The sequence below is a fragment of the Myodes glareolus genome, chromosome 26 (genome assembly GCF_982192425.1).
Source record: "Myodes glareolus chromosome 26, mMyoGla1.1, whole genome shotgun sequence".
NCBI lineage: Eukaryota > Metazoa > Chordata > Mammalia > Rodentia > Cricetidae > Myodes > Myodes glareolus.
In genome coordinates this window covers 27,557,713-27,846,070 of record NC_142051.1, presented here as the reverse complement: position 1 = coordinate 27,846,070, position 288,358 = coordinate 27,557,713, and the positions used below count along the sequence as shown (strand labels likewise).

General features: G+C 36.1%; 2 protein-coding genes across 2 annotated transcripts; both read right to left on the bottom strand.

The window, feature by feature from the left end:
* Nucleotides 1-31,880: 31,880 nt before the first annotated feature.
* On the bottom strand, nt 31,881-52,657 carry Alx1 (ALX homeobox 1). The gene is made up of 4 exons (XM_048418710.3): nt 52,392-52,657; nt 49,158-49,462; nt 46,283-46,411; nt 31,881-32,514 (listed from the first exon to the last, which is right to left on the bottom strand). The coding sequence occupies exons 1-4, from the start codon at nt 52,615-52,617 to the stop codon at nt 32,194-32,196; spliced, it is 981 nt and encodes a 326-aa protein (XP_048274667.1). The 5' UTR covers nt 52,618-52,657; the 3' UTR covers nt 31,881-32,193.
* A 34,211-nt stretch (nt 52,658-86,868) lies between these two features.
* On the bottom strand, nt 86,869-245,545 carry Lrriq1 (leucine rich repeats and IQ motif containing 1). Its single transcript, XM_087901977.1, is given in 27 exon segments — nt 86,869-88,128; nt 93,746-93,806; nt 95,582-95,714; nt 149,244-149,345; nt 158,328-158,410; nt 158,659-158,754; nt 159,264-159,385; nt 160,050-160,139; nt 177,060-177,179; nt 179,739-179,940; nt 182,227-182,664; nt 183,838-184,017; nt 187,990-188,083; nt 189,399-189,472; nt 195,555-195,682; nt 198,022-198,215; nt 214,130-214,280; nt 215,950-216,102; nt 220,504-221,637; nt 221,639-222,316; nt 224,698-224,772; nt 226,990-227,213; nt 229,017-229,134; nt 230,116-230,210; nt 238,517-238,655; nt 244,852-244,996; nt 245,411-245,545. Coding segments are annotated over 27 exon segments (5,193 nt in total). The 5' UTR covers nt 245,422-245,545; the 3' UTR covers nt 86,869-87,975.
* Nucleotides 245,546-288,358: the final 42,813 nt, after the last annotated feature.

Sequence of the window (288,358 nt, the reverse complement as noted above, 5' to 3'; positions counted from 1 at the left end):
CGTATGTGTGTTCATTGGTGTGCCAGTGTATGTGCTGTGTGTAAAGGTCAGAGGATAACCTTGAATCAAGTCACTTGAATGTCATTCAACAGATGCTGTCTACCTAGTATATTTGAGGATGATATCCTATTAGCCTGGAACTTACAAAACCGACTATGTTGCCAGGCAATCTGCTGTCTGCCTCTGCCTACCCAGCACTGATGCTCAGTATGATTCTAAGCCTACTACCACATGCAGCGTTTTAAATTGTCCTCATGTTTGTGACCCAAGATGACACTTTACTGACTGTGCTTTCTCCGGCCTTTAGAAGAATTGGTTTGGGTGTTTTAAATATATTCTTCATTTATTGTATGACAACAATAAAATATATTCAATGCCTTTTAATATTTGTAAAGATAAAATGGCTCGTACCATCCTCAAAAGCAAGTAACTGCCTTTCCTGTCCAGGGGATGTTGTTTAAACTGCTTTCCTACATCCAAAAACATGTCACAATGGAGCATAAAGTTTTTATTGTCAGATTCAGTTTTTGCTTATTCTCTATGACACAACCAGTAACAAGTTTATTGTGTCTCATACATTTACGTACCATCATTTCAGACATGACAGGGGCTTTCATGGTACATAATAACACACAGCATCTGTGAATGCACGCACAAGACCTGCAGAAGATCAAGCCAGCAGAAACAGCAGCAATGATGAGGGAGCAGCTCATGAAATCCCATGCCTAATTTAGGAGATATTGACAAAAGATGGCTGCTGAGGAAAGAGGAGCCCATTTATTTCAAAAATGAGTCCAGTAAGAGGATACAGATGTTCCAGTAGTTATTCCTATATCGTTGCATATACAATCAGCCCCAAGTAGAATCAGTGAAAATCAGAATACATAGATTTAAGAGGGAAAAGTAGTATGGGGGGAGTGGGGAGTGAATGGAAGGGGGTATAGAGTTCTGAATCTGGTCCAAAACATAATATGCATGCATGAAAGTCTTAACCAGTAAACAACTGCAATATTTATAACAGTATTCTGTTTTCAATTAAAAAATGGTACATAGCATGTATGAACAAAACATAGATTTATGCAGCAAACACTGATTTAAAATGATCAAAAAAGTGCATCATAACTTTTGTACTAATAACCATGTGTCATTTCCCATCATCAATGTTATCTCTCCCTCAAACCAATGAATTTACTCTAGGCATAGCTATCTGAGCTACAGCCACACTCATCGAATCACCAATGGAATATGTGGCAAGTGCACCGGAAATCTGTGACTATTATTCCAGTTGTGGACTATGAGCTCTTAAATTAGGAAAGGTATCTTACTGTTCAGAAGCTAGAGCTCACCATAATACTCATTCTTGACTTGCTGACATCCAAAATTATTTTAGAATATAGAAAAACAACATCATATATCTGATACATAATGCATAGGGCACAGATGCTTTTCTGAGACTGAATCCTGTAATTACCATAATAGTATTTCTACAGTGACTCGTAATGTGGTAATCATTTACCAAATATTTCCAATTCTGTCTCCCATCAAGCACACAGAAGGATTATACTGCATGTGGTTTGGAAGGAGGCATGGGAGAAGTTCTCTTGGCTAATGGAATTAATATCACTTCAAATATTATTTTTAATATTGTGTCTGTGTGTGTGTGAATACAAGTATGTCCAGATGCAAGAAATTTTCTGATTTTCTGGACCTGAGTATCAGGAAATTGTGAACTGCCCAAGATGGGCCCTGGGAAACAGACTTAGGTCCTCTGCATGATCAGGAAGTGTGCATAGCCACAATTCCATTCTCCTAATTATTCATTTTGAATCAAAATTCTTCAGAAGGCTCTCTACCCTTCATGTTGATGAAAGCCATCAACATTTGAAGTGGATGATGTAATACAGATTTACTTAATAAGAAAACATGAGTATGAATATAGTGATATTAATTTCTTGCTTAGTTTTTACTCTCATCACCACTATAAGAGGCAGAAAACACCATACTTATGGATAATGCAGAAGTTACATTTCCCTAGGGGAAATTTCTTACAGCCCTGTTTTGTGTGCATATCATCAAGAAGAGATACGGGCTTTGCTCTTCTCTTGATATGATGTATTAGCTGGGCTTCTCAACTATGTCATATGTGTACGCACTATTCTCAACGTTCCGCCTGTATGAGCATAAACCAGTGACTGTGCTTTATCTGGTGTTACAGTAAGGTTCATTCTATAACACAAGGAAAGGGAAGGAAGTAGATGCAACGAAACGTCCATGACATTCCAGGGTCAGTACAAATCAACTCTAGAATGTATACTCTTAATTGCTAGGACGGATGTCCTGACATGACAAATCTAACATGACCTAGACCTGGGGAAACAAAACACATGGTAACGTTACTGCATTTCGCTAAACTCTGATTTTTCTCTCTTTTCATTTCTATCACTTTCTGTTTTTCCATGAAAATTCTCAACAGTCTCCTTGATAATGAGCCACTAGTTCAAAAACTTTAAGAGCATCCACACCCTTTTACGGTCATTGCCTTTTAAAATACAAATGCTGCGTTTCTGGTCCTTATTTTGTCTGTCAACTAATAAACGTATGCACTTCCAGAAACACGTAATAAGTGCTCAACTTTAATTTTTTTCTGTTTTAGTTCAATCTCAACCATGCATTTATGATAATGAAGAATATAGAGCCAGCTATCATCTATCAAAGACGTAATATTGTAGGTCTAGCCATTACATACTCATGTCGCATAACCTGTACAGCCATCATTCAACCATGCATTCATAATTTTAATTCACAGATGAGAAAACTGACATTCAGCAACTTGGTTAGACGTAAAACTGGTTTTTTCCAAATGATGTCATCCTTGCTTTGGTTTCTATCATTTGTGTTACATGGCACAGCGGGCACTGGGATGGCCCTGTCGCTTGTAAGTAAACTTGAAGCAGTTTAGAAGCTGGGACCTCTTTCAACTATTATTATTTCTCAAGAAAAATAGTGTGATAAGCGACAGGAAGCCATTGCATTTTAAAATCCACTGGTAAAATTCCAGTGCGTAGTGTAACAATGAATGAGCATGTGAGTGAGTTAATGAATCTTCTGCCCTAGCAACGGCTCCAACCTGTCAAGTCAGTTTACATAAGACGGCGGTAAATTTTCACATTAACCCGGAAATTGTGGTTTGGTTTCTTTAGACATTTATTTTATGCGATTTAAGTTGACAGTGAGGCATCTCAAAGAGGTATAGTCGTTTCTTCAGCTACTTTCATTTTTGTGAATATAGCCCACAGTGGTATTCTTTGTAGGAAGAGAAACATGATCTCTTTAGTTCTGGAGGGAGAATACAACTTAATATGTGTTTTCTGCAGTTGATCAGCATCAATGGGCCCCCATGCATATGGCATTTTAAAGAACTTTGAGGATCTTAACTTTAAAAGATGCCCAGTATTTGTTGAATTGTACATAATTCAAATGCAAGAATATGTTGGAAGGAAATATGATCACACTTATACCAAGAAATCTGGTAAATCTAATTTCAATAAATTGTGGTGGTTATTTACTACCAGATACAGCCCAGTTTTCCTTAGAAATAACTCCTCCTTAGCAACCGACTTCAGAGGAACTTATGAGGTAGGATACCAGAAGCAGCATAAATTCCCTAGAAGAGCAATAAAATACCTTTGCAAAGAAACCAAACCCAGATTCCATACCATAATTCAGGCAGCACCGCCCATCATAAACAAAAATTCATTATGCCCGCTGTGTGGAAAAATGTTAAGCAAGAAGAAATAAACAGAGAATGTTTTAACAAATCATATTAGCCAAATGAAAAAAATAGGATAAAGCCACAGTTCTGAATGAGACTGCCAATAAAGCTTAAAACACAGCCAAAATTTGGAAGAAATCTAAACATAGCCAGACCAAGTCTAAATCGCCCTAAAATATTTTATTCTGGGTTTTTCCTTTCAGCTATTTCCTTTAAGTTGGGGGGGGGGGTCCTTGACTAGATCGAGAGATGTGATATTAAGTGCATGCTCACTGTATCCGAACCTAAATTGAGGATACAACTGACTAACATTTAAGGACATAAACCAGATCATGATTGCCATGCAAGAATTACATAGTGCATCAGAAGAGAGAATAAAAATGTTTGCAGATTTAGAATGACCCTCCCAGACACACACATATACACACACACACACACACAAAAAAAACTCCAAGAATAATCTTTTATGGTCCGCTTCTCCATGAATGCACAGTGCTTTGAGTATGTTCCTTGAATGCTTAATAGCATGCGCACAGTAAAATAGCCTTCTGCAGGGCCAGATTCAATCTATGTGCTCTCTTGTTAGATATAACACATACAAAGACACGCAGCTGCGGAGAAAATACAAGGAGAAAGAAAATTTCTTACCATGCATTAGAAATCTGTCATTTATACAATGAGGTCTTCTTAGTCTCTTTCCACCATTTAATAGATTTATAGAAAGATTCCCTCTTCCCCATGAAACTGGCGTATGTTAAGGGGCATTATATGTTTTTAATAGTGAAACGATCATTCACGTGCAGGTCTATGGCCACAATTGTGATCATAAAAGACAGAGGAGGGCTCAACATGAAGTGAGAAAGAGAAAGGGAGAAAGCAATCTTGAAATATAATATTTCTATCTTGGCCTATGTCTGTTAACACATTCTTCAGGAGACGTACCTGAGTGATAGAGTTAAGATAAATGAGATTTGAAAATTATCTCGAAATCTTGCCACCATTTTCAACATTGTTCCTTTTGGGAAAAAAAAAAAAGAATGATCTACTGGTTCCAAACAAGCAAAATATGAAGATGTTTTGAAGTACAAAATACCTTTTATTTACATACAGTGAGAAATCATTTTTGTGTGTTTATTTATCGAAACAGGGGTTCTCTGTGGTTTTTTGATCCTGTCCTGGAACTTGCTCTGTTGACCAAACGGCCTTTAAACTGCCTTTAAATCTGCCTGTCTCTGTCTCCCAAGTGCTGGGATGAAAAGCATGCACCACCACCACACTGCATAGTGGGAATTCTTTAACTAAATACTGTTGATGTACAACCAGCAACAGCAACTATGCTGAATCTCATGTGTTCACTATTGAGACATAGAAAAGCTAATCATCATAATTTATTAGATAATTAGATGATAAGATATTGCAATGCCTTAGCTTTCATATTTTTCTTTTATATTTTGGGGTGTTTTTTTTTTTAGTAGGTTTTTGTTTTTTCGAGACAGAGTGTCTCTGTAGCTTCGGAGGCTGTCCTGAAACTAGCTCTAGTAGACCAGGCTGGCCTCAAACTCACAGAGATCCGCCTGCCTCTGCCTCCCGAGTGCTGGGACTAAAGGTGTGCGCCACTGCCACCTTGCAGCTTTCACATTTTTCAAAAAACTTCAAAATACTGAATTCTCTACTCATGCTTAGTCCTTGCTTTTCCATTTCTCTGTTTATTTTTTCTCATTCAATCTTCATGAAAGGAAGCAATGGCAAAAGAAATGAAACAAAAATATACAGTATCTTCAGTCCTACATCATCATCCATGTAGTTAATTTCTTGGGGAAAAAATGGAGATCATCTTTTTGCTGTCATCCTTTACTTTTCAATTTTCTTTCTGTGTTTTACCACCTTCATTCCTGTATCTGACTTATCTTTGAAAGAAAAAGGAAGAGAAGAAATGGAAAAGAAAGAAGAGGAGGAAAGCAGAGGGGAGAGGACAAGAGGTTAGGGGAGGGGAGGAGAAGGGAGGACAGGAGAGGGGTCTAGAGAAGTGAGAAAGGCAGTGGATGGAAGAGAAAGAAATGGCTTTCATAAGACTGAGAGATTCTGAGCATTAGAACCATACACATGTACAATCCATGCAGACAAAAATTCTAAATATCTATATGTGGTCACTGGGAACTTCATTCTAGTCAAGGGGTAAAACGTAATTAGTTGATAGTTTAAGATTTTTAAAATAGTTTTAAAATTCCCAATCCTTATTTTAATTAAGGAATGTTTATTTTTCAGTGTTTTTGCTAGCCAGAAATGTTTTTTTTTAAAAAAGGAAGAAAGGAGGAAAGAGGGAAGGAAGGAAGGAAGGAAGGAAGGAAGGAAGGAAGGAAGGAAGGAAGGAAGGAAGGTAGGTAGACAGATTTCAGTTCCTTTGGGCCTCTAACTGTAATAAAATGAGTGCAGTTATATATTTAAGTAATGCAGAAGAACCAATCACATTGCTATCAACATGAAAACTATGAAATTAGAAAAGCTGGTAAACACTTAGCTTATAAATTTATCTAACTATATCTTGATCTAAAATCTAGAAGAATATTAACAAATCATAAAAGTAAACTCATCAGAAACTCTATTACTTAAAGACTTTTATTGCCCAAATCTTTTGAAAATATGTTTATTTTTTGTTTGTTTGGAAAATGCTCAAAGAAAAATACTCACCAATATGAAGCTAAGTCAATTCTTGCTTCACCCAAGACTTAAAATAAAACTCTCATGAAACAAACTTGGCATTGTTTGTTTTCTAGAACATACACTATTTCACATCCATTAAATGTTCTCAGAATAAAATCAATAGCAATGAATCTGCTCTAGTCCGATGGCAAGCTAGTCCAGTTTGAATAGACATCTTTTTTCCTCTTTGCAACAAAGGTTGTCCTTGTGCTCCTCTCGAGGCTGACAGCTTCTATTTAATTTACAGAAGCTGAAATATTCATATTTATATTATCAATAAATCACTTATGCTAGAATAGGTACAGAAGCAAATAGGTTTCTGTCTTCTTGCGAGCTTGCAAGAATCACAAGTTCTTAACACAGCCAGAGGTGCGTGGAGATTTAAGTGATGGTCTCCATGAGCAAATTCAAGCTGGAGCTTCTGACAGGAGGAATTTCAAAAATTAGAAAGATGAGGCCCAATCCTTGAATAAACTATTTTCCTAAGTAATTTATTATGTTGTTCTTTCACCTGTCTTGTTGGTGTTGACTGAGTTTCACTGTTATGCATTCCGAATGATATTCAAGGTTATTATTTGCACATAGAGCATAGGGTCAGATCACAGAAAAGTAATTACCATTAATAAAAGCAAGAACACTTTCAAATTTTTAAGCTGTTAATTAGGTTCAGGTGACACAGGTTACTGAGCTATCTGCTCTAAGAAGACAACTCAGATGACAAAATTAAATGGGTAATTACTCCAATGGTACACCAAACCTCTATATTATAAATACCAAGCGCATGGTGACATTTTTATATACATTAGCAATTGGAAGAGCTCCTAATATTAACATCTTGGTTAATGTATCTGTACTTCTGTGAGTAAAACTCAAAACTGTATATGTCATGTACTTTCAGCATGATTGTTAACAATCTGGTTTTAATAATTTTGATTTTGGGTAGCATGAATGTGCTTATTTATAATCAAAAGAGCTGTGAACTAAATGCATTGTTTTACAAATGTAATTTAACCGTCATAGGAAGAGATGAAGGAGAGCGTGAGGTGTAAAGGTGCACAGGTGTGTGCATCCATTTCGTCTGATGCAGATTCACTGCAGGAGATACACGCACAGATACGTGACTTCACCAATACAAGCACACTTCTCTCATTTCTTCTTGCTCCCTTATTTCTTCTCTCTGTCAGTGCACCCAGATAAACATATGCATAGATATATTTTTATAGAAGCTTTATTTTTGTTTTTTTTTGTGCAGCATAGTAATTGCATGGACTCTGTAAACTTTAGATGCTCTAAAGTAAAATAATACAAACAGATAAAAAAAGGTAGCTTGATCAATTTCTATAGCTTTATTCAGAAGTCTACTTTGTACAAGTCCTCTGCATGGACATCCACAGAACATATGCTACCAATTAAAAGTTACATAAGCTTAAGTCTGAGTAAAATCTTCAAAGCATGTTGGCTTCTGAACAACATACATTAGTTTAAATTCAATGAAAAAAAATACACTTTCTATAAATAAGACTCAGAATTCTTCTGTATTTTTTTCCTGCAAATCTATGAATCCGTGAATAGAAGTAAGCAAAGATGACCTATTTCCAACTTTTAGTATAATCTAATTAAAGAACTAACAGCACAAAGGATGTTTTTGTTTGAAATCAGGTATCATATTTCTTGCTGCCATTTCTTAGTCATAGTCTCTTTTGCATAGTGATAATTCAACATTTTATTTTATTTGTGCAAATACGAGGCAGGCATTTGCCACGTACAGACTATTTTCATTAAAACTTACTAAATAAAAAGAACCCAATGCCGTGCTAACGGTACACAAAAATTACTTTATTGAAAAATCCACATTTTAAGGGAAAGAACACTTGCATATTCCTTTGACTGTGTTGCATTGAAGTAATGGGGGTCTGATCAAAGCGCAGTTGAAACATTCTAGAGAGACTGGCAAGTTCCAACTCGTGTGGGGGAGCAGGGTGAAACCTCGAGACTTCCCAGATAGCCTCCTTAAAGAGAAGCAACAGATTTCAAAGAAAATGTAACTTGAAATTCATCAAATAACAGGAAACCCATTATCTGTCTTAACAGACAAGGTTGAAGAATTATGCCATTGCGTCACTTACCAGTTTGACACCTTGACTGACTTAGGCAGGCCAGAAAAAATATTGAGGGCATTTTCTGTAATTGAAGTGACTGGGAAACACACACAGAAAATCACATCTATTTGTACACACAAAAACTATTGTGCAGGTGTATGTGCACGTCATACAAGGAGAAGGCAAAACACTCAGAAGAGATCGGCGTGAGTATAGTCATGACTCGGTGGTCACGTTCTCTTCTCTACTCCACAAGAATTTCTGAGAAAGCAGGAAAAACGTAACTTGCTAGAGTAATTAAAACCAAAAGAATCCAGGAGAGTCAGCGGGGCATGGAGAGTGGAGAGTTGGAGGGTTCAAAACAAATAGAGCCACATTTGACAAAATGTTAGCAGGGACAAGTATTGGGCAGAAGGGAGTGAGCAAGGAACAGAAGAAGAATTCAGAGACAGGAACATGAAATGGGTGTAAGTCACTGGGGGAAAAAAACTACTAAGGGAAGAAGCGAGCGAAACAATCGCAACTCCTGCTGTATGGAAGGAGAAGCTGGCAAATTAGGTGCCAGAAACCACGACGTAGACACTGAAATCACGAAAATGCTTTCTTTGATTTTCTGTATCCTTGAATGTTGTTACGTTTTCCCAAATGTTAGAAGGGGTTCTCTGTATTCAATATTTTTTAAATGTGCCTGCATTCAACCACTGGGAAGCACATGCATACCTTGAACAAAAGCGAACCAAACAAAGTAGTAACCGTATGAATGGGAAGAAAGCTCTTTCAAACTAAGTTCCTGTTCTTCTTTCTTTATAGAGTGTTTAGAAGAGTAAAGCAACTAATTTATGCATTCAAGAATGTAGTAGTATTTACTGAGTCTGTGTCAGCCCTTTAGACCTTCTTATCATTTCCATTTGTACACCACAGTACCTTAAGCAGACCCCCTCTGCCCATTACTGAGATTCAGAAACTTACTTGATTTTGTTAACACTTTGTATAAAATCTTATTTTCTCAAATGATCGCTATATTATGATACAAAATGCTCCCCAATGACTGTTTTTTAATTTATGAACTGATCTATTTTATGGCCAAGTACAAATAGGAATTTTCATGTCGTTGACCCCATCTCAAGGACAGTATCTATCACTTGAGGTAGTATTCAAAAAACACATAGTAATTAACAGCATGGTTCTAGTTTCAGACCTGATAGGTGTCCTATTAACCCCTGTAATTTTCAGGTGGGTGGTTCTAGAGGTGAGTATTATTAGCAGCTTTTTTTCATTTTAATTGTCTTTAATTGTGCAAAGCTCTTTCCTGTTAAATGGAATTCCTGTGAAAAGATATGGATAGTTGAAAACTTCTCACTGAAATAATACTTGTAAAGTCAGAGTTTCTTCCATTTGGCAAAAATAGCTAAAAATTAATACATGTCAATGAAATCTAAATAACTCTTGGGGGCAGTCAGTCCATTTGTGGAGCAGCCTTTCCGATGATAAGGAATTAGGCAGAGATATGGTCTGTCCAGTTACATATTTCTGCTATAAAATCCTTCTTTTTAAGATATAAATATCTCAAATAATCTCTTTGTCTCATTGCTTGGCATCCTTTGATACTGAAGGATACTAACCAGAGCTTGCTGTACAAATATTGAACAATACGCTCTTATGTGGACTGTACTAACTGACCTATATTGTTTGTTAATATTCTCATTAATTGGCTAATAGTCAACACTCCAGAGTTATTCTAAAGAAGATAAGCATATAGGAATACTTATATTCTTAGACTAAAAACCAGAGTTTGTGGTACACTTGCTTGCCATCATGAATGAATGAAACAAGGAAAGACAAAATATTCCTTTTTTTCTGTGTGACAGATCCTTTGACCAAATTAAACCCCTTCCCTATGTTCTTTGATTACCTAAGTATGTTGATGAGACGTTCTTATAGTCACAGGAACAATAGTAATGTTATCTTTACTACCAGAGACATAAAACATACTTGGCAGATACTAGGCACAATAACAGAAATCAATGTGAACACAGAGTCATAAAACATGTGAAATTCACATTTGGCTTGATAAATAGGAAGATCATTAAAGAGAGTGAGAAAATATTATTTTTGTCATCAAAGATAATAGATAAAAAATGTTCAAAACCAAAAGAGGATTTGAAGGTTATGGTACATTAAAGAAAAGAACAATTGACCTCCCAGGCTAGAACATCAGGTGACAGGCGTAAAAATGGTAGCATGTATCAGATCATGTGAGACATTGTTAGTATGCCACAAAAAGATAACTAATACGAAGCACATTAAAACATGAAAAAATTTTGAGCAAAGATGTGACTTATGCTTCAGTCATAGACCTCAAGCAGAGATGAGATTGCAAGCAGGATTGATTAAGTTTGCAGTTAGAAAGATGTTCTAGTGATATTCTGAATGTATTTTTCATAACTGATGACTAGTATATTTTTAGGTCATTAAAATGTGTTAAATATCTATTCCAAGGTGGAGAAATTTCCCCTGTCATGGTTTCAATAAAATATGCAGGACCATTGTTTACCTTCAAAATAATGCTCTCTTTCCCTAATGTGAGTTTAGTATATTGTTTCTCATGAGATGAAAGATTTCATCTTGGAAGGAAGCTCTTTAAAGCACAGCAAATTCTGTATCGAGTTAAAATATTCCATTCTAAGGTGAGCCTCCTCAAGGTTCAAGAAGCAAATAACCTAACAGCTCTTGGAAGCCCCTCAAACTAGCCAGATCCACTAGGTTCCACCTTCTCCAATCATATATAAACAGCTCAGACTGCTGAGAGACAGTCTTACACAAGACAAATTGTGTAGAAAAGACTCAGACCAACATAACTGCCTTGATAGAACACCTATCCAGGACATTGATGCACCTTAAAATTATGCTGCGTGTTTCTGTTTCTGGCTGCCATGGGATGTCATTCATGTTTTCATGGACTTTTGGTGATGCAACTGTCTTTCAGTTATTTCTGCTGGTAAAAGCAACCCTCACCTATACTCCTGCAATTAATATCAATAAAACTCATTGGTTCATCAAGTTAGACTCAGTGGTATTCTTACTTTGGTCCTTCATTGGCTCCCTATTTGTGATGAGTAGACATTATTTAATCTCCCCCCGGGAACAGTGGCACATAACACATGTGCATATGAAATCACAGACATACACACATGCACACAAGTACACATGCATGTAACTTTGAGATCTACTTTTAAGAAACTGCTAGTAGAGTTTAACAGTTATTCTGCAACAACTCACGTGCATTTATTACACTTTAGTTTCTTCATAGCTATGTCAAGTTTCTAAAAGTTGAAGATTATATCCCTAATTAAAGAAAAAGAATAGCATGCATTATTAAAGCATGACCCTTCCCCAGGAACACAGGTTAATTAGCATTACATCAGACTGGCTTTGAAACTTGTTACGCGATAATAGTTAAACTACAAATTTCCTTAATATAGGAGCTCTGTCCTAAAAAGTACGTAAGATGATGTCCTGCATCATCCATGATTTTAAAAATCTTTCCCTACATAGAGCAGATGATCTGATTTTATAAATGACTACTGTCCATTCATTTCTTTCACTTAAATTAATGCAGTTCAGGTGGGGAAACTAGTTCTGTGGACAAAGAGCTTGATGTGCAAGCATGATGACTTCAGTTTGGATCCCCAGAACCCACATCAAAGCCTGTTATAGGAACCTCCTATAATATCAGCATGTTAGAGGCAATGATGGGAGATCACCAGGGCAAGATAGATAAACTACCCATAATTAGCAAACTCTACATTCAGCAAAATTCTAAATAGATAATAAGAAGTGAGAGAGGAAGTCAGCGTCACTTCCCATCTTCATATGTACACATACACGTTCGTGAACAGATGTACGAGCAAGTGTAGTCATATGCACGTAAATGTATAAGCATATCTATGTATCATCAATGTATTCATGTAAATTTATCATTGTAATATTTCCTTATTTCAGGGACTATTTCATATCTGCCATTTAGTGGGAAATGCCCATTTGAAGTGCATAGAAAAATGATTACTTGTTTTCTGTAACATTGAAAGGCCATGCCTAGCACCACATTTAATCATTTAATCAACAGGATTAGATTGATTGTTTCATTAGAATTCATATGCCAGTTCCCAGGAGGTGCTTTGGGGTGGCACTGGAACTGGAAGCAGATACCATTAATATCACAGATGGAAGCCATTCCTTTTCTCTTCCAGGTTCTCCCATGCTTACTCCCACATTCAGAGGGTCCTTCTGCACAAGGCTCTCCATGGTCCTTTCCTGGAAAGCTCTCTCATGAGGTGTCTGATCAGGTGCTATTCCCCAAAGGTCTTCCGCATTCCTACATCTCTCCTTTCCCTTCCTTCTTGATAATGAAACCTGAAAACCTGAACCCGATGTTGTGGAAGAGCATTTCTGGATGGCTGCCAGCCTTTTCCCTGGGCGTTAGCAGAAGCTGAATTTCATTCCACTCATGTCACCTTATTTCGTTAAAATGTAGTGACCTTCTCAGAGGTGAAACATTGTTCGAAAATTCAATAGCGGGAAGAAGCGAAGCTATTTACCACATGCTAAAGGAGAAGTTGAGAGAAATCAGTGAATAGCAATGTCTTCTTTGCTGTGGAGGCCTGTAGCAGGAACATTTGTGATTAATTGCACATTGGCATTTTTAGATTGGTCCTCAGTAAAGACACTACTGGGGAAAAGAATATTTGTCACTTTTTTTTCTTGCTTACTTGCTTGATTCGTCGCTTGCTTGCTTTCTGTCTATGTGCATGTTTTTCCTTATATTTATTTATTTGCTATATGAGTCTCCCATAACATTAATTACACATTTATTCTTTCATCTCTCATTCCTTGTGATCTTGACAAATATTGGCATGCAATAGCTTAATCCATACTGAAGTAAAGTGTCACCAAATCCAGTGGTCTTTCCGGGTTTGGGCCACAGGACCAGCTCTGTAGATGTGGTACTTTTCCACAAACAATCTCTTCTTTATCTCCAAGTGTTCACAAATCTTGTACAGCGTTTATTCAGCCAAGTAATAAGACCTCACAGTTGTCCACTACAGTGAGGGACTGCAAAGCCCACCTTGTTGACAACTCCTATGTCCATTCTCATTTGCTGTCCTCTGTGAACCAGGAGCGAATTCTTAGTGTTTATATTCAAAGTTCTAAATACTGATTAAAGACTTTGAGGCAGCCCGTTTCTTGGAAACTTGTACCCAAACAGCCATGGAAATCAACATGGCCAGCACTTCAAAACATATGTGAAAAGTGAAAGGTTAGTTGAGGGTCAAGAGGGGGATGACAACTTACCTCATGTCCTTTCAAAAAAGTTCACAGGCAAAAAAAAAAAAATGTACCTTGTTCTCGAGGTTACCTAATTTTCTCCCTCTATCAACAGAATCAAAAGTAATAATCCCGAGGAGGTCTCTTCCTCCTTGAGGCAGGAAGCTTCCACACTATGCCACTCATGTATCCCTTGCAACTGATTAAGATCGCCTTAGATGTGGGGAGCTGTATCTGATCCCCTTATCTCAGGGTAAAGTAAAACATGCTTGACTGGTTAATAAAAATGGAAGATGGAGTTACAGAGAGGAAAAGTTCACTTGAAAACAAAGACTGAAGTCTTTTGGTCACACCCAAAACAGTCAGATTGGAGATAGTCTAGCAATAAGAAGTTAGAGAGTCCTTGGCAAACGTTTTCTAATTTAGTATTTGTTATGAATAGAGCTAAGAAAGCAAGCATTCCTTACCAACTGTCTGAACTTAAATACCTAACACAAAAGCAAATAACAAGCAACAAACAAAAGCTTGTTTTCCAAGCTTTTTACTTCTATGGCCTAGTATTTGATTGCCAAAGACTGAATCTGCAAAAGCCATTTTTTCCTTTTTCCAGGGATCACTAAATAAACCTAGTGTGTTGCAGACGCTATTAATATGTATGATTTTCCCCTCCCCTTTCATAAATCACCGTTCACTTCTCTAGTTTTTTTCCAGCTATAATCCATTTTGGATACTGCACAAGTAGTCGTATCTGTAAAACTTTGCTATAACAATTAAAGGAATTCATAAAACATTATACTTCTTAGGGACTTCGGAGGCTGACTAGAACGGTCCTTTCTTTGACAGAGTGGGCATTCAAGACGTTTAGAAAAAACGATCTTACTGGAGTCAGAACCGGGTTCCAGCTCTGCCTTTTCCAGCAGATGGTTCCTATCACAAGAGTTTCAGACATGGGCTGTAGGGTATGGTGACTGAGCTCGGTACCCACCACTGAAGCCAGAGGACTTTGCGAAGGGACTGCAGTTTCAAAGCACATTTCCTCACTTATATACTAGGATGGTAGAGGGGGGTATTGTCCAGAGCACTTTTTAAAATTAATTTTCAAAGTGTTTATTAAGGGAAAAAATGCCTATGTTACCTTTTGCTATGCATCAACTGTAATGAAGGATTTGGCTTCCGCTTTTGCTATGAATGATGAAATTAACATTTCATCCTGTGAAGGTTTGGTTGAAAGGAATGTTTGAAGTCTAACAACCACCATGAAAAAAATTCCTAGTTACTGTACTCCGAATCATCTTAAGGGCAGTGACTGATCTCACAGAATGTCAAGTTTTATTGGTATTAACTGACATTAAATAGTCACTCAGCAGTCTGATGCGGAAAAACTGTGAGATATTCAAAGTTATTATCCTTGTATGAAAAAAATAATAGAGGAAACAAAATGACTGAGTATAGAAGACGAAGAAGATAAAATATGAAATATATAATTGCTAGCGAATTCATTTTTGCAAACTCATTTCTGATGGAAAACTATTTTGTTTTCAGTAGATAGAATATTTTTATGGTGTCTTATATTTGAGTAAAGAGACCCACAAATCTCTACTAGCATTTGGTATAATACTTTGAATTTATTTCTTTTTTGCTTGTTTGTTTTGTTTTTCAAGGCAGGGTTTCTCTGTGTATCTCTGGCTGTCCTGGAACTCTGTAGGCCAGGTTGGCCTTGACCTCACAAAGATCCACCTGCCTCTACCCTCTGAGTTCTGGGATTAAAGGCATGTGCCACCCTTACTTGGCTGAATATACCCCTTTACAGCACAGTCTCCCTGGTTGCAAAGTTTGCAAGACACCCCTCTTCCTTGGTCAAGCTTCAAGCCAGGACAGGGCTAAACACTTAGGATGAGTCTGTAATGTGCTTCATTTTAAAATTGGGCAATATTTCTTGATGATGCCCTAACCTCAGATAGCCTATTTCTTTATGTATTTAACAGTGGAGAGAACTCATTTTCTACTAAAATCTGTCTTATTTACAGATAGCTTATAAATGAGAAAACACCCTTTAAGGTGGCCAGGATTTTTCTTCAAAATCTTAGAATCTCAATCAGGATTATAGGTTAAAGTTACAGAGATAGCCCAGAGCTTCAAGGGCTTGCCATGAATGAAAGAGGACCAGAGTTTAGGTCCTAGAAACCACATAAAATGCCAGGCCAGGTGTGTTTTTGCAGATCAGTTGTTTTTCCAGCTGTACTTATAAATTTCAAAAAAACAAATTGACCCATCAGCTATGTTTAATCACGGGACTGTCTCAATGAATACGATAGAAATACTTTCCCAGAAGATTGTCGGACATCAACCTAGGGCTTTCATTAGGAAGAATACAAATGTGAACACACTTGGCAACATGCACACAAAACATATGTGAATGTCACACACATATAAAAATATAAATGAATACAATAATTACTTTGCTGGAATACTTGTTCATTGGAATTCATTATTGTCTCTGCCTTTCTATCCTCTTCACAATGCTAAATTGTTCATAAAGTTAAATACGTTCATGTTGCCCCAAAACTCACACTTGATGTTTCTTCTGATTTTGTTAGTTTCATAGAATTGATGGTTGTATTTCTACCACTAAGCTTATGTGTCTGTTCCTATCAAACAATTAGTAAATTAAGCAGACTTTCTTAGTCTTGCTCATTTTCTTCAACAAAAGTTATCAAGGACACTGCTCATACTGTCATTCTTAATTCCATCTTGTCTAGATTTCCATAATCCAGACTTCCATCAAATAGAGATCATGTCAATGCAATTCAGTTGCTTCCTACATTTCTTGAGGTCTAAGGCTTTCATATTCTAGTCTGTCATATAGATGTAAGGAGGAGATAAACTTTAAAATGTTTTTACTATAATCAAATGAAAGAATATAACCAAAAACATCATTTGACATAGCTCAAAGACGTTAGATGATGCTCAGTTATGAAGAACAATTACGACTTTACAATCAAGATATGAATTATCGGGTTGAAGTAGTGGACAGTTACTGTCGCACAGCATGACTTCGAGGAAGTATGAAATGGGACTGTCACCCTTTACAGTAGACAGTGTGTGTGCCAGTACTTCAGCAATCCCCTGTCATTCAAAGGATGAAGAAAGTACACTTTGGAAAGCAGATAGGTGGTTCAGGGCTCTCAAACTGAGGCTCACAGGTGGCCATGTTCTCTGATCACACATCAGTCTGGCCCTGACTGCTGCCTACAGGGGCTTCGGCCATGCCACATGTGCTATTCATTAGTGAGAGTTGTATTTTACCTTTGAAGTTCTTGTTTTAAAACCCCGTAATACTAAATGTTCAGCAATCCGAATTATAGTTAACTATTCAAGAATTTTTACATACCTCCTCACTGACTTAACCATTTTCTGTGTCAAATACAAACTTTATTTTACATATGCTAAATCCCAAGGACATTTATTTTGGAAACTTTGGGGTACTGTAGTTCAAAACAGATGAATATGACTGAAGAAAGCTAGGTCTATTAGATAAATTATGTAATCACATTTCTGAGCCAGACATTCCAAAGGGCCTGTATTTAACAACAAAAACCTGGTTGACACATACATTTACCCTGAGGAGAGCATCAAAATCTATATCAATATCCCGCAAATTAGCTATTTCCTAATGAAAAGATTTTTATGGTTAATTAAATTAGAAATATCATCTTTTTTCTATATTGCCTCAGAAGTTTATATACACATTAATGTATTAATGATTTTAGAAATGTCGACAAAACAGAAACATTTTAAATTGTTTTTCCTAGTTTATAAACCATCTTACAGTTTGCTTTCTTTAATGAATGCCCATTTATCTGCCTGGGGAAATAGTATTCTTTAAAATATATTGCATAACAAAATTAATTTTTTTAGATTTAGTTATTTTCTGTTTATGTATATATATATATATATATATATATATATATATATATATGTTTTCCCTCATGTATATATGTGTACCGGAAGCATGACTGGTACCAGCAGAGAAGAAAAGGGGGCACCAGATCCACAAATAGATGTGGATACCAGAACCCAAATCCTCTAAGTGAGTAACAAGCGCTCCCAACCACTGAGCCTTCTCTCCTGATCTCTGTTTGAATACTTTAGAATTAGGCTGATTCTAGTTTGGAAGAAGAAAATAGTTACATTGCAGAAGAAATCAGATAACAGTTGACCATCACTTTGGATTTCTGTGGAGGAAAATCCTGATCTAGCTGTCCCATATAGAAAACAATTATTATCTCTGTTATTTGGAGTGAATAATATTTCCTATTTCAGCTGTCACAGCCCCTGGATATGAAAAAGAACTCAATGTTTTATTATGGTCTAGACAATTTGCATATGTATGAAGCTGCAAGTCAATTGAATAAACTTTTATGTTTGTTCTTAGGGAAGTTAAGGATCAGTTCATATGCTGATGCCTAGTATTCAATGAGATGCCAGTTGGTAGTGAGGCCTCTGGGGATGGCCAGGATGTGAGTAATGAGACTGGTGTCCTTAAAAGGCAGTGAAGAAGCTGGAGTTTTTCTACTCCCAAATGGTGACAATGGGCCACCCATGAACTGAAAAGACTGCTTCTAGCCCACACTGAGTGTGCCCTGGCCAAAGCTTTCATCTTGGACTTTCTAGATTCTTGTGTATTCTAAGAACATTTCTGCTATTTAAAGGTAGTTTCTGTTATATTGTTATAAACATCAAAAGGGACTAAGACAGAATGGTGGTTAAGAACTATCTTATGGATTATATGGTTTTTTAACTTTATAAACAATCCACATAAAAGTTAATGCAAAAAGGAGAAATGCTAAAACACCGAGGTGAAATGGAAAATATAGCTAAGTAATATAGCGTGGAGAAACTCCTAGTGACCAAAGCTTGGACTCAAAAATGCTTCCTTTACCCAGGTACTTCACAAAAGGCAATCAATACTTATTGATACCAAGCAGTGGTTGTCGAAATTCCAGAAGCGTCCTGATAGAAAAGATGTCTCTTTGCCTTTCAAAATAATTGTAGTGACTGATGTATAGGAGAGCAGAAGTACAAGAAGAGTTTTGAAAATATGAATATTATGAATAATTAGAGGGGTACTTAGCAAAATAGAGGAGCATTTGTCCTCTTTGGGGCCAAGGCTCCTTCAGGGAACGCTCCCATAGGACAATTTCACACCAACCATGAATAATCACAATAAAGTATTTGTAACTCCATTTTCATTTTATAAATGTATCACAAACCTAGTGGGACATACTTTTTTAAAGATAAAGTTTAGTGTAAATAAAAATGAAAAGCCAAATAAAGACGAGGGAGACCAAGGAAGGTAAAAGAAACATGCACAACACAGACTTAAGGACAGTCACTTCCCATAGAACACGGAAAGCAGGCCACCATGGCAGGAGCAAGAATTTAGACAGAAAGCGGTGTCATAAACGTATTTTGGAGTCTACTTTCATCTAAGGAATAGGTCCCTGAGATGATTTGATGTTCAGAGATTTCAGATTTGGGTATTAAAAGGAAGTCAGCTAAACCTGAGTGAATACAAAAAGTACCTTGACTGTCAGTAAACTTCCTGAGGGATGAGTATGGTTTGGATTAATATGTTGTTAGTGAGAACAGAAAGCTATTAATGACTTCATTATCTACTGCTGTAGCGCTTGCAGTAACTGTCATACTTAGACGTTCAGATTCAGCATCCAATTGCTCGGACAGATAAACTTGCGATGCTAGGTATCATAACATTTAAGACCAAATCTGTTTTGATCTAGTTCTACAACTAAAATCCCTCCACGGGCTCGGGAAGAAATAGGATTTTCTCCATATTAAAATAAAAAGCATATCATAAGTACAGAACATGTAAGACTGGCGGCTCACGGACTGTGAGAATGACTCAATGAGTACAGAAACTGGAACTATGTATCTACTCCAGGGCATCGGATAGTTTAAAAATAAGAGGCCAGAGTTTTCCAGGAGGATAGAAGCATAAAAAAAATAATCAACACATGGGAAAAGGGTTGGAGAGGTGACTCAGCAGTTACGAGCCATTGCTGATCTTCTAGAACACCTGAGTTTGCTTCCCCGCAGCCATGACAGACAGCTCCTGCAACATGGTGTCAACTTCACCTGACCTTGTCTGTGCATACTCATGGGTAGACACACACACAACTACACAGAACAAAAAAAAAGTAATCAAAAATAAAAATAAATAAATAAAATAGAAGTAACAAAATTTTTTACAAAATCTCTTGTAGCCCAGGTTAGACTAACACACAGTGTATCTGAGAATGGTTTTGAACACCTAACCTTCCTGCTTGCACTTCCTGGGTATCAGGACTGTAGACATATGCTACTATGTCCCCGGCACACAGTTGTGAAGGAGGAGAAAATGGGACATAAGGATGACGAGACCACTTTCTTTCTGAACAATAGGACATCCATACAGAAAAAAAAAAGAGTCCAGGAATAAACTTTATGTAATCCATGAATATCAACTAAAATTGTGTCAAAGACTTAAGTGTAAACCTTGAAACTGTAAAAATACTCTAGAAACACCACATAAAAGAAAATCTAAGCCCTGGTGGTCAGTAACATGACATTGTCAACTTGATCTTTGGAACAAAATCTGGATTGCAGTCACTAAGATTAAAAATCTGGGTTCTGAAAGACATTGTCTAGAGAATAAAAAAGACAAGTTCCAGAAAATGGAGAGTGACTAGGCATCTACCTGACAAATACCTTGTATTGAATACCTTAAACACTATTGAAACCTGGAAATTAAGCCCCCCAATTATTCCCAAATAGCTGGCTACTAATTAGTAATTATGCAAGGTCATAGAACATCAGGAGTAAGCATTCCTTGTTGCGCTTCTAGGTGACTGGATGCGTACATCTGCTGTTGAGAAGGATGGCCTAGGGTTGGACATGGAAACAGGTATTGCAGCAAAGACACCTGCCATAGGTATTGGGGGTGGGGCGGGGGAGAACCTACTGAAAGACCCGAGAATCACCAATGCTTGACCAAAGAGGATAGGACACTGGGAAAGACGGAGGCGATCAAGGATGACAGAAAATCATGTGGCACATGGTCCCTTGAGGGAGGGTGCTGTATCAGTGAGTCAACTGAGCTTTAGAATTCTTCTGCATTCCTTTCCATGTCTGCAGTGATGGTCAATGTGCCACCGACTGATTGAGAACAACAAAAATCTACGGTCCCATCAAAGCTAGAAGTTTGAGGTACTCCTTCATAAAAACAGTGGCTCTGGAGCTTCTGAGGGGAAATCTGCTCCACAACCGTCTGCTGCTTTTTCTGTGCTTGCCAGAAGTTCTTCAAGTGCCTTGGCTTGGAGACTCAGTTCCCCGATCTCTGTACCTTTATCACGTGACAGTCTTCCCTTATCCACATTCCAATTTGTCTGTTCTTGTGAGGAAATCAATAATTGGATTAGGGTCAATCTTAATCTAATATAACTTTATCCTAACTTGATTATCTGCAAAGACCATATTTCTAAATAAGAACACATTCACAGGTACTGGAGGTTGACGTGAGCACGTCTTTGGTGAAAGCACAATTCAACTCAGTAAAACATTGATGAAATAAAAAAAACTAGAATATGACAATTATATTTAAATTGATGTTTTTAAAATAAATGCTAAATGTAGTGACTGTGATTAGCAGTTCTCAAAACCCAGTGGTAGAAGTACATGAAGAAAAATTAGAGACAGGAGCTTACGAAAGAATGAGAAGAGATGCAACACAGGACTCAGGTGAAAATTAGAAAAAGAACGGAACTTTTTCCCAAATATACATGAAAAGAAAGCCATGGATATATGGATATAAATAAATTGGATACGGTGTCTTTCATTGCTATAGTGGCAGGTCTCGGAAGCGGTGTTACAGAAGATCTCATTTTTGTGTGTATTTGCAAGAAAATGGACAAGCACTGAAGTGAGAGACATAAGGAGTGACCAAGCTGCAGTGTTTATGATTGAAAGCAGGAAAGAAAGATCACCGAGTGAGTTCAAGCACACAGAGGCTCCCTTTGGGGCTGATGACCCATGTTTTTAGAGAAGTCAAAATACATTCTCTATGTAAAACTCCACGGCATACTTTTCTGATTTCTGGGTAGTGCTATTCATTAGCCCAGGTGGGAAGGGGTGTGATCAAAGAAAAGCAGCAGGAATGTGAAGACGTTGGCCGGAGGATAAAGAATGGACTGCGATGTCAAAGCTGAAAAGGAGAGGAAGTGAAGTTAGAAAGCAGTGTCAGAGAAAACATGCAGAGGTCAAGGAACTGGAAATCTTGGTGGGACTGCATAGTGGCCAAGTTGAAGAAACCAAGTCAAAACTCTTGGGTAGAATAGGGTTGCAGTCAATGATGGGCAATTCTGATATGATGATTGTAGATACCTGAAGTATGGGAGAGGCAACAGTTACATGATATAGTGTCCTAGGTACAGAACATGCCACAATCTGTATATTAAAGCTTTTTGCAAGTTTTCCCTAAACTGGGAAGACTATAAACATACCTGAAAATTTTTAAGAGTGTGTGTATGTGTTTGAAGCAAAATATAGCTTTACACTAAGGAAAATCCTGAGCCTGTCGGTGTGTTTGCATGACGATTTCTCTCTTCCTGGTTTTGCTAACTACTGCTGGCTTGCTTTTTCCTCCTCCTACCCTCATCTCTTCCCCTCGAGGATACTGTTTCACTCATCATAATTCCCTCCTAGAACTTCTTTGATTCCCTAATGGCAATGTTTCAGACCCTCTTAAAATGTTGATTAGATAAATAAAATTCACATTAGTCAACTAAGAGGGAATATCCTAACCCAAATCTTACCTCTTGCTCTTTGTATGATGTTAGGGAAAGCAGCCTTTCTGTTTCAGTTTTCTCACTTGGGTAGAGGAATAACAGTGCTATCCATCCGCCCCTGAGAAGCACTTTGCTGCATAAATCAAATGAGTGCTCATGAAGATATGTTCTGCCACACAGAACTGTTGGGACTCCGAGGTGCAATTTAATTAGAAAGTCTAGCTTTAATGGAGGGAATGTTCCACATGCCAGCACAACTGATATGTCTCTTGTTCTCCAAGTCACGTGGGTATAAATAAATCCCATACCTACGCAGTGCCATCTACTGGTAAAAAAGTAATAAAATAAATAATAAGTAGATTTGATATTCCTCTTAATAATATGTTCTTCAGCTGCTATATTTTCAATGCATTAGATTTCCAATTTTTCACTAGTTTCTTCTTTATCATTTTTCTATTTGCTATTGAAAAATATCGACTTTGAGAAGTAAAAACAAAACAAATTTAAAACACATACAGATGTTTTAACAAAAGGTGTGCTTTTCCATGAATGCCTTGAACTGACTAGATTGTTTTAGTTTTTTAAAAAAAATCCTTATTCTGACTCTAAATGTTCACACTGTTGAATTATTTACAAACTCAGTCAAAAAGACAACTGAAATAGTGATACTCAAATAGTACAGGTTATTGGTAGATAAACAGCCTCTTCTTGGCTTATCAGCTGGGTTCATTCAAGACCACATCACTCTAACAGCATGAGCTAGATGGATATGCCAGGAAAAGTTAAAAAAAAAAAGAAAAGAAAAGAAAAGAAGAGAAAATGCTCACTTGGTGTTACTGTGCCCAACCAGCCAGGGACTTCATGAATGTCACCAAGACTTAGACTTGAATAAAATTCAGCTTAATACAGTCTCCAAGACAGGAGAATAGATTTTAAAACAACAAAACAGGTCCTAATCGGGGAGTAAATGACACTATGGAGAGTAAATCCTTAAGTAGAAGATAAATGTACTAAAGATTCACACAATGAATCACAATTTGTCTTGGTTTAGAAAAAACAATCCCTTTACAACAGGTTTTAATGCTGATCTCTAGTTCTGTTCATGAAACTAACTTCACAGATCACTTTTAATAATTTGTGAACTAATTTAGGCTGTCAATATGATAGCTTGGCATCAATCCATATTTTCTAATGTTTTCAAATAACCTTCCATATAAAGATTTAAACTGAAGATATGTTTTTAGTGCAATATTTGGGTTCCTTTCAGGCGGTTAGATTCAATGCTTTATAACACAGGGACCTGCATGTAAAATCAAACAAAACCCAGAACAGCTTCTGTGCGGGTATCAGGATAAAGGCAATTGCCTGAGATGGGTTTGTTTGTTAATCACTTTGGTCCCCTTTACAAGGTCAAATCCATTCTCCTACTGAAGAATCTCATCTGTTCTGGCAGGGAAAGAAATGTTTTCTTTCGCTCCTATGTGTGGCAAGAGCTCATTCATCTCCGAAAGTTCTGAAGAGAAACCTTACTACATCAGAGAGACGAGTATCCAAAGGGCATCTGATGGCCAGGAAGATAGATGGATTTCACTTTCCTGAGACAGACATTCAAATGGTAACAAGTGATAGAAAACAGCTCTATATTTCAAGGCGGTGTGTGCTTGCTCCTGACGATTAAGCCCCCTGTGAACCATCTGCATTGAACGGGTTAGAACTACTTTGTAGAGCTGCAGTATTTTCCTTCCGCGCCGTTCTTATTTATTTGTGAGGAGACCGAACTCCACTTTTTAAAAGTTAAGCATGTAAGAAACCCTGCCAAGAGCATCAGAAAGAAAAGACAAATTTATAGCCTCGTGTTGTTTTAAGCATTTAGCAGTATAAATATGAAGTGTAGATAAATGTGTACAAGTAGAAGCGTAAGTGACCCTGTGTTTATCTGAGTTACATTATTTGCCTAAATTTCAGAGCTGAATTAACCCAGTTAGTTTAGGTAATGGCTAATGATGCTTCTCAGCTGATGCTAGGCTGTGGGGTGCTGTTGTTTTTTTACCTGTAAGTCAGGTCTTGCGGACTACAATTTGTATCTGATGATTTCTGCGGTTAAAAGACAAAATCTAATGTGGAAATCATTGCACCTCAAAGCAATATACATTGTTGGTGCTATAAAGGAAATTAAACCAAATTTCTGGTTGTAAACGGCAATGATACTACTGGTAGTGCTCTTTGGGCACATACGGTTTACTGGAATTGTGTCATTTTTTACTAACATCTCATAATTTTTCTCTGTCTTAGAAAAGTCAGTAGCTATGAATACTCAATAAATATTTGCTGTCTTGAGATGAACCCTGTGGACCAAGGGGTGAGATGGGATCAGAAACTTGACTGTGTTTTCAAATTGTAAGTGATCTCGGCCTCTGTCCAAAGACACACAATATGAAGGATTTCAGATCACCGCACAACCACACTCGCTAAGCTGAAGGAAACAATGCCCAGCTACCAGATTTTCTTGTGATTTGTTTTCATTTTTCCCCTTTTCATATTTAGCTCTATATTAGACCTTTAAATTCTGCCTTAGGTATTTCTCTCTGCTAATCTATTTTTTCCTTTCTTCCTACCTTTCTTCCATTCTCTCTCTTTCCTTCCTTCCTTCCTTCCTTCCTTCCTTCCTTCCTTCCTTCCTTCATCTCTCTCTCTCTTTCTCTCTTCTTTGTTTTCCTTCCTTCCCTTGAACCAGAAAATATATCTCTTAGAAGAAACCTTCGGAATTTCAAAGCCATCAATCAGGTTCTCAGCTGGAAAGAGAAGGGCGGAGATAAGACAGAGATTCATCCATTAAACTTCTATTTACAAATTTCAGGCCACAGTGCTTGATAAAGTGAGACAAATGCTGGCTGAACAGAGGCAAACAATGAGTTAAAGACCCAGAGCCAGGAATTCCTAGCTGCTTCTTTTTTCTCTCTCTTGCCTGGAGTTGGGAGTGTTTTCCCACATTAACCTCAGAATCTTCTAGCAGTCTTTTTCTTGGTCAGAGATCAAGGGGTACACCAGGGTAAATGCTTCTTATTGAACTTTTCCATCGGCGTTCTTCAGATGTCTGCTTTGCAGATGCATTTTATTTTTTATTGTCTTCTTTTATATTTAGAGCAGAGTAAAAATATTTTATCTTTTATAACATAAAAGTTTCCATATTTCAACTATACAAGTAGAACAGCTACATCTCGAAAACAGTCTAGGACTTGGATTCAGTATAATTTCTATTGGTATGGTCAAGAGTTTTAATTCATGAACCCAGCACATAGTCACTGCATTAATTTGATAATAGGAAATTTGCAAAACCTTGAAGAAAACAATTATTTTTTTCTTTTAAATTTGTTAGTTTTCACCTAGTTGATAAACATGTATGTATGGCTGAAAAATTAAAAATTGTATTGGCACAATGTAGATGAAGAATCCAAAGTATTCTAGTTAACATAACATTTTAAAATTTGCTTGGTCTCTCTTTCAAAGAAGAATATGAAATGGCCATTTCTGCACATCTCACAAGACCTTGATCTGTCTTTTCTCTATGGACATCTATGAACTATAAAGTGTTTATTAGTTGCACTGTTACCTGTTACAAGGTTTAATTTTTCCTTTTACTTGTTCATCTCTTCTGTCCAGTAGATTAGTAGCTGTGAACTCTTAGCAAAAGAGTAAGAGTAAGAATCTTTCAAAAAATTTCAATAAGTAAAGTAAAACTGAATTTAAAGATTGGCAAATAGAAGGGGTGGTAAGGAAAGCAGCTAACCTTGATAAACAGCAGAAAAACTGAAGCTGCTAATATTTCTTTATACATCTCACAGACTTCAACCAATTAGCTTTCAAACAAGTATTTAGGTTACGTTCCCTTGTGGCTTTAAAGACAGCGCATAGGATAAAACAGCAGATAACACTTTGATGTATAAACTCTCTATCTTGACTGAGCATCCATTTCTTTATTTATTAAATGCTCTGCCACAAAATCAAGAAGGTGAGACAACAAAAGAAGTATGTGAAGAGCTGGATTCAGATGAAACTTTATGCCTTGTGATACTTTACAGTTATTGGAGAGAAAATTCCCTAGGGAAATGAATGACTCACCCAAGGTTTTATTGTGGGAGAAGAGGGATCCCTTAGGTCTCACTCCTGTTAAGGTATTCCATAAACCATTGTTCTCATCCAATGTCTACTCTCACCTACCACACCTTGACCGCTCTTTCATTCAATACGTATGTGTCCATTCACCTATCAAAATGTTCTATTATCTTTAATGCATTCATTCTGCTAGGCTGAGATGGTCTGACAGATCATCATTTTACACCCTTCATATGAGCCTCCTTTGTGGCGAAAATTTTATTTAATCTGAGTCCATTGCCATGACGTGGATCTTAATACTATGTATCTAGAGGAGTCTGGTAAAGCCTTTGGGTTTTTCCTTATATGATTTTAAAAACAAAAATGATGCCTAGCTCTCATTTTAAAATGAAACAGTTTTGGGAGGCAGAAAAGATGAGCCAGTGATTAAGAGATCATGGTAGGCAAATGTGATTGTCTATTTTCTAAGCTCTGATTTCTATGTAGAAATATGCCCCCACTCTCCTCTCATGTTTAAATTATGACCTGTCCTCATGCAGAGCTTTTGAGTGTGTGTGAAAAGTGTTCCAAAACTTACAGTGTCTCAGCAGCCTGTAGAGGGCTTCCTTTGGCCTTCTACTGGAAGGAAACCTCTTAGGTTTTACCAGTGAGGGAAATTGTTCTTGGTTGTTCTAGTAAACTTTTAAAGTAAGTATCAAAATAAACAAGAAAGAGAAACTCTAAGAATATGCTATGGAAAGATGTACATATATTATTTCTGCTCCTCTAGACATAGGAGCATTCTGTAAACAGTGTTGTGAGGTGAGATTCGAGTGACATCATTTGGTTTTAATTTGTAGTTAGACCGTTCAGGCGATACAGTTAACTTAGAAAATCAAAGATATGAATGATGATGAAAATATGGTAACTGTTCTTTCTTTTTTACTTATTTCATTCAGGCTATTGTTTAGAGACTGAGATGGTTAGGAAAGCCTTGTTCAACCCTCTATTATTTACTCAGTATCACAGAGGAGTTAATAAAATCTTGTTTTCCAGTTGTGCTGGATATTTTTTTACAACAGGTTTCCAGGATAAATGATGGTGATGTGTTTAATATCAAAGGAGACTTAGTAATCGTCTTTTGTTTTTGAATTTTTAAAAATCCCATGGAACCAATGAGATTGTCATATGAATCTGGTGACCTCAATTAAGTTGAAGGAGAAAAAAAAAACAAATAAAAAAATCCAAAAAGTTGTCTCCTGATCTCCACTCATGTTCACCTATCACATACATACACAATTATAAAACTTCAAAACTATAAAAAGAGATCTATTTTGTATTCACTATACTCTGGAAAATGCCACATTTAATCAAGGTTTCTTTTGCCATTTTTGTCATATAAAAGGGGCTCCACTGTACAGCATGCCACTGTCTTTATTTTCATTATCAGCATCAGTGAGGCGACCTCTTGACTTTCATGAAATATGGATAAAGAACTTAGGGGCTAAGCATAAAAAGATTATTTAATACTCCAATTTATCAAACAGATTCTGTTGCAAATTGGTTAGATTATTCCATATAAAACTTGAGTAGCTGTAATAAAATGAAACATGTGTTTTTAATGTCTGATTTCTCAAACAAAAAATGGATTAAAGAAAAATTACATTTTAAGTAATGAATGTATATTTTCTATTTCAATCACAAAAAAATGAGAATTTAGGCTAGCGAGTAACTATTAAATTAAGATCATTTCTGTCTTTCTATTAAATTATTAAGGAATATAAGATATAGTTATTTTTAATAAAGCTGTACACAATGAAATTATTTATCATATAAAATGCTATTTAAAAGTTGAAGGGATGTCAGGATCCCTGATAGATTTAGAAAATTGAAACTTTATACAGTTTATATGATCAATATAATTTAGTTTTTCACTCGTTTTCTCTGTGGCATTATTTAGGTGCCAGTACACTAAATCTGCAGCATCCACAGACAAACTCATGAATCAGCAGTGCATGGACACTAGGTTCGGCTGTTATCTGTGTTATAGGGTTTTAAACAAGGACTTGGTATTTCCAGATTAGACAATGTGAAGATGGAAAAGGAAACCATCTTCATTAGAAGGGCACTAAAATTGGTTGGTGGTGGTGCACACCTTTAATCCCAGCATTCTGGAGGCAGAGGCAGGTGGATCTCTGTGAGTTCGAGGCCAGTTTGTCTAGAGAGCTACTTCCAGGACAGGCTCCATGCTACACAGAGAAACCCTGTCTCAAAAAACCAACGTGGTAACAAACAAACAGTACTAAGAGCAATGCTCTCCCACACTGAGGCAAAAGAATCAACAACAGATGAAGCAATAGAAATAATTCAATGAAGTAACTTATATACCCAATTTCAAGTTTCCTTAACGTTACATAGGTTAGGTAACTCTCTTAGTCTCTCGAGATATCCTGCCGAAACTAAGGGCAAAGATTGCAGGACCTTTATTTTTCCACTTTCTTCAGTCATTATATAAAAAAATATACTAGTTCACTTTAATGATAAATGAGATATTTTCAAAATCCACAAACATTTTTTTCTGAATTTCATTTAGTTTCATACTTAAGACATGACCCTTATAGAAGTTCTCTAGAAATGCATTTCTTATCCTGATGTTGAATCCCTTCTTCATTGTTAAGAAAAAAATTATTTTAAGAAACGTCTTTTAAATCACTCACGCAGAAAAAAAAAACATATAGAAGTAAAGAATTAAGTTGCAGGAACCAACATCTAAGAGATAATACTTGAACTGAAATACTCAATCGCCCATACTGTCAATAACGAATGCAAATCTTCCTCTTTCACCTGTTAAGGACATAAGCTCAACATTTGCATATACAGTATCAAGACAGTAAATGAAGCTTTAATTTCAGCTCAGAAAAAAAAGGAAGGAAGGAAGGAAGGAAATCCAAAGAAGGTGTTTTGCTTCTTAAATTCTTAGTCTTTAGCTTTTTCCTCGCCTATTATTTCCACAACTAATTTCTGTCTGTAATGGCAATTAAAATATATAATAGAATCTGACAAAAGGAAGGTGTGTTAGCTTTTTAGCCCTAGCTAATGCATGTGTCTTAGTCCTCTCATACAATATGCATCTTGGTTGATGTCATATGCATTAGGCAATTGTCCAGGAAGACGATGAATTCATGAAGGACAGAGACCATCATTCTACCATATACTTCATTAATCCAAAGAGTACTTCAAATCTTGTATATGTGAGTCTTGGCTATTATATTTATACAGTATAGCAGAGATAAAACATCAATTATAAAGGTATTTTGAATTGAAAAAAAAGAGCTCCCAAAATTTCAAACTTATTACTGAATATAACATTAAGAAAAAAAATTAAGAAGTAAAACTAATAACTGATGTGAAATTCATACTGCATGACTTTTGCATCTCAAATATATTCATGCATATGTATATATAGTATATGTAATGTGTGTATGATATATAGTCAAATATATGATATATATATATATGAAAAGCAAAATACCATATATACATGTATATGTGATGTCAGGCAAAAAGCTGCAAGATCTAAATCATGAAAGAAGAAAATGAAATGATCATTGCCAACTTGTGAAATATTCAGCAACAAAAATTTTAGATTCTACTTTTAAATTTCCAGCTCCCAAATTCAAATGAACTGCATGAATATTAAAGTCAGTCATTTTCTTCTGAAGCATGAAAGATGGTTCACAGCTGTTTCTAGCCATCCTTTCACAGGGCTCCTGCATCGGAGCATAATTCTCAAGGCCAAAGTTGAACAAGTTATTCTTGGGAGCAAAAACTAAAAAGGGAAAGCACAAAAGCAATAAAGAATGGAGCCACAAGGACGTCAAGGAATGTTTGTTTAGGACATCACTCATCTCCATCATCTGCCCGATTTAAACTTTTATGACAAAAGCTGCCTAATTACTGCAATATTTTCCCACTAACAAAAGACACTTCGGGGGATAAAAGTAACTTTTCATCAAATTTAATTTAAAAAAAAATCATGTCTTCCTATTCTCTACCCAAATTAAGGCTTTGCAGAAGATTGTTAAAGTCCATAGGAACCACATAAAGATCCTAAGAGACTACAAAGAGTAGATGATGCTCTGATCTGAGCCATGAAAGTCATCTTCGCTTCAATTAATTGACTTTGCCTTTATGAACTTAAGAATCTTTCAAGGGGGCTGACATTTCACTCATATGAAAAAGCTTGGAATGTGACAGAGAGAAGGAAGGAGAAGTAAATCAAAGAAGTGAGCAATTTTCCAGATGCAATGTATTTTTCTTCTTCTTCCTTCTCTTTAAAAAAAAAAACCTAGAAATGTTGGAGAGCCTCCTGACATCTTAATTTTCTCTGCGAAACACAGTAGCAGAAGTGCTTAACCCACAGAGCATCAAGAACCAGACAGGCATGCATTTGAGCATGCACATACCCACAAAGCAAACTTTAGTTCCCAGCTGATGTTCCTTTGATTGAAAAATTACCAAGAATTTGCTAGACATCTGTGTATGTGATTCAATCAACCTGATTTTAGCACAAAAGCAACATCACATTTGCAATCATTTCTTGATTTTAATCACTAAGTCACCATCTTCATGCTTGCCTCTTCACCTAAACGTTGCATTTATAAAACCTGTCCAGTTGGCTCGACTTTAAATCCCACCAGAATATTTCAGTTGTCACCTTTAGCCATATGCTTGCAAGAAACTGTGCTCAACTATTTCATGCAAATACCAGTTCATTCAGAAAGATTTCCCCCCACCCTGCTGAGTAGAAATTCACTAAAACATTGAAAGGTTGAAAAAAAAATCTTGAGTCTTGAAGATAAATTCTGAGCAACAGAGTATACGAGCATTGTGTCTTGGAGCCATGGAAGGGGAAATGGCGTTAGCTCTCGAAGTCCCCTGGTTCAATATTGCCTTTTCCCCCAGGGTTTTTCCTCGTTTATCAGGAATCATTTTACAAGGAATTTCTTGTTATCCACAACTAGCATAAATCAATCTATCACAGAAGGATTTGTTTAATACATTTATTCCTTTAAGAAGTTGCATGACCATATTTCATTGACTTGTACAATAGGGAAAAAAAATCTTACTACTAAAACAGAGTTTGTGGAGGCTAGTGCATGGTAAACCTATTTAGTCTTTTCAGGGGTCCACTCCTAGATTTTCTTGTTAAATAATCACAACTATTCATGTGAGCTGGTCTCACTGTATATCTTGCCCTTTAGCCCATCCACACACAGCAGCTTATTGTGGTATCCTTTAAATATGAGAAATAAGAATGTTTTACTCTGCTATTAGAAGAAAAATAAAAGAGTACTGTATGTTACATGGCCCATGAAATATTGGCGGTGTGCTCCTTCGCCTTCATTCTCAGAACGGCGATACTGGAAGACCTCCTTTCAAACTCTGGCTTGGTTTCAAATGCATGTCCGTTGGTAGCCCCAGTGAGAAGAGAGTCAGTGAAAAAATTGTTGAGGGGCATGTGACCGAACTGGTTCTGGTGGTTTGAAAACCCCGTGTAACTGGAATCTGTCCGAGGCGAGTGCGAATAAGGAGTCATGCACGAGGACGCGTCACGTGGTAACATGCATGACGTAACCACAGAACCACCGCTTGCATTTCCTGCCCACAAATTGTTCTGAATCTGGAACACATGAAACAACAAATATTACATTCACACATTCTGACTTTGGCGCTCTTACTTTCCTTAGCTGTTCACTATTTGACCCTATTATAGGAGCTCTGTCATTTCATTCGAGTATATAAAACAATGACTGGAAAAAGAAAACATTATTGAAAAAGTCTTACAGTTTATTTACTATAATAAGCCAACAAAGCTTCATACGTAAGCACAGAAAATACTCCCAGAAAACAAAGATTTCGTGGAATTCTTTGTTATAGTCATGATTTAAAATACACATGAGATATTTAGTCATGAATCATGGCTTCTTTTCATGTGTTTAGGGAAGGAGCTTAAAGCATGATCTTAAATTTAAAGATAATGTTAATCCTTCTAAACACAGTGATACAACTGTGTTTTTCCTGGTTCTGAAGCTGGACTCTTAGTACAATGTTTTTGTTGGAAACCACTGATGGCTTTTACACAGTTTTGTCTGAAATGATATTTTTCATGGTATTCATTCAGAAAGTCCTTTTCTGTTTCGTTGCTCCTGTGTCCTATATCGACCCTTCAATAAACTGCTCTGAGATTCTGAAATATATGTACTTGAAGCTTGTGTCCTACTTTTTATATACGATATGGAAAATTCAGAACTGACATGTGAAATGTAAAACACACTTATAATTCTAAAACATCAACCATGATCAAATAATAGAAGTACAGGTAAAAAAAAAATTGCGAATGTTAGGTTGTCCTGTGAGAATAATTAAGGTACTGTACACATAACAGATGCCCAAAGAGAGGTACGATTTGTGATCAACAAACTCAACATTCATATGATTAAACCTCTATAGAAAATAACTAAAGAAAACCATCAAGCACAAAGTTTTCAAAGTTAGTAGCATGTAAAAGAGACCCTGCAAAGAATTTTTAAAATGAAAATGTTTAAGTAAAAAGTATCTCATTCATAATAGGCAGCAGCAACGGCGACAAAAACCAAAAGGAGACCAAAGAAATTACTGGGATAGGCTTAGAAAGTCATGACGGGTGGGAGAGGGGCAAAGAAGGAGTAGGGACATTTATGTGGTAGAGCAAGGCAGAGAGATGCAGCCTCGGGAGATGAAATAAACCAAAAGTAGGTGCGTTTGAAGGGTGCTGTGCTCTTTTGTTTTGCTTTATGAAACAGAGACTGGCTCTGTAGTGTAGATGTGCCTAGAACTTGCCAAGTAATTCAGGCTCAATTCCCAGTCCTCCTGTGTCATCCACCTGAATCCTGGGATTACAGGAAGACACATGACTCCATTCATGTTGTTTCCAACAGTCTGATTATAATGCATTTAAACCAAACATGTCATCAGTGTGTATTGTCACAATATCCGGCTTTCTTCTATTTTTTGGGGGGAGGGGGGTTTAGGATAGAAAATGGAATCATCAATGATTTTGACACATAGGGAAGTCTTGAAATTGACATATCCCAGGCTTCTACATATAGCCTCTGATATAGTCTTACAAAACCCAAGTTGAATAGCACTCTATGACAACCTATATTTTTATCAATAATAGAGAAACGTGTCATCAATCTAGCTCACACTGATAGAGCAGTTACTCTGTGACTCAAGACAGGGTGGTGAATTTGTTTCCAAAGCATGAAAGAAAATGTACAGAAATGATTTTAACACTTTTGTAGGGTACCTCACAAAAACACTCACTGAACAACAAAATACTTATTCCTGTGCTGTTCTAAAATGGACATATAATTATAAAATGGACATATAAAATAAATTTAAATTTTCCTTTTAAACACGTATGTCACTTATGTATAAATATAAATTCAAAGAGTTAACCGGTGAATCTATGTAGAGATGTATATAATTATTTGCATATTGATTAATCCTTAAATCGCCATGTGTTTTACTGTGTGCTTACTCCTCTATCCAATTTCACATCAGCCAAAATGATTGCTGGGCTATGTATCTCAAACCAACAAGAGGACTGTTAATGTCATCACTCCATCAAATTAGCTATTCGCAACATTCAGTCGAACATTGTAAAACATAGCACAAACCACGGTCACATGACTGAAAAAAGCTTTCAGAAAGGAAGGTAAACTTGTTTGTTTATTTAAAAATAAATAGTGATAGGGAACATTTACTTGCCTGTCCTTATTATAGTGTTTCTTAATTCATAATGTCACTAAAATGTATTATATTCCACATGCATAGAAATGTTTCCAACCAGTTACACAGTGAGAGGAAGGAGATAAACACAACTAAGCAATCCATAAAGTTGAATAAAGAAAATATTTATTCTGAAAAGCAGTAACATTAATCAACTTGTAAATATAAAAAAAAATGTTTGTAATCTATTCTCTTGAAAAACTAGGGTAAATGATTTTACTTTAGCACAAACTTATCTGGATCTGATCAAGCAAATCAGTGTGTTATTTGTGATAGAGAAAATTTCTAACATGTAGGTATATTTTCTGAGCAGACCAAAATGACACAGCCAATTACTCACAGAAATAGTTTAGTTTGGATATGCAAATATTCTGAAGAATTTGCAGCTTTATCTCCTGCTCAGAGAACACTCAGGAACATTTTCTAATAGTCTTTCTTCATGCTGTCTCTCTATTCCTTCTTACACCCATCCCCAAAGAGCCTTTATTTTAAAAATATAATTTCAGGAATCTATTATATTTCTATAGCAAAACATAAGGTGTAAATTATAAGGTAATACACCATAAGAAAACGTGATTTTTTTTCCCTTAAAATATTACCTCCGGATATTCCCATATCTGACAAGGAAGGCTAGGATCTAGTGATTGACAGCTAATGAATGTTAGTTAATTGCCATGTTTGTCATAAACTACAAAGACTTTTATTTTGGCACAAATACATGGGTGTTTTATAATCTGTCCTTTGTAGAAGGTAAGTCTAAAAAACAAACAAACAAACAAAAAAACAGATACCTGAGACTTTTAGCTAGACTGAATAATCAATAAGGTCAAATCTGACCCAAAGAAATCTAAAGATACTAAAATAATGTGAGTATCTTTGAAAGTTATAATTGCTTATTTATTTGTGCAAATGTCCAACTTTGTAATTCAAAGGCTCTCCTCTATGATAGCAAATTGAATGATTACTGCTCATTATTTTTCTATTTATCCTGGCCTTTAAAAACAAATCCTTCATAAAATGTACTGTATGATTTAAATGTTCCTAAGAAAGTGAAATTTAAACAGACCAAATACTGAAAGTATGATAAAATTCAGGAATTACTTGTATTAATATAGTTAATGTATGTTTATAGTTGGAAGTCTAAATCATCACAAAGTAGAATCACAACAAAGATTATATTCAGATTCTTCTATCTTGCTATCTATTTTTACCAAGTGTATTTTTTGTCAACAAAACTTATTTCCCATCCCAGATGCATTTAAAAAGTACTTACTCATTATGTATTATGGAATCAAATTAACATCAGTGATAAAAAAAAATCAATTGATATTAAGAGACATTACTGGAGTCCACCCTCGAAATACAATTAGACTCTCAAGAGCTCTAACTTTTTCACTTTCTGTAGCTACAAGCTCTATAACTTTGTAAGAATTCCATTCTTCCATCTGTGCTCCATAAGAAGACACTGACTCAGCATTATTTCTCTTATATGAAAAGCTTCTTCTGTCATTAGGCAATTATGGCAAAATTCCCATGTCTCCCCGTCCCCAAGATTTCATCTCTAATTCTTTCAACCACTTCTTAAATGACATAATTCTAGACTGTTCCTTTGATTGTGTTCCTGGAGAGATACTTGAGTTGCCAGTCACCTTCCCTCTAACTATCATGGGGCCTCCTCAATGGGTTTATTATGTAACAGGTGTGATCCTAGATGATGTGTGCAACTGTCACCATTGTTTGAAATCACAGAGTTTTAATAGTTTAATGCTCGCAGGCAATATATGAAAAGCGGCTAAATTTCCTGCAGTCCTGACCACCTACGCATATGCCAATTTTATTAAAGTCATACTAGAATCTACAAATTGAGTAACCGAAGATTGAGCGTTGCTTCTTTTTGAATGGCAAGCCTGAGAAAAATCACATCCTATAACTGGAATAAATAATACTGTAACAATTTTACTTTTGAATGGGCAAGTTTCTCCTTGGACCATTTCACAGAGACATCGGTAATCTGTCATTTGAATTGCTTGGGGATCTCTAAGGTACCTCATATTCACAGGCTGAAAAGCCAGAAAATTCCTATGTATGTGTTTTCTACACAATTTGAGTAAAGGATGTGTGCACATTTTATTTTTGTTTTTTGTCTTTGAAAGGAATGTAGATCCTAAAATCATTCCATGTTTTAATGTGATTCATGATATTTTTTAGAGTCTCTAGGAATGTATTCAGAGCATTGTCCAGGAATTTAGCCATGTCTCTCATCAGCAAGACTGGAAGTTTTGCTTCAAGATAGTACACTCGGCTTAATGTTTTCCTAAACAAATAGGAAACCTAACACTTACTTATCTCATGTATTTGGAATTATGGAGAAAATAGTTTTGTTTGACTCTTTGTAAGCACACACAAACTATATTACATTCATTTTTCTTCAAGACAATGAAGACGTCAGAAGAGAGAGATAGAAGGGTGTGTGTGTGTGTGGTGTGTGTGTGTGTGTGTGTGTGTGTGTGTGTGTGTGTGTGTGTGTGTATACCCATGCCTGCTTATATAATCTGACTCTGGATGCAAACAAATAGATAGTGATTTGAAGTCACTCCTTGCAACCAAGCTGAAAAGCACGTTTAGTATCCTAAACATGGTGCATATTTACAATGTAGGTTTCCATGCAACATTTAATAGTTTTTTATAGCTTTTAAAGAGAAACACCATATTTGCCTTTATCTTAGCAAAGAAGTTTGATATATAATAGTTTTGTGATAACATTTTAGCTTCTCTGTGCTAACATAACCATTTAGAAGTGCTAGGTAAGCTTCTGTGTTAACATAATGAATATGTGTAACACATTTTTCATTTTGAAGTAGTTTTAAAATAATTAATTAATGATATTTTTCTGTGAAATTGAGTTTATTCTGCCTCATATCATCAAGAGGCCATTTTCTTACATCCTACACCAACTTTTGTAATATTCATACACACACCTTATATACATTCATATTACCCTTTTATCACATGTATGCACATTCCTTGTACAAAATAAATTAAACGCTGTTTGAAAAGAAATAGGGTGGGAACTCATAAGAAGTACTTACAGTGATATTAGAGCAATGTTTTCTTTGTACTAAAATCCAAAAATTGATTTGGGTCTTTCCCCTTGGGCAACTATTTACATGTATTGACTATTGACGGTTCTGCATATTCTCTGCTCTTAGTATGCACATTTATCATCACATTATCTCTATGGAATATGACAGACTTTCATATGATATCTTCAAAATAAAAATATCAATTTCTACAAATGCAGTTTAATTGCCCAGAAGCGATTGCATACTTCACTAGCCTGTCTCCAAATTTAAAGTTTAGCTGACAAGATGCTAATAATCATATTCTCAGTAACTAATGACTGGCTTTATTATTCAATGAGTCACTGGCAGAAAAAAAATGGTATATCTAAAGAATGTGTTTGCTTCTAGTGGCTGAAATGATCAAACCTGAGTTCACTGAGCAATGAAAAGACCAATTCAGATAAAAATGAGGACATGGCTTCACTTCCTACTCACTAGCTCTAATTTTAATTTTAAAATACTGAAAATGTTATATCAAATGCTAGATTTTTTTAAAGTCAATTTCCATTTTTAATTTCTAAAAATATATGTATTAGGTATACAATGTAACAAACTTGTAGTTAAATAAGCTATGTATTCGCCAGAGAATCCTCTACTAAAATAGTTTCTCATTTTTCTTATTAAATAAAATTCCCCCCCCCATGGAAATAAACACAGAGATTTGGAAGTAACTGTGCTATCTCCAACTTGAAATCACCATTATATGCATCAGGATGATACTGACAACATTAGGAAAAGCTACACAACTCTCATTGTCACTGAAAACATAAAAGCACTGTTTCCTAAGAAACTAATGCCTAGAAACCTTCAAGGTAGCATCATATAAATGTGCTTAAATTATTACTTTAATAAATTCTCTGACTCAAATATGTAACAGTTGATTCTTGGTCTCTGATTTTGAGTACATTCTTATCTTTTATAGGATTTGCAATACCTGAAAATGATTATTTATGGGAAATCTTTCAATATCAAAATTATTTCTGTTATGAAGGAGTAAATAATAGAATTTACTTCAATCATTTTAGTTTTATGAGGCAACTGTATTCATATAGTACATTTTCCAGACATCTCTTATACTGTTTCTTCATCGATTTCGGTGTGTACATGAGTTACTCTGATTCAACTGTACTTAGTTTATTCTTGATAGCAATTATTTTATGAAACTCACAATTATGGGGAAAAGCTAAAATGACCATTTGTCCTTAAAGTTGACTTTATGCATATAAAAATCTATAATATGAAACAAGTATGCACATGCCTTGATTTTTTCATGTTTTCCTTCTTAGCTACTCCACTTTGGAGTCATGTATTATCTTTGATTGAATTCATTCCCAACTGAGCAAGTTTGTTAGTTTTAATTTTTTGCTAATGTTTTATTTGTTTCATTTTGTTTTCCTTTGTTTTTTTTTTTTTTTTTAAGACAGGATCCCACGATGTGGCATGGACTGTCCTGTCGCTTCCTATGTAGACCTAAGGTGCCCTCCAATTCAGAGATCCATCTTCCTCTGTATCATGAGTGCTTTTATTAAAGGAATGAGCCACTTGATGATTTTACTTATTTTTGAGTTGCTTTTTATCCTATTTTTTAAATATTTTTGCGATTAAAAGAAAATACATCACTTCCTTTTTTTCCTTTTTCATCCTCCAACACTTTCTATGTCCCAGCCCTTGATTCCTCCAAAATTCGTTGCTTCTTTTCTTTAATGGTTGCTATGTTTCCTCCACCCACCACCCCACACATTCACACACTGTACGAAAGACAAATCAGAATGTTAAGTTTGTAATTTTTTAATTAACTTGAATTTTTATACAATTATCTTTAATAGCTATGATTTTCATTTTTAAAAATCTATAAAGACGTGAGGAATTAAAAATAGCAATTGACCCACCAGGGCAGCGTGATGAGACACCATGTCAAAATGATATGCACTAATTAAATTAAGTCTGAGATAGGGCAAGTTATAAATCACAAGTGAAACAATGCTCTCATAACAGTGAGAGTGAAGTGCAGGCTTTAACACACATATCTGTTCTAGTCAACTGACCAGACTTACTTCCTATCGTACTGTTCCCTGTTCATTTGTATGCTATTTCTACCCATATGTTCCTCATGTATTCTTGGAAACTACTTAATTAATTGTATTTTTTCTTAAGCTATACAAGTGTTGAAAAATTATTTAAATCTAATGTAATAACTTATTCTAAGCAATAAAGAAAAGTCATAAAAATCACATTAAAATATGGTTTGACATTTGAAAAAATAAATGTAAATTTTCATAATTTAAATAGTATGAATTACTTCTTTGGGTGTTATTCTTCATAAATTCAAGTTTTTAATATTTTAACATAATTAAAATAAAAAATATTTCAGTTAAAGATTACATCCTTCAACTTCATGAAAAATTTTTAAATACTAACATTTTGAGGCAGACAATATTGATAAAATAATCTAATGAAATTCATAACTTGTTTTTAGCATATATAAATGTATATAAAATATTCTTCATGTATAGTTTTGAAAGCTTATGTATTTATACATTAAACTAAAACAGTAGCTTCACCCATTATAAAACTATACTTATTTGGATAACATAGAATACCCTTCATTTTTCTGACTCTAAATATTACAGTTAGTGAAAGTTCTGTACTACCAATATGATATGCTGTCGTAATGATAATATGGTTCCTCTATATTTGGTTTCTGTATTCTTCTATAACCGACTATCCCATAGGTATTTCACAGACTAAAAACACTCATTATCCAATATACCAAACACAACTTTATAATTAATGAGAGTAAAACAAACATGATTTTTTCCCCTAAGTCCTTAAGGAGTGATTTTACTCTGTTTGAATGAAGTTAAATACTACCGTTTTAAGAGAATAGGTTGGTACTTAGAAAATAAGTATTGACAACTAGTGGGTATAAGAAGCACCACCATTTAATGTGAGTTCATTGTGTGCAAGGGACTGTCCTAAGGACTTTGCGTAAGCCATTTTGTTCAACGCTCACATATGTCTTGTGAACTTTTATCCTCTCACTCTCAGTGAGGAGAAATGTTCCTAGAAGTTAATCCATTTGCCAAAAATCTGAAAGTGATTAAGCGGCAAAGTCAGGGTTTGAATGCAAACCATTAGGTTAACCCTGAGATCTCCTCACCTCCCAGGATTCAGCGCCAAAGAAAGCAAGTAAGCAAGGGTTTTTATTGTTGTTATTATTCAGAAATCAATTTAAGCCTCAAGATAAAGGAAATACCATCATCAGTCGTGGTCCCAACACTGCCTGCACTAGTCCCCGAAAAACTTCTAAGTTTACAAATAAGGACTCCAAAGGAAACCAAGGAATTACCCCAAAGCACCTAGCTACATAATAGATACTTTATAAAGTAAATGTTTCTGCGATCCAAATGAAGCCCAGCAGCATGGAAATAGCAACCCTTGTAAGATTAAAGGTTGGCAGAAATTATTTAAACCTCAACAGAAAATACCTCCTTCTTCAAAATTATTATTATTATGTTAATTATAAATAAATGAGTATCTAATGATGATAGGTTCTTTCTTGTTCTAAGGCTAAAATCATTTAAGTCTCTAGTTAATGGGGGTCTAGTTGCTATGCACAAATGGGTGTGTCACTTAATTTAAATAATACCTAGATTAGGATTTACCTATAGATCAGAGAATTTTGACCTAATGATTTACATACCTTCCATGCCTAAACCAGCAACTAACATGGATTTTTTGATAAAATGTAAAGAATATGGGGGAGGGGTCATTATGATGAAAAGGGGTCTGGAAATCTTTCTAGTCTGTTAAAGAAAGGAAGCAGGGAGGGGTTAATTGCCTAAACCCAGAGGTGCTGCTTCTCAGAGACTGCAGAGACAATCTGCTTTGCTTATCACTATTTTTAGTCTAATAATAAAAACTATTGAAGTAAATCAGTACTTGCATTTACATCTACCGAATAAGAATTTGTTTACTATCACAGTGATACAGAGGTGATTGGAAATTGAACTGTATTTTTAAAAGACTAAATTACAGGAAACAAGAAGACCTTTCATACCACAGACTTCACTGTCTCTAAGAAGGTTCTAATAGAGAGAGGACTCAAGAGGGTCAAGGAGAAAATATTTCTTGGGTGGGGAGGGAGGGAATGCTTGTAGAAAATAAGAATCCACACAAGCAGTAAGACTGTTCTTAGTACAGTCATGTTCTGAGCATCAAATAGTTTAACTTGATAACAATATTACCAAATGGCAACTGATATTGTAGGCAAAATCAAGATACTGTGTGTGTGTGTATCTTTGCAAACGTATATATATATATATATGTGTGTGTGTGTGTGTGTGTGTGTGTGTGTGTGTGTGTTTTCTTTTAAACTATGTTTGTTTGTCCCTGTGTGAAGGCATGTACATGAGAGGACAGGTGCCCACATCACTGGCACCTGTGAGTCCTCAGTCTTGGATGCTTGGGAATCAATCTCAGACTCTTACCAAGCCAGTTCTCCAGCCTTGATCTCACAGAGATCCTATGAGCTTTGCCTCCTGAATGTTGGATTAGAGGTGTGTGCACTATGCCTGGTTTTAATGTATGTGTCATGGTTGGTTGATCAATTGGTTGATTGGTTGCAACAGGGTTTCTTGAAGTCCAGGTTGACCTCAAACCCACAGCTAAAGATGACCTTGAACTTGTGTTCATTTGGCTTCCACAGGCTGCTCAGTGCTGAGATTATAGGTCTGAGCCACTATGCTTAGTTTAAACTGTCTTCAACACTTAAAAAAAATATGTTACCCTAATGTATGTGACTCTAGGCATTATCCAGCTCATCTTGTTCATTTGCAACAAAAGACAAGCAGATTGTTAAAAAGAAAAAAGAAAAAAGAAAAAAAAAAGACCTCATCACAATCCAAAGGGATTCAACACTTTTAAAAATATTTTACAAAATTCTTCTACAAACTTGAAGATGAAATCATATTTTGCTTTCCAAGAAATAGTCACATTTTAGGGACAAAAATGACCGCTTCATTATGTGAAGGCACAGTCCTTGGTGCCTGGCCTCAGATAATGTGGGCTCTCGTGAGACTATGACAACAAGAAAGAAGCAAAATGCCTGGGTTAAAGAAAATCTGGGTTGTTCATTTTTACTGGTATTTCTAGAGTGATTTTGCTTCTAAAAAGTAACGAAACCAATTGAAATAAAAGTTTTTAAAGCACGATACAAGTGTTAGTTACTATTTATGTCCTATGTAGATATCCTTCTGTTAAATACAGTGATTTTTGCATACTTTAAAAGACTACATTTTAAACCGTTTTTGTTTTTCCTGTATTTCTGTGTATGGTTTTGCTTGCCTGCCAAATTCTTAATTCTTTATTTCTGCCCTGCCCTCCAACATTTTCCAGTTTTCAGCTTTCTTTTTTGCAGTTTGTACATCTCCCCCCGCCACCCCCGTAATTAGTAACAGTACCAAACTCAATGCTTTATTGCACTAAGTTGTTGGGTTCTATTTCAGTGCCTATTTCCCCTGCTTTATGTTTCTATTTTCAAGCTGTATGATAGAAAACATTTCCTTTAGGCTAAAGCTTGGGAGACCTAATTTTCACAAAATTTTTTTTCGAAGAAACTAAAATAAGTCTACTCCTTTCTTTATGTTGAAGGAGAATTCTACCCCGGCTTTTCCCAGTTTTATTGTGACATAGGCTTCATTCCAGAATTTCTAACCATAAAAAAATAATAAATGATTTGTCAGTAGGATAGAATATTATGAGAGGTTGTTAAAGTGCTCGTTTTATAAGTGTTTATTAATTTCTCTCTCGAAAGAAATTCGGTACATCTCTTCTATATTCCCATTCTGTATGGCCAATTTATTTAAATGATATGGAAGTTTCAAGGGGAATAAGAATAAAATTGCCATAATTTGTGGAAATGGAAAAAAACACTCTTCAATGTATACCTGGACACTCATTCTTCTTCCTGCTTTAGCTATGAGGCTACCGTATTTATTAACTGATGTTCGAAGCTGTGAGGTACAGTAAGTGAATGACAGAATAATGCTAGAAAGGACGGCTAGTCAGTTTGTTAGACCCGCCCAAAGATTTTAATTGGTGCCAGGCCCAATTCCAAATGCTTTATGAAACAGCAAATAAGAAAGATGAAGCAAAAACACAGGAACCAACAGCCAGGAACAGGAAACAGGAGGTAGAACTAGGCTTCGAAGGCAAAGGAGTGAAGAAAAGCAACGGCTTTCAAAATGACGGATTTCAGTCAAGAACTGTGTAGAATACAATTGTTAAGTTTTACTTGAAAACAGTTCGACAGCTGTTACTCTTGCCTTCTAAAATCTCAAAGTTAGTAGCTTCAAAATGCTGTAAATTACATACTGGCACGCTTATTTATGATTTTACTGGCATGGGGGTACATTCCCTGCCTCCCTAAAGTAAATTGCAGATTCTACCAATGGAACTCCTGGCTCTTTTAGAATTATGTTGCTGGTAAGTCAAAGACTTAAATATGTTCGCTTGGAAAGACAGTGTGCTGTATGAGTTAAGATGAACTTAAACCACCATACACACAAGTAAAATTAATGATCTCATCAGGCTCTGTGTGTGCGTGCGTGTGTGCGTGCACGCATGTGTGTGTGTGTGTGTGTGTGTGAATGAACGCAACAAGAAGAACTAATTAAGATTTTGAGAGTGAATGAGGAACTTGGGAGGAATTGGAGGGCAAGGTAGGAATGATGTAATATGAATATAGCATTCTAATAAATTCTTTAAGTAATGTGTTTTCAGAAAGATCTTGTGCGAGTGAGCTGAACATGATTCTGGTTAAATTTGGGTTTTATCACAAGTGAAAGTAAATGTATACCTCCTATTTCACTGCCTCACATTTTCTTTGAGAGAAATGAAGAACATTAATATGCATTATAGATGGCTGTTACTTTGACTAAATAAGTCCTTATTTAACCCATTTAGGACATGGCCTGGACCGTTCATAAGGGTCAGGAAGTGATAAAAACTATAAGGTATGGCAGAGCTTACAATCCAGAGTAGAAACGTCTTTATAAGATTTTGTTAAAAGAAAAATCAACTGTCACGTGAAAACTGTGAGGTTAATGAAATTTCCCAAGCTCTCTGGCAATCAGAGAGCAAATGATAGCCAGGGTTTAAACCAGGTAGGAGTAAAGGAACTGATTCCAGATAAGTTTGAAAGGACATAAGATATACTAATGGAGGACTGTGGCAATAATTCAAAACATTTCCATAATACTGGCCTCTTGAATCCTGCTGGGGAAAGCCTGAGCCCTAGCAGTTGCTCAGTGTCTGCCCTATAGGAAACCATCGATGGGCTCATGGGCCAACTCCCTGGCATAACTAGGCTTGCTTCTCCTAAAATGAGGGAGCTAAACTTGGTACTCTCTGACCCTCTTTTTCAGTGTGCAAAGGGACACAATAAATTTAAAGAATTAAATGCAAATGGGAAGTTCGCCAAATTCTTTTCAAAGATATTTTAAAGACAAAAGAATATTATCACTAGAGGACTGAACTCACATGGGGGGTGGGGGTGCGAATTTACAGTTGAACAGAATGGCTATTCTCACAGTCCTAGCTGAGATAATCTTGTTCCTGGAATATCAAAATGTTTATCCAGGATACATTTCATATTGTTTCCATAGCGGTATCTCAGAAAGCATGGATCAATAAGTAACAAGGCATAAAACAACACACAGCTTGCACCAGACAATCTCCATTACCCCTCTCAAGCATCAACAAAGCAGCACAGAATATCATTATTTCACATTAAAAAATATATACTATGATAGATTTGAAGATGAGAAAACACAGGCATGCATATTCCAGTTGTGAAAAAGAAGAAACATTATTGATTAAAAAGAAAAAGTGAGATGTGATTAGAGAGTTCCCATTATAAAAAAAATCTTATGGATGATGACTTTTATAAATATGTCTACAGATTGCAAAGTACTGAATGTGCTCTTGAAACAATGAATGACATCAAATCTGAAAAAAACAGATTGGTAAAAAAAAAATAAGGTTTTTTAAAAAGTTGAGAAGTAAAAGGTCACGTTTGACAGCAGCACTTTGTATATTGCACAAAATTATGGCCAGGGAGATTTTATGACAGGCAACACATTTTTTTAATCTAATGAACTATGTAGCCTGGATAATTAAAATGCTCAATAATATTAAGACATATCATTAAATACTATTTCTTTTTTTTTCAATTTATAACAAGCCCCTCCCAAAAGAAACCCCAAAGGCACAGACCATGGAACATTTTTCTGTGAATGACTCTGAAAGAAAGAAATAGAAAAATAATTTAGTAAATAAAAATGTGTTAAGCATGGCATGAGTTTTCTGGAGGTCAAAGTTTCACGCTTCACTATTGTCCTCTATCTAGCCAGCCCTAAGGTCACCCTCCGAGTCCAGTCACACCACACCCACTCTCCTTGAGGAGACAGCCTTCTGTGTCATTGACCATACCTGCGGGTAGCTGTCCGTTCTCGGTAAAACTGATATGTCGTAGGTAGCCGCAAAATGGCTTTTAGCTTGCTGGATTTGACCGTAACGTTCTCTTTTTCTCCACTTGGCCCTTCGATTTTGAAACCAAACCTAGTGTGTTTTTTCAAAAGAGTATAATTTTAGCTGAAGAACATTCGGTAAAGCAAATTTGACATTACAATTTTCACGCCAGAAAGGAAGACCAAGTCAGTACAAAATAACGGTGAAGGACTCTCCTTTCATCAGAACAGGATTCGCATGTTTCCCGTTGTCTTGGATTCCGATAGGAGGCATGGTATGTCCGTGAGGTAACGTAACTTAGTAGAAAGAGTGGGGTTCTAGACAAGTTACTTTACGTATCTGTACCTGCGTTTTTATATGTGGAAAAATAAAAAGGGAATTTGTTCATAGGAACATTCTTGCTGTTATAGGTCATCATCCTCCAAGTGGATTTAGTGAGCCGGAGAGAGACAATATCCCATTCCTTTTTTCCCTCCAGCCAATTCATAACCCGGTTATCACCTTTGTCTATGGGCAAATTTTCTTGAAAATGTGTCATAAACAGAAGCCCCTTCTGAGATGAAGCTATACTCAAATGACCTCACAAAAGTTAAAGAATGATACTTTGTCTAAAGTGACTGGCAACAGTAATACCTTGATTACTTAGAAACAGGAAAATAAGGTGTCATATTCTGTGGAGCCTCGTAGGGCTGCTCCTTGAAGTGAATCAGCTGATGCTAAACTGTGGTTTTAAAACACATACCTGCACTCCTTAGACCCAATTTAAAACACTTATAGATTGTAAAATCAGGGAGGCAGACAGAACCATGTGTCACGTATGCCTGTGAGTTCGTCTGCTTCTCCCAGGTTATTAAATGCCTTTCATGGTTTCCCAAATTATGTGTTAGAAATCCTCATCCACACAACGGTATCCCTGAGAGGAATCCTTATTTCTCATGCCTTGCTCTTGAATTTTTTAAATTCTAATATTGCAGTATTCTAAAAGGAGAAACAGAAAATTATATTTTAAACCAAGACTTTGATATTTTTGAGTTAGCACCATCTTGGCAGCATCCAGGAATCACTCAATCTTCTTTATATAACTACATGCAGACTCTAAATGGTTCAGAAAGATATTGGAAATCAAGTATTAATAAATATGAATTACAAAATTTTTTCACTAAATTTTACTTTAAATTTGCATACAGTTTTCAAATATTAAGTTCTAATTTTGTATATTTTATACCATCAGAGCCTTCGCTGTCTATTAATATTCGGTTCAAGACCTACACATATATTGCGGGTTATGGTTTGAATAGTGTTCTGAAATCACAGCAAGTTTTTCAATAGCTACCTGTTAAGTATCATTCTCAAGTTACATTGCTAATACCAAAGAGTGCCCATCACTACTGGGCTCTGAGAAAATACGGGGAGAACACATATTTTTCTGTGAAGCACAAAGACTCCACTGAAAATCATAAATGGTTTCTGTCTTCTCCCCTGCTCTGTGACAGTCTTTAAAATGGGCATAGATTTCCACACTCCTGTAAAATGCATAACCTGCACTAATGCGGGTCAGGTTGGCTCTCTCTGCATGTCCTCAAACAGATAGGGATCTGTTCTGAAGGGGAAATATGCAGGCAACAGCTAATCAGTCTGCATGTAAACATATTTTTCTATGGTAACAAGTATAACTAATTTAAATAACAGTCACAGGACAAAATCACATGCAGGACTGGTGTTAATACCAGACAGTTCTAATGTTCTTCATTAGTGCAAACTTTCTATGTTTTTTTTTGTTCTGAACTAAGATAGAATCACCCATTGCTTCAAGAATGTTAAGCATAACCTTCTGTCTGTTATCCCTGAGTCACCCCATGTGGTCAGAAATGACAAATGGACCATACAAAGTAAAACTAACTTCATTAACAAAGGAAAAAAATCACAATTTATTCATCTTTCTCTTTCAATAATTGAAGAGAAAAGAAATTCAATAATGTGGTAAAAGAATATATAAAGAAGAAAATGCGTTTTGAATTATTGTTGCCTTTCAAATTTGTACTTATTATTTAACAACTAATAAAGTGTAATTTAAAAATATCAGTTATAGCCACAATAAAATACTGCTGAGAAGGCAGGTAACATTTTAGCCAGTATAATTTTTTCTTTTAATTCTCTTTTACAAGAATTTACATTTATCGCAACTTCTGGTTTAATCATTTGACTAAATAGTTAAGAAAAATAATCAAGTACATAAAAATATTTGAAGTACTTTGTTAGTAATTAGTAATTACTGAAAAAAATCTGTACACTTACCTAGACCTTAAAAAGCAAATAAAATGGTATGTATTTAAAATGGTTGGGGCAAAAAAATTCTAAATGAATCATTTTACATTTCTTAAATTTTATTACTATACATAATTATTTAGAGTTAGTATTGTTATTTCATTTTTTTCCATCAGAATAATTCCAACCTAAAGAAAGATTTTGATTCATGGGCTAGTAGATGAATAGTTTGCCAACAATTCATATATAATTAAAAAAACAAAATCATAATATTTGAAAAGATATAAATTAGATATATTTACTTATTGACTAAAGGCAACTATAAAATTTGGGTTTTGCCTTTTAAGTTTATCTTTTAATAATCAGCGATATGGTACTATTTTCTGTTCTTTTCAATGACTTCATTTTTAAGTTTCTGGATAGTTCTGGTCCCTCAGCTTAGTGAGGGTCAAAATTAGTACAAGCAAAATGAAATTTTAATGGGCCAGTTTGCTCCCACATCACTTTGGTCCAAATAAGAATTCTTATTCTTATATTTGCCCTCCCTGAAAGGCCACCTTCTGGAACCTACCTGGACCCTGGCCTCAGTGAGCTCTGTTCTCAGTGCGAGCTGTTCTCTGACATATACATCCGGGTAATGGGTTTTTTGGAAGACCTTTTCGAGTTCCTCCAGCTGCAAGCTGGTGAAGGTAGTTCTGTGTCTCCTCTTCTTGCTGCTGGAGACGTTACTGTCGCATTTGTCCCCAAGTTCGTCCAGTTCGCCCTTCTCTGGCATCTCTTTCACCGGAGACATCCTGAGGCTGTTGCAGCTGTCCATTGCTCGATTCAGCTCGGTGTGAAGGGGCTGTCCTTCTACTTTGGTGATCCCATAGTTCACTGTACTCGGAAGGGAGAACAGGAATTCTCAGGAGAGTAAAAGATACTTTGATGAAATAACTAACGCGAACTAGTTTCAAGCACCAGGAAACAGGCTTGCTAATATTTTACTAGTATTCTATCATCACACGGTATGCAGGACATAATTATTAATTCACTGTTAATCAGGCTTAAAAACAGTTATAAATATGTACATGGACTTATGATTTGCCAGAGTCCATAAAACTGTTTCATATGGCAAATGTACTGTTTATGCATAGAATTTATAATCAGATTAAAATAGTCAAGTGAAAATTTGCTCCAGACTTAAAAAAATATCTAAACAACCTTGACTCTTGAAATATGCATATACTTTTATTTTGTACATAAGACAAAATTAAACTACGGATTTTCAAAAAAGTGACATTTCAAGTTTAAATAATACCTATCTACTAACATCAAATCTATCTCCCACCCCACACAAAATGATGCTGAGTAGAGATTTCCATTGGAAATGATTTCTATTACAACTCACACATTTGAACTCGTGTATGAATTTAAATTTCATTCAGAAAGCGATCTACTAATTTTTTTTAAAAAAATTCTTAGCTGAAATTCTGAAAGTGTTTTTAAATAGAAATGTATTAAGATTTAAGTGAACTCATCTTTACGTTAAAAACGTCTTGCATCCCTTAAATATTTCATACTTCCCTTTCCTTTAACTCGTGTCTGCTTAGGTCAGAAGATCTTTTTCTTTTTTGTTTTCTCTAGGAACGCTCAGAAATGAAAATTACAAAGACAAAGTACAATTTAAAATGGCGTTTTGCATTCTGTCAAGAGTTATTTTAATTTCAATGATGTTGTTGAGATCGTAGAGTTCAGGTTTGCAATATAGCGAACTAATTCTAATGTTAAAATTAATAAACAAATACCATGAATATAGGAAGCAGGAGCGATTTGGGGTTTGTGTTGTTGTTGTTGTTGTCTTGTAAGAAAAACAAAGACAATCCAATCAGAACACTAACTCCCAACCACTGATTGTACTTTTTTCATTTGCTTCTTTAAAAGGGGGTGGGGGCTGGGTGGGAGGGGTGGTACGCCCCATAACTGTTTGAAGAACCTTTTCGTGAGTTCTACAAATGTATTGAATCTTACTGTCTATATAATTTAAATTGCACATTGATCTTAAGCAAAGAAAGATGCGATGTAAAATTAAATATGAAGAGGGTTAAGACTGATGAACAATAAGGTTTTGTCTTAGCAGACAAGAGTTAAGTCGGGAACTGCGGCAATTAGAGTTGGGGGAGGGGAAGCCGCAAGACGCTGGGGGCAGGTCTGGACTAAGACTGGCTTCTTTTTTTTCTCAGATGTAGCCGGTAACCATCCGTGTTCATTTTGTTCATTATTTCTCCGTTAAAATTCTTCCAAACAGTGAGACGGTCGCTTAAAAAAAAAAAAAGTTAATGAAGCACTCCAAATCAATCACCGTTTCTCTCTCCCCTTTCCCCGACAATTTAAAACACAGTGGAATTTATCTAACAGTCAGCGCAGGCCACTATAAAACCATTTGGAAAAATCCTGTCAGTTCAAATGGCTTCATGCACGCATCTGAAAACGCCGAAAACACAGACGCGTCCGCCGAAATGCAGCCAAGAAGTCAAAACTTTCTTGTATGTAAAAATTAGTTGTTCCCGTCTTTCCAAATAAAAGGCTGAATCCACTTCAGTAATACTGTTCTCTATCGTGTGCAGTTTTTTTTGTTATAACAGAACAGGTAAAAAGTCGCCCTCCGCACTGAATAAAATTAGTGGGTTGAGAGATTCGTTTAAAATCTGCGTACAAAGTATCGAACGATGAAGCTGCCGAAAGAGTAAATGCCTTGCCAGATATTGAACTTCCATGAAAATAGAAGGCGGAGGCTTGTTGTAAATATTTCACACTTAATTCGTTTGTTATTTTAACGCAGCCCGCTCCTCACAGCTTAGGGGTGGAGTATACACTTTGATAAGAAAAAGTCCTCTTGGAATCATAAACCTGCTTTAGCTGTTGGGATGTGAAATGATCGGTCTGTACGGAGCTACAAGATAGAAAGAGATAGATGGTTTGTTTTGATAACATTTTGACTTGGAGATACTCTGGCATTCAAAGTTGAAGATTCTGTCCAGAAGCATTCCGAAAGGCTCTTTAGGTGGCATTTTTATGTGGAGTAAGATAAAAGTAGACAACGCAGAACCCGAATGCGAATGCTGTTGTCGGGAATGCTTTGCTTAAAGCCAATGTGACTTGATGTTTAAGAAGAATTTGTGTTTGCAGGTTACAAACGCAATAAATAAGTAAATAAAATCCGCACAAATCAGGAGCGCACACAAAGCTAATGCAGAGCAACGGAAATAAATACAGCATCTTGACATTGAAAATATCATCACGTCTTAGACAATAAAGCCAACTTTGGTTTTATTTTTCCCCTACCTAAAAGAGTTCAAAGATTTTTGATTTCCAGACCACTGTGACATCCAGTGATAGATTTTACTTCCTTGCACCCTGGCATCCCGGAGGGACGCGGATCCCAAGGAGGTGGGCTATCTTGACTCAAATACTATCTTTTTATCTATACTGGGGTTCTGGCTCCGTCCAGTTTTAGAGTCTCTTGGAGAGCGGAACGGGGGTGGGGGGGGGCAGGGGAGTCGCTCAAGATTTAGCCCTGGACCCGGGTGTGGTGCTGGAGTACCAAAGCGTGAGAAAGTGCGGGGCTCCAGGCTGCCTCCTTTGGTCCCCCCCCCCCCCAGTCTGGATCCATGCTCCCTCATTTCTTCGCTACGATCCGGCAGAGCACAGCACTTTGGGGGGAAGGACAACTGATGCTGGTTCTAAGGCTGGGGCCCCGGCCCGGCCACCCGGAACTAAGGATAAAGGATGGGGTTGGGGCTGGAGCTCGGCCCTGGTGACTTACCGCTGCTGTCCTGACAGGGCGAGGTCCGGTCCAGGCGCACGTGATGCTCAGCTCTCGGCAGTGGCCCGAAGGCCTGCACGCATTTGCCTGCCGTTGCTTTGCCGTAAAAGGACTCATTGTCCAGGGTCTCCATAACGTGCTCCAACGCGCCTCCTGTGCCCATGTAAAAGTCACTGTTTTTACTTGGCGGACTTTTCAGGGCAAACTTCTCACTCAGAAACTCCATAATCCGGGAAGGCTGTCCGCGGGTTCTCGGGGCGCGCAGGCTGGAGGGCGCTGAGGGAGGAGGGAGCAGTGGGCGGGAGGAGGGAGGGTCAGAGAGGAGGGAAAGGGAAGCGAGCCCCGCGACGCCAGGAGCTGCCCAGCTCCCAGCCTCTTAATACGTCCCGGCTGCAGAAGGGACACCCGAAGTTGCTTTTATATCTTGAAACTCAGCTGGGCTCCTCCGGCAACCTCCCAGCCCTAATGAATATGAAAATAGGCAGGGACTAACTCCACCCCAGGGCCCCCCCTTCTCCCCCACCCCACCCCCATCTTCCCTACTTACCCACCCAGGGCAGGGCGCGCCCCGGCCTGGTTCAGACAGACAGCTCCATTTCAGACAAATGCCAGGAGAGACAAGGCCCCGACACCCAGAAAACGTAATCGCCTCAACAGTGGACTGGCATTGCGGAGGAGCCTGGTGAGAATGCACAGTGGTTAACCCTCCACTCCCAGCGCCCTGCCGGGTCATCCCACCCTCCACCCCCCAACACCCGCTGTCTTCCCCGCCCCCACGCCAGCCACTCACTCCCAGAAGATTTAGAGGCATCTTAAGAACTTGAAAGGAAGTATTGCTCTAAAGAGCTTTTATTTCATCCGTAAATCGTTTACGTGGAAGATTCACATGAATCTGAGCCCAAGAAGCCGGATACAGCGGCAGCTGTGAACTGGGTTGCTGGTGGTAGAGGGGCCGGGGTTGCCTCTAACCTAGAAGGCTGGCGCCGTGGCAGGAGCGCTAGCCAAGGCCCTGGTCTCCAAGTTTGCTGTGGGATGTAGGGGCTTGTGGATGCGGTGGCATTCGGGTAGGAATGGGAGGTTGTAAGAGTCCTTAAAAAGACCTAATTTTGCCAATGCCAGTCAGTTTCCCCACCTTTCGCTTAGTTCACGCGGTAATCATTAAGAACCAAATTATTTCTTCAGAAAATTCATAAAGACAAGTGTCTCCGAAAAGCCCGAGCCCGTTCTTACTGGAGGTCAGAGAAAGGCTCATCACACAAAGTATTGTTAGTGTGGTGTGTGTGTGTGTGTGTGTGTGTGTGTGTGTGTGTGTGTGTGTGAAGGCCTTCAGAGTGTTTTAACAAAACCCTTACTACTTGAAGTTTTCAAGAGTTGGGGCAGCGCCTTGGTAAAGGGGTGGGGAAGTTAGTGGCTCCCAGGATTGCTGTTGGGGCGAAGTTGCAGGCCCAGAACCTTTGGTCCAGCTGAAGAAGATGCTAGGGCATGTGAAAACAGCGTTTTAGAGCTGCAAACCATTCTGCTTGGCCTTGTGCCCGAATCTTCTGAGGAACCCGGGGCGAATGAGGTAAAAGTGTTCATTGCCTTGGCACATACAAGCAGCCATTTGCAATAGATCACTGAAGCTTACAAATTTGGTGAAGCCCCCCTACAAACTGTGGACGAGGGAGGTCTCTGCTCACCGGTCCTGACATGGCCTTTCTCATCACAGGCCTTCCCAGCGGGTGTCATTTTCTCCAGGTTACTTTCGCAAGAGTCCCGGACACTTCGGGGGCACCCCTGCCGCAGCCGGTGGCCTAGCCCAGTTCAGAAGGATGCCCATTAGCAAGGGTTCGGATTTCCACGTTCTTCGGAGTTTTTCTGACCCATGCCTCACAGGTGAGACTCTCTTGGATGCCCATCCTAGCCAAACTTGGGAAGATTCCCGGCACTGTGTGCGCCAGAACTGCTGTTATGCACTGTCCCAAAGGCGTGGCTGGCACTGAAAATGCAAATTTCATCGGACGGAACCGGAGCGGAAGAGTCAGGAGCAGCATTCATATTCGCAGTGCCTGTTATCCACTACAGGCAGTTCTCCCAAGGAGGGGCTCCTGTGGAGATTTGCTCAGCTCCCACGAGTAGACACTGTTCTGCCTTTTGACACCTTCTATTAGTTCTTAATTGTTGTCCCCGGAGCTTTAGCACCAAAGGCAAAGTGAGGAATCTCAAGAGTAGTCAAAGAAAAACACCCTGGGTACAGCACTTTAGTGGAAAAGGTAGTCAGGACTCCAAGCTGGGCATTCTCTACTATGTGAGGCCAGTTGCTTCACCTTAGCCGGAGGGAGTGGAAGAGGGGAGGAAAGACCCAGGAAATGTGTGCGGGAAGTCTTGCTTACAAAAAGAGATGCTGTGTTCTTCTGATTGTTCCATGTGGGGGAGGTAGATTGAGTTTGTTGGCTTGATAATTTTGCAGGATCTCACCTCTCTCTTTTTACTATATCTTACCTCTAGATATTTTCAAATCATGCTTTACCCTAATAAACACGGGAAAGACGAAAAAATAGACGTTTCTTGGGTCTTTCAGATATTCACAGCAGCAAGCGCTCCCATTACTGATGAAGAACTATGCCGAGAATTCCTAGTTATAAACTTAGTTCTGCCGTGCAGCTATGTCGGTCTGTTTATAAATATGCGTTTTAGGGGCTCCAAATTCCCTGAAAAACATTCGGTGTCTTTTAAATCAAAGACATATGATACGTGCTCTCCAGGACTTGTATACCAATAGAAGTCCCAATTCCAGGAAACTGCAGTGTAGCCCAGGTCCACTGGTGCCTAGAAGCCTTTTCCACCCCATTACCCAAGCTCACTTCTGATTGAAGTGGTTGAAAGGGTGGGGTAAAGGTGTCACCCTCCCGCTTCAGACTCCCGAAACCTCCTGGAAATTCAAATCTATTACACGCAACCCCTTGTGTTTTGTGACACGCAACCACATGTGCCCATAACAGAGGAAGCAGCTAATGGCAAACTCCCATAACGAATGCATAATCTGCAGTTGTTGGCAAGAAGGTGGGTTTTTGGTTGCCAAGAGCTGCATTAAATAGATTTTGAGAAGTTAAGATGGAGTTTACAGAAATGACACTGCCCGGGCCATTAGGGCATTAACATCTATTCAAAATATTAATTAAGGCAATGATAACTGAGTGGTTTCTGGAAGTCACAAGAAGGGGAGAGAAAAATAGGACATCATTTCACCTGTGTTTCTTCTGCCTGAAGCTTTGGGAGAAAATGTTGGAAATCGACTGAAAGACTTTGATAAATGCTTGCAACTACTCCAGACAGATCTAACGTGAATGCTACCTCTCTTCTAAAACTGACTACTTCTACTCTTTGCCTCATCCCAGCTCTTCCTGATTTGAACCACCTAATGTCAGTGATAACTGGGAAGGAGGAACCAGTTCATCGGGTCAGCATTTAGGTGGCTATATTTTTCCTCTCCAGGTTCACATTTCACGTTTCCACTTCTGCACTTTTCTTTGCACATTCCAAACTTGTGACCAGAACTCAGGACACACCTTGCTTCTTTTCACATCACCCCACAAGTCGATCTGAAGTAGGTTGCTGTGCATCTATCTCTCACCTCCTTTTTCTCACGTTTGAATTTCGAGGGTAGGCTACCAATGGCTATGGAGGATCATTGTTTTTCTTTTCAAAGCTGGAACCATTCTGGACATCTCAGGATTCTGGTACTTTTAGATCCCTGGAAGTTTCATAGCCTTTGATGGAGACTCAGCACCTGTGGTGGACTTCAGGGTGGAATGCATAAATTAAAGAAAGCGAAGAGATGAAGGGAGTTAGGAAGACTGCATTCCTCTGGCACCATGTGTGGGCAAACACATCTATGAAGGTGACTGCTATTCCCTTCTGAAGTCACACCTAGAATCCATTACTCCTGTAGAGCTTACTTTTGCAAGCTGGCAGTTTCCCCTATAGAAATATAATTTGGGTATTTCTGAAATTGTCTTTATTTGGCTTTCCTTCGAGGAATAAAAGTCAGAATAAATAGACGAGCTAAAATATTTGAAAATACCATTGATAGGATTATTTTACACTCCCCTTAGGGAGCATCTAATTAGAACATTGAGGCGGGTGATTGACTTTATAGGGCAACTTCACTCACTCATTTTATACTTAGAGAAAGTGAGAGAGAGAGAGAGAGAGAGAGAGAGAGAGAGAGAGAGAGAGAAGGAAATCTCACAGGTAAAAGATGCTCAGAGTCATGCTCTTCCATATGCAAATGCATTTTGGGAAAGTTAGATATTTCTATTTACATAAAAGCTGTAGAAAAGGCAACTTGTGGAACACTCTAGTTTCTTTCTCAACTCATTAAATGAAATGCCATGTTTGTATCCCAATGGTGGGCAAGGCAAGATAAGACTCCAGAAATTTTAGTTTTAGCACTTTCTTATTGCAGAGAGTATTTGGAACTTGTAAGCAAAGGTTGGGTTCTTGGGACATGCATGTATGCTGAATCAGGCAATGTATGTCAAATGCCTAAATGCAATGGTCTGTAGAGTAGGGGAGGAGCTGGCGAGAGAGCAACTCTCATGAAAAAGGACTAAAATAATTGAATGTCATGTATCATGGCAGGAAGCCAAGTGGCCTTCTGTTTGTGTATGCTCCGCTGCTGAGTTCCTTCGCTGGCTCCTGCTTCAGCCTTCCCACAGTTCTGCAGAAATACTTGATACAGAAATACATATATTGCATTGAAGCAACGTGGTAGTTTTCACACACACACATACACACACACACACGGGGGGGGGGGAGAGAGGGAAGAGAAAGAGAGAGAGAGAGAGAGAGAGAGAGAGAGAGAGAGAGAGAGAGAAACATACATACAGAGAGAGATTTAAAATGTGACTCTCGAGTTATAACAGCCCCTGGAAAATTGGCCTAGAGACATACAGAAAAGTGTGGATATCATGCTATTCATGAACTGAGTCATGTACAACAATAATTTCAGCAAAAAAAGAAATGAATCTTGAAGACTTTCAACTGTGCCGTTACAAAGCCCTCTGACACTAGTGACTCTGCCCATCTTGACTTCCGTGCTAATATCTGGTTCATGAGGTTTCAGAGAGCTGTATTTGTTTCTGAGTTTCAGCTGGTTTCAGTAATAGCTTTGCACATAGTTGACTTTTCTTCAAAAGAGAAGAGATGGATTGGATTCAGTTCTCTGGTTCTACAGGATCCAAGTTAATTGTAAAAAATCTCAGGTGATGATTTATCCTTAATGCAAATAATTTGACTTTTTAGCTGCTGGTTATATTAGATGCATTGTTCATACTCACTAAAAAGTGTGATTTATTATAAATGTATAAATAGTAGTTGAATCATGATACGCTATTTTTATTATATAAAATACAATATCTTTGATACGGATTATAGAAATAACTTTATTTCTCTCTAAAATTGTGTTCATTTTCCTAGAGGACTGACTGCTGGAGTTTTTACATAACATCTATATCTTTAAAGGGTGAATAAATTCAACTGAACTCAATTCACAGATCCTAATTGCACTAGTAAATTATTAACCATTTAAACCATACTTCCAAATATCTTCTTATTTGATAAATATGGTGCTTAAACTTCTATTCAGTATATTTTGAATTTATTTTTCTTACTGATTTCTGGGGTGTGTCTTAAAGACAGACATGCTTGTTTTCATTAAGCTGTGTGCACATATCCCATAAGCATTTTATCCTTTCATGTGAAGACTTTGGGTTTTTAAAAGAAATCACAGCATAGATCTTAAGCTCAAGTGACAGATGTTTCTCCTTTGCACTAGAATTAAACTCTGTTAAGTGTAAAGTCCATGGTCATTAAAACAAGTCCAGAAGGGTAAGCCAGATAGGTAAAACCAAGGCAGGTTCAAAGAGTGAGAAACAGCATCCTGTGCAAATACCTCACCTACATCCCCAGTACCGTTTGACTCCTCAGCAGAAGAGGACAGGGTTTGGAAGCTGATATGGTGAGTGTAGTACTGTTTGCTGGGTGTGGCATTTGCACGAAATCTAATGTCTTCTTAACCATGGTACTCCCTGCTTCGTAAAACCCAGCAAGAAGGAGAAAAGCACGATTGTCATACCAGGATTATTTCTAGAGGAGGAGAAAAAAAAGGTGAGTGCAGGAACTCCTTTAGAAAACCAATAAAGAACTTGAGAAGTAGCCACCCAGGCATTCTCAGTCAAAACTGCCCTGCCCCTCACTGCAGCGATCCTGGTGTGAATTTGAATAAGTGAGCTTTAACTTGCAAAAAGGGTCCGATGTAGAGTTTTCTGGCAAAGAAAGGTCTCCACGTCTGTGGGAGCCTGTTCAAGGACATTCCAGAAAAAAAAAAATGCATCCAAGAGGAAAACCTCAGTATCTTAAGTAGAATAAAAGTAGCACTTCTTGGGGCTACACACAAGGTCTCTCCGGGTGGCAAGAACTCGCTTGCTCATCCAAGCCCTAACCTCAGCCCGACAGCCTGCTCGGTTGTAACTGCTGGTTACAGTTCCTAGAACTGGTCGCCTCAGAAAGGAGAAGAGAAACCCGGGGCTCACCTGAATGAGACTCAAATGTACAGAATAGAATGCCCTCCCCGGGAAGCAGTGAGTGAAGGAGCATCTGGGGTGGAGACGAGGTTTCCAAAAGGAGTCCGCTGTGCTGTAGACAAGGTGACCTACAACCAGACAAGACTCTTTGTGTAAGCATGCGTGCTGGGGTGTCTCTTCTGAGGGAGAGGAGCGAAGTTTCGTTTCCAAATGGAGACTTGAAAGAGCCTCTTGAACAAGAAAGAAGTTCGTGGTTAACGGAGTCGCTGGTAATATTTCATCAGCGGTGCTTTCCCCCCTTTAAAGTCTAACTCTTGGAAAAACAACATATTTTAAGCTTTCCATACAAATATTGATCTTGGCGAACAGATAATCTAACCGTCCCTTGGTAGGGACAGTGGCCGTTCTGTTTGGCAGATTGGGAATCAGAATTAATCCGTATCACGAACTGTTGTAGATTCAGAGGTGGTCAAGGGGAGGAGGTAGGTACATTTGACAGAAGCTGCTGAGCAGCCTGTGGTGTGTTTGTGTGCTTATGGGCACAGTGAGTGGTACCACGGATTCCTCGCTTTCACATCCCTTCTTCATCAGAGAGTGATCCAGTCTCTGGCCTTGCCGAAAGCCAGGTTTTCTGTCATTTCTCATTCAACAAAGCTGACACTTTACCTTTACCGGGTGCCATTGGAGGTGTCCAGTCATCGGGGGGGGGGGGTCAAGAACTTAGGGAAACATGTCATCTTTCAAATTCAAACATCAGATACTCACGAATACAGCCTTTCTATCAAGTCAAAGAAAAATTAACGGATTCCTGCCTTCATAGATGCTCTCCAAAATCACATGACTTGAAGGCAAAATGGATGTTTATAGTAAGCAATTCCAATATTTATTGTTATTATAGTAACTACTTATATAAGATTTTTTTTTAAAATTGGAAAGAAAGAAAAAGTCTTCTAGACACTTTTTTTTTTCCAGTTTGGTTGTAGAGTTTCACACACAATTCAAACTCACTATAATTTTAATTTTAAAAGGTACTGTTTGGAGAAAATCTCTTTAATGCAATTAGTTATAGGGAACCTAACTCCCATAGTGTGTATTTCTGATTGAAGTTTTTGGAATTCTTTCTTTCACACTGTATTTGGTTCATATGGGCTACTTTTGGGGGAGAAGAGTATCCTGGCATTTTTTTCCCCCTCTATGTTAGAATTGGCTCAATAATTGAATTGAATTTAGCAAATCTAAGTAACTCATTACTTGACTTTGAGCAAGAATGCCCTTTAATCTTACATCCTTTCTAATGTGAATAAAACTGTGAATATTGTCTCAGCATTCTTAAAGAAACGTACATCTTGGCAAGATGAATTAAGGAAAGGAACTTGAAAGTAATTTTCATTTTTTAAACATTGAAAGAAAGTGGACTGTGTTTCCTTTAGGTTTCTTTGAGTAAAGAACCATTTGGATCAAAGTTGAAGCAAAGCATGTCGAGATGCAAGGACATCCTAGGATTTTTTCACTCTAGTAGTGATAGTGGGTCCTATAAATCACGTAGTGTGCTACAGGTGTTTGGTGATGATGAGCATTAACTTAAAACTTCCACTGAAAATCAAATAATACTCTTTTCTTTTATTGCTAGTTAAAATTTTGAGGGAAAAAAAGGTCTTTGGAAGAGTGAGAGAATTGACTCAGCCCAGAGAAACACAAAGTTGTACATCACAGTTAAAACAGAAGGAAACAAAGCTCATAAGGATTTGAACAAGGAAGATCCTGGGATATTCTGAATCTCCTGTTTGACTTAGTTCCTGAGCTCAATTTTCACTTACCCTACTGACAGAAGTGAAACTGGTCAACCAGAAAGCTCAGATCCACACTGTAAATCATGATACTTTTGAGACTATTTTTGTAGATGAGAGTAAGGTTTAAAATTTTTCTTTCTCATGGTGACTGTGACTGAGCCAAAAAGAATGTAAAAGTCACAGGAATGGTTGAAAGAATCAGTGATCTTTTTACCTAAGGGAAGATATGAGTAGGTGATTAAATGCAATCAGTTTAGACCCAGAAACAGAAATGCTGACAGCATTGGATCAAAAAAGAGATTTTTTTATGTGTATGTTAAAAAAGTTTTTAAACAATTATTGCTCCGATGGCTATAGTGGACTTACACACTACTGGAAAAGAGATGTTGTGGTGGTACATATGGGTCGTGCAAATGTATTTAAGATCAAAACTTTCAAATGACATTCTTAACTCCTGAAGGAGCTTCCATCTCTGAAATGACCTTGGCAAGAAAATCAGAGTGCTTTTGTTTTCTAAATTAGAAAAATAAAGAGAAAAAGGTTGTTATTCTGCCATTATGTTTATTTTGTTTTGTTTTATTTTATTTGGCTTTTTGAGATAAGGTTTCTTTGTGTAGCCTTGGCTATTCTACACTCACTCTGTGTAGGCCAAACTTGCGTCAAGTCAGAGATCCACCCGCCACTGCCTCCCAAATATTGGGACTAAAGATGGGTGTCACCACTTCTGGTTAAGTTATTCTGCCATTAATGATTTCTAAGTATATAATGTTTGGATTTCCTAATGGCAGATATGCAAATCTGTAATGGTACATATTTTGATCATAATGTATATTCATATCTATTACCCATAGTGCTAAAATAATAACGTGTAGATTCAGACTCATAGTATATATGTTCAGGTTTTAGCTCCTGTTTGCTGAGGGTGATGGAAAAGGGATGTAACAACTCTGATTCTGTAAGTAAAATATAGGCAATTTCCACCACATGGTAGGAAGTAAATATAGAGACAGCTAATATACTTAGTCGTGTAGACAGTGCTTGATCATAATTTTAAATGTCATTTTAAAAATTCAGGGTGGAAAAAAATCACTCAGTGACTATAGATCATTGGGAAATACACTAATGGTGCTATGAAATAAAAAGGGGACACTAAAAAAGCAAAATAATTCAACTTTTAAAAAAATAAAATACATAATTTTGATTAGTTATGAAATTATCACTATTTCATAATTATTAATTATCATAATAATTAACTATCATAATTATTAGTTATGAAAAGGATCACGAACATTATGTAGAAAACAATTTTCATAATACTTCTATGTCCTGAGGTATGTGTACCCATCATGCTGCTCAGTTCCAAGGTATGTGAACCACTAAGGTAAGTGAATGTGGCCCCACTTATTATTCAATTAGCACACTAACATGGGAATTCTCTGTTACCATTCATTTTCCAAGGTCTTTGCCACTCTAGAAATTAGAGTTATAGTCTGAATTTTGTTGTTAAGTATCTGGAGAACCTAAAACAAATGGAGTTACCATTCAGGGACTCAGTTTCTGCCATAAATTGTAAAATTGTTGAGAAGTATTTTATTAAAATTTATGGAAAAAATGTATGACTTTAAGAAGTTTCTCAGTAGGGATGTCTCCTCTCTCCTAAGATATATGTTTTGGAGGAAGTTCATCAATAGGTAGCTTTTCGAAGTGGAGTTTTGGAGGAAAGCAAAGTGAGATTAGGTCAAGAAGTGGGGTCTCTTGATGAGATTACTGGTTTTAATGGGGATGAGTGATTGGAAAAATCTTTCCCAAACATATGGGAATATATGTAACACACAACCAGAGAATGGCTTTTTTTAAAAGATTTTATTTATTTATTATGTATACAACATTCTGCCTTCATGTACGCCTGCATGCCAGAAGAGGGCGCCAGATCTCATTCCAGAAGGTTGTGAGCCACCATGTGGTTGCTGGGGATTGAACTCAGGACCTCTGAGAAGCAGCCAGTGCTCTTAAAGTGGTTAAGTCATCTTTCCAGCCCCTGAGAATGGCTTTCTTTAAATCATAATCAAGAGTCCAGCAGAACTAGCACCACAATTCTCAGAACTCTAACTTTCAGAACTATGAGAAGACAAATTTTGTTGTTTCAGTCATTCAGTCTGTAGTACTTGGTGTTTGAGGTAAATACTTCTCATTGCTTGCAAGCACTGTTAGAAACTCTAGGTTTCCCCAGACATCCTTGGTTTAGAGAAAGCACAGAATACTGGAGTTAGGGGAGTTGTTCATGGGGCAGAGTTCCTAGGACCAAAATCATCCACCTCTGTGACAACCACCCTGAGAACTATACAATGGTTCTTTCAAAGTGTGTGCTTTAAGTAATATTATTCATATACAAACATCAGCATACATCATGGTTAACTCCCATCAGATTCTCAGAAGCTAATAATGTTCTGAATAGACCACTGAGGTTTTGTCTTCTAAGGACAGTTGATCATTCCACTCTTCAAGTAGGGACTTTGGTGTATGCAACCCTAGAGCTTTGATATTAATTACATTAATAGTATTTCTTAATATGTGCTTATCTCAAAAATAACCCAATAATTATCACTAATAATACTGCCTGAGAATGCTATTGTGGTTTCAGAACCAATCCTCAGACACATAAGGGCCACACTATATTGGGATAGAAAGCTGTATGGTTTTCAATGTACTCTATCATCAATCTTGCTAGTCACATCTCTCCAACAGCTCCCTGATGTTTCTCACCAGGCTCCTTTACATATATTCCATAATCAGTTCCCTTGTTTGCTGCACTTCCCATTCTTTGCATGCATCTAATTTGTTGGTCTTCAGGTATTTATCTTGGTCATATCCTTAAGCCTAAAATGATTTCACTGCATCAACTCATGCTTCGAGATTAAATAGAAAGTGAAAATGTCTTTTTCTTGACAAGCCTCACTTGAAACTAATCTTGTCTCCAATTTTAAATCCCCATTTACAATTCCTTAGAGTATTTATTAAGTGTAGAGTGATACTAAAATGTTAATATCTGAAAAGAAAGGCTTCTGTCAACATAAAACATAATGGAAAACTTAAAAACCAAGTAAAGATTAAAAATCAAACCAAAGAGTGGATGACCTTTGCTTTATGTGCCTAGAGATGAACCAATACTATTTTTACCTAAAAAGGAAGGAATAAAAAGAATAAGAGAATTCCAGAAAATTATGTGGCACAGCCTTTGGGATGCTGGTCGTGGAAACATTTCATTGGTTTATTTTGTAGTATAAAATACTGCCTATAGAAGGCTGATAATCCTTTTCTTATAAATACAATTTTATGAACAATATCCAGATGAGATGTGCAGAATTTATCCACTTTTCAATAAGTCTACTTGGTGAAAAACTTGCTTTAATATTGGAAGATTAGCCTGGAATGGTTTACCGTGCTGTGTTAGTATTTATTGCTGACATCACACAAGCAAGATCCTAAGCCTTTCATATACTTTGTTATTTGACCTTAGAGAATCCTATAGCTCCATATTATATTGCTAATATAGTGGTATGAAGAGCACCTCTGAGGGTTTGTCACTGTTCAAGATGACTCATTAAAGTGATGGGTATCACATGAGCCAGTCAGATTATATAAAACATGTTCTTTTCACTTTCTTCCATATGCTTCATACCAAAATATGTACTTAGCATGGTAGAACTGCCGGGCTGATTTCTTACTTTGTTCTACGTATCATATTGAGTTATTCTAAACATTGGTTTCATTTTGAAGTTCATAGAAAATCCATGGTTAGACCAAATCTGAGTGATGTAGAGAGATGAGAAACAGATCCAGACTTACAATGTCTCCTTGTAATTTTCTGTTGCTACATAAAATTTGGAAGAGAAGGCTAGCATCCAATAACTTTCAATAGAAACCTCAAATCCACATCAAAGTTTAAAGGAATAATTCAGTCTTTATATATTTGATTTGGGATATATTTGGTGACTTATTTATAAATAGTTATGCATTTATAAATGTGTAAATTTAAAATTTCTTTTAATCCATACTTTTTATTATCTTGTAATATCAAGGGATAACATGCTTAAAGATTTCCACTGTAAGACAAGTAAATTCCCCTCTGCCAACCTTACCCACACATGCTGATCCTGCACATAGAGAGCCGATAGAAGTGACTAGAACATGTTCATGGTTATGCAATACCAGGACTTAAAACCAATACCTTGTGAACACTGAGGAAAGACCTATATATTACATATAAAAGGCTAAAGAAAATAAGAAGTTAAATCTTTCTATTTTTCCATGTTTATTGCAGCTGTCAGAAACTTTAAAGTTACACATGCATCTCATAAGGCCCAGTGACAGACAAGGGTAATGCTATTAAGATCCTAAAAATAATCCTGAAAGTCTCGATAACAGACATTATAGCCAACCTGCCCTTTCATTGATTCCAGTGGTCTGCTCATTATGGATAAAATGCTCCATTTGCTTGCTCAGTGACATTTAGCATGTGCCATGCTTCTGTAAATTACTGATGGATTTGCAGTGTGCTTAAAATCTGGCTCTTATATCTAAAGTGCTGTGAAGATACCTATAGTCTTGCAAAGTTGATGCAGATGGTGGTCTCTCGACAATTGTAAACATAACCCAGGAAGAATAGAAGTTTGTTTTTTTTTTTCTAACTTATTAGCTAAAATGGTCCAGCTGGGTGAGGTGACATAAATACCTGATAGTCCCATGGAGGTTGAAGCTAGTTAATATCCATGAGTACGAAATTGGGCTACTTGAACCTAGACCTTAAAGGGCTATATAGCAGGATACTGGCTAGCTAAAATATGAAGCTTCATAGAAAGGGTTGGCTGATAGCATTTTAGTTAGTACTTAGTCTGGAGGAAAGAATTGGTGACATAGTAGACTTGGCCAAGTGTTCCACTATTCAAGTTGCTTCATGACAACTTCCTCATTGAGCACTAATGAGACCTCATGATTTCATCGCACAGATCTGTTCGACATCTCGTAGAAAATTCTTGAAACTCATCTGTCCTTTGCCGTAAACTGCTTTCAAGGACATAAGTGCTAAGGAAATCAAATAAAAAGTTTTCCTTTAGATTTTGCTTTAAGAAAAATCCCATCAATAGTGGATCAAATGAGTTATGTGGGAGGGAGGGTAGAAGGTTTGTGGGAGGTATCATACAAATGTGCTGACCATATACTCTTCAGAATTTATAGGCACAACTCATTCATGAAGTCAGTGAGGAAATGAGGTGCAAAGCTCGTCATAAAGTGGAATGTTCTGCAACAGACTGAAGAAGACCCCTAGTTGTTTACCATGTTCATGAAGGTGGTGGTATTAACCCAAACTCTGAGAAGGGACCCTTGATATAAGCCAGTGTATTGACTCTCATATGAAAATATTCTGGACTTTCAAAACGATCTTTCCTGAAGAGTGATTCAGGTTGCCAGTCTTACCAAAACAAAACAAGATCAGAAGACAAAATTTGTTGAGTCTTCTGCACTAGAACTGGGAGACAGAAAGGAAGGGGAGAACCAAATTTAAAGGTATTAAAGATGAACTATGTTTATTTATGCAGCAGTTAGTCCTTCCAATGTACTTAACTTAGATTGAAACTTCATTTATGGGCTGAAGAGATGATTCAGTGACTAAGATCTCTGGCTGCTCTTCTACAAGACCACAATTCCACTCCCAGCATCCACATGGCAGATCATGGAAGTCACAGGGACTCTCATGTCATTGTCTACTCTCATGGGCACCAGACATGCTCAGAGTTCATAGACAAACATACAGACAAAATAGCCATAAAACCAAATTTTTAAAAAATAAAAGTTCATTTATAATACCACAGAATGGCTTTCATTATGAGAATTTATTCATATAACACTTCATTTTATTTGGAAATTCAACTGTTCTCTTTACATATATGAATACATGCATGTGAAGATATAAGGATTGATATATCATGGTTAGGAATGTGGGCGCTAAGCCAGTAAGACAAAGGGCTTCAACTTGACTTTGTAAGATGATCTCTGATAGAAAATCAAATCAAGTTAAAAAAATACAAAAATGAAGAGACCGAATCAGTCATATCAAAGTTAAATGTGAGTATACAACCTGAAGGTCTAGACCCACAACAGAGTTCCCTTTTTACCTCACCATATTCACTATGTTTAGCAGAATCAAAGTTCTCTCTCTTAGTATGTAGGACATGTGTGGAGTTTTTAGTAGTCTCTGTCTATCCCATATCTATCCTTATCAGACCAATGGGTTTCTGAATTATCTCAAGAGCAGTCTCAACATCAGAATCACCAAAGATAAATGGAATGTTAGCCATGCCTGTAACTTTATGAGTACAACTCATATTTAAAAGGAAATGTCATATTTGTTACACTAAATCTTTGAAATACAATAGACAATTTAGACACACATCTAAACAGAAATTGTTTTGTGGACTCAATAATATATAGGTCTAGTCTATTTTCTTGAAAAATTCCTACATCTGAACATCAAAGTCAAGGCAGTTGACAAACAAAAAGATATTGGCAGCTAGTATCATCAAATATTTAAGTGAAAAGTAGAATTACAAAAAAAAAAGAAAAGTAGAATTGCATTTCATGTCAGTGATTAGTTTAGAAATTAAATTTCATAATAATTTTAGAATACATTACAATTTTTCTTAAAATTAATATATTCATTAAATTTTCTCTTTGTTATAGTCATGAAAAGAATAATGTATGATAAATTTTCTCATCTTTAAAAATATCCAAAATTCCATTTGGCACGATAATAAAGAAATATCATGTATTAAGGAATCCTTATTCACTAATTCCTATTATGTCAATGACATTTTTTGCTTTTAAAACTAGTAAAGATGTTTCTCTTTGCCAGACATTTTATTACAGTTACTTTGATTAGAATATAGTCAGTTAAACATTTTCAAAATATAATTTAAAATATTTTAGTCTAAATTTTAGAGCACTTCAGGGAAAATATGAATTAAATATAAACTCAGAAAAAAATCAAGGAAATGACCAATCTAATAAGTATACAGTATAGTTGCTTAAATATGAAAAGAATATTTTATGGTGTTGATATTAAGATTTGAAATAATTACCCTATAAAAGATTTATATTTATTTTTGCAAATATCAGAAACACTTTAATACTTGCATGTTGCCTCTAGCATATTCTTCTTAAGATAAATTCTCTCCTGCTTTCAGTCGAAAGGAAAAATCTCCACCTTCCAGGAGTCTTGGTATAGTATTATTTTAGTGCCTAATGTAAAATTATAATACCTACAACCATATTCTGATTTTTGTTGCATACTTATTTTTATTTCCTTCAAATGAGACTAGCATACTTTTATTTCCTTCAAATGAGATTGACATACCTTCAACTCATTCATGAAGACAGTGAGGAATTGGGGATCTATTGTTGATTACTATGTTCCAAAAGGTGGTGATGGTAGCCCAGACTCTAATTAGCGACCCTTGCTTTAAGACAGTGTATTGATTCTCATATCAAAAAATTCTGGACTCTCTAAATAATCCACCTAACCCTTCTAACAGCATTTTTGTGTATAATGTTTCAGTTTGCCATTGTTACCAAAAAATAAAACAATCCCCCCCCCAAAAAAAAACCGATGAGTTTTCTGAGCTGGAAATGGGAGACAGTAAGACATAGTACATAGTTGTAATAATGTGCTTGAATAACACCAATGACCAAGTCTATTACTGTCATTAGATAAGTCATGATAAGTTAGCCTTACATACTTTTCTTCTTGAACCATTACGGCAAATATTTATCAAATATATTTGCCTAACAAGGTGACAAGGAAAGTAGAGGCACTTATACTGTTTTGACAAGTTGAGTTCCATCTTGGACCCCACAAGGTGGCAGGAGAGAACTAACACCTGAGAGCAGTTCTCTGACTTCCTCAGGTGTGTCCTGGCATAGAATCTCTTCACTCCCCTGGTCTCTATCTCTCTACACACCAAACCACTACACACACACACACACACACACATACACACACACACCAAATAAACAAATGAATAAACTTTTAGGGGTGTCTTCTAAAAGAAGAAGAAGAAGAAGAAAACAATTTTTTGTTCAAATACTTGTGCATTTTATTAAATTTTAAAAATAGCAGATGCACAAATATAAATGTACTACTAGTAATACAAAGTTACAGGTTTGAAACTACAAGGTTCTTTAGACAATCAGTTTCAGGACAGGCAAAAATAAATCACACTATAAAGAACTTCTGATTTAAATACCATAATTCAGGAACAGCTTTATTCACATTTAGCAATCATCACCTACAAATTTAAGAACATCACTAGCAATTATCTTTACAGTTAATATTATGAAAAAAAACTGCAAACGCTATAAAGGAAAAAAGTATGAAGTTTCTTTTACATACTAAACCAGTTTAATAATAAACATCTCGTTTCTCATACTAGCCTTTCCGCTTTATTGGGTAGGTATATGAACCATAAAACCCTATCAGTGGCAGCTTTAATGTGGTTTTCTCCTTCAGAGTTGAAAATAAGCTGAGATAAAATATTTTCCATCATTAAATTATGCTGATTTGTGGATGTTGTTAGCAAAGGGATGACCTAACAGTGCTCACAAAACAAGTCCATGTGGACCTGGGTTTCTAGGTCGAAGCAGAGAAATCCATATTTTCTTTATAGGTTGTCAGCTCGAGGCTCATTAGCATTTCCGTCTCAATCAGGCTAAAAGAGATTTACAGGTTTGAAATGCAACAGGACTCCAAAAGTACATGGGGGATAAAACCTAAACAGATGCATCTTGAAATCTGGCTAGTCATCACTGAGTGAAGAATTTCACTAGAGAGCAGGAAAAACAAAGGGAAAGATGAAGTTCACTGGATCCTGTTACAAAGAGTGCACTAAGGAGAGAGAGTCACTGGAGAAGCCTGGCTTTAGCTTCGTAAAAGACATTCCAGATGCAGATTAATAGATCTCCGAGCCCTGAACCGAATGCAACGTTTTGCGTACTGTATTTGCTAAGATAATAGGAGAAAATTATCCTCATACTAGGAAGACCTTAGTGAGACTTGGCTGTGATTTAAGCAAATATACTAATATTTTAAAATGATAGTTTTCAGCTCGGAAAATAATTTTTAAAATGGCAATTTAAGATCATTTAAAAGTGTTTCAAGTGACTATGTTTGAATGGATTGAATCATTTTAAAGAATCACAGTTCACATCGATCTGTCATAGACAAGGATAAACTACACTTGAATGAAACATTACAAATAAACTTCCAAATTAATAGGATGATAATTACTTAAATTTGTTTTTTCATTTTAACTTAAACAGTATATGTATTTTTTTTTACCATAATCCTCTAAGAACCTTTAAAATAAAATAATGGTGATTTTCACTATCTATTTTGAATTGCCATATGTAGTTTATCTTTGAAATACCTTTCAAATATAATTTAATACACTCAAACTTGTCAATGTAGTAATTATTCACTAATATTTTTCTAAGCAACACTGCTACATTTATACTTTTCTGCATATTATATTAAATTTGTAAAAAGAATAATCTTGAGTATATGTGTCATAAAAGATAAACCAAACGAGAAAGTGTATGTACAAATTGCCTTGCAGTATCTCAAGAAATTTTGGGGGTGGGGCTATTCCACAAGAACACAGGAGGAACTGAAAACTCTAGCAATGAATGAGAAGTAGGCAACTGCACAGAAAACAAAATTATGAAATATCATAACAAACCATGAAATACATCACACGGAAACATCGTTTCCAACTCATAACAAGACCAGATATCCACAGACTTAAATAAATCATGGGCCTTGCATTTGGAATGATGAAGCTGCAAGTATTAGGTGTGGTATTTTGCCTTCTTTTTTCCACTTCCCCATCCACCACTGAGTTGAACAGGATGGTCACGGAATGATATGCGCTCTTTAATGGAAGGTCTTGTATTTGTTATCATTGGTGTAAGTATTCTCTTGCTTGAACAACCTAGACAGTAATATTAAATATACTTTCACTTAGCATATTCCAATCAAATAATTTATAATAAAAAGCATTCCTTTACCAATGGCATGCACCTGAATATTTTATAATCTCCAAGCTTATAAAAAGCTTATATATTTGCTAAATTATTGTTTACAAAGTGACATGATAAAAATTTGACATAAATTGCATTTAGGTTAAATAACAGAAGAGGTCTAAAATATGTATTAGATGTCACTGTTTCTTGCTATGCAGGCTTCTTTATTTTTTCAAGTTGTAGGTTCAATGTTACTATGCAAACATTAAACATTTTAATGAATCACATTTCTATGTTCAGAAGCTTAGCAGTTCATGGTTTCTGTCTTATAAGATAAAGCATATGCTAAATTATCTCTGAAAGTTGAATTATTTAATTACTTCCTCATAATGAAGAAATTTTGGATACAATACAAAGTACATTTAACCTAGAAATAAAGAACTTCCATAGGAGCCAATCTAGTAAAACACACACAGAGACACACATACACAACCCACAGCTGTTGCTGAGAACCTTGGTTGTATGAATGGAGGAGATTACACATTCATTCTGGGCTGGTGTGAGGCGTGTCTTTTCAGTTGGATTTCAACGACAGCAAATTGTGGGGATATTTTGTGCCCAGGTGTTATAAAAATGGGGGCGGGGGTGCTGGATGAAGATTTGTTTATCTGGATCAAGTTATAGATTACCTACAGAAAGCAACAGCAACTGCTAGAGGGTAAAACAAATGGCGGTCAAAGCATTGGGTGAGTGGACAAAGCATGCTTTGTTCAGGGAGACCCAAAGGGGCCATATCAAGAATACTATTAAAAACGGGTGCTCATCTGCTTCAAATCTCCTGGGGATTAAGCAACAGGGCTGGATTTGTGGGGAAACCACTGTAAAAGCAGCAGAAAGACACATTCCAAGGCTTCCTCAAAACTGGCTTGAGGCAAAGGTTCAAACCACATGACTCTCCATTGTGATGCTTCTGTGTCTAAATAAGTTTAAGCAAAACAAAACAAATTCCAAACCCCCTTTTTATTTATGCTAATATAGTCTAATGAAAACTTCAATATATTTTAAAGCATTTTAGAAGAATTAGCACAAGGGTAGATCATTTATGGTCAGTGCTTTTGATTTAAATATGTCATGACAGCAAGCATGAGCTTCAAAAGCTTATTTCATATTTAAAAATATTCTCATAATTAGAGTGTTACACTTTAGTTTCTAGTGTTAATACTGTGATTAAGCAAATTCAAAGAAATTACTGAATGTATGCAAAGGGGCAAATTTTACTGAGAGTCTACAAAGAGTATTTCTGAAAAGCGTGTGTGCAGAGACTAGAACCTATTGTTTCAGAAAAGAGTGTTTGTGATATAAAGCGATTACCACCTAAGGGTCAAAGACTGCAGGAGACAGAGTACTGTTCAGAAGTTGAGACTTCTCCGCTGGCACTCCCTGAATGCAATCTCAGCAGAGGAAAAAAGGGAAAGAAATGACAGCTGAAGTTGGCTTCCACATGTGGCCAGATTTCCCCTGCCTTAATCTATCCCTGTTAGGGAGCGTGCAGAAGAGGAGAATACATTCAGGCAATAGGGATGATCTGACCCAGGCGGGAGCAGAGATTTCCCAAGATGATAAACCAGTGGCCTAAAGGGTACCAATGGAGCTTGCTGACAGCCAGCCTCTTTCTCACTATTATATCCTGCAAAGCTCTAATTTAATTTTTCCCCAATAGCTGAATGAAATAATGTCTACTTCAGACTTCTTAAAAAACAGTAAGAGCAAACCCTTATTACACTCCAACAGTTAAAACTCTATGAACAAACTATTCAGGCATTTATGAAAATGTGTGTATATATGTGTGTGTGTGTGTGTGTGTGTGTGTGTGTTTGTGTGTGTGTGTGTGCATTTGTATATACACATATACATTTCCATATATAAATATAACTGTGGGAGTGTAAGGCACCTGAGAAAAATATATATTTTTTTTGAAAGTAATTTTATTAAATTATAAAAAGTTTCCATTTACGCCCCTCCTCCCAACGTCCTCCCACTCCCCCCTCCCTCTCCTCCTCCCTCTTTGTCCCCAAGGGCAGTCAGGGTCTCCTGCCCTGTGGGAAGTCCAAGTTCCTCCCCCCTCCCTCCAGGTCCAGGAAGGTGAGCATCCAAACAGACTGGATCCCAAAAATCCAGTATATGCAGAAGAAACCAGTCCCAGTGTCATTGTCAATGGCTTCTCAGAAAGACTGCAGGCCAGCCACATTCAGAAAATCCGGCCACATTCAGAGAATCTGGTTGGATCACATGCTCGTTCAGTCACGGTCCATCTGGCCTTGGTAAACTCTCATTAGATCCGACCCCTTGTATCAGTGGGTGATAGTATCCCTCGCAGTCCTTCGTCATTTTCTTCCTCCTTCTGCTCCTCATTTGGATCTTGGGGGGCTCAGTTCGGTGCTTTATATTACAATATGTGGCTAACAAAAAGTGAGTAGTTTTCACAAGTGTCCAGCCAAACGTGCTGCGCAGATAGAGAGAGCTAAATCAAGTTGTCACAAGCATTATTTAAAGTAGTAGGTAGAAAGAAGCAGGCGCTTTGAAACTGAAGTCAGCAACAGCTCACTATTGGTTAGCCATATCCTTCATGCAGCCGTCTATTACGTGTGTTGTTCATACACTTTGTCCTTAATAAACGTTTTTAACCAAAATGTTAAGGAGTACATAATTGAAGAAGCATTTTATGTCCACGTTGCTGAAATAGTTATAGATAATTTTACATACTTTCAGAAGAATTATTTTAAAATGAGATAAAAATGAATTAAAATAACTCCAATCACAACAGTGTTTCTGCAATCTGGAGGATTCTTCCGCTAAGAACTGATCATCTGGCCTATTTGTTTTCCTATTACTGCTCTGTCGCCTTTGTTGTTCTGGATCTGCTGATGACTCTTCACATCTTACTGTATTTATCCTTACTCTGGTCCTATATTTATAAAGGCCATTTATAAATTTTCCCTTATTTAGTGCTCCGTTCATTCGGGAAATAATAACTACAATTTAAAAAACATTATGGGACGACTTCACAGCAATTGTGAAGTATGCTGTTCAGTAAATTGACAAGCAGGGAATGAGGCTTTAAAATAAGCAATACTGTAGTGAACGCAGAGTTTTCTGTAAACCGTAGTTTAGGTGTGACCATGTGCCTGAGTTTATCACCTGGCTGTGTGTAAATGAACAATTTAAGCAGGACTCCATACGGCTTATTTTCTCATTGCATTAGTACGAGGCTTTGTTATCACATAATCTCTCACATCACTAGCCACATTCAAAACGAATCGGGGAGTAAAAACGCATCTGTGAAGGAATCACATATTGCCACTCATAACAGAGTCATTACTTCATTCCGTGATTACGCGAAGAATGAAACACAGAAATAAAAAGCAATTTAATCCGGTCAATGTATAATCGTTCTAAAATTACTTACCCACATGGAAATAAAACAGCCAAAGGTTCTCGCTTCAAAAAAATTGATATTGGAGTTAGGCACACCTTACTGAAGAGAGCTCCAGGAACAGAAAAAAAATATGACCAAAGGGATCTGAGTAGTACTCTTCTGCAGTGCTAATGCTATGGATTTTATTTTTTAATAATAATAATGTTGCATATTTGCAGGTGATTATCAAAATCAGGCAATTGGCCTCTCACATTTATGCTTAAAAAGTGTCCTCGTGAGTGTGGTATATTTCCCATGAAGCCACTTCTTTGCTACATGATCTATGTTTTGCTCAAGATTTGTTCTGGTCTTAAAAAAAAATTTCTTTTAAAGATTTAATCCTTGGTTCCTTAACAAATGTCAAGGTCTATATATACAGTGTTTTGATAAGTAATTTAATATGTAAAATGCTTTGAATGACTCTCCTGGTATGTATAAAAATCCTGTTAAATAGGTCGTCAAAATAGAAATCTCATGATGTATAGTAATACGTCATTGGATTTTCATCAATATACCCAACACTAGGTGCCTGGATATGAAAACCTTTGCAAAGGCCTTCCCATATTGTATTACTTAACAGCAGATACAGCCTAAGTAAAGCATGGAGAAAAAAAATTTAATGAAAGTGACCAGAACAAATTTTTAGCAGCAAAGCATTTACATCAATTTAAGTGTGATGAATTAGTTACATTGGTCAAGTTTGAAGCAGGGCAGGTAGGGCAGACTTCAAATAACAACCCTCTTTAACAACCTCTGCTGTGTTTCATTCTGAATAAAATTCAGGTAGATTAACTTAAAAACAAGCACCAAGAATATAAATAAATGATACACAAGTTATTTATGCCACGTGCAGACATTATTTTTCACTGTTCTTGAGATTTTAAATTTTGGTTACAGAACAAAAGGTTTTCTATAGATTATAAATTATTAACAGAATTTCCCTAATTCTCAAAATTGCAATTGAAAAGTGGAAATTATATTTCTTCCTATTATTTTCCTTTTGAGAGTCTATTCTGTAACTTTGACTTGACTCGGGAACTTACCATGTAGACAAGGGAAGCCTGGAACTAATAGAGATCAACCTGCCCCTGCCTCATGATTGTTGGCCTTAAAAACACGTACTACAATATCCGGCTAATATTTATTTTTCTTACTATTTAAGATACACATAAATAAAAAATGATTGATTGAGTTCCCTTGATAATCACTAAAATATCCATAGTTTTTGCTATCAGCATTAAGGTAAATATATCTATACTTGCTTCTTACTTTTTATTTTTGGTGGTGAGTTTTTAAAATGTCAACTTATATAATACAAATATTTAGCATTGACAAAGTTTATTTATTTTGAAAATAATACACATAAAAGTTAAAATTCATCACAGAGATGAATAAATATATGAATGATACTCATTGTATCATATATCTTATATTTCACCCCTTTAGAACTTCTAGAATAACTCCACGTATACCTGACTTCATATCTTCTAGACCACCTTAGAGTATACACCGTTTTCCAGGTATTCCAATTTTTAGCATGTTGCTGTTGAATTCTCTTCTGCTATTCTTTGCAGTTGTCTTCTGGACACACAAGGATGGGTAGAACATGCAGCAAACATGGAGTGCTAAAACCTTGTCTTGTTCCTGTGTATCCAGTGGTTGTTACTGGGCACCATTGATTTTTTTCCTCCTGGAGGTATTTGGTGATTTGATTTGAGCAATAAAATCTGAATGCTGTGTGATTTGTTTCTGGAAATAGACTTTCACTCTCATGTGGCTCTAAGTTACCCCAAATTCTTCTTTCCATTAGCAATTATTTTGCATAACCCTGATTATTGTGTTTTTATAATTTCTAGATTTAATATTAGATATTTATTGGATTTCTAAACTTATATATTAACCAGGTGATCAAAAGTATGTCTCATTATTCAAAGAATGAAATTTAGTAACCATCACAACTTACATCACTCACAATCTCCTAGATATTGTTTGTCTTAAATGGAATTTTAGAAGTCAGACCATGCCTTATGCTGATTTTGGATAGGCCTCTTTTTAAAACTTCCCAATCACTTTTAGAAAACATCCTTTTCAGAATTGTATTCTGTCTCATATAATAATATCTAAGTGTCCATAAGTATCTGTAACCAAGAAACAGTGTCCTAGGTAGGGTAAACATCTAAAAGTTTATTTTTATCTTAGCTTGACTTGTGTATTCATTTGATGCTATCTAGTTCAGATGTAACACTGCATTTAAAAATTTAATTATCTCCTATCTTCTTTGCCTCATGTAATTTTGCCAAAGTAAATTTGTAGCAAAATTATGCATTTTAAGTAATCTCTCAAATGCTTGTTGCATCCTTTACAATGTGAAATTTTCAAACCCCAGGTGGATTTTCAAGTTCACTTGCTGTCGTTGCAGACTTTAATTTAAACCATTGCTCTGGTTCCCACACTCATTCATCACGTGTGTGGGTTCATACCTCGTGAAGCAGACACTGTCCTATCACTGCTGTTCAAGGATCCATTCTTGTCAGTTTCCTCCTGCGAACCCATCAGGAACTGTTATACCGTAGTGGTTTCCCACGTGACTCCCGTCTCCAAATGTCATCTTTACTGTCCTCATATGGAACTTGTATAAAACAAATACTTCATTTCCACCCTCTCAGATAGTGAGGACTTGGGGAGAGGTTTCCCAAAAACGTTTCATGGAAACTTTCATTATCCCTTTTCATGCTTATTAGTTCTTAGCAGAGAGACATTTGGCAACAATAAACATGGCTAGCCCGAGGATTTATTATATTATTGCACTTCAGTTTCATTCATTTGACAAATGCATTTCACATTTGACCATACCCATTTATTTTTGTACCACATTAACTGGTGTAAGAAATTGGTTTGAGAGCAACAATGGCAATAATACAAAAGAAAAAATAGAGTAAAATAATTTATTTAAGAAAGAAAATTCTCATGAAAGAGAAGAGTAAGAACTAAAATATTATAATTGGAAATATTATACTTTAGCTATTATCACTATAGCATGCAAGGATCTTGTCCTCAAATATGATATTTTTTTAATCTATAAGGAATAAATTAGCTGACATGGTCAGCTATTTCTCTCATGCAAGGAGAGATGAAATTTATCTTTCTTTGGATTGCCTCTATCTAAGCATGAAGTAGCTACAGTTTCAGATATAAAAATGTTATTCTGTGCTTCCTAATAACTGTCATATTTAACTCTACTTATAATCACTTCACACTGCTTTCTTTAGCTGTCTCAGACCTTGGACAGTATCAACTGATTCAAAGATATTAAGGCAATAGAAAATTATCCTGTGTCTCCTTTCCTAATGAAAGAACTTCAAATATTTTTTATATTAAAGCAGTCTACTAATCGTGTAGCATGGTCTCGGTGGTGCATTAAAAATTAATTTAATTGTACAGCTTTTGTTCCTGGACTATTCTAGGAGCCAAAAGGTAAATGTTACTATGTTTGTTCAATTATTTGTCAAGTACTTCAGAGATAAAATATCAATATGTAATAAGTTTATAAATTTTAATGTTCCTTCCCAATAATTTTAGACAAAAATAAAGATAAAACAAATAGTAACAACAAAAAGAGACGTCCCTGCCTTTGAAGCAAGAATAGGAGCCTCGGACTAGTAACATGGATCAGTTGGTTAAAGTAGGTAAAAGAATTTGCTTTCAAGTCTACTGACCTGAGTTCCTCCAGACGCACATGGTGGAATGAAAGAATCAACTCTCACAAGTTATCTCTTGATCTCTAAAAGAATACCCTGTACTGCATGTGTTAATGCAGATGTGCATGCACGCGCGCGCGCGCGCACACACACACACACGCACACACACACACACAAATATATAACAAAACTAAGTCTTAAAAAGATTTACATTTGCAGAGACCAAATATAACAGTAACAGTCTTTGTGGTGTCAGTGTAGCATTTTTCTATTCTTACAATTCTATAAAATAAAAACAGGAATAAAAATCTCCTGATTTTATTGTCCAGAATAGAAGTTTGACTTAGTGAGAAACATTTTTCAAATTATGCTTACACTTATTTATTTCATGTGGGGAGTGGGAGCATGAGTCACAGCACTCGTGTGGAGGTCTGAAGACAACTTGAAGACATTGGCGCTCTCCCTCTACCTTGTGGTCCTGAGTCCGGGACTCAGGTACTCAGCCTCGGTGGTAAGTGTCTTTACATATTGAACCATCTCAACAGTGATTACAAATACTGATAAAATTTAAGCTTAAGTTTAATCTGGGAAAAGTAGTTTTTCTAGGATGGATTATCATTCAAATGCTTTCCATGGGCAATATGAAAGTCAGCTGAGCACCTCTATTATGAAGTTTTAGAGTTTTCACAAATTATGAATGTCAAATAGTTGTTTTAGTAGATTTTGTAGGCAGAATATAGTCAGTTGTACTTCTGCCATTTATTGAAATCATATATATATATACAATTACATTTGATATTCATAGAACTTTTACTACTAAAATAAAAATTTATTATTCAATACAGTAAAAATATTTCAATTTTTTCTGTATGCTTTCCTCTCTATTTGCTCTTCAATCTGTCAAATCCAATTCTCTCACGCCATCACTGTAAACATCATACTAAAGGAATAGCATGTAATAGGAATCTATTGTCTCAAGCTATTACTTGAGGCTCCTACTATTACAGCTCTGTAAAATATAGATCACCACCCTCAGGTGCAAATTGGAAAGCATATGCAAATATAGTATTGATTGCCGAAAGCACAATGATGGTGATTGGGTAAAAATTTAGCTTTGTATGACTAGAGATTCTTCCTTTTCTTTATTTACTTCTTTCCTTCCTTCTTTCTTTCTCTCTCTCTCCCTCTCTTTCTTTTTTCCTTCCTTCCTTCCTTCCTCCCTCCCTCCCTCCCTCCCTCCCTTCCTACCTCTTTCCCTTCTTTCCTTTTTTCCTTCCTCCCTTCCTTTCATGTCTTATTTCTTTTGTTCTTTTCATGGTTTTTTGCAGCACCGGGTTTCTGTAGATAAGGCTGATGTCAAACTCTGAGATTCACTTGCCTCTCCTATCTGAGTGCTGGGATTAAAGACACATACCACTGCTACCTAGCTGGTTAGAGTTTATCTTAAAGAAGACATCATGCTTTATAGTCAGTAATAAAGCTTGACTTTAATATAATAACAATATAGACAAAATAATCATAAAAGTATAATTGTGAGGTTCATATCTGCTTGTAAAACATGGAGGGAAGGATAGAACTTTTGCCTAAGAACCAGGCATATAAATCTAAAAATGAAGAAAAGTTATGTATGCATGAACACAGCAAAACAAATATGTAATGAAGTACCTATGTATCATCTATCTATCATCTACCTATCTAAAACATTCAACGTACATTTTAAGCTTCAGAATCAGAATTTCATTAGAAGATGTTTATAGGCTTCTATATTTTTAAATTTATTGCACTGACTTCCTCTTTACTACTCAAAGTCTTGAAAGATGTATGTTATCAATACTTTTAATGATATTCAATGATTGTTAAGATATAATTGTGGTTATGGCCATACTAGTATAAACACACTTTAAAAACCATTAAAAATAGTGCCTCCTAGAAACCTTGTAAAAATAGAGGCAGAATAAGAAATTTCTTTATGTCATATTCTTTAAGGTAATGCCTGAAGAAAGTAGTCTAGAAATATGTAATTACACAGGTTTTCTTTTTTAATTATTAACTGAATTAATATATTTATATTTTTAAAATTTCAGAAAAGTAAAATCCTATTCATGTAGGGACAACTATAAGCAAATCAATTTATTCTTTTTTTTTTTTTTTTTTTGATGGTGGCTGTCTTTTTTTTTTTTTTTTTTTAGTAAATTTTATTAAATTATAAAAGTTTCCATTTCCACCCCCCCTCCCAACACCCTCCCACTCCCCCTACTCCCCCTCCTCCTCCCTCTTCGTCCCCCAGGGCGGTCAGGGTTTCCTGCCCTGTGGGAAGTTCCAGTTCCTTCCCCCTCCCTCCAGGTCCAGGAAGGTGAGTGTCCAAACAGACTGGATCCCCAAAATCCATTATATGTAGAGGAAACAGGTCCCAGTGTCATAGTCAATGGCTTTTCAGAAAGACTTCGGGTCAGCCAATTTATTCTTTTAAAATATAGTTTTGGTTGATATGAAAATATGAAAGCTGGAGTTGATTAAATATAATTAAAATATATTTGGACATTGAAAAGTAAGAAATAATCAAGCTAAGTATAAAAAGTTTATAATATTTAGTGAAGAAATAACTATTTATAAATGTAAGCTATGAAATTTGAGGGAACTATAGAAAGTTGAATAACTCTATATAGTCAAATTCTAGTTGAAGATCTTAAAACTTTGATAGTAGCATATTTCTAAAGGGTATATGTATATATATATTTATATATAACACACATATAAAACATATAACACACACATATATGTTAGGAACATGCAAAAGAAGCTTTTAAAATAAGATGACAAAATGAACAGGTAAGCCCACCAAAGAAACAATACCTTTGAATAATTTTCAAAAGTAAATATGACAAGTTCATAAATCAATTAAAAGTTATAAATTAGTCATGTAAGAAGAATTATGAGGTGAAATTCCCTTGCACATATATTTGTGAGTGATATTATCCGTCTTATCCCTTGTGTGTACGTATGCATGATGTAAGGATGTATCATCTATTATCTATCCATCTATCTTTTGATCTATCTATCTATCTATCTATCTATCTATCTATCTATCTATCTAATCTATCTATCTGTCTGTCATTGCTCTATTGACATTTTTAAAATATAAAATTGTACAATTAGCTAACTAATTAATCAATAACATGAAATATCTCACGATTGTGCTTTTCTTATCTTTAATAGCAAGATGCTCGGAAGAGGGTGTTGTTAGTGTTATTTGAACTAGTGGGATACAGCCTAGTATGACCTGCTGTGAATTCTCTGTGCTCAAAATGGTTCATTCGGTGATTTTAAACAGAAGCTGTTCCATAAAGACAGCCATATTCAGGTGTCAAGGCTTCCCTCTAGGTCTGAAGGCACCAGGTGACTCTTGTACTAGTAGTGACTCAGAATACTTCTAGTGATAATTACTGCATCTACCCAGATGACAACATACGAAAAGAAGACATTGGCAAGCACTGCCAAGAGGGATGGATTGCTGTTATTGGTGGAGTCTTTTGAGAAACACTCAATTTCACTTTTTTAAGCATCCTCACTGTTGAAAGAGCTGTAAGCTACACGTGTCAGTTTTTGAACCATAAAAAAATAACACTTGGGGACATTAGAATATCTTTGTATTAGATGAGGTTTATTTTTGAAGCTTTCAGGGAGAAAACAAAAGGTATTTCACACACAAAAAAAATACGATTTTTAAAATTCCTTTGAGACTCTCTTAGTTTTAAAAGCAAATTGAAGGTCTATTTTCTATTTCAAAATCATGATATTTACTGTGGTCCTTATAATCATGAGGTACAGAGACAGAGACCGTCTAGTGTTTTTAAAATATCAGAATTTAGATATATAATTTAATGTGAAATTATATTTATAATTCACAATAGTCAGTGATTTATACTTGATTTTCAATAAATGTTTGTTTAGTGATAAAACTTTTCATCAATATTATGCCTAAAGTACTATGATAAAATATTAACACTTAATATAGTCCAAGCTGTGGTCTTTTATAAAGAGAAAACTGTGTCCAATTTATTTTTTATTCAAATGTTCTTTCCATATACTGTTATAATCAATATATATATATATATATGTGTGTGTGTGTGTGTGTGTGCTATTCTATCCAGAAAGCCATAATTTAACACATGAAATTATGTTCATTGTCAAGTTATTACAAGTTATCAATGAATGCACCCTAACAACATGATTTGTGACAAGAATATTTCTTTAGGGATTTCTCTTTTAAAATGAATCCATACTCAATTTATTCATTTACGGTTTTAAGAGAGGCATTGCAAGAGGATGAGGCTTTGGAATTTTTGCCAAAGCGATAGTAGAGTGTGCCCTCTGATAATCTTTGACCCTGAGTTACAGGTCAAATTAGGAGCACAAATTCACAGCAAATATTTATATAGATCAAAAATTCCATGACGAATGGCAGGGTGGTCTTGCCTGTAGTCTTCCTCTGTGATATACTAATGTACTGAAGTGCAATTCAATTCATATTCCCTTTTGAATAAACAAATGAAGGATTGAATTCGTATAAATTGGAACTACAGAAATTTGTGTCTTGTGATAGGGTTCACCTGGAATGTAATACTCCGTATGCTGAGAGATTGGATGCTTATATATGTGAGGATTTGAGGATGGCAGGAATTCTTAGACACTAGAGTATCCACTGCTGAATTTCTACCAAAGCTTTTACCTTCCTTAGTCAGCATACCCTGCCTCCAGTGAAGGAAGAAGAAAATGGCATATACTCTCCTTCCTACTCATAATGCATTCTAGGGAATTCTCATCTATCTGTCCATCCGTCCATCCGTCCTTCCATCCACCCATCCATTCATCCATTCACACAGCCAATATATGTGAAAAGCCTACCATACACCAGGGGGCTTTTTTGGAAACTAAGAAAATTTCATTAAATTCCCTGATGTGGAGCATTATGGTTATGGAGGATAACTATAAATTTTCAAAATTAGTATGGCATGACTGTTGTCAGTAGAATCTTTTAGCGATTCCAAGAGAAAATTGTCACAGCTATAGAGGCTAAACCCTTAAAAAGCTCATATTAATGTTTAGTGAAATTTATCACTGAATGCTGTCCTAATATATAAAACCTTTATATTATCACTCTAAATCGCACATTAGGCTAGAGAGTTGTATATAGACATTTTCATTTAGCAACAGAAAATATTGACTATAAAATAAAGCGATAGGAATATATGATATTATTATACTAGTAAATCTATATTCTAAATGTGTCTTCTTTGTGTAAGGCATAGGAAAGTCAACATCTTATTCATTAATGGCTTGTAGAAGTACCCTGCACACTGTAGATATCCGAGATACTATCTTGATTTTTTGTTTATATAACAACTCATATATATATGTATATATATTTAATTTATATATTTATATATATTTAATTGAATTGAAGGCTTAAGTATTATGAGATATTATATATATATAATATATATTCTTAAGCCTTAAATTCACTCACCATAGGATTATAAAAATAGGTTAGCCTAAGAGAGAAAAATAGATATGCAAACATGTGTACTTGTTCAAATAAACATGCATCAATATGCAACATACCAAGAATTCTTGATTTAAAAAAGTTGAAATTACATTATGAAAATGTGCTCATCCCATGCTATCAGGTATGATATTAACAACTGCATTTCATGCTCTTAAGGTAAACACTCTAAAATTCTGGTCAATATGTTTGAGTCAGACCATAAACAGAATGCTTTTCCTGCTAACCTTAAGTCTTGAAAGCCCCTAAGTTATTTTCTGAAGTCTTCATTAGCTATTCATTACCAGGAGAAAAGTTAAACTTTCTACCTGAAGACTTATCCCAAAACTAGGTTTCCTTTCTACTTTTTCTTATTTTACATTGCTTTGGTAATTGAAGGCATTTGTTTTCTGTTGTATTCTTCAGTTTCTGGAGCCTCTGACCGGAAAGACTATACAATGGCCTCCAAGCATACATTGGATTTTACTATTGGCTTCTGTTTAAAGGCTTTCTTTCCACTGTTCATTTATCTCCCAGGTGTCATTCTCAGTACAAGCGAAGCACGCTGCATACCAGAGGCGTTCTGTTCTCAACACAGCTACATTTACTGAGTCACATCTGAACAATACGTACTTCCATATTCAGGAAGATGAAGCCCTCATCAAAAGGGTTATCAAGTCATGAGAAGTTTCTATGCATCCAAATGAGGACATGACTTGAGGTTTATTACTCACTATTACAGAATCATTGTGGCTATCCAGTTCTTAACTAATTATATAAAAAAGGTTATCCAGAAAGCTCAGTTATGGCTTGAAATTTTTACATTCTTCTCTTTATCATCTAAGTTGTGATTTGGAGGATTCAGGTAGCTGCTTTCTCTTTTTTGTGGGATGAATTTGTTATATTTCTCAATCTTATTTATATTAGCTGTCAAAAAATAGTTATGCAGTATAAACATAATAAAAGTAATTTTATTTTTTATTTATTTTTGAAAGACATTCTCTGTATAACCTTGACTGTCCTGGCACTCATTCTGTAGACTAAGATGGCCTCAAACTAACAGAGATTCACCTGCCTCGCCTTCTGAGTGCTGGGATTAAAGGCATGTTACAATACACGCCCCAATAAAAGTAAGTTTCAAAGCTTTAAATCGCATTTATAGTAAAATTATTATTGTAATGCATATTAGATAATATATATTAAATGAGAAAAATAGACAAAGCAAAAATAATTAATAAAATAAGATATCTTTGTATAAACATTACTTAAATAAGAAACTCACTTGACACACAAGTTTCAGATAACAAAGACACCTTCATTCTTTCTTTGCAAACTTTATGATGGTTCAGAACTTTAGAGAGTGACTGTGATCTGGACTTCTTTTAATGAGAATTAAAAATGAAAATAAATGGAAAACAAATTAAGAAATTTTCTATACGAAGATACAAATGCTTATAACAGCTGTCATAGTAAAAGAAAGGCATCTGCTTTTAGGGAAAATAAAAGACATTTTCTTTTCAGAAAAGATATCCATTGCTGTGGATTCATTCTAAAATTATGCAAGAGGACCCAAAAGAAACAACAAAAGAAGAAAACAGGAGATCCTGTTGTTTGAGCCTTTACAATATTCTAAGCGATATATCATCTGATTTACACATTTTGCTCATTTATTCACAGTACCTTGTGAGAGAAACATGCATGCCCCCATTTTACAGATAGTAAGCTTATGCTTAGAAGATAATTTGTCATCCGTCTTACGACTTGTCTCTGATAGTAGACCTGGGATGTTAAGCCAGAATCTATCTAATCACAAAAAACGCATGTAATGCTATTAGAGAAACAGTGCAGGATACGATCTAGAAGAACCCAAAGGCTCACAGAGCGTTTCACAGCTGTGGCTCATAAACTACTCTTTAGATTTGGCTTACAAAGAAAAAAAAAAATGTTTTAGCTTTAACAGGGTGACAAGTTTTGAGAGAGAGAGAGAAAGCTCAAGGAAAAAGCTTTCAAAGCTATAAGTGGTTGGCCCTGAGCCATGAAAGCACAGTGTGTAAAATCTTTGAAGGTTAAAGGATCTCTTTGGACTAAAAGGCTAAACCAACTATTTTTTTTTGTCAAGTTGCTAAGAGTAAAGTTCGTATACATAAAGAACCAATTAGCCCATTTATCTCTGCACTTGAGATCTCAGTATAATAATTCAACTGCCATGCCTAGGTTGTGATTATAATAACACTTACTCATCACTGACTTTGACCTGAATTATTCTAGATGATTTGAATTTGACTCTTGCAGCAATTTCAGGAGAAGTACTCCCATCATCTCTTTTGGAGGGACTAGGTCATGTCTGGGGTCAGAGCTCATGTCTTTACAATTATTTTGTGCAGATACCAGAGCAGATCAATCATTACAACTATGTATTTTACCCAATCGTTTTGATATTTGATATAATCCTTTTCTAAAATGGCCTACCTTAAAATTTCACTTGCTAAACATATTTAAAGATTGTTAGTGTTTTCAATACAGTCAGCCACCTACCATCAACTAGCTAAAATTCCATTCACTGGGAAGAGTATGATTTTCGTGCCTTACAGATCGTATTACGTTGAGAAAGAAGTCTTCAGGCATTGGGGAGGATAAGAGAAGGTAAGGGGCACTCAGGTATGTTTACAACACATTTATACTGCATTGTTAAAACTTAAAAAAATACAATGTAAGCATAAAATAATCCAAATAAAATAAAAAACACATGGATTTTATTTAATGATCTTTATATACTCTATAAACTCAAGTTCAATGTCATACAAATGAAACACAAAGCTCTGTGGTACAGTATAGTTACTGATTTTTTGAGCCATTTAAGATTTAACTTCCTGATGTCATATAGTGATCAAAGTTTCTTGATAGTGTTGTTTATTTCTTCCCTTTATTTTTTTTCAGTATGGGGATCGAATTCAGGCTGTGCTTTCTAAGCAAGTTCTCTACCAATTTACTAAACACAAGGCCTGAAGAAAAGTTTTGATACTGTGTACTGTGAGAAAACATTACTGCACAATATAAAATACAAAACGAATACAAAAACAAATATGTATTCGTTCTAGAGTTTTCATTTTTACCTACAGTGATTGAAATTGATATTAAATGCATAATATGGATAGCATTGTTCATATATGTGTGTTTGTGTGTGCCACAAGCTGAGGCCAATGTAGCTATAATATTCTTGCAAGAACCCAGACATTTATGGTAGATAAGTAATTTTACTTATGTCAGTAAACATAAAATATTCTAAAATCATACAGAGAAGATAACCAGACTCTGTAATCAAGTAATAAAATGTACGAATTGTAATATCTTCTAAATCTTAGAATATGGACAAGTTAGAGCTATTGAAATAATTATCGTAAAAGTAAACTAACATTTATCACAGTTAAGTTGCATATGTAAAGGGATTTAAATTCCTATAATCTATTGATGTTCAAGTACTTGGATGAAAAGTAAGGGCTCCAGAATCATTTTCAGGTTTGATTTTATCTGGAAAGCAGTAACAAGATTATCAAATTTTTCACATGCAACAGAATATTAATTTTGTATGAATATAAGATCAAGGAGTACTGAAGCTTTCAGAACGAATCATGAGAAGGCTGCATAAACTTATGTGAAGACTTGAATTTCACTGTGTTTTGGAAAATTAGCACATATAATATGAAATGAAACACTTTTTATATTAGTGTATCTTGACATATTACAGGGCATTTCAAATTGTATAGGATAAAAATTAAATGAAAACTTAGAAAAACAGGTTTTGTTACTATAAAATGCCACAAGATGCAGATATTTTTCCATGTTTACTTTTTCAGAGTTAATAACTTTATTTTTGCAGATATAATTTTATATCTGTATAGCAGGCTGTTCCACCCCCAAATTAAAAATGACAGAAAATAGACATAGGAGTTAGGCATGACTATAAAGTCACCTGTCACAAACATAATCAGAATGTTAGCTTTCAAATTAGAGTACTTTTTAAAAGCATGTCCATTTTATACTTTATCAAGTAAAATTCTGCTTCATTTGGAATTTTTCTTTAAAAGGTAAATTTCTTTAAAACATTTATTAACAGCAAAGATCTAAATGCTCTGGTTTAATACACAAATTCAACGTTTAAAAGTTATCCTAAATATCTTTAGGAAAAAAAAAGATCAAAGATTTCAACATGATCAAGGACGTGGATGAGGGAAGAGCCTGGACTGACATAATATAATTAAAGAAATACTGATGCTGTTAATTTTAGAAATAATTTAATTTGGGCCATATCAAAGAAGCCATGTAATGGAAGAAAAGAGGCCAAAGGCACGTCTCTGGGCAGCACTGATGGTTGGTACCCTAACCCCTATGTGTAAAATAATGCTCGCTGGCATTAGCTTCCGTCAATTCATCTGTGATTTCTAGATTAATTCTGAAGGAAACCATAGCTTACTTGAGGATCCCGATGAGTATCTGTGTGCCTGGCTTTTTTTGTCTCTGTTCACAGACAAAGAACTCCCACTGGTCATGGAAAAAAGGTCTAAATCCGTGTCTTCTCTGCTTACAAGTCTTGCCTGGGAGCAACGAGAGAGAATGTATACAATCATGAAACAAAATATGGCATTTTCTGAATGCAGCTCACATTACCCCAAATAAACAAACAGGCTCTGTCAAACAACCTTCTTCAAAATGATACCACAATCCTTTATTGCTGCCCAGCCAGAACAAATGCACTATGTCAAAGGATGTTTTGCAAATAAGAGCCGATTTTAAAATTAAGGTTTGCTATTTGAGTCCTTACAACAAAAGAAAGCATTTTAGTACAGTAATTTTGATGAAAATCAATCTTAAAGGCAGTGGGTGAAACTATAAACAGCTTAACCTCACTTACTGACCAAGTATATTATTTAATAGTTAATTAAATGTTAAAGGCGTCATAGTATATTATTTTATAGTATTTTTATTAAACCGGCTATAGCATTATTTTCCATCAACAATTCTTAAAATGAATTTTGCATATTTGTGAACCACTTCATCACAGATTGTACATATCCTTTCATTATAGCCAATATCAGTGTGAAATATTACACATCAAATGATCTCATTTTGAGGTAATGTTAAATATATAGTAATTTCAAAGCATATTTATGCACCCAGTGGATTATTCAGTCATCTGCAATTACTATTGTACTGTTATTACTATGGTATATTGATACTTAACATCAAAAGAATTTCTTGTTACCTATAGGATATTGCTTTACAGAATGTCTTGCATCATTAGGAATTTATCAAGACTGAGCTGTGAAGTGGGGAATTTGCTGTGATGAAAACCAAAGCAGTCCCTAAGTGGATGGGATCTACCCCAAACCACTCTATAATTGGATTCCTGTGAGAAAGTATTGCCCTAAATGTTTGCTGGGAGGAAAACTTAAGCAGAGTGAAATAAAGGGAAAAAACCACCACTGTGGTTTAGAAAACTATCTCTGTGTAAGGAGTTATATAGACTCAACGAATCAGAGTCTAAATATGCTCTTTCACATTTAGATATCACCTCCTTCTCTCTGCCCTCTTCCCTCTCCTCTACTTTCCTCCCCCTCGCCAATCTTCCTTCATGTCACCATCTTCCTCTCCCTCCCCTCCTCCTCTTTTATTCCTCTTTCTCCTCATCCCTCCCTATCCCTGTCCTCTCTTCATTGGCTCTCTGCTCTCTTCCTGGCTGCCCTGGAGCTCTCCAGTGATAAGAATATAAACATACACCATATACGGTTTGTCATTTTTTTCTTTCTTTTCCCACCTTCTCATTCTCACTCACAAATGAATAAAAATATTTGTTTTTCTGAAATAAATATAATTTTTAATCTACAAAATTTGTGCACATTGATGTTGTATAAGACATTTTAAATTTGTATACATAATGGAATAGCCCCCCAAAGCTATTGACATAGAATTAATGAGCAAACTTTTCTAGACTTCCATAAACAAACCTTTGGGCCATATCTCAAATTTAAGGCATAAAGCATAAAATAAAAATTTAAAGTGCAGTTTACCAGGAACATTTGACTTCACAGAAGTGCCATCTAACAGCTTAAATTTAAATGTGCAAACATTTTAGCTTTACTTCACAGAAGACAAAGCAGCTGGACTCTGGCAGCCTTCCTCAGAAACCTAGAATTTCACATATAGGCTCAATCCATGGCTGTCAGTGAATCTAGCATAGCTCATTTAAACATTATTAATGTTTAAATTATATATCTAAAATATTGGCTTTAGCACTATTTTATCAGTTAACAGAAAAAGTATAAAGGAAAAATATATCTTTTCATCCTTATGCTTGTTATCATTGGGATATGGTGCACTTCCCCAAAAGGCTTATAGTTGGAAGGCTTTGTCTGAGCTAGTTGACTCTCCTGGAACTCAAGTTACGGATGGGGTGAGACTCAATGTGACTTTTGGGAAATGAACCCAGGTCTTCCGAAAGAGCAACCAATGATCTTTACACCAAACCATGTCTCTAATTACCTATTACCATACTTAAAAAAAAAAAAAACAGACCCTGGGGGCTGGAGAGATGGCTCAGAGGTTAAGAACACTGGCTTCCAGAGGTCCTGAGTTCAGTTCCCAGCAACCACATGATGGCTCATAACCATCTGTAATGAGGAATGGTGGCCTCTTCTGGCATAGAGGTGTACATACAGGAGGAATATTGAATACATAATAAATAAATTCTTAAATTGGAAACACTGTTATGATGCAGGGAGTTAGTTCTCTATATGATTACACAATGGATGGTTTAAAATTGTACCAATAAAATGAAGGGATGATCAATTAAAAAAACACACCCTGTTATATCTTGAGAAGGGTTTAAATGTAATTTCTGTTTTGGGTGTTGTTTCATTACTCTTCATTATATGTCCACATTGTTATAACTCCCATTGCAATCAAGTCAAAAAAACTGTTTCGTTATTCCAAAGTAAGCCGTTTCTGCTCCTTCACCCTAAAGCTAAGCACCAACTACTGACACACTCTCTGTGGAGTCAGCACTGTGATTATCAGAATATGAAATGATTGAAACTTACAATATTTTACAGTAATCTGAGGTAAACTATTTAAGATCATGTTCTGTGTGCATGTTAATATTTTCTTGCTGATTGCCATGCAATGATTTCATTTTACATCCATTTCGCCTGTCTTCCACGGTTACATTTTCACACACTAAGTGGACTTTGGTTGTGTTGAGCTTTGCAGTTAATATGAACAAAACTATTCTAAAAATATTGTATAATATTTCAAATGAATATGTGCTAAAATACTTTGAGAATTTTAAATATTGAGAATCTATTTTAACTATATTCAGCCTCCTTTGTACTGTTTTCTTAATGAATGTTCATTACTTTCGGGAAAAATGTTCATTAGCCCATCATCTGTTGCATGTATGTTTCTCAATTTTCTTCATTAAAGTTCTTTAATTAAAAAATAATAATTAAAATATAGTTACACTTCTCCCTCTACACTTTTCTCTTTAGAACCACTCTATACCACTCCCACTAATCGCTCTTCAAATTAATAGCCTCTTTTTTGTTATTATTGTTACTTATATGACATTGTAATATTGTTAGATACATTTGCATGTAAATATATAACTACAGTTTGCTGAGTTTGCTCAATCTTGTTTGCGGGTATTTTATTTCAGGGCTGATCAGCTGTTATTGGATAATCAATTAGGGGGATCATCCCTGGGAGAGACTGAACCTCCCTCTATCAGTGGTCATTAGTTGTCTGCATTTGCTTAGGAGTGCATACTGTGAAATTTTCTCCTTCTACATCAGTGTGAACCATAGAATGACCAGCAGACCAAGATATCACTACAGGTTATAGGGTGGCTTTCAGAGCGTGGCGGTAAGCAAGAACTGGCTAATTAGACTGAAGGTAATTTCAGTAGGAAGGAATCACATCTGGAACTAGAAACCTAATGAATGTCCCGGGACACGTAAGATCACAGAGTTGAGACTTCTACCACTACGTTACTAGATCAGCTACTTGTTATTTGTATTCTGAAACTTATCCTTATACCCACAGATAAATGTAGTTCTCACCCTATTCAAGACAGACAAAACAGAACCTTCGCTTTGCAGCAAATGGTCCATTACAGAAATACACAGCTGATCATAATTCAGCAGTCAAGTCACCATGGTGAGCTCAGCAGGGATGGATACATCCACAATAAAACTCCTACACCTGAGCCTCTGAAAACATCATGGAAGAGGGTAGAGAAGTATAACAACAGCAGAGGAACAGGATGTCTTCAGTACAATTATGTACCCTAGAAACAACAGAGGACTTACACATAATACCTCAATAATAATATGATTACCTAGCAATTCTTAAATGATGACAATACCAACAAATATGCTAACATGGAAGGGGTAATTTGATAGACAACATATTCCCAAGTTTTAAAATCTGAATAATTTATAACCTGAAACATGGCTATTCTCTGGAAAACCCCAGAATTTGCTTCATTTATCAATTTAATCCAATTATCAACAAACATTTATATATTGTTAACATATTTTCTAATATATTTCACACTATAAATATTTTACAATATTATAAAATGCTATTTTCTATTTTTTTCAGTTCCTTTGACCTTGCTTCTTTACATGCAGAAATTAAATTTGATTATAGTCTTGTGCTATAATACTGAAGTTTAATAAGATGTATACAAATGGTTTTATCTCCATTATTAATAATGTGTTTTCTTTTAATGTTTTTCCTTCCTTCTTAACTGCCACATTGCAGCCTTTGCCAGGCAATGATAGCATAAGCCTTTAATCCCAGCACTCAGAAGGCAGAGGCAGATGGATCTCAGTGAGTTTGAGGCCAGCCTTATTTACAAAGCAAGTTCCAGGGAAAGGAAGGAAGGAAGGAAGGAAGGAAGGAAGGAAGGAAGGAAGGAAGGAAGGACGGAAAGAAGGAAGGAAGGAAAGAAAGAAAGAAAGAAGGAAGGAAAAAGAGTGGCCATTAAAAAACTTGTACAAAATATAGTCAATTATATATGTGTATGCATATATATATATATATATATTACTAACAGCTTGATGTTCTACAATTCCTAGGGTAATATGCATGACACCCTCACAGAGAAATTTTACTAGAATATAGGAAAATATTTAATGAGTGTTAATTTTGAACAGGGACATAAAATTTTCTTGTTCTTTTACTCTCTATCTAAATAAATGCACATATTTATTCATACAAACATATATTACACACACACACACATATAAATTATTGCTCACATTCAGGAAAGTCATTGAAAAATTGTTCAAGAAAATGGCATGGAAGTGGTCTTACAGCCATAATATTATTTTCATCATAAAGAAAAGTAACTTTGGCTGTGAAATTCTCACTGGAAAACAAAATAATAATCCATTTCTTGGTCAATGTAGAATCTGAGCTAAGGAGGTTTGTTAGTCTTTATGAAGGGAGGTGTTCTCCTCTTTCATCAGCTACAGCCAACTATACACTCACCTGTCATGGTACCCTCCTCCCAACTTCTGAGGCAACGCTGAAAAGTTTCCTTTTCATGAGATCTACTTTTCTAGATCCCATGTTGGCCACAGTTCTCTATTTACAAAGTCTTTCTTCAAGTAGCTTACAGAGGAGTGAATTTAACAAGCATATGCCTTCCATTTTCTAGACGGCACTCTTATTGAGAGGATTAGAATGTGGGCTTAAAGCTTCAATAATGCTTCCCAGAGTACCACTGCACTTCGTAAAACTTGGAAGGGTTAGGCTGCTAATCACTTGTTACTTTGATTTTCCAAGCTGGAAACTCATATTGCTGTTTCTTTCTATTGTAATCTTTATATTTGGCTCTTAAAATTTTCAAGAAAATAATCTCATTAAGCAATTTCCCATCCAGGGTAATTTTGTTTTAAAATGGTAACAGGTTAATATTTTTACATCTGTCAAATAAAATTATTATTTTAAACAATGTCATATTGTAACACTATATTTTAAGTCAAGAAAATATGTTATTATTTTAGCACACGGCATTTGAGGTTTCCCCAAAATAGATACAGTTGTGATATTCCATAGTTTAAACATATTATGAGCATATTTTAAAGTGTTATTTATTGAGTATGTGTGTCAGTAACATTTTTCTGTAACTTTAAACATATTTCTTACCACAAGTTGAACTCTTCCACCATTGAGTACATCTGGATCTAACTCAGGCAAGAAGTGATTGCTTTACGGTGGCAAGAAAGGAAAAGAAGTTACACTATAAATATAGAGTAAGAATATTAAAATATGCCCAAATGTCTTTATTCATAAAATAAAGACAACAGCGTTAATTTATGTTATATATAATAAACGCACATATCACATACATATAAAATTCCACTATTATTTACAAATTTAGTTTCATAAAATTAACATATAAATAATACCTCAAAATTACCTCTCTTTTTAAAATATAAAACTTAATGGGCAAACATCTGAAAGAGCTAATAGTGATATTTAATAAATTATAGAAAATCTAAGTGTAGTTTCATGGCATTTACTTATTTTATCCCCATTTTTCTTTGGCTTTTTGAGACAGTGTCTCATGCATTCCAGGCTTGACTCAAACTCACCATGTAGTCAAAGGCAAGCCTAAACTTGCCGCTTTGTCTCCCCCTCCAAGTACTGGGCTTACAAGCCTCATCACTTGTAGTTTTAACAGTCTTAAGCTTTTATGTGAAGCAAGTGAAGTTTTCTACTTTAGTGTTCTACTATGTTTGATGCACCCTACAAATATTTACAGTGCAGTTTAATTTTACTGTGGTAAAATATTCTGATATCGATTTTTTTTATAAAAAAATTGTCTTTGGAAGCTATAGAGATGGTTCAATAATGGGAATTTAAGGCATGGTGCTCTGTTCTTAGAATCAAAGAACTGTGGGCTTGGGTGAGGGAGGAGAAAAACAGATCCACAGAGGTTGCTGGGCAGCCAACATAGCCTAAATCAGTGATTCCCAGATATGGCCTCTGATCTCAACATAACATACACACATGTGCATTTACACACAAATACATGCACTTCCCCAAAATACAGGTGTGTGTGTGTTTGTGTGGGTACACACACGTGCAAACACAGGTTTTCTATATATAAAGTGATTTTTTGGAATACATTTAAAAAAATCTTTTATATATAGTTAGTAGAAAATCTGAGGGATTGTATCTTTCATGTACTAGATACAGATTTTACTGACTAGTAAATGATAATACTACAAGTTTAAGCATTTAAAATTTATCTTAAATATTGTTTATATTTTCCACTGTATCGCATCTATATTAACACTTTAATTTTGAAACAAGCTCTCTCATATCTAGTTAACAGAGATAACTAATAGATTTTGTTGCATTTGTTAGCATTCTAAGAATGATATTCCAATGAATTCAGTTCACCTGATTAACATGAACATGAAATAAATTTGTTTGCATTAATTGTAATACTTCATATGAAAATGTGGATTATTGCTGTCTTTATTTCGTTCTTTGATCACAATATATACGTCAAATAGCAAAATATTTCCATTTTTAGTTTTGTTTTATATGATGTCCACGTTTGGCAAGAAGTTAAATGGGCTGAGGTCCTCCTGTATGAAAGTTCACATCACATATATCATCGTAAAACTTTAATTCAGAAATGTAGCTATCAATTTTATAAGTGACTAATTTTTATAACAAATCTATATATTGACATGACGACAGTTACAAGATATCACATGTTTTCTTAATGAAGAGGAGACTGCATGGTTCGTGTGCTGGTTTGAAGCATAACAGAGTAGAGCTCTTCCTAAATACTTTTGGTGAGAACTGTAAAGAACAATTAAATCCACAATTTATGAAAGCCTCTGGCGATGTGATGTATTGGCTTTTGGCTAGGAAGTGGTATTTGTTTTAGCACAATTAACCTAGGTTTCACTTTTCAAGATTTGTTTACGATACAAAAATCTAATTTGAAGGAAATGACCTCACCATTTCAGGGTTCTGGAACTAGTTGTTTCTGGAAAGCCCACTTGGGTATGAAGCCACTGGTAGGTGTACTCATTACTCTTTGCTAACTTTTCATCCACAGTGGTCGGCTTGGAGAGGGTGGCTTCCTCTTCACCTTGGGAAGAAATGTGTAACATTCAAAGAATTAAAATCATGGCAGGTAGCTGACATGATGCTACGAATTTCATTATAATAAAAGAGTATTGACAAAGCATGGTGACTAATTAGCATCAGTTATTAAAACTTAAGCATCTCCCATTTCAGTTTCATTGCATCTACTTTGAAGAATAAAAGAAAAAAAGTAATGCAGTTACCATTATGTAAAAATAGCATCCATTATAAAACTCGTTTTTTTTTGAGAGACCATAGACCTTTCTTATATTAACAGCCTTGTTTTTAGACTTATTTTAAGATCCAACGTCCTTATACCATCCTCATATACAATAGAATTTACAGATTATAACAAAGTTATTTAAAACAGACTTTTGATTTTACAGAATTGAGCTTTGTGTAAGCTATTATTTTCAATTATCAATAGTTCATACTAATTATTCAAAACAATGAATTTCATTGTGATATTTTGCTTACATGGTAGAGGAGGGAACTGATTCTCAAAATTTATTCACTGACCCTCACATACCACACGCTGTGGCACAGGAGGACTCACATTCAACACATACCCCAAAGAAAGTGTGAAAGTACACAACATGCTGAAGCAATATTGTGTGAAATTACACAAATCTCTGTCTCTGTTTCTCTCTCTCGGTGTGTGTGTGTGTGTGTGTGTGTGTGTGTGTGTTGTGTGTGTGTTGTGGTGTGTTTAGAAAACCCTGCAAATATTGCTGTCGTGTGAGTGTCACATATTATTCGTATGACACCATTGCTTTGCACCATTGTTTAGCATCATGGGCTTGATCCTACATGCTGCTTCTTTTGTGGAAACCCTCTCATAAATGATAAGGTCTTGCTTGCTTTGTAAGTTTGGTCAACTGCATGTTTCTAAAGTTAGTTCATGGCAACTAAGCACACAAGTACATAAAACTATAAAATCTGATGGTTAAAAATGACAACGTTTTTCAGGTGCAGTTGTGAACACAGCCTTTAAAAGTGCTGACACAAGTTTGCAAGTTCAAGGTTCATCTAGGCTATGTGAAAATTGTCAGGCAAGTTAGGAAAAGATATTGAGACCATTCATTTAAATACTAAAGAGTAAGTAAATAAAAGAAAACTGAACATCAACTTATTAAATTGAGGCATTGTCTTACTTATTTCTTGACCTTGTAATCAGAATATGTGTACGCTCTTTGGAAAATGAAGTAGGTCTTCAAACTCATAGTAAATGCATTTCTGTGTACCCACACACTATCACATGCATAATGCTGAATGTGATGAGAATGAGCATCTTACATCTTTTTCCCCTGAAAGGTCAGTGAAATAACTCTGGTTTTCAAATCAAGATGATGCTAGAGCCAATATTTAGGAAAGTTTAAACGATGGGGCTTGTTTATCTAATGTCTAAGTTATTGTCGCTTCTGATGCTACCACATGGCTCTAAACTGTCCATAGCTCCTGTCAAATGATTTCAAGTCAACCCTTCATTAGTTAAAGGATTCTGTCACATGTCAGGGCTGACTGATGTATTCATATGCAGAAGCATTTGATACATACATAAAGTATAAAGAATACTTTCTCAAAAGGAAGATGTGTTGTCATAGTTACTCTACAAAGTAAAGTGACTTTTCAGTAGATCCTGGGTTCGGATCTACCAGTTTTGGTTGGTCACACCAGGTACAGTTCAGTGACATTAACTAGTAAGACTTCAGTGAGTCTGATGCTCAAACCTTACCTGTTTTTAAGATATAGAAAGCATGGTATAATAAACATGCCTAGCTTAGATATATCTGTGGCCTTCTGTTTCTTTAATATTGATATTCACTACTATAGTCACTTATTAATATACACTTGGAAAATTTCTCCAGTTCTTCATAACACTAACTGGTTTCTCAGGAGAACTCAGACAAAGTTTTAGACAATTCCTGTGTAAAGATCAGATCCTTCATTGTAAGGGACCAACTTATTTAGGGCATCATTAAAACACAGACTGATATCTTGGCTGAAGCTCAATTAAGAAGTAGAACAAGCAGAATGCGAACTTGGCTGACTGTAACCAAAAGTAGTTGAGAGCTGAGGGATGTGATTCCATCCCAGCTAAACCACTACAAGATTACCCTGTCACTGAGCACAATACCCAAAGTAAAATTCACTCTGAGGCATACGGAAGGCTTCAGCACCTATGTTTGGAAAAGTAACAGAGGCTTATATTACTTTACAGCACTCTGGTCATGTGTTTCCTAAGCCTTTCCTTTCAGTGTCGAAGAAAGCAGCATTTTTGCCTGTAGAAGGCAAAATCCATGAACCACTGTCCTTGCTTTGCATCCTGCTTCGCCTATTCTTTGTGCTTTGAATCTCAGAAAGGCGACTTCCTTTTATTCTTGCTAATCTCTGGTTACTTTAAAGCATGGCTTTAAGTAATTTTAATTAAGGCCATTGTCAGACTCAGTAACAAAATGCTATGTCATTTATAAAAACAGTTTATGAAGTAAATTATTAATGAAGAGAAAACCTGAAAAATAAATGCCACTTTCTAAAGTCAGCTACTTTGTAACATTTTGAGATAAGTTTCCTTAACCCACAAAATAATTTGCTTTGACTTCAATTTTTGTTATAAAGATGTGAATTCTTTATGTTCTGATTCCAGTTGGTTGCAACAAAAAATATATGCAATAGAAATCTCATTATAAATATGGTTTTTATTGATTTATATTATAAAATATCAAGTTGTCTGGTGATTAGATTTTTATTCTTTGAAGATTTTAAAATTTATTTTTATCATATGTGTTTTATTTGCATGTAAATGCATGCATTGTGTGCATGCAAAGCCCCTGGAAACCATTACAGAGCAACAGCAACCATGGAAATGGAGTTCCAAGTAGTTGGAGTTGTCATGGGAAAGGTGGGAATAAAATTTTGGTACTCTACAAAAGCACCAAATGTTCTTAACTTCAGAGATATATCTCTAGTCCCTTGATGATTGTGTCTTTATTATCACCTTTAATTCATTTTCAGGTGAATTTAGAGATAGTTTGTCTAAAATTATATCTATATATGCCTAAAATTTTATACACACACACACACACACACATAGAGTAGTGTCTGTCCCACCCATACTTACTTCATATTGACATGTTAAATACCTAAAAAGCTATTGATAATTGGATAATATTGTCTAATTATGGTTGTTATTTACTTCTCTACTTCTAGGTAAACAACATTAGCCCATATAGTTATTTACTAGTTTTATTGTGAAAAATGTTTCTGACACTTTTAAATTGGAGACTACTTAAATCATGTAGCATCCTCCTTTATGATTTTAACAAAGTATAAATCTTTTCTCTGTTATGAATGGTAAAAATATTTTTCCTGCTCATTGTTATTTTCAATTTCTGTTCTCTTTTCAAAAAGGTCATCTTTCCAGGCTTCATATTTGTGTACATCTTAACTACCATCCAAACTGCATGCAGCTTTCCACTGTGACCTAAAGGCTTGCATCTCTGAACTCAATAAACTGCCTGCAGTGTAGGACTCCAGGAAGAAATTCTATACATGTCCAGTGATTTTTCTCTTCACTAACAAAAGTCTTTTATTTATTCTTTGTCTTATTTTGTCAATTTCTATTCTTTTGTAATTTATGAAATCTCACTTTGATAAATTGAAATTGTAGTACCTAAAGTTTCAGGACTGGGTATTTATTTCTGTAGTAGAAAGCTTACCTAGCATGCACACGGCCCGGGGTTCAATTCCTAGTATAGAAAAGAAAGACATAATTTGTAAATGTTATATATTGAACGTGATAGGTGTGGTGGCTTACGCATATATTCCTATCATTTTAGAGACTACAGTAAAAGGATTGGTGTGAATTTAAAGATAGCCTGGGCTAAAGCGAGTAAGACATAATTAAACCAGTTCCCAAGTAATTATAAGACTTTTACATTTCTTATCTTATATTCATTTGTTATTGTTAATCACTTCTCCACTAAATCAAATTATTCAGTTCAGTTCTCCCATGCAGCATCCATGAGAATGGACTGAGAACTAGGGCACAAACTTCACCGATGCATAAATCTACAGGTAGTGTGATGGATAAATGGACAATTCCCAAGTAATTATAAGACTTTTACATTTCTTATCTTATATTCATTTGTTATTGTTAATCACTTCTCCACTAAATCAAATTATTCAGTACAGTTCTCTTTTCTCAGAAACTATAGAAACCACATTTTTAATGCTTCCCTTCAGGATATTTCATATACGTTTTAGGTGTTGATTTGTTGGGTTCCACATAAATAGATGAGCCCTTATTGTATGTGCTGGCATCTAATAATGATTGAATATACAGAGAGAGAGAGTTTGCTACCTCACAGGGCCATCAAATTGGAGGTCTAGGGATAAATAACCTCCATCTTCCTCTTGAAAATATCTCAGGTACTGCTCAAATGCCATGCTTGTCAGGGTCACGTTCCTCACTGTGATGACCATGGAGTCTAACCCTGTGTAAACATGAGTCCCAATAAATGCCTTCTTTTATACGTTTTCTTGATCATGTTGTCTCTTTGCAATAGAAAAATAAGGAAGACTAAGACCTCACAGTCATTACTCCTCAAAAGTCTTGCTTCCTCCAGGTTTGGCTTCATCACACTTGCCTGTTTTCTTCCACTCTTGTGACCATGCACCACAATCTCCATTGAGGGCTTAATTGTTGCCAGCCCTTTGGATTTCATATCATACTCCTCCATGGAAGTCTGTCTCCCTACTATCTATACTGCCTTGTATGCTGACTTCCACTTAAATCCTTCAGTCACTATTTTTATTCCCTTGTGGGATAAAATGTGTTTGTTGTGGTCTGAATCTTCAGTGCCCCTAAAGGTTAAAGTGTTCTCCCATGCAGCATCCATGAGAATGGACTGAGAACTAGGGCACAAACTTCACCGATGCATAAATCCACAGGTAGTGTGATGGATAAATGGACAATGGAGGGAGTAGAAAATCTGGGAGGTGGGCCTATCTGGCAAGGTCAGTAAAAGATGAGACTCTGAAAGGTATAGCTTGTCCCTGGTCCTTTGTTTTCTCTCTCTGCATTTCAGCTACCTTGAGGTGAGCAGCCTTGTTCTTGACATCGTCCCAACTATGATGCTTTGGCTTTCCTTTGGTGTAAAACAACAAGCTCCACGTACTGCAAGCTCCGCCTCTGTCAGATGACATAAGTCTCGCCTCCTTTTGACTGAATTGTTTGTCACAGTGATGAAAAGCTAACATGCCTCTTTGATAACTCATCATACATCTTCCAAACCACAACTGAAACTTGTTTCTCAACTGCCTTCGGATAATATTCAAAGTGTTTTTTTTTAAGATTTATTTGTTATGGATACAGTGTTCTGCCTGCATGTATGCCCATATACCACAAGAGGACACCAGATCTCATTATAGATGGTTGTGAATCACCATGTGATTGCTGGGAATTGGATTCAGGACCTCTCAAAGAGCAGCCAGCGCTCTTAACCCATGAGACACCTCTCCAGAGCCGAAAATGTTTCCTTTTTAGATAGTAGACAAGTGTTGCTTTAGATATTGAGAGGCATATTTTAAAATCCTACCTTAATCTACCAGGCACACTGTAGTTACCCAGCTTTGTGTACCTGCAAGATTTGTCTTCAATAATGGTATTTCTGCCTCAAGTCTTCAAGTATCAGCTTATAAAAATTATTCTTCAGAGTAAACTACCTGACTTTCAACAGTGTATTTTATACCTAAGTTACACTAGGTATTGGTATTTTTTAAAGGTTTGTTGCATTTCAATATGGTCTGAATATTTGGTCCCCAGCTGGAAGTGCTATGGAGGCATTAGGATATATATGATCAGGTGGATTTAGGCCATGAGTGATGGGTCTTTGAAAGTTTGGCCCAGACTGGTTCAGGTTTAACTTTCTGCTTATTGATTCACTGAGATAAAAGAAGACCCATCCTAGTTATATCACTAGGATGTGATATATAACATGTGAGATTATAACATGAATCAAACAAGCTTGGGCAGGAAAGTATTTATTTGGCTTAAATATCATTGTCCACTATTGAGGAAAACCAAGATAGGCAGTCAACCAAAACAGAGCTCTGGAGGCAGAAACTGAATCTGAGACCATGGAGGCTGGACCATCTGTTCGTGTGTGTGTGTGTGTGTGTGTGTGTGTGAGTGTGTGTGTGTGTGTGAGTGTGTGTGATGATCTACAGTAGCCAGGGTCTTCACTCATCAATAATTCATCGTGAAAATGTCCTAGGGTTTGCCTTCAGCCAATTTGATTGAGGTATTAGCACAATTTACATCTTGTCAGTTTTACACAAGAAATTGTCACTACTGATATTATTTTAATGTCTTAAGATAAAACATAATATAACTTTAAAAGTCCCATAGCCTTTAAAAATTTTCAACATGTTAAAGTACTTAAAAATAGCCAACATCTCCTTTAAAAATCCAATATTTCAGCTAGATGTGATGGTACATACTTTTAATCATAGCACTCAGGAGACAGAGGCAGGAGGATCTCAGTGAGTTTGAAACCTGCCTAGTCTACAAAGTGAGTTCCAGGTCAGCCAAGGCTATTACACAGAGAAGCCCTGTCTAGAAAAACAAAAGTCCAGTATCTCTCAACTGTGGCTCTTGTGAAATAATAAAAAAACTAAAAAGTAAGTTACATATTTTGTTTTCCAAGAGGACATAGCCAGGGCACAGTTGCGATTATATCAAAGGCAAACAAAATTCAAACAGTGCTCATTGCTCAATGTCAGTGTCCAATGTCTGGAATTCACACATGATCATCTGGGTTTTAAATGCCTGGGGCATCTCATGCTCTGTTCTACTATGATTACATACAACTTGTCTGTTAGGCTCATGCTGGCTCTGCAGCTGCTGCATTCACATTCATCCTCCTGTCCTGGCATCACCAATATTCTGTGGCCCTCAACTGCAAATAAGGTTCCACTTTCACCATTGAGACTCCAACCCAGACACACAGTGCCAGACTGTAGCTGTCTCTCTCTGATTCCTCCATGCTGCCCAAATCAGTAACATGTGGGAAGCCCTCACAGATTTCCAAGCTTGCCTGCCAGCATGTGATGCAACCTCTCTACTTTCCGGCTTCTGGACCACAGCTTCTGTTGTGGTGACCCCGAGAAAAATTTCCCCCAAAGGTTTCATGCCAATCATGCTCTTCTTTCTTAATCAGGGCTAATAGCTCAGTCCTATCTAACCAGCATCAATTGTCCCAGTAAATCCAAGTTTCACTTCAGTGGTTCTTGTCTCTTAATCGTAGCTGATTCTTCAGCCCCAACTGACCAGAAACCACAGGCTGTTAATTCCAGTATATCACATGAACAGCCCTGATAGTCCTTGCTTCCCTCTGGGAATTCATAAGCCAAACCTTCATCATCTGGATCTCTGTCAGCGTTATCTTCCAAATTCCTACAACAGTTTATTAAACTCTGAGCACTCAATGGCCTTTCCAGTTGGAAACTCCAAAATCCTTCTATAATCCACCTTTGAAAATCCTTGATCAAGCCAATCTCGGTAATATCTCGTTCTGTGGTACCAATTTGTCCTAGTTTGGCTTCAGTTGCTGTGCTAAAACACTGACCAAAACCAATCTGGGGAGGAAAGTATTTATTTGGTTTACACATCCTAATCACTGCTTATCATAGTGAGAAGTCAAGGCAGGACTCAAGCTGGGCTGGCACCTGGAGAGAGATACTGAAACAGACAGAAACAATAGATGACTTACGCTTACTGGCTTGCTTCATGTGACTTGTTCTCACTACTTCGTTATAGAAAATAGGGCCACCAGCTCAGAAGCAGCACCACTCAGAGTGGGCAGAGTCTTCCCACATTAACCATTTTTTAAGAGAATGTATACGGCCCATAAGATGGCAGCTTTTTTTTTTTCAGTTGAGGAGTCCTCTTTCCAGATGATTGTAGCTTCTGTCAAGTTGAAAAAAAATCTGACAAGCACACCCCTGACATGTTGTTTTGTTTTCCATGCCATGATGAACTGAAGCTACGGACCGAAACAAATCTTTTTACCTTGCCTTGCTCTGTCAGGTATAACAATACAACAACTAGAAAAGGATCCAAAATGAGGAGGCTCATGTCAGAGGACCGTATAAGAACTTCAGGACATTTTTCCTTATGCCATATTTTATTTTCCCATTTTCGTCGGTTTTGCCTCTTACAACAAGCTCTTGCTAATACTAATGCATAATATGATGCCACTCAGTTTGTATCAGAGAAAAGGGAACAGTTGCCACACTTGTTCTTTCTGTACTTAAAAATTGCGGGGCTCTACTGCTCTAAGGTCTGCAGGACCAGCTCACCTGTGCCCTGCCAACAAGGTCAGTTCTAGAATGCACCCCAGTCGAGTTGCAGGGCCCACTTTCTGGTGTGTTGCAGCCAGGGAGGGGCAGGACCAACTCTCCCATTCTTGTAACCCAGGGGCCAGCTCTCTCTCCTGCCACAGGGATTGGAGGCAGAGGCTTTTTTTTCCCCTTACCCATGCCACTGTGTGGCAGATGAAGTGGGGGGTGGGATTGGCTCTCCTGCTCTCTTGTCCTATGGGTTGGCTCTCGGCACCCACACTGAGAGAGCCAGCTCTACTGTGCTGCCCTGGCAGGGTGCAGGGCCTGTTCTCCCAAGTGCTGCTGCTGCTGAGCGGCAGTGACAATTCTTCCATGTTCATGACCTCGGGACCAGCTCTCCCACCCACCACAGGCAGCGAGGGGCAGGGGAAGAGGTAAGGCCTTCTCTTCCTAGTCCTGTTGTGGGAGTAACTTCCGCTGCCTCAATCAATAGTCGCTGAAATACGAGCCCACAGTGCAGCGGGGAGCGACTTCCGCTCCGTCAGCCAATAGCTGCTGAAATACCAGCCCACTGGGGCGTGGTATATTTCTCTTTTAAAAAGAAAAGCATATCCGGAATAGGCCCTCTTGGTTCCGGCTCTTGGTTCCGGTGCTCGGTCTCGGCTGCTGCTCCCGGCTCCTGCTCCAGCGACTAGGCTCCCTTCCTGACGGTTTATGGTGTATGTAAGTTTTACCCCCCGCCAAATAAATAACCCCTTAAAACATAACTGGTGTGGGATTGATTCGTTAATATAGTCCACTCTACTAATGGCAGGTAAGAGGTGAGGCCGGATCTCCCAGGCATGCTCACCTGGTTGGGGGCGGGTAAGTGGGGGGCGGGGGCTCATCTGCAAGGCCTCAGCACATATGCCATGTGCTGGCACGGGTGAGGGAAATATTCCCTCCGACCCCACCTCTAGCCTCAGAGACGTAAGAATGGAAGAGGGGCTCCTGCCCTTCGTTGACTGCAGGAATCTGGATAGCGGGCCTTGCACCTAGCAGGGCAAAAAACAGCAGAGCTGGTCCTGGGGGTATGAGTGTAAGTGTGGGTGAACTGGACCCCAGGGCTTGAGAGCAGAACTGAGCCAGCTCCTTACTGCCTGCTACATTGGGTGAGTTAGCTGGGGCAGTGTTAAAGAGCTTGCCCCAGTGGCGGTGGTGAAAGATGGTGACTGACCAACCCAGCTTCTACCCAGGCCCAGAATTAGAGTTATGAGTTAGCCCACGCCAACATCCACCGAATCTATGATCTACTGGCGTATGTGAAGGGACTGGACCTGCAGATGCAAAGCTACAGAATCTCCATGACACAGAGCAACAACAAGATATCAGAGAGGAGTCCTAGTGAGAGCCCGTTATCAATAGTGTAGCAGAAGCTAGAGGCCTCCAACCAGACCAATGCCTCATTACAACAAACACAAATAAAGATATATGGACTAAAGGCTATGCTGTGTGAGTCACTGGCCCACACTACACCTTGCACACCAAATTTTTGTTGTTGTTGTTGTTTATTTGACTGATTGATTTTACTTTTAAACTTCGTTTTTTTTTTTTTTGTTTTTTGTTTTTGTTTTTGTTTTTTGCAGGGGAGTTTGCAGGGGCAGAGGGAGAAAGCAAGGGGACATGGAAATGAATGGGATTGGGATGCTTGATGTGAAATTCACAAATAATCAATAATCAGTTTAAAAAAGTGCAGAGCTGTACTGCAAAGGCTTCTAACGAGTAGACAAGACTGTTATTGAGGATAGCATATGTCTAAACACTGTTAATTTAATTACTAGAATAGGGAGGTACATTAACTCTGAAAATAAGAATTGTATCCAAATAATAATAATAATAATAAGACAACTAAAAGTATCAAATCAAAACCCAGAACAAAAATTGATAACCTCTTCATAGGTCCACAGCATACATAAGCCTACGGGAGAGTAGTTTTATTTCTGAGGTTCACTGAAAGAAATGAAGCAATTTAAAATTCATGGAAATATTATTCTTTTCTCTATTCAGGGCAATAAAAGGTGCTCATTAAATCCATATGCTTCAAATAAATCAAATTTCTAAATTTTCTGCATAATATCCTATATGGAGGGAAATTAAGATTTAATTATCATTTAGGGCGCAGAGAAATAAACTAAGTAGTTATATTTTTAATTCACAGGGTAACTTTCCCATGACTGTTTCCTTTTTCGCTAATGGCTTTTCTCCGTAATATAATTTTGAAATAGTCTTGGTTTCATGAGCAGAGATGAGTTCATTTGTTTACTGAACACTTTGGGGGGGACATTGTTGTGGCTACACAAAATGTTTCTCCTTGTGCTGTGAAATATTTTAAGTCATTTTGATAAATGGTTGACTCTATGTAGCTCAGGCTGGAAATACTAAAAATTGCTTTATAAAGCATAAGTGGTTTGGCTGTGTTTAGTAAAGAGATTATTACCTCATACCTCACAAATAAAGGATACCCCAAAAGTGGAATTTGGCATAAATACGCCAAGAGAATTTGAGTTTCATTAACATCTGTATAAATACTTGTTGATAGACTGTTTACGGCTTCTTCCTTAACCAGGCCAATCTGCGGCTGGAAAGCAGAGGGCACTGGCAGGAAACCAGTAACTCTCCCAGAGCCATTTGAATGTGACAGCAGCATCACTGTTCTTTAAAGATGTACAGACGTACACACACACTGGATCACTAAGGGGAAAAAAATGACTTCATGAATAAAGACCAGGATTGTTGGTAAAAAGATTAAAAACAGAAACTTTGGGAGGGCAGCCAAAACTGTATATGTAAGGTCAAGGGCTAAGTACAGCATTAATCATTCCTTTACTCAATTCATTCAATTTTTATGGCCAAACAGATTTTTTTTTAAAAAAAAAAAAAAGAATGAAAGATACTAGTGAGTTTCTGACGTTTGAATTAACCCTCAAAACTGGGCTGGTGGAGGCACACAAGAAGCATAAAAGACCTTTATGAAAGCATAAATAAATAATATGTAAACAGATAAAGATAATTATGAAGATATGTATCTAACGTATTTGATATTTTAAAGATTTTTTTAAAAAACAGAATCGCTTGAGGTGGTGAAATAACAGAACAAATCCTTCAACGAAGTGTTTATTATCCAATTATTAAAAAAACAGACTATCTAGTTTTTCCAAAACATAGCATATTGTTGACATTGTGTTCTTTTGACCTGTGTCTTTTTGCTCATATGCATATAGTGAATTTTTGAAGGTATGTCTATATTTTCTTCTCTGACAGTCACAAAAAAATCAAGCAAAAAACTTAGATGGTTTAGATCACATATACATGAACATCTAAAATCCTGTCTGGGACTCGGTTAAAGTAAGGAAGACAAACAAAAAGACATTTTTCTAACATGAAAATTTAAAAGGTGCACCAAGATATTCAGTTATTAAAATAAATATTTTACTGTTTCATTTCTTAATAAAAATAATAACAAATTTATGACCAACTGTTCAGATTCAGATGCAGTGGTCTGCTGAGGCATCTGAAGCCTGGAGGCAAAAGTCACACGTGCCCTGCCTCCTTCCTGGGCTGTGTTTATTTCTAAACATACTATCCAAAGATTCAACAGGACACAGTTTTAGAACTACCCATTAACCACAGGGTTTACATTTTTCCCTATATTTTCATATGAATCTGCCACAATACTTCATTATCCATAAACAGAATGGTGACATATAATGAATTTACTTTTAAACTATTTTAGGTGGTGTTTTTGAGTTCCACTTCATCTGTCTTTGTACCTGTAAAAAAGTACTGCATAGAGTCAGCTGGCTTCTCACTTACAGGCCATGGAGTGATTGATCAACAATTGATTTAGCATCCCTCTGCTTCATTTCTTCTTCTTACAGCAAATATACCAATATAAAATGAATAACTATAGTATCCCTAATATGGGGTATTTTCTAATGTATGTATTTCTATCCATATTGCTGCAATTTTCAAAAAAATGGACTCCATTTTGCGTGGCTTTAACACTGCCTTGCTTAGTGCAGGCCAGACCTATTCCATCTTGGAGGGGAAAGTATACATATGAGTTAAAGTTCTATGGGTTTACTGGAAGGAAGGAAGACTTCAGAGTTAACCACAGAGGAAAGAAGAACAGCTTCCTGAAGGTTACTCCAGGAAGTGCTTTATAGAAAAAAAAATATAAGTCTTCAACAGATATTTTTTAAAAAAATATATTTTCTTTCATAATATGTAAGGGTTCTCAGGTGTCTTTTACAGAGAAAAATCAATTTCCAAGAGATAAGAAGGGTGTATGGTCCTAATTGATTTTAAGTTATTTCAAATAATTTTTAGCAATTGCTGAGTAATAACCATGAAGGACGTTCCAGTGACATGATTCTCTCCTGTTTCACTCTTTTAATTTAATTATCCATGGAAAATATTCCTCTGTCTAACCTCGATTCCCTCAGGGAGTGTTAATATGGTGGGTCATCTAAACTAGGGCCCACCCAAAAGAATAATCAGGAGTAATGACGTTATTAGTTCGGTTTTCAGAATAATATAGTCGTATTGACCAAATAAGTACTTTGGGGAACTTATTTTTATAGTTTCTTCTTCTGATTTTGATATAAACATGCATGCAGGTTTTTCTTTTGGCAAAAGACATCTTTAATTATGCACATTCATATATGTATTTATTAATTGATATCCAAACTTATGACATAATTCCCTTTATCTGTTTTATTTCAATGGAAAATGATAAGTAGTATTATAATTCACTAAGGCTAGGAGCTCTAACTAAGCTATTGAAATTTTCTTGATGTCATTGTAATCATAAAATATTCCATAATAATGGAAAAGAAGCGGTTCACAAACTGAAACAGTTTACTTGAGCTAATAGGAATTCACCAACGCCACCCAAACTGGGAAGGAACAAGCATAGGGTCAAACTAGCCCCTTTGAATATAGTTGACAGTTGCATGGCTGGAGCAGACTGAGGGTTCACTGGCAGTGGCACCATGATTGATCCCTACTGCATGAAGTTGATCAGCCTAGATATAGTAGGGAAGGCCTTGGACTTTCCACAAAACAATGGGCCTTATCCTCTCTGAGGATTGGATGGGGGTGGGATGGGATGGTATTTGGAGGGAGTGGGAGAAGGGGAGGAAGTAGAAACTTGGACTGGTATATTTTTAAAATATGAAAAATAGAAAAAACCCTCTTAACTATAATGACTAAAGTATATAATACTAACTTTCTTGATTTACTTTTTAATGCTTAACTCCTAAGTATTTAGGTAGCATAGTGTTTGCTATTCTTAAAAGATTAATTTTTTAAAATTATGTGTACTTGTCTGCACCTGTGCAGGTGCCCAGAGAAGCCAGAAGAGGGCATCAGATCTTCTAAACCTCGTATTATAGGTGCTTATGAACCATATAAGGTGGGTGCTCAGAACTGAACTGTTTCTCTGCAGGAGTACCAAGCCCTTCTAAGTTCTCATTAACCTCTCCAGTCCCCCCGCACCTATTAATTGCTCTTGATCTACACATAAATAGCAAGATTCTGTAAATATTTTTTGCCCAAAGCATTTTAATCACATATTACAATTATATAAGAAAACCAAATTCTTTCCAGTATTCATTTATTGAATTAAAAATGTGTTTGACAGACCCAGCTTCTATAGAGCAGTCCTCTGTGTGGTTAGGAATGGACAGCAGTATGTGAGACACCAACAATCTAAATCAACTATCACTTTGATCAAGGTTTTTATATTCCTGGGAATTGTTTCCTCAATTATCAATTGGATATTAGCAGTTAGATACAATACCATGTGTTTGTCAAGGAGTTCACATGTTATTAACCAGAGACTCAGTGAATACTTGTGACTGAAAATACACACATAATTACTTACATTTTTTGGAGACAGGGTTTCTCTGTGTAGGCATGGCTGCTTTGGAGCTCACTCTAATTGTTTTAATTATTTATTTTTATTTTACATGCATTGGTATTTTTTCTATAAGTATATATGTATGAGGGTGTCCAACACCCAGGAACTGAAACTACATAGAGTTGTAAACTGCCATGTGGGTTCTGGGAAATTGAGCCCAGGTCCTTTGGAAGAGCAGACAGTGCTCTTAACAACTTAGTCATCTATTCAGCTCCAATTACCTTGGTGTAGTTTATTTATATCACTGCTGTTGGATGCATGGACAATTCTGCAATTCTGCAAGTTGTGCTAGATTGCAGGTTACATGTATGACAAGAACTTATCTCTTCAGAGTGTATTTTCATTACTTATGTACTCAAGTTCCCACTCAAAATATAAACTATATGCCAAGTTTATAGTTTAGTTTGAATAAAAATCTACACTTTTAAGTCAATTTCAGAAAATTAATACCCTAATTGAATACCTCATACTTACAGATAAAAACAGTACGAGGAATGGGCTACCTTTTTAAGCTGTTGGTCAACGGGGTCCCATAGACTACCAAGCATTAGAGTCTACAGTAGTACTCTTGATTATCCTTCAGAACTTGGTAGTTATATAATGTTGCAGAGGACACTGTATAATTGAGGAATATAGAATGGAGAAATCAAACTGGTACTCTGTGGAAGCTGCATGTCTACCGCATCTCTACTGGCTAGCTCTCACTTTTCTGGAAAGTACTCTGAACATTATCAGAAAATAAAATTAGTCATCAACCACACTGAGCTGTGAACACCTCAAGGTATAGCAATGACTAGCCTGACAAGATAACCCCATTGGTGAAACAGTGGCAATAACGTTGTAGAAGTAACCAAGCATGTTCGAATTGGATCTAAGGTATATTTCATGAGTGTAATATACATACATCTGGTTAAGGGAACAAGAATCTGTGGATAGATAAGTCATAGTCCCTAGAGGTGATGCGGGAGAATTGTCTGTATTCTGTCAATCATATTTTAATAAAACGCTGACTGGCCAGGCAGGCAGTATAGGCGGGAAAGCCAGACAGGAAGTAGAGGTGGAGCAAAGAGACTGGGAGTATTCTGGAAGCAGAAACTTCCTCAGCCATTCCTGTGCAGACCACTGAAGAGGCAGCATGTAACCTGCCCTGCTGAGAAAGGTACGGAGCCATGTGCTAACATAGATAAGGATAATGGGGTAACATAAGTTATAAGAGTTAACAAGAAGCCTGACCTAATGGGCCAATCAGTTTATAATCTTATGGAGTCCTGTGGTTGATTTTTCTCTTTGGGATTTGCTGGCTGTGGGGTACCAGGCGGAACTGAAACCCCAACAAGCCGGCCCCCTCATGTTACAGATGGCGCCCAACATGGATAACTGCATCCACAGAAAGCTTGAGAAAGCTTGGGAAAGTATAGAGTAAATCATGTTTTTTTTGGTGGCAGCAATTTCTCAGATCTGCGCCGCTTGCTAGAGGCAAGCAAGCACTCTCATCTTAGAGAGGCTTCCTGACTCAGCTTTAGCTGTAAAACCTTGCAGCTCTTTTAAGAGGTCCTGCGACAAAAAACTTAATCGGTGTTGATGAAAATCTGAATGCATGCTTTTCAGTTTTCAGCCGTAGCAGGAAAAAAGCTGTGCTGTTTTAAAATGCCAGCTTTCTGGGCCGTCCTGACAGGGCAAACTCTGACTCTTTCAGGCAGGCAGTCTGACTGAGTGTGGTCTGTGAGTGGAATGTTGCAGCTTGCTTGCTGGTAGGGACCTTGAAACGCCATAGAGTTGTGGTAGTAAAAATGGCTCCAGTGGTATCTCTACCATGAGTCTGGAAAGCTAAGTAATCTAGCTGACAAAGTCATGACTTCAATCCTCTCCTTAAAGGCTCATGTGGTCAGAAAAAAGGAGAGATATACAGTAAAGAGATTTTCAAAGACAAAGAAAACCTCTAAATGGTTTATAGTGTGTTACAAATAAATGCAGGATAAAAGTTAAAGTTCTTAAAGTAAAAAGAGAGTAGTTATGTGTGGTGGTACACACCTTTAATCCCAATGCCCGGGAGGTAGAGGCATATTGACCCTCTGTGACTTCAAGGGGTAGAAGTAGATTGACCTCTGTGACTTCTAGGTGTGGTAGCACACACCTTTAATCCCAATGCCTGGGAGGCAGAGACAGAAGGATCTCTGAGTTCAAGGTGTGGTAGCACATGCCTTTAATCCCAGCACTGGGGAGCAGAGAGAGACAGATCTCTGTGAGTTCAAAGTGTTGTGACACACACCTTTAATCCCAGCACTGGGGAGGCAGAGACCAGAGGATCTCTGAGTTCAAGGACAGCATGGTCTACAGAGTTATTCCAGGACAAAGATATACAGAGAACCTGTCTCAAAAAGTAAAAGTAAAAATAAAAGAAATAGAGGTTAAAATAAAGCCACATAAAGATGGAAAATACACAGAGAATCTTGATACTGTATGTTATTATGCTCTCTTTGAATTGTTTGAATGCTGAGGAAGGAGCAACAGCTGCTAAAAGACTTTTGTTTATAAATGTTGCTGAACTAACCCAAGACAGGTATTTTGAAAATACCTTGGCTTCAAAATTGAAGTCAAAAGGTATGTTACTTTGGAGAAGAGATTTTGCTTTTGTTTCCACAGAAAATGAGAGGCTCTGGATTTATTCAGAGTTAAGAAAAATCATCTTTGATCAAGGGAGACCTCCTGAGAAATTTCCGGTAGGAACAGATGGCCTGGATGTCTGAATTCTACATCCAGAACAGATTCAAGACTGCTGCCTGAGATGATCAAGACTTGCAGGATACTCCAGTCGGGACTTGATTATGGCTCTAGATTTTCTTTAGGTCCTCATAAGATTATCAGCACCCCCAACCAGCAGGAAGTAGCCTGAAATACTACGCCCACATTCCCAACAAATGGACTATGGGTATTTTCCTTTGTTTAAAAAAAAAGAGGGAAATGATGTGGGAGAATTGTCTGTATTCTGTCAATCATATTTTAATAAAACGCTGACTGGCCAGGCAGGCAGTATAGGCAGGAAAGCCAGACAGGAAGTAGAGGTGGAGCAAAGAGACTGGGAGTATTCTGGAAGCAGAAACTTCCTCAGCCATTCCTGTGCAGACCACTGAAGAGGCAGCATGTAACCTGCCCTGCTGAGAAAGGTACGGAGCCATGTGCTAACATAGATAAGGATAATGGGGTAACATAAGTTATAAGAGTTAACAAGAAGCCTGACCTAATGGGCCAATCAGTTTATAATCTTATGGAGTCCTGTGGTTGATTTTTCTCTTTGGGATTTGCCGGTTGTGGTGTACCGGGCGGGACTGAAACCCCAACAAGCCGGCCCCCTCATGTTACATAGAGGGTACTATTAGTAGATAAAATATTAAAATTACTCTAATGACCTATTGGTATAAGCATAGATCAGAGTCTCTCTAAACCCTTAGCAGAGAAGCTTCTTCTAGTGGATGGAAGTTAACATAGACACCTGGTCAAAACAGAGAGAATAAGTGTCAGTACATTTCCCAGCCTTAACCTGGACATATATCACACCCCTTCTATTAAAACCCATACAAGTTTTCAGAAAAAGAGTAGAAGGTTTGTAAGAGCTTGGGGGTTAGATAACATGCAGGAAATTGGAGCTTTTAGAGACAATGTACAGTTGTGCATACAAATACACAGCGACTGTGATTACATATAAAATGTTGTGCAAGTACAAGACAGAAAAAAAATCCCAACACACAGGAAGGAAGGTGGGAATGAAAGCCCACCCCACCTCCAACTGAGGATCTATTGTCATTTAATGACTTCTGGGAGAGGAAGAATGCATTTTTCTTCAATGATGTCACCCTTGCAAAGGTCTACCAGATACCATATGTGAAGGCCAACTCAAAAGACTAGCTGCTCAGCACAAACTGGGCCTGATGAGGGCTACAGAGAGGAGGAAAACTCAGAGTTGGGTAGGAAGGGAGGGAAGGGTGGAGAGAGTGGTCATGTGAGGAGCTGAGGGAAGGAGAGACTATATTCAAACTTGTGAGTTCCAGGTCAGTCAGGACTATGCAGGGAGACATTAACTCAAAAAAATTATTGTAAAATTTTTTTCTCTAAAATTTCTATTTATATAAACATATAGTTGAGTTAACTCTCAAACTGGGTTTGGGCCAGTTTGGGTAAGATTTTCTGGGTGTTTCTTTCTTCCAATATTTTCCACACTCATTGAAAAAAGCAACTACACATCTGTTATTCCATGCATGATCTGCCCACAAGATTGTGCAATTTTTCCATGAAGAAAACTTGTCAATATCCATTCAATTTATTAGTGTTTTAAAACTAAATTTGGCTTTATTGGTGCAAAATAGTGTATTTTTTTCTTATTTAGCACTGATCCTAAAATATACAGTGGTTTTACACTGTATCATTACTTTTTAAAATGATCGTTGTAATTTTCCTACTTGCGATTTCTAGCATCTTTTAAATTTATCAGCAAGGGTTCATCATTTTAGTTAGTTTAGTGTTATTTATTTATGACTTAATAGCATTACTTTCAGGAACTGTGCGGTGCAAGTGTTTCATTTTTTTTAACCAATTTTCAGTCCTTATTTAAAGCCGGTAAGAATTCAGGTTTGGTAAATATCCTTTTGTTCTTCAGGATAACATATTTCCAGTCAGTGTCCTATATAAGACCTCCAATCATAATTTATTAAATATGTTCATCAGATCATATCCTTAGTAATTCTTTCGAATATTCTATAAATTAGTGAAAGAAACATCATTAAAATCTCTTAATTGTTGGAATTTCTTCTTGCTACAACTTTAATTTTTGTCTTATATTAGTACTGCGTGTTGTACTAGTTCATACAAAATTAAGTGCATTAGGAATGTATTATCTATTTTCTTCCTTGTCTTGACAAATACATGATTTCACACCACAAAGGTAGGATGATTTGTTTTAATCCATAGTGTTACTGAGTTTAGTTTATAGTCACTTGTCTCCATACATTTGGATAGACTCTCATTGGGCTGGAGTATATTACAGAGGACATGTGTCACTTCATGTTGCACTAGGAAGCAAAGGGGGGATAGAGTAGGCAATTACACTGTCTTGGCTTATGCTACTTTCGCTGCTAGGTTTCCTTCTGAAGTTTTGACCCAAGTATCCAAAAACTTGTACTTCTTACATTCTTCCCTTTCCCATACATATTTGTATTTAAGTTTTGGAAGTAACATCAAGATGTACTATATGATCAAGCATTAACCAGGCTATTTGGACCATGGATGCAGTAGCCTCTGAATGACTATAGAGTTGAACACAGTGAAAAGTATTTAGTGGAAACAAATAAATATCTTTGTTGCTGAGTGCCAGAATTGTGCCTCAGAAATTATTGCTTCTCAAAGGTAAGGCTATTAAATAAACTATTTTTCATACTCTGGAGCTTCAGATATTCATTCATGAGATGTCCTCAAGAAATAGTTTGCATTTTTCCATCATTGTCATAACTTTTCATTAAAATACTATGTTATCAACTCTCATGTACTGCATATAAGGGTTTTTAATTAATTTTTAAGTTTATCACGCAAAGCGATAGACTTTATTATATAATTTTCACACATACATTATGTCATAATTCTTATTCCTTTTCAATGACCCTCTTCCACCCTTACAAGTTCCTTTATCTGTTGTTCTTTCTCTTTCTAAATAATTGACTTCCTCAAGACACTGATCTCTTAGTCAGTCATGTGTTCTTGAGCCTAATGTACTTTAATTAGCACACCAAGTTTTCAGTCTTTCTGATGTTTTTACCACCAGTTCTCACTTCAAACCATCCTAAAAATGGTGCTAAGTATGCCACAACCTGAAGAGAAAACTTTCCTCTCTCAAGGTAGCTCTCCACCTAAAACTAAGTCCTCCAGTTTCTCATAACATCAACAAGATGTAGGTACATTTTTTGTGATGTCACATATATTAAATGAGTTTAGCAAATTTCTAAATAATGTATTTATTCCCATATGTAGCCTCAGGACTGCAAGGTTTGTTGTCTGAATTCTTCTTTGCATTCTGGTGTCTGGAACTACTAGCAGAATTAAAAATTCAGCTGAGCTTACAGAATTTTTGAATTTTTCTCCCTGTGTTTCCAAGATCCTCCAAATCCCCATCACAAATCAGTTCTAAGCATTTAAGAAGCACACAGTCATACTTAATCATGGCAATGACTCCATTCTAATAATGTATTTTCCATATTGGTTACTTTCCTTGTTTCCCTGGCAATGCTTCTGGCATAAATAATTAAGGACAGAAAAATTTATTCTTGACATCAAGGGTTCAGTCTAATCACATGCCCACATGCTTGGGCAAAATTCATGAAGCCTTTGCAGGTGTGGCTCTGCCAATAAGGAGAGAAAGAGAGAAGTGGGATCGATCCAAGCATAATCTGCACTTTATGTTTCTACTTTGACACAACTGCTAACATACGCAAAACCTCCCCAAATATTATTAGCATCTTTCAACGTTGGAGCTATGGGGAAAATATATTCCAACTAATGCTATCTTTTTCTCAACTAAAGACAATTATATTAAATTTGCTTAGTAGTTTTCTTGTGGTATTTTTTAAAAAAATTTTCCTAACAGAAATAATTTCTTAGTATTTTATATTACTTAACATAATCCCAACTGAATCACTTGCAACTATGTTATATCTCCCTCCAAAATGGTACTATTCTTTGAAATGTCCTTAAAATTTCAGATTCTGGCCAACCTCCTAATACTGTGGATGCTGGTGGCATCCTTAGTAAATAGAAGTTAAGGGCAATTAAATCATTAGGAATGTGCTTTTGAAGAAAGTAGTAAAACCAGAACTACTCCTAACTTTTCGCCTTCAAAAAAAAAAAATCATGTCACATCCATACCCATCATGAACACGGACCTTCCCCAGGTTGCACAAACAGACCCCTGGAGTCACTGACCCAAACCACAGAAATTCTGAGTCAAATTTTCTTCCTTTAAGTTGACATTCTCAAGTATTTTGTCAAAGCAATAAAAAAACTGGTTAACATAACTGATATGTGAATTTATCCAACACTTTGTGATTTCTATTCATCACGTCTGAATGATGTCCATTTGATTAGCCCAGCAAAATATATTGACTGTTTCTACTTTTTTCATATTAGTGTAGAGATTATATTAGCTGCATCTATTCACTTGGTTTTTAATCCTAGATGTCAGAATGCACATATCGAGTTTAATGAAACCTGAATAATTAACTGAATATTTTTAAAGTTTTATTTTATTGCTTTGTGACAACACCCCACCATACAAGCCTCATCAACTTGAAACTTGGAATAGACACTTAACTGGCCTGGAACTCAGAGATCATACTGCTTGTGTTCCTCGAGTTCTGGGTTAAAGTTCTTTGCTACCAAGCTCAGTACTAATTTTCCCTTTTCTTAGGGAATAAAAAAATAGTTTGTTAGTATAATTTTTTTAAATACCACTAAAAAACCACCAAGTAAATTTGGTAAAATAGACTTTAGTTGAAAAAAATAGCAGCATTTGGAATATAAAATATAATGTAAAGTTATAATGTAAGGCTCAATTTTCCTCCAGCTGACTGCAAATTAATTTATCTCTATACTTTACAATAATGTTATTTCATGATGTCATTTTCCAAGTTATTAATTTTTGCTTAATTTAAGTACTACAAAACACTCTAACAGGTGGATATTGCTTGACAGTATGTTTACAGGATGAGTACTATGCAAAGTCAGCTGGTGCCAGTAAAGTTACTTCTTGCTTGTAAAATTCTGTTCAACATTTATGTAAAGAACCTCACATTTCTTTCCTAAACAATGTTTCCTGTGTTCTCTAATAAATACAGAAGAAAGTTCTTTGTTAGGGAGAAGCACAACAGAACACACAGGTAACAGAGACAAGCCCATCAGAGACACACCCAACAGATTACTGAGGGCAGAAACATCAGAAAACATACAAATGGAGGATTCCAGGGAGGGGCAGAGAATTCACATGCAGACTCCATCTTGTTCATATTAATCCATAGAAATTTACCTTGGTTTTATGTTTTACTGTGACATCTACACACCTTTAATATATTAACTGACAATTTTCTTGTATTTTTGATCTTTCATTTGGGCCTTTCTTTCTTTCCTTCCTTCCTTCCTTCCTTCCTTCCTTCCTTCCTTCCTTCCTTCCTTCCTTCCTTCCTTTCTTTCTTTCTTTCTTTCTTTATTTTTTTGCAAATAAACACCCAAAACAAAACAAAATCACCAGCACTACTACTAACAACAACAACCTCCTCAACTTATCTATTTTAAAATATTTTTATTTACCAAAGGTCAGCTAGGAAATTTAGGATATTTTATCGGAAAATTTCTGATGCTGGACAGATACTTCAATGATACAGCATTCTATCTTGGTAGTTACATTTCTTTCATCAACTTTCTGGCTACAGTCAACTTTATCACTGTCCTTCCCCTACTGATTTTAAAACATCAACTTTCATTTCCACTGCATCTTATTTAAAGGTAAAAATCTGTTAGCACTTTAAGAACCACTTCATCAAATATGAAACAGGAAACAAACACATCTTGAAGTCTTACCCTGATAATTCAGGCTATAAAATTTATTTTTTAAATATCCTACTCTATTAAAGTGCAATTGATGAAAGATATAGATTTCTTTTCGAACACATCATGTTTCAGATTCAGTATTAAGAAGTTTCTTCATGCACTTAGGATAATTTTCATTGTCATATTTTTCTTAGTGTCTTATTTACCTAGAATTCTAATGAGCCAAAATTTAAACCAGTGGTTCCCAACCTTCCTAAGGCCATGACCCTTTAATACAGTTTCTCATGTTGTGATGAACCCCAACCATAAAATTATTTTCATTACTACTTCAAAATTTTAATTTTGCTACTGTTATGAATTGCAATGTAAATATGGGTGTTTTCTGATGATCTTAGGCAACCCCTGTGAAAGGTCATTAGGTCCCCTACTGGGGTGTTCACCCACAGGTTGGGAACTGTTGATTTAGACCATCTTTACATCCTTCTCTATATTTTTACCTCTTAGACTTTAATCTCTTTGTAGTAGATTTTGGATATGGCTTCTCACAAACTTACAAATTCCCTTTTTCAGCGGTCTTTTGTGAAGTTTTAACTAGAGCAGTGGTTTTCAACCTGTGGGCCAAGATCACTAACAGACGTTCAGGAACACATAGTTCATATCACAATTTGTAATGGTAATAAATTAGTTATGAAGTGGAAACTAAATAATTTTTTGTCTGGGATCAACACAACATGAAGGACTGTACTAAAGGTTTGCAGACTTAGGAAGGCTAAGAACTATTGATGTAGAGTTGATATTTTAATTTCAATTGTACTGTTTTCATTTCTGAAATTTACATTTAGCTCTTTCTTAAATATTATTTCATGTGTAGATATTTCAAAGATAGTGTTTACTCCTTAATGAAACTCTATGCCATTATTATCTGTGTCTATATATAATTTGTAGTTATAATTATATTTGTATATTTTCTGATGTCATTTGTTCTTATTGGCTATTATTTATGATGTCTTTTTCATATATTGTAATTTATTTTTACATAAATTATAGCTATATATTTTAGTCACATATTTGTGACATGATTAGAATCACATTATATAAATATTAAAGTTGTTTAATAAGTTATATTCTTAATTTATATTTCTTTCAAAAATATATTTTAAGAATTTTAACTGTTCAAAATGAAATGCGTCATCCTTTTCTTTCAAAAGAAACCTTTTCCTTCAAAAACATTTTATGTTTTCGTGTTCAAATTAACTTTTCTAAAACACAAAATCCATATCTTTTGTCAGGAGTATTTCGGCACTTTAACATTCCTATTTCTCAACATTCTGAGGCCCTTGGTTATACATATTATTATATTCCCTGAAATCAAAGATTACATGTTAGGAAGTTATCAATCTGTATGATGATATGGTACCTGAGGGTTACCTTCTAAGATTTTTCAAGATTGAAGAATGTATCATTACAGTATTATACATTTTTGAATTGCCTAAATTTAATATTGAGTGGTGTGGCAGATAAGAACTCAAGTGTGAGTCAGGAAATAATTTAGGACTTTATAATTTCATGAAACAGGAAACATACATTTTGCCTACTATAGAGGCAAAAAATATAAAGTCATTTGAGTTGCATTAAAAATAGATTACTTTTATTTTGTTTCTTGTTTTCTTCTTTTGAAAATGTTCTTGCTCTGTTTCTAGGAACATTGTTTTGAACAGGTTATTTTTCCCCTCTCCTCCCGCCCCTTTCTCTTCCCTTACCTGTCTTGCCCTCCCCTCTCCTCCTCTCCCTTACAGATTGAGTTCCTTATATATTCTGGATAGTGTGCCTCTCCTAGATGAATATCTGCCTAAGATTTTATCCCAATCTCTGGACTTTCTTGTCATTAAAAACTGACTGTTCTTCTAGGTTTACAGAAACTTGTCCGCTCTTGGCCTTAACTCTTGGGTAAATGGAGTGTTATTCAGAAAGCCTCTACCATGTAGGGTGGTGCCTATGCTTTCTTCAAGAAGATTTAGTGTTTCAGTTTTTATATTTAGTTCTTTTATCCATTTGAGTTGGTTTTTGTATGAAGTGGTAAATATGAGTGTATCATGACCTTTTCTGTATGTGGATTTTCGGTTTCCGTGGGACCATTTGCTGAAGATGTTTTCTTTTCTTTATCACATTTTTCTGGAAACTTCATTAAATATAAAAGTTCTGAAGTTACTGTGCTCATGTTTGGGTCTTTTGATTTTATTCCATTTTTTTGAAATACCATATTGTTTTTATGACTATGGTTCTGTGATATATCTTGAGACCTGGATTGGTGATTTCTACAGGATCCTTCTTTTCTTTCAGAAAAGAAGAGGTTTTTTTTTGGTTCTATTGAAATTTTAGGACAGTATTTTCTCCTTCTATGAAGAATGCAATGAGGATTTTGATAGGGATTGCATTTGCCTTGTGCATAGCTTTTGGTAAAATGCTCATTTTTAGAATATCAATTCTACCAACCCATGAGTATGAGATGTCTTTCCATTTTCTAGTGTACTTTATCTCTTCTTTTACAAGAATTAAAGTTGTCATTCCAGAGGTCCTTCTCTTCTTTGATGATCTGATTTCTTCCTAAATATTTTATTTGTTTTTGTTTTTTGAGGCTACTGTAAATGAGAATGGCTTCGTGATCTCTTTGTAAGTTTGTTCGTATATAGAAATTCAATTGATTTGTGCATGTCGATTCAGTGTCCTACTACACTGAGGAATTTACTTCTCATTTCTAGAAGTTTTCCATTAGAATTTTTGGGACCCCTACTACATATTGCCAGGTCACCTACAAATAAGGTAATATAGTTTGCGGCAACAGTTAGTGAAACAGCTGTTAAGAGTTTGAGAGAGAGCAAGGAGTGTCTATGGGAGTGTCTGGAGAGAGGAAAGAGAAGGAAGAAATGATGTAGCTATGTCATCAACTAAAAATTAAAGCAAAAATTAAAAAAAGAAAAGCATGATATCCATTGTCATTTTATTTTACATATTTATTAACTATTAAAAACATTACTTTATAGAAGATGAGTAAATAGTCCTTATACTTATTTTGGGAATTTCCTAACATAAAATGTTTGTATTTAATATTATAAAAGAATTATATGTTTATCATTTTATTAACAGTATTTTTATATTGAAGCCATTTATTGCATTAAAGCCATTTCTTTTTAAGAACATTATTGTACTGTATTATCTTATTCATGGGTGTGTATGTGCACACATCAACTAAACTCCAAATAGTTGATATTAGAGGTTTTGGCAATGTCACTTTCTTATCCCTTATTGTTACAGTATTTTTATTTCCATAAAATTGATTATATTTTCAAATAAAAAACCTCATCTTTTAAAATATTCATATAAATTATAAAAACTAGACAAGACCAATATTTTACTATATTTTTCTGAGTGGATAAAAATAGAAAAAGGCAGCTAATTTGCTTAGCCATGTTTTGTTTAATTTCAGGAATTTCTCTCTGCTATAGAAAATGGCAGCCTTCTGGGAACAAGATTGAATTAATCCATAATAATATACATATATTTAAATAATAGACACAGGCAGGTAAATTAAAATTGTTATAGCAATAAAGTTCTATAAATTCATGTTTATAAAAACAAACGTATCCTGAAAAATGGTAATTATACTTCCACTGTTGTCAAAGGAACCCATAAAATGAATTCACCAAAAAATAAAAATAAAAAAGGAAACAAAATTTGAGATTGTAGAGAAAAAGTGGTTAAGTAGTTAAGAGTCTTTTTGGGTAGTTATGAGGACTATAGTTCTGACCAGAGACCCATAAAACAATCCTGGTGTCCATGGCCACTTTTAGCCCCAGGTTTGATGAAGACAGAGTCATGATGATTTGGGGAACTTGCTATATTCTAGTCTAGCTCTAAAACCTGGGCTCCAGATTCAGAGAGTCCATGCCTCAAAGGAAGAAGTGAAACCTGACAGAGGGGGATATCTATTGTACTACATACACACAGATACATAAGACGACAGAAGTTTGCTAAGTGGGAGACAAATAAAATATTAAGCATGAACATTAGTAAACTTTTATTGGTTCACTTTGTCTTTCAATTTCAGTAAAGTTGAGATGAAAGACATGTGAATACCCTACAAGGTCGTTTGTGTTGTAACTAAACAAGTTGTTTTCCTACTATATAAAGCAAACTACAATGGAGATCAGTGTTTACCCATATATTTCAAAGGGAAAAATAACCTCTTGTTCTTCCCTCAGAGGAAATCAGTGCTGTCCTCAGCAAAAAATATTCTGGTTTTTAATAGTTTTCAGCATATAAATATGCAGTAATCACAGTTGCACTGATTTTCCAAACTGCGAGGAAAAAGCAATTACCATAGAAAGAATGCATTATGGGATATGTGGGTTTTTACCAGCTCATACATAATTCCCCATGGCTAGAATGTTTACTTCACTCTGCCATACTCATAATTTAATATCAGAACGAATTTAAAGGAAACTTACAAATTCCTCTGAGACCAAATATGGGAAAACTGTATTTTAAATTTTTTTCCTTATTTTCCAAAAGTTATTCACAAGAGAAAACAAAATTCTGTGTTATTTTTGCAGCTGGTATATTAATAACATAGTAAAATATCATTTGTTTCCATATTCTCAAACACTCGAAAGGGAGTTTTGTGGGAAAATACAGAATTTTGGTGAAGTAGAAACATCATACCTGGGCTTTGTGTGTTACAGTGATAGGGGTTGAAATTTTAGTGTGTCATTTCTTAAGTGATTAGATGACAAAAGTTTCTTTCAAAAAGATGTTATCTTTTAAGGCTATTTTCAAGATAAAATTATATGCATAATTATATTTGTTTTCTCAATAAATAGCATCGTATGCTTTTTTTCCTTCTTTAAACCCTATTTTAAAATATTAAGGAAAGAGCTTATGTATAAATTAGCTAGATATAAATATTTCCCAGAGACATTTTATAAGGGATTTGATTTTGTGTGGCAAGTAAAGGACCTTCTTTTGGCTCTGTGGACTCATGTTCATTGAACTGTTAAGATCAGAGGTGATTGCTCTTTATGCTCAATGGAGTTCAATAAGGATTATGAGTATATTTTTGAGATATAGGAAGAAAATACAGAAAGAATCAGCTCCATAAGAGAATATGGATAACAAATAATTGATCTCCAAAGATCATAAAGAATTGTTAAAACTCAAGGAAGTGGTTCACTTCATAAAAGATGGGCCAAAAACCACATACAACACCAAAGAAAAAAAGATACAGAACACTAAAATCATAGATAGCAAAACAGTATGGATAAAGATGCTCAACTTCTTATGCCAATAAGGAATTCCAACAATAATATGGCACTACTACATTCTTACCAGAACCTGAAGGGTGAAAAATAATTAAATATTAAGCAATGAAGAAGATGTGAACCAACAGAGAATTTATGCGTTGCTGCTGAGAACAGAAACCTGGACAGCCACTTTGGAAAACTTCCTGGAAACTGATTAGAAATTAAACAAGCTCTAAGCATATAATCCAATAATCACACTGTGAATTTTACCCCTACATGATTTAAAAGCATGTGGACACATAATATACATTGCAGCCCTATTCATAATTGCTATACTTCAGTAGGTTGGTGGGAAAAAATGAGGTACAATCAATAATGAACTATTTGTGAATATTGAAAGGAAATAAACTAAACAAACAAACAGGACTATCCTCACCACTATCAAAATTTGGACTGGATACAGTGGTACTCATTGATAATCCTAGAACTCAGGATGCTGTGGCAGCAAGCATGTGCCAGAAGTCAACTGTTCACCATATTCCAGGTTAGCTGAAGCTATAAGGTGATGGCCTGTTATAAAGATGCAGCTGCCTGTGCTGTTGCTGGTGGTTACGCGTAAGGGAGCTTCTTGTGCTGTGGTATTGAGGATTGCAGACTCATAATTGAGAATGAGAGATTGAGGGATCTCATCTCCCCAACTCGGTCCTCAAAAGAAACAGTACAGACAGGAAGCCAGTGAAGAGAAGAGAGCCTTTAACAATTATAATGAAGATACAGAAGTATAGCTCTTCACTGTTGATCGCTTCTGGCAAGGGTGGGGGTGAGGCAGGGGAAGAACTCTGTCTTTAAGGTGCTGGCCACTGGGAGTTTGACCATGCTTCTGCGAGTATATGGGCAGCACAAAGTGGATTTGGTAATATATATATATCTTTTTCAGGGGAAGGCACAGGGTGAGACGATGGACCTGGGAGGGATGGGAAGTGAGTGTGATCAGAGTGCATTGTATGAAATTCTAAAATAATCAATAAAAATATCGTGTTCGAAGAAAGGGGCTACGAAGTCACAAATATAAAAGAAAATTAAATATATAGCAGTAAGTGAAAGAAGACAATCTTGAAAGTCTGTATGCTGTATAAATCCAACTACTTTATGCTTTTAAAAAGGCACAATTACAGAGAAAGTTAAAAACAAAAATAAAAATAAAACACCGGTGGTTCACAAATAGGATTTTGAAGAAAGAAAAACAAGGTGTACTAGCAAGACAAAACTCAAACAAATTCTGAATTTCAAATCTCAATGATGTGTTGGTATACCCTCTACCATTCTGGTAGTAATAACACGACTCCTATTGATCTTCTGCTAGACTTATGGATCAGTGCCTTGTCAGCCATCATTAGGGAAATTTCTTCCTACAGCAGATAGGAGCGCACATAGAGATGCACAGCTGCACACTATGGAAGGAGAGAACGAGAGAGAGAGAGAGAGAGAGAGAGAGAGAGAGAGAGAGAGAGAGAGACCATGGAACACTTAGTCCTAAGTAGGATGTATTTATCAAATACTCCCTCAGAGTCTCAACATCAAAGAATAGGTGGCAAAAGGTTATAAGATCCAGAGGTGATGGAGAACATCATAAAACAAGGTCCTTTAACTCAAAAGAATCAAAGCTTATATAAGCTCATGGAGACTGAAGTAGCATGTGCAGGGCCTGCACAGGTCTGCACCAGGACCTCTGTATATATATATATATATATATATATATATATATATATATATATATATATATATAATATCTTTCAGTTCAGTGTTTCTAAGGGTGACTGTGTGAATGAGTAAGACTTTGATTCTTTTGCCTTCTCTTGGGCTCTCTTTCTTCTGCTAGTTTAATCCAACTTTGATGTGATACTTTTGCTTTATCTTATTATAGTTTATCTTGTTATATATTTTTTTTACTATTTCTTAGAAACATGTTTTTCTTTTCTTTTTACTTATTCTTCTCTCATAAAATACATCCCAACCACAGTATCCCCTCCCTCCACTCCTCCCGGCCAGCATCCCAGGCCAAGATATTACCATGGTGCCAGGTGGCTGTGCAGGCCACCCAAATTGGCATAGCCTCTGTGGCAGCACGAACCTCAGAAGTCACCTATGTGACCCTACATGGTGGCCCAGACCACTGGCCCTTATAAAGCTCCCAGCAGTGATAAGAGTCATATAAATGTTCTGTGACACAGGCTCCCTGAGTTGCTTCTGGGCCTGGGACCAACTTTGGTCATAGCTCAGGCCCAGGCAACTCCCTGGTCTGTTGACCAATAATGCCAGCCCATTCCTCACCACCTACACCTCTCCAGATCTGCCTGTCTCCCCAGCCCACGAACCCTTCTGACTCTTGCTGTCTTCCACCCACCCACCCACCCAGTACTCTCTCATCACACTGGTGCCAGACCACAAGGCATCAGGGCTCTCGGTTGGATCGCAGGTGGTGCTTGGTTGACTATTACCCGCCCAAACTACAAGGAATGGTTAAGTTGTTGTCTTTCCTCTCTCCTATGCCCAGGTCTAGAGATCTCAGGCAGCCCTTGGTATGATGGTACTCGATTCCCTGGAGACTTTAGTACCTCGTGGGCTGTTGCTTGATTGTGATTCCAGTCCTCCACCCCTATTAAAAAATCTGGGGTGTTCCATCTGCATCCTCTACCAGGACTTAATTGGAGGAGGATGCAGTTGATGCTCCTCCCATTCTTTTTAGTTTGGAGTTCCACAATCAACTAGAGGCTGCTGGCCTCTCTTGGGGTTTAATCAGTGGGGGACACAAATGAGGAAGAGAATAAAGAATGTGGATTTTGGTGGGCAGGTGAGGGGGATCCGGGAGGAGATTGGGGAGGAAAAACTATAGAGCATTTTGTATTTAGAAATTCAATTAGTAACATAAAAATAAGTTACATCATAAGAAACTCCTACACAGTAATCAGCTTTTAAATTCAAATATTTTCTTTATTACACTATTATTGCAACACTGACTAATTGTACAAAACTGTCATCAGTACATCAAATTACCTAGAGTTACCTTGCAATTTTGATCATGATTTCAGTGCATTTTATAAGAACTGCTTTAGCTTTACTGAGCACCTATTACTTGCTGCAAATTTTGCTGTACAACAAGGACCTAGCTGTGAGTCTACAGGGTCCTGAACTTATAACGGCACATGGGAAAAAATACTTAATAGATGCTGCAGGAAAATTTAGTCCTTGATAAGTCCAAAATACAGTTATGTTAGTCCTAAGAGTAACGAATCAAAGGCTCTTCTTTGTCAAATCACACTGTTAACTGTGATCTGTGAAGTCACAGGAAGTTTTGCAAATGGACCCTAGTGATTACTATGTAACTGAATGATCTGATCCACTTCCTAGACTATTGCTGTTTTAGACTTCCTTGAAGTTTTGAAAATACTTCACGTGGAAAGAAGAGGCTTTCTGTTACAATATAAATTTTGATTACATTATAGAAAACCACAACTGATCGAAATAGAGAGAAAAACAGTAACAGGTGTATCCTGCACCAATTATTACATCTATAGCACAGCGGCTATACTAATGCTCAGGAAACATTGTAGAAAATCGGACAGAAAAATTGTAAACTCCAGAGGACCAGGAAATTGGCTCTAAGAGAGTGTTTTCTATATATGACAGAAAAGCCACACCCATGGAATCCTATCAATATGGTCACCTAAACAAGATCCACACAGTGATACCACCCATTGAAATTCCAATATGGATGGAAGAAAATCTTCTTAGAGCCCTACTAGATGAAGAGCTACAGGTAATTAATGGGTATGGAAAGAGAGAGGATAAGTTTTCCACAAAGTCAAGATTCCTAATTGGTTGGTTGTCTAACACCAAGTGGTCAGCCCTAAATGCATGTATATCTGAGTAATAATAAATGAACTTAATATACTGTAGTTATATAGGTGTGTATGTGAGTCTGTGTATGTGTGTGTGTGTGTGCATTTGACAATAATATTTAAACAATATTAGGAGACAATATTAGGATTAGGAGATCATGAATTTGAGAGGGGACTGGAGAACACAGGAAGAGTTGGAGGGGAAATGGAGGAATAGAAATGATATAAACATAGTACTTGCATGTAGAATCTCAAAAAGAAAAAGAGAAAATAATGCCACCGACAAAGAAAATGTATTGCAGAAAGATGTAACATGTTATGTACATTTAATTCTATACATTAAATTCCGTTTCATTTAATTCTTATAAATTCTAAATGGCATTTCTCATTTTTAGTTATAAAATGGAGGTCAAAGATGGAGTAATGAGCCTATGGTGATAGTGATAAGGCTGAAAGATGGCTCTATATTTGTTTTATCTAGTCCTTCTCATGCAATGATGCAATCCTACCTCTTGACATCAACTCTATTACCTAGATACAATCAAGGATGTAGGGCCTTTTTCTTTGATTCGGGGGGGGGGAACAGGCAAGAAACTTTAAAAACACAATTTTTTAAATATGCAAAACAAACAAATATCTTGGAAACTGGGTATTTTCTCTAAGAAATAATGAGCAGAGACGTATCAGAAAAAGTAATCGGTGCATAATTCATTAAGAGGGAAGTGTTGCTATGAAAGTTCTCAAAGAGATGCACACAAAAATAGCAATAGTATGGCACGGCAGGAGAGGTAGCATATGGAATTTACACAAATCTAGGCAGGCTGAGCAGCCTTCCTGGCTAAGAACTAGGAGTTACGCTTGTTATGGGGAACTCTCAAGGGTACTGTGCAATCAGAGGTCACAATCGAGGCAACAGAAGCAATGTCACCATATCACAGAATGGGCCAATTCAGATCGGGCTCATGACAGTCACTGAGGTCAAGGCTTGCAGCAAGTAATTGTGTTAAATGGGAATATTCCCTGTATACTTCTAGAACTGTCATCTGAACAAACAGGTCCAGGTCATCTATAGGTTACATCTGAGTTCTTTTCCTGGTACTTAAGATTTACTTTCTAGACTTAATCCCTCACAGTTTTTTTTTTTTAACTTACAATTGAAATTTTGTTTTGACCAAGTAGATGCATCAAGATTTTCTGTTGTCCCACCTAAACTCTCATAACCAAGCAAAACATTTCATTTCAACGTCTGCATTTGTCACTTAATTGTATCAATGTTATCTGTTCTGAAATGTTTTAAAATTCCGTCACATTGACAATATAAATAATTTAAACCTAATAATTTAGTGCATTATACTTAATTGCATTATACTTAAAATAATAGGAAAATAATTGCACATCCAAATTAAATAGTTCAAAACCCATGTGTCACTGCATGTGTTTTATTAATAAGGAACTGAATCTCAAAAAAGTATTTTTTTGGGAAAAATTATAAAATATATAAGTAGTATTTAGTATATAGAAAAATATTTATATTTTTAAATCTTCAACATTACTCAAATTAAATAGTAATAATATAATATTGAATGGACTTTCCTTCAAATTTACAGGAAACTTATATTGCATTATATTTGTTTATAATATACTATAAGCAATTTGAATTTTATGAATTATTAATTTTATTTTCTTCAACCCCTAAGTAACATTTTTTAATTTAGTAGCAAATATTTAAAGTACCCACATTATGTTACAATTTTGATTATGGATATAATTTCAACCTCTAAAGTTTAAACTTATGAATTTGAATATATATTCTTATTTCTACATAATTTTCACAGATAATGTCTAGAAAAATTATTTTCTGTGGAATTTCATTTGTTCAAAAAATTAAGAAAGTCAAAGTCATACGATGATTTACTAAGGTTGATAATGATTTCTATCTTGTTTTTGAATGTCTTTAAATTTAACATTTAAGTTCAACATAAATAAGGACAATTCCATGCACATTTCCAAATGACGCAGACAATAAACCAAATTATGATATCCTAAATACACTAGTAATATATCAGCCTTCAACTAAGTACACTGAAATTATTTATTTTTCATGACATTTCAGTTAGTTTATTGCCAGGGGAAAACGTGTGGATTTTGGGAGTGATATATTGCACTCTAAAATACATTGGTCATCTTTATAGTGAGAATTTGTCTGTTTTTAACTCATTCTTCAGAATGTGTTAGAGAAAAACTGAGAATTTTTTCTCTGATAAATTACATCATCCTAGATAAAAGTGTAAATTTCAGCTTACACTGTTTAGGGTAAATGTCAATTTCAACAACTTCTCAATATACACATTTCCAAACCTTACTTTAAAAATTTAGTTCTATTATATTGGTAATCTATGACTTCATTATCTTTCCAAGGAGGGGAAACATCAACCGTATGTTAAAAATAAAATTGTTATTTTAAGGAAACACTTCTTGACCTCATTAAAACAATTAACATTTCATAACACTATATTTCACATCCAAGTTTTGGAAAAGGAAAAAAAATTATCAAAGCAAACTATGGTCAATTACATTTTCAGATCAGCAAAATGCACATGTAAAAGTCTTCCTCCCCTTAATTCAATTGTCTGAGCTGTTTTAACAGATCAGAAGGAAGTTAGGCACATGCCTGCCTGCTCTGTGGTAGAGGCAAGCTTTTCCCTTTGTTCTTCTTCTGTCTTTCTACAGGTATAAATGCTAATAGAGAAGTAAGGCTGCACACAGGCACGTATCTATAGGTATACACAATTCAGCTTATGTTAATCTAACTTGTTTGTGAGTTTACTGGTGAATTATTATAATGGCAATATTGTTCCATAGAAGGCATTTCTAAAAAGTCTAAATTATGTGAGTAGAAGGGAAATGAGAAAATGGATGCAAGTTTGTGTTTCAGAAAAAAACTTCTGATTCTTAATCCTCTGCAACAAAAGCATCACTATCTAGACAGTTTTAATATGATCATAGCATAGAGGTAACACACTTTATTTTTATACCTATACAAGATTTCCTTTTGAAAGAAAGAATTCAGTGAAACTCTCTTCTCTCATTCTATGGCATCTGATTGGTTTCTAAAATTATCTGGGTTTCGCACTCTTAGACCTGGGTCATAACCTTACTGAGGGACAGGAAATAGTTATCAGGTCATTCAGTGGTCAAATGGAAAAGGATTTGAAATGCTTCAGCATTTCAAATAGTCCTAAGTGAACTCTATTCATTAAATGATTGACTTCGACATTGTTGTTTCTTTACCAGATCTAGACAACCTCCACCTATATGATTATGGCAATATTAGGAAAAATCTAGGATTAGCAAATTTCATGCAAGTGTCAGCAAAAGCCACATAAGTCTACAAAAGCAATGAACTTTGGAGCAGATATGGTTATTTTGATTAAAAATACTTAAATGTAACTCTTTTGGTAGATTCTAGCAATAACAATTGAAGTGTAAAACTAGAGGAACTAACATTATTTCTTTATGTTCTTTTTCTTCTAAATAGCTTTCAAACACTGGGGTAATTTAAGCAATCCATTTTATTATCATAAAGGATAAGATCACATATTGTATCTGTAATTTTTGTTCAGTTCATGCACATAGTAAGTTCTCTTCTGTTTTTATATCTGCCTGATACTATTTCAATTAAATCTATATTTCTGATGACAAAAAGGGAAAACAACAGGAAGTTGTAGGAACAGAGAGTAAATATTCAAAAAGAATTAGTCCATACCGGAAAATTTTTCCTGAAAATCAAATAATTCTTGATAATAAAAATGATTACTTTTTAAATCAGTAACCAAATTTGATACAATAAAATCTCATGGATAGAAAAGTTATGTTTTATACCCATATTGTTGGGGAAGGAAGACAACCAAGCCAAAGTGATGATATGTCCAAAATGTACACCCAAAAGCCTAGGTAGGACTTATGACCTGACACTGCATGAACTAAATGTGGGACATAGTCATGAATACATCTAACTATCTTTTCTGGAAGTAAGAATTATCCCTATTGCTTTGCTCCACGATATTGGAGGGCAGCAGTTCTATCCCTGATAGACAGAAGGTTGGAAAACTAAGCATGGATTTTATTTTTAAGCTTTATCTTATAATAAGAAACCAGGCTATTAAAACTCCGTAACCGAAGCTGGAGTGCGTGCACTGGAAGGCCCCTGCAGTCTTTTACAGCTCTTCAGAGGCCTTGGTTATGAACTAGTTTTGCACTCTGCCAGCAGAGCAGACCTGACCCACGGAGAGCACTCTTTCAGATCAACACTGCCTCGGGCCTTTCTGCTTTCTCCAAGAAGTCTTACATTTCAGGCATCAAGTTGAATTTCTTCTGGAGATGATTAACCCAAACCCATGACAGATTTTTTCCAAGATATCCAACCCCTTATGTTTATTTTATCCTGGCTCTTTTTTGGATGTACTGGACACAAGTAACTTACTCATTTTACATGTTAAAGGGCTGGTGGGGAGACATTAATTCCCTTAAAAAATGAGAAAATATTTCAGTGTGCAGGGCTTTATTGTGTGTGCTCACATTAGCTACGTGATTTTGAATTTTAAGAAAGATATTTCTCCTCTACTATAGAATTAAAAAAGAAAAACATTTCATCACATCACAAGATACAGATCTTACACTTTTTGGAGAAATGCATTCTTCTGATGTATTGAAAAACACGATGTTAGAAGGGTCGGTTTCTGTTTCCGTAAGCTCGGATTGTAGGGGTTTTCAACTAACCTACGTCTTGGCACACACAATTTCAGCTGATAGTCAAATAAAAACCCATTTTTCTAGTGCTGTAGCAACCACCCCAGTCATTGTTCATATTCTTCAAGTTTTCTTCTTATCAGTGAGACAAATAAGTCAGGTGTTTGATGGAACAGTTGATGTGTGGCTTTTAAACTTCAAGATGGCTACATGAATTACTGAACATGGGCATAGGTTTTAATATATGACTTCTCTTTTTTTTAAAGAAACATTATAAAAGGTGATGCCATTATAGCATTTTGAGAACATATTCAGACATCGTATTCTGATAAAAATAGAATTATAATCATAAGTATGAGTTATTTAAAATATTTTATACTTAATTTCAAATTCATTAGCTGCCAACGTATAGCAACATAATATCATATTTAATAACAATACATTTTTTTATACTAACAAAACTGTATCGTAGGTAAAAAGACTTTTTAATGGAAAATCTTAGTTTCCTTACAGAATCTAGTAGCGGAAAATATGTTAAGAGGTGGAAATTCCAGTTTGGCACTAAATGCCAATTATAAAATGTACTTCATCAGATAGAAAGATGTGCAGATGTGTATCTGTGAAGACAGAGTGGAGATGGGCACAGTCGTTGGAGAGGAGTTTAAGTTACACACCACCACACACACACAAGTCCATTTGGACATAAACATGACATTTATTTATTCATATTGTTTAAAGAAACTTGCAATGTTGATTTAGCATTTGGTTATGATAAAAATGCTAACCATATAGTAGATATAGTTTAGTTTTTTTAAAATTAAGTTTAAGCATTCCTTGTTATCATTTTATATTAAAGTCCATTTAATAAATTTCAGAAAGTGTTTCACATAATCTTTTTCCATAAAAGAGAAAAAAATCTCATATATAGTTTATAGTGCTAGATACAAAATCCAGAGCATATATTTTTAGGAAGCTTCAAGTGATTATTATTTCTCATATCGATAAACAACTGGAAAATGTTTTAAAATGTTAAGTACTAGAATCTTCAGAAGTACTGGAAATCAATGAACTTTATGTGCTGAGGAGTTCTAGGTGTGTGAAGCTTTCTCTGCATCTGAAGAAAATGGCAATGCAAATTTTATCTTTATGAAACACATATCAATATCCGAATCAAAATATTTTATCGCTAAGTGAAGGATAAAAACTAAGTTAATTTTTGTAATTAGATTTATTACTGGAATGTTTGGAGATATCAGATTCTTCTTTTGTTCATGCTTCAGTGGGCTACCTAAGTTCAGGACCCTGTGCAGGGCAAAGAGAAGAAATGACCAGGGACAGCATATAAACCGGGGTGGGAGGTTAATGCCAGAAGTGTGACTGATTGATTGATTGACATCACCTTGAAAAATCTGGATTAAGGGACTTTATTAAATTTATTCAGGTAGATTTTTTTTTAAGTAGAATGGATCACTGACTGGATTCGGCATCTTACCTATTTGCCAGAACCTGGAAAATTCCTTTGCGCTCAAGAATAATTCACTAAGCAGAATAATACACGTCTCACCACACACCACCTACTTATGCAAACTACATTCAATATGAAATACATCAAAATGGATCCAGTTACTATAATAGAATTAAATTCTAAATATAATCTTATTGCAAATGGCTACTGGTTTTGATACTGGCAAGAGCTAAAAGTAGTTCCAGTGTTTTATGTGTACTAATTCATTTGCTGAGTTCCAAGTATACATTATTTCTCTAACATTTACTTATTTTACAACTAGAAAGCAGACACAGAAATGCCAAGGAGCAAACGTTAGATTTAAATTTAAGAGCCCTGAATCCACAATCCAATTTTTGGCTCTTTTATTTTTATTTCTTAAAATAAAACAAGAATGTAGAAATACCTTATAGATGGAAGTGAAGCCTTAAGACGAAACATATGATCTTAAAGTTTCCCCAAAGCATTGTGGAATCTCTAAAAACATGCCAATCATTTAGCTTTTTCTGACACATAGGACACATATTGACAATATGTTTAATTTCATTCTTTCAGATAATGTCTGTAAATTGATGAAACACTAAAAATGAAGGAATGATATGTATACTAAGGTTTTTAAGATCAACACAGTTGGCTAGGGTCCATGAGTATATCTTTGAATGCATTATGAAGTTTGCTAAATTGATCTCAGGGTGACTGAGAGTAGAACTTATAACTTAAATGTGAACACCGAACATGTTAAAAGTTTAAGTTGGGAACATGTCAGTTTCTGAATTTGAGGACTAGCAATTGACAAGAAGTGTTTGCTAAGGAACCAAAGTTGCTTTTTCTTTTGAAGTCAGAAATGTATAGTAATTCAGCAAACAGTTCTTGAGTGCCTGGTATAAATGTAGCCAATACAGTTTGTGAGTCCTAAAGGCAGGAGGTTTCAGGCATGTGACCAAGATTTGATTCCTGAACTTGAAAGACTAGCAATCTGGAGAAGACCCTTAATAGCACAGGTAAGTGTAGAATCAAGTGTGAGGTTGGTTGGATTAGGAATGACTGAGAGAGGAAATTTTATTTATTTGAATCGTGAAGATCAAAAACAATTGACACAGAAACCTGAGGAAGGGCATTTCTGATAAATGTAAAAAAAATGAGGATTAGAAATTTTAAAAAGAATAGATAGTTTATTAACATTTGAAGAAATATTGAAGTCCGGGGTTCTCAGGATCTATTTCGGGATGGGGAAGAATGTTACAAAGTCAAAATAGAAAAGTAGCTTGCAAACAGGAAACCAAGGACATTGCATTCTAAAGACTTGAGATTTTTCATAGAGGAAATGGAGTTTCAACAGTTTTCAGTGATGGTCAGCTGTAGGCAAGATTATGGTTTTAGTAGTGCAGGAATGCCAGGATTGCATTTTATCCTAGCAGTTTGGAGGTGGTGGCAGGAAGATTGTGTATGAGGCAATACTAAGTTTCATAGTGACACTCTGTCTTAAAACAAGCAAAAAAAGACAAGAGAGTAAATAAAACAAGATATTGGTTAGAAAGCCATAGCAGTAGAAATATAGATAATAGTTTATGCGAGACAGATATATAGATTTTAGAATGAAAATAGGCTGTTTCAAGACAATGTGATATAAAATGGTGGTCCTTACATTTAAAACTTAAAAAAATGAATGATTTAATATTTCAAGAAAAGGTAAATAAATTATTTAATGATACTTTTAACAAAGATGCAATACAAAGGATAAAGCAGGTCTAGAGTACAGAAAAGCACTTCATAGTATATATGTCAGGCTTGAAAATATGTGTGAAATGTTAAAGGGAAAAGGATGAATATTAGAGGCGTGGTTATGGTCACCAATGACCACAGTTCTGAGAGAGAATCATCTGTCTATAAGGATTCCCACATAGAATCCTTATACACAGGGTTCACTCCTCATAAAATGTGGAGCATGTATGTGGGCTGTCTCTCATGAAATCACCTTCTCAGAGTCAGGTCCCTAGTATTACAACATAACTGGGGCTGGAATCTTTATGAATAGATGTAGAATGAAGTTGGACATCATAGAGATGCTGTCCTTGGAAACAATATATGGAAGGATTAATGATTCCTTCAGAATCAACTACTTTCTATAAGACTTGGATGTTAGAAAAAAGTAGGATTGGTCATTTCTGGCTTTTGATTTCCTCTGTCTTCACATACCTCCCACTATACCATGGTATCATTTGTCAGAAGGATCTCAGTGGAAGTTGAAAAGGTGAAAACACATCAGACTTTCAATCTTCAAAACTTTTACTTTGTAAATTCCTAATTTTAGATGTTTTTGTTTTGTTCTTTGAGACAGGGTTTCTGTGTATAACAGTCCTGGCAAACCTGGAACTTGCTTTGTAGACCAGGCTGGCCTTGAATTCATTGAGTTTGCCTGCCTCTCCCTCCCAAGTGCTGGGATTAAAAGGCATGCCCCTGACCACCACCCATTCAGTTTTAGGTATTTTGTTACAGTACTGTACATCTGAAAAAAGTGTAAAGAAAAGACAATTTTTTAAGCATAGAAATGAAAGATCATTTATTGCCAGATAAAAAAATGAGGCATTGTTTACTAAGTGAGGAACAAGTAAAGTTATAGAAAAATTTGGAACTATAATGAAATATAATGACTTCTGTCCTTACTATTACATACAATAATAAGTGATGACCTTATATCATGCATGTACTGTGAGAGTGACATTGCAATTTTCTCCAAATGTACATGCAAAGTGAATAGACCTGCCCCATCTCCATGTTTCCTCCTCTCTTATCAGTTCTAGGGTAACATCTCTAACTACCGTTACCTTGTAACTGATTTTACCACGTTCTGTCTTGCATTGTTCTTACAATAAATATATCCTCATACCACATATTTAATAGCAAACTTGATTATCTCATCTTCTGCTTAAAATTTTATAATGCCTTTTAGTTTTGGAGTATAGTAAGCTAATTTCTCAAGGTAGACTACAAAGATTAAGCTACCATTGTTTTGTCCCTGCCATGGTATCTAGTTGCATGACAAACTTTCTCCTGCTCATACCAGTTTACTTTAGTTGTAAAAATTGGATAGCAGAAAGTCTCCATAGCTAATTTTCAAAGGTCTTTAGTGTTAGCTATCCTTCCTTTTACTACCTTCTCTACTCTGTGCCCCTGGTTAGACCTTTATGTTCCACGCTGCCTCCTTTGGTGTTTTGAGATGTGAGTTCTTAGCTGTTTCTCTTCCCATGACTTCACTCTAGCATCGTGGTGTCCAAAACTCTGTACTCTGAAGCCCAATTAAATATTCTCTTAATGTTTTCCTTGCCATATTGGTTTTATCACAGCAAGAGAAAAGCAACTATTACAGAAATTGGTATCAGGAAGTGAGCTATAACTGTGAAAAGTCTGGACAAGCTAGGCTTTGGATGAGTGTAGGAAAATTTGTGGTTATTTTTTAGAATACAATAACAATTGACCATTGCAAGTGACACTTAAGGAAAAACCTGTTAGAAGTTTAAAAATAAATAGTGATGAGAGCTATATGGGCTCCAAGGCCCAGCTCAAGGTTTTAGAGTGCAAAATTTAGCAACTTGGCTACAGATCATTATGGTATTTTAGCAAATATTCGGTTGCTTTCTTCCCTTGTCCTAAAAATTTGCCACAGACTACATTAAAAAGTGACAGACTAATTTCTTTGGCTGAGGAGATTTCAATCCTAATACTGCCTTTGTTGTGTGCTGAACATGACTAACTCATATGTTGTTTTACAATAAAAAACAGTAAATAGGGCAAAGAAAAAATCCAAAATACACGTACAGTTTAAAGAGAAAAAGAGTATCAGAAAATTTAATGATGGAACCAAGACAATTATGAGAGAGATAAGAAAATTAAGGAGAGGACCAATCTACAGTAGAATAAAGGGAAGCAAGAAGAGGCCTAGTTGAGCTTTGGACATATGAAATGAAACGACCTAGGAGTTTTCTGCTCCTAAAATAAGCAACAAATGAAATCTGCTATAAATGTGATTTGAATGGGCCAGGTTCCACCCTAATCAAGAAACTGGACTTGGCAGTGTCATCTACACAATTCTGGCTTTAGAGTCATAAGGCTATATGAGTAATGGGTTTGTGGAATCTTCCTCTACCTAAAGAGAATCATCCAGGTCAGGCAATATGTGACAGGGTAGTCCCTGCATAAAGACTCTGATAGCCAGATGTCTTAAGAGTCTATTTCACGAAACTATGGAAGTGAAGCCTGGATTGTCCTGCTAAGGACAGCTGCAAATAGAAAGTGGAATCAGTCCAAGAGAGAGATGCATATTATGGGCAGCAGAGCCAGAAAAATGGGGTCATCTATACCTTCTAATATCAGACATAAATAACAGATGTGGCTCTTTTCTGCTGGGTTCATGATTCCTTCGTTTCAGTATTTCCTCGCCATGCCCAGACATCTTCATTTTGGAATGTTATATATTGTCACATTGTATGTGGGAGTTGTATAATTTCTGTTTTGATTTTTCCAGGGGTTACAATAAGAGACTGTCTTGTGTTTTAGAAAAGATATTGAACTTTAGACTTTCAAACAGTGTTGAGATTGAAACAACAGGGGAACTTCTGAAGTTGGACACTATGCATTTTGTTTAATGATACAGCCAGAAGCTTACGATAGCCAGGGACTGGAAGGCGATGTTTTGAATAAGAATAGTCTCTGCAGGCTCATTATGTTTGAATACTTCATCCTCAGTTGTGGGAACTTCTTTGGAAGGATTAGGAAGTGTGACATTATTGGAGGAGTTTTGGTACTGGGGGTGGTCTTAGAGGTTTTGAGAGAATTGGGCCATTTCCACTATATTGCCTCTCTTCTCATTTGATTGGAGATGTGAGCTCTTAGTTGTTTCTGCTACCATGCCTTTAGCCCTACTATCATGGAGTCTATCCCTCTAGAATTATAGGCCAAATTAAACAGTCTTGTTTATAAGTTGCCTGGGTCATGATATTTTATAAAATCAATAAAAATAACTAATATAGAAGTTAGTACAAGAAGTTGGTGTTGTCCCCTTTCTGTTAAAATATGCCATAACTGGACCTTCACTAGTTTTTCTGACTTCTATTTTTACTCCAAGAAAATATACATACCCTAACTTTCAAATGTAGGGTCCACATATAAGAGGAAACTGCACCAATTTTCTAAGTTTAGTTTGAGAATCTGAAAACTGGCAGTAAACACACATACACACACACACACACACACACACACACACACACACACACACACACACACACAAGAACTTTTAATAGAGAGCTCAGTTTCAGATGACCCACCTGAGTTCTGGAAATTCCTGATGTTAATAGGAGAATGGCTCAACATATGTACATGAAAATCTCTAGGAATTCTATTACACTGTCTTGTTGGGTCGATAAGGATATGGCGTCATGAGCTAAATTTCTATCTACCTAGAAATCTCTCCAGTGAATCCTTGATTGTCAATATAATGATGTTTAGAAAAATCTCTCTGGGGATGTAATTTGTGCTGGATTAGGTTATTGTACAAGTTAGTATTCTTTTGCTGGATAAAACACCACAGTACAAAGCAACCTAAGAGTTTATTTGCCTATGGTTCTAAAGGATAAGAGTCCATCATGGTAGGATGTACAGAAACAAGCTGCGGGCATGCTGGCAGGTTCAGGAAACTAGGAGCTCACATCATCACATATAATCATGAAATAGAGATAACAAACGTGAATTGGCATGAGACTAGGAATACTCAGAGCCCACTCTCGGTGACATGCTCCAGCAAGAATCCACCTCCCGAAGACTCCACAACCTCCCCCAAACAGCAGCACAAGTTGGAAAACAAGCATGCAGATCCCTGAGCCAATGGGTTGAAATTATCATTCGCTCCTTTTCTCTCTTCTCCTCTCATTTTCCCTGCCCCCTTTTCATTTCTCCTTCCCGCACTGCCCTTCTTCTTTCTTCCCTTTTCAAGAAGGTAATACTTGCCAGGAACTGCATGGAATAGATCTTGATATTGAACTTTCAGTATATAGAATTACAGAAAATCAGGTCCTGATAAGATAGTTACTTTATGCCAATATGTTCATCATAAAACTATACCTTGAAACTCAGTGTGTGTGTCTATGTTCCACTTAGTGTTAAAAAAGTGACAAGGTTCTCAACAGAGCTTGATGTTCCTGAGTTCAAAAACTTTGTTTATTTATAGTTAAAATAAATAAAACAAATTAAAATATAGCTCATATGCAATAGATTGCAACTAAAAATTTATTTTAGATGATAATTCCTTCTTTAGGTCCTTTCTTCCCTAATAGTTGCATAAAAATGGTTTGCAAATCAAAATTCTAATGGTACTTCATTTTTAATTCCATGTAAATACAAGTAGATATTCACTTATATAATCTTTTCTAAGAATAGTGAAGATGTTTCTTTTCTTGTAACATAAAAGTATATCATGAGAATTCTAGTAGATCTAAAGATAAAACACTTGGAACAACACATTATACAAACAGCAAATTGACAGTAAAGAACAAAAATATTACATATTTATTATATTATGTGTTATATACAAAACATTATTCAAAATAGGATTGAATCATAGTGAATGGTGTCTCAAGATAGAAAATGTCTTCCTAAATGACTGAATTCTGTGAGAACAAGAGAAAGCTAAGTGAAAGAATTTTCTAGGTTGCACATGGACAGCGATCCAAGTAGCCACAAGTAGATAGGGGCAAACAACTCTTAATCAAACCTGTATTTAAGGTCAGAGTTCTTTGTGGTTTTACCTACTCAAAAAACCATTTACTGAAAATTTACTTTTCTTTAATATTTATTTATTTATTATTTATTTTGGTATTTGAGGCAGAATTTCTCTGTTTAACAGCCCTGGCTGTCCTGGAACTAGTTCTTGTAGACTAGGCTGGCCTTGAACTCACAGAGATCTGCCTGCCTCTGCTTCCTGAGTGCTGGGATTAAAGGCGTGTGCCACCACTACCCAGTTTTATTTTATTTTTTTAACAATATATTTTTTTAATTTTACAAACCAATATCAGTGTCCTCTCTTGTTCCTCCTTCCACTCCCCCCTTCTTCCCTTGCCCACTTCCCATTCATTCCTCAGAGAGAGTAAGGCCTCCCATGGGGAGTCAACAAAGTATGTCAAATCACTAGAGGCAGAACCACAGCCCTTCTTCATGTATGTGGGCTGAGCAAGGTATCTATTCATATGGAATGGGCTCTATAAAAAATATCAGACTTTTTATGATGAAAGATATTCTATTTTCTCATCAAAAATTTAAAAACTATGTTCTTTAAAGGCATACATTTAGTATTGTCCTGTCACGTTTCATGTGAACACAATTCTTGTCTTTTATACACATAGGGAGTCAGGTCAAATCCAGGCAATGGTACATGTGTCTTCATGGCTCTATGGCCTTGAACCCACCAACTAACCTCATCGAATACCAGAGATGATACAAGATATTCACAATGTGGTAAGAATAAAATAATTCAAATTATAGTAATTATAGGAAACCAAGCTACTGACAAACTACATTTTCTAAATCTTTGTAGCCATGTCTAGTCTGATTAATAATATATTTTACTCCACAAAAAATAAGAATACAAACATCTCTTAGCAGGATACTTTCAATTTATTTTTGTTTTCACATTCCCTGTGGCTAAATGCTAGTCAATATAAATGTTAGCAAATCTCTGTTAACTCTTAATATATAAACACTGCACACTATTAGCAAGTATCTTCTATACAGCAATATAAACACAAAACCTACTCTAAAACAATCTGCATAATATGATTTTGTGCTCCAACCTGTCATTAAAATGGAGAAAGAAGAAGAAAATGCTTGTAATCATAAAGCGAAAAATACCACAAAAGACGACAGTTTGATTAGGATGCTCTGAAGTTAAAATTAAAGAAATTAAAGTTTTTCAAATGTCTTCATTACTTGAAAATTTAATACAAAATATTTAAGCATTTATGACATATAGGAACATATGGTATCTGTAAATCTTCCATTCTATAAGAGGACAAATAGGATTCATGTTTGTGATGACAGCACCACGCTGCGATTTAAGAAAACTTGACTTTAAAATCAAGTAAAATCATTCCAGGGAATGATGAACTGGGACTTAAAATTATCTCCCTGAGAAAGTTATCAGGCTAGACCCAATTTTTTCCAGCTTCATTTCTTCCCCCTGGCTAATACTAAAATTATAAATTTTCTTTTCCTTTAGAAGTAGCAAATTTAAAAGCTCGGTAGATGAGGGTAGAGAAGGAATGTGATTTATATATAAATGAGCAGAAATGAAGCAAAAGTACATTGTTCACTTTAGAACCGTGTGTGAAACTTCCTGAGGATCCAAAAAATGAACAGATGTGAATCAAAATATTGCCATCGATTAACATGAATTAAAAGACAAATAGTTGGTTCTCAAAAATGTAGCATTATCATAATGTCAATATTAATAGCTAATTATAGGATAAATATCAAATATTAATTGCAGTGATGGGAAAAATTGCTTCTTCATTTATTTTGGTGTCAACAAGGATACAAGAATTAAAATGAAATACACCACTAATCTTCTAGAGTTCTGCATTACCTAATATATTAGTTTTTATTTTTATCAGTAATTTAATTCTAAAGTGTATACCCTGAAATCGTGTTCTTCAAGGCATACATTATGTTTTAATTCTCCTAGATTTGGTTTTATGAAAAAATCAGCTCCCTTACTAGTTCTTAATCTTTATATGACTTTGGACAAGTCACTTCTCAAATTCTCGAAATCATTGATTTCTCAGTTATTAGACATGTATCAGAGTCTCTGAAAGATAGGCAGTTTGAAGATTTAATAAGAAATGCAAATTTTAATCATTAAAAAGCCATTAATTTAGAATCAATTAATGTTGCTGATAATTTCAGTTTTGGAACACTTACTATGTAAGTATAATGTATATTTATATTCTTTGCAAACAGAATCTCAGGATATACCGTTAGCACTCACCAAACTATGTATAATTCCAATCAGTTTTATGAATGCTAGTTAATGACTCTATGATCAAGCATGTATCTCAAAGAATTGAAGTTCATTTCCAAGTACCGTTACTGAGTGGCTCATAGGTGCCTCTTATTCCATCTTCAGGATGCAATACTTTACCCTTAGCTCTGTGAGTACCTGTAAACACACATACACACACACACACACAAATGTGTACACACACTTGCACAAATGCACGCACACAAGCATGAATACACACATAATTTAAAATCTAGTAAAAATATAAACATTAAAAATAAAAAATAATTAAAATGAAACACAAAATAGTAAATTAGCAGGTTAGCCCCCTGAAGAAAACCCAGACAACAGCTAATAAAGTTCAAATACAAGTTGTTATGATCAAATGATACTGATGTTTAGTCAGACAATAGCATATTAGTAGCTCTGTCTAGAGAAATTATCCAAGACAAAAATAGAAAAGGCATTCTAATATGTAAAAAGGTAACTGTCTCTATTTGTTAACATCATAGACTTACCTACTCTTTTACCACAAAAATCCTAACATATTTGATCAATAAATTCAGTAGTGCACTAAAAAACAAAAAGTCAGTAGTGTTTCTACATATGTATAAAAGGTATTTATAAAAGCTTAAAAATGAAATTAAATTAACAATTTAATTACAAAAGCAACAACAATAAAATCCTTATATACAAATTTACAAACACACAAGGGCTGAAAATTATTATTTTTGCCAACATGTTCATGCAAGACTTTTGTAAAACTTCAATGCAATTGTATCAAAATTCAAGGTTATTTTTCACATAAATGGAATAAAATTATTAAATTTGCATGGAACCACAAAAGAGCTAAGACTATCATGAGTTTAGAGAGCAAAGCCTAAGGTATAAAATTCCTTGATTTCAATATTTATTAGAAAACGATTTGTCATCAAAACAGCATAAGGCTGGCATGGAGAGAGACACATGAGCAAATGAAGTGGGTCATAAAACTTAGAAGTAAACCCACACATTCATGGTTAGTCTCATTTTCACACATAAGTCCCAAGAATATGAAATATGGAATGGATAATTTCTTCAAATAAAATTTAAAAAGTATGAAGGGAACTGAAAAACAATGACACAGGAATAAGTTTAAACTATGTATCATATTTTTTATAGCTATCAATCAATCTATCTATCTATCCTCTATTTGTCTATCTTTCTACCTATCATTTTTCTGTCTGTCTATCAGTCTGTCTGTTTATCATCTATCTACTTATTCATCCATCCATCCATCTATAAAAAAGGACATACAAATGACCAAATTGTATATGAGAAAAAGTTCAGAATCAGTGACATAAGAATAATGAAAACATAACTAACATAAGGTCAGTGAAAACCATAGTGAAATATTGTATACTTTTGCTAGATGGATTTTATTATGAACATAAAAGGTAAAAAGTCATCATGTGGAGAAAAAGGAACAAATATACATGGTTAGAGGAATATAAAATAGCACAAGTTATTAATTAAAGCACGATGGAAATTTCTCAGAAAACTGCATGTAGAAGTATCACTTGATTAAGCAATATCGAAGTATCCTTTGATCTATCAATCTCACCACTGGATAATTATCCAATAGTAATGAAGACAGAATGCTAAAGACATCTCTGGAAGTCTCTGTTTATTGCATCAAACACAGTCACCAAAATATATCAATAACTGCAGAGTCTAGTAAAACATGAGTGTGTAAAGAAAATATCATATACATATACAAAGAAATATTATTCAGCCTTAAGAAGGGTGAAGGATGTTGGGCAGTGGTGACACATGTACACCTTTAATCCCACACTTGGAAGGCAGAGGCAGGCGGATCTCTGTGAGTTTGAGGCCAGCCTGGTCTACAAGAGCTAGTTCCAGGACAGGCTACACAGAGAAACCCTGCTTCCAAAAAACAAAAGCAAAATAAAAAAAAGAAAGGCGAAGGAAATCATATTATTGTGACAACACAAATGGAATTGAAGGACATTACTATAAGCGACATAGAAAACACAAAAGGCACATCATGTATCTCGATGTACAATCTAGTCATGTTGAACTGATGAACATAGAGAGTAGAATAATAGATACCAAAAGTCAAGGTCCGGAGAGTAAAGGAAAGAGAAAATGCTGATTAAGACCTAGGCAGGAAAAGCAGGTGTTGAGTCCCAACATACATCAAAGATAATAGAGAAGACAATGACTCGTTGTTTACTTCAGAATAATTAATGAAATAATTTAAGTATTTCACCATAGAAATTATAGGTAGTTGAAGTAATATACAGGCTGATTAGCTAAATTTAATCATGCCATGCAGTATACATATTCAAAATTTTATATTGTTCCTTATAATTTTATATAATCATGATTTATCAATGAACATTAAAAAGAATAAAATAACTTCTAGCAGGGACTATCCAGGACAGTGACATGAGCATTCTTATATCGTTTGCTACTGTTTGAACCTGTAAATCTCGTTGTAAAGCAGCTTCAGGAATACCAGACTACAAACATTTAAATTTACTTGCTTTGATTTACTATTTATTTATAGACCATAATTAAAGCAGAGAGTTGAAACAGCTATTATTTTTAGAAGAATTAAGCTGTGTTAGACAACTTGCGGCGTCCACACTTAGAACACTCTAACTCTGTTTTCCTTTAGGTCAGTAGCAAACATTGAAGGGTGACTTCAGGATTCTTAACTGATCAGAGCCTTTCAAGGGAATATAGAGTTTTGACTTTCAAGGCAAGATTAGATTTTTAGACCCACGTGAGAATTATATGTGATAGCAGAGGTAAATGAAGAGAGGTAACTAACAATCAAACAAGCAAGCAAATCTGTACTAGAACTATGTAAGTTTTAGGCCCTCAGTCCTGGAGGAAGAACCAAATAATATCTGACACATGGCATACTTCTGGTTAACCTGCATTCAGACGTGATCAAAGCCTAACCTTGACTAGGTTTAATGAAAAATCATTTTCTACATTTTATGAACGTGGCAAATGATATAAACAGATATTTTATAAAAATGGACTGATGAATGATAAGATTTTTACATCATGCTATTTAATATAATTAATTCCATATCAAATATTCCTCAGGTGTAAGCATATTTCCCATGTGGATATCATCATTTGTCTATTGATACCCGAAACAAAGCATTTAATACAATTTGCAAGACTCATGACATTTCACATGGTCATGACTGAAAGATTGAAAAAGAATGTTTTCCTATAACTCCTACAAGGTTACTATAAAATAAATTAGAATTATAGAATCAATATTCAAATAATACTATGATCTAATTTGAGGATAATAAGAAAATTAAAAAACAATGCTGACATACCATAGTCATGAGATATTATTCCACATGGAGTTATTTAATCTAAAACCTATAGCAAATTTAATTTTGATTTCCCTCATGGGGGGTTCAGAATCCGACTATTAATTTTATTTCTCTTTTTTTCTTAAGGGGAGTAAGTTTTAATGTTCTAAAACTAAAAGGTAATGCCATTTATGTAACAGTAAGATTAATTTAATTGTAGTATTAAAATATTCCATGTAACATACAAGTTGTATCTCAAAAAATCTTGGTTTCAAAATGCACCAACCACTGGGTGGCTCAGCAGGTCAGCCTGATCAATTAAGCTTCCCTCTGCATCAGTAAACATATGTTTAGTTGCAGGTTGAGTTCAGAGAAGCATATGAGACAGCATGGAATTTTATCTTTTTCCCCCTTTTTTAATTATGAGTTTTTTAATACAAGCTTTACTCATTTTGCGTACTATCCCTATATCCACTCCTTCCTCTCCTCCCACCCTACCTTCCCCCCACTCCATGCCTCCATCCTCTCCTAAGAAAGGGTAAGTATTCCCACCATAGTCAACAAAGTTTGACACTTCACTTCAAGGTAAGACCAAGGCCTTCCTCCTTATATCCAGGCTGAGTTAAGGTATCCCTCCAAAGAGAATGTGCTCCTAAGTAAGGCATTTGATTTTAAAGACTGGGCTTGACACTAACATTTTATCAGTAATACGTCTTTTTAAAGAGACAAATGCTAGCATATTAATTGGATTTTATTATATAGAACCATTATTGTCAAAGCTCATTCCTTAAAATCAAACACCTTAAAATAACCACAATAACTAATACCCACAAGTTGGGAAATTTATCTATCTATCTATCTATCTATCTATCTATCTATCTATCTATCTATCTGTCTATCTATCTGTACATAATACTCATTCAGTATAATAAAGAAAGTTACAAATATTTAGAAATAGTGCAAAACAAAACTTAAAACACCAAAACAAATACATTTTGCATGGGAGAAAGAAAACCAAATACAATTATGCGGATAAAACTTATGTGCAAACCCCGTGCTCTATAGAACGTCTTCTGTCCCTACTGTGAACTTTTCTTAGCTTATTTTGTATTTGTTCATAGTTAAAAAACAAAACAAAACAAAACATGCTCTTCACATGCACTCTGTGAATATACTGGAATATACTGGAACATTTTAGGATAGAGCTCTTTCTGAATGTTCAAGTCATCTAAATTAAATGTTTCTTTCTTCTAGGTACTTACTTTCTGTAGTTTGGATGTCTTTATTTAACAGGGAAAAGTTATCGATGGAATTGATGCTAATCTTACCACAGTTGTTATTATTACTTATGGAAAGAGTGAACTGCTGGCTAACATAATAGCAGAAAATAGAATGCTGTCTGAAAGCCCAGGCTTGTTTTAATTTTGGAAATCTAATTTAATTCTATTACAATATTTCCTAAAATACTGAGGTTTTTATTTTTAATTTTATGTATATGGATAGTTTTGCTTGCACATGGTCTGCGCACCTCATGTGCATCTTGTGCCTGAGGAGGCTGGAAGGTGTTTTGTATATTCTAGAACTGGAGTCACCAATAGTTGCAAGTCTCAAAGTAGATGCTGGATTTGAATCAAATCCTATTACAGAGTTATCCTCTGCTGTTAACCAGTGAATCATCTCTCCAGTACCAATACAGAGTTGACACCCTCAATGGACACTAAATTTTGATATTGTCTTTCCATGAAAAATTGCAAACATTAAAACAATATAGTGGATAATACCATATACATACATACATATACATATACATACACACACACACACACACATATATATATATACATATATGCCATACACTACTCAAGCAATAAACTCATTCACCTTCCAAACATGTTTTATGTATTTTTTAGAAAATTTGCTTGTTGTTATAGACTTCCTAGATGTCATGTCTTTTGGTCAAACACACTTGAATATGTTACTCTATATCACAATAACTCAGTGACTTTCAAATCATAATGAAATGCAAATCACAATAAATCCATGCTTGATCACGTTATTAATAATGTATGCCCTTTAAGATTTATTACATAAAGAAGATAATAGTTATTTTCCATTCAAAAGTACATACTTTTTCCCTCTGTTATAAATAATTATCAGGAAGTATGGGTAGTATAAATAATAAAATTTTAGTACTGCAAATAGATATAAAACTGGTAAGTCACATTATTGTTCTGTTTAGTGATACAAGACTTTAATTCTTTGGTATGATGAAGTCAGAAAGGAAATCTGTGAACTAGACCTGAAAACCTTCATTCTAGAAGTAACTGAGAAAGCTTTCAATATAACAAAGTATAATTTGACTGTTTAACAATATTTAACATACTATAAGTATATCAGAATATTATGTGATCAGCCTCATTAATTCAAGCTATTATAATTTGTAGTCATTAAAATTTTATATCAATTTTAAAACTAATGTTGCATTATTACATGGTTATTTATATAACAATCAAAGGCACATAAAATCTAGATAAACTAACACAAATGAAAAAATATACTAATATATCAGCAATGTAAAAAGGGTTTTTATTTTGATGAATATATTTAATTCTTCTTCAAGGCTATTTTACACACACACACACACACGCACACACACACACACACACACACGCACACACACACACACACACACACACACACACACGTGTGTACTTTAGGCCATAGGAGGGCTGAAAATGTTTTAACACCTTCTTTCTATCCTACAGAACATTTTCATCTTTCCATGTCTTACATTAAACCTTACCTTCAAAGTAACCATCCCTCCTCAGCTGTGACCTCTTTGATGTCTTTGTAACACGAACTTCATTTTTGTGTTTTTTGAATAATGCCAGTCGCACAGAGGGTTCTAGGGGAAAGAGACAAGAAGAAAGGCCAGCTCTTGGTTACTCCTTCTCTAATATAGCCATGTTTTTCCTTTTGTTGTTATTAACAATAATACACATTCCATTGGATCTCTGTGAACTTGCCAATGTCTTTTTAAACTTGAAAATGTAAATAAGAAGTGCCCAGCACTTGGATATTCTTAGTAGAAAACCAGAAGTGTTAATAAAATTGTGAAAATTTGAACATATATACTTTGACATCATCTTTATATTTGGGAGTCAGGCCCCATTTATTTTAGTGTCCTTCCTAGTATTTTCCCTCAAATAAGAAAAAGCAGTCGATTACCAGGGAGGAGAGCAGACTCACTATATCCTCCCTACACTATACAGAGAACACAGCTGTGAGCTAGAAGCAAGACAGCAAGAAACCAGCTTACTGGAAAATATTGGTATTGTGAAAAAATGGTGGTTTCTCTTCTCCAATAACATATTTATAGAAAAAAGATGCTATATGAATTTTTCTATATATTAAAGTTAGAAATAGTATTAATCTATCATATAACAGGGTGAGTCACAGTGAATCTAGGACCTTGCAATTTTTTATTAACAACAAATGAATGTATGGAATGTGAAAATGGGGTTTGGCCCTGAGGAATTTAGAGGTTTTACCTATGACTGAAAACAAAGGGATGTAACCACTAGGGGTTGAAAGCTTGTGGCAAAGTAAGCACTTTTAATATGGTAAAACCACCTTTTCCGGGTGGTACACTTTTTTTAACTGTCTTATATTATTTGGAAAAAAGTGTAGGAGAGTAAGAATCCTGAATTAATGTCTAGTGTAATAGAATTAAATCAAAAAAGTAAACATTTTAAAAATGGAAGACACTAAAGCATTTTAATAGTTTAGTGCTAAAGTAATAAGTTCCAAACTGTATACTGAGAGGAGTAAGAAAAGCATCCGTGGAAGGATGCTCCATGATGAGAAACCTGGCAATTCCCAGTAGTCTACCTGTGTAACTGAGCCCCATTAAAGTTGATTTTTGTGTTTTACAAACACGATTTTGATCATGCCAATAGAAACTATTAGTCAATGTTTGGCTCTTTTCTGAGGTATCTGTACCCTTTGATATTATAATCATTGGAAGTTCCTACAAAAACTCTCTAGGAATTAGCAACGATAACAAATGAACAGACGCTCCCCAGCACAGGTAGGATGCTATATAAGCCAGCCACATATCTAGTGATATCTCAATAGAAACAGAAGTCAATAATGAAAAGTATCATTTCCATTTCTCATTGCTGTGGTTCATCATAATCATCTTCTATCTCTCTTAGTCTTCTTTCCTCTGGCACTCATATTAGATCTATGTTGCTTTCAGAAGGATAGTGTTACAATTCTATACAACTGAGTTAGATATCAGTACCAGCTTTTCCCAGTTGTATGATTGTGAACACACTGCTTTCCCAATCAATCTTTTCCCAATGTGAACAGTACAGACTTTTCATGCAAAAGGCAAAATGTTAAAATCAATCATGCTCATTGCCTACATGTAGGCTCTCAATAAATGACACAAACAAACATAAGGCAATGCAAATCATGACAACATTTTCTAATAATTTATGTCTTTGGCAAATACTCTGAATATAGGAAATAGATAGATGGATTCATCGTTGATTAGCTTTTACTCCAAAGAATAAAACATTATGAATGAAAGACTGGAACTTCCTTGGAAAAAATAGCAAGCATTCTCGCTCTGTACACACTCATATGTGAAGCAAGGGTATCACTAGTACTTCCCTCATCCTGTTATTCAGAGACAATCCTTTAACACACAGAAACTATTTAGAATGCATGTCTGAAAAACTTACTCATGAAAATAATTTTATTTTCCAGGAGCATATGAGGAGTACTACTGTACTATAAATATCCTTTAAGTTTCAGAACATTTTGATTGTATCACCTTAAACTGATTCAAAAGTTTATTTCAATTACAGAGATAATGATAAGAAGACGATACTGGTGATTTAAAATGAAAAAAAAAAACCTACAGTTTCAGGGATTTTGTGAACATTGTACAGTGGGCCAGATCCCAGTCCACCTTTTACTAGTTACATGGATATGAGCAAACTGATCTTGCACTTTGTCAAGTCTTTCCAACATTGACTTTGACTATGATAGTTCACACAGAGAGTGCAAATTATATGCTCACATAAGTGTAGGCACTCAATAAATGCCACAAGCAAATGTAGCTGAGCAGAAATAATGACAACATTTTTAAATAATTGAATTACTGGAGAATACCTTTAATCATCCATAGAATAAGGTAGGCTGTGCAGAGAATAGGTAGACAGATATTGGTAGACAGTTGGATCCAACATCTTTCACTTTTAAAGTATGTTTTTCTCATTAAATATACTTGTCTGTCATTGTTACTTTAAAATCCTTTCTCTCTCCTAGAATGCCTTGCCAGTGTAAAAAATCTTTAAACACATCTAGGGAGATTCCAAGTATGAAAATCTAATTCATTTATGCATTTGATTCCATGTGTGATATTTTATAACCATTATCTCATTAAGGCAATATTATTTTATATTATTCATTAAGTTTCTAGACAATACCTATCATTTGCACAAGCTTTTCTCAGTTTCTATAGTCTCAGTTGTGATTAACTGTGGGGTTCCTCTGCAGAACACCCCCTTGCCCCCCATAAGGAATTGAGCCACCTGCCTGCTGACCCTGGCTAAGGAGAGGAAGTGCCCTGCTAGCCACCCAGCCCCCAGGTTCTAGAGACAGTCAGATGCAGCAGGGAGTCCAGTTGAGCAGGAGCTCGTTCATTTCCTTACAGCAAAGACCCACAAATCCCAGAGGACGTACAAGGAGAATTAACCAATCACATCAGCAGTCACGTCTGCAAGAGCTTCAGTTCTAATAGCCTCTAATGGAGATCACCAGGGCATCAGGTATTTTAAACCATCTTACCCCATCTTTATCTCCAATCATCTTTTTTGTACATAAGTTAGGTCTCCTCCCCCATTGCTCCCCTTCAGCACCATCTTGGCTGGGAATATTTTTATGGGCTCTGTAATGTCACTGTTTACTGAATTTTGTGCCTTTTTTTTTAGCTCTCATGCTTTTGACGTAGCTGTCATGCTTTTGGCGCCAAGTGCGCCTTTTAAATGTCACTGTTTTGGGCACTAACTTGGCTACTCCAGCCTCCTATGTGCTTAATTCAGTCCACAATTAACTCCCTTAATGCCATTCTTATTACACAGAATGATGCAGGCAGAAGGGGCTTGGTCCTCCCTCAACTTAATGTGCAAGGTTTTGTTGACTCCCATCGGAGGCCTTACCCTTCCTGAAGAGTTGGGGGAAAGCAGGGTTGGTGAGTGGAAAGACGGGTTGGAGGGGGATCTGTGGTTGGAATGTAAATTGAATTAAAAAATTATATATATTTATATAATTCATATAAAATTCATTTATATAATATATATTATTGCTATTGTGACTTTTAAAAAGACAGGATCTCAAACTTTTAAGATAGTTTTAACTTCAACCTCCTTGCTTTTAACTTCTGAGGGGATTTCAACCATCCACCACCATGCTCAATTTTTGTGAGCTGCTGGGGGCTCACCCCAGGGCCTGCTGCATGAGAGACAACATTCTTCAAACTGAACAACTGTATTAGTGACTTTTATATTGCTGTAATAAAGCACCTAGACCTAAACCAACATGAAAAGAGGGAGTTTATTTTAGCTTATGATTCCTGAGGGATAAGAGTCCATGATGGCTGAGCAGAGTCATGTCAACAAACAGCAGTTATGACCATAAGAGAAGGATGCTGAGAGCTCACATCTTGAACCAAAACCACAAAGCAGACAGAGAAACTGGCAGCAGGCAAGGTTTTCAAATTATACCCTGTCTCATATGCTTCCTCTACCTCTGAAGGTTCACCCAAGCTGTGTTACCCACTGGGGACCAAGTGTTCACATGCTTGAGACTATGGCAGACAGTGCTAATTTGAGCCACCATACTCAGCTCCCTGTCTCTAGTTGATGGCCATAAAATAATGTGAATATCATAAATTCCACATCAAATGTTTACACAGGCATCTGCAGTCTTAGCACTGTCCAAAGTCTAAAGTCTCTTCCATTAAATCAAGGCAATCTTTTAGTGCAAACTTGTATATATAAGTTCGTAAAATAAAAGAGCAGATTGCATACTTCCATCATACAGCGGCACAGTATAGATTCTGTATCTATTACCATTCCCAAGAGGAAGAATAGGGACACAGCACAGAAATACTGGACTAACACAAGACTAGACCCAGCTAGGCAAAGATCAAATCCTGCAGCTCCATGTCTCACTCCAGTACTTCCATTTCAAAGGGCTAGAGGCTCTTGCCTATAGTTTTGCTTCCTACAGCAGACATCTCTCTGTGTCCAGCTTCACTCCCTTTATACAGCTTCTTGGAAAATATTCCCCAGCTAACATCTTGGGGTTTCACTTTCATAGACTCAGGCATTGGTCCTTTGCCCTCTCAGGCACTTCACAGAGCAACTGCTCTGTCACATCCTGCCTATTCTTACCAGCTCTCTGAAAACACCAAGTGAGAATCTCTACTTCTCTTACTCGGACCTCCATCAGGACTCTAATCCAGCACCATATGGAAAACATGGCTCTGCAGCTTGGGATCCACAGTGGCCCTCTTGAATCCCTTTAGCACCCGTTTTATTTGCATATACCTGCATATTATGCAGCAATTTAAATATAACTTTCCCATCTATAAATCTATAATTGCGTAAAGACTAACAAAGCCATAAGTATACACTTTTAAATGTTTATCAATATCTTTAAATTAATTTGTTGAGTAAGGTGCCAGACATATTAGTAGATTCAGAGAGTTTTATGCAAAATAGATACTCAACTGCTCACAATTCAAAGTGAATCTAATTATCGATTTTGGAAGCACACCAAATTAGTACTTGACTAAAATTCTTATTGATTCGTTTTAGAACTCTTAGAGGTCACTTAAATAACTTTTAAGAAATGTGGTCAATAATAATCATTCTTGATCCCTCTCACTTACAAATTCATTAGCTAGATTACCACTTTGGAAACTCTTTTCCCATAAACTATAAACAGCTTAAATGCACAAAATGAATCTTTCCTAATTTTCTACATTACTTAATTCTTGGATACGATGTCATGGTAGGAACTGGCTTAAGCCATTTTTTTTTTTTTTGGAAATAAACCCATCAACAAACACCTACTGAACAACTGAACAAGAGAGAATCACATACTTAATGCTAGTAGGTGTTAAAATAATTGATGAATCATTTCTATCCTGTCTGTCACTCTTCCTTCAAAAATAAATTAATCTGCCTTGTTTCATCATGTTTTTCTCTTTTCTTAAATTACAGAAGCTTAAATTTGACATGCATAGATCTGATAAATACAGAAAAAAACATATTATTTCAGCTCTTTACATTTTCTGCCCTTATACTTGGCCAGCTTCTAGGCACCCAGATCCCTCTACTTAGCGCTTCTAAGGCGTGCTAGGCATCCAAACCAGCCACCCACTCCCTTTCCTCAGCCCACTCGTCTAGTCTTACTCCCAGATATGCTCACTACCCTCGGGTTATTGACCCTGCATGTTTTCAATCGACCAGGAACTCTCACTTTACAGAGGACGTTCTTCATTGCAGGCCTGTATCTTAAACTTCCCTCAGTGTCTGATAACTCCATTTCTGGCCACCAAGTTCTGAAGTTACTTTTGTGTCTCCTTCAGTAGGTCAGCAGAGCAAAACACTTCTAGTCAGTATTGTTTCTAACTGATGTCAATCACGAAAAAAAAAGCACTAAGAACAATAACCACAACCCAAACAGAGTAAACCGTGACAACGATAACGTCACACAATGTTAAACTCCTCTGAAGACTGCAAGCAATCCCATCAGCATCTCTCCATTCTTCCCTCTTCTGCTTCTCTTAATATTTTTTTTCCTGCGCAAATGATACTTTATATCAAAGTAGTAAGATGAAACAAACCAGGCCTGGGCCAGAGGCCTGTAAACTCTGCTACGCAAGACACTGGGTCCGGCTGATCCTCACAGCAGATGGCTTTATATACGCCCGCAGATTTCAGCAGCAGTGGGGCTTCCCTCACAGCTGCCCCCGCTTGTCCTCAACTGTGTTCCATGATTAGTCAGTTTCTGTGCCGTTTTCTTCCTCTATCGGCAATTTATTTCATTAACTCCTACTTTCTCCACTTGCTAGACTTTCGGCACTTGCCATGTTCCCATTTTGGCATTAAATAAATAGTGTGGATTCATCTTTCTTGGCTTACTAAGTGCTTCCTCCGGACCAGACTATTTTATATTTTTCAAGACTGATATGCAAAGCTTTTGCACTCTCTGTATATATTTGGCTTCCTTGAGGATCACTGCTTTTTTAGAACAGAGGATACTGTTGACTCCATGTAATTTATAGACGGTGCCACACATACACACCCTGCTCTCTTCAGCCAACAGCACTAGTGAGTCTCGCAGCACTTTTGTGGACAATGCTGCCCTCTTATGGCTTCAAATTTTCACGTTGGCGAGTTTTCCACATAAGCTGTGTTGAATATGTCTGCTAATATTTAAGATTTTCTAGGAAACTTTACAGTTTTAGCAGAATTTAGATTTAATTTAGATTGTTTTCAAACGCTAGTGGCTACAATTTTAAGTCATGGTCATACTCATGTAAATTAATTACATATCAGCAGTTGAATTATGAAAATTGGAACGGCAACAGGAATTTGATTTAAATTTTAATTTCTAAACAAAAACCGATTTACAGAGTCTTAAATAATTTATTTGTAGATTAAAGTGGTCTAAGTGCTAAATCTCGGACTTAACACAAGTTAAACAAAACTTCATTCAAGAAGGTCCCTCTGGTTTTCTTTCTTTCTCATTTTTAACCTCTCTTATTCCAATGGTTATGTCTACCTTAAGGAGGGAGTAAGGGAAATCACGAGAACCATGAGAGATTCCTTATTAAATTCTTCACTTAACACTCTGAGTGTAAAGTCAAATTGATTTTGTGTCATTAATAAATGTTGATGCAAAAAAATCAACAAACATGGAACACAAGATTCAAATTTCTCAATCAGTGGTAAAGAGACTATTGGAATCCTGTAAGGTGTTGATGATTTTTATTTAAAAAGTCACAATTGTAGGCGACAACCTTTACCTGACCCATCCTGTTGATTCATCACTGCCAAACATTGAGTTTAAAATGGAGTTGCAAAGTCTACCTATGGGCTTTCCTTTCCCATTTTTTACCCTATCATGCCCCCTTGTGACTGACAAAAAGAAACTTCCTTTTTGTTTAAGATTATATAGCTGTGACCATAAATTTAAAAAAAAAAAGTAAATTAGAAAGAAAGGAAAAGTCACATCTATGCAGATATTACTTGCTGAATCATTGGCTGAAATATTTAATACGCTGACTTATCACATCTTCCTCAACCAATATGAATAAGGTTTTGCTGATAACAGCAGGAAGAATGACATTTACACTGCCAGAATCATGAAAGTTCTGGGGATGTAAACTTTTCGTCAGCTCTCTCCATGAGAGGAGACTGCAAGTATGGCGTTACTTCTATTAACAGAAGGTCTAGCAAAACTTCTTGAACAGAAAAAGCAGTATTTACTGAATATTGACTGGATCAGTTCTCAAACCATTTTGCCTTTGAACTTGGCATGGAAGTTCCAATGTGGGGTTGGAGCTACTGTTTCACTGACATAGGCATAACATGGTTCAGTTCACAGCATATGGACTTCTAAGAGGTTTTCAAAATGAGTGAACAGCAAGTAAAGGCAAAGGGAAGACCCATGTTATACTCATACTCACTCATACTCATGTTAGCATGATGAAATAGTCAATGCTTTGTATCTGATGAATGGGCTACAAAATAATAGTTATCTCTAAAGGATAGAGCATAGAAACTAAAATAACTAATAACACACGTAGAAAAACTACATGTTTAAAAACTCAAAAATGAGTTACCATGAAATTATTAAATTTCATGGCTATTAAATTAAATGGCTAGTGACTTATCAGTCAATTGACTTATTATGCAAGTATTTGATTTATTAAAATAAGAAATCATTTTTGCTATTTTAATATATATTTTAAGCATTTTCACATACATCCACAATTCATAATTCAATGAACACAGAAAACGAATGTAATTTCTGAACTACAAGAAGAGATTTTTCTTCTTTGTTAATTATAACAAAAGTGCACATTAGAAGAGCCATGGGTCTTATCATAAAGCCATGAGTTAATGAGGTGATAAACATTAAATTCAATATGTAGATAATTTTAAATAGTTTTAAGAAAAGATCTCAAATCATAGCTGTTTGTTACTTCTTTATCTTTAGCCTGGATACAAAAATGAATCAAAGTGTCTAAAGAAAGACAAATGATTTATACAATAATTTCAGAAGTAAATAGGGAAAAAGAAGAAGATGCTTTCCAATTTTTGCCAAATTCTTCAAAAATCATAATAAAAACTACATTACGTTTCTTTCTCAGGGAATCATATGTGAAATCTCTATAGATAAAATCCACCAAACTTATGTATTTAGTTTATGGACTGACCAAGTAACTTGAGAGCTCTCAAAGGGATGAGTCCATTAAGCAGATGGTTTTTGAACCAACATTCCATGAATTTACCAGGTCAGAGAGAAATTATAGCATAATTGCTAGAGTGTCCCAAACACAGAAAAGTCAGTATTAATGTGTATCAAACAGGGACTATTTTTAAAATAAAAAGAGCAAAATATGCCATTTAATGTGATAGCATAATTTTCTTAGGAAGTGAGGATTGTAGTTATTATCTTAGATATGGTTACCTGTGCATTAATTTCTGTTTATATTAAATATGACATAGAAAGCTTAATATAAAATTTTATAGCCAATATCACATACAACTACTGCTCTAAGGACATTACTTACCTAACTTTTTCCTTAATTTTTTTGATTTCATTTTCTGTGCTCTCTTTAGCATCTGCTGAGCTGTAGAGATATCTTTAAAGCCCCTGTTGAAAAGATAAATGCAAAATATCTAAAGCCTAGTTATACATAGATATACATGTAAATGTACATGTTTCAATTATATTACATTCAATAAATTTGGAATCCCACTTAGGAAAGTCTAACTCATTGCACAGGTTAGTTTCTTAAGGAAGAATGACTTCTTGAATGCTCCCCTGCTTCCAATATCTGCCTTGGATATCCAGCAGTCCTTCAGCTTCTTATTTTCTTTAGTATAAAATAGAGGACTTACCATTCTTCTGAAATTTTCTCCTCTTTTTCAGATTTCAGTAAACTCTTTCTACTTGTGTTTGATTCAGGTGTCCTGGAGAAAGTTCTATTTTCAGATCTGTTAACAGAATTGCAATTTTGAAAATGGAATCAACACAAGTACATCAGCTTTTTAAAAAACTACAGGCCGCTTCTGTTGTCTCAAACTTGAGAATGAAATCTGTTTAAGACACAGAGGAACTTTATCTTGAAAAGTAATAAAAGTCTTCCATTCATTTAAAATGTTTACATTTCAATTACATGGAGCACATTTCAGTTCTTTTGCTGAGAAGACTGTGGCACTGGGATTTTCATTCTGGTTCTCCTTTCTACCTGCCAAGTCGTGAAGATTCGCTTGTACAATTATTGCATTATTTCCCCCAAATGTAAGCCTTGTCGCGGCTTGAATGGATCTCCTCCACATAATTGGAACCCTAGAATTTTCATATTTACCATCACATGTGTTTCATCTTCTCAGCCAGGAAATTCACATCTATTTTTATAATGATTCTTCTTTCGTAAGGGGTATGCACTTTTGTCTTTGCCCTTCATTAGTTCATCCCCGCTGAAAAGAGCAATTTAGCTTACCTGCTACTTAACTGTGTGTGCTCTGAAGAAAACAAATTTTCCTTCTCATTGCACAGCCACGCCTGAGCTGGACGCGCGGGTACAGCAAGTGAGGTTTCAGCGTGTTTCAAAGTCTGAGAATTCTTATTTAAAAAGTGTAAAGAAATGTAAAATGAATCAAACACTTCCAGCTTTGTTATTGCTACCTAAGATGCATAAACCTGAGCAATCGCAATCGGGACATTCATTAAAAAATTAAAATGATAATAAGATGAAAGTTTTGGAACACGCTTGAATATTCATTCTTTTGTTGCAAGGTGAAGAATATTCTTTTTGGTATAGCTCATGTATACAAAATGATTAATTGCAAAGCTTAAAACATCTCAGAAAACAAAAACATCAAAGATGATCAAATAAATAACAGATATTGCGGTCCCCTGACCTCTGGCTGAGGATCCTCAGCTGCTGCCTCTCAGCGTGGCTTTCTGCATTTTCAAAATGCTGTTAACTAGTGATTTTAGTCTACTGCCAAATATGCAGCTGAGGTACATCATATTTTTTTTTCCCCTCTGCTGGCTACTGTTAAATAAAGCGTTGAAAGAAATCCAAAGTAAAGAAAAAAAATTAAAGAGCAAATGAAAGAAAAGCTACATGAAAAATTACATCTGGGGACGAGGAGGAAGTCAGAGGCTTCTAAAAGTAATTATGTGCTTCAGGTCAATAAATTGCATTATTAATCACCACAGCAGAGCAGAACCTTCAGAGCCAGCAAAGACGGAGCAGTCTGAAGTGTCCATGGTGGTTTACCTTTGGCCAGGGCAGCTGATTGGAGAGAGGCAGTGTTTGTGAAGGGAAGCCGGCGGAATCTGAAACTGCCCAGTCTTTATCCGAGGCATCCTGCACAAGTAACGGCATCAGAGTAGGCAAAGCGTAACTTGCAAAGCTCTACCAAGTTTCCTTGGAACTGTACGGTATACCAGAAATAGTCCCAGAGTCTACAAGGGCTTGCATTTATAGGAAAGCTTTACTTGCTCTTGCAAGAGGCTGCGCCTCTGGCTAAGGCCCACATTATAAAACAATGAAGGGGTTTTTCATCCACACTCTTTGGTTAAGGAAAGAGCTGATATTTGATTGCTGCAGTAATTGGGTAAACATTTTTTCTGAATATTGATTCATTGCTGACTTTCAGCTAAGTCTAGGAGTAGCCAAGAAGCATCAGTATTTTAGCTCTCTGTCATGCAAATTATGTTTTCTATTAAACATTGTTACTTAAACTACAATATTTTAACACATCAGAATCAATGTTCCTTAAATACTGAATATAAGCTAAGGTTTGCCTTAATTTTTTATTTTCCAAATTTCAGAATTATTTTGGGTGGACATAAAAGACAAATTTGTAAGAATGAATAAAAATTTATGGTACATCATTGCTAAGACAATTAATTTCCAACACAGCTCTTCAAATGGGAAAACAGCTTATACATCAAATGTGAAATTTCTCCCTTTGAATGCCTTCTCTTCATCCTTAATCATATTTTTTCATTTGTACAATTCCCAAGTTATTCTTTATTCAATGAAGTTATATTAATTATATAAGTGATGTACATTTAAGATATAATTATCTAAATTTTATTTAATTTAGTTATCTTATCTGATATATCTCAGAATTAACTTCTGTGATTCTTTATGAACAAGGATAACCAGAACACAAATATCTATCTCACAGTTATACTGATTTTAGAGTTGCAATTGGGCAGTGAGGAATAAGTTAAAGAAATCTGTTGAGTTTTTTGGTAACTATAACAACTAATAATGTACTAAACATCTCTGAGAGTATTTGAACTATTCTCATGAAAAAACAATAAACATACTGGTTACTGTATTTGATCATGACATTAAGATTTTGATTCTACCAGAAAGACATGGTTTAAAGCATTATGTTGTAAATAACAAACAGACAAATTATACTTTTAAAATAAATTATTCAAATGGTAATCTTCTCTAATAAAGCATTATTGGAGAGAGACAGAGGGAGGACAGGAGAGGGAGCTCTCACTGAAACCTTTCATGTTCTTCTTTCCCGTATCTTAGGCTGATAAGAAAATGGCCGTCCAGAAACAATGCTGCACTTTGGGGACTCAATAAGGAAAGGAAACAAGAGGCTGTTAGGCAGACTTTGAATGGAAGGGCATTTGCTTTGATATTTCTAAGAAAGTTAAGAAAATAAGATCTTGCAACTGTTTGCTGCATGTTAAGTCATGTCAGAAATTCAGTAAACTCCCGCTAACTTCTCCATTCAGAACGGTTTGCCCAATTTATGTCAGATGATAAAAAAATTTGATGACTATCCTTTGAAAAATGAATTGCAGCTCAACATAAAACTCGTGACAAGATTTAGACTCAAATTTTTAAATTAATTCCTGAGTGGCAATGTAGATTAATTCAAGAAGTGATCACAGGTTGCTGCACACCAGCTGTTATGAGATCAGTGATCTTATTGTAAGGGAAGGGGTTCCAATGAGAAGGTGATGACTAGTAACAGACAATGAGCCATCTGACTCATGGCTAGCGGAGATCAATGTGTTGTCTGGCCTGGCATGACTTTTACACTAATCTTATTGTAATAAAAAAAAAAAGTCCTTTAAAGCTCCTGTCTAACCATTCCATTTTTTTGTCCTCGGAGTATTACATTAGCAGTTCTATAAGAGCAGTAACTACACAGTAGTTCTCTCTATATTGGCGTGAGTCCTACACTAGCAGTTCTATAAAAGCAATACCTACACAGTAGTTCTACCTCTATTGGTGTGAGTCCTACACTAGCAGTGCTACAAGGCCATGAGTACTACCCTAAAAAAGTATTCTTTATAGCGTTGCCGCCATAGCAGTTGTGAAACAGCAGTACATCAGTAGCAGTGTGTCTACAGCAGTATTCTAATAGCAGGGCTCTCTGTAAAAGCTCTCTACATCAGTCCTCACTATAGCAGGTCTCTCTTGAGCAGTACTCTTTATAACAATACTCAAAGAGCCGGTCTCTCAATAGCAGCACTCTCTAGACCAGTACTCTCTATATCCTGCAATAGCAGTTGTCTATACAGAAGTTCTCTCTACAACATTACTCTCCAGAGCAATGCCCTCTAAAGCAGTACTCAGGTGTGGGATTCCCTTTTGTATGCTGTGAATACCATTGGTTAATAAGGAAACTGTCTTGGCCTGTGATAGGACAAAAGAGTAGAGCTAGGTGGGGAAAACTAAACTGAATGCTGGGAGAAAAAAGGCAGAGTGAAGACAAGTCATGTAGCCCTGCCTGAGACAGATGCCGGAACCTTACCCGATTAGCCACAGCCTCATGGAAATACACAGATTAATGGAGATGGGTTAATTTAAGATATGAGTTAGCCAGAAATATGCTTAAGCTAATGGCCAAACAGTATTGCAAATAATAGGGTTTCCGTGTGATTATTTCAGTTTTGGCAGCAAGGAACAAACAATAGGCCCTCCTACTACGGTACTCCCTAGAGAACTTCTCTCTGTAGCAGCACCCTTTTAGGGAGCCATTATGGGGTTAACAGGAAACCTGGCACTAAAGAAATTCCCAGGAACACACAAGGATGACCCCAGCAAGACCCTAAGGAATTGTGGAGAGTGTGCCCGAACTGACCTTGCCCAGTTCTGCTACATTTATACACCACTGCCTACATCAACCACTATTAAAGAGGCTTCCTATAGCAGCAGGGGGGAGCAAAATCAGAAACGCACAACCAACAGTACGTTGAGGAAACCTGCAGAAGAGGGGGAATGACACGGCCCACAAAATCAACTAAGCCAGGTTCATAGGGGCTCACAGAGATTGAAACTGCAACCACGGAGCCAGCATGTATCTGAGCCAGGTCCTCTGCATGTCTGTTATGGTTGTTTAGCTTGGCGATTTCGTGGGACTCTTAGCAGTGGGAGTGGTGGTGTCCCTGACTCTTTGCCTGTGCTTGGGACTCTTCATCCTCCCAGTTTGCCTCGCTCAGCCTTGATATGAAGGTTTGTGCCTAGTCTTATTGTAACTTGGTACACTTTATTCAGTTGCTATCCCAGGGAGGCATGGTTTTTTTTTTTTTTTGTTGTTGTTGTTATTTTTTCTTTTTCTGAAGGGAATCGCAGCAGGCACTGTGGATTCTGGGGAGGAGGTTGGAGGATGGGTGGGTGGGCTTAGAGGAGTAGAGGGATGGGAGGCTGCATTTGGGATGTTTTGTATGAAAGAAGAATAAATAAGACAAAAACAAATAAGCACAGGCCAGCATCACTGACATCCTCAAGGTACAACAGGCCCCAGTGAGCACCCAGATGTTTAAATTACTTCCAACGAAGATTTATGAACATTCTCTTAGACTTTATACATGGACTTTGCAAATGAAAAACTAAAGTATAAATAAGGAATAAATTTGAAAAAAAGTAAATTGGTAGCTACTGAAGTGGGATATATGAATTTGAGTAGTTTAATTGAGTATAACAATTTACTTTCTTTGAAAGCAACACCTTAGATCCTGGGAGGTATAAAGGTAGAATGAGTAACTTTTGTTTCTCAAACTACCCTGAACTCTTCTTCCTAAACAAAATGTTCCCAGGGGAATCTACTAAACTGGTGAAAAGCCCCTTAACTTAACTTTAACTTTAAAGTTAACTTAACTTAACTTTCTGTTGGATCTTCCAGCTCAACCAGGATTCTCCAATTCCAACTTAATAGTGATTTCCCTTAAGCCCATTAAGAAATGTACTCACTCATTAGTGGATTTTAGCCATAAACAAAGGACATTAGCCTATAGTTCATGATCCTAGAGAAGCTAAGTAATGAGGTGAACCCAAAGAAAAACATATAGATTCTCCTGGAAACTGGAAGCAGATAAGATCGCCAGGCAAAAGTTGGGAGCATGGGGCGAGGGGGGGTTAGAGGGAGGGGAGATGAGGAGAGAGAGGGGACAGGGGGAGGGTTGGGGAGAGCTTGGGGAAGTAGGATGGTTGAGATGGAGGAAGGATGACTATGGGAGCAGAGAAGGAGATATCTTAATTAAGGGAGCCATTTTGGAGTTGGCAAGAGGCTTGGCTCTGGATATTCTGGATATTCCTGAATCCCCAGGAGTTCATGGGGATTACCCTAACTAGGTCCTGAGCAGTGGAGGTGAGGGTGCCTGAACTGGCCTTGCCCCCATGTAATCAGACTGATGACTATCATGAATATCACCACAGAACCTTCGACTGGTGACGGATAGAGACAGAGACCCACATTGGAGCACGGGATTGAGCTCCCAAGATCCAACTGAACTGGGAATAAACGAGCATGGGATCAAACTGGACCTTCTGAATGTGGTTGACAATTGGGGCAGACTGAGGGGCCAATGATAATTGCACTGGGATTTGTCTCTACTGCATGTACTAGCTTTTGGGGATCCTATTCTATTTGGATGCACACCTTCCTAAGTCTGGATGTAGGGGGACGGCCTTGGACTTCCCACAGGGCAGGGTACCTTGCCCTCTCTTAGGACTAGACGGGGGTGGGGGTAGGGTATGGGGACAGCGGGAGGGAAGTGGGAGGAGGGGAGGAAGTGGGAATTTTGATTGGTATTATTTATAAAGTAATAAAAATATAAACATCTAGACAAAAATGGAGAATATACTTTACCATTGAAATTGGTAGTGAATTTTTAAAAATACAACCCCAAAGTCATAGGCAACCAAAGAAAAGATAGACCAATAAGATTACATAAAAGTAAACATTTCTATACAGCACAGAAAACAAAGTAAAGAAAGCCAACATAATTGAAAATTTCTGCAACCAGTTGGTTGTGTTGAGTAGAGGCAGGCAGATCTCTGAGTTAGAGGCTAGTGTGGTCTATGGATGAGTTCCTGGACAGCCAGGACTACACAGACAAACCCTATCTCTAAAAGAAAAAATATAAAAAAAATTAAATGAATAAATTGCACGCTACACAACTGGTAAGGAGTTATCAGGTGACATGTGAAAGAAACTCGGAACTATTCCCCAGGTATGTGTATGAAGCAGTCCTTATCTAGCTTAAATAAGACCCTGAGATCAGTACCTAGCCCTTGAAAAACAAAATGAACAAAACCTAAAACCTACACAATGAAAAACACATTTAAAAAGGTTTCTTTTTAACCTTGATTTAAAAGAAGATAAACAAAGGATCTGAACAAATGACCAACACGATTGACACAAACGACACAAATGAACAAGATTATATGAGAAATATTCAACATGATATATTCAGGAAAACATACATTAAAAATGCAGTGATATGTCATTGCATGTAGGAAAGATTGCTACTAATAGAAAAGGCAAATGATAACAAGACCACAACAGGGTGGGAAGAAGAATTAGCTTTTTTACATTGTTTGCAAGAAAGACCATTACCACAATTTATAAAGGGAAAGAGCATAGATATCCCTATAAAGCTAAACATGAAACTAAAAAAGATCATCTGACCCCAAAATTTCTCTACTCACGAAAGAAATGAAAACAACATGCTAAAGAAAAGGAGATGTTCCCCATGTTCATTACAGTGCCAGGTATAATAGTTAGGGTATGGAATTAACTTAAATATCCATCATGAGTGGACATAGAAAATGTAGGATTCCTATATATGGTATTCAGACAAAATAAGACAGAAGATCCTGGAGGGCACTGGAAGAGAAAACCCTTGTGATCATACTTATCTCTGTGGAATCTAAATGAACTGACTTATAGAGTTAGAGCTGAATTTTGATCAATCTCAACCCAAGCTGGGAAAATTCAGTCACTTATGCTCACATTAAGCAACAGCAAAAAGAGAAAGAGCAAAGAAATGAAATTGACAATTCGTCAAATCTTCAAAAAGTAGAATAAGTGTTAGGGAGATCCTGTCAGTCAAAGAAAAATGATCCTAGTTAGACATGTGGTTATTCAGGAACAAATAAAGGGAATAGAGAAGGCCAAAGGCCAAGTAAAAATCAAATGAAAGAGGTACAAGAACAAAAGCAAAAGGAGGGGTTAAGAGAAAACTTAAAAACTATACATGGGCACCCTCTCCTCTACTGCCCAAGGATCTAGCTGGGGACATACCCGTGGACACCTGGGAACCCATCTAGAGTCAAGTCTCTTGCTAACCCTAAAATAGCTCCCTTAATTAAGATATCTTCTTCCCTGTTCCCATATCTGCCCTTCTTCCATCTCAACCATCCCACTCCCCCAAGCTCTCCCCAATCCTCCCCTTCTCCCTTCTCTCTAGCCTTCTCCCCTTCCCATAACCCTACCCCCACTCTCAACTAGTCACACTGATGAATATCTTGACTATCATCATAGAACCTTCGTCCGGCGATGGATGGAAATAGAGACAGACAGACACCCACATCAGAGCACTGGACTGAGCTTCCAAGATCGAGTTGAAGAGCAGAAGGAGGGAGATGAGCAAAAAAGTCAGGACCGCTAGGGGTTGGTCCACCCACCGAGACAGTGTGCCTTATCTTAGGGGAGCTTGCCAAAGCCAGCTGGATTGGGACTGAACGAGCATGTGATCAAACCGGACTCTCTGAATGTAGCTGACAAAGGGGACTGACTGAGAAGCCAATGATAATGGCACTGGGATTTGTCTCTACTGCATGTACTGGCTTTTTCGGATCCTAATCTGTTTGGATGCACAGCTTCCTAGGCCTGGATGGAGAGGGGAGGGCCTTGGACTTCCCACAGGTGCCCTCTCTTAGGACTGGAGGTGGGGAGGGGGAGAGGAGGAGGGGAAGGAGGGAAGGAAGTGGAAATTTTGAATGATATTATTTATAATCAATTAAAAAAACTATACATAGAACAGACAGGACAAATGGAAAAGAGATAATAATAGGGAAAGCACTACCAAAGAAATCTGTGTAGGCATAAATAAAGAGCAAATATCTTTAAAACAGTTTGTTCAGCAGAGAAACTAGAGCAGAAAGGGAGAGTGTATTACCGATGGCTGAGGGATGCAATGACTTAATTATCCTAAGTATATGTTCCTACCAAAGTCTCCACTATCATAAAAAGCTAAATGTTGTTTTTAAAATACCTATAATCATAAGAGATTTTATTATTTTTCCTTAGTAGCTCACAAATCACTCGGGGGATTGAAGATTACCTTAAAACAGAAGAAAATATTTTTTTAAGAATCAAGAGTTCCAAAGCAATCTGTGCTAGAAGATGGTTGAGTCAGTGAAGTGCTGGCTATGTAAGGACAGGGACACGAGTTCCAATCTCAGCCCCAAGTAAAACTACAGCTGCGGTGTGCACCTGCAATCTCCCTGCCTGTCAGGGTGACAGAAGATCCCCAGGAGTTTGTTAGCCATCCTTTCCCATTGGAAAGTTCCAGGTTCAGTCATACCACTGTCTCAAATATATATACATATACATATACAATACATGGGATACATATACATATACAATACAGGATAGCAGTCATAATAGTAGACATATTCCTCCATCCTCTACTTGTGTCCCAAACCAGATATACACACATGAAAAAAGAAGAGCAATTTACTTATTGATTGCAGAGTATGCATTTCTCTTTAAAAATCATGTGTATATCTGTATCTGTGTTTGGGTTTGTACACATGAATGCAATGCTCTTTGAGGCCAACAGGGGGAGTCAGGTCATATTCCCCTGATCTACTTAGTGGTTGTGGTTGTGAGCTACTGGCGATGTGGAATTTCTAGAAAATTATTCTGTTTTGAACTAGCACACTAACTCCCTAGCCTTATCTCTTTTATGTTTACATGGAGCATGTCTTTCGACTTTTACAATCTAACAGTTACCAGTCCTCAAACAAAGTCTTTCTGGAAATAAAAAGACAAAAACCACATCAAATCCAAATATATTAGACCAAGATATCCTTCAAACCAAATCCTGAAAAGCTAGAGAAGAAAGACAATTTATAGGCTTGATAGTTTTTCAAATACAGATTAAAAAAATAAAACTAAACAATATTTAACAAGTTCAAACAACTGATATATTCATAAGTGCATTGTACTAAATTACTTAATTTTGTATTAGGAACTCAGTGATTTATATATGAAAACTATTTGATAAAATTAAAACACACACACACACACATACACACACATCATTATCACCACCACTACTGTAATCTGCAACTGTTAGGAAAGTTCACAACGCACTGCTTCTAGAAAAGATGACTTAGTGCCTACATGTTAAAAGTTTCCATCATGAGAGAGTCAGAAAAAATTATTTGTTGTAATTAACACGACTCAAATTACTCTAGGCATAGAAATCGAGAGACTAAAGAAAGAAATACTAAAACATATAAAAATAATAAATAGAAAAATAAAAGTTTTTTAAGAAGAAACCAAAAGTTTTTGTTATTTGTAGATGACATATCTGTACATATATGGTATTTAGAAATGTTGACAGATTACCCACTAGAGTCAGTACTAATTTCAGCAAAGTATCTGGTCACAAGAACTATAAAGGAAAACTTCACAGTTTCTAATGTGGCTACCTATAAAATTGTATTTTTCTGTTGGCATTACAATAAGGGAGCAGAACCCATTATCTCATAAATACATGTCGTTATATAGCAGCATTTTGAACTAATTGTTACTACTTTTTATCAACAAGAAACATGGTTCTGACTCGCTTATTTCATGTCACCAAAGCTTGGGTAAATTATGTTCGAAAACCAACAGAGAGAAATTTACAATGATAGCTAAACTAGAATGATATTATAATTAACCTATAAATATGATTTGAAAAGCACTTAAATTATTTTCAAAATAACTGGAAATTTATTATTAAAAATAATATTTTCCATGATAAATAATGACTTCTCACTGATGTGTCACTATGTTCAAATGCAACCAACAATTTCAAAATAACTGATGGAGTTATTGAGTAGAGATAAGATCCAAGAACCTTTGTCTCCTGAGTCCTGGGAAGACCAGCTAGCCCTGTTGCCCTGCTGAGCAGTTCTTCCCAGAGAGGTGAGTGGGTGCTAGCCTGGGCAGCCTGCCTGCCTGTCTGGGAAGGGAGCACAGCCCTCCCCCCCTCAGCTTCTGCTGCAGGGTCTTCCGTGTTCCAAGGGACCCCTCCCCTCCCCCCACTGCTGCGGGCCCTTTGTCTCCTGAGTCCTGAGAAGACCAGCTAGCCCTGTTGCCCTGCTGAGCAGTTCTTCCCAGAGAGGTGAGTGGGTGCTCACCACTGCCCAGGAAGAGAGCACAGCCCCCCCCCCAGCATCTGCAGCAGGGTCTTTGGTGTTCCAAGGGACCCCTCCCCTCCCCCCACTGCTGCGGGCCCTTTGTCTCCTGAGTCCTGAGAAGACCAGCTAGCCCTGTTGCCCTGCTGAGCAGTTCTTCCCAGAGAGGTGAGTGGGTGCTCACCACTGCCCAGGAAGAGAGCACAGCCCCCCCCCCCAGCATCTACAGCAGGGTCTTTGGTGTTCCAAGGGACCCCTCCCCTCCCCCCACTGCTGCGGGCCCTTTGTCTCCTGAGTCCTGGGAAGACCAGCTAGCCCTGTTGCCCTGCTGAGCAGTTCTTCCCAGAGAGGGCTGAGGAGCTCTATCCAGAGAGTGCTGTGAAGTCCTACCCAGAGAGTGCTGAGGAGTTCTATCCAGAAAGTGCTGAGGAGTTTCATCCAGAGTGGAAGAGATGGGCAGGCGCCAATGCAAGAATTCCTCCAACAACCTGAAAGGCAACATGACACCGCCAGAATCCAGGGAGCTCGAAACTAGAAGAATTGAACACCCTACGCCAGAAGAAATAGAAGAAATTGACTCTAAGCGCTTCTTTATGAAAATAATAGAGGAAATTAAACAGGAGGTGAAAATCTGCCGTAAAGAAATGGAAGATAAGTATAACAAAAAAATTGAGGAAATGAGTAAAGAAATGGAAGAGAAATATACCAAAAAGTTTGAAGAAATGAGTAAATCCGTAAATGAAATTCTGGGAAACCAAGAAAAAACAATCAAACAGGTAATAGAAACAGTTCAAGATTTGAAAACTGAAATGGAGTCAATGAAGAAATCACAAACCGAGGGCCAGCTGGCTATGGAAAATCTGGGTAAACGAACAGAGACTTCAGAAACAAGCTTAACCAATAGAATACAAGAGATAGAAGAAAGAATCTCAGACTCTGAGGACACCATAGAGAAATTAAACACTCTGTCCAAAGAAAACAGCAAATCCAACAAATTCTCATCACAAAACATTCAGGAACTGTGGGACACAATAAAAAAACCAAATCTAAGAATAATAGGAGTAGAAGGAGGAGAAGAATTGCATTTCAAAGGTCCAGAAAATATACTCAACAAAATTATAGAAGAAAACTTTCCCATCCTAAAGAACGATATTCCTATGAAGGTTCAAGAAGCATACAGAACACCGAATAGACTGGATCAGAAAAAAACATCCCCTCGTCATATAGTAATCAAAACACAAAGCATTCAGACTAAAGAAAGGATATTGAAAGCTGCAAAGGAAAAAGGTCAAGTAACTTATAAAGGTAAACCTATCAGACTTACACCAGACTTCTCTATGGAAACCATGAAAGCCAGAAGGTCCTGGATAGAGGTACTGCAGGAACTAAGAGACAATGGATGCAAACCCAGACTACTTTACCCAGCCAAGCTATTGTTCACTATCAACGGAGAAAACAAAATATTCCAGGATAAAAACAAATTTAAACAATACGTAGCTATTAATCCAGCCTTACAGAGAATACTAGAAGGAAAATCACAACCCAAGGAATCCAACATTCCCAACACTGCCTACATTAACTCAGACATCTAGCGACCCTCCACAAGCACAACTCAAAAAAGGAAAACACATACATGCTACTACCCAAAAAAATGACCGGAGTCATCGATCACTGGTCATTAATATCACTTAATATCAATGGTCTCAACTCACCTATAAAGAGGCACAGACTTAGAGATTGGATACGAAAACAGGATCCAACATTCTGCTGTATACAAGAAACACACCTCAACCACAAAGACAGACACCTACTCAGAGTAAAGGGTTGGGAAAAGGTTTTCCAAGCAAATGGACCTAAGAAACAAGCGGGTGTGGCCATTCTAATATCTAACAAAATCGACTTCAAACTAAAATCAATCAGAAGAGATGGAGATGGACATTTCATACTCATAACAGGAACAATTCATCAGGAAGAAGTCTCAATCTTGAATATCTATGCCCCTAATATAAAGGCACCCACATATGTAAAAGAAACTCTTCTAGAACTCAAGGCAGTCATCAAACCACACACGCTAATAGTAGGAGACTTCAACACTCCTCTCTCACCAATGGACAGGTCAATCAGACAGAAACCTAACAGAGAAATAAGAGATTTACTGGAGGTACTGAATCAAATGGACTTAACAGACATCTATAGAACACTCCACCCAAATAGGAAAGAGTATACCTTCTTCTCTGCAGCTCATGGAACCTTCTCGAAAATTGACCACATACTTGGTAACAAAGCAAACTTCCACAGATACAAAAAAATATTAGTGACCACCTGTGTTTTGTCAGATCACCATGGATTAAAATTAGAATTCAACAACAATGGTACCCCCATGAAGCCAACAAACTCATGGAAGTTGAACAGTCAACTACTAAATCACCCCTGGGTCAAGGAAGAAATAAAGAAAGAAATTAAAGTCTTCCTTGAATATAATGAAAACAAAGACACAACGTATTCAAACCTATGGGACACAATGAAAGCAGTGCTAAGAGGAAAGTTCATAGCACTAAGTGCCCACCTAAAGAAAACAGAGAAAGCACACATTGGAGACTTAACAACACACTTGAAAGCTCTAGAAAAAAAAGAAGCTGATTTACCCAGGAGGAGTAGAAGACTGGAAATAATCAAACTGAGGGCTGAAATCAACAAAATAGAAACACAGAAAACAATTCAAAGAATCAATGAAGCAAAAAGCTGGTTCTTGGAGAAAATCAACAAGATTGACAAACCCCTATCCAAACTAATCAAACGGCAGAGAGAGAACTTGCAAATTAATAGGATCAGAAATGAAAAGGGGGACATAACCACAGACACAGAGGAAATACAGAGAATCATTAGATCTTACTACGAAAGTTTATATGCCACAAAGTTGGAAAATGTAAAAGAAATGGACATTTTTTTAGATAAGTACCATATACCAAAGTTGAACCAAGACCAGGTGAACAATCTAAATAGACCTGTTAGTCGTGAAGAACTAGAAGCTGTTATCAAAAATCTCCCTACCAAAAAAAGCCCAGGACCAGATGGTTTCAATGCAGAATTCTACCAGAACTTCCAGGAAGAGCTAATACCTATACTCCTTAATGTATTCCACAATATAGAAAAAGAAAAGTCACTGCCAAACTCCTTTTATGAAGCTACAGTCACCCTAATACCAAAACCACACAAACACACAACCAAGAAAGAGAATTACAGGCCAATCTCACTCATGAACATCGATGCGAAAATTCTCAATAAAATACTGGCAAACCGAATCCAAGAACACATTAGAAAAATCATCCATTATGATCAAGTAGGCTTCATCCCAGAGATGCAGGGATGGTTCAACATACGCAAATCTATCAATGTAATCCATCATATAAATAAACGGAAAGAAAAAAATCATATGATCATTTCATTGGATGCTGAAAAAGCGTTTGACGAAATTCAACACCCTTTTATGATAAAGGTGTTGGAGAGACTGGGGATACAAGGATCATACCTAAATATAATAAAAGCAATATACAGCAAGCCGACAGCTAACATCAAATTGAATGGAGAGAAACTCAAAGCCTTTCCACTAAAATCAGGAACACGACAAGGCTGTCCACTCTCTCCATACCTCTTCAATATAGTGCTTGAAGTTCTAGCAATAGCAATAAGACAACATAAGGGGATCAAGGGGATTCGAATTGGAAAGGATGAAGTGAAACTTTCGTTATTTGCAGACGATATGATAGTGTACATAAGCGACCCCAAAAACTCTACCAAAGAACTCCTACAGCTGATAAACACCTTTAGTAACGTGGCAGGATACAAGATCAACTCCAAAAAATCAGTGGCACTCCTATACACAAAGGATAAAGAAACGGAGAGGGAAATCAGAGAAACATCACCTTTCACGATAGCCACAAACACCATAAAATATCTTGGGGTTACTCTAACCAAGGATGTGAAAGACCTATTTGACAAGAACTTTAAGCCTTTGAAAAGAAAAATTGAGGAGGATACCAGAAAATGGAAAGACCTCCCCTGCTCCTGGATTGGGAGAATCAACATAGTAAAAATGGCAATTCTACCAAAAGCAATCTACAGATTCAATGCAATCCCCATCAAAATCCCATCAAACTTCTTCACAGACCTTGAGAGAACAATAATCAAGTTTATATGGAAAAACAAAAAACCCAGGATAGCCAAAACAATCTTATACAATAAAGGAACTTCTGGAGGCATTACTATCCCTGACTTCAAACTCTATTACAGAGCTACAGTATTGAAAACAGCTTGGTATTGGCATAAGAACAGAGAAGTCGACCTATGGAATCGAATAGAAGACCCAGATACTAACCCTCAAACCTACGAACACCTAATTTTTGACAAGGGAGCTAAAGGTATACAATGGAAGAAGGAAAGCGTCTTTAACAAATGGTGCTGGCATAACTGGATGTCAACCTGTAGAAGAATGAAAATAGATCCATATCTATCACCATGCACAAAACTCAAGTCCAAATGGATTAAAGACATCAACATCAATCTGTCCACTTTGAACCTGATAGAAGAGAAAGTGGGAAGTAGTCTACAAGATATAGGCACAGGAGGCCACTTCCTAAGTAGGACCCCAGCAGCACAGACAATAAGAGAAACAATGAATAAATGGGACCTGCTGAAACTGAGAAGCTTCTGTAAAGCAAAGGACACTGTCAGTAAGACAAAAAGGCTGCCTTCTGACTGGGAGAAGATCTTCACCAACCCCTCATCAGACAAAGGTCTGATCTCCAGAATATACAAAGAACTCAAGAAACTAGACACTAAAACTCTAATTAACCCAATTAAAAAATGGGGTACTGATCTGAACAGAGAATTCACAACAGATGAACTTCGAATGGCCAGAAGACACTTAAGGTCATGCTCAACCTCCTTAGCGATCAGGGAAATGCAAATCAAAACCACTTTGAGATACCATCTTACACCTGTCAGAATAGCTAAAGTTAAAAACACCAATGATAACCTATGCTGGAGGGGATGTGGAATGAGGGGAACACTCATCCATTGTTGGTGGGAATGCAAACTTGTGCAGCCACTTTGGAAATCAGTGTGGAGGTTTCTCAGGAAACTGGGAGTCAACCTCCCTCAGGACCCAGCAATTCCTCTCTTGGGAATATACCCTAGAGATGCCCAAACATACTACAAAAGCGTTTGTTCAACTATGTTCATAGCAGCACTATTTGTAATAGCCAGAACCTGGAAACAGCCTAGGTGCCCCTCAATAGAAGAATGGTTAAAAAAGGTGTGGAACATATACACATTAGAGTTTTACTCAGCGGTAAAAAATAATGACATCTTGAATTTTGCATGCAAATGGATGGACATAGAAAACGCTTTACTGAGTGAGGTAAGCCAGACCCAAAAAGAGGAACACGGTATGTATTCACTCATAAGTGGATTCTAACCATAATTAAAGGTCTTTGAGCCTATTATTCGTGATCCTAGAGAAGCTAAATAAGAAGACGAACCTGATGAAGATTATTTACCTATCCGCCAGGAGGTAGGAAATAGTCAAGAGTCCCAGGTAACCTTGGGTGCATGGGGGGGGGGGGTGGGAGGGTTGATGGAAGGGGAGAGGGTTAGAGAGAAGGGAGTAGGGGAGGAATGGAGAAAGCTCGGTTGACCGGGATGGGGGGAAGGGAGGAAGGATGAATGTGGGATCAGGGAAGAATATATTTCAACTAAGGGAGTCATATTAGAGTTTACAGGAAACTTGATTATATATGGGATCCCAGGTCCAAGGAGAGATCCCCAGATTGTTCTCTGGACAGAGGAGGGGGTGCCTGAACCGGCCTTGGCCCGTGACCATACTGATGAATATTTTGCTTATCACCATAGATCCCTCATCTGGCGTTGGATGACGATACAGATGGAGGCCCGCGTTGGAGCACCGAACTGAGCCCCCCAAGATCCAAACGAGGAGCAAAAGGAGGAAGAAAATGACGAAGGACTGCGAGGGATACTATCACCCACTGATACAAGGGGTCGGATCTAATGAGAGTTTACCAAGGCCAGATGGACCGTGACTGAACGAGCATGTGATCCAACCAGATTCTCTGAATGTGGCCGAATTTTCTGAATGTGGCTGGCCTGCAGTCTTTCCGAGAAGCCATTGACAATGACACTGGGACTGGTTTCCTCTGCATATACTGGATTTTTGGGATCCAGTCTGTTTGGATGCTCACCTTCCTGGACCTGGAGTGAGGGGCGAGGAACTTGGACTTCCCACAGGGCAGGAGACCCTGACTTCCCTAGGGGACAAAGAGGGAGGAGGAGAGGGAGGGGGGGAGTGGGAGGGCGTTGGGAGGAGGGGCGTAAATGGAAACTTTTTATAATTTAATAAAATTACAAAAAAAAAAAAAAAAACAAATACTAAATCTTGGATTTTAGACACCGGGTTCATTATAAACCTTCAAATCAAGTAAACATGTATTAATATAAACATTTAATACTTTTGAAATATCTTTTATGTAAATGATAAGGTTATAAATTATACTAAAAAAAAAAAAAAAAAGATCCAAGAACCTCACTGGGAACATGGAACCACAGGTAACATCAAGTCTTAGATTCACTACTTTCATATATATATGCATATATAGCTTTGATAAAGTGTAATTTTTAAAATATTTATAAGTATTTCAAAACAATATTGAATAATAAAACAGAATATGTTTTCTTACAGACTGTAAAAATTATCAGCACAATTAGTTTTATACTTCTAACTACAAGAGTAAAATAACCATAACAGAAAGACAAACATAATTATGCAACTTTTGACATAACAACAAAGACATCCAAGAAGTGCCGTAAACAGGAGGGCATATGCTATAGAAACAGCAGAAAGGGCAAAGCAAAGCAAATAATCATATCCTGGATAAAATGGGGACTGAGGGTGGGAGATGTCATCACACTCCTAAGGACTGTGAACGATTAATACATTGTTTATATCTTGAATTTTCCATTCAATATTTTCATAGTATGAACTGAGAGGAAGTATTATATTAACTAAAAGTATCATAGTCACTAAATACAAATACAGAGCTGAGGAATTATTCCATTCAAAGGAGATGAAGGAACAGATGCCAAGTATTTGCCACTTACAAGCCTGGCTTACTAACTACATCTCAAACTAAAAGTTGATCATTAGGAGGACAGCTATAAATTTGGATAAGGTCAAATATAATATTCTATCAATGTAGTTTTGCCAAACTTTTCTCTGTGCTTAAACAAGGCATTAACCTCCAGAGAATCAGGTTCCAGAGGACAAATGACTTGGAGCCACCCTCATGATATTTTATACACTGTACAAACTAGGAGGACACATTAAGAAAAGTGTAGAAAGAAGTAGTAATACCTATCTTATAATGATACTAATCACCCTAGAAAGTGTCTCAAAATACACAAAATGGCTAGAAAGTATTTAAGGATGGTGGTGACCTACAACATCTGTAGCAACCAGCTGAAGAGTTAGCTTTGAAACCCTCTAGAACAAAAGCTTAGGAACAGTATTTGCCTGTAGTTGGCACTTACCTCATGATATTCAAAATCCTCTAAATCTATTTCTTCATATTCTTCTCCAGATTCTTCATTCCTGACAGCCTCCAGGGCTGTCGCCAGTTTCTTTCGTAAAATAAAGCCTTTCCAAACTGCCTGGACAAAAATGTGAAGTATGTTATGCAGGGTTACAGATCAAACCCTAAACCAGATTCTCTGTGTTATCCCATTAGGAAGATAAAACATCTCAGAACTTAGTCTAATGGCTCAATAATCTGTTTCTTGAACTTTATGTGACATGTCAAACTGCACAATAAATTAAATGACCCGCATGTGTCTGCATCTCTAGAGACGTGCTTTGTGGTAAGTAGAGAATTATCTTTAACACTCCCCTCTACTGAACATGTAGGTCAGCCAATCAATTATCTGACAATTCCTCCAGGACCCATTCGGAGTGAAGAAGAAAGACATTTTTTAAAGGTCACTTTTGCTCATTTTCAAATCATTAGGTTTAAAATAAGACAAAGCTCATTAAAAAAAAACAGTGTATTTAAATGACCATATTAAGGAGGTAGTATCATGGCCCCAAATAAATTAATTTCAGGGAAAAAATTAAGTCAACACACAATAATGCAGCTGAAAACAGTCAGATCCCTTAACAATTCTGGAGTAGAGAAGTTCCCCAGCCTGTGTCCTCAAGCACATTAATGCGTTAGATAATAAATGATGTTCATATTTTCCGAGAGTGAGCTTTAGGATGCATGAGTTATAAAATCAATGGAGAGGTACATAAACACATTGAAGTACATATGTATGCATGATTGCTTACATGTAAAAACAAAATACTAAATTATGAAATTAATTTTTAAATGGTTGTCTATGAATGCTAAATGACATCAACAGAAGCTTGAATTTCCTACCCCTTGTTAGAAAGAGACAATACATCTAAGTGAGACTTGAGGCCAGCCCAGTTTAAGAGTCAGATCCAGGTCATGTCTCAAAAATTAACAATCAGTTTTCTGATAAATCAACCTTTGTTTGCATATGAATTTGAAACTGTGTGCATGCTCACAATAATTGTACAAAACAAAGTAAATTAATAGGAAACAACTAGAATATAATAATGTGATTCATGCTCTGTATATACTCCATAAGTTATTTAAGGTGATTTTAAAAAAAATGATTTATTTTGATTTTAAGGATGAACTACAGTACAGACAAAATCAAAAAATTCATTGAATAAATAAAAGTAATATGCTAATCAATCAAGTTAAAATTCATTTTGAAATCTCATCTTGGTGATACTAACGTAAGCACTTTACACATTTCATTCTCTTTCTTTTTTCCTTTCTTTCTTTTATTTATTTCATAATTATCATACAAAGTAGCATTCTAGCTTATGATTTCTTTAATACATATTTTCTTTTGTTGATTGATTCTCCTTTCCCTTTCTTCTCTATTTCTATAGGCCATGGGCCCATTGAAGCCTTCTCTTACCAGAATTCCTCTCTTTCACTTTCACTTCTTGACTTCTAAGGTTGTAACTGAAGCAGGCATGTTTAGAACTTTAAAATTATGCTATAGTTTTGAAATATATTTCTATAATAGTTATCAATTATGTCAAATTATTAGCTTTCACTACTCAAATTTTAGATGACAAATTTGACAAATACTACATTGAGACAGTAGTGCTTGGAAACAGTAAGTAAAAATGTCACAACTTAAAAAGGCTCAAGGCCAGATGGATTCAGTGCAGCATTCTGAGTATTCTTCAAAATACAAACATCAATACTCCTCAAACTGTTCCATAATAGAAAAGAGAGGAAAAGTTTCAAATTCTTCTTATGAATAACATTTTTATCATTTCAATCTCAAAATCAAATAAATATACAACAATAACACAAAAGAGATTGATGGACCAATATCCCTTATTGACATAAATTTAAAAATTGTCAATAAAATGCTTGCAAACTACAGTCAAGAACACATAAACGAGTCACAGTCAAGTCACTGTCATTCCAGACATGCATGAATTGTTTAATGTATCTAAATCATGTATACTCAAGTTCAGAAACCACATGGTCATTTTAGGGTACTGACTTTCAGGTTAGTTTTGTAAACTGCTACTTTAAAGAATATTTTTATTAGCCATAGGAACAATATTAAAAGAGCACATAAACTTAAGAGGCAAATATGGCGAGGGAACATAGGATGTTGAAATTGGAAGTAGATTTATTCAAAATTCATTACATGTGCAATTAAATTCTCTTTAAGATGAAAGTAAAGAAGATAATAATAAATGGGAAGGTATAAAACATCAGTAGCTTTTCTATATACCAACTATAAACATACAGCAAAAGAAATAAGAAAACAAAACAATTTATAATAGCCTCATAAAATATCTTGAAATAAAATCAAATCAAGAAAGTTAAGGATTTCTACAAAGAAGAGAAGTTTTAAATATCATTGTGTGGCTTAGCTTGAACCACAATCATGGTCGTAATATTTCAGATTTTAGGATGATTATCTACAGCCTTGACAATCAGCAGAACCATAGCCACCTGCCAGTTAGCCTGTGGCCTGCAAATCTATGCAAGTGTCAAATAAATTCAAGTAACTTTAAATCACTGAATCATTTTCCAATAAAGAGTAACTGAGGGAAAGAGGAGTAAAATATTTTTATGACTACTCCACTACCAAAACATGGAAAATAACCTGAATATGAAGAGCAGCCTTCTCCCTCTGTTCTTGATCATTCATTATAATTTTTCTTCTTTCTTTATTTGAAGTAGTCTGGTTATTGATGGGGGGATTTTGCAGAACTTCTGTTGTGGTAGAATGCATTTTTGCAGAAAAATTAATCTGTCTGCGTGCAATGTAACTGCGCCATTGGGTTTGAATTAACACAGCTGCCTTACTAAAAAGAGAAAAAGAAAAAAAGAAAACCACTTTAGTAAGTATGAAATATAGATGGGAAAAAGAAGTAATAAACTGCTGTATACGATGTCTTCTATATATGACAGTGAAACTGTACCCATGGACTCTCAACAGTATGGTCCTATCTTTTAAAGGACCACCACAGTGACAACAGAGCCTGGTATGTTATTGTGAATGAGGATAATCTTAAAAGCCCCACCACTATATGAAGAGTTAAAGACAAGGGATGACAGATGAGAGAGGGAAAATCAGTGTTATTTGGAACTGAGTCCCTTATAGGTTATCCAATCCCATATGGTTATTTTTAAATATATGTGAACAACATTAAATGGATAAATCAAGTTGTTTGTATAAATGCTCTGTGATGTGCTGTGTGATAATGCTCTTGTACACTGTGAAGATTTGTTACTTGAATTAGTTCAATAAAATGATGATTAGTCGGAAGCCAGGAAGGAAGTATAGGTGGGTGACCAGACTAAGAGAATTTTGTGAAGAGGAAAGCAGAGAAGCAGTCACCACCCAGATACAGAGGAAGCAAGATGAGAATGCCTCACTGAGAAAAGGTACCAAGCCACGTGGCTAAACATAAAAGTGAACTATGGGCTAATTTAAGTTGTAAGAGCTAGTTAACAATAAGTCTGAACTAATAGGCCAAATGGTTTATAATTAATGTAAGCTTTTGTTTGTTTCCTTTGGACTGAATGACTATAGGACCAGGTGGGACAGAAACTTTCTTCTACAGTGATGATCTCTTATCTCTTTTTGGAACCTTACCTTTAGTTAAGTACCTTATGAATTAACATGACTAGGTGTGCTATCACATCAACAGGAAAGAAACACAGAGAAGTTAGTACCATGAAGTGGGTTATTTCATGAAGAACCTGCACACACTGTTTTCATGGAAATGTAGATGACATTGGGACTTAGGACTAGAGAAGTGATTGACTACTGTACATGCATCAATGAGCCATCCTAGAGGAGCTTAGAAGAGAGTAATACTGACAGCAATTTGGACCAAGAGACTCAACTCAATGCGTTTCTGAGGGGAGCAACACTATATAGAGTAAAAGAGAATATTGTTGTTATATTTTTCAAAAACAAAACAAAAACGAGACTAAGTTCTCCCCATGACCTAAGTACTTTCCTGATGCTAACTCTAAAATTTAAGAGACTAAATTATTTGTCAGAGGAGACTGCATAAAGATTTAATACTGATAGTCTCTTGTGGTGACTAGTAAACACTATTGTGCAGGTCTACAAAGAAGAGGAGCAAATGGTCAAAAAGAAATGTAGAGTTAGAAGAGAAAGAAAACGATCTTGCAGCCAAGATTTATACTGAGAGAAATCAGGAGATTCTGGGAAGGCTTGATCTGCTTTGAAACAAATGGAAGGGGGCCCTGGCAGCAAGACTATCCAGCCAAGTTTCCAAACTCTGAAATCAAACTTACTAAGCAATTTTTCAGTACATGAAAGGAACAACAAACAAAAGCTTGGAAAAAGTCATTCCAGGGGTCAAGGATCTATCCCAACCCAACAGCCATGACTCCTAAACATTCCCATGGTGCAGGAGAATTGTCTGTATTCTGTCAATCATGTTTTAAATAAACGCTGATTGGCCAGGCAGGAGGTGTAGGTGGGAAACCCAGACAGGAAGTGGAAATGATGCAAGGAGAGCAGGAGAATTCTGGGGAGGAGGAAGTTGATTCCTCCCACTCCTGCCCAGATCACCGAAGCAGCAGAATGTGAGCTGCCCCACTGAAAAAGGTACTAAGCCACATGGCTAACATAGATCAGAAAAATGGGTTAATCAAGATGTGAGAGTTAGTCAGTAAGAAGCCTGACCTAATGGGCCAATCAGCATTATAACTTACAGAGATTTCAGTGTGATTTTTCTCTGGGACTAAATAGCTGGGGGATGGGGCGGAACAAAAAACCCAAATAACAAACAGCCCCCCCCACCATGTTACAGAATGGCCGGGGCGGAACAGAAAACCCAAATAACAAACAGCCCCACCCCATGTTACATACCCAAAGGCACCACCAACTGGAAACCCAGGATTCAAGTGCCTGAGACAGAGGTATCTCATTGAAACCACCACATTCCATTTCCATAACCCTACCGCTCATAGCATAATAAAAATGTATGTAGTCTGATACCAAAGTCCTCATAATTTTTTCAGTCTCTTTACTATTAAAAATCCAAAGTCTCTTCTAAGACATACATGCAAACAGTAGCTATAACATTGGCAAAATAGAAGGGTCTTACCTTGTTTCACTATGTTCACTACTTTGATGATTACTCATTGGAGAGTTTGCCATCTTCATTTCTATGAATGAGACTCTTGCAGGGGATGGACTATGCATCCTGCCGTGTTCATTCTTTTCTGTCATATTTTGCTCCTGACCTCTTCCTTCTGGTTCCTCACAGTTTACTGGTGAAGGTCTAGAGCATTCGTCCATCAGGTTTTCAGCAGTATCTGGTGAATCTGCCTTGTATTTGTCTGTCTGAGAATGAAAGCCCTTGATTTGCAGTGTGCTGTTGGTGTTTGAAAGGGCTGGATGGATTTTATCGGTTTCTGCTTCAGGATTCTTGATAATATTTGTGTCCCCATGTTCATGTACTTGTCTGCATTCCTGACTGAGCTTCATTAAGTTCTTATAGTAGTGACAGAGTTTGTCTGCAGCATGCAAAGTGAGAACGCCCCTGAACACAGAAAAGAGAAGAACATTAAATAAGTAGAACTACACCAATTGATACAAAGACATATATGTTTTAAAAATAAAATTTACTATTTTGGATTGCATTTATAATTGGCAACACACTTTATCATAATTCATTTCTAATCATTTATAGCAATTTTATCTTACTTTGAACAAAATTTGAAATATCTTATTAAGATCTGTGTCAAACAAGACCAAAGATTTGAAGCTTTTAGGCCCATTTTAATTCAGAGATAAGTTATTCATGAACTAAAAGTGTGTGTGTGTGTGTGTGTGTGTGTGTGTGTGTGTGTGTGTGTGTTTAGAGAAACACACATAAAGGCATATATATTTGTAACAACAATTAAATAAAAAAGAGTTTAGCATTTAAAGAGGTTTTTCAATTTTCCTCTCTTGGCTAATTATAAAGCAAATTCAACTGAATTACTGAGAAACTGATGGACTCTGGTTCCAGACATCTCCATTCAAGGGAGTACATAGGAAGGCATGGAGGGAGGAAAGAAAATAGGAAATAATATAATTATGTTAGAATCTCAAACATAAAGATGCATTAAATAAACAAACATACATGGATTAGTAATTGCATTAAACATTAGGAAAGAAAATACTACCTTTTTTTCTTTATAATGGAACAATTATAGGTGAAACAATGATATTAATGTTCATATGTTTTCTGGAACAATGAAATATTTAACTTCTGTTATAGAAAAATAAGTACAATTCATTCATTGTAATGTATTCAAAATTCAAGGTAAGGAAAATTAAGTTCTCAGTTTTTAATAATGGATTAGGATAACTCCCAGGTTTTGTCCTCCAAACATGTAGAAACAGTGGCAGCCTTTCTCAAAGTATATATAGTAGTAGAATAATTTATAAATATTATAAATGCATAATATGGCATTCTAGTGCCATATACTTTGTATGTTTTCAAATTTCTTTATTCTTTTCAATTGTGAAATCGTGAAAGATACATAATCTTGTGAAAAATAATTGTTGAATAAATTTATAACTATTAGATAATAGTAAAGGTATAAAATGCCCCAGAAACACAGCTTTAATCAAACTAATGTCACTGTGATTATCATAACATATTTAATCATGTGTTTACATTAAATTATTTATTTAAAATAAAGCAGAAAGAAAATCAGAATCTTACCCTTTCTGTGTGATATACTTTTCAGTTAGTAAGTTGAACTCTTCCAGTTGGTTCTGACAAAGTGCCAAGAAACCTCCCAGGTCTTGCTGGTAGTGTTCCTCAATATGGACATCAGACTGAGAATTTAACACGTCACCATTAAGTATTCTCAGAGCTGGTAATACTTTAAGTATAGAATGCCTATTCGAAACAAGGAAAAAGTTAATAATCTTAATAAAGACTTATGTTTTAAAATAACCATAAAATATCACATAATAAGCAATGCTTATTTCAGGAAAGAGTTAAATTTAGTTTATATTAATTTACAATATTAATATTCTGTCATATACAAGATGAGTTTTACAGCTCCTATAACTTTATCTTACAATGAATAGTAACCTCAAATTGCTAATGAGAGAATCCGTGTTGGAAATTTACAATACAAAAATGGCCCTCTTATAAAATGAATAAAGGGAGGAAGTATAGAATGACAATGCCTATGAAAATTGTTGTTTACTTTAGAATTAGGCAAACCTTTGAGGACTAGAGAGATGGCTCAGAGGTTAAGAGCACTGCCTTCTCTTCCAAAAGCCCTTAGTTAATCAATTCCCAGAACCAAGTCTATTCCTGTGTGAAATCTTACTCTTCAGAATGGACTAGAGTAAATGAAGGAATGAAGTGTGTCATGGCTTGCTGTTGTTGTTTTGGGGTTTATATATGTATATACATACATATAACATGATACATTATACCCATATTATGTGGTATATACATTATACACATACACATTATACACGTGTATATACATATATATCATAAGAAAAAGTAATTCAATTTTTCTATTATACCTTATAACTTAGGACATGGTTTAAAAAGTTTATACATCTTAGAATATAACAATTTTTCATTGAACAAAATAATACAAGTTATTGAACAGAGTTTTCAACAGAAGGAAATGATGCTAGATTCGATTTGATTGGACCAATTGAAAAAATGTAAAAGGCTGTTTGAGCAGCCATGTCTCAGGTCTCATTCTGGCCAAATGAGAACAAAATAACAAAAGGAAGTAATACTTGGACTGGTATTATAATACCCATAAAATCCAACATATTGGTTCTTTGACTTAGACATTCAACCCAAAGCATGAATTGAGATAACATCCCTATTTGTTATTCTGAAATGGCTCCATATGACCTTGAATCATTGTATCCGTAGTATTTGGAATGCTCTGAAAACACAATGCCTGGCGATACCAAAACTTCATCTGGTAAATTGTGGGTTGCGTATCTGCACAAATACTATTCCTCTAAAGAAAATGCCTAAATAATGTCTTTTTTAAAGCAAAAGTATCTACTGAGAAGAAACTTAACTACTACACAGTGTTAAAGTTATAGATATTTTAACTTTAAAAATAGAAGCCAAACCATAAAATAAAATAAAAACATGCCAGATAAATAAGACCTGTATAATCAGATCACACTGTGAATGGGGAAATCTCATAAGAATCCACTAATGTAGAGATATAGACCAATAATGACTGCCAGAAAAGGGGGAGTCAACCTTCTTTAGATTATCAAATTCAAAAGTGATCATTCTAAATGTATGTGGATGTATATATGAGGGATACTAAATGGAATCAGTCATTTTAAATATATAGATATATGTGTGTTGGGATATATTTAAATATACATAAAAGGAAGAGTTCATGAAGTTGAGGAGGGATGGGGGATGGGAGAATTGGAGGGAGGAAAGTTTGAATCAGTAGTTCTGAAATATAGCACTTATATAGGAAATCCTCAAAAAATGAACATTTTTAAAATAAATAACTATTCTTTCCCAATGACTGGCAGCAAGGGAATAGATCAAGATGTAACAGGAGTTGGGGAGGAAGTGGAGGGAGCAGAGGGAGGGGAAACTCTAATCAAGATATATTTTATATAAGAAAAGAATCTATTTTCAATAAATGGGAAAACAATACATATGCAATAAAAGGTTAATGATAACTAGTACATATAAGGGATTGAAAGAAGACTATAAGCATATAAACTAATTAGATGTATGGCTCTATTATTTAATGACATTAACGTATCATGATAAAAATTTAGTTTTACTAGTGAAAAAGGATGAACAAATTAATGTGAGAAAATTACTGTTTTACTAACTCTATATTCTCAAATTACTTGAAGCCTGGAATTCTTATCAAGACATTAAGATAGGGCGGATCCCCTCTAGAAAAGGTACAGGACTCTTTAGGAAGAGGGTGTGGGATGATCGGAAGAGCCAGAGTTGGTGGATTCCTACCAGGATGGTGTTTGCTGGACACAACAGGTGAACTGCATGTAGGAATTCACAAGAATCATGACAGTGTGCACAAAGCATGCATAAGTCGAAACCAGATAGTGCCCCTGAATGGTGGGTGGAGGGTAGGGCAAAAAATCCCACCCCAGCCAAGGAGCTATAAGCACCTGAAAGTTACTGAGAGACAGTATTTTCTAATGGTGTGGCCCATGCTAAGTCAGTCATACTATGGAGCAGGTCCTGTACTCAAGAGGAGGTATGCAGCACACAACACATACATACACTGAGAAGGAGGAAGAAGAGGAGGAGGAGGAGGAGGAGGGGGAGGACAGAAAGGAGAGGAGGGGCAGGAGGTAGAGTACTACGATTGGTGGGTAGGAAGGTGTGGATGCATTCTGGAAGGCAAGGGGGGCAAATAGAATAAAAATAATTTTTATGAAATTATTAAAGAATTTTTTTCTTTTACAAAGAAAATCAAATAGTTTTAAGGAAAGCACTGAATGTCAGATGTGTTTCAAAATATTGCAGTTGGCACTATTTGGCAGCTGTTCAATATGGAAAATACCAGATAAGAAAAGGACAAAATAGTATTTCTATCATCAGTACTTTACATCTGGCTAATGACATGAATAGCATATAAAGTATTTTTGTTAGGGAGTATATTTTAGGTGAAGACTGAGCTTGAATTTCTATTATAGGCATATTTTGAAGCTGTCTTTCTCACTTCTACACACAAATTTCCCAAGCAGTTCACTTTAATCAGAATATTTTGAAATTCTTTACGATGTAAAAAATTTGCATGGATGTTCAAGATAGAAACAATATGTTAAAATCTCTGAGACATATAGTCAAGATTCATAATGGATTTACTTATTTGAAAAACAGGGTTTTTTTCCCTTAATTTTTGAAGGGAGCAGTCCTCAGACCTGCAAAAGACAACAGTGTGTGGATTGTCCCTAAGTTCAGCAGTCAGCCACGTGAGCTTATGGGGAATATATGAGAAGGCTGATTAATGTAGGGAATGAAGTATAAGAACACTGTGAGATTTCAAGATTAGTTTTTCCAGCTGGGCTCCTCCTACTCGAGGGCCAAATCAATATTTCATTTAGTGAAAACTTCCTGGTGCATATTCTGCCACTTACCAAGCTCCATTAATCATCAGTCAATGAAACAAATTCTCAAAGGAGATTTCAAATGTTGCCTGTGGATTATGTTTTAAAAGAGTTTTTTCCCCCCCCGTACATCAGTTTTTTTGCATGTTATCACTGGCTTGACATGAAAGTAAGAAACCAATTGGGAAAATCTATAACTAATCCCTTTGTTGGTACCATGAGGTTATGTAAAGTTCACTGAAACTAACTGTATCCAAGTTGCCTGAGTCCTTTCATTAACAAATCCATATTTTATAGACTTCTTGATTTTAAACCCTCTAGATAAATGAATCTCTTCTTTTAGATAATGGAATGTATATTAGAACAATTGATCTAACTGAAATTTGACAGGCTCAGTTTTTAAGTAAGAAATTCATCAGTTTTACTTTATCAATCCAACTTTCGGAAAGAAATAATTGAAATAGTAAGTTAAGATGGTTACCCGGACTCACAAGAAATTGGTGGAAAATGTTTGTTCTCTAATTCAATAATAACTGTACTTTTCATCAACTACTTGCATGAAAATCATACTTTCAAATTTGCATTAACTCCATGTGAGAAAATCTATATGTGAGAAAATATTTTATGATAATGATGTTTTATAATGAGCAAAGATAACATAAACTATTCAGGTAACTTTAATAATTTTTCAAGGAAATTTGGTACCATATTTTGCCCCAAGAAATGATAAATAGGATATTCACTGGTTAAAATTGTTCCTTACCTCCAGCTTGTTTCCTGAAGGACTGGGTTTCCAGTGAGACAAAGCTCACGGAGAGAGTAGCATGCATTGAACCAACACATGACACTTGTAAGATCTAAAAGAGAGAGAGGGAGAGAGAGAGAGAGAGAGAGAGAGAGAGAGAGAGAGAGAGAGGAGAGAACGAAGGGGAAAGGAAGGACGAAAGAAAATTAGCAAAGTTACATAGATAATTTTAACATAATTGGGCATAAATAAATCACCATTTTCCCAATTAAAATGGTATTTATTGTTTCCCATTGAATACCCCAAAGTCTTCAGAAAAGAGAGGATACTGAGTAGAACATAGACTAGTATAAAACTATGTTTCCACCATTTAGCAACTATACAAACTCTGACAACTCATTTCTAAAATCCAGTTTTAGACCCTCTTGCTGTTTGAGAACTAGGTGAGATAATGTTCTTAGTGCTCTACTATACCTAGAACAAAAATTATAGCGCCAAATATAAAGTAATACAATGTGCTAAAGTTTATAACAGACAGAATCACATAGACCTTCTCCACTTTTAAAACTAAAGCTTATAGGTGAATGTAGACTGCTCTACAGAGCAATGTGTAGAGACTTGATTTCACCCAGAAGACTAACACTGACTGTACACGCACACTTGTGGGCACATACAAAGACTCACAGACATGACATACGTATGTTAAGTCAGGATCTGATGGAAATGAAACACACAATATGTCCTTTTAGTTTTTCTACAATCTCAATAATCTTCTCTTAGAAGAACACTTTGGTTCCTCTGGAAGGACAGTGCAATATAAATATTCTACTTTGCTGAATTAAAGTGTAACCTGTTAGAAATGAGGTTAGAATATGTGGGAAAACATATTGAGAAAAAATTCAGGAATATTGGAGACGTCTTTTGAGAATTCATTACATGGCCTTGACAAAATGTTGGGTATTATGCAGGCTGAAAAAGTTCAAAATAGCCCAGGTATCCAGTGTTAGGAGCAGGTCTAATAAACCTGATGCTAAGACTTATTCAACAGTTTTATAAATGACATTTTATTTTCATGCCCAACATCATGAAACCTAGTCAGTCGTCTCAGGGATCCAACTAAAGTCCAGGAGAATATATATTGTCATTGTAGCTTTTGATGGGAAAATAAGATTGTGGCTCCTGCTTGGAAGGAGCTAACTGGAAGAGTAAATGGGGAAAAACACTTAGGGGGATTCATTCAATTCATAATGCTTTAACAAACATTTAATGGGTGAATAGGCAGGAATAAAAAAAGCTAGCAGCAATCTTTTTGCTCATATTCATGTATACAAATGCTTATGTATTCAGAACAACTCTTCACTTTATTTGAAACAGAAATGAAAAGCCTATTATTTAGCAGAAACAAAGAAATAGAATCCCAACCTTACCAGAAAGGCAATTGTTGCTGACATCAAGGTTTTCCAAAGACACAAAATGAAAAAGTGGTACAATTGTTGTTAAACTGAAAACAAAATATTAACATGATTAAAAAAATTAACAAGCATATTCTTGTTATTTTGTTTGAAGGACAACTCATTTATCTAAGCAATTATATAATTATAAGAAATTATATATAATTATTTCTAATTGTACAGTACAATGCAGTAAAATTAAAACATTGAGTAACAGTATTTATAAAGAATGTAAGTAATCCTATTATGGAAAATCGAAGTTCAATTTTAAAGAGAATTTACCGTGGAACATTACAATAATGGGAGATTTTGATTCATTTAAAAAATAAACTACCGTGGAATTGCTAATTTCAGCCACAAATACCATGGGCTTAGATGTGTATTTGCTATCCAGATTAAAACGGGTAGTTATCTGGTTATTATTTTGCTTAATATATTTATAAAGCTAGCTATACAGAAATTACATTATTTCCTCCTTTAGTTTAAGCACATGGTCTAAATCATTAAGGTACAAACTTGTTTTGTGGGGGTTACTATGATTATATTATATGTAAATAAAATGTTATCACTCCCCCTCCCCCCATATTTCATTATTCCAGGACTTCCCTACTACATTAGCTCAAACCTCTACCATGTCCCCTCCAAGTTGACAGCCTATTTTTCTTTGCTTATTATTGTTATACACAAACATTCAGGGGTGCACATGTGTGTGTGCGCGCGCGCGCGTGTGTGTGTGTGTGTGTGTGTGTGTGTGTGTGTGTGTGTGAACCACACTGGTCACAGTGCATCGATAAATAAATCTTGAGGAGCTAGCTCTAAAGAATACATCTACACCACCTCTACAGAATCTATGGCTCAGAGAACATTCTAAAAGGGTTCAGAAAGAATATAAGAGCCAGAATTGGCTATGAAAGTTTTCCCTATTAACAGTCCCACTAACAAGTTTGAAATAATGACAGTATCAGAGGATGTTTTACCATGGAAGAGGAAATTTTACAGGGCTCCATTACCAGACAAAAATCTAAAGGAACTAAGGACTGCTGAAAGGAGATGCAGCCTCTCCCAGGCTTTGGTCCTCTTATTCATTGTTCAATGCAGAGTTGTAGTATTGAAAACATATAAACAGCAAAAACAAACTCAACAGGTTATAATTTTATATGCATGTATGTATGTGTGTGTGTGCATACACAGACAAAGTTTTTTAAAAAAAACTTTTAATTAAATAACTGATTAGACTTTTTATTGCTTTAAATAATATTTTAGACTAAAGTGAGTTACTATCAACATAAAATCTAAGGTATTGTGCTTCATTCACAATTAGAAATATTAACTTACTTTCAAGCAAGAAATAATGATACTTAAAATATGACATATATAAGTATATATATTTATATTTATATTCAAGTAAAAGCTGAGAAATTCAAACTAATTTTATCTTTCTGTCTCCTCTCTCGCGTGTGTGTATGTGTCTAAACCTATTATAACTATTATTCTAAGGTCAGAAGTCACACAGCAGCACTGTGGCTAAAAGCCTCACGGTGTCTGGCACAGACTAACCCTTGTGTGCACCTTGACTCCTCCCTTGTACTACCCTGTTCTGCATTAGGAGAAGGAAAGAAGATACTACTGATGAAACCTATATGAATTAACGAGGCTGGAGGAAAATGCCGTTCACTGTCGTCACTCCTAAGCACAATATAACCATTCATTCTAATCCTATATGCTGCCCCTTCTTTAAAAGAGTCTCATGGGTGATAGGGTGTAGAATAAAAACACTTAAAGAAAACGCGACAAAAAGATGGAACTACAAACTTCTTTGTACAACCTAAGAATAAAATTGACCTAAGTGTCACATGAATGTAACAGGAAACAACGGAAGAAGAGAAGATAAACAAATAAAAGCCAGGGAAGAAGGGGGTTGGTGAGGAAAAGGAGGAAGAAGATGTACAAAATTAAAGCATTGTGGGTAGATCATTATTTTATGTAAGACTTCATCTTATGCTTCCGACCTGAACATGTTCCTGATAAGTTTACAGACATAAAATTTTGATTCTTCAAGTGATAGCATAAAAATACTTAACCAAAATTATGTTTGTAGCTTTGCTACATTTTAGCATGAAATCTTTGTCTTTCTGCTAAAATTCAATACCAAGTAAATTAATTTACTCTTCATAGTACAGTTATTTTCTTTTCTTCATAATATTTTGTGTACTCCTCAAGGCTACATGGTGATATATACTTAAAAACACGAAGAGAAAATAAGCAATGCCATTCCAGAACTTAAAAACAGTATGACTTCTTAAAAAATCACTTTAAACAATTAAATTTCTGCTGTGGTTAAATATCTCTGTAATATGCATTTTTATCTATGCACATACTCATTCTTTTAAAACCATGATTTGTGAATTGTTTTTTTTAATCTTAGTCAAAGAAAGTAGCTATTCATGCATCTTTATGACTATCCATTGTGATGGTAGAAATCTGATCATAGACTCCTTTTACTCATGCATTCGTAGTTTTTCCCTTTACTGACATTTCATGAATATTTTTTTTCAAGAAAATTCAAACCAGAAAGACAAAGGGACATTAGTGAAAACCTAATACGACTTGACCTTGTCACATTAGCCCTGGGCATTAAAAGATATAACTTTCAAAGACGACAAAAAAGCAAAGATTTGTACAATGAGCACCCAATGGGTAAGTTTCCATTCTGCCCCCACTTAGGGTCTGACTGGAAGTAGGACGGTTTATCTAGCCAGAGAGTCTTCCAGTTAGAGCTCCTCCAAGTCAAACTTAAACCAGTCACATGGCCTAATGAAAATTTAAAACAGAAGACTGGATGAAACAAGTATTCCAAACAATATTCACTAAATACTGCTCTCTATATCTATTCCATTTGTGCAGAAAGAAGGTATGTGGATGTATAATCTCTTCCTTGTGATGGAAATAGTTACCAAAAATCAAAGAAAACATAAACCATGTAAGAGTATCCTAATTAGACATCCCAACGGTGTCTATACAACTGCATCTTAAATGTCTCTATTTAAGACATTTAAATGTCTCTATTTAAATTAATTGGACTCACATTCTTTCCCCATGTGGAGGATAGTAGAACTTGGCAGCAGAAGGTAGGTAACAGCAGTGCTTTGACACTTGGGAAGAAGTTACGTTTTCGACAATGAAAAGATCTGCGTCATGCAAACTGACTGGGATGTCACAGATTCAAACTACAAACCTGAACTGGTCTATCTGAGTTTTAACACCCGCTATGTGGCTCTGCACACACTGCACAGACAGAACACTGTGATGTGCATCATAGCTAAAGAAATAAATCTGCTGAGAAAAGACTAACTCCTGAGACTATTTACATATTATGCTATTAGGAAATAATTTCTTTTCCTCATGTGCCTTCAGGTCTCCTGCTTTACTAACAGCATATGCTGATATATGCAAAGGATTTGATAGTATGAAAATACACTTAAATAAGTAATAGTATTATAAAATTCTATACGGTGCATTCAATTATAATTATACATGATATTTAATAACTGTATATTCCTTTTTTATCAGTATATAAGGTACATTGATTGTGTTCCTCACATATTTCCACATAATTCCATGCCCCCTTTATCCTCGAACCATTTATCTATACACTTACACTGTATATACATGCATTATGTTTTTTTTCTATAAAATTACAAATGATGCTTGTCCTTTTTTAGTCTGAATGATATTTTGGACAGACATGATACAAGCTTATTTTTCTTCTCCAAGAAGTTTATAAAGGTTATAATATATGCCACTCAATCTTATAGCTCTCAAAATAACATGACCCACCTTAGTATACAAATGTTACATCTAAGTAAATGAAATTATAATATTAAAAATTGGGAGTAATTATTCCAATCCCAGAGATGCAGGGCTGGTTCAACATACGCAAATCTATCAATGTAATCCATCATATAAATAAACTGAAAGAAAAAAACCATATGATCATTTCATTGGATGCTGAAAAAGCATTTGACAAAATTCAACACCCATTTATGATAAAGGTGTTGGAGAGACTGGGGATACAAGGATCATACCTAAATATAATAAAAGCAATATACAGCAAGCCGACAGCTAACATCAAATTGAATGGAGAGAAACTCAAAGCCTTTCCACTAAAATCAGGAACGCGACAAGACTGTCCACTCTCTCCATACCTCTTCAATATAGTGCTTGAAGTTCTAGCAATAGCAATAAGACAACATAAGGAGATCAAGGGGATTCGAATTGGAAAGGATGAAATTAAACTTTCGTTATTTGCTGACGATATGATAGTGTACATAAGTGACCCCAAAAACTCTACCAAAGAACTCCTACAGCTGATAAACACCTTTAGTAACGTGGCAGGATACAAGATCAACTCCAAATAATCAGTGGCCCTCCTATACACAAAGGATAAAGAAGCTGAGAGGGAAATCAGAGAAACATCACCTTTCACGATAGCCACAAATAGCATAAAATATCTTGGGGTTACTCTATCCAAGGAAGTGAAAGACCTATTTGACAAGAACTTTAAGTCTTTGAAGAAAGAAATTGAGGAGGATACCAGAAAATAGAAAGATCTCCCTTGTTCTTGGATTGGGAGGATCAACATAGTAAAAATGGCAATTCTACCAAAAGCAATCTATAGATTCAATGCAATCCCCATCAAAATCCCATCAAACTTCTTCACAGACCTTGAGAAAACAATAATCAAGTTTATATGGCAAAACAAAAAACCCAGGATAGCCAAAACAATCTTATACAATAAAGGAACTTCAGGAGGCATTACCATCCCTGACTTCAAACTCTATTACAGAGCTACAGTATTGAAAACAGCTTGGTATTGGCATAAGAACAGAGAAATCGACCTTTGGAATCGAATAGAAGACCCGGATATTAACCCACAAACCGATGAGCACCTAATTTTTGACAAGGGAGCTAAAGGTATCCAATGATCATTCTTAAATCCAAGAACTGAATTGGTGTAGTTGAATGATTCCTTGATAGGGGAATATCATCGGAGAATGATAAAGCCAAAACTCATCATCACCTGTGATATTTTAACTTTGACAGAAAGAATATTTCATAGGCTTAAAGCAGTCAAATAACTAAGGGCATTTTTCTTTTATGCTTTTCTTAATATAAATGTTTTCTAGTGTTAGAAATATGGTTTGAGAACTACTTCTGTCCAATATATGTATTGTGCATGGTTTACTATGTGTGTCCAACTCATAATTGATCACTTCATTTTTTATTGTATTTTTTATAAAAAGATCCTATGTATTCAAATTGGTCCAAAGTAATATGTGGTTTCACTTGAAGGAGTTTACTTCAAATTGAAGCAATGTTCAGTTAATTGCAAGACAGATTTCATAATTTAGATATGATTACAATAATCTAATGTGACTTTAAAATGTATATTTAGGTTTTTTATTTTCAAAGATTAATATCACTGGGTTAAATCATTCGATACACACATGCTCAAAATATAAACACTCCTTGGCAAAAAATGAGAGAACGTATTTTATGGTTTATCAGCAAGCACACAGTTGTCCTTTCTCACTGGTCTTGTAAATATCTTGTAACTCAAAAAATTAATTTCTTGTTATAGGTAGTTCAAGCATCTTTCTCCACATGTCTGTGGTTAATAAATTAATCATATTAGATTGAACATGTTTCAATAATACATTAAGCTCAGAGAGAAAGAATGACACACATTATTGTGATATTTTGACTTTATACAATAATTCAGTCCAATGATCTAGATATTTGATTGTCTCTAATTTGCCTACAGATGCAGGTACTCAGTTTATATTAATGTTAAGACATTTTAAGTGCTACTCCTTTACATACCAGTGAAATTCAAATTTAAATCTATTTTAACAACAACAAAAGACAAGCAAATGGAGAGAAGATTTTACTGGACGCCTCAGGTAACTCAGCCACTTCAGTTTATAAACCTCTAGATAGTTATATGTGTATCTTGTGTATTGGTTTATTTTGATGCATCCTGATTTAATTTCAGGAATCCCAAGTTTTCTAGTTTATGTACCTCACACAGCAATTTTAAATAACTATTCCTAAAATAAAATAGATTTTCACCTGTTTTGAGCGATACTAAGATCTTGCAGCAGAGGCAGCCAACACGAAGAAAGTACTTCCACACTTAAGAGGCTGTTGTCATCCAAATGCAATTCTCTAAGCAGAACATGATCTTTTAAGGATGGAGGCTGCAATTAAATATATTTCATTACTTGATAACAGGCAAAATATTTCCAAAACTAATTTAAAACTATAGAGTCTACCAAAGCTCATGAGATATACATTCTGATAAGCAATAAACAGTAACTCAAAGCTTATTATTATGAGTCTTTTAGTATGGATAAAATGCTTACTAACTAATTTTATTATTTCTAATATTTTTTACAAGAAGTTTTGTGACAAAATGCAATTTAATGTCGATAGTAGATAAATGTGTTCCAACTTATGTAACTATGTGAGACTGAAATATTATGATATGCCATAGTTTAGTTTTTGGAGAATCTTACCTTAAACTATACTTATTAGACACCACAAGAAATTGGGTTTTTTTCCTAAGAGGATAAAAATGTAAAATAATGAAAAGGGGCCAATGAACAGGAAAGCTATTTAAGAGAGGTAGTAGAATATAAGAATACAACTATGGAAGGCCAGATGTTGGGAAGCAGGACAAAGGCAAGAAAATGGGCCACAGGACTACATGGGGCAGATGATCAGATAAAAGTAAAGTTGTAGGAAAGTATCATAAGGAAATATAATAAAAAATGGGGTTTTATGATGGTATCCTATTTTGGTAGATGAAGTTGCTCCCAGAAGCTAAGTGTTATTAAATGAAAATTATAGTTCCAAGAGTGTTCCCATCTCCATGTTGTTGGTCCATAAAATATATGGGCAATTGCCACTGGTCTTGATTGATTACCAGAACTACATGGTTAAGATCTTATTGATGAAGACTCCACCTGCCTTGGTTGCATGACATAAAGAAATAAAACAGGAACAGGGCTGAACCCTTCTTTGTTATCTAGCTCTCAGACTGTGCAAAAAAAAACTATACAGGCTTCTTGGAAAGAATTTCATCAATGTTCATATTCAGTTGTATACCTGTATGCAGTACTACTTAAAAGACAAGTGACATAAACCCAATAGCGCAACAGTGGCGAATCTGTTATTGAAGTAAATAACTGCTCTCTGATTGAATTTATTGCTTCCTCTACAGGAGAAAATTCCTGCCTGGTTCAGTAAACATGGTATAAGCTCCATCGATGGGACGTTTATAAGCTCTAATGGGAAGAATGTGGAGAGATAATGCTCTTTTAGCCTGTAAAGATTTGTCACTCATATCAGTTTAATAAAACACTGATTGGCCAGTATCCAGGCAGGAAATATAGGTGGTCAACAAGACTTGGAGAATTCTAGGAAGAGGAAAAGCAGTCACCAACCGGATGCAGAGGAAGCAAGATGAGAATACCTCACTGAGTAAGGTACCGAGTCATGTGGCTAAGTATAGATCAGAATTATGGTTAATTTAAGTTGTAAGAGATAGTTAGTAATAAGCCTGAACAATAGGCCAAACAGTTTATAGTTAATATAAGCCTCCGTGTATTTCTTCAGGACTGAACAGCTGTGAGATTGGGTGGTGCAGAAACTTCCCTCTACAGAAGATAATGATGGTATTTTGTTAAATAAACCCGATGTGCCTTTCAAAAATGTCTTCTCAATAACTAAGCAAATTATCATATATTACTGCAGTCAGCTTCAATAATGTTTGGAGTAGTGACTGTATAGACTCAACTGATCAAAGAAAGAAGAATAAACTTGTGTGAATGCCCGTCTGTGAGCTTGTCCAAAGCTCACAGAACATTTTAAAAAGGAGCCAAAGACTGGAAGGAATGAGATGGAGCATTTGGACCACTATCTTCAGGGCACAACACAGCTATTACATTCTTGAATGACTAGCAGTCAGACGACCTGCAAAAGATCACCTCTAAGTTAGACTAGACAACACCTAGTCATGGAATGCTAAATGCCCCATGAAGCCCTACCTTTCTCTGAAGATTTCTATGCAGTTAGTAATAGTGTTTAAATTTTCCTGAAAAAAACATTACCTAGCCAAACTCCTGTACATAGCATGAATGAAACTCACTGAGTTTCTTTCTCTTTTTCCCTCTTTCTATCTCTCTCCCCCGTCCACATACAAAATAAATGATATAAGAGGGCAACAAGTTCAAAAGGGAAATAACTGGTATTGGAAGTGGAAGAGAGAGTAATGTGTTTTGTGAATATGTTCAAAATATATTGTGCTCATGTGTTACAAGGAGAGGGTATGGAAATACCACAATAAAAATCATTATTATGTGTAATTAATATATTCTAACAAAAAGTAAAAAGAAAAAAAGGTAACTTACAAATAATATACAGTTGATAATTAAAAATAAACAAAATATTCAAATTGCTTTGAAAATATATGGTAGATATTTCAATTAAAAGGACATTACATTGGTTATGGGTATTATTTACTTATATAATTTACCTCTCTTAGGTAATTTCCCTGCAGTTTTACTATTTGGAGCAATCCACAATGTTCGATGCCGTCAACATCAGTAAGATGATTATGTGAACAATCCAAGTATACGATGGTTGGTGCTTCACAAAGACCTTTAGTGCTGATTAACTGATTATGGTCCACAGTTAGTTGCTGAAGGGATTTCAAAGATTCTAAACCACCTGGAAGATAAGTTATTTAATATGGCACTTCTATTATACATTCTTCTTGAGATATAACATCATGCAAACTGTGTTTGGAAATAAATTCATATCTACATCTATATCTGTATTTTTTAATACAGTGTTTCCTTGTAAACTCAGGCTGGTTTAAAACTTGTGGAATGGTTCATATCTTGAACTTCCTCCTTTACCCTCCCAATTGCTAGGATTACAGACATGCAACACTATGTCTAGTCTTTGAAATCAGTGTTTAGCTATAAAGTTATAAATAAATTAAAAACTGAAAGAAATGTTTTAAGCATAGATTGGGAAATTCAAACAAACAAATAAGGAAAATTGTCAATTTCAACAAGAATTTTATTTGAACTCAGAGTGGCAAATAACATTTTTAACTTTTTCAAGCATTGTTAGAGACAAGATAAAAAAAATGAAACATAAAGTTGCAGGAATCAGCTTCTACTGACAACAGAAGCGAAAATGAGACAGAAGATACAACAAAAACAGTTGGGAGAATCAAAGGGTGTTGACAGAGGTTTTTGTCACACCAGGTCCCACATCCGTTTAGTCCCAAATAAACGCACAGAAGGCTACATTAATTATAAACAGATTGACCTGTTAGCTCAGGCTTCTTATTAACTCTTATAACTTACATTTGCCCAAAATTCTTAGCTGTGTTAGCCATGTGGCTTGGTACCTTTTTCAGTGAGGTAGTCACATCTTGCTTGCTCTGCATCTGACTTTCTCTGTGTTTGGGTGACCACTGCAGACTGACTTTTCTTCTCTCCAGAATTCTCCTATTCTCACTGTCCCACCCTTATTTCCTGCCTGGCTATGGGCCAATAAGCATTTTATTAAAATACAATTGACAGTGTGCAAACCATTGTCCCACAGCACTTCCCCGCCCCCTTTTTAAACAAGAATTCTTTTTAAACAAGAATTCTGAATATAATCTCCTGAGCATTATCCAAAATTACTTGTAACAAATACTCTAAACAAAGAAAATATGCATAGTCCATTTTTTGGTAATGTGGGTGTAGTTTTCTAGGCTACTTCCTGCTGATTGGGGGTGCTGATAATCTTATGGGGACCTAAAGAAAATTTAGAATTATGGTAAAATCCTGACTGGAATATTCTGTGAGGCTTGATCATCTCAGCCAGCAGTCTTGAAACTGTTCTGGATGTAGAACTCAGAGGAAACTCCAACAGACATCCTCTGAAATGTTGGATCATCCGGACCTACTGCTCCTATTGGAGATTCTTCAGTTGGCCTTTCTTAATCAAGCCTGATTTTTCTTAACCTAGAATGAATCTATAGCCTTTTGTTTCCTGTGGAAACAAGAACAAAACCTTTTTTCCAAAGTAACATATCTTTTGACTTAAATTTAGAAGTCAAGGCATTTTAAAAATATATATGTTACATTAATTCAGAAGCATTAATAATCAAATGTCTTTTAGCAGTTGTTGCTCCTTCCTCAGCAGTCATACAATTTAAAGATAACACAATAATATACAGTATCCAGACTCTCTGTTTATTTCGCATCTTTATGTGGCTTTATTTTAAACTTTATATCTTTTATTTTTATTTTTAATTTTTGGCTTTTGAGACAGGGTTTCTCTGTGTATCTTTGGCTGTCCTGGAATTCACACTGTAGACCAGGTTGTCCTTGAACTCACAGAGATCTGCCAGCCTCTGTCTTCCAAGTGCTGGGATTAAAGGTGTGTGCCACCACACTCAACTACTCTCTTTCTTTCTTCATTATTTTAAGAATTTTATTTTTTTTCTTTTCTTTCCCAAACCTACAAATATTTTTAAACCCACCCCAAACTGTTTAGAGGTTTTTTTCGTCTGAAACTATGTTTACTGTATCTCTTTTTTCTGACGACATGAGTTTTTAATTTGCTAAAGTATATGGCTAGGATTAAAGCCATGACTCTGACATTGGATCCAGCCCATTCTTTAGCTTTTTGAGAGTCTAACCTCATGTTGGAGGTACTGGCTAGAGCCACATTTATTGTCACAACTCTGGAATTTCAAGGTCTATGCTGCCACTAAGAAGCATGCTGTAGGCTATTCATAAACACCATTTAAGTGTTTTGTGGAAGGGCCTCTTAAAAGAGCTGCAAAGTTTGGTAGCAAAGGCTGAGTCAGGAAGCCTCTCTTGAATGAGATGCACTTGCCTCTAGCAAAGATAGCAAATAGGAGAAATTGCTGCTACCAAGAAGCCATGCTTAACGCTGTTATTTTGTTGTAAGCAATGTAGCCCTGCTGCAGACTGACACCGGAACTTTGCCTGGTAAGCCACAGCCTCGTGGCAATGCACAGATTAATAGAAATAGGCTAAATTAATATGTAAAAGCTAGCCAATAAGAAGCTAGAGCTAATGAGCCAAGTAGTGATTTAAATAATACAGTTTCTGTTTGATTATTTTGGGTCTGAGCTGCCGGACGGCTGGGAAACAGACAAGCAGTTTTGGTAGTAATGAAATCATCGAAAATTTGAATGATAGAGACATTAATAGCAATATCTAGAGAAAAGTCACAGTACATTGGATGGTAAAAAATGGCCATAACTACTTGTAGGTTTTCAGCAATGGAGCAAAGTTTCTTCAGATGACCTACAGAACTGTAAGCAATTTTGCTTTCATTATCTTTATGACCATACTGGCTCATGGTGTCCCCTTGTCTTACTATATCTCAAGATGCTAGCTAACAAGCTCTGTCCCAGGTGTGCGAGCCATAATTCACATTCTGTCAGGGTGAGTGAAGCTTGATTCATTAGCAAATATCAAATGTTTAAATATGCCCTAAGTGTAATCACCATCAAATGAGTAGTTTCAGTGTATTTAAAATCTGTCAAAAGATTCCAATTTAGTGGAAAAAAGATAATTTAAAACCTCACAAGACTGAAATGCCTTTGATCCAGCTTTTGTGGTGGTTCAAATGGTTTGGAATGGTTAGGAGGTGTGGCCTTGATGGAGGTGTGCCACTAGGGAAGACTTTGAGGTTTCATTGTTCATACTATTTATTCCCAGTTTGTACTTTCGGCCTTGTAATTGTGAATCAGATGTAACTCACTACTATTGTTCCAGTGCCATGCCAGCCTGCCTGCCTGGTGCCATTCTCCCTGCCATAGTGGTCATGTACTCACTTTTCTGAAACCATAATCCACAATAAATGCTTTCTTCTATATGTTGCCTTAGCTACTGTGTCATGTAACAGCAATTCAAATGTAATTAAAACACGTTCCTACTTCCAAGAACCCATTCTATACGGACAATAATAAGATTACAAATACAAATGGTCACTGATATTTTAGTGGAAAATGAAGATAAATTGCATGAATAGAGAAGAGTTAAGTGTTATATGGATTCTGTAAAATGAGTATGCATAATTTTCTATGTGTGGTAGTGCTACATGGAAGGACAGTGATATGCTAATGTATGTCAACCTATACAACGTTCTAGCCATTGGACAAATCTAAATCTAGTGTGTGGGGGGGGCATAAGGGCCTGTGTCATACAGCCCAGGATGGTCTTGAACTTGGTATCTAGCTGAGATTGAAATGCACTACTTAATGCTCTTGCTACCACTGTGGTGCTGTAATGATGAAAATGCAAAGCCATGCCAGGTTATATGTGGCACTGAGGATCCCATGCTAACTGGTGTGTTCGTACTTAAAATATGATCAGAGGAAGTTATAGAAAGGGATTTAAGCAGTCGAAGGATGACATAAACCATGTTATCACTCATATGGAAACACTAAACATGCTGCTCCCATAGAAGAAAAGAGCAGTCTAATGATTGCTAAAGTTTAGTAAGGTCAAAGGAATCAATGTAAAGAAAGACTGGGCAACTAAAGGGCAACAATGTGGATGTAACTGTACAGTTCTGCAGCACAATAGTAAGAATTTAGTGTTTAAAATTTATTGGAGTAAATCCACCACGGTAAATATCCAACTTTAAAGTCTCTCTTGTACTAATAATTGCATGTGGTGATTAGATGACAAGGACCTTTTCAGTGCATATTGTATGTAGAGCCTGTTTCTCTATAACCCCATAAATCACTTCCAGAACATTTTCTTCTCCTTCAATAGGGATTACTCCTGTCCATTTAGAGTGATGAGGGCAGAGATTTCAGAGATGCTGGCATCATAGTTGCCGTAAAAAGAAAGGGTCTGAGTGACCAAAAAGAAGGCAACATAGAATATAACTCACAACACAAAATAGAAAGAAGTGCCTTACATGCTGGTTCCATCTGACAGGGGAATTTTGATGAAGATGGAAGACTGATAATCAAGTGTATAATGCAAATTTAACTTTAATTAACTTGACTTACATATTTTGCTTTCTGTGAATTTCACATAATTTGGTAATTTTTATTATGCTACCTAGGGATATAATATGCTTTAAAATATGTTAAATCTGTAAATAGTTAATTGAGTATTTTGGTAATAACCAAAGAGTTCAAAGACTCCAAGAAGAGGTAAATGATAATGTTTAAGAAGATAGAATATAAAACATTTTAAGTGGTCACTACACATTATATATATGGATAAATTTCCATCATTGTTGAGCACTTTCAGAGATCTGGAGTCCTAGGAATATATAAAGCTACCTTCAGTTAATTCAGATATTTAGAGGTAAAAATATGTGAAAATGGCTCTCATTTCACCATATCAATTTGTTTAGAAAGTAAGTGTAGAGAAAGCAAGTAGAACAGTAATATGCATTATTCAATATTCTCTAATTCTTGGCTGTGGATATAACTTGAATAGCAACTGCTTCAAACTCTTGCTACCTTAACTTCCTTGCAATGGCAGAATGATGTGCCAACTAAACCCTTTCTCTTTTAATGTTTTTGTCATTGTTTTGTTTTTCACATAGATAGGAAAAGGAAATGTAACTAGGACAATCATTCATCACTCTTAAGAAAATTATTCTTTACTAGTTAACATAGCAGTTAGTTATTCCTCCCAAACAAAAATAAAACAAATAGCCACAAGAATACTCAAAAACTCCCTTCAAAAGACTGAAACAATAATAATTTATACAGGGTTTCTAAAGTGTTTTTGTTTGTTTGTTTTTGTTTTTATTTTATTTTGTTTTTGCAGGATGCCATTGGGGCTTAGATTTCTTTTCTTAGTTGTTTTTATTGAGCTATGTGTTTTTCTCCACTCCCCTCACTTCCTTCCCTCTCCCCTTCTACCCTCTCCCATGATCCCCATGCTCCCAATCTACTCAGGAGTACTTGTCTTTTTCTTCTTCCCATGTAGATTAGATCCATTTATGTCTCTCTTGGGGTCCTCATTGTTGTATAGGTTCTCTGGGATTGTGAATTGTAAACTGGTTTTACTTTGCTTTATGACTAAAAGCCAGTTGTGAGTAAATACATATTATATTTGTCTTTCTGGGTCTGGGTTACCTCACTCAAAATGATGTTTCCCAGATACATCCATTTGCCTACAAATTTCAAGATGTTATTAGTTTTTTCCCCTCCATTGTGTAAATGTATCACAACTTCTTTGTCCATTATTTGGTTGAGGGACATTTAGGTTGTTTCCAGGTTCTGACTATGACAAATAATAATATAAACATAGTTGAACAAATGTCCTTGTGGTATGATTGTGCAACCTTGGGATATATGCCCAAGAGTGGTATTGATGGGAGGTGAGGTAGGTTGGTCCCAATTTTCTGAGAAATCGCCATACTGATTTCCAAAGCAGCTGTACCCGTTTGCACTCCCACCAGATATAATGAAGGTTTTCCTTTACTCCACATCCTCTCCAGTATAGGTTGTCATCTTACAGGTGTAAGATGGAATCTCAGAGTTGTTTTAATTTGCATCTCTCTGATGGCTAAGGATATTGAGCATTTCCTTAAGTGTCTTTCAGCCATTTTAGATTCATCTGTTGAGAGTTCTCTGTTTAGGTCTGTACTCCGTTTTTTGTTTTTTTTAAATTATTTGGTCTTTTTTTTTTTTGATGATCGATTTCTTGAGTTCCTTGTATATTTTTGAGATTAGACCTCTGTCTCAGGTAAGGTTGGTGAAAATTATTTCCAAATCTGTAAGAGGTAATTTTGTCTTATTGACTGTGTCCTTTGCTTTACAAAAGTTTTTCAGTTTCAAGAGGTCCCATTTAATAATTGTTTCTTTCAGAATCTGTACTACTGGGGTTATATTTAGGAAGTGGTCTCCAGTGTCAATGCGTACAAGTGTACGTCTCACTTTCTCTTCTATGAGGTTTAGTGTGACTGGATTTATGTTACAGACTTTGATCCATTTGGACTTGAGTTTTGGCAATAGAAATGGATCTATTTTCTTTCTCAATCTCAAAGATAGACATCACCTCAGAATAAAGGGCTGGGGAAAAAAATTCTAATTAAATGGACCTAAGGAACGAGCTGGTATAGCTATCCTACCTAATATCTAACAAAATAGACTTGAAACTAAAATCAAACAAAAGAGACAAATAAGGACATTTCATATTAATCACAGGAAAAAATCCATCAAGAGGAAATCTCAATATTGAACATCTATGCCCCAAATACAAGGGCACTCTCATGTGTAAGAGAAACACTACTAAAGCTTAAATCAAACATTAAACCCCACAAACTAAGAGTAGGAGACTTCAATACCCGACTCTCAGTACAGGACAGTTCTACCAGACAGAAACTAAACAGAGAAATAAGGGAACGAGCAGATGTTATGACTCAAACAGACTTAACGGACATCTACAGAACATTCCACCCAAACATAAAAGGATATACCTTTTTCTCAGCACCTCATGGAATCTTCTCAAAAATTGAACACATACTAGATAACAAAGCAAACCTTGACATATACAAACAATTGGAATAACCCCATGTATCTTATTGGACTGCCATGGTTTAAAACTAGAACTCAACAGCAACACTAATTTCAGAAAGCTCATAAGCCCATGGAAATTAAACAATGCTCACCTGATTCACCAATGGGTCAAGGAAGAAATTAAAGATTTCCTAAAATTCAATGAAAATAACACACAACATACTCAGATTTATGGGAAAAAATGAAAACAGTGTTAAGAGGAAAGTTCATAGCACTAAATGCCTACATGAAGAAGTTGGAAAAACCCCATACTAGTGAGTCAACAGAACACTTGAAAACTCTAGAACAAAAAGAAGCAAACTTACCAGGAGGGCTAGGGGGCAAGAAATAATCAAATTGAGAGCTGAAACCAATAAAATAGAAACAAAGAAAACAATACAAAGAATCAATGAGACAGAGGGTTGGTTCTTTGAGAAAAATCAACAAAATAGACAAACCTTTATCCAAACTAATCAAAAGGCAAAGAGAGAGAACATCCAAATTAACACAATCAGAAATGAAAAGGGGATATAACAACATACACAGAAGAAATCCACAGAATCATCAAGTTGTACTTCGAAAACCTACGGTATTCTTAACTTTAAAAAGCTCTGTAAAGCCCTCCCCCCCCCCAATCCTGGAATGTATTCTTGAGCTTAGGCCAAGTGTGTCTACTGCTCGAGGTACTCAGTCCACGGTATATATGGATCAGACATTTTAAATATCACCTTCCTAGACCTTGAGGGAGGGGGGAGGACCTTGGATTTCCCACGGGGCAGGGAACCCTGACTGCTCTTGGGAATGGAAAAGAGGGGGAGGGAAATGGGAGGTTGGGAGGAGGTGGAAATTTTTAATAAATAAATAAATTAATCAATTTTAAGGAATTCTCACAGCAATTAGCCAACCTACAATAAAATATGTCACCTGGTATAAATAGCAAAGCTAAAGATGTGAAGGTAGCCAGTAAGCTTTCAATGAATACAATGTTAACATTCAAGCTCTCTCAGTTCTTCAAAGGTGTTTATGTTCAAAATTTTTTCATGACTATCTACACATATGCTCAGCTGACCTTGAGAGTTTTAATTTCAGTACAAAGTCCTCAAGGGTTTTAAATTATCTATAGAAACAAGAAACATTGAAGAAGGAGTCAAGGGCGCTCATTCATATTGTGAATTTTCGCCATAATTTTTCACGAGTTAGTTGAGAAACTAAGGTCAGCTTTTTCTCTGCTTGTAAACCTGGGCACTGACTGCTTTTCCAAAGGTGAACTAGTGCCATCTAGCGGATGCAAATGTTTATGGTATAACACTGAAAACATTTCTACATGCTAAACATTAGAATTTTTATTTTCTTCCTCAATAATTCAAACACATAATCTTGATGTATTTCCATCGTGTCTTGCACAATGACTATGGGTCTTAGGTTCAAAGGTTGTGTGGCAGGTGTATTATGTAATTATATCGTAATCTCATTTTTTAAAAAAACCCACTCAACATTAAAAAATAAGGCAATAGAATGAATTCCAAACCTGAAATCCTGCCTACATCATTTACTAGCAGTGTAACTTCAACTGAATTACTTCAGCGTACGGGTAATAATTGTTTTAAATATGTGAAGGAAGAGAAGATTCATCTGTAACTATTTCATAATAGCTGCATGAGATGTGAATTACATAACTAACGTATTAGAATGAAGGCTACTTATTTCTGCTATATTAAAATCTATTTTTCTGTAAATGATACTTATAAAATTTTATTTTCATAAAACACGGAGTTATGTTCAAAAAACAATATAAATTTAATGTTTCTGTTGAAGTCACTAAGAACTAACATGAAAATGAAAGAAATAAAGAATACTTGATTATATATCTGATTACAAATTACCTATTTTTCATTGGAACTGCCTGTGTTCAAAAGAAAACTATTTCAAGAAAACATAAAATCTTTAGATTGCCTGAAAGTCAGTTTTAGAAACTTTAACCATCAATGTCAAACTTCCATTCCAGGGTTGTTTCTCCATCTAACAAATTGAAAACAAATGTTTTCCCAATTTTAGGCAAAAGAAGACATCAGTTATAGAAATCATATGGAAACATCCCTATTTAACTGCATTCCAACCGAACTAAACTAAATTATGAATGGAAAATTCAAGAAAAATAAAACATCATTCAAATAAAAAAGAATAACTAAATGTTTGGTCTGATAAAAGTGAATTTGCTAAAGATCACTTGATTAGTAAGCATTTGTGAATATGCAGAAAAAATTCCGAGCATGTCAAATTCTTCTTCAATGGAAATATCTTTCTAAACAGTGCCAAGGATTCACAGAAACTTAAAAACACTTTTTTTTTGTTTCTTTTATCCTTGTTTTTGTTTGCTTGCATTCATTGTTTTGTTTTCTTTTGAGGGTGTTGTAGAGGTGAAGGAATATGGGGAACCAGAAAATGAGCAAAATCAGGGTGCAAGATGTGAAACTCCCAAAGAATCAACAAAGAAGTTAAATAAAAAACCCATAAACAGTACCCTTTATATTACTACACAACTTCTACAAAAGCACACACTAAAAAAAAATTGCTTAGCTTTTAACTTCACTAACAACAATTAGTATATACTTCGTTAAGGTGAAATATTAGTACTGTCATTCCATTAAGATTTAAATGTATATCCCATTAGTGATAGTGAAAACTGTGTATTTCCAGAGATACTACATGCAAATATATTTAAATAATAAATTTAATAATAATAAAAATTCAGTTTCATAACTTGGTTTTCCAGTACTTTTATTCAAAGAGTACCTCTTACTTTGAAATTAATGTAATTATTTCATGTTGCCACTATAATGTTGCATTATTTAATTTGCAGTGAATCAATTTTAATATCAAATGAATTGATTTAAAGAGATTAATGGTAATATCACTATTGTTCATTTAAATCTAAAGAAACACAGTCAGATGACACTTATAATATTTTTATAATATAAAGATTATTTAAAGTGAGCATTGCTTATTGCCTACAGCAAAAACAGAGAGGACTTAGAAAAGCATCAGCATTCAATTAAATTTGAAACTAAAAATATAAAATAGCATGGTATCTCTGCCAATTTTACTTCACCTACTTAAGAAATATTATACAATGGAACTGTAACTTGCTGACTTCTAAATATCAATCCATCTTTGTGCTCCTTCGTGAGAGTTCTTAAGAGCAATATATCATCCAAATGACAAAATCGATCTTTTTCCATAGCTCAACCAGATTTTCTAGGCTGTTCTTAAAGATGAAAAACAGACTCCAGTGGTCGTCAGGAAGGCACTTGCAAATATACACTCTTCTCGCACTCAATAAATAGAGCAGGCTCACTACATCCAAAAGACAGCAAAGGCATCCTAGGCTTGTTTTCTCTGTACTACAGAGATACCTCAGGCACATCAATTAAAGCAGTGGCAGCCTTCACATACATCTTATAGATATCCTGTCCCAGGAAATCCAGTGCTTACACAAATTCCCACATAGCACTACTGCCAATAAAAATGGCAACTCTACCAATTATTAAAAATAGTGTTTGTTTTTGCTCTTTTTAGCTTTGCTCTAGTACTCTTGTGTGTGCCCACACAGTAATATACTATTAATGCTCTTGCCTTCACTTAAAATTTTCATTATTCCTATCTGTATTCATACTAGAATTTCAAAACAAAACAAAAATGTAACAATTATTTGTATTTGGAAAAAATTGTGGGAGCTCTCAGATTATATGATAGATGAATATAGAAACAGGATATTGGGGAAACATTGTAGTGATATTTCATTTGTATTTTAATAATGAAAGCTTGCCTGAAGATCAGAGAGTAAAACTGCCCCACTGGTCAGACTTACAGACTAGGCAGTGGTGACACACACCTTTAATCCCAATAACCAGACTAGTTTGTCATATAAACTGGCTGGTGGTGCACACCTTTAATCCCAGCCCTAGAGAAGAATATAAAATGAGAGGAGACAGCTCCCAGACATAGTCTTATTCGGAGATTTCTGGAGGCAAGATTGCATTTCAGACTGAGGTATAGGTAAGAGCCTGTTGCTGGCTGTTTTGCTTTGCTGACCTTCAGGTGGAACCCCAATATTTGTGTTTGGGTTTTTATTAATCATGCTATAAATCATATTTTAAAGTATACCCTTTAAGATATTGAAGAAAAGATGGCTTTGAAAAACAGTGATACTTTTCTTTCTCAACATAAAATAGAAAGGGGTTGGCTGATGGAAGCTACCTAAAACCAACTGTCCCCTTGCATTCAGAAAATTAGTGAAGAGAAATACAAGAAATTTTTTCAAACCTGAAACTTTAGTACAAGAGTGAGTGAGTCACAACTGACATAATCCAGTCTGAATCAACATTTGTGCAGAGGGAATCTTGTGGGAATTAAGAGGATGCAATAGATTAGTTGGACACCTATGACTGGCAAGGCTTTGCTCTGACAAGAGAGAACACACTGCAGAATAAGATGACAGAGCTGAAACCTAACAAAACAGCTTTTTGAACACTGCAAGTGTGAGAGCGCCTGTGTGGCAGAAACTTTAAACATGGATCAAAAGGGTAGGCCCAAATCTAAACTTTATGAATATACATATCTAAACCAATGATATTTGAAACATTCTGAAGTAGAAGATGATCAGTATGGAAGAACCAAGGAAAAGCCATGAAGGAAAAATGAGCTTTAGTTTCAAGGACATTTGAGAGGCAAATGTGGAAGCATAATATTCAAGGCTGAAATTCATAATAAAAATGACAGTCTTCTTTGAAAATGTAGAAATGCACAGTCTCAAAGCAGAAAGCCAAAGCTATGCAAAGCAATATGTTGCTAATAATAGTACTGTTAACAATATTATTACTACTACTAATAGCTGACATTTAAAATCTCACAATGAAAGTAGTCTAAAACCAATCAGATAGACAGCTTAAATGAAATAACTGAGATACATCTTATAGAAGAAGTTTGTCTCCCAGTGAAAAACAAAAGTCTGCCACCTTTCCAAGGCCCACAAAACATTCATTAAAATAATACCATATTCAGATGACAAGAAAGCCATGCACTATTCTAAATAGTAGAAGGGCAGGTTCTCTCTGGCTGTGAGAAAACAAGAAGGAAATGAGAGATGAGAAAGAATCACAAATATTTTTACAAAAAAATGTAAATCTTCAGAAAAACAACATACAACTGCAAAGCCAATTAAAATACATATCAGAACCTGCAGAAAGGGTATGTGATGATTTAAGCATTTATACCAATACATACACAATACTAGAATGAAGTGTCTGAGAATACAAATGAAGAGTGTAAAGAACAGAAAAGAAACTGATATACTCTATGCTACTATCAGACTTGCAAAAGAACACTACACGTATTAAGGAAGTACAACACAGACTTTTTTAAATTACAAAAACTCCTGGGCCTACAATACGAATCAAAGCAAATTATCTGACCTAACATCAGTCAGTAACTCACAATGAAAAGATAATAGGCAGTCAAGGAAAAGGACTGTTATAAACTCCATAATAAGTGAAAATCTTAAAGAATTTTAAATAACATTACTTAAAATGTGCTAGCATTTATCACCAGTGCATGAACTGGCTTTTTGAAGCCCATTTCCTAAGAAGGGATACCATGCTCAGCAGGGAGGGGCTTGTCTTGTCTCAATTTGATAAGCCAGACTTTGTAGATTCTCCATGGGAGGCCTTACTTACCCTATCTGAGGAAGAGATGGACGATTAGGTAGTGGGAAGGTGTGGGGTTTAAGCAAAAGGAGGGGAGAATGGGAGAAATTGTTTTTGTATGTAAAATGAAAAAAAATCCCTTTCAAATAATACATTTTAAAAAATGTGCCACATTTAGTAAAATTATGGATATAGATATGATGTGGTAGCTAAAGTTGATTAAAAACTGGACAGGATCAAGTTTCACCTATGAAAGGAACTGCTGGTTTTATCTGTGAGGAATGATCTAGATAGGTGTGGATGCCTGAGAGGGATGCTCCTGATTAAGATAACCAAGATAGGAAGACCCATCATAAATTTTCAAGGCTCTATTAATAGATCCTATTGCTGAAGAATCAACACACCTAAGTCACAGAATGTGAAGAAAACAAGATGATAGTCACATGGAAACTAACTCCTTATTGGCTATCTTTTATGGTGCTAGAAAGTGTCATGCACGCTACTGAAGAAAAAAAGTTTTCAATAGTTCATCCAATTGTATGGAATTATAACTGAGTTACAATAATGACTGCCTTGGCTAGATAAGATCTCTAGTGCAGTAATGGCACAAATGTTATGGGGGTAACCAACCACTTTCTGATAGAATCTAAATTCTTTTCCATGATGTGACTACCTGACACCACAAAAGAGATTACAGACCTGTGGCTAGATTGGTCAGAAAAGAACCTATTACTAAAGGATACAGTAATAGAACTATTCTTAATGACTTATTGTTGTCCTCAATGATCAAAACATCTTTCAATACTCATCATAAAAGCTTTCTTGCCAATAAGCACAGAAACCCTCAATTTGTTAACTTATAGAGATAAAGAGACCGTGGAGTGCTCAGCCCTAAGTAGGACATACATATCATACTTCTCCCAAAAGTTCAGAGCCAGAAAGAGTATAAGAGCCAGGGGTAAGAGATAATATTAAGGAAACAGTATTTTCAAGAAACAACAGGGTAGCTTCACATAGAAACTAACGGTGATTGCAACAGTATGCACAAGCTCAAACCAAACAAAAATCACACACAGATGGGGGAAGGTGGGCATGAAATTCCAGAACCAGCTGCAGAGCTATTGACATTGGACAGCTACTGAAGAAGGGAGATTCAATGATTTTTCATAATGTATCTCCTGGTAGGTTGACAACATTGCAGGGAAGACCCTACCCCAGGACTAGGTAGATGACAACACAGCATCAGTGAAGAAGTCTTGTAAACACAGCTGAAATCCAAGTTGATCAAAGCCTTCTATCAGGCTTGGGGGAGCAACTTTACTGATGCCGCAAGGGAAGCACATGTACAAAGCCAGGAGGATTATGCCATACTTAGGTTTTGCCACAAATGAATGCATGAGTATAACAGCTAAGAGGATTGCTATAGATAAAGGACTTCAAGATTGTGATAAATGAAAAATGTTTATGATCCATGCTAGTATTCAAATAAATGTGACACTTTTGAGAAAATAAGAATATAGGATCACGTATTATTGGTTCATGTAAGGAATCATTACTAGGTTTACTGGGTACAACAATATTCTGTGGTTAAGTAAAAAAATATTCCTTTCCCAGAAACTGTTTCTTCAAACATGAAGATATAGAATCACAGTTAAGTATTCTTTTAAAAACTAAAATAGAAATAAAGAAAACTCAGGCAAGCACTGAATATATATAATGGACATGTCGAGTTTCTGTTGTATCATTCTATTTTCACAAATGTTTTAAGTCTTCCCACATCAAAGAAAGAAACAGCAAATATAAGTAAACACACAGAAGGAATGTTGAGAAATCTCAATAGAATGTGACCTGCATGGAGAGAAGGTTGACTTATCTCCTCAACATACTGCACTCCCAATAAATACATACTCCACTCCCACCAGATATTTCTATGTCAGTCAGGATTAATGGTGACTAGGATAGAAGAGGAGGTAAGGTGATACCCATGGGGTGAAGCAGACTTTTAGCTATTTGTAGAGCTATCAGAGCCAAACTTTCATCAAGTTCCCCAACTTTTTACAAACCTTGACTGTTTATTAACTGTTCAGTCCTTAACAGGGTCCTTTCAGTATCTGATTTTAAATTTGCAAAAAAAATTAAGTATTAATCTGTTCAACTGCATGGATTAGAAAGCTGCAGTATACATGAAGTATACAGCTGCAGATACACAGCTATGAACACTCATTTATGAGGTACTGGGTGCCTCATTGGAAATTTACCCTAATACACTATGTTGTGTGATGTTAGCAGCCTCAGTGAACGTAGAAAGAGTCAGTCAGATCAAGTGATCTATTTATTGAATAGCAAGTTAATAGGAACAAGCAAGTAAATAGGAAAATAGTATTGCAAATGCTGAGAAGTGGGGCAAGTACAGGTTCAATAAAATTAGGCCACAGATGTGAGTTTTAAATTCCCCAATGGAGTTTAATTCACCTCTATAAGGAAAAAAACAAAGAAAGGAATATCCTAACTTCAGAGACTACTAATGGCTCCTCATTTAGGACACAAGGTTTGTGTTGTTTTAACATACATTACAATAATGCCATTTTTATACTCTAGATGAAGTAGGAGTAAAATTAGCAAAATGAGCAAATCAGAGCAGTGGTCTACTATGTGTGTATGCATGTGTGTGTGTGTTTGTATATTTATGATGTGTAACATTATTGCACTGCAATTCACTATTTCACTAATGAGGACAGGTTGGTTCAAGAATCGGAGTGCCTTTACTTCCTTACAACTGAGATTATGAATGTATGCTCTCAAGCCTGATTTGTTTTTCCCTTCTCATGTGTATATATGGGTGTGCACATATGTGTATATAGTATGCAAGTTGTATGCATGTTAAAATACATATGGAACACTGTAGATAAATGTGCATGTGAAGGCCTAAGGTGGTTGTTGAAGTAATGATCTAGTATTCCTGATCCACCCTCTCATTCATTCAGAGAGAATCTCTATTAAAACAAGAACTCACTGATTAATCTTGAAAGATAGCTTGTACTGAGGATTCCTTGTCCTCTCCTTCAGTGACTGGGATTACAAGTAGGTTCCCATACTCAGGTATCATTTACATAGGTTCTCTGACCCAAACTCAATCCTAAGCTTGAACTGCAAGCATTTTTAAACCCTAAGCATCTCCCTCACATCTTCCCAGGATTGTTTACAGGGGCTCTGGAGGTCAGACTAGGACGCTCATGCCTGCCGGTCAACACTTTACCAACTGTGACATCGCCCCAGCTCTCAGAGAGGCTAATTTGAAAGTGGGTGAATGAAAAAAAAATAGAATTATGCCAAATAAATGTTGAAATATTTAAAATTGATCTTACTGATTCGAGTGATTTTGTTATGTGAAAGTTCGAGGTTTTGGATATTTGTGCATCCATCCAAACCATGAATAGACGTCAGCAGGTTATTATTAAGAAGAAGGACACAGAGATTTTCCAGATTTTCACAATTGATAGTCTCAATGTGGTTTTCCTGAAGCAGAGAAAGAGCAAATACAATAATTTTATTTCAATATCTTATAAATATAATACTTAATTCTTTCAAAATATTAAGCTTGAGATACGATGTCTAAACTGGCACATAAATTTCTAATTAATAAACTAATCATGTAACTAGCTATACTATGAAGAAGAAAAATTAATACACAAAAAATTGGCTATTTTTACATTGGTTCAATATTCTTCAAAAATATAGAGGATAATACAGCAAAATATTTGAACAACCCAAATAAGCACAGTGGAATATTAGTCAATGATGTTGTTTGTGTTTTCAGATGGGAGAGGTTGTGGTAATTAACTGAATCCCTGCTCACCATGATTCCTGAGTGGATGGGGGGGAGGGAACATCCCATTTTACTGCACATCTCTCTGACTTGTAAGGACCATGCTTTCACAAGTGTATCTGAGGAAGGGCACGGAGAAGCTGCTCGTCCACCATGCAGTTTATGAACTGATGGCATTAACTAAAGAAATTCTGTGGTCCTTGGGACGGGAGCCTATTTTCTATAGGCGATTCATAAAGAAGACACTGGGTGGCAGATTGTGAAGGAACATGAGTCGGAAAATCACCTAGAAACCAGACAACCCAGTATTGGCACACATGTGGTTCCCTCCCACATGAACGCACAGCTCAGCCAATGAAACACTGGATGACATGACATAGATGCTTGATGTGCACTGGCATACTAACACATGACTGCATCAAAGCTCACTCTTGGAAACAAAGAACCCCTAACAGTTACAAAATAGTCTAACCTTTGAGACTGCCTTATCAATAGCCTAAAAAAGTAGGATTTTGGATATTCTCAACCCAGCTAATATGTGATAATTATAAAATGTTCAGCCAAGCAGGCTTGGCTGCAGAATCACAGAAATCACAGGATATTTTTTTTTCCTGAAAAAATTAAAATGATTGTTTTTATTCTGAAAATAGTGGTACAAAATTCAATTATTTTAGTTGCTTAGACATCATACCATCTTAAGACAATTTAAACATGGTTGCCTGCAATCTTTGAGAGTAGAATATACTGTTTACACTTTGCTGATGATCTGTGTGCTTTACCAACTGCAGTTAGTAAACAACTAGTCTAGACATTTACGTTCTAAGTGAATATAACCAAACATGAGAAAATGGAAACTACAAATTTTAGAACTGATTTTCTTTTCACAGCAGGCTTTTAAAAGAAGCAACTGGTCACTTTGACAACCTGAATTGGAAATGTTAAATCTACAAAAGACCCTTAAGACAAGTTGTTCTTAAAAACACAAATTATTGCTGGGCGTGGTGGTGCACGCCTTTAATCCCAGCACTCAGGAGGGAAATAGGCAGGTGCAGGAGAATCTCTGTGAGTTCAAGGCTATCCTGGTCTGCAGAGTGAGCTCCAGCAAAGCCAGGTCTTAATATTATTTTAAAGATTGTTGTCATTTGCTACAGTTACCTCAACATTTAAAAAACAAAATCATTCATTACTGGCTCAGAATACCCTCAGCCTATCTACTCAGTCCCCTTAGGGCCGTGCTGCTTGTTTAAACCTCATGCATCAAGCTATTTTATTGCTTCTTCAAAATCATCATATCCGAAATCTAAACATGCAGCTAGTTAGTATCTATTGTATGGCAAATGATAAAAAGATGCAACTTGCCTGCGCATCAATGTATTTAAGGTTTCTGCAGCGGTTCAGGCCATGCAGAGAAGTTAAGCCACAGCGTCGGAGGGACAGAAGCTGAAGATTTGTGCACTCTGCCAGTGTAGAGAGGCTACAGCCGGGCAAATCCTGAAATGTAATGGCTGTGACCTAGAGATTTCAAAGAGACTGTAGTGAGCTACACTGTGGAACCGCATAATATAGATTCGCCTTGCCAGGTTCTAAGTAATTGTATATATAGAATCCTACCTTTTTTAGGAACTCAATTTCAGTCTACCTATCTGGTCTCGTTTTCTTGCAACATAGCAAGATAACTCATGCAATCATTCACAATCAATTCAAGTTGAAAGGTAAACATGAAAGCAATGTGGCAACCCCTTATTAAGTTTCTCCTTAATTTTTAGGAAATCTTCGTTGTTTTCAGGCTTTGAAATACTTTTCTTTGCATAATATAGCATAAAGGTCTATGCTATGTGTCTAAGAGTAGAGTTGAGATTCCTGGATCTCTGACAGAGACAGATAGTATTGATGGAGATACAACATTTGGCCCATTTCTTGCTTAACCAACAAAAGCAATAACATATTTCTTACACTTAGGTAAATAAAGATTCTATTTTCATAAGCATTTCAGAGTATACTGAGTATTCATTAGCTAAAGCAATCAACACAACAAATTATCTTTCAAATTTTTGGAATGAAAATATATCATCCACTTCAGTGACAATGGCAAATGCACTTCTTATTGAGTTGGAATGCAAACAGATAAGCTCTATAATTAGAAAGTTGGTCATGCACTAGAAAATGAAAACAATTAGACTCAGAATTGAATAACACAAAATTTGACAATTACAGATAGCTATGTAATAATGAAGGTAGATTGGCCATGACACAATTATTCTGCCTTACTTGATAACATGCCTATTCCAGTAAACTATATTGTCACAATCAGATTTTACTTACTTATGAGGGGTAAGCTCTCTAATTTCTGTGGTTCCATTTCATTACAATTCATGAATGAAAGTTATATTGGCACCTTGTTCTGGGGAGTTTTACAATATTTCTTTCACTTATTTGAACTTTTAAAAAATCTAAGATATAGGAATGTATCCTATACCACACCCTAAATTTTTCTAAATGTGTAACATCAAAATAAGTCTTCATATTCATTGTTTGACACATGCATCATAGAAATCACATGCTTTAAATCCCTCCAATCCAGGTAAATATAAAATTATTAATTATATGTGCCCATTAATGTTTAATCAGCTTGAAAAATATTAGTTGGCATAAGAGAGTTTGATTAAGTGGCTCTAAGATTTAAAAAAATAAATTGTTTCAACTTGGAGCAAAACTTCAATATATTTATAGCAGTCTTATTTTCTTTTCCTGTTATGGACAATATAAAAACATATTATAGAATGAACTGTTCCATCTATGAAACCTATGATCAATTCATTATCTTCATAATTATTAGTATTTTTCATTTAATCACACATATTTTCTCAAATATTATATATATATATATATATAAAAATCTCAAGACTGCTGTAATCTCTTAGAGATTCAATTATGAATTATCATTATGTTTAACCTAAGGAATGCACTTTACCATCCAACCTTCCAAAGGAGATGTTTGTTGTCAGGCTAGGCACAGAGATGTGAAACTAAATGACTAGAGAATCAAAGTAGAAATGTTACAGTGTTTGAATAAAACACTATGACAAACTACTTGTCAATCAGAAAAATTAAAGAAACTTTCTGGAACTAAAAAAAAGTATTTTCTAGTATCTCAGTATTTTCATGATATATTAAGACATATTTTTCACTTTTATAAAATACCTCTGAAACTTCAAAGAAAAATGTAGTTTGAGTAAGTAGATTTCGTGACAGAGAAAGTATGCTAGAGTCCTGGAGACCACAGTTAATCGAATCAGCCTACCTACCAGTGCTAAGCCATCACTTCAGAGACTCGAATAATAGGTAATATTTGCTCAATCAATTAACCAGAAAACCTAGTTCACATTTTAGGAGACGCTCAGATGATGAAGCATCACTCTAAAAGATATACAGAGAGCTACTTTCCCTTTTGGAGTTCTCAATAAGGAACATGACTTGAATAGAAGACACACATATCCAGGAGAAAGGGGAGTACTCTCCTCATTGATAGGGAAGAGACCAGCTAGTAACAAGGACCAATAACCGGGTTCCTCTAAATTAAGCTTTATTTTCAAAGCAGTTCACACTAGAAGTGCCACCTGTAGCTAGCTCTCAGTTATGTACATGAGGTAACTTTTGCAAGTAAAAGGCACTGTTGTCATAATGAAAAGTCTGAAACAAACTTGGGGAAAGAAAACCATAGAAAGAATGGGCCCAGAAACAGTGTCATCCAAGTAAAAACACTGAAGAACCACAGAGATCTGTATGCAGCTGCACAGAGCTGGTAGCCAAACAATGACTAAGAAACTTCACTCCGTAAGTTCCAACTCTTGTTCCCTATGTGGATTTTCTTCAACTGAGATGCCTCTTCTGAACCTCACCACCAGCTGGAAATAGTGGTGTAGCCCTGCAATTCCAAGCTCAGAGGGTTGAGGCAGGAGCATAACACATTTAGTCCACCAAGACTGCACAGTGAGCTCAAAACTAGCCTGGGAAATTCCGTGAGACCCTGTCTCAAAATATTTTTTTCTTACCAAAGGGCAAGGCACACAGTTAAGTTGTCGGGTTCTTGCTAGCATAGGTCAGTTCTGAATACACAAAGAAAGTAAATCAACAAACCCAATTAATTTATTTTCCTTTCACAGAACACACAGGAATCTTATTTACGGCAGCCAAAATTTATGGAGCATTTCTTTACTTATGTTCCATAGGGACAAAGGCTCCATTTTCTGTTCAGCTCACCAATAATTATTGGTCAAATATATTAGACAAATGAAAAACTTCCAAGTGAATAAAACCCTGTTTGTTTATTAGTATTTTGATTTGTCCAGGCAACGGTCTATATAAAAAATGGAATGCGGTCTGGAGGGTAGCCTGATCGGGGAAGACTTGAGTGGCATACACAAGGGCCCAACCTAAAGCAATAAAAAAGACAAGCACTGTAGTAGACAAGTACATGGGATATGGGGAAGGTGTACATGAGTTTTAGGTCAGTGTGTGTGCCGTGGTGAGAGGCTGTCAATGTTCTCTTTAAATAAACGTTAAGTCATTAAAGGCCATGAAGCGATAAAATATTTTAATAAAAAGGTCTTATAAAAGATCTGGGGTCACTTGTGAATAGCTTACTGTCTATAGGCTTGTTCTATTATATAAGAGGACACTCTTCATCCACCCTCATGATGTATGGACTCGTGTCCTCTGAGGTAGTTAATCTTCAGAAACACGGTCCCGTATAGAAGTCAAAATAGGTCCTACTTGTCTCAGGGTACGGATACAGTGACGCCTATCAGATTATTGGTAATTGTCCTTCCATTCTATTTTGAGGACGTGATGCCAGAAGTCGACCTCCTACTCCAACTGAGACACAAAAGGGCTGTGATTTGGAGCCTCTCCCTAGCACGTGTTGGAGTTTGCCTTCACACTGATGGATGGAACTTGTATCTCTCTTCTGTGCATAATCAGCTTCCATGTGTGATATGTAATCTTAGGGCCCAGTGTCTCTAGATATTCTATAGCACAAAAAATAGAATTCCAAAGGTCTCTTGAAAATCAGGGTTCTTATGATCTTAAATATCTACCCGGATTGTATCTAACATTAGTTGCCTGAAATTTGATTTTTAGCTACAGTGACGGTTGGATCTCACCATATACAATCTACCCTAATAATCAAGTGATAGAAGGCGGCTATAAACTTAATTCCTAAAACTAATTTTTTTTTTAAAAAAAATATTGTTTTCATGCATCTAAAATAAATTTAACTAAATATATTTGACTTTCAAGCCTCAGTTAAATAATAATTGTAACTTGTTTGAGGCACTTTATAATCAAAATTCCTTATACATAGGTTTCTATGTCAAGTTCATTTGATATCATGTTCTCCAAAAAATAAAATTAGTTGGACTTAATGAAAACTATGCTGTTTCCAGCCTCTGTATATTTCAACTATATGGCATATGGCTACATAACATTGCCACACGGGAAATCTAGGGTATGTCATCCTGTTATTACCTCTTTCAATGCAGTAACCATTTTCGTGTGAATGTAGGCAGAGTGTTTGCCCCAATCTGGACTAAACTCCTGAACAGCACAAGCACTGTGTCCTTGTATAATTCCAACCATAATTTCCAGATGTTCATACAGGGCCTTGAATCAGGACTCAAGACATTGAAAAGTATAAATCAAAGCTCTTTAGACTGCTGAAGTGGGTAAGGTCCTGAAAAATTTTACTCACGATCTTAAAAATATAAGCCCTCTGAAACAAGACAGCGTGTCTTTAGTAATGTCATCAATGGAGAGGCATAATTCTTACACATAAAACCACTGAAAGGCAAAATCACATTTTATAAAATTAACTTTTCACTCGACATAAACATATCATTGCCAGATTATAAATACCTGCTGTAAAGTCTTCCAAGGGCCATGCTGAAGGATAGCAGATGTATCCAAAGGAGGCATTGTATCTGCGGGACACTTCACTAGTCTCTTTTTCTTAATGATTTTCTTGAGTTGATTTTGTTCGAGGATTTCAGACCAAGGTTTAAATGATTTCATCCAAGCTAATCTCCTTTCCTCAACCGAAGATAAAATGGTTATCTGTGACACAGAGCAGGCTAGGACACTGTCGTTTTCAGCCTTAGCTTGCTTCCATTGCTTGGGAACATCTTTACTCTCAACTTTGGGAGAGTCCCCTTCTTCAGTGTCCAAGGGGCTATTAGCACTGTGACTGCCAGACTCTACAGTGGGAGCCAGTTTTCTTGAGACAGAACCCTGCTGGTTTGTCTTGTCTTCTGTATGCACCAAGGCATCTGAGGTACTGACGACAGAATTGCAAGTCGGCACATTGTCTTTTAGAATTTCCTCAACTCTTTTTGATTTTAATTCAATTTCGTTGTCTTCTAGCCTCACATTTCTTTCTATAGGTTCTGGATTTTTTAATAATAGTGACAGTGGGTCTTTTTGCACGGGAATATTTGAAGAATAATTCTCCTCATTCAAAGATCCATCTTGCTCTGTGGTGTCTGTTTTTTCTATCTTTTCAGCCAATCTCTCTTGATTATCTGTTATGATATCCTGTTCTTCATTATTGACTTCTTCACTCATTTCTTGCATGTTTTCAGACATTATTTGGGTTTCTTGTCTCACACTCTCCTTTGTGGCATGCTCTACATTTTCCTTATTTTGAGTTTGAGGCTTTAGTTCTTGTCTCACACTCTCCTTTGTGGCATGTTCCATATTTTCCTTATTTTGAGTTTGAGGCTTTAGTTCTTGTCCCTGGCACTGTGCATTGACGTTTTCCTTCAGGTCTGAGTTTTTCAATTCATTATTTTGGTCTATATTTTCAAAGTTAATTTCTTGGGTAGCCAATTTTTCTGAATATTGTTTCTTTGGTAAGTTTTCACTTTTTTCATTCATTTTTAATTTTGGTACATTGTCATTTTTTTCAATCATTTTTAATTTTGGTAAGTTTTCATTAATTTTTAATTTTGGTATGTTTTCATTAATTTTTAATTTTGGTAAGTTTTCATTTTTTTTCATTTGTTTTTAATTCTGTCAAAATTCCCTGGCTTGGTTTCAATGTTACTCCCATTGATTCTGTCAATGCAAGCTGTTTATGCACATTTTCTCTCTTGGTTGACTGCTGAACCAGACAAACATCTTCATGCTCCTTTGAGTTGGTGTTCGCTAATTCATCGGCTATAGCATCCTTACCCTTTGACATATTTGTGACACCTATCTGCTTGGTATGACTGTCCTCCTTCTTTAAAGCACAGGTAATGACCATTGGATGGTAGACATCTTCCCTTGGTCTCACTTTGTCCTTGTTTCGTTGTTCCTCTCTTTTTTGTCTCAGGATGTTCTTTTTCTCTTCGTATTCCCTTTCCCGCCTCTTTCTTTCCTCGAGCATTTTCTTCTTTCTCTCCTCCTCAATCCTCCGCCCCTCTTCAATTCTTTTTCTTCTCTCTTCCTCCTTCTGTCGGATCTTTGCTTCCTTCTCTTTCCACTCCTGTTCTTTCCTTTTCTTATTTTCAATTTGCTCTCTTATGATTGGGCTATATTTTCGGTAAGTTACAAATGCTCTATATTTAGCTTGGATTTTTACAGCTGCATTATGCTGCAATTTTAGCAAACGTGCTTTTTCTCTTTCCTGTAGCTCACTTAATCGTGTTCTTTCCTCCTCCATTTGTAAATCCAAGTTTCTAATGAGTTCCTAAAACGAAGTAAGATACATAGTAATGAGCATCAGCTGAACTGGCAATTTTATAAGTAGATTAAAAGTAACACAAAATCTAAATCCAGAGTCAAATTACTATAAAGCTCATTGAGAAAAAAGTCACTTATTTTATAGGAAGTTAGTTTTTTTTAAATATATACACAATTGGGAAATATTGGGAAATTGATAATATTCTTTTAAAGTATGAGCCAATGAGTTAACAAGTAAGGTATTGTCTGCAGGTAGAAAGCATTTGAAATCAAAACGATAGAGGAAACACAAAGGGAGAAACAAGCCAAAGTCCACAGGACTCAACTTCCTGGGAGGGATGATGTAATAATGGAAACTAAAACAAAAGTAAAAAGACACAAGTAATTCAGCAAACTTTAAAGAATATTAGCAAGTAGGGCAAGTTAACAAGTAGGAGGAATAAACATTACATACTGGATTAAGTCCTCAACATAAAGATAAGCTTTATGAATAATATATACACTAGAATGATTTTCCACTCCAAAAAAAAAAAGAAATCAAGAAAAATGAAAAATGAATGGCTGGGTGGCTGATGGTCTAAAGAAAAACATTTAAAAAAGCTTTTATTTATTTCAAATCAATAAGATATATATGTATATCTTATTATTATTATGCAGATAAACACAAAATAAAGGAATAAGACAGATAAACACAAGAGACTTACATATGATCAGTAGGCATCCCAGAATAAAAATCTGAAAATAACTAAAGGGCTAAAACTATTATAAATTATTTTTTGTACACAAATACAAATATACAATTTCTTGTAAACTAATACACATAAGTCATAGGAAAAACATCAAAGTTAACTCTACAGCCTATCTCTCAACACACACATGACACATTTACACAGATACACAAAGTACAGAAATCTCCATGCACGCATGCATTCTTTTTTTTTTTTACTTTTACCCACTTAGCAAAATGTTTGACATACAGTTAAAAAAGACTAAATCTGTACAGACCTATATATAATGTGAAAAATCTTAAAGCTTCAAAAGAATATAACCATAACATTTGCAATCACTAAAATGAATAAATATGCAATCTAATTATAACATTGAATTGTCAGGAGTCAGAAGAAATTGGCCTGGCTTTTAAGATCAAAGTAAAAACTAAAATAAAAATACTTTTTGCTTGGTAAAAATTGGAAAAATTTTCCTATTCAAAACTGGTTTTTCTGATCCAAAAATATATAGCAGTAAATGTCAAATGAACACAAAAAACAGAGAGAGACCCAGGAACTAAAGAAAACTAAGGAGAAAGAACGCCATGGAGTCACACAATTGCTACCTTTCTTCTTCCTTAATTTTACTTTTGAAGTCAGATATTAGTCTCAGATTTTCTTCATATGTTTAAGGTAGTGCATGTTGTTACTATAGATTCTTCCGATGGTTCCTTGTTCTGGGGCTTGAATTTTAGTAATTACACTAGTCTATTTCTGCACGTCATTTCCACAGTATGTATTACTATCGTGCATCACCATCTTTGAGTATTTATTTTAGAACTGTATTTAAAAGCAACCCCGCGTTGACCATTATACCTTTACCTATCTCTTATGATTCGCACACTCTCTCTTCTTTCAAGGTTACTATCACAGTATTAGATCTTTTCACAAGTGTTTTCCAGGCTGTTTTCTATGTTTCCTATTTTGTTGTCCTTTCTGTTCACCACTTTGAACATTCTTGTTAAACTCTCTTCTGCTTCACTAATGCCCCATTATATATTGAATATAGTGTCACACTCATTCATGAAATTTTAATGTTAACATTGAATTTTCATAGACCATACATTTACTACTTTGTGATATATTATAAGTTTCTTTTATACATCATCTGTTTAATTGTTCAGCTATTGAATGAGAGTTGTGGTTACTTTCATGGATCCATCTTATCAAACATTTGGATGGCATGTCACTTATGTATTTTCCTCTTTTCATTCAAAGGATATTTCTATCTACAAGTCTAGTGATGTTTACATTTAAATACATATAATATAAACCTTCCTTTGCCGGAGTGTATAAAGGGAAGACTTAAAAAATACAAAGAAAGGAAGCCATGAGCAGTAGGATAACATTAATTTATCTATTCTGTATTGGAGATTTAAATGAAAATTTGATCTATTTTATATGGGTAATGTTTAAGTAAAGTTATATAAAAATTATGGGAACCAACAAAAAATAAACTGAAATATTTATGATAGCTATATTACCTTAAACTCAAAATCCTTTGATACACTCAACCAATTGTGTCAAGATAAAGTAATCAGTAATGTTTCTTCAAATCTTCAAATATTATGGAATGTTCAAATGGAAAACAATATATGAATGCAAAACAACAAATACACACCTCATGTTGTCTATATTTTTCTTTCCATATTTTCTCTTCTTGATGAAGTTCATCATTCATTTTATCCTGATCTTGCTGAATGTAGAATAACATGAGAGTATTATTATATTCAAAGATCAAAAACATATTCATTATATAAGATTCTTTCAAGACATTTATTGACAAGGATTAAATGTGAAAATCTCTTTGCATCATCAGTTATTAATAATGAAAACTCAAGATGACTCTTGAGAGATGATACCTCTTAATGATACAAAGAAGTGCTGAAGGTATCACTAGCCCTGATCACACTGTACTACAGACCACAGAACTATAGTAATAGAAACAGCATGGTAATAGCACAAAGACCGACATGTTGGTCGGAACCAAATTGAAGAAGAGGACATAAATATACACCCCTAAACATATCTGATTTTTTTATTTAAAAAAAACAGAAATACATATTGGAAAAGAGACAGCATTTTCAACATTTCATTGAAACTGGATGGCTGCATGTGGAAGAATACAAATAAATTCATACTTAACACCTTGCATAAAACTCAACTCCAAAGGGATCAAAGGCCTAACCCTAAGGTCAAATACATTGACTAGCAAATCTATTGCCTTCCAGATTTGTCCTGAGTTCCTCTGGCAAATTTCTTGTGCCTCAAATTCTTTCCCAGAGTTCTTTTCTCTACCCGGAAATCCTACCTATCCTCCCCTGTCTAGCAATGGCCATTCAGCTACTTATTAAACCAATAAGAAGGTTTAATAGGCAGGGAAGTGAAGCAGAGACACATATTCACAGTGTACAAAAAGATTATCCCACAATGACAGCATTCATCTCTCTGGTGACAGAGGAGACAGTGTGACTAAATGCCTTCTGCTCCTAAAGTCATAGATTTCTGACCAAGCTGGACTGTTCTTAAATCTGTATCCAAATAACCTCTTCCTTCTATAAAGTGCTTTCATCAGGTATTTCATCATAACCATGAGAAAAGTAAGTGTATTTCAGTATATATATATATATATATATATATATATATATATATATATATATATATATATATATATATGGGCAAAGTAACTTAAAATGCAGAGAAGTGGAGACTGAGCATCTGGCAGAATGAAAAGCAAAGAGGTAAAGCAAGAAAGGACAAGTTCAGACACTGTGGGATACAGGATGAGAAATCAGGTGAAACTTATAACTGATGCAAAAGACAGGAGCAGTGGCAATCCTGAGGGAGCAGATGCTGAGTGGAGTTCTGTAAGATAGATGATAGAAGCTTCTAATGATGGACAAGAATTATAACCAAGAATGCAATGAAGTATTACTAGGAAGACATTCAGTTCTGTATTTTGAATCCATTATAAAAATGTTGAAAAATCCCATGCAAAAGCTTCCAAACTCCACGGAATAATAAAGTACACATTTAGGAATTTATTAGCTCTAAGAATAACTCATTTCAGTGAAACGTGATGAAAAAATAACTCTTAGTTTCAAAAATTAAGCTACAATCATGGACAACAGAGACTAGTATCATTCAAACATGTACCTGAGGGTTTATCTTCCATGGAAACAGAAAGAGAAAAATAGCATAGTAGAATTGATAATGAGGTATCATTTTAAAATGAAAACATCACTACTCAATTTAATGAAGCACTTCTGTGTAATTCAGTAAATATTTCTCCAACTAACTCTATGTAGAGCATTCAAAACCCCTGAATTCTGCACAACACACAAACCAACCTTAGAGAAGAGCAAAATTAGATTTTGTCTCTACACATGCACACAATCCAAATTCCAAATTCTCTAAATTTACCAATAAGCTATTAGTACAATTTTACTTTTTAGATATCAACTTAGACACACCCAACAATTAGAAAAGCACACTGAACAGTCTACAGTGAATAAACTTAGCTTAAGTTAGCGGCAGGACAGAGAATGTCACTGAAATTACTGAACTACTTTAACTTAATATGTCTTTTATAATGTGTCATATGACAGTCATTGCAAAGAATACATTATATAATCAAAGGACCTGTCTTTTCCTGTTACTCAAAAGCTATGGAAAAGAATTAGATTATGCTGCAAATTTTAGATTATGTAGGATATTTCTTGAAATTCTATAATCCCCAGTGGCTTCCAAGATTAAAAGCTCCCATTTGAAATTCTAATGGATCATGATCAGGCATTTCCTCATCAAGAGTGATTAAAAGCCACATAGTAACTTCCTCCATTGATATCACAGCCAGACATCAGTACCTTTCAGAGGTACCTATGCTCTTCGTACGAGCTGAAAGACACCATACCTTCTGAAGGGTTTCTAATTTTTCCTTTTCAACTTCAAACTGTTTCATCCAGCAATGTCTCTTTTCATCATCTTCTCGAAATTTCTGTTTTTCTCTATCACTCTGAGCGTCGAGTGTTTCTTTATCCTTTTTTTCGAGTTCTTTTTGTTTGTCCTGCCAAGCTTCAAAAGACTTTCTACATCTTTCTTCTACTTCAAAGTATCCAAAACTCAAATCAGCATCATCTGCATTCATTCAGAGAAACATAAGTACTCTTCTTGAGATTAACTTATCATACTGATTTAGTTTACTATATAATTACACTGCAAAAGCATATTACCAAAGTAAATACATTTTGAAATGTAAATGGATATCAACTGTGACACTTCGCATGTTCATGATTTCAACTGGTTTTACATGGAAATTCCATTACTGTCAATAAGGAAGTCCAATAACTTTTTAAAAATATTCCCTAAAATTTAGAATAATGTTGCATTTATCTGTGCCTGTGAATACGGAGTTAAGCGACAGAGTTAAGAGATATTGTTCAGGATTGCTTTGGTTGACGGTCTTTTGTACTTCCATAAGAATTTTAAGATTTTTAAAAATTTCTTTGGAGTATTACATTGAAATTTTTATGAGAATCATAGAGAATCTGTTAGTTGATTATGGCCATTTTTAATAAAGTTATTGCTACCTACTATGTATATGGTTTCTTCTTCAAATTCTTTTGTCAGTGTTTTTTTTTTAATTTTTCTTTTTAGAATTTCTCACATGTATTTAAAGTTGTCATTGTATGGTATGTTGACTTATTGTATGTCAGCTTGATACAAGCAAAAATCATCTGAGAGGAAGAAACCATATTTATAAAAATATCTCCATAAGATTAGGTTGTGGACAAGCCTGTAAGGCCTTTTTTTGTAATTAGTGCTGTTGATATGGGAACCTATTTTGAGTGGGGGTCACCCCTATAGTTCTGGAATCTCTATGAAAGCATGAAGAGGAAGGTATTGGAAAGCAAGCCAGTAAGAAACATCTCCATGGCTTCTGCATCAGCTTCTGACTCTAGGTTTCTACCCTGTCTGAATTTCTGTCCTGACTTCTTCCAGTGGGAAAAGTGACTAGAAGGAAGACACCAAATAAACCCTTTCCTCTCCAACTTGAGTTTGGTCATGGCGTTTCATCATAACAGTAGGAACTTGAACTAAGACACGTGGTGAACGAGATGGCTTCCCTCATTTCTTTCTTAGTTTGACTGTCTTAGTATCCAGGAAGGATGTTGATTTGAGTAGGTTAATTTCATAGCCTGACATTTTGTTAAATATGTTTGTCACCTCTAAAAGGTTTCTGGTGCATTTAGAATCATGTATATCAAATCATGTATTCTGCAAGTAGAGGTATTTTGACTTATTCTTTTCATACTTATATCCATTTGATTTTCTTTGTTTGATCTAGCTAAGACATCAAGAACTATATATTGAAAGGGTGTTCAGCAGAGATACTTTGATTTCTTATGATCTTAATGCGAATGTCTCAAATTTTTCTCCATATAACATGATGATGACTATCAATTTGTCACAGGCAGCCTTTATTATGCTGAGACAAATTTCTTCCATCACAAGTCTCAAAAACATATTTTTTTTTAATCACAGGATGCTGGAGTCATTCACAGATTCTTTCAGCATCAATTGAAATGATGATACAATTTCCGTCCTTGAGTTGACTTATACACTGATAAGTATATTGATTTACATGTGTTGAAATATCCTAGTCTATCTGAAATGAAGCCAATATGATGGCAAATGACTTTTTAAAACTAACTAAAGTTTCATATTGTTTTTATCCTTACCCATCTCCCTTCCAACTCACCCCATGCCCTTTCGGTGTGTTAGTGAATTCAACTTGAAAGAATTTTATTGAAAACTAATGACTTTCAAATTTTAAAAATTTTGTAATTGTGTGTTTACAAGTGCCACAAAGAATAAAATTCAATGCACTTTGATACACAACATAATTTTTTTTGCAAATATAACTAGAATATTGCCCACCTGGTAAAATATATTCATCCATGGATGTGTCAAGAGGAACTGTCTCAGGAACCGAAACAGACCTGGCAGAATCAGTTAGACTTCTCATAAATTCTTCCTTTTCTATTACAGATAATATCTAAGAGGTTGAAATGGTATCTTTATTATTTAATTATTAAAGAAAGACAAAATAGAATAAAACTATGATTTTAATATTTCTAAATATTCATAATGAAAATTTGATATACTGCAAATCCTTTCAAATACATACTTAATTATTTTTATAAGTATATTTTATTCTCATAACTTGCTTCCTGATGGATTTCTATCTTTTTTATCTATAGTGATTGTTCATGTGCATAGGCTATTAAAGTATTTAGTATAATAAAAAGAGAATTATCATTTATTTAAATGTGACTTGTGCACATAGTTTTGACTAAGTATATTATATATATATAATTATATTCAATGTACTTTAAAATAAACAGGATATCTTCAAGGAGAAAAAAAATCAAAATTGGTACTTCAAATCTTAGGGTTAATAAAAAGGAAGCAAAATATTTTCAAGCTGTACTCCAATACAAACTAGGAACAGAACTAGAAAAAATAGACCAATATTATAACTGAATCTAAGAAGAAAGTCTTTCAAAAACATTCTTCATAACGTATTTTGGGGGTTTCTATCTATAAAATGCTAGACTTGACTTTGATATTTCCAGAAATTTTATTCTGTGTTTTTTCCCAAAAGTAATGTAAAATCTTCCATTTTCTATATTCTCTGAAGTATTTAAAACAATGTTGTGAAATTACTTCTTTCACAAGAAAAACAATTAGCACTATAATATATTCATTTTCTTGCTCCAAAAATTATAAATACAAGATTAATATTTTACTGCTCTGTGTATATGAACATTTATATCCCAAATACTTATGATAAATCACTACCTTAATGACAGAAATTTGTGTAGTTTTATATAATATGCCAGAGGATACCATGAAATCAAAGACTATTTGCTTAAAATAATCTAAGTGAAGTTAATAAACTAATTTTCAATGTAAGGAAAATATAACAAATTCCTAAGTGCAATGTGAGTATTTCATTTGGATGTTAAATGCATACCTTCATTAACTGTTCAGAATCTGCTTTTGATTCAGCTGATGATCCAGTCCTCCTCAAATGCATATGACTGTTAGAAACTGTACCATAAATACAACCTAGAAAAAAATTATTCAAATTTCAAATATTAGAATATGTGTCAAAACCTCAAACCTTTTAATTACCCTTTATCTTCATTTCTATCAATATATTCCACCAGTAACAGTAACTCCACAGAATAGAGAATAATTATTAAAAAGTTGTAAGAGCCCCCCATCCCCCTGGGGTCGCAGGATCTCCCCAGAGCTGCTCCCTTGCACGCTGAGCCTGGGCTGTGGGCTCAGCCCAGCAGGGGCAGTTCCTGTGCTTTGAGAGCCTGCCTGAGCACAGGCAGGCTCTGTGTCGGCTTAGACACATTCCTGGCCAGCAAGAGACAGTGAACTTCTAGCAGACATCCATTGGAGGAGGGGTGAGTTTGCTCCTGGCCCGAGGACTTCGGCTAGGAGGAATTCAGACTTTACCCGCCCCCCTCGACTTTCTAGTCGCCCTGCAGTGGTGGCTCCACCCTGCGGAGCTCTCCCAAATCCCATCCCAGCCTTCATCCAGGTACACCTTCCTCTCTTCCCCCCATCACCCTGGGGGTCACAAGATCTCCCGAGAGCAGCTCCCTTGCTCGCTGGGCCTGGGCTGTGAGTGCAACCCAGCAGGAGGGAGTCCCTGTGTTTCAATAGACTGCCTGAGGAAAGGTAGACCTTCTGTCAGTGAAGTCCCTGCCCAACAAGGGAACCTGACCTGGTACCAGAAGATCCAATATAGAGCATTTGAAGAAAGAGATGGGCAGACACCAAGGCAAGAACTCCTCCAACAATCTAAAAAACAACATGAAATCACTAGATTCTAACGACCCTACAATAGAAGGACCTGAACCTCTTAATTCAGAAGAAGTGGAAAAAAGTGTCATTATGAAAGCAATAGAGTCCCTTAAACAGGATATGAATAACTCCCTTAAAGAACTGGATGAGAAATACAACAAAAAGATTGAAGAAATGAGTAAAGAAATGGATGAGAAGTATAACAAAATGTTCGAAGAAATGAGTAAATCCGTGAATGATACACTGGGAAACCAAGAAAAATCAATCAAACAGGTAATGGAAACAGTTCAGGAATTGAAAACTGAAATGGAGGCAATGAAGAAAACACAAAACGAGGGCTGGCTGGATATGGAAAATCTAGGTAAACGAACAGAGACTACAGAATCAAGAATAACCAATAGGATACAAGAGATGGAAGAACGAATCTCACAGTCTGAAGATACCATAGAGAAAATAAATGCTCTGATCAAAGAAAACAGCAAATCCAACAAATTCTCATCACAAAACATTCAAGAAATTTGGGACACAATAAAAAAACCAAATCTAAGAATAATAGGGATTGAAGAAGGAGAAGAACTGCAGATCAAAGGCCCAGAAAATATATTCAACAAAATTATAAAAGAAAACTTTCCCAACCTAAAGAATGATATTCCTATGAAGGTTCAAGAAGCATACAGAACACCGAATAGACTTGATCAAACAAAAAAAAAAAAAATCCCCTCGCCATATAATAATCAAAACACAAAACACACAGATTAAAGAAAGAATATTAAGAGCTGCAAAGGAAAAAGGTCAAGTAACTTATAAAGGTAAACCTATCAGACTTACACCGGACTTCTCTATGGAAACCATGAAAGCCAGAAGGTCCTGGATAGAGGTACTGCAGAAACTAAGAGACCATGGATGCAAACTCAGACTACTATACCCAGCCAAGCTATCATTCACTATCAATGGAGAAAACAAAATATTCCAGGATAAGAACAAATTTAAACAATTTGTAGCCACAATCCCTGCCTTACAGAAAGTAATAGAAGGAAAATTGCAACCCAAGGAATCCAACATTGCCAACACTCAGTTATTGCCAACATTGCAATAACTCAGACATCTAGCGACCCTTCACGAGCTTAACTCAAAGAAGGGACACATACAAACTCTATTAAACAAATAAACAAAAAATAATAATAACTGGAGTCAACAACCACTGGTCATTAATATCACTTAATATTAATGGACTCAATTCACCTATAAAAAGGCACAGACTAAGAGATTGGATACGAAAGAAAGATCCAACACTCTGCTGTTTACAAGAAACACACCTCAACCACAAAGACAGATATCTACTCAGAGTAAAGGGTTGGGAAAAGGTTTTTCAAGCAAACAGACCTAAGAAACAAGTAGGTGTGGCCATTCTAATTTCCAACAAAATTGACTTCAAACTAAAATCAATCAGAAGAGATGGAGATGGACATTTTATACTCATAACAGGAACAATTTATCAGGAGGTAGTCTCAATCCTGAATATCTATGCTCCTAATATAAAGCCTCCTACTTATGTAAAAGAAACACTTCTAGAACTCAAGGCAGTCATCAAACCACAGACACTAATAGTAGGAGACTTCAACACTCCTCTCTCACCAATGGACAGGTCAATCAGACAGACACCTAACAGAGAAATAAGAGAATTATTGGAGGTACTGAATCAAATGGACTTAACAGACATCTATAGAACATTACACCCAAATAGGAAAGAATATACCTTCTTCTCTGCAGCTCATGGAACCTTCTCAAAAATTGACCACATACTGGGTAACAAAGCAAACTTCCACAGATACAAAAAAATATTAGTAACCACCTGTGTCTTGTCAAACCACCATGGATTAAAGTTAGAATTCAACAACAGTGCTACTCCCAGGAAACCAACAAACTCATGGAAGTTGAACAGTCAACTACTGAATCACTCCTGGGTCAAGGAAGAAATAAAGAAAGAAATTAAAGTCTTCCTTGAATTTAATGAAAATAAAGACACAACATACTCAAACCTATGGGACACTATGAAAGCAGTCCTAAGAGGAAAGTTCATAGCACTAAGTGCCCAATTAAAGAAAACAGAGAAAGCACACATTGGAGACTTAACAGCACTCTTGAAAGCCCTAGAAAAAAAAAGAAGCTAATTTCTCCTCACCCAGGAGGTCTAGAAGACTGGAAATAGTCAAACTGAGGGCTGAAATCAACAAAATAGAAACATAGAAAACAATCCAAAGAATCAATGAATCAAAAAGCTGGTTCTTGGAGAAAATCAACAAGATTGACAAACCCCTATCCAAATTAATCAAACGGCAGAGAGAGAACATGCAAATTAATAAGATCAGAAAAGAAAAGGGGGACATAACCACATACACAGAGGAAATTCAGAGAATCATTAGATCTTACTACGAAAGTTTATATGCCACAAAGTTGGAAAATGTAAAAGAAATGGACATTTTTTTAGATAAGTACCATATACCAAAGTTGAACCAAGAACAGGTGAACAATCTAAATAGACCTGTCAGTCGTGAAGAATTAGAAGCTGTTATCAAAAATCTCCCTACCAAAAAGAGCCCAGGACCAGATGGTTTCAATGTAGAATTCTACCGGAACTTCCAGAAAGAGCTAATACCTATACTCCTTAATGCATTTCACAATATAGAAACAGAAGAATCATTGCCAAACTCTTTTTATGAAGCTACAGTTACCCTGATACCAAAACCACACAAAGACACAACCAAGAAAGAGAATTACAGACCAATCTCACTCATGAACATTGACGCTAAAATACTCAATAAAATACTGGCAAACCGAATCCAAGAAGACATTAGAAAAATTATCCATTATGATCAAGTGGGCTTCATCCCAGAGATGCAGGGCTGGTTCAACATACACAAATCTATCAATGTAATCCATCATATAAATAAACTGAAAGAAAAAAACCATATGATCATTTCATTGGATGCTGAAAAAGCATTTGACAAAATACAACACCCCTTTATGATAAAGGTGTTGGAGAGATTGGGGATATGAGGATCATACTTAAATATAATAAAAGCAATATATAGTAAGCCAACAGCTAACATCAAATTGAACGGAGAGAAACTCAAAGCCATTCCACTAAAATCAGGAACACGACAAGGCTGTCCACTCTCTCCATATCTCTTCAATATAGTGCCTGAAGTTCTAGCAATAGCAATAAGACAACATAAGGGGATGAAGGGGATTCGAATTAGAAAGGATGAAGTTAAACTTTCGTTATTTGCAGATGATATGATAGTGTACATAAGCGACCCCAAAAATTCTACCAAAGAACTCCTACAGCTGATAAACACCTTTAGTAATGTGGCAGGATACAAGATCAACTCCAAAAAATCAGTGGCCCTCCTATACACAAAGGATAAAGAAGCAGAGAGGGAAATCAGAGAAACATCACCTTTCATGATAGCCATAAATAGCATAAAATATTTTCGGGTAACTCTAACCAGGGAAGTGAAAGACTTATTTGACAAGAACTTTAAGTCCTTGAAGAAAGGATCCATATCTATTACCACAAAACTATCATGCACAAAACTCAGGTCCAAATGGATTAAAGACATCAACATTAATCCGACCACTTTGAACCTGATAGAAGAGAAAGTGGGAAGTAGTCTACAAGACATAGGCAAAGGAGACCACTTCCTAAGCAGAACCCCAGGAGTGCAGACAATAAGAGAAACAATAAATAAATGGGACCTACTGAAACTGAGAAGCTTCTGCAAAGCAAAGGACACTGTCAGTAAGACAAAACGGCTACCTTCCGACTGGAAGAAGATCTTCACAAACCCCTCATCAGACAAAGGTCTGATCTCCAAAATATACAAAGAACTCAAGAAACTAGATACTAAAACTCTAATTAAACCAATTAAAAAATGGGGTACTGAACTGAACAGAGAATTCACAACAGATGAACTTCGAATGGCAAAAAGGCACTTAAGGTCATGTTCAATCTCCTTAGCGATCAGGGAAATGCAAATCAAAACAACTTTGAGATATCATCTTACACCTGTCAGAATAGCCAAACTCAAAAACATCAATGCTGGAGAGGATGTGGAATGAGGGGAACACTCATCCACTGTTGGTGGGAATGCAAACTTGTGCAGCCACTGTGGAAATCAGTGTGGCGGTTTCTCAGGAAACTGGGAGTCAATCTCCCTCAGGACCCAGCAATTCCACTCTTGGGAATATACCCAAGAGATGCCCTAACATACTACAAAAGCATTTGTTCAACTATGTTCATAGCAGCAATATTTGTAATAGCTAGAACCTGGAAACAACCTAGGTGCCCCTCAATAGAAGAATGGTTAAAAAAGGTGTGGAACATATACACATTAGAGTTTTACTCAGCGGTAATAAACAATGACATCTTGTATTTTCCATGCAAATGGATGGAAATAGAAAACGCTTTACTGAGTGAGGTAAGCCAGACCCAAAAAGAGGAATATGGTATATATTCACTCATATGTGGATTCTAACCATAATTAAAGGTCTTTGAGCCTATTATTCATGATCCTAGAGAATCTAAATAAGAAGGTGAACCTGATGAAAATCATGTAGCTATCTGTCTGGAGACTGGAAATAGACAAGAGTCCCAGGTATCCTCGGGTGCATGGGGGGGGGGGTTGGGAGGGTTGTTGGAAGGGGAGAGGGTTAGAGAAGGGAGTAGGGGAGGAATGGGGAAAGCTCGCTGGACTGGGATGGGGGGGAGGGAGGAAGGATGAATATGGGATCAGGGAAGAATATATTTCAACTAAGGGAATCATTTTAGGGTTTACAGGAGACATGATTATAAATGGGATCCCAGGTCCAAGGAGAGATCCCCAGATTGTTCTCTGGACAGAAGAGAGGGTGCCTGAAACGGCCTAGGCCCATAACCATAATGATGAATATTTTGCTTATCACCATAGAACCTTCATCTGGCGATGGATGGAGATAGAGACAGAGACCCACATCGGAACACTGGACTTAACTCCCTAGGTCCAAACGAGAAGCAGAAGGAAAGAGAACGTGAGCAAAGAAGGCAAGACTAGAGGGAACCTTCATCCGACGATGGATGGAGATAGAGACAGAGACCCACATCGGAACACTGGACTTAACTCCCTAGGTCCAAACGAGAAGCAGAAGGAAAGAGAACGTGAGCAAAGAAGGCAAGACTAGAGGGAACCTTCATCCGACGATGGATGGAGATAGAGACAGAGACCCACATCGGAACACTGGACTTAACTCCCTAGGTCCAAACGAGAAGCAGAAGGAAAGAGAACGTGAGCAAAGAAGGCAAGACTAGAGGGAACCTTCATCCGACGATGGATGGCGATACAGACGGAGACCCACATTGGAGCACCGGATGGAGCCCCCGAAGGTCCAAATGAGGATGAAGAAAATGAAAAAGGAAATAAGGACTGCGAGGGATGCGATCACCCACTGATACAAGGGGACGGATCTAATGAGAGTTTACCAAGGCCAGTTGGACTGGGACTGAACGAGGATGCGATCCAACCAGAGTCTCTGTATGTGGCCGGATTCTCTGAATGTGGCTGGCCCGGAATCTTTCTGAAAAGCCATTGACAATGACACTGGGACTTGTTTCCTCTGCATATACTGGATTTTGCGGATCCAGTCTGTCTGGACTCTCACCTTCCTGGACCTGGAGGGAGCAGGGAGGAACTTGAACTTCCCACAGGGCAGGAAACCCTGACTGCTCTTAGGGATGGAGAGGGAGGAGGAGAGGGAGTGGGGGAGTGGGAGGGTGTTGGGGGAGGGGCGGAAATGGAAACTTTTATAATTTAATAAAATTACTTTCAAAAAAAATTTGTAAGAGATTTATCATTATTTTAAAATAAAAGCAATTGTCCAAGTCACTCTATCTTGTTACCATTGTTCATATTTTAGAATGAGTTTTATTTTCTATGCATATAGAATCATTCTTGCTTGATAATGTGTGAATCAATTCCTGAAAAGACATGGATAAACACACCTCTACTCAACTGAGATAGGTAAGTAACCTCACCAAAAAGAAACTATGTAAGTCAAACTTGCTAAACCAACATGATCATTGAGGCTATTTACATAATCTGGGGAAGGGGTTTCTTACAAGAATAGAAATGATGCAAAAACAGCTCTGTAAACACAGTTCACACCAGCATCACTGATCATCCACCCAGTTCACACCAGCATCACCGAGTTCACACCAGCATCACTGATCATCAACAGAGTTCACACCAGCATCACTGAGTTCACACTGCCATCACTGATCATCTGAATGGTTCACACCAGCATCACTAATCATCAGCCCAGTTCACACCAGCATCACTGATAGCTTAAGAAAACTGGAACACTGGATCCCCCTATCTGATTTAAAATGGGCTCTAATTGTTGAAGAGTATCTCTTGAAAGCAACTCAGTTGGTCTCAACCTCTCTGAAGCAGCTTCCTGCTCTTTCCATTTTCCAGGCAGTTACGATGACCTGGAGTGTTTTCTGGGCAGTTACTCTAACAGAAACTCTACTAGACAGGAAACCTTAGGATGTTTCCAAGCAGTTTTCATGTTTATACAAGTCTGAGGAATAAGGTGTGTTTCAGAAATTTTTGAAGCTTTGTGGATGGTTAGAACCTGAGTCTTAGGGAGCCCCTTTTAAGATATTTTGAGTCTTTTTGAACTTCCCAGAGGATGGAATATATCACATTCTTGACTGTTGAGGATCTTCCCTCCAAAATGGAGTGTTTTATTTAAAAGGAAAGTGCATACATACATTGCATGCAATGACACATTGATAAGGAATATATCAAGGCTCAAAGCTATTTGCTAGAAACTGGCAACAGAATCTTCTACAATATAATGAAAATATTTTACTACACATGCTAATTTAAAAGTTTAATATTACCATGATGAATGGTATTAATTTTATTTTATGAGATTTAATTGAATTTTATTTTATTTTAATAGTAGCTTCAAATGTAATTACACCTGATTTCTTTATTTAATTTATGTCTCAAATTTTGTCAGTATTTTCTAATAGGAAACCACCTTTACAGAGAACTATTCCCATTTACTTTACCAAATAGTTTTTCTTCCTTTATATTTACTCACAATCTTTCTGGTATGCATTAAAATGTAATAAGCTGAAAGGAAAGAATATCATTTTCTAGATTCTTTTATCATTGACTTTCTGTGCATGATTCAAATAATTGTTTTTGCCTTCATAAAACTGCCATGTATAAGGACAAGCAGGCTAGATTTCCATTTATTGACCCACATTGTGATAAGGAGCTTCAGAATAGAAATAAGACTCTACAAGAGAAAACTAGTGTGCTAGTTTTGATTCTGAACTTCCTAATCCTAGCAGGCAACAGTTTCTGCAGCAGTGTAGTTCTGCAATGGGCAGAGTTAACCTTGGGTTTTCACCCTACAGCCCATCATTTCAGTCTTAGTAAGAATGACCTACTGATTGTGGTAACTGGTTCTCAAAGATGCTTCTTCAAAAAACAACTTGCCTTGCTGTATACGCTCTGTGTTCTCACTGAAGACATCAGTGTCTTCTAAGTCCTGAAGGAAGAGAGTCTCTGCAGTTTTACTCTTGTTCTTTATGACATTGATACAGTGAAGAACTGACTCTGGCAATTCAACTAACTCCTGAAATTTAAGTAACAAAAGTATGAGAAAGATTACCAAAAAATATATGTCAAATATCACATCACTCATTTCACAGCAAAAACTTTAGCAAACTATGCAAATAGGTAAAAGTGCCTCCATATAATGGATCTATTTCAGACACACATATTTGCTTTAATTTTTCTTTGAATTTCCAGACAGTTATGTGTTCCTAGAAAATTCTAAGACAACAAGTGAAGGTTATCAAGTTATTTTCTTTTTTATTAGAGGTATTATGTTTCCAATGTCTTCATTAGTTCTTCATAGTTCATTGATATATCACAAATATTTCTTATGAAATATAAATCAAACTTGGAAATATTTTACAAAATATAATATAACCTAGTACTTTATGTAATTGCTTAATATGCAATTACCAAATACAGTTGAATTTATGTAACATTATAGAACATCTATCAAAATACTGATGTAAATAAATTTTCAAATTTTCTAAATACCCAAATAGATTGATAATATTATCCTACAAATGAAGTTCATTCCTATGTAAATACCGATTACTGTTAGAAAGTATATTATAAAACATACTACTCATAAAAATATTCCAAACATTTAGTATATTTTAATAACAATCCCAAAACTATCAATAAACCTATATATTAGTAGAAAATCTTCCTTGAGGAAGATAAACCACAGTGTGACTGAGCGATTGAATCTATACAGATATTCTGGATACAGAAGATGACATGTTTAATATGGGATCAAATATGAGTTACAAATAGCATTTTGCCTTTATTATAACCAATGGAACGCATTTTTAGTTTTAACAATTAACAGCAAATTCATGCACTTAACGTTACCCTTTCAGCTACAGAAAAATAAGCTAAAATGTATGACAAAATACTAAACTAGTCTTGAAAAAAGTACCCACTCTCCTCCTATATTCTCTGTCCTTTACTGTGTTTACTTCTGCCTAGTGATGAAGTGTTTTGAATACAAATAACACCAGTATTTATTGTTGTACATTTTGTAAAAGATAATTTTTAATCCTTGGTTCTTTGATCTTGTGTTAATAATATAATTTATTTCTGTGCAATAAAGATATTTGAATTCTATAAATAATTTAATGGTATCTGAAGCCAGAGTGTAGCCTGAAAGGTTTATTTTGCCTTTGTGTATGAAGCAACAAAAATATAAAATTTTTATTTTAGGTATATAATATTCTAGCATTTTTCTCACTTAAAAGACAAGATATTGTTAATTTTATTTTTAAAGTAGTACCTAAGTGAAGAAGAATCTTAAATAATGAGAAAAGCAGAAAGTTAAAAGTATAGCACAATGGTAGAACATTGGCCTAATATAAGCAAAGCCATGAGTTCAAGACCAAGTACAGGGGTGAAGTGCGGAAGTAGAACTGTGAACTTCACAGTGTAAGTTTTCTGATAACACTAGGCATAAAACAGAAGGGAATCATGGGTAATCTTTATTTAATATAAATATCTCACAAGGTCAGTACTTATAACTGTAATCCTAAACTGTAGAGATACACATGTAAAAACAGAGAAGTAAAATATTTTCTAAATATCCCACTTTAATTTAAAAGTTTGATTATTTGCATTTGTTGGTATTTTATTGATTTAAGCCCCAAGTTTGATTATTTATTGCCATCTACTCCTTTGGATGTTATTTCTTCTTTTTTTGTTCTAGAGCTTTCAGGTGTGACCTTAAGTTAATAACATGAGATCCCTTGCTTTGTATGTAGACACCAAAGTATTAGCCTCTTAGAATTGCTTTTTCCTGTATCCCTTAAGTGTGAGTATGTTCTGTTTTTATTTTCATTAAATTATAAAGAGTTTTAAATTTCTCTCTTAATTTCTGTATTACTCCATTACATTTTCATTCACTAGTGAGTTGATAAGTTTTAATGCATTTGTAAACTTTCTTTGGTTTCTGTTGTTGATATCCATCTTTAATCTGTGGTGGTCAAACAGGATGAAAGACGTTATATCAATTTGCTTGTATCTGTTGAGACTTTCTTTTTCCAAGTATATGGTCATTTTTTGGAGAATATTCATGAGCTGCTGAGAAGTAATATTCATTTGTATTTGGGTAAAATGTTCTGTAAATATCTATTGGGTCCATTGGCTTATAATTATTGGCTTAAAATGTCAGGTAGCTACAGAATTTCTCTAGTTTTGTCTGAAGACCCTGTATATTAACAAGACTGGAATATTGAAGTCTCCCAGTATCAGTGTGTGAGGGTCAAATGTAATCAAAGCTATAGTAGTGTTTTCTTTATTAATTTAGGTGCCCCTGTGTATGGTACATGGATATCAAGAATTGTAATGTCTTCTTGATGGATTTATATTTTGATAAATATGTAGTGTTTTTCCCTATCTCTTCTGATTAGTTTAAATCATTATGATTGACAAAGCTATTGTCAAACTAATTAGAAATCAGAGAAGGAAGATCCAAAGTAAAAAAAAAAACAGCGACAAAATGGGACATGGCTACAGACACGGAGGAAATCTAGAGAATCATATGGACATTCTTTAAAAATCTGCACTACACCAAACTGGAAAATCTATAAGAAGTGAATTATTTTCTTGAAATATACCAGCTACCAAGTTAAATGAAGATCAGATAAGAGATTTAGATACACATATAAACCTGTCTGAAATAGAAGTGGTAACTAAAAGTCTACAAACAATAACAATAAAAAATGCAGAGCCAAATGGCTCAACACAGAATTCTACCAGACTTTCACAGAAGAGTTAATGCCAAACCTCCTTAGACTATATCACAAAATAGAAACAGAAGAGACATTGTCCAGTTTGTTTTACAAGGCCACAGCTAACCTGATTCCCAAATCACCCCCAAAAGAAAGAGATTACTAATCAACTTTCCATATGAACATAGATGGAAAAATTCTCAATAAAATATTTGCAAACAAAATCCAATAACACATCAAAAGAAACATCCACATTGATCAAGCAGACTTCATACCACACATGCAAGGATGGTTCAACATATATAAATCAATAAATATAATTTACTGCCTAATAAACTGAAAGACAAAAACCATGCTATAATATCTCATTAGATGCAGAAAGACCTTGACAAATTCCAACACCCCTTCATGTTAAAAAGTCCTGGAGAGACTGGGGATACAAGAATCATATCTTAGTGTAATAGAGATGATTTGCAGGAAGCTTCCAGCCAACATCAACCTAAATGGAAAGAAACAGCACTTCCACTAAAATCATGTACAAGACAAGGTTTCCACTTGCTCCATACCTATCCAGTTCAGTACTTGAACCTTTCTCTAGAGTAATAAGGCAACAATTACAAAGGTTCATAATAGATCATTTTAAACAATAATACCTCACCATGCTGGAACATTCTTGAAGAAATAGATAAATCTGTAGAAGCATGAATATTGCTAAAGTAAAATCGTAACAAGTAGGATCTCTGAGGTGGGGCTGTGGCTCACTCATTAAGAGTGCCTACCTAGCATGTATGATGAAGTCCTACATTCAGTCCTAATGTTGAATAAAGCTGAGACAGGTGGTATAAACATGTAATCTCAGCACTCTGGAGGTGGAAGCATTAAGATCAAATGAATACAAACAGAAATGAAAGAAGTCAACACATATTTATTTGCAGATAATATAATATTATGTATAAGTGACTGTAAAAGTTCTATCAGAAAACTCCTACAGTAACTGAATGCAAAATTATCACATATACTTTCTCTCTCTCTCTCTCTCTCTCTCTCTCTCTCTTTCTCTCTCTCTCTCTCTCTCTCTCTCTCTCTCTCTCTCTCTCTCACACACACACACACACACACACACACTCACACACACAAAATCAGTAGCTTTCCTATATATTAATAACAGAGGAACTAAGAATGATATCAGGGAAATAACACCTTTCATAATAGTCTCAAATACAAAATATCTTAGGTTAACTCCAACCAACCAGTGAAAGACTTGTATGATAAAACATGACAAAAGCAATTGACAAATTGAATCCAATCCCCATCAATACTCCCAAAAAAATTCTTCACAGGTCTTGAAATGACAATTTTGGCATCATACAGAAACACACAAAACCAGGATGGTGACAGCAATCCTGAATGATAGATAAAATGCTTTAGGTATCAACATCCCCAGTTTCAAGTTGTAGCATAAAGCTACAGTAATAACAATAACAAAGCAAAGTATGGTATAAAACAGACACATTGATCAAATTGAAGACCCAGAAATAAATGTGTACAACTATGAACACGCGATTATTTTTAAAAAGCCAGAAACAGACATTGGTAAAGGAAGCACCTTTGACAAATGGTGCTGTTCATACGGAAGGGGCTACATGGAGAAGAATGCAAAGACTTTTCACAATACTCAACTGAAGATGGATCAAAGCCCTCCACAAAGGCTTTTGGTGGTTTCCCATAAACTGGTAGCAAGACTGAATGAAAAAACCTACATAACTCACTGGATATGGAGAATTCAAGATGATGCCTGTCTACAACTTCCACCTCTATGAACTAATAATGTTCATAGTACTATAATGTTCTCTGCAGATAAAGGAGAAAGGTAAATGTGAACACAGATACAAACTACTTGATATATAAAGATGATCTGCTTGGAAGTTATGTTAGTGCAGTAGTGGCACAAACCTTATGGGAGTAACCAACCTGTATCTGATAGATTTCATTCTCAACTCATTCCCAACACTGGGTATCCAAGAACCTGAGACTAGATAGACCAGGGACCTAGGGGAAAACTAATACTACCTTTCTGCTAAAATTACTTGTAAGATATTCTGCTATACTCAGAGGTCAGTGCCTTTCGGAGCCTCCATCAGAGAGACTTCCTCCAGCAGCCAACGAGAATAAATTTAGAGAGGAACAGCCAAAAAAAAATATGAGGATAGTCAGAGATCTTGGAACATCCAGTCATAAATGAGATGTCTCAATTAAAGCCCTCCACCAAGCGAACAGGGAACACTGCAGAGGAGAAGCTGGAAAGATTGTAAATGTCAGAGGGCATGGATAACACCAATGAAACAGGCCTTCTGGGCACAACAGGGCCTATGCACACAGAGACTGGCAGCATGCACATGGCCTGCAGAGGTCTGCCCCAGATGTGGTCACAATACTGAGACAGAAAGGGAGAAAACCAGTTCCCTTACCCAAAAGTTGTCTCTAATAAATAACCACTCTCGAATAAAATGAGTTCTCTCTAATGTTGTCTTACTGAGGGAAACACATCACTCTTAAGGGCAGGGCCCATGCCCATCAGTACAGGACCAGTACAAAAGATACTCAGTGGCATCTTTGGAGGTTCTTTGCCTCAAAATTATTTTATCCAGATATTTTTTATAGTCTTACGTGTCCTTTTGCTTTTACTGTGTTTATGATTTTCAAGGAATGCCTGTGAATGATGTGTGTGTACACACATTTCATGTACATTTTCTGATGCTTTTTTCTGTTTGATTTCTTGTTTTATCTTATTTAATTTTATGATTATTATTTAGATGTCTCTTTGTTTCCTAAGAAGAAACAGACAGGGAGTGAATTTTCTAGGAGTTAAAGTGGGGAGGGTTTTGGAGGAATTGGAGGAAAGAAAATCATAATCAGAATGCATTGTATCAAAAAAATTTATTTTAAATAATGAAAAATGAACAGAAAAAGGCTTGTAGAACACTCTAGTAAAGGTCCAGGGGACTTAGCAGAAATGAGAGCAGACAGAATGCACGAGTCAGGGGCAGAGGATGATGCAATGAAGCGATGTTTTACAGACACATCAGGGAAGTTGTACATGAGCTCACAGTAACTGTGACAGGATGCACAAAGTCCATACAAGCACAATCCAGTCCAAATGCCAGTGTGGAGAGAAGCGATTTGAAGTCTCACCTCTAGCTAAGGAGTTACTGGGAACTGATAGCTACTGGGAAAGGGAGAGGCAATTTTCTCTAAGAGCAGGGCCCTTGTTTCGTGGATCACACTGTATCAAGCAGAAGGGTATACATCCAAGAGTATAGGGACAGCGCCAATTTTTCATTTTGGGTTTAAAATAAAAGGACATATAGTTGAGTCTGAAAAGAAGGGAGGTGGATCTTGGAGGAAAAGTTATAGAAAAGGATGAATGGATGAATACATTATATGAAATCAAAATATGAAATTCTTGGTGAAAAAATGTGAAACACTTACAGTATCACTATTGTCACTCTCAGTTTCTGACTCTGAATCATTTTCAACCTCATCATTTTCCAAGGAAGAAATGCTGATTTTTTCCAATTCAGCTTCTATTTCTTCTCGGAGCTTTGCATCACTCTCCTCATTGTCCTCCATTACTCTTAACAATAAAAACATAGAACTTAAGAAAGGAGTCTAATAGATCTCTAAAAACATATGGGTTCTGTAATTTGTCACACAATCCAACACGCATGTAGACATTTAATTTAAAGACACTTGTATGGTACCATATTAGGCTAGCTCTACATGATAAAAAATGTGGTCTTGCCTATAGATTCATTCATTTTAAAATATTTGACCACACTATAGCCCAAACCATTACTATTCTTTCATTTCTTTGAGAAAAATCTCATGGGATTAACAGGCTTATCTCCCATTATTAAGAAATTTCCAGATAATCTTGTCTTTGAAAATACAGTTCATTAAAAAAAAGTTCAACCGTTTGACTATCTACAGATTAAAGCACACCGAATCGAAAGTCTCAAATCTATTTCTGAGAGCAATCTATGGCTACCTTGTATTCATTGAGTCCAGATTCTAGTAATTCCGCCTTACACGCAGGCACATGCTCTTGCTAAGGCGGCACCCAGTAATAAATAATGCACAGCGTATAATCGAAAATTTAGTGTTTAAATCCTTAACACCTGAAATGGATATTGATTAGATAGTAATATGTCTTTATATCTTCATCATCACCCACCACCTCCATCACCACCACCACAATGATATCCCCAATGTTCAGGGCTGTGGTCGGTCAAGTACTAGGGGATAAACTCTTAATTGATCTTTGGGAGAAATTAACAGGCTAACGATTATGAAGTCACTGTTTACATAAGAACATTAATGTCCTAAAAGGCTACTTAACCGTCTAAAGCCTTTATGCTAATGAATAATGGGGACAGGAACATGACTCAGATGCTGAGCACAAAGTCAGCGATCTTCTCACTATTAAAGAGCCTTCCAAGCAAAACTCATTTCCCCAGTAGTCTCTCTGTATAACAGCTTTTCCAATAATACTGAAAACTCTATGCCATAAATAACGTATCAAAAAGTTAATTTGTTGTTTTTGATAAACATGTTTTAATAATAAAATAGAACAGGAAAAGTTAGGGTAACACAGAAATCAAAATATGAGTACATCATATGTACTAAAGATAAAAAAAAAATCTGAAACAATTTTTGGTTTTGCTCTAAGTATTCACAAGTCCATGAACATGTGCTTAGGTTGTAATGACTTACATGTTTGCATGCTATTTGGACTTTTCATTTTATTGTAAGTCCCGGGAGGGGGTGAAGGTTTGAAAATGAGCTGGTTAGCTCTCATTTTCTCCCCTACAACAGTCTTACAAATATTTCCTATTCCTTAAGATCTTAGACGTTCTTGTTCTTTTTTTCTTCCCCTTTGCTTCTTTTCCTTCTTTTTCTCACTAAACTTGGATTAACTCAAATGTTGATCTATTGCATGCAATCAATGTCACGTTGCATGCTTCATTTACTACTGACTGAACAGATCATGGAATCTTCAAGTCCAAATACTAAAGAAAATGAAATGAAACATTTGCATAGGTCTTTGTAGGACATTCTTTGTACTACATACTGTTGGGAGAAGACCTGAAGCGAGGCAAATTTCTCCAGCATAAAACTGCCTATCATGCGTGGAAGTTCCTTATGACATAGAATATAAAGGAAGGTTAAACATTCCGTTCTGAAAGGAAACGTCTAAGACAGAGCGTTCTAAGGGGAAGGGAGATATTCCACTCTGCAAAGAGGGTCCCTAAACTCAGTAAATAAACTACTGGAAGGCTTCCAGAGACTTCAGTACCAGAATATAGTCACTAGGCTCCTCCCTCCTCAGGCATCTAACCGAGAGGAGTCACTCTGGACAAGCAGAGCTGCCTAGAACAGGCTCAGACCGGTCACCTGGAAGAAGCAGAGAGAACTTGTTTGAGCTTCCTTCAGACTCTACAGTGTGTTTCATGTTTCCAGCGTTCGTGAGCTCTCAGTCAGGCTGGAGCTCACTGGGTTTTTGGTGACCCAACTGCCGTTCAGTCATTTCTAAAATACCTCCTTAAACATATTCCTGTAAGTAATCCCAATAAAGCTCACACGTTCCTCGAGTTGGATTTTGGTGGTACCTCAACTTTGGTTTGTCATGGGTTTCCCATGTGGGGCAAGTGGGCATCTTTTCAACTCTCCCCAGGAATGGTGTCTCACAAGGAAGCTGATCTTCATAACATCAACATTCTTCCAAAGCCTTTAATCGGGCTCGGCACCTACTGAATTGTGTCCCATTCAGAATTCCTTGTATATATTACCTCACCGTAAACGTTACTTCTCTGTATGGCTCTCCACATAATCACATCTAAAAAGCTAAGAGAGAGAAAAATAAAAGCTCATACTTGCCTCTCCTTCAGCTATGGACATCACATATCTTTCTTCCCCACAAATGGTTTCAAAACTTTTGGCTGTGTTGCCCGAGAAATGAGAACTTAAATTTACACCTAGTCATATATGTAAATATACAGAAAAGAATTCTTCAGTTAAGATCCTTGTGTCAGTAAGCGACCCTAGACAACCTCGAGTTGATAATCAAGCACATGGGCTCTCTTACCGCCTAAAATGGAAAAAGATTAAGGGACTCTCTCCGCCCTCCACGTTCTGGAACAGGAAAACGTTCTGGGGAAAGTAACAACAACGAAATCATTACATATGGGTAGTAAGCAAAGGGGAAGGTAGATGGGAAGAAAGGAATTACCAGTTGAGGTGGGGTGTGGTCGAGAGGAGAATGACAGTCTCTCTAGCTGCCCAAAAGGAATTTCAGGTTTGGAGAGGGCAAAGAAAACCTTGAAAGGAAAGAGCTGAAGTCCTGCACAGTCCCCGCGCACCCTGTCCTGGAGCCCGTATGCAGATTGGGTCAGTAGGTGCTCTGTCCACCCGATGGGGCGCACCCGCGCTACCACAGTGGACCCCTCGCACGCACCTTTCTCACACACCAGCGCTAACTGGGCTTCCTGGCAGCCACCGCCCCCAGCCTCTCAACAAACCGCAACCATGGCAACAGCCTATCAAGAGCCGGCAGTGCAGCCTTACTTTACAGGTGCCCGAACAGGACAAACAACTTTGATTCTAATTCAGAAAGGTCACTGCATTTTGGGACCCGGAAAAGGGATTCAGTTTTTCCTTGTAGGTAACTATTTTTATAAGTTGGGAAATTTACAAACGACGATATGGCATTTGTTATAATTATTCAAGTAGAGGCGTCAGGAATCATGTACTGGTGTAGTTGTGTAGACACTGTTTAGTCTACAAAACTATTTAAAAAGTGATTTGTGAGGCTGAAGTGTGGAGAAGAAACCAATAGTTTGCTGCCGTGACAATAGGTTTTTATCAAGAATGAAAGAATTAACAGGTATTAATTAATGAATTATCACTAATCCTTAGTCGCAAGTATGTGTGGTGTAGCAAATTTGAAGTTATTCTGTTTACTGTAAAATATTCAACATTCATTCAATACAATGTGTTCTCTTTAAAAAAAAAGGTGACCAAGTGTCTTTTATAAACGACATAAAGTGACCATAAGCTTTTATAAAATTTATTATTTTAATAATTAATGGTTTAATTTTTTAAAGTTTGCAAACAAGCCATTATGTTCTAAGAAGTGTTTAAATACAACAGTCAGTTATTTGCAAGGCGATATCCAAATGCAAACATTTCCTGCGTCTCTGAAAGAACACAGACAGTAAATCCTGGTACCAGTGAAGTTTAATTACACCAACATAACTAAGAAAATACTGAGAGAGTAGCAGCTATTTTGTACTGAAAAGCCGCATTAGTCTTTCTCAGAAACATAATAACTTAACAATTCATGGTTTAAGAATTAATAAATTTAAGGTATTTTTTAAATCAAAATCCATACTCAGCCTTCATTTATTCATATCTAATTGCTAATTTATAGACTATTACAACATTTATTTAAAATACTTGGGTTAGCATATTGAGTTTCATGTGTTAAAAACATTTTAATATTAATTTTGTTTGTAATTATCAAAACTTTGACATTTCTATAAAAAATATTTCTTCCTTTAATAATACTTTTCAGCTTACTTTTAAATACATAATTTTAGGAAAGTACTGATTTTGAAAACTCCCATATAATTTGTCAAAAAATTCATATAAAATATATTGAAAGCCTTTCTGAAGATGATGATAATTGGAATGTTAAGGATTTATTATCATTTTATGTTTATGGATGCTTGGCTTGCACATATGTCTTTGATCTATGCACATGCTCGATGTCTCAAGAAGGTATTAGAGGATGTCCAATTCCCTGGAACTGAAGTGACAGTTGTGAACCTCCTTGTGGGTGCTGGGATCTGAACCTGGGTCCTTTGCAAGATGAGTGCTCTTATTCACTCAACCACCTCTCCAGTCCAAGGATAGAGATCTTACAATCAGATGTTTTCTTATGATTAATTTAGAAGAAAATAATTGCTCTAAGAATTAGTGGTAATTAAACTAGAGCATTATCAACAAACAGATACAAACTACAACAAATATATAAAACAGCTGTAGGTTATGAGCAATAGATTCTGTTGCTTTTAAACTATGTTTTGTTTAGTAAAAACACTGTTAGCCAAAAAATCTTCCAGAAAACCTAACCTCAGTTTGAGTATGTGAGTTTAACTCAGTGGTTCTCAACTTGTGGGTTGCAACCCCTTTGGCAAACCTCTGCTCCAAAAATATTTAGATTATGATTCATAACAGTAACAAAATTGCAGTTATGATATAGCAGTAAAAATAATTTTAAAGTTTGGGTCACCAAAACATGAGGAGCTATATTAAAAAGCCACAGCATTAGAGATGTTAGTTAAGATCTACTGGTTTAGCTTATGCATAATCTTTTTACCTTGAATGACTACTTTTTTTAAAAAATTGAATATATATACCACTACTTGATTGAAAATCATTTCCAAGTGTGATTTATGGAAACCTATCAGCCCACTACAACATATTTCCTTATGAGAACAGGTAATACTCACTTATTTATTAAAATAATGAAAAGATGAAAGAAAACTGCTTGTTATCCAATAGGAATAATATTTTTTTAAAAAATGATGAATTGAAGAATAAAAGTATTTTTTTATTTAATAGCATTTTCGGGATCTATATTCCTTTTACATGTAATTGATAAAAATTTCAATATAGTGTTCAGATAGCTGCCCAGAAATCATTCTTGTTTCGTTTTTGTAGGGTAGTTGTGAGTAATATTTTATTTGGGGATAGATTTATTTTTTAGTGAAAATATTTTTGTCTTGTAATATATTCTCACCACAGTTTCACCCGTGGGAAGGCTCATCCCAGAGTCTTCCCATATCCTCACTCTTCCAACTTCATGACTTCATCTTTTCTTTTTTAGGAAAACAAATAGATAAATAAAAAAAAACAATGATCAAACCAGAATGTTTTAAAAAAGCAAAGAAAAATCACTAGAAACACACACACTCACACATACACACAAACCAAACCTGTAGGAAGACAAAATCAGAAGCCATAACATACAAGCAAAGAAAACAGGTAAGGAATAAAAATGCCCAAAAATGTGATATAAGATCAAAGTAGACAGAAATATCCCTGAGTGTTTGTTGTGTTGGCTATCTACCCGCAAGTGTGGTTGGAATATTCAGTGAGATTCCATTGGAGAAAGCTAGTTTTTCCTTTGCAAGTGGTTGTCAATTGGAAGTAGTTTTTGGCTAGTAAAGTCTGTGGGCTACATTCATAAATAGATATTTTTTATATCATGAAAGATATTGTTTCTCTGTTTATTGTAATTGGAACTTTTTCAGGTTATAGTAGCCTGGGCTGGCATCAGTTTTCTCCTAAAGTCTATGGGACATAGGTCCAGGAGCTTCTGGCTTTTAGTGTCTCCACTGAGAAGTTATATGAAATTATAATAGGTCTGTTTTTATGTTACTAGATATTTTCCCTTGCAGTTTTTAATAGTCTTTCTTTGTATTGTATGTTTACTGTTTTGTATATTATGGGGTGAGTACATTTTCTTTTCTGGTCCAATCTATTTGGTGTTCTGTTTGCTTCTTGCATCTCTTTCTTTAGGTTAGGAAAATTTTCTTCTGTGATTTTGTTGAAAATATTTTCTGGGTGTTTGAGTTGAGATTTTTCTCCTTACTCCTATTCTTAGTATTCCTAGGTTTGGTCTTCTCATATGTCCCAGACTCCCTGTATATTTTATGTAAGGAAATTTGTGTATTAAACATTTTTGACTGATATATCTATTTCTTCTATCATATTTTCAATATCTGAGATTCTCTCTTTCATCTCTTGTATTCTGTTGGTTGATGTTTGTGTGTGTAGCTTCCCTTCATTTACCTAGATTTCCCATTTCCAGAATCCCCTTCGGTTGTAATTTTAAATTGTTCTATTTTCATTTTTAAGCCTTGAACATTTTTATTCATTTTCTTTAACAATTTGTTTTGTTTTGTTTTCAAGGTTTTCTTGACTTTATTTAAGGTACTCATTTCCTCCTATTTTTTTGTTTGCTTTTTCCACAATTTCCTTATGAGATTTATTCACACCTTCTTTAAGGATGTCTATCATCTTCATAAAGTTTCTTTTAAGGTCTTTTTCTTGTGCTTGAGTTGTGTTACAATATACAGGTCTTCCTGTGGTAGGATAGCTGGGCTCTTGTGGTAATATATTACCCTGGTTGTTTGTGGACATTGTTCTTAAGCTGGAGACTAGGCATCTGGGTTTACGTGATTATATATAGAGAGATATTAATTCCAGGGTTTGTCTTTGTAGTATGGGCATTTTGTTTCTTGATTACTGTTTCTTCTATGGTCTTCAGGATTGTGTGGCCTGTGGTTGAAGGATAGTCTGCATCTGAGTTTCAGGCAGCAGGAGTTCTGGAAGGATCCTTGACGTTTGCTTAGCAGGAAGTCTCTGCCTGCCCAAGTTAGAGGCTGTAGTTCTGTTGGCTCTTGTGACCTCTAGGAGGAGAGATTCCTTCTGAGTTTGGAGCTGTAATATGGTGAGAAAGAGGGAAATGGGGACTGTTAATAGGGAAGGTGATCTACCCTGTCTTGCAGTTGGTGTGGCCTCTGTTTGGGCAGAGGATGTGAGCCAGAAGGAGTGGAAAAGGTGGGGAAGGAGTCCTTAGTCGGTGTGACTTCCTGTTTTCCTGGGTGACAGGTTTGTGTTTGCATGGGAATGTTTGCTGGAAGAAACCTAAGAAGTGGGAACAGTGAGCATGCTGAATTTCCTGGGCTAGTAGCTTCATTTTTTTTTCAAGTACTGATCTATATACTATATGTGTAAATGTAGCACATTTTCTTCACACATGCTTCTATTGAGAGGCATTTAGGTTGTTTCCAGGTTCTGGCTATTGTGAAAGCAGCAGCAATGAAGATGGTTGAGCAATTGTCTCTATGGCAGTATGAAAGATCCTTTGTTTATAGTTAGATGTTGAGGTTGGTTGATTCCCATCTTCCTGAGGAACAATCACACTGATTTCTACAGTCACTGTACGGGTTACAAACAGTCTGAGAATAAATCAGGAAAACAATGCCTTTCACAATAGCCGCAAACAACATGGCTCGGGTATTTCTTAAGAAACAAATGAAAGAGCTGTATGGTAAAATCTTCAGGCAATCAAAGAAAGAAAATGAAGAAGATATCAGAAATTGTAAAGATATCACAAACCCATGGATCAGTAGGATTAACTGTAAATATGACTGTGCTACCAAAAGCAATCTTGAAATTTAATCAATACCCATTAAAATTCGAACATGATTCTTCACAGATCTTGAAAAGAAAATTCCAGTTTCATATGGAAACACACAGGGAAAAAACCAAACAGGATTCTTAAAACAATCCTGAATAGGAAAAGAATTGCTGTAGATATTATCATCGTCCTCAATTTTAACATGAACTAAAATACTATGGTAATGAAATCATCATAGTGTTGGCACAAAAAAAGTCATGTTGATTAATGGAATCAAATCAAGTCCCAGGCATATTCTACATACCTATGAATTTATGATTTGAGAAAAAGCCAGAAATACACAGTTGAAAAAAGACAGCATCTTCAAAATGGTGCTTGTGAAACTGGATGGTTGCATGTAAAATAATTCAAATAAACCCACACTTATTACCCTGTGTGAAAGTCTACTCCAAGTGGATCAAAGATACACTAAAACCAGATGCACTAAACCTGATAGAAGAGAAAGTGGAGAATAACTTTGAACTCCTTGGCACAGGAAAAGACTTTCTGAACAGAACACTGTTAGCACAGGCTCTGAAGTTTGACAATAAGTTGAAATTCATGAAACTGAGAAGCTTCTGCAAGGCATAGGACCCTGACATTTGAACATACTAGCAGTCTATAGGATGGAGAAAGATTTGTACCAACTACACATGTGATAGAGAGATAATATCCAAAAACATGCAAAGAATCCAAGAAACTATCAAGAAATAAATAACTGAATTTAAAAATGGGGTACAGATCCAAACAGAATTCTCAATAGAGGAAAAGAAATGGCCGAGAAACACTTAAAGAAATGTCCAACATCCTTAGCCACCAGGGAAATACTAGCCAAAACTACTTTAAGATTTTATATTTTACCCATGTGAGTGGCTACGATCAACCACACAAATGATGTCTCATGATGGTAAGGATGTGGGGCACTCATACATTGCTGGTTAAAAAATATCTTTAATTGCAATGTCTCTGCATTTGTTTATTTCTTTATATTTTATAATAAAGTAATTTATATGCTAGTTAAAGAGTTCAGTTCTTCCACTCATTGATGTAGTATTAGATATCTACTGAGTATTTACTGTATGCTAGACTTGGGTGCTATTGTACAGAAGGTTTCTATCTATGCTAAATATCTGAGGCACTTCATGTGAAAAGATACAGATAAATAAGAAAAATAGAGACACAAGTCAAATCAAATTTGAAGAAAGACATTAAAACTGTGATTTGAGTGAGAGGGACCAAAAGGAACACCGGACAGAGGTGAAAGATTAGAGAGACATTGAGGAAAGCTCCAGAAGAATGTTAATACTGAAACTAAACACTAAAAACTCTTGCTTTCAGAAAACAGGTGAAGGTTAAACACAAAACCTTCCATTCTTCATATGCATGCCTAGAAAAGACAAAGCAAAAATAACAGCAACAGAAAAGCAGGCCGTTCAAGATAGCTTCCTGATAGTTAGAGACAAAGAAATATACTGACAATTAGTACAGAGAAACAACCAGAAAAACAGACCAGAATCAGCAGAATTAGAAAGCTGACATCTGAGGCCCACATCCAGACATTCTACAAAGAGGGAGACAGTCCAAATGGGATGTCTTCATCAAATCTCTCTTCTCAGAGTTCATGGGACCCCATTAAAGTGGAGGTGGAAAGAGAGGAAGAGTCAGAAGGGATGCAGGTCACCAGGAGAACAAGGACCTCAAAAACAACTAAGCTAAAAGCATATGAATTAATACAGATTGAAGCAGAAATAACACATACTGTATAGATTTGTACCATTTATTCTGCATATACATTTTAACTTGATATTTTTATGAGATTCCTGAGTGTGAAACAAGTGAGTCTCTGAGTTTCTCACCTCTTCTTGGGGCTTTCTCCTCTTGTTGGGTTGTCTTATCCAACTTTAATATGATACTTTATTTTATTTTATTTTGACGTGTTAGGTTGCTATCTTTTAGAAGCCTGTTCTTTTCTAATAAGAGACAGAAAGGGAGTGGACCTAGAGAGAAAGAAAGGTAGGGTGGAGCCAGGAGGAAGAGGGAGAGGGGAAACTACAATCAGAGTATACTGTGTAAGAAAAGAATCTATTTTCAAAGAAGGGAAAAAATGAAAATAAAAGAAGAAAAGAAGGTTGACATCTGGTTGAATTTCTAGCAAAAACTGTGGTCATCTTTTCGAAGTTATCAATATGTAGAGAGGAGAAAGGATGTTGAAGAACAACAAAATGTTAATTTTAAAGTATCTTCATCTCATTAATGGTATTTTTATATATAAGCATCTTCGTAAGTAATTGGCTCAGAAAATGTAATTTATTTTATAAACAATTATTACAAAGTAGGATTGACTCTTTGGATGTATTTGGACTTTTATCCCTGAGATTTGATGCATTCCTGAAATTTGATTTTATTTTTGGCTGCTATTGGAGTGACATAACTTTTTTTTTTTAGTAAATTTTATTAAATTATAAAAGTTTCCATTTCCGCCCCCCCTCCCAACACCCTCCCACTCCCCCCACTCCCCCCCCTCCTTCCCCTCCGTCCCCCAGGGCAGTCAGGGTTTCCTGCCCTGTGGGAAGCTCCAGCTCCCTCCCCCTCCCTCCAGGTCCAGGAAGGCGAGCGTCCAAACAGACTGGATCCCCAAAATCCAGCATATGCAGAGGAAACAGGTCCCAGTGTCATAGTCAATGGCTTTCATGCTCAACCTCCTTAGCGATCAGGGAAATGCAAATCAAAACCACTTTGAGATACCATCTTACACCTGTCAGAATAGCTAAAGTCAAAAACACCCACGATAGCCTATGCTGGAGAGGATGTGGGGTGAGGGGAACACTCATCCATTGTTGGTGGGAATGCAAACTCGTGCAGCCACTGTGGAAATCAGTGTGGCGGTTTCTCAGGAAACTGGGAGTCAACCTCCCTCAGGACCCAGCAATACCACTCTTGGGAATATACCCTAAAGATTCCCTAACATACTACAAAAGCATTTGTTCAACTATGTTCATAGCTGCACTATTTGTAATAGCCAGAACATGGAAACAACCTAGGTGCCCCTCAATAGAAGAATGGTTAAAAAAGGTGTGGAACATATATACATTAGAGTTTTACTCGGCGGTTAAAAACAATGACATCTTGAATTTTGCATGCAAATGGATGGAAATAGAAAACGCTTTACTGAGTGAGGTAAGCCAGACCCAAAAAGAGGAACACGGTATGTATTCACTCATAAGTGGATTCTAACCATAATTAAAGGTCTTTGAGCCTATTATTCGTGATCCTAGAGAAGCTAAATAAGAAGATGAACCTGACATAACTTTTTAAAACAACGTTGGCTATGTGTGTTTTTCTTTCTTGAAACCAAGGAAACAATTTCATACACAATTTTTTTCAGCAGGTGGCAGTATTTCTCTAAGGTTCATGGAGTATGGTGCACCATCATAAGACTGAAGCGCAAGACTACAGTGTAGGAAGAATGTAAAGAGGTAGTCTCAGGCAACATCGCTCAACAAAGGAAATGAGAAAATAAAAAGAAGAAAACTGAACTGCTGGGCTGATTGTGGGTTATTTCAAAATCTGAAGACATAAAGGAAAATGAGCTCAATATAATCACAATGATCATGATATATATGATTGTGTGTGTGTGTGTGTGTGTGTGTGTGTTTATGTAGCTATTCATTCCTATGACATGGTTAAAACAAACTGTAGTAAACCACAACATTAAAAACATTAATTACTAAATGCAAAATACCTATTGTTTATAAAATATTTACAATATTTTAAGCCAACCCTTGTAATGTGTGTTGCTCTCAGTGGTCAAGAATTTAGGAGCAAATAGACTGTGATTTTTCTCCATACACATATAATTGTCAAAAGAGAAGCAATGCATGTTTCAAGTGCTGAGTACCTGGCTTGTAGATATTTGTGACTGACAACCCTATTCAGCAGCAAAGATATAGAACTTAGCTACTTGCTCGGTAAACCACACTGAATCACTCTATTAACGAAATATATGGATGCCAATACTATAAGATATAATATTTTCCTTACTTAATATCAAGCAAGACAAAATATAGGAAAGGAAAACTCAAATGGAAATCTTACTATGAAATGGGTCATCCAAAATGTTGAGTACCAGTAAACTGCAGGCTTATTAAATGTGTCATCTTTGCTCCTTCTGCTTGTATACTCTTGTGACATCTGACTACAGACTTGTGATTCTCCTTTCCATGGTGACAATAATATTTTGTACTAACTGGAAGTTGAAGGTGAGCCAAGCGCTGGACTCAATGCTTCCCACACAATATTTAATTTAATAGTGCAGCTCCTCAAGTGGAACAAGAATCATTTTCATCTTTTCTTCTCCAAGCCCCATTATTATGGAGTTGGCAGCCAATTTTTATGAATCCTACTGTAACTCATTATAAAAATCCCCTGAAAAGGAATCCATTATGTTCTGTACAATATGAACAAAACAAACTAACCCTGTGTTCAAGTCACTTTGTAAAATCCTGGCTAAGGTAATTCCTTTCCCTTTCTTTACCAACAATTTTCAACTAATTTACCTCATTTTAAATTAGTTTTCTTTTGCCTTTTTCGGGCATAACAGCACCTTGTTAGTAGGGCTCCGTCTATTTTCTGCTACTGTGATAAAGCCCCCATAACCTTGAGTGTGTAACATTTGTCCTACTATCTTCCATATGACCCCGAATAGCTAAAGGGAAAATTTAACCAACCAGTTTTCTTATTAAAGCTCTTTCCTGATACCTCAATGCCTTCTATCACTCATTTGCCAAATATTGCACTATTTTGTGATGGACAAAGGACTGAACAATCAAGGAGTTCCTGTCCTCCTGGAGTGTGATTGCAATGAGGAAGTTAGGAAATCACGCATCCTTTCTGGTCTCATCTGCCACACACTGTGTGTGCCCACACTTGAATTTCCCATGTACAGCTTCTGATGACTGAGAAATGCTTCCACTGTTCAAACTTCATATTCTTCATATTAGCTAAAGTCTAAAGTCACTTGCATGCTTCTCTAGTAATCTTATCCAAACCATTTCGCTGTCTACTTCCTTGATTAGAATACATGCCTCTATTTCCAATAGTAAGACATTAAATGCTTTGTGACAAGTTATGGGATATAGAAGTGACTCATGGCACTTACTCATGCCCACAGTTTAATGTGACCACAGTGTCCAATTTCAAGGATCCAGTGTAAATTCATCTGGCTTTCAGATTTCATGAAAATCTAATTGTTGGTATATTTATGAGTCAGTGGAGCTGCTCAACACACAACAGCTTCCACAGTTCCTCTACCCAATCTAAGGCATATTTAATTCCATGTATTTGAGGAAAATCAAACAATGTTGAAAATGTACTATGTCATGATTGGCATGAGAGCTCTAAACCTACCGTGGTTATTCTGTTGGTCATATAACTATGCATAAACATCAAGTTTCACAGTCCAAATTTGGAAAGAAAAACATACAACATGAAAACTAAGCATTGAAGGACCACGTTATAGTTTGAATGTGAAATCTTGTCCAAAATCTCATGTGTTTTGACATTTATTCCATAGCTGATTGAATTTGTGTTGGGAGGCTGTGCAATTTTCAAGTGTTTGTCTGCAGGAGGACTAGTTTTTTTGAGTATCATTCATAAGTCTTTATGACTGGCAAATGTGGCAAGTAGGCACCAAAGACTTTTATCAATAAACCTTCTTTATCATGGCGGGGGTGGGGGTCCCTTCTGAAACTGTGAGCCAAACTAAATGTTTCTTCGTTTAAGATTTTTTTTGTCACGTGTTTGGTCACAGTGCTGAAAAAAAAAGTCACTGACAATATCACCAATGAAAGTCACATGTATACAAGGACACCTCATTCACACATATTCTATAGTACTAATTGTTTGATGAACCAATAGACACATTGATGTATATTTGACCATTACCAGCACAGGATAATGTTGTTTTCTACAACAGAGGAAAGTGAAGACAAGATGAAAGAAGAGAGATGTTTCAGTGTGAAAACAGTTCTCTATTCTGTAAGGAAAGAAATACAGGTCATTAGTAAAAGCAAAAGTGAGTGGCTAGAATAAAAAAAAAAAGAGTACCTGAGAAATTTAGCAACTGCTCAGTAGAAAAGCAATTAAGTTGCGCTATTACTAAATAGAAACAAATTCCTGTGTACTAAGTCATCCTGATGTTTCTACAGCTGAAATAATCTCTTCATAATGTATATGTTCCAAATTTTCATGGAGTGTGATCTGTGATTGCTCATCTTTGATACGTTACGTGATGCTTCACACAAAAATCAAATGTCTTGTAATACTGGTATGTATTTATGTTAGTGGTCTGATTTTGTATCAGGCATTTTAATTATCCAAGTTACACATGAGAAAGTGGTTTGTGGCATCACCGTATTACTGTAGAGTAACATTAGCACAAATTAAAGGTCTGTCCCCAAGGAACTTTTTTTAGGAAAGATTCTTTGTTGAGTTTTCCATGGACCAAAGAAGCATTTCTCCAGTTCCTCTGTTAATGTTTTTCCTCTTTTTAAAAAGATTTTTTATTTTTATGTCACATGCATTGGTGTTTTTCCTGAATGTGTGTGTTGGAAACTGGAGATACAGAGAGTTGTAGCCACCTTGTGGCTGCTGCAGACCGAGCCTGTGTCCTCTGGAAGAACAGCCAGTGCTCTTAAAGGCTGAGCCATCAGTTCAGCCCTTCTGTTAGTAGTCAACCAATAGTCAACAGTTACCCATTTCCAAGGGTAACTATCTTCAGAGTTTATAAAAGTCAGTGATCAATGAAACTTAGCTCAAAAAAAGGAAACAAGTCCTTACATAATACTCCTTTATTCTGTCACACCACCTTGTAGAAATCTCACTCAAACTGAAGTCACCATTAGTAATTCAGACGAGAAGTTAAGTGCCAATAGGGATAAATTCCATCAACTGTCCACTCTATTGTCTTCTATCATAAATAATTGATTGCAATCAGTAGTGCTAAGCTAAATATGAACCGGATTTAAAACCATGTGGGACTTAGGTCATTTTCATATACTCAGGCAAAATATATCTTTAATTTTTTTCAGTCAAATTTATTTTAAGTTACAGTCAGCCTTCTGTCAACCAGATTAGGAATTTTATTGTGGTCGTTCTGTCCTTTCACGATAAGAGGGTACTGACATCATTTTGTATGGCACTGAAAGTCTGGGCTGTTGATGGTTTTTAAGTCTTGAATCATTTCCTCCACCTGTTGATTGCTCTTTTTCTTGGCTTTCATTGCTTTTTTTTAAAAAGGGATGTCTTGATTTCCTTCACTTTTTTGTTTGTCTTTTCCTCCACTTCTTTAAGGGAGCTTCTCTTTTCCTCTTTAATGGCCTCTGTCATCTTCATAGAGTTTTTAAAGGTTATCTTATTCTGTTTCATCAGCATTCAGGTGTTCACACCTTGCTGATGTAGAACCATTAGTTTCTAGGTGGTGCCACATTGCTCTTTATAATTGTTGAATATATTCCTACACTATCATCTATTCATCTCTTTTTCCAAAGAATGCCTGTGGGGTCTGTGTGTTAAGCGATGTTAAGTTTTTAGGGGGTCCCTCTTCCTCCAATTGTTGCAGGTGGGATCTGTGTGTTAAGTGATGATTCCTCCCCTAGGAACAGGTGGGGCTTACTTTTGGTGGTTGCTGATGAGGCTCTGGGGCTTCTCCAACTGCAGGCAAGGCCAAGACTCTCGTGGTCACAGATGAGGTGGGGGATGGTTGGGGATGTGGGGAGGCTGTGTCCAGGTCTATGGAAATTCAGTGAGTGGGGATGGGATTCTGGATGTTCTTCAGGGAGCTAGGGCCTAGAAAGCAGGCTCCTCCAGATAGGAACCCAGACACTCACATCTCCAGGAGCAGTCAAGGACAAGGCTCAGCTGGTCGCATATGGAGTGAGGGATACTTGGGGGTCTGGGGAAGGGCTGCTCCTGGGTATCTGTGGCTTCAATGGATGTAGGTGGGACATGGGATGTGCCCCAGAGACTAGGACCCAGAGAGACTAAGACTGGAGACTAAGTCCTCCAGCTTGTAACCCAGACACTCACCTCTCCAGGGCAAAGACTCTGGTGGTAACAGATGCTGTAGGGGATGGTTGGGTCCAAGAGAAGGCTTACCCCAAGTGTCAGGCTTTGGTGGTTGGCAATTTTTATAATTATTGACCCGAGGTAAGATGCATCAACAACTGTGAGTATGTTGTAGAACGCTGAGTAAGCATATAATGTCATGGTAGCCAACAACTTGAGACATGTGAAAATCATCTTATTAGGTTGATCAAGGTTGGAGAATATTTTTTTTAACAGACCTGTCACTTTGCAAGACACAGTATGGGGCTTGCCAATCTTGTTCCCCCAGTAGCCTCTTCGCACAGGGACAATGGAAAGCTTGACCAAGATGATGGCCTCTCAGATGGCAGTGGCTACCTCCTTGGAGCACTTAACACCGAGACCTACGTGACCATTGTAGTCCCCAATAGTGACGAAAGCTTTGAACCTGGTCTGCTGGCCTGCCATAGTCTGCTTCTGCACGGGCATGATCTTCAGAACCTCATCCTTTAGGGATGCTCCCAGAAAAAAGTCAATGATCTCAGACTCCTTAATGGGCAGGGAGAACAGGTAGATCTCCTCTAGGGACTTGATTTTCATGTCCTTAACCAGGCGGCCCAGCTTGGTGACGGAATCCACTCCTCATCTTCAGCTTTACCTCCGCAAGTCCCGTGGCCTCGGCCTAGGCCACAGCCTCGACCATGGCTGCGGCCCCTCCGACAGCTGCCTTATCCTCCACGGAAGCCTCCACGGCCTCCTAATCCTGGGCCCCCGGGTCCTCCAGGCCCTCCCGCTGCACCTGCGTCATCTGCCATTGATGTTTTCCAGAAGAAGAAGAAGCTGGAGAAGAATATTTGCATGAACTGCTGGACATGGGATCAGAAAAATAGAGGAAGAGAGGACAAGTAGGTGGACTGCTGTGGAGGTCTAGTGGAATCTGGAGAATTGAACTTGCAGGGGAAAAGTCAGTAATGAAGATCAACAGTTAGGCTACCTGCTTCTCTGGCCACAGTGACATGTACCTGCCAATGGAACGCCTGTCTGAGTTAAGAACTGGGATGAGGTAGGGCAGCAAAGATTGGAGGGAAAGATCCCTGTGTTCTGTTGCAGGTAAGGGCAGGGAAGTAATCAAGGTCATAATAGTTGGTCTGCTACGGAGCTGTAGATGGGAATGCCATACTGGATTTGTAGAAGAAGAAGGAGAGGTGAGGATCTGCAGTTAGCTGGAGTTGCAGGATGGAATAAAACTGTGAGCAGAGAGAAGGGAAATTGGAGGGGAAGATCTATGTTGTCACCGGAGACGGGGCACGATGGGGTAGAGGCTGCCACAGTTGTTGTGCTGCAGAGCAGGGAATGAGATTAGGGGTTGCATTCGGAGAGCTACGGGAAAGATGGCCATCTGCAGATGCCTACCTGCATCTCTGGTCCATGTCTATAAAAGAAGATTTTATGAACAGTCTGTTTCTTATATATGCACTTTGATTTTCGCCAAAATGAATTAAAAGCTAAACTGTAAGTCCAGTTTCCTCACCATAACAATATACAAGGGAGAAATTTATTTTTAATAAAAAATAATGTTGAGCACAAAATAGATCAAAATCCCCTTTCCACTGTCATAATTTTTAGTGTATTAACAAAGATATGTTGCTAAGTTTAATTTGTACCATTGGATAATTATAGCGCTAGTCTCGCTACCTATTTTAGTTCTCAATATTCAAAGATATCTTAAAACAATGAGAAATCATTAGACCAGTGGCAGAAGTATCCACCTTCGGAACTATAAGTCTTCTGCAAATAAAAGAAAATAGTTAAATTCTGTGAATTTGTCTTCTCACTCGTAGAATAGGAACCATGTATATTCATATATATATATATATATATGATTCTATGTAGGATAAAATTAGAAGTTAATTGTGAAAACCATGTGACTTTTAGATGCTTTTAGTATCTTTTTCATACATTGCAAAGTTCCTAGTTGTGACTCATAACATAAAACCTGCCAAGAAAAGGCTAACCAATTTACCTACCCAAAGTTTACTGACCATATATTAAATTGACTGTCCAATTAATATGGTCAAATTCCAGGGAAAACTAATTTTGAGGACAATATTCAGAAGGGTAGCTGGAGGACAAAGGTGTCTCTTCTAATGATAACAGTTTGGGGGTTTTGTAAGACTGCTATTTGTATTCTTCTTTGATTCTGGGTGTTGTTAGCATTCAGGGGTTTACACTTGTCTGCTTTCAGGCACCTAGCAATGACAGCAGGGCAAATCAGCAGCAGCAGCCAAGATGTGACCCTGTTTACACTGCCAGGAGTCCTGAACTCTCCCTGTGCGCATGAACTGTAGCTCTTTATAGAAAGCAAGGGCTTGTTCTTTACACTCTCTTTTCCTTCCATCCTCACACAGTGGCTGACTCTGCAGCGCACCCCCACCACTCAATAAACCTCTCATGTAAGTCCTATTACGTGGTGTGACATTGGTGCCTCTTGACTCCAACCTGCCAAAGGTACCTTCTGCCAGTAAATCATTACTAGACTACAGGGTGTCTAGTCTTTATCTGCAATAAGAGTTTGGTGACCTCTCTGAAGAGCTAGGTCTTTTATGGCCTGCTTCAGAAGAAGTAAGAGGCATCCAGCGTGACCCTTCTGCTTTCGGTGGTATTATTCTCAGTTTTCTATAATGTAATACACTGAGCATGTGAGGGTGTTATGTTCTTGGACATCGGGTTCTGAATACCACAAGAGAATATTTTATAAATCATAAAAATAATTTTTATATGATATTATGTGCTCTTCTTAGGGCTTCCTTTGCTGTGGTGAAACACCATGACCAAAAACAAGCTGGAGAAGAAAGGGTTTATTTTGCTTGTATGTCTATTCACTGTTTATCATCAAGGGGTATCAGGACAGCAACTCAAATAGTGCAGGAGCCTGGAAACAGGAGCAGAGGGAGAGGGCAAGGAAGGGTGCTGCTTATTAGCTTTCTCAGCCTGGTTTTACAGAGAACAGGACTGTTAGCCCAGGAGTGGCCCCACCCACAAGGGGTTGGGCTGGGCTCTCCCTTTCAATCACTAATTAAGAAAATGCCCCACAGACCAATCTTATGGTGGTACCTATTTTCTTAATTGTAGTTCCTTACTCTCAGAAGACTTTAGCTTGTGACAAATTAACATAAAACTAGCTAGCACAATGTCAAAATTTTAATTTCACATTTTGATTAAGGAGGGAACTGGTAAAACGAAGACCCTGACTCCAGAGAACCCCCCAAAAAATACTTAACACACGCCATTACTTAACAGAACAGAACCAGAAAGGGAAGGGCTAATTTCACATTCCGTCATTCTCATTCTCTCTCTCTCTCTCTCTCTCTCTCTCTCTCTCTCTCTCTCTCTCTCACACACACACACACACACACACACACAAACCTATGAAATATGTTTGTTTCTTTAACCAAGAGTAACTTGGATGATAATACTTTTCTACAACTTGCAATGTTGAACAAGTTAATCTATAAAACAAGAGGAGAGAGGCACCCAGTAGATCTATCAAAGAACCCGAAAGTTTGTTTGAATGTACCTGGAACCTATGAAAAGCTCAGTCAACAATTTTATTCTATTTGTAGGTCTTTTACAATTTTCCCTAAAAGAAATGACTAAAAACAATTGTGAAATTCAGTGATTCCGAATATTCATTTCATTAGATTCTCCCTGGCAGTGAACTTAACTTCACAGTTTTGTATACATGGAAAAGTGAAGACCAAAACCTTGACTCATCCATTGACTGCTGAGAAGAGGTCCAGGGAATGAAAGAACATTTAGAAATTAGAGTCTCTCACATTGAGCCCACTTTTCTGAGAAGGCATTGAGAAAATTTCCATAGAGATTTTACTTTCAACTCAGTCTTAACAGGATCCCTGATTGTGACATAATCAAACTGGCTTTAGTTGTTTCTGAGGATGGGTCTAAGGACAAGCCCAAAGATAAACCCAAGTGGGAGACTGAACGTCTTACAGAACACAGTAAGATGAATTATCATGATGGCCACAGAGAGCTGGGGTATTAATCTCAGGGGCAAAACGTTGACCTATGTGCACAAGGCGCTGGGTTTGATATCCAGCACCACACAACAAGAAGAAAGGGTAACAATAGGAGGAGGACAGAAACAACAGGCAAGTGGCAGGAGGGATGGGTCAAGAGAGTAAAGATTTGATTTTTCCCAGAAAAGCTCCTGAGTAAAATAGCACTGTCTCACAATCTTGAATTGAGCCATTCTTCTGTACTACGTTTCTTAAATTTGTGCTTAATTAATGTGAAGTTAACATTAGTTTCACCTGGAAACGTACCTGCAACTATTGATCTCCTAGGGTGGTCTGATATGCTACAGTGTTTAGGGCATGTCTAAGTAGAGTAGCAAGGTAGTTTCATTTGAGATAGAATGTCAGGACTGCTCTGCTGTAACTCCGTGACTATGGACAAGTAACTCTAAACCTCAGGCTCCATGCTAGTCAAATAACATCAAAATACCCACTTCTGTTTGTCAGAAGGAAGTACAATACATCGATGAAATGAAAAGTCTTAGATGAATCATAAGTAACAGCTAAGGGGTTGGAGAGATAGCTCAGTGGTTAAGAGCACTGGCTGCTCTTCTAGAGGACTTGAGTTCAATCTCGGGTCTCAAATAGCAGCTGATGACTTTCTGTAGTTTCAGGGAGTTTGGCTTCCTCTTTTGATATCCTCTTGACATGCACGTGAAACAATACTATAGATAAATATAAATAAACTATAACAAACAAAACCCAACCAGTATTTGTTAGCTTGTGAGGTTAAGACTGCTATTCCACAAAGCTCTAGAGGGACATCTCCATCAAGCCCCACCCCTCTGAGTTCAGGCAACTCTGTGGAAGACAAGGCAGAAAGAATGTAAGAGCCAGAGGGGAATGGAGAACACCCGGAGAACAAGGCCTTCTACATCAACCAAGCAAAGGTGATAAGAACACATGGAGACTGAAGCAGCATGTGCAAGGCCTGGACAGGTTTTCCCCCGGTCCTTTGGGTATATTACAACTTTTAGTTTACTGTTTTTATAGGACTCCTGAGAATGAGTGGGCCTCTGGTTCTCTTGCCTTCTCTTGGTACTTTTTTTCCTTTAGGTGAATAACCTTGTCCAACTTCAATGGGATGGCTTTTGTTTTTAGCTTATTGTATTTTATTTTGTTAAAATGTATTGTCTCTTAGAGGCCTGTATTATCTCTTAGAAGCCTGTTCTTTTCCAATGAGGGACAGAAAGGGAATAGATCTGAATGGAAGATGAAGTGGGGAAGAGCTAGGTGGAGTAGAGGGAGGGGAACTGTAATCAGTACTTATTGTATGAGAAAAGAATATATTTTTAATGAAAGTGGAAAAAAAGATTGCTGCTCCACAAGACAGAGTTTTTGTTTGTTTGCTTGCAGATGCAATAAAATAGTTACGGGATCAGTTTTTGGCATCTGAAAAGCTTTCAAGAATAGACCAGATCCTCGAAATAAAATCAGCTCTGCATAAAGAAAATAGGAAGTGTTTACATAGAGTGAGATTCCTTTGTAAGTACTTTGAATGCATTATCTCCTAGTTCAATGAGATGGTGTTACCCAGATTTCATAGATGAAGGACAAATTCAAGAATCTAGCCAGAATCACATAATAATATATGATAATATGATATATGACAGAGTTTAGATTTGAATCTATGGAATCTTTCATACTCTGCAATATATGTCATGTTTTTATTTAACAAACTAAATAGCAAATGTATTTTCAGAGAATTAAATGTAATCACTTGATGATGTGATCTTATTATTGTTGCTTTTTCAGGTTACATTGCAGTATGGGAAGAGGACTGAACCATATTGAGTTGATAAAATAAACAGGAATGTAATTCTATGTGAGGCATAACCATTATAAATGAGATGCCAGTGTCCATTCCCGAATGCAGACAACATGATGTGTAGGTTTGCTGGAACAAACTTCTAAACCAGAGCTCTGTCTCCGACGTGCTATCTTAGTCATTCATCTCTTCCTAAACCTACCTTTGTGCATACTGCAGTATAATAGTCATTCCATTCTCCTAAACTATCGGTCCAAATTGTAGCTAGGGCAGTACAGCGGCTGAAACTTCCACTATGAACTTTAGAGAGCAGTGAAACACTCACTTCATCCACCCCTCTCAGATGAAAGACTTTAAGCTGCCTTTGAGGGTGTTGCCTTCAACCACTTGGTTACCACGCCATGCCAAGTTAGTTCTTTGGCACAGTCTTAGTGCACCTTGACAGGACCCTAAGATCATCAGTGGAAATGAGACAGGCATTTCTTAGTCATTCCTGTGATTGTTTTTATTAGTTTATTTTTATTTTTTGGTTCTTGCTAGCAGTTTTTTAGGCAAGGCAAAAATGAGAATAATCTTACATTCTTCCTAAGACATAGGAATATGCTATATCTCTTTTTAGCTACTGCAGCAAGTGTGACAGAAGCGTTAGTTAAATATAGAACGAAGTTCTATAATTAGGAGCAAATATGGCTCAGGTGATTCCCTGTACTATACTCTGGTCTGAAACACAGTTGAAATCTACTCAAACCAAGCTCTTTTTCTACCCTGAACTGAAATAAGACAATATGCAAATGTAATAATTTCAGTCAATCACAGCCTGCTTCTAGAACCTTAGCTCTAATTGACAGCAGGAGTTGCAGCAACAAAGTAACAAATTAAACAAAAATATACTTGTTTATTTCATTAGACTCCAGAGAGGTAGTAAATTCAGTTTCCGTCATCACAAAGCACTTCAATATGCACTGGGATTACATAAAACAGCAGCATTTTGAATATTTTAAGATTAAAATTAATAGAACATTTTGTTCCTAGCTACCGCATCATGACCAACATTTATTATATTGATGGGCTCTAGAACAAGAACAGAGTAAATCCAGAACAGGTGCTTTGTAATAGCAAACATAATATATTAAGGGGATGGTTTTGTGATGAGTTACTGAATGTGACTTACCGAGAGGTAAAAACCATTAGCCAAGCACCGCATGCTGATGAGGATGTGGAGTTAGGGGAACATCTATCCATGACTTGTAAGAGTGTAAAATTCAACAGTCACTGTGGAAATGAGTGTGGCTGTTCCTCAGGAAGATGGGAATTTTCTATGTCAAGATCCAGCTATACCACTCTTGGGGATATACCTGAAGGGTGCTTCATCCTGCCACAGAGAAACTTGCTCAACCATGTTCATTTGCTTTTCTATCCAAAATAACTAGAAGTAAGAAACATCCTCGATGTCTGTCAACAGAAGAATGGAAAAAGAAAATGTGGTATGTTTACATCGTGGTGTATTACTAAGTCATTTCAAAAATAAACAAGAAGATGAGATGAAATTTGCAGACAAATGTATGGAATTAGAGAAAAATCATCCTGAGTGATTTATTACAGACCAAGGAAGACAAATAAGATATGTGTTCACTTACATGTGGATATTAACTGTTAAGTATATGATAACCAGCTATAATCCATAGAACCACAGAGAGTAGGTATAGAATAAAGGATGAGAGGGAATAGATACATCTCACTAGAAAATAGGAATAGGTTATATAAGTATAAGTGGATGGCAGGGGTGGAGGGAGGAGAGGGAATACAGACAAAGATATATAAAATTAAGGGCCATTTGAATGGTAGTATGGAAACCTAAAGCATCAGAAACTTCTTAAAATGTGTATATATATATATATATATATATATATATATATGAAGGTGCTCTAGATGAAACCACAAATAATGGGTGAGACAGAGTCCTGACTACCAACTCTTATCACACACAAAAAACCTTTCAGTGCCAAGACTGGGTTACATCTAATTGAATTGTTGGACAAAGGAAATCCTAGATAATAGGTTGCTTGCTCTTCATAACACGACATAAGTTCCCACTGCTGATGACAACACCCACACAACACATTGAGTACAGAGGGGTTTTGCTGTTGACTATCTTGAACCTTTGCCCTTAAGTCTGGGGGTCTTTTGTAAAGGAAGGTAGTCTGCATCCTGTCAAAAGAAAAACATGAACACCAAGCCAGCAGCAAATCCTTTGGCCTACAATGGTATCTTGCCTTCAAGGTATGCTAGTGTAAGGGTGATATAAAAGTTCTGGGTGGAAACAACTAATAACTAGGTTGAACTGAGACCTGTTCCATGATATGGAACCCATACCAGACACTACTTGAGGGACTATAAGCCAGAGATTAGATAACTTAGGGACCAAATATAAATGAGAATAATATTGGTCTTAAACAACAACAACATAAACAGTGATAAATAACTCCTGATGGTGTTCTGCTATACTCAGAGATCTGTGCTTTGCTCAGCCATCATCAGAGAAGTTTCCTCCAGTAGTAGCTGGGAGCAATACAGACACCCACAGCGCACGCACATGCATGTGTGTGTGTGTGAGTGTGTGTGTGTGTGTGTGTGTGTGTGTGTGAGAGAGAGAGAGAGAGAGAGAGAGAGAGAGAGACTCAGCCCTAAATGGATTGATGGGATGTCTCCATCAAATCCCTCTGCTCAGAGTTTAGGTAACCCTGTAAATGGGAGCCACATTTTCACATTTTGCTTATAAGGCTTATTCTAATTTGCTAATTCACTGATTAGTCTTTTCATCCATCTATTCAATGCCTTGAAGATTCCAAATATTACTTTGTAGAGTGAGAACAAAGAAAACAGAATAATCATTTTCCCTAAAGCACCATTTAGATACAGGGCTGTCAAATGAAATAAGTTCTATTCTCAGAGGAACGCTCTCTAGAGATGTAAAACATCTTCAAATTCCTTTTCTACCTAAAATATGTCAAGAAAACAATAAAACTTTACATGCCCACGATGTATTCATTGTTTAGCTTCTTTCATGTATTTTTCTTCATTTTTTTGTATCTGTGGACTTACTCATTGGTGAGAGGAACAAAATATTTCTAGGATATCTGTCACTGATCACTGAAAAACAATGAAATTTCACTAAGTACAGAATGCAAAGCGTAGGAAACCAGGAGCCTCCTTAGAATAAGTTAAATTCTAGATTAAGCCTTCAGTAGTTTTCTGATCATTTGGAACAAAGGTCAAAATGTGTGCACATGGGAACATCAACAATGAAAAACCATAGTATGGTATATTTTTTTAATTCATTAAGCATATTACTGATTGTATTCAATTTATTCTAGAGTTGGATGTCACGTAACTTTTTAATGGCTCCCCACATTATTCAATTTATATCTATCTATCTATCGATCGATCGATCTATCATCTACCTATCTACCTATTTATCTATCTAGGATTTCATAAGATGGGATCTCTCCATGATCCTGGAGCTCACTGATTTTGCTTAATTGACAGGCCAGCAAGCTCTAGGGCTCCTTCTCCATGCTATGATTAACATGCTACTGTCTCAGGGTTTTCTCCATAGGAACTGAGCATCAAACTCTGATCCTCACGGCTTTAGGGCAAAAACTTTGCGAGTACATTCATCATTTCAATTTTCCTGACTATTTTTAAATAGATGCTCCTGTATGTTGGATCAATAAATCATTTCTCAATATTAGAAAATTTCCCCAAATCCTGTCAAAGCAGTGTATTATGTACTTTTATTGTATATTGTTTCATCTACTTATCATATCTTATACTTAACAATTTTCATTGAAAATATTAATCGCTTTCATAGCTTAACAGTTTCCTCTTTCCATTGGTATATTTTAAACTCTGTGCTGCAGACATAGCACCCTGGTACAAACACCATCATTTTTTCTTGCCTGTCTGTTCAATGTCAAATACCAAAATACTTATTAATTAACTGAAAAGAAGAGAAATGAGAAAGAAGCCAACTAATCCATGTAACACTATTTTCTGTAATATCTCTGATTTGCTTGCCCATCTATGAATGCTGAAGAAAATGGAAAATACATAAGATTTGTCAACAGAAAATTCTTGAGAAATGTGATTTAAATTCTTTTTTTTATTAAAGAAGTTATCTCCAGTACCACAATCATCATTGTGTAGAGCAACTTTTTCTCTAGGTTTGTAAGGGACAAACATGCGTTTTCCAGTCACCATAGAGTAAGTTTTGTCAGCATTCAGCTCTCATCCAGCTTTCAATGTACCCTACCACGAATTGTTAAGATTTGAAATAGACTAATTTGTCCCATAAATTTTGAGCACTTTCTCAGGAAGACTCAAAACACTTTCTTTATTTTATTTTCCATTGTGAAAGGCTTTAATACTTTTTTCCTCGCTGTGAGACCATAGTCACAGTCAATGATTAGATGAGTTTTAAGTCCTAGGATATCCTTATCACATTGCAAATATACATTAGATAAATTAAATTATTAAAAGAAACAGTATCTGTTAAAATCTCTTTCTGACGTTCATAGGTTCAAAGTTCTCTCTCCCCCATCAGTGCTTTCTATCTAACTATATAACCACTATATTATACTATATAACTATATTACCACTATAACTCAGTGGTAGAACACCCAACATGTAGGTATGAAGGAGGCCCTGGATTCCAGAAAAATACAAAAACAAACTCTCTCTCTCTCTCTCTCTCTCTCTCTCTCTCTCTCTCTCTCTCTCTCCCCTCTCTTTCTCTCTCTCTCATACACTCACATACTCACAGACACTCTCATAAAAACACAAGCATACATAAATATTATTTATACAGAGACAATACATTTCTATGTGGCATCCATCCTGAATCTCAGGTGACTTCTTTAACTCTTTACAAAAAAGAACTCTTGCTTTCAGAGAGTATGCTAAGGGTCTCTAAGGTCGACCAGGTTCAGAGACTTGCTAAAATGACTCACGAAACAAGACACAGCTTTATGCCTAAGTAAGATTTATTACAATGAAAGAAAACATGAAAATACCCATCAAAACCAACAGGTGAATAGGATAAAGGCAAGATGAAACCAACTGCCTCTTTTTGAGAGTCCTCTGCCAGTGGATTCACATAGGGCATGTATTATTTCCTAGCAATAATTTTCCACAGCACATGACTAGTTTTGTTCCACAGAAGCTTGTTGTAGGCTTGCATACATCAATATTTTTATTGGGGACTGGTCACATGGATACATTCTGCCTGCCTTGTATACAAATTTGCTTTGTATATTAGCTTCTTGATGTGCCCTTAGCAACTAACACATAATCATTGTTTTGTTTTTCTATTGCATCCCTTTATCAGATCATTCAGAATCAATCTGAGCATAGTGGGTTTATCAAAGCACATCTGCTGCTTCTGCATACATGTTTGCTCATTCTGTTCCCATGACCTTAAGTACCTCCTTTTACATCTCCCATTGGCAGACTACTTTTAAGTATCATGGAGAAGGAGAAAAGTTGAGTGGTGGTGTTTTATGAAGGTTTGAGCCTCATAATTAATAATCTGGAAACTTTGTACTCAAGGTCATATACCAGCAACATTGGGACAGCCAGTCACTATGATACATACAGAGTAAAACCGTTACATCTAAGATACAGAAAACAATGAGGAATTGGAGGAGCAGGAAACCTGACACATGATTGTGTCTTAAGGATATGACAGGGACATACACCCATGACATCTTTACAACATGGCTGCATAAACAAGACATGGAAACACCAGTTGACATGTCAGTGTGAATGGGGGAAATCTCATATAGCCTCACCCCTGGATAAAGAACTGCAGAAGACTAAAGATTGCTGAGAGAGGAGTATCAATCTGCTCCAAGGATGAGCCTCTGAAATGGTTCCCAAGCGGTCTTAAAAAACACATGCATACAAGCAATGCTCAACAGATACATTATGTTACATTTATATATTTATTCACGTAGAGATGTATACCAACAATAGTGAAAAAGAGGCCACGAATGTGGAGATAAGGGAGGGTTTGCAGAAGTGAAGGAAGAGATAATGAAATAATGTAATTATATCTAATTAAATATATAATTTAAAAGTTAAGCTAATTCAAGGTGAAGCAACGTCTAGTAACAAAAGATTCCTGAGAACAAAACAAGAAATTAAGCAAAAGAGTTCGTAGAAGCACAAACACAGATAAGATGATTGAAATTCTTTAGATAAAATTTGTAATTTGCAGATCTGATTGCCCCATCCGCAATTACAATGAAACCAATAAGAAAACTCTGATACACAATACAGTACTTAAAGCAGCTTTCTGTATATGAAATTAACACTGTTTTTAAGTTTTGATTTTAAAAATATTTATTTATCTCTTATTTTATGTGTACACATGCAAGATTGCATGAACTTATGTGTCTCACATGCTTGAAGAATCCTGTAGAGAAGAGGATATGGGAATCCTCAGAACTGGAGTCACATAGAGTTTTGAGCAGATAGTCCGCGCAAGGAATGGAGCTGAGACTTCTAGCAGCCAATGCTCAGTTCCCAAGCCATCTCTCCAGTCCTATGCTATTTTTCTTATTGATGAAAATGAACAATGCATAAAATTCTAATGAAATTAGGATGCTACCTATAAAAAAATTACAAGACTATCTGAAAACAGGTTCGAGCAAAATATCAGGACGTACATAAAATTTACAGAAAAGTTGGATACCACAGAAGTGGATTTGTTCTACCTTGACCAAAGGTCAGAGAGTTCAAGTCCATTCTTGCTCCCTCAAGGTTATGACAGGAGGTTTGGCCTAAGATGTGGTTGTCTACAGGAAGATGCTTGGCCTAGGGTGTGGTCCCTGCATGTCCTGCCTAAACAACAGAATACTTGACTCAGGATATAGCTACTTGATGTTTTGCATACTGAAGAAACTAATTACTTTGTTTCTTATTTGTATCATGGTAAAGAAGTCTTGCCTTACTCCCCGCTTTTGGATTGGGGTATATAAAACATAGCAAAAATAAACCACAGACAAATTCAATATTCACTGGGTTGCCCTCCTGACTCTGTTCTGTGACTCTGTCTATTTCTTGTTATGTCTCTTTTTTTCTGCCTAAAATTTCTAAACCACACACCCCTACCCTGAAACATATGAACCCGTCGAGGCTGGACTGCTGCAGATGTCCCAAAATGGAACCTGACATAGAAAAATCTTAGTTTGTTTTTTTAAGAAGATAGAAAATGACCTGAAAATGAGAAGGGATTTTATATTTGTATCAAGCTGCCAAAAAAGGTTTCATCCATTGAACATGGTCCTATTAATATTCTCTCTCATCATTTACATCTGTGTGCTTCTGTAAATTACTGTGTCTCTTAGTAAGCTGCTTTCTGTAGAGAGAGAGTAGCAAGATGCACAACACACCCTCTGCATTCTCCATTCAGTACTGCAGCCAGAGAACACTGTTCCCAGCTTTGTTTTTCACATGATCACAGTCACAAGACACAACTAAGGGGTCTGACTCTCACTTATGCTTTATTCTTCATTTGCTATTTAAAAAGTCCCTTGATCTGGGATTAAAAGATCTGTAATAACTGAAAACTAATTTTCAGAATCATTATGTATCACTTATACATGAGTCTACAATTTTTGGTATGCACAAAGGAGATTGGCAAATTCCTAAAGACTGTTGGCACCATTAATAGCTTTGAACTGAGATAGACTGGATTTTGGCACGCTATCAGATAAATTAATAATTTTTCTCAAAACCTTTTATCCATATATATAGATATTATAGATGCATATCTGCCTGTTTGTCTGCCTGCCTACCTACCTACCTATCCATCCATCCATCCATTGATCCATCCATCCAGCCAGCCATCTGTCTATCTATCTTCTATCTATCTATCATCTATCTATCTTACACACTCCAATAAAACTAAATTTTCTGGCCTCTCTTGAGGCAAAAGTGGCAATACGGATTTAAATAGAAGTAACAGTCTCAGCTACATTCTTACAAGAAATTAAGCTCTTTTCACTTTCTTCCTCTTTTCAAGCTTTAAACTATAGGTGTGATAGTGATTTTTGTTTTATTCTATGGAGGGAAATCATACTTTGGGGATGTAAGAGCAACAAAATGGAAATTTAGGACTCAAACATACAGTGAAAGTGATATTCTGATGAGGAACACTGACTCAGAGAGCTCACTCAGAGAGAAATTAAGTACTTCTTTTAAACAGTTGTTTAATTCCTTACAGCAAAAAATAAACAAATAAAATAAAAACAAAACATGTTTATTATTAGTCCACAAAATTTGGTGTAGTCTGGTTTGTTTGGAGGCAAGTAACGTATCTACGTATATAAACATTGTCGTTTCATACAAGGCAACAAAAATTTTAAAATTGAATAAAGTGGGTTATTTGATTAAATGTCTAGCTTTATATGTGCTATGTCAGTTTATATATATAAATATATATATATACATATATATGCATTTGTAGTTACGTTACATGTATATATTTACCTTAAATATATATTTATATATTTATATGTTTACCTTAAATACCATATTCCCTGTTGGTAAATGTGCACTTGGACAGCCACCATGGAAATCAGTATGGAAGGTTCTGAGAAACACTAAAAATAGTATCTTATGATTGACCTATAACACTTGTGGTTATATTCAAGTGCCCTTATCTTATACCATAGGGATACTTGCACATCCATGTTTATTTCTGGTCTATTTGCAATAGCTAGAAATAGTCTAACTCTATGTTATTCATCAGATGATGTATAAAATGGGGGCATGCTTAAAATCAATGGAATTTTATTCAGACATGAAGAAAATTGAAATGATCACATATGCAGGAAACTGGATAGAGCTCAGTACAGTAAACAAAAATAAGCCAGAATCAGAAATACAAACACACACACACACACACACAAACACACACACACACTTGTTTTTTATATGCAGAACATGGATTTAATTCTTTCCATCCCTCTTTTTCTCCTCCCTTTTCTGCCTCACTCTGTGTGTGTGTGTGTGTGTGTGTGTGTGTGTGTGTGTGTTTGTAACTAGAAAGGAGATTAAGATCATGAGAAAGAGAAGACAAAATCTTAAAAGAGTAGTTGTGTTGGGAGAGAGTTGGGATAATAGAATTCCTGTGATCAGAATACATGTGAGCAGAAGAGAGGCTATGGGTACAGGGGAGTAGAGATGAGAACAAGGAAGGAGAATAAAGCAAAAATCAAATAGGAACAAAGTATAAATAATGTCATAACAATAACAGTGCCATAATAAAGCCCATTAGTTCATTACTCTGTAAGCTAACTTAAAAATAAGCAAAAACTAAGTGGTGATGGAGGCAGTGGTACAACATCTGGTAAGGGAAACCTACTTCTTGTGCAAGTTTGCAACTTCCTGCAGGTTTTAAAATCAGTTTTTAAAATTTCAGGAGTGTGTTTCACATTTTCAATGGTGTCTCAGTTTGCAGGTTTTCTTAATAACTTTGTAACGTGAGTGAGTCACCGCTTGTTCTTCAGGAAAAGCAGATCTGAGTAAGCGGGTGATTAAAGGCTGTGAAGAGGGTGTGAATATTCAGGGTTTGTTGTTGTTTTTACCACACACATCTCAAATTTGCTGCTCCTATAATTATATATGATATTTAACCATATCAACAACCAAAAAGACAAACTGGGAGACATCAAAAAATCTACACAACACTCTGTGTCTAGAAGGAAGGAAAACCAAGTTTGAAAAGGAGTCACGTGCATTGTAAGGTCATCACCTTGATGTCCAGGATGACATTACTTGCCAGTAGCAAGCTGTGGGGCATGGACCCGACTAAATGAGAGAAGCAGGAACAAAGTATCAAGGCACAGAATCTTCTCCACCAGTGAACAAAGAGGGTAAGTACTTAACAGAGGCTCTGAGTGTATTAGAATCCATAGAAAAAGTGAGAGAAGAGCACAAACGTCTTCTAAGTACACCTTCTAGAAATGTCTAAGGTCATTTTAATTCCCATGCTGGTGGGAAATTATTCCCAGAGCTACATTTATATACAAGGGAAACTAGAAATGAATTCTCCAAGTGATGGTATTGATGTCCCAAAGTGGAATCCGTTTTGAGCAAAAGTTACAGTTGGTCACTGCCATCCAACACTTATGCCGATTCAAATTTCCTCTATTTTAAGATAAAGGCAAAGTTCAACAAACATCTTAAAATTCTTCTCATGTCTCATTTTCACTCATTCTCCGTTTTCATAACTCCCCCATCCCTGCTTTTCCTCTTGCCTTTTATAAATAAATATGTTTTCACTGTTTTAAATTTATATTTAGATGTGATTATGTTAATGAACTTTTAGAGCATCATTATGGACTCAGGCATAATGCTAGATAAGAGTTACAATAATTAAACATGAGTATCCTCGTGCTTGTTTTATTAATAGAAAACAATAAATAGGAGGCAAGAGGGTAGCAATTTCATAAAGCCTGGATTATATGACTATGTCTATGCTCCCTCCATGTATTTCTAAGAGTAGTTAGTGCCTGATGCCAGAAAGATAATACACAGTTGTAGGGGAGACAGAGTTAGAGCTGATCAAATGCCAACCCCTGTGCTGCTTGGGTACTGGAAACCTGGCTGAGATCATGGAAGAATGAAGAAGGAAGGGCGAGACACACAGAGACACGTACAAGGAAGCTGCAACAGGGTGGAGTCTCTAACTTCTACAGCAGCAACCTGGAACCCCTGTGTTTTTCTTAAGTACAACACAGAGGGAGGAGTTAACTAGTCTGTCTAGGAGATCTCTGTAGGTAATCAGTCTTAGACTGTAAATGGTTTTTTTGTTTGTTTGCATTCGAGACAGGGTTTCTCTGTAGCTTTGGAACCTGTCAAGGAACTAGCCATTTTAGACCAGGCTGGCCTCGAACTCACAGAGATCTGCCTGCCTCTGCCTCGGAGTGCTGGGATTAAAGGCATGAGCCACCACTGCCCAGCCAGACTGTAAATGTTTAGGAGTAGAGAAGAATAGTTGCTAATCTTTTCTCAAACTTATCGTTGTTCATAGACATTCATACTAGAATCCACGAGGAAAGCTTTTCCACTACTTTTGAGTCTGGCCCATACGAGTAATGGCTTCACCAATTTTCCTTGGATCAATTGAGTCACAGCATTACTGCTTCTTTGTTTAGATAACAGCAATGTAACTTCTTCAAGTGTTTCCTAGTAGTTTGTCTTTCTGAATGAACTATCAGGGAGTGTCAAGTGCACAGTTTTCTTCTTGTTAAAGCAGTAAAATAGTGATTATAAAAGGGAGAGATTTTCTTTTCTTTTTCATTTCATTTTATTTATTTTACATTCCAACCACAGTTATTTCTCCCACTTCTCCTCCAGCCCACACCCCATCCTCTCCTCCAAATGTATAAGAGCTCCCGTGGTCAAGTCTGGTTAGTACTTGATGGGAGACATTTTCTTTGTAAACTTTTTCTCTTCACTAAATTTCTCTTTACAAAATTGTCTTTGCAGTAGGTTATTAAGCACATTAAAACATTGGAAACATACGTGGAAGGATTAAATAACCCAGAAGTACTTGCAACTTTTACATGATATTTAATATTGGTCCTTCGGTTGTTACTCTCCTTTTTTATAGCTTATGGAAGAATGTCTTGACAATTGAATTACCTGACTTTGTTTATGATTGTGGAGAACATAGTCTTCCTAAATATTTGCCCAAACTATATTTAAAATCTTATACTATAGCATGGAGTATGAATGACATTACCTCATTGTAACATGAGGGGCCGGCTTGTTGGTATATCTGTCCTGCCTGGCACCCCACAGCTGGCATACCCCAAAGAAAACCATACAGAGGACTCCACAAGATTATAAAACTGTGGAAATTGTTTTAAGAACCATAGAAAAGATTTGATCTAAAATTTTGTTTTTTTATTTAGTCTTCTTCTGTTCTGGGGATTAGAGGATTGAACCTGAGATTTGAGGAAGCACTCTGCCACAGAGAGTCATAACTAACCATTAAATCAACATCAACGATAATCTTTTTCAACATGAGCACAGTAATACCTAGTAGACACCTCAGTCTTGGACTTAATTGGTGGAAAGCATTTATTGTCATGGAACCACCTTTTTTCTTATCAAGTAGGACAGTGAGATTTAACTTTCTTTACTAAATATAAAATAAATTACAGAAAAAGGATATTCTATACTACCTGAACACAAATTAAATTAAATTAAATTAAATAGTGCAATAACCTCCAGGAATATTCTGGCTCACATCAGTATTGTTTCTTACCTAATTTTTTTATTTTTTGTTGTTGTAGTTGTTTTTTTTTATTTTCTTGTCTTATCTATTTATATCCATACCCCTGCACATCACAAGTACAGGTCTGTTTTCTGCACTAATATTCTGGCTTCACATTGCTTAGCTCCTCCAATGCACCGCTGTGGTTCAGCAGAGGGCTCACATGAGCACTGTCACATGCTGTTCTTGTTGCTAAGAGCAACGTTGCAGATGGGGAGGAAATGGGTACGTAAGCCACACGTTACACATGGACACACATGTTGGTTAGAATTAGCTTACACGACACAGAGATATGCACACATTATAATCTGATGACTCTCAGGCATGCTCTTTGGAGTAACATTCTGAAAATCACTTAATAAAAGTATTTTCTGTCATTTTACAGACAATTATCTTTTCTGACAATATACACAATTAAAGAACTAGAAAGATTTATAACCTTCCAATATTGTTGTCTGAATTATAAAACATACCGTACAAGCAAACCATCCTTGATTATTCAGTTGTGACATAAACTTGACTTCATCTCAAAGACAATAAGAAAAACAAACAATGTTTAAAAGAGAAGGACATAGTCAATTTGATAATATAATAGATCTGAATCTCTAAATTCTGTGTCCACATAGTCTGTAGTATATGCTGTTTTCCTTGTAATCTTTACTTGAAGTAAATTTGTTTCAGATTTGCATCACAATAGAGGATCTCATGGATGATTTTAAAATGCTACAAATATCATCAGATTATGTATATGCAAATATGCCTACGAAGTATTAACTTTGATATCTAGATAGATATCTAGATAGATAGATAGATAAATAGATGATAGATAGATAGATAGATAGATAGATAGATAGATAGATAGATTGATAGATAGATAGACCTGAGATAAAATATTGAATTTTACATCCAATTTTGTTTGTTTTTTTTTTTCCTTTCAGAGTGAAAACCATTCTTTTCACGGATCAGTGGTTCTGAGAGTCAGACTTTGTATGAATTTTTCTCCTTCTAAATACTTGTCAATCATACTGGAGAGGAAAATTGAACAGATTATCTTGGGGAAAAAGGACTATGGTTTTCATGTGAGGAAAGTTGAGTATCAAGTTAAATCTCCATGGACAAAGAGAATTGAAAAGTCACAGCAACTATTCATCTAATTAACGAGAAAGAGGACAGAACATTGTCCCTAATCTTACTCACTGAGAGATTTCACAATCTTTGCTTTGCAGTATACTAGAGATATAAATTTATAATACTATTTGAATAGCAAAAATCACAATGGAGAAATGAAGCATTTTCCAGTGAGGAAAATAATTTCTTCCTAAGGTGCCATATATTTAGATGCTTTGCATGAAGTAGTAACTGTTTTTCATTGTAATAAATATATATTTTTTTCTGTGTTCTGATTTTCCGAAGAAGATAGACTTAAGTCAGAAATCAGCATGTGAATTTTCACACTATATTAATGGAATATGAGTTAGAACACAGCTTATACTTTATAAGTTTCAGTTACTTGATATTTAACAGAGAAAAATACATGAGAATATAACATCTATATGTAAATATATTTTAGATGACATATCTTTACATAAATATGTGTCTTCATCTTACTGGCTAATTGTGTCATCCAGATGGAAAACATAATTTAAGGAAAGACTCACACTGAGTGGTGAAATAAAACTATTGTCCAATATTGAAATTTTCAATATTAATTTTAATATTAATGTACACATTTGTTTTTTTGCCTGAACATCCAACTCCATTGTCTGATTAAATTGTTCCTTGAAAGGTTAGTTGATGAGGCAATAAATAAAACAGCTAATGATGCTGATAATTGTACAAAGGGAATGGTAATTTTTAATGAATTCAGTGTCTTGTTTGAACTTCATCTAAGTAAATTATTTTATGCATTGATAAGTTTCTCCATGTCAATTAAGCAAATAAGCATAAAGCAATTTGAAAACTAAGTACATCTTTAATATTAATTCTTTGGCAGTTAATCAGCCACCAACAGAGATGTCTTTTAATCCTTTTTCTTTTTGTTTCCTCTTAGTCCAAAATTTCTGAGCTTCATCAACAAGTTTTTTTTTTAAAGCACAATGTCATGATTCTTCACCCATACATTTCTCATTACTGGTGTGTTTTTGATAGCTTCTGTGTTTCAGAACATTTCCATGCATTTGAGATTTTTGGAGAAGTATATTTTGTGATCTTTTCAGAGAAATATTCTTGGGGAAATATTTTGACTTCAGGACTATTTTAGAAAACAGTAAACACACCCATACTTATTGTGTCCATAGTTTAGTGTTCCATTTTCCCAGGCTCTGAATTCTGTGTGTTGCTTAGAATACAGTGCTGCTAACTTTGCCTTTGCAGACAGCGGTTTTCTTTTCCATTGCAAGAATGAAACAGTGATTTGAATTGCAATAAGCATTTCAGAAAGAAAAGTCAAATGCTGTAATTCCCAGTAATAAAAGAAATCAACCTACATCTGTTCAGAAACAGAAATGTTTATGCTGATAACTATAGAAGCAGATGGAGAGACGGGAGCAGTGTACAGAAGGAAGTTGGGTGTTGCTGATTGGACCAGAGGCTAAGGTGTTTGAATACAACAGTGAAGAAAGATGAAGGTGGATTCAGTGGGTTTTCTTACATTGTCCTTGACATCACTGAGTCCTCCAATTCTCCTCCCCCTCTTCATCAGGATACCCTGACCTCCATCTAATGTTTGAGTGTGGGTCTCTGCCTCTGTTTCCATTAATCACTGGGTGAAGCCTCTCTGTTGACAGTTGAGCTAGCCACCGTTCTATGAGTAAAACAGAATATTAGTCATCATTACATTGGGTCTCCAGCTGTGTCAGCCATCAGTTGGCCACTCCCACAATTTCTGCACCATCTTTACATAAGTACATCTTGTAGACAAGACAAATTGTAGGTTGAAAGGTTTGTGTCCTGGTTCATGTCCCAGAATCTCTATTGAAAGTCTTGTCTGGTTATAGGAGATGGCCAGTTCAGGTTCCATACCCCTACTGCTAGGAGTCTTAACAAGAGGCACCCACATAGATTCCTGGGAGTTGCAGTTCCTACAGGTTTTTAGCTCATCCCAGAGATCCTCTCAAATACAACTATCCTGGGCTCTTAGGGGCTCATAGAGACTGAACAGAGAACCAGGGAGCCTGCCTGGAACTGACCTAGGTCTTCAGCGTATTTGCTACAGTTGTGTAACTTGGTCTTTGTGTGGGACTCCTAGCAGGGAGAGTGGAGGATGTCTCTGACTCTGTTTCCTGATTTTTAGAGCCCATTACTCCTGCTGGATTGACTCAACCAACATTGGTGAAGGAAGGAATGCCTGATCTCATTGTAGCTTAATATACCATGGCTTGCTGATATTCACAGGATGGCCACCTGTATCTGAAGAAAAACAGGAGGAATGGATTGGGGAAATAGGGGAGGTGGGTGAGGAAAGGGAAGAGGGGGTGGAGGGAAACCTTTGGCTATAAAAACACAAAAGATATTTAAATAAGTATTAACTTAAAATAATTTGCAATACTTTGTAATTGAAAGTCTTTGATTTTCTTTATCACCATCAAAAATACATTATGTTTTCAAAAATAAATTTTATTCTGCTTGTCTTTGAAAAAGGGGGGTAAGGTTGGGGAAATTGAAAGAACAAAGATGACTATCCAGATTTGATAGGGTATTATAGAACGTATTAGGTATTTGGAATTCTGTCTTAAGTGCAGTAAAAAAAATCTATTATAAAAGTTTGAGGAAAAACTGTAGTATCACATACACTTTTGTGAATGTAGCCAAGGCTGGTAAAAGAGCATAAATGATGCACAGTGGAAGCAGCTAGAAAGTGAAGATGAAAAGGACTTAGTCTGGAAAAGAGCAAGTGCTGATATAGGTTTCATGAAATCTAAGCAGCACTACAACGTGGATTTAAGAGTGCTTGGCTTGTGGTAGAACATGTGAGAAAGGGAGAGAAAAGTTCCAGCGAAACTCAACATATTTATGCTTGGAACACCTAGCAACAATGAAAAAAAGGAATGAGCCAGAAATTCTATTAGGAAATATCCATGGGAACTGAAGGGAGTGTTTAAAGTTCAGGCAGAATGAGTCACGAGCATAGGGAAGTTTTAAATGGAAAAGAGACGGAGACCAGATTAAGGAAGGACATACACATTTATCCAATAGCCATGGTCAACCCTGAAACATACATATGCATAACTTTGTACAGACTGAGTAGTCCATAGTATATGTGTATATATAATAAATAAAATTAAGATGTAAAATACAATTATAATATTAAATATAACATTAAAATATATTATATCATAGTTATTTATTGTATTTATTGCATAATTTATAGTATTATTTTATATATTTATTTGCAAATGTATTTATATGGCACATAATATATTCATATATGATATAGACATAATAAGTGCATATTCTATGTTTAATGCTACACTAGTATATGATTGTATATTCAAATATAATATATTGTATATCTATATGATGTGTTAAATATGTATATAAAGCATGAATACATTTTATGTTATATTAATTATGTATTTATTGTATGATATATATATTACACATATTAAATAAATATTATGTATGTGCATGAGTGTAATAACTGCTATTGAAAAAAGAGACCATGAATTTAAAGGAGAAATTCAAGAAAGGCTATAAGGGAGAGTTTGGAGGTAAGAAAGGGAAGGGACAGTGATATAAATAAAATTGAAAAAGTGAAATAAAAAAGAGTACATATATGCACATAGTTGGTAACAAAATGGGAGTGATTAGTGCTAGGCTTATGTAGACAGAGAATCTAGCTGTGTCTGTAGCTTAGCTGAAAGAGTGCTTGCCTTGCATGCTTGAAGCTCTGGATTTGATCCTGTACTTTATTCTGTAAGAACTGAAATATGAGAAGATTGATTCAAATGTTAATAATTCATTTTAACTCTTCATTTAATTCTCCTGACATTATTTCTACAGCGAAATCACATATTCATCCAACGTATGTAGCCATGCATATATATTTCTGTGTGTGTGCACGATGGGAACTGGAGATTGAAACCAGTCAGGTGGGAAGGAACTGCTCCAAAAAGCAATTGTTTCATCCGTGAACTTACTGGAGGCCAACAGTGCCAGAGTTCTGGTTCCTGGCCCCTTCTTAGCTTTTATTCTTGCCTGAAAGCCTTAGAGAGACAAAAAAAATTAAAAGAGAGATCTGGACGTCTCAAAGTTGGATCAGCTGGATTGACGAGCTTATCTTCCTCTCCCTGCCTCATGGAAGCTTCTGCCATAAATCCTTTGAAAAGAGCCCAGAATAGCCATTCGGTGACTCCCCATGTCTTGCTTGACCCCTCCTGCTTTACAAGGGCTCTCTCTGTCCCTGTCACTGTCCTGTCCCTGTTTGTATCTCTCTTTGTCTCTTTGTCTGTCTTTTTTCCTCTGTATCTTCCTCCCCCCTATTTTTCCTACTTCTCTTATTTATCTCTCTCTCTCTTACACACATATGAATCTTTAAAAAAGCTTCTATCCAAACTCTTCTTCACTGGGTCATAATTTCATTCTTCAAATGCATGAAACAAAATCTTGAGAATCATTGTCTTCCACTTCCTTTGCTGGCTGAGTTCTTTGGGAACTTAGCCCCTGACATATACTCAATAGGAGCCAAAAAAAGCTCTGTCAAAGTCAAAAGTAACCCAACCCCAAATTTCCCAGATCATGTATATATGTATTGGATTTTATATCAGTAATATTTATAAGACAGAATTGCAATGAAAAACTGCAAATATGCAATCCAAATATAAGTACTTTTGTTTATTTGTGAGGAAGTAATACACTTTTTTATTTTAAATCTGCTCTCACTACCTCTAACCTTCATCAGTCACCCACAACATAATTCTCCCAACTTCATGTGTTTTTCTTTTCTTAAGCCAATGAACCCATAAGTGCAGTCTACATGGTTATGGGTATGGGGTAATAAAATTATGAACCTTCAAGTGGTTCCATTCCTAAAGTAAAAAGTTATTTTCTCCATCCCAGAAACCACCAACTTCATAGCCCAATAAATAAGGTAAGACGTTGGGAGCACCCCTATGTTGGAATTATTAACTAGTTTGTTTTGTACAAGTCTTATGTACTACAACTTCTATGAGTTCATGTGAGCAACAAGTGTATCTAATCCAGAGAACACCATTTTACAACACTCCCATCTTCTGGTTTGCTCTTCCTCCCTCCCTCTCTTCCTCCCTCCCTCTCTCCCTCTCTTCCTCTCTCCCTCCCTTTTTTCCTTCCTTCTGAGAGGGTTCATACAGATGTCTCATCTATGGTTGAATACTTACAGTTGCCTTTCCTCCACACCTGTACAGTTATGAGTCTTTGCACAGACCACCACTCAGAAGTTCTCAGACTGAGTTTAGGAGTAGCCCAATTGTATAGATATAAACATAAATATTGAGAAGGCAGTTTGAGAACATAAGAATATGGAAGATAAACATCAATAGATCCTCCCGTATGGATTATCACTTTCCTTATTATGGGGGTATTCGATCCTGTTTTGCAGTACGAGGTATAAATTCCTCTAGGTAAATGATCCTCAGATTCAATCAATAGAGGTGTTGGTTCCTCCTATAAGCAGCTTTGCTGTGAATCTTCAAACATAGTCACGAGCTTTTAACAAACAGTTGAACAGCATGCCTTGCATAGTTTTCTTTAACTGTCAATATGACACAGCTTAGATCACCTGAAATTGGTGCTTCAGGTGAGGGGCAAGCCTGTGGACATTTCTGTGGTGGGTTGTCCTGATTGCTAATTGACTGAGAAGGACTTAACCTATTGTGGGTAGTGTCATCCCTTAGGCAGGTGGTCTTAGAATGTGTCAAAAAGTTAGTTTATCACAGTATTTCTAACAATCCAGAAAGTAAGCCATTCAAGAAGATTCTTCCAAGGTTTCAGCTTTGGGTTCCTGCTAAAATTCCTGCCTTGACTTCCTTCATTGATGAACTGTAAGCTGAAATAAACCCTTTCCTATCTCATCCTATCCTATATTTTTGGTTACAGTTTTTTAAAAGTATTTTTTATGGTTTATTTAACTTTATTTTTATGTGCATTGGTGTGAAGGTGTCAGATCCCCTGGAACTGGATCTTCAGACAGTTGTGAGCTGCCATGTGGGTGCTGGGAATTGAACCTGGGTCCTCTGGAAGAGCAGTCAGTGCTCTTAACCACTGAGCCATCTCTCCAGCCCCTATAGTTTTATTTTTATCATAGCAGCAGAATGAAACCAGAAGAAAGACCATTTAACAAAATAACATCTACATATTCTTAGTTAGATCCTTTGACTTTCATCTCTTTTGACTATATTTACTATATACTAGGCACACGTTCAAGAACAATGTTTTCAATAAAAAGAGACAAAAAATTAATTACCAAAAACGACAACACATGAAAGAGTGATAGTTTTTTAACTCATAGAAATACCCAAACTCTTTATTTAAATATTTTGAGTATTTAATTTACATTTTCTTAATAATTCAAAAAATTAAAATTTTAGAAGCTATTGCAATAGTTTACTATTTAACCAAACCATTGATGGTTTAAAAATAAAAAAATGCTTTTTAATTGGAAAAGAATGAAATTAGTGACTCAATATACAAGGTTAACCAAAGAATGGACCAGATTCATTTTCTGGACATTCAGAAAATGCAAGGGCTATGTTTCAAAAAATATAACATTGCACACCTGTTTGAGAAATAGAAAGAAAAGTCTTACTTTTAGAAATGTTTAAGGAAAATTATGTAGTCATCTATAACAGTAATAAGACTAGATCTTAAGAGGAAAATCCCGTGAATGAATTCTCAGAAGAAAAGATGAAAGAATAAACCCACAAATGAGGTCTGAACCCAAAGACTTTCAAATGCAAAGCTGCTTCTAGCAGGCCCGTGATACAGATAATGGGATTTATATTTAGTCCTTCTAACTAGAAGACTAATATTTCTTGATGGTTGCATAAATAATTAGTGGAAAAGATTATAAATTTACTCACTTTGAGCTTTTTTTAAAAAATTTTAGTCATGTCTGAACACTGACTTTATCGAGGAGACACGCCAGATATAATTTACATTATGTAGGTCTTAAGAATAAATCTTGTGATATTGCTGGCTGTGTTTCAGAAGAATAAAGATTTAAAAGCTTAATTCCTAGAGTGTGCTTCTTAATGATTACTCATTCAGCTATCCTTCTCTTAATTAACTTCATAAGCTAATATCTTATGACTGTCTTTGACATGCACAATAAGTTTTAAATGAAGGTAACTTATCAGTTACTGGTTCAATACCTGAAGCACTATAAAATCTATTTCTAAATTCCTTCATTAGTTTATTATTTTTAATTACGAATATTTTAAATAAAAAAACTCCCTAAAAAGTGATAATTTGGAAAAAATTATTTATTTTCAAATAATGTCAAACATGAGTTATTTATTCACAATCAATATATTTATAATGAAATATCATCATTTTTAGGATTATTGCATGCATGCGTGCTTAAGTATTCAGGAATTTTTTTACAATTTTAAATAAATTTACCTCCCTTCACTAACATTTCCTTTTTCTTTTCACCCAGATTTGATTAAAGAATAACAACAACAAAAAAAAACACCACATAAGCCGGGCAGTGGTGGCGCATGCCTTTAATCCCAGCACTCGGGAGGCAGAGGCGGGCGGATCTTTGTGAGTTCGAGGCCAGCCTGGTCTACAAGAGCTAGCTCCAGGACAGGCACCAAAGCTACAGAGAAACCCTGTCTCGAAAAACCAAAAAAAAAAAAAAAAAAACAAAAAAAAAAACACACCACATAGATCAATTTGTGCTGCTCATTGAATTTTGGACATGTGGCCTTTCACTGACATCTGGTCCACGTGCTGGAGGCTACACAGTTAAAAATCTAACTCCTCTTTTCCCAGTAGAAAACTAAGTCATAGTCTGGCTTTTAAAACGCATGTAACTCTTAATCATGATAACATGTGAAAATCAGTAATTGTAAGTAAGCTCACAAGCTCACATTGTCGCAAAAACTTCTTCAGAATATTCTCATCTTAAAAATTTTAAATCTATGTCTGTTAAGTAATAACTTTTCCCCACTCCAGACTTACAACTTGTCAGCACTATTCATTATGTTTTATGTTCCTTCGTATTAAAGTACTTAAATAATCCATATACATGGAATCGGAATCATACTGCATTTGTCCTTCTTTGTATGTCTCTTTAAAATATAACCTCAATTTCCATCTATGTTATAGAAAATAATATGATTTACCTGTTAAAGCTGAAAATACATTTTTTAACTTTATTTTTATTGGTGTTCCTCCTGTTCATGTCT

Bases quoted from the DNA above. Each gene is read 5' to 3' on its own strand.
- Alx1 (XM_048418710.3), bottom strand. From the start codon at position 52,617: ATGGAGTTTCTGAGTGAGAAGTTTGCCCTGAAAAGTCCGCCAAGTAAA. The intron at 49,463-52,391 runs GTAAGTCACCAG...TTCCGAGTACAG, and splicing joins GCCCTGTCAGGACAGCAGCG to TGAACTATGGGATCACCAAA. The intron at 32,515-46,282 runs GTATGGTCAATG...CATGTGTTCCAG, and splicing joins GAACGGACAGCTACCCGCAG to ATTCAGAACAATTTGTGGGC.